The 288,358-nt window shown below is 38.1% G+C and overlaps 1 protein-coding gene across 2 annotated transcripts; it reads left to right on the plus strand.

Moving 5' to 3' along the window:
• Positions 1–27,519: 27,519 nt before the first annotated feature.
• BRINP3 (BMP/retinoic acid inducible neural specific 3) lies at positions 27,520–235,421 on the plus strand. 2 transcript variants are annotated; one of them, XM_050901189.1, is made up of 7 exons: positions 27,520–27,755; positions 135,259–135,449; positions 145,267–145,457; positions 166,812–166,917; positions 169,879–170,115; positions 192,113–192,335; positions 234,132–235,421. In XM_050901189.1, exons 1-7 carry the CDS (start codon positions 27,520–27,522, stop codon positions 235,246–235,248), a joined length of 2,301 nt encoding a protein of 766 aa, XP_050757146.1. In that variant the 3' UTR covers positions 235,249–235,421. The 2 variants fall into 2 exon arrangements, with proteins under 2 accessions (XP_050757146.1, XP_050757147.1); XM_050901190.1 differs by lacking the exon at positions 135,259–135,449 and having other exon boundaries at positions 27,635–27,755.
• The last annotated feature ends 52,937 nt before the right edge of the window (positions 235,422–288,358 follow it).

Raw genomic sequence — 288,358 nt, forward strand, 5'->3', positions numbered from 1 at the left:
CTATTCAGGTCAGCTGGCCTGGGTGTGTCCCCTCCCAATCTCTTGCCCACCCTTAGCCTACTGGCCTTTGGGGTGGGAGGGTGTGTGGAGAGACAGCCTTGATGCTGTGTGAGCACTGCTCAGCAATAGCTAAAACATCGGTGTGTTATCAACACTGTTTTAGTCACAAATCCAAAACACAGCACTGTACAGGCTGCTGTTAAGAATATTAACTCCGTCACAGCCAGACCCAACACAGAGGCCTACAGAAAACTAAATATTCTTAAGCAACAAGTTTGACTATTCTATAACAAACTAAACTACATATTGAGTCAGTGTATTTTTCCAATCACAATATTCGGTGGTGAGGCCCACTTTTTTAGTGAGTAACTTGTTTTGAAGATGTGGTAGTAGAGCTTTTTTTGTTATACTTCACTGATCTTTTTTTCTTCTGTTGTGAAAGGAAAATTCATGTTCGAGAATTCCTTTTATTTTTCTGAGCAGAACAAGTTAAATGTCCTTGTCCTTGCTTTCTCATTTTTTAATTATACAGAGAAAATTGTTCTACTCATTCAGAAATCAGAGAAGCTGTAAATATTTTCTTCATGTACTCGTAACTGCATTTTTTTTTTGCTACTTATGCAATTCTTTGCACTAGCAAGACAATAGTGCTGACTACTGAATTTGAAAAAAAAAATCATGCTACAGTTATTTCTTAAGAGTAGACAATGATTGGAGCATTAACTGTAAGGTACAGTTGTAAGGTATAGATTGGTTAACTCCATACCAACCATATTTGGGTTAATACACACGTCAGCTTTTAGCTACAAAATTTATTCAGACTCTAACGGTGCTTAATTGTCTCAAAAAAGCAACTGCCAATTACTTTATATACTGACAATGAATTGTTCAATAAATTCCAGTAGTTGGTTGAAAAGATCTTCTATTGCCTCTAGACAGCCCAAACAGTGCTCAATGAGAACGTTACCTTAGGGTTTTTTGTTGTTATGTTGTAGGTTTTTTTACCTAGCCATAGAAAGTGCACAACTAATGGGAACATTGAGAATACCTTATGTTAATACGTTTTGTCAGTGTTGTTTTTCATGTCTTTATCTGAAAAAAACAAGGAAACAGATGTCTGATCTCCTGATGTTCAAAATAGGAACACAACTTAGAGTTCTGCTGTGTCAGAGATTTCTGCCAAAAAGTGAATGTTATTTCTAAGGATGAGCAAAATCAAGACAGCTAACTCAAAACTGGATGCACGTGTTTTTTGAATCAGTTCCTAAGATTTTATTTACTTTCCCTCCAACGTCATTTAAAGAAATGCAACTGAAAATATGGCTAAAGACTTTTGACCCATCTTAAATGTATAAATTACTGCTGCCATGTGATTCAGCAAAACACATGCTAGAGACTAATCAAAGATATAAAGCCATCTTTGTTTGCTGATGTTTTTAAGCGCGTGCTTAAAACCAAGCAGATTCCAGAGTGCTGCACAAAACACATTTGGGCTTTGTGCTCCACTGCTTTGACAAATGGAGAACATAATCAAATAATGATGTAGGAGACATCTTTTTTACTGCCTCCTTTCCTTTATGACTGAGAAGACAACCTGATATCTTCCTAGTATCAGTCTCCCACCAGTCGGGAAGAAGTAGAAACGTTACAAGGGTGACGGCTGCTGCTGACAAGAACACCTACTTGTTGTGTGCCATAATGACCCAACCCAAGCTGTTGCAAGACAGGAACTGTAAAAAAAAACAAAAAACAAAAAACAACTTTATACATATATTACTTATTTTTCATATCATTATGCTTGAGTTGGAAATTAAGTAAATGGAGTTCATCCATCCAAATTCTTCGTGCTTTTTCTGTCTCATTAGCTCCATAGCCCAGGCAAATGATAAATGCTTGTAACATTGCTGTATTTTAAGTGCATGTTAGAGACTGGAAATGCATTGAACAGACTGTTCAAGAAACTGTATTGTTCTTGTTCATTGTCATTAGTGGCCCATGTATTTTGATTCTTATGAGGTAATGACATATAATAACAAAGGTTATTTTCAAATCTTACTACAGATCTTTTGCTCAGCTCATTTCTATGGGAGATAACCATATCTATTGAAATAATGCACCAGATGCTATTCAGGGAATGACTATCAATTTGAACCAATATCTGTAAAATAATCTATTTTCCAAATGCAAATTGCTTTCTCTACAGGCCCTTTTCTTCCCAGCATAACCACCCTATAAAATTCTGCCTTTCTAGTGTGTAATTCCTTGACACTGCAAAGCGTCAACTGAGAATTTCACTGGTACCTGTCTGTTCCCTTTTCGGTCCATGACAAATTTCTTTTATACATTCTGGCAAATATATATTTTACTTCTGCAAACATTCATAAAGGGAAAGTACACAGATTCTAGCCAGGATCTCTTACAGCTTGAATACAGAATTGCTTTTGCTGTAAGTTATGTAAGTCTGTCTTTTGTACCAGGCATCAGGTATAACAGAACTTCATTTGACTCCATCACCCTTCCAAAAACTCATCTTATCTGAAAGTGGGTCTTGCCCTTTTACGTGCACCACAAAAAATGCATTGAGGAGTCTTCTATTCATTTCAACACTTCTTCTGTCCTCCGTCATTAATTCAAATGCATTTCAGACTCTGACCTCTCTGGGACAGAGATTTTTTGTGTTAATATCTTGCCTAGTCTGGAAGGGACTCAATTCTGACCACACAGAAGTAACACAACACCGACAGCTAGATTTTATTTAAGTCTGTGTGACAACACTGAAATCAGGTGGGGATAGAAGCTTGGTAGAAGATGCATGGATTCTGTATTTAAACACAAACAAACTAAAAATGCACCTCCATTGCTCTACAAATCTGCTGAAGTGTTAGGCCAGTGCTTCTCACACTGCTTGTAAAGTCAGTGCTTGTGGGATGGAGACCTCTGTTCCATTTCCATCATATCAACTACTGGAAGTACATATTGCAGTACTTTCATAGGACATTCCTTCTGGTACTGGACTACTACAGCCACTGAGAATAAATTTTCCCTAAGAAAACCAGGCATTTGATGCACAGGACTCTCCACAATAATGCTTCAACATGATTTAAAATGCATCTCCTTCTTTACCTTCTTCTCTACAATTATCTTTACCTTTTCATTTTCTTGAAAGTAACAGAGTCTTTTGTGATTTTCTAAAGTCCAGCTAGCAAGAAAAAGTGAATACCTGAATACATCAGAGGTTATTTTAAAAATGCCAAGCCCATATTTTTGCCCGCATGGCCATTGGTCATGGAAACATGGCCAAAATATGCCTTAACTTAAAAAAATAGGAAAAAAAGTCAGTAACAGTATTGTAGCACATTATTATTGTCATTGTCCCGTGGATTTGAAGACAATTACTTCATTTTCTCTTGCCCACTTCAGTTCTAATGTCAAGGTTGGGAACACTTTAAAGAAGTCATCTGATTTTACCTATCAAGCCGTGTGATAAGAGTCGTCATTTGCTTTATGTGCTGAGGAGAATTTACAATTATAAACAATGCCTATCACAATGCAGCCATTAAATCCCTCTGTTCATTCAAAGACACAGTTTCTGGTTCAGGCTGCTGTGTGTATTTGCGGTACAAGGAGACAACCTTGTAACACACAACGTATCACAGATAATAAAAGCTGTGAAGATTCTACAGAATAGACTTAAATCTTCCCAGACAAGGGGCAGTAGATTGCCAACCCCTAGAGAAGTTCATGCCTCCACATCTTAAGTGCTATTGTATCCCTTCTAGACATGTGTGTCTAGCTATGTCTAGTGAGTTCATGTGAGCTTACAGGTCTTGCGATTAATATCTTCCGAAAGCAGTAGAGAAATACCATCTCTTCAAAGAGGCTAACCTATCTCAGAAGGCTGGTGTTTTAATGATAGCCAGAGCCTGAAAAAAAAAAACCTTTTAAGTTTGTCCTCTGCTGCCAAAGGATAGGACAAGTGAGTATGCAATCATTGTTAATGCTGTATTTCTTTGATCTAATTTTTGGGGAGAAATTAAAGAAATTCCACAGTACTAGTTCATTCCCTGTAAGTGAAATGTTGGAAAATCCTAAAAATAATCCCCTCTGCAAGAAAAGAAAAAGTCAGTGGATATAATTTTATTCAAGTGAATCATATCTCCTTTAAAGCAAAAATGTGTAGGTCAAAACATGTTGTTGGTGGACAACAAGCTGAACATGAGCCAGCAGTGTGCCGCTGCAGCAGCAAAGGCAAATCGGATCCTGGGCTGCATCTGCAGGGACATTACTACGAGAGACAGAGGTGCGATCATCCCATTCTACTCATCGTTTGTCATGCTGCACCTGGAGTACTGTGTCCAGTTCTGGTCCCCACAATTCAAGAAAGAAGTGGACAGACTAGAGAGGATCCAAAGGAAGGCCACAAAGATGATCAAAGGGCTGGAGAACCTGCCCTGTGAGGAAATACTGAAGGAGTTAAGTCTTTTCTCCCTGGAGAAGAGAAGGCTCGGGGGACCTTTCGTAGTGTCCCAGTACTTATAGGGCAGCTACAAAGAGTATAGAGGCTCTCTCTTCACAAAGAACTACATGGAGAAGACAAGGGGCAACAGGTACAAGTTGCACTGGGAGAAGTTTCATCTCAACATAAGAAAGAATTTTTTTACAGTAAGAACAATCATTCAGTGGAACAACCTCCCCAGGGATGTGGTAGAGTCCCCATCGCTGGAGGTTTTCAAGATGTGATTGGACAGGGTGCTGGATAATCTCATCTAGGCTCCCTTTCCCATGAAAGGTTGGACCAGATGATCTTTTGAGGTCACTTCCAACTTCGGCTGTTCTGCAATTCCATGTTTCTCTGATATATGTATAGAGCAAAATTCTAAATACAGCGTATTTGTTTCTATAATGAGCAGATACAGAACTTGTTTAGATACGCAGTTCAATGTATGGATGCAAATAGTAACTAGAAATGAAACCCAGGAATATGTGAAACATTGTTTTCAAAGCAAAATATGAACACTGGACATAGGCAATTAAGCATTCCCTGTGTTTCCTAGCTGAATATGCAAATTTGACATTCAAATCAGACTTCTAAAAAAAACTCACCCAAGCACAAACACTAAGAACATAAGCAGCCCAAAGTTTAAGCCTTTTTGCTCTAACTTTAATTACTTCGCCATAATTTCAGTTAAGGGCAAGGCACTTTAGTAGGTTATCATTTTGCTCCTCCCAACTGTTTCAAAAGTCAAGTACAGTTTCCCCTGACAAAACATGTAGTGGAGGGAATTTTTAGATGGAGAATTTACAGCAGAGTAGCATGCAGAGAATTCATTATAGCTAGGAGAAGGAAGGCAGTTTAAGAAGGTGACAGTATTGTTTGCATAATAGGTTTGCCTGTTGCAAACTAAGGGTAACTGCTGAACGGGCTTAATAAATTACATACATTTTTCAGTAGCTAAAGAGAAGCATGCACCAGGTTCTGGAAGAAAGAGGGTCAAAAGGCTGATTATATGAAGTAAAAAAAATAAAATGTTTTGGGATACGCTGTTAAAATGTGCATTTACCAACACAGTTATACACTGCTGTTTAATGCAGATTTACAGGATAAAGGAATCTAATGACCTGTAATTCAGGGCCGCAAGGCTTTCAGGATGGGAGGACTTGATGTGCCTCTCCCCTCTCACATGACGCTTTGCAGCTCTTCGGTTAAGACTGGGTCCCAAGTTTGGTTTTAGCATTTTCAGTGGGTGGTGTAAGTCCCTGCCCCATTCGAGTACAGTTTGTTCCGTTGTTTGCAATTTCAGTATTCTGCCCTATGATGAGATTTCGTAATATTATATTCTAAGGCCATAGATTATTAACAGCATTGAACAAAAGGCATCATAGTCCTCTATAACACTTTAACTCTGCTTCAGGACTATTTTAAGGGCTAAAATGGAACTGTGGTGGCAATTAGGTCTTGGAATTGACCACAGTGGAAGATCTGTGTTGTTACTCCAAGGTAACTTTTTTTAACCTTTAGGTATTGGACATATATACACAAGTGAATAATATCAGAATATGCTTATTAGATTTAAAGTGGGAAAGGATGAGAAGAGGTCATACTACTTGAGGAAACAAAGTTGTACTGCTCTCTAGATTAAAGGAGTTGGCAGGGAGGGAAAAGGAGCGCAGTGAAATGAAGATCAGGCTATGTCCACTGCACCTCTGAATGCTATGGAATGAAAACTGAACCTAATTGTGAAGGCTCTGAGCCAAAGTCTAGTGAAGTCAATCTCTTCTCTTTTATTGGGAGGGTGGGGTTGGTCAGACTCAAAATTCTCCTTGGCTGATTTAAGCTACCTTTGGTGTGAAGTGGCTGCAGAACAAGTTCAGCCTAGGACATCATTAGGGCTAGCAAGAAACCTAAAGAGAAGAGCAGAAAACCATTAGCAAATCAGCAAATCTCTTTTTATATATTCACATGCACACACATATATATATAAACATCCATTGGATCTTGCTGGCATCTGCAGTAACAAACACTGCTATGAAGATATTGCTGCTCATGCGCACCCTGGCACTGTTGATCTGTCCTTTTCACACTCTATGTCTCTTTGTCTTTTGTTTTCTCTGTGATTTTATCAGTTCTAGAAAATGGACAGTACTCTTATTGAGTGTCTTGAATCCAAAAGTCTATTTGATAGCCATTGCAGGCTTGATGTGCAGCAGTCTTTGTTAAGAAACACAGTGATCTTTACATAAACAGGCTGACCTTTGTAACTGGCATTTTGTCAGGATGGGCTGAAGGCGGGAGGGGGAGAGAAGAGGGGGAGAGGAGCCTGTGCTACCTGTTGCTGTAAGAGAAATTGTATTCTGAGGCAAAGAGGCAGGATGGTATGCCTTTCTTTTCTATAACTGCATAATGAATCATATATATGCCTACAGATTTAACAGCTACTACACTTGAAATGGACACTACATTTTTTTCTTTACTAACCATAATATCCTTCCTTTGCTCCTTTTCTTCCTTCCTCTCTAAAGAAAAAGACAATAAAAACCAAAGCAGGCTAAATCATCGCTAAGATCAGATCACTCCATAATTCTTTAGTATAAAAATTATTAAACATGCTGACAGGAACAAATCAATGTGATGCCAGAGGAATCTTGGGTTTCTGCCATTGCCGAACATCTCACAACAGATTCTGGAAACATAAAACTGCCAGACTGGCAAATGTACATGAACACTTCACACTGGTGCTTAGAGAGATAATTGAGAGAAGACAAAAACCTTCTTGATCAACAAGCTCAATAGAAATGACAGTCTTTTTGAAGACCACATGTAGCACAACGGACAAGTGCTGGTGTAATACTGGTAGTCACTACATACTGCCCAATGTATATATCACATAGTCTGTATGGTCACTGTGCTTATTGATCCTGGGAGGCATGGTGTGAACACAGCCAGGCTACCTTACTCGCATGCAGGGATGCCAAAGCTTCTTGTTGATCTGCAGGCTGTTCCCTGACACGGACGGGCTCTCAGTTTACTAGTATCAAGCTCTCAGCCTAACTATACATAGGGAAATACGTTTTTATTAGCCATAAACGCGCGTGTCTGCTTACAGCACATATGTAGGAGAGGGACCGGCGGGGGGGGGGGGGGGAACACGACACCAAGCTCCATAAATGCTGACGCTGCCTCCCCCTCCCACACACACCTTGAAATTCAGCACACACTCCGGAGCCACTATGCGAGGAAAAGGGAGATTTTTCCACCGAGCCAGCTCGTGATTTCCATACAGAGAGCCTAGAAGCGCCGGGAAGGGAGGGATGAAGGGGGGATGCTTCGCCTACCCAGGGCAGGCAGGGAGGCACGGGTGATTAGCAGGAACATTTCTCCCATCCCTCTCCCTTCACCCCGCAAATGTTTATCGCCGCGATGTCCGCCTCCCCGCGTCGCTCCGAGAGGCCGGTTCCCCACGCAAGGGCCCCCGCCGCCGCCTTTCCCTGCAGGGGACGGAGAGCGGGGCCCGGCCGGGACGGGGAGGATGGGGCGGGCAGAGCCGGGCCAGCAGGCAGGGGAGAGCCAGCTCCGGGAGAACCTGCCTGCGCGGGGCGGGGGGGGGGAGGGGATTAAAAAAAGGAAAAAAAAAAAAAGGGATCTGAAACAAAGGCTTGGCCGAGGGTAGGGGGAGAGGCTGGGACCAGGGGTCCTCTTACCCGGTCGATACCGCCGCTGTGGCTCGCTGGATTGCGGGTGGAGAAGGAGGAGGAGGAGGAGGAGCGGGTGCCGCGCCACCCAGCAGCCGGCCCGCGGGCTGCCTCCCGCCGTACCGGCCCCCCCGGGTCGTGCCCCCCCCCCGGCTGTGCTGCGTGCCCCGGCTCCGCGGGCTGCCCTCGGCCGTACCCCCCCCCCCCCCCCGCCTGCCCCGGGCGTGTGGCTCCCCCCGGCGAAGCGGCGGAGCTGGCGCCGTCCGCCCCCTGCTCCGCGGCTCCCCGCGCCCCGCCGCGCAGGCGGCCCCCTCCGCCTCTCCCCCCCCCCCCTTCCCTCCCCGCGGGAGACGGGCGAAGTCCTGCGAACCCGGAGCCCGGTGCGGGGAGCTCTGCGGAGCCTGCAGCCCCCGGACTCGGCCGCCGTGCCCTCCCCAGCGGCCCGGCCCGCCCCGCCGCCGCAGCTGGCGGGACGAGAGCTTCTCTCGCCCCTCTCCGGACCGGCTCGGCTCGCTGCAGCCTCCCACTGCTCGGTGCAGCCTTGTCTTTGCTCCACCTGGCTTGGCAAAAGCCCCCTCCTCCTGCCCGCTGTTGAGATCCCACAATTTGTTATTCTTTCCTTGAGGATCACGACCATCACCGCCAAAAAACCCACCCCAACCCCAGCAAATCCTATCCCTCCCCGCAACTCCTCTTGCTATTCGGGTTTCCTTCCCTCTCTCCTCCTCCTCCCCTCTTCCTCCCCCCCCCCCTTCTTTGGGTCTGGAGCCTCTCTCCCCCCTACACACACACACACACACATACACACGCACGGTGTGAATGGTTTGTTATACTTGCTGCTGTGCCACGCAGAACTGCTGATGGTTTCCAAAGTCCCATCACCATGCAAAGCCCTCCTCTAGCTTGAAGCCGAAGATCATGGACTGTACGCTTGGAGTCGGGATGCATTTTGCTCGCAGCCGCTTCGCTTCCTGCAATTTCACCCGGTGAGTAGGTTTTATTTCACGTTCAGATTGCTTGTTTTCAACAGAAAGGACACTTAAAAAAAAAAAAAAAGAGAGAGAAGAAAAGAAAAGCAACGTCTCTATTGCCTCGCCTTGCTTCTGAACCTTTCAGTAGCCTGGCAGGCTCCACTTTCTGAACTCGAAGAAATTACGAAGCTCCAACCCTGCTTGCCCGCATCCATTCCGTACGTTACTCACCGCTCTCGGCACTAAGTTGCAATCTGCACCGCAGCCTCACTCGCAGAGTCTTTACCATTCCACCGCTTATTCCTCACATTTTATTAATGTTTTCATCAGGCGCTGTACCTGCTACATTCTCTAGTTTAAGCCTTGCAGATACAGCTGCTCGCACGGATGCTGGAAGGGCTGAGTATTTCTCCCCGTGTAGGAGGATGGACAGAAATCGCTGGTGGTTAAGGGAGTCGTGAGCGTGTCTAAAGGAGTGTCTGGAAGTCTGCGTGGGGAGATAAGGTGGAAAAAGTTCATTACTCTTTCTGATCCCCCGAAGAAGCTTCCATTGGATTGGGGGTGGGGAATTATCCTCCAGAAGGGATAGGAAAGGATTTCCAGACCTAATTGCATCTGTCCTGTCGCTTTGTGCTGGAGGTGGCAGCGCGCCGGGGGGCGCGGGCAGGGGAGGGCGGGCGGGCTGCGGCCGGCGCGGGGGGAGCAGCGTGAGGCTGCTGCCGGCTCCTGCCCGCCCGCTGCCTGCTTCTGCCAGCCCGCTGCCGGCTCCTGCCCGCCCGCTGCCTGCTCTCGCTTCACGCCCTTCCCGCATTTCTGAATCCCATCGCACCTCCTGATTTTATTTATTACTGTTTTCGGGAATGCCCGTGGTTTTGGTGGCCTGAGGAGCGCAGGATAGGAGCGAGGCGTCGTCTTCACGAAACGTACGCTCACATATAGATCTACTTGCCGCGTTTTGAAGCGTTGAATATCTGTCGAATCAAGTAGGAACTTCTTTACTTTTAAAGAAAACAGAGAAGAGGACCAAGGGAAATGAACACTTTTTGTTAAAAAAGGGACAAGTGCCTTCAGAGCGCTATTTGTGGCTATTACTTCCAGTATTTCTGTGTCTCTAATTAGCGGCAGAGATCCACCCACGTTCAATAGCAGAAGGTAGGGAGGGAACATGCTACTTCTCACGGGGAGGTATTAACTGGGCTTCATTTAACTCTGTCATTTGGTGTGCAGGATAAGTGTGTGTGTGTGTGTGTGTTTGTGTGCGGTCGTGTCTCCAAAGCAGTACATGCAGAGATCACAAGGAAGGTGCTGAAGGCTTGCAAGCAGGTAGAGATGCCAGTGACAAATACACGAGATCTGAATTTATTGCCTGGTGGTAAGCAGAGGACGGAAAAGATCAATGCCCCCTTCAATACCGTGCTCCCGAGAGTGCCCCCCCCCCAACCCCCCCTCTTCCCTCCCCCCCCCCTCCGCCTCCAAATTGCTGGCTGAGGTCGGGAAAGGGGGAGCGAAAAGCCCTTCAAGCCTGGGATCCAAAATCCATCCTTCCCCCAGCTCCTCTCTTCTCCCAGCAGCTCGAAATCCCCATGTCTACTTCTCTCCTTCCAGCTAAGCGTCCTTCTCCCGGAGGCTCTCCTCCAGGAGGTTTTCCCATTACCGTCATTGCCGACCTGCCTCCTCTGCCGCCGCCCGCCCCTCCGCCGCACACACCTCCTCCTGCCCCGGGCCCCTTCGCACGGGACCGGGGTGATGAACCAAATCCCAGCCATTTCTCCTGAATTACCCTCCTCTGACGCTGCTGCTGCTGCTGCTGCTGCTGGGATCCTCCCGCACCAGGCTGCTCAGGAAAGTTTCCGTGCAGTCATACCCCCTGCCCTTCCTAGGTATAGAGGATTACCTAGGTAAGTGTGTTTCAAAAGCTCTATCTGATTTTTAATTCTTTTTTTTTTTTTTTTTCCCTCCCCCTAAACCTTGGGGAAAAAAACCCCAGGGAGTCCTGAGGGATTAACTCGCTGTGGAAATATCTCACCCGGTGAGCATCACCTCACCGTGCTAGTTAAATGATAGCGCTCTGCAGAAGAGATTTATGTGCCCATCAGCACAATATTTCCCGGGTTTAAGAGCACTCTGTATTCCCTCTGTGCCGACGGGGGTGGGAGATGGCAGGACACAGGATGAGGGCAGCGGAGTTGTTTAGATCACAGTCGCTGTGATGGATGGCAGTAAAAGGGTGCCTGGGCAGTAAAACTGACACAGGTTGGACCGGGTGGCGTTTCTGTACTCAGCAGAAGGCGAGAGGGGGACACACCAACCCCTTTGCATGCAAACAGCAGATAAATCAATGCAATTAATGTAGGCTTAATGGGCGATTGCAACAAGCGAGCGTGAGGTATGCTTTATAGAGAAGATTCCCATTAGCCTTGATGGTTCATTTCCAGCGTTCAGCGCTCCCAGACCCGAGGATACCCTCTACTCACATTGCGCTGGATGACTCAGAAAAAAATGAGAATGCCAGGCAGCAGCCTGGCTTTTTTTTTTTTTTTTTTCTTCCCTTTGCTTCGGTTGGTTCTTTTCCCTTTTGTACAAAAGAGTGGTTGTGTGTAAATACCTCCCAAGCCCCGCGGCCCATTCCCGAGGGAATGGTCTCAAACAGCCCTCTTCCCTTCATTTAGGTGTCCAGACTCCCTGCTTGTCTGTGTCCGGCTTCACTGTCAAGGATTACCTCCACCTCCTCTGCCACCTTCATCTCCCCCGGAGCTATGTGGCTTTGGGACTCCCTTTTGGCCGGGAGTTAATTTCCTAATTTCCGATATTGGCAGCGGCAGGCGGACACCCAGGGAGGGGGCTCTGGCAGAGGGAACACCTTTAAAGATGCGTGTCAAGGTCCAGCCTGCCTGCTCAGCCGCCCGGCCTTAACCCTACACCGTTCCTTCAAGTTGTGCGTGTCCCCGGGGCGAGGTGCCACGGGGAACGGGGGAAGAGAGGGGGGGGGAAAGGGGAGAGGCGGGGAGCGGGGGGGGGGCCGCGCCGCCGCCCGCCGCAGCAGGAGGGGCTCCGGGCGGAGCGAGCTCCTTGCAGCCGGGCGGCAGCGCCGGTCCCGGCCGCGGGGCTGCCGGGACCCCCAGCCTCTCGCCAGCCTCGGGAGGAGAGGGTAGCTCGCTGCTTCCACCGCCTTTCGCCTCCCACTTTGTAGGAGAAGGAGCAATCAAACCTCTAAGGGAGAGGGTGCCTGCTCCGCTCCAGCCCAGGAGCCAGCCGCCTGTGCGGGCTTGCCCGCGGCGGGCAGGGAGAGAGGCTTGACCGCAAAGAGTTAATCAAGGGTTGCAGGGTGCTCCAAGCATGAGTCCTATGTGCGCCTCATAGATGCACTAGCCAATCCTAGGCAACAGAAGCATGAACTATATGTAGCATGGTGTAAAAAGCGAGGTAAAGAAAATAGGGTGTAAACTGTCACTGTATATTGGAAGACAGGAGACCTGCTTTTTTGGGCTACGATTTCTGTGCTACTTAGAGACCATCATGCATTTAAAAAGGTAAGGGCTTTGTTACCAGCGATCTGTATTGTGGTTCACTCCGGAATTCAAGTGCATTTTCTGTGTACCTTTCATTAAGTGTTAAATTGTGTAGTGCAGAGAGCGGGAAGAAAGTGGAATACGGTATGATTTACTGTTTGGGAATTTTTTTTAAAGACTACATTAGTTTCAAGTCTTAATGATTTCTTTTAGAGATTAAGCAAGTGCATGCATGTGAAGTAAAGTAAATTCATGACTGGCAGAAAAATGTAGTGTACGCGATGAGTGAAGGATGTTCAATTGTAGCATCAAAATCAGCCATGGAACCATATCAAATGAAGGCCAATGTGAGACAGACGTGATTCTGAAAAAAATATAGAGAGTAATTCAGAGACATGTATCTGACAAGCAAGTCTGACAGGAGAAACAAAAATAACTTCTTTCCTAGGAAAGCCCACATCTAGCTTTATTTAAATATGGCATCACAAAAGAATGCTATAAAAAGAAGTGAAGTCAAAACCTTATAGAGTCTGTATTTTCAAAGATGAGTGACTCTGACACATTAAGTATACAGAGATAAAGCTAGAGTGGCCCTACTTACATTTACAAGATATAAGAAATAACTTCAGAGGAGCAAACCATTTAGGTATCAGACTTTACAGACTGCTGTCAATGCTCAACTCCAACCATACAAGGAGTTACTCATTTTAAATAGGTGCTCTATCAGCTTTACCATAAGACCTAGCTTCGAGAATAGAAACATTTGACTTGTATCTCTTCGTCTCTGTATCTAAGCGTAGCAACAGAATTGTAGCCTTAGATGCTGTTGCGGTGCTGTCTAATTAGCAGAGTTCCATAAAGAAACTACCTACAAATTCTTGCCTTCAACCATTTTCCTCTCTAAATCACGTACATAATTTAAGCGAGGGAGTAAAAAAAAAAAAAAAAAAAAAGATCTGTTATATTTTCAGTAAGCTGATCCACCTCCAGTGAGAGCTAACCTCCCCAACAGACGCTGAGTTCACCAGAGTTGCTGTGTTTGGGGTGCTTGTTCATGAAATGCTGAAACACTGTGAGTGAAAACGTTAACTAGGAAACATGAAAACAAGCAGCTGAATGTTTTACAGATCTTGCTGCAGAAGGCAGCATTTGTACAACAAGCCAACAAAACAACTTGAGGATCTTCGAGTGATGTAATCACCCCATCTCATCCTTTCCCATTTTTTCTACTAATGTCTGAATGCTATTGTGAAGAATTAATTACAGAAGTCTACTCATTGTTTACACCAATGTGTGTCTGAAAAGTTATTTCTTTAGTCACGTAGATTGCAGTGACTCTTCACTCCTTTCAGTCCCAGGTAGAGACAATGATTTAGGGGACTAAAATATTTTTACTTCATTTGGATTAATTTGAAATTGAGTAATCGTATCTGACTGTGATCAGTCTCGGAAATTTCTTGCTTGAGATGCAACACCTATTGAAAACAAAAGAAGCTCTTTTTACCAGCAAGCTTGCTTCTTCAGCAATTTTTGAAAATCTAAATGGAAAATTGGAAGATCAATCAATTTACCTAAGTTTTTGCTTAGAAGAAAAAGGGAGTGGTGGGAAGTATTAGGTGATACTGTCTGGAAACATTAAGTGTTTTCTAGCTGTCATGTATGCCCAGTGCAGCCCTTTCTTATTCCTCCCAAAGCTTCCTCTCTCCTCAAAATCAGAAGTAGACATTGATTTTTTTTTTTTCCCTCTCCTGAAACACTAGTAATCTCATATGGGAGCAAAATCACCAGAACTACATTTTGACAAATAGAGCCAAAATACTCTTTCAGAAAGGTCGCATTAAAGAAAACTGTCCTATTAGACTGCTGCAGGTAGTAACTTACAGCTAGTCATTTTATGGGGAAGTTATCTTACTCTTCTTCTTGATCACATCCTATGCCCTCATAAGAGAGAGCATTTTTAAAAAATAAAATTGCAACCACATTCTCTTCGTAGCATTGTTTTCCTGTTCTTCAATATGTCTGCTGTTCAGTGAGGGCCTGATCTTGCACAATTAAAGGAGATCAGAGCATTGCTATTAACTTCACTGAAAGCAAGATCAATTTCCAAGATAATAATTTGGAACCAAAATGAACTTCAGATTTAGGGAGAAAAAAGGCGAGCATCATGAAGTTACATGCTGCATACTGAGCAGTGTAAGGCTTTGCATATCTTGAGTCAAATAGCATTAAAAGAAGAAAACCTGATCGTGTGTTGTTTTAGGTCTCAGTACTCTATCATCATTGATAAATCAACATTTTTCTATATGAAGTTGAGGAACATCAAGAGAGCTCCATTTTCTGAAGTGCCCCACTGAGCTGCAGGCATTCAGTACCTTGCGACTCAAGTCATCATACTGCTGAAAACTGTAATGTGAATAATTCGGTCTCCTGGCTCTGAAATTAATCATTTATATGTACTACAGTAAGTGTGCATACATAAACATAGTTTGTATATACATATGCATACATAGATATAAATATGTATGATATACACTACACATATCCACCCATTCATCCCTCCACACGCATGGTATGTATAATTACTCTTCTGCCCTGGCTCATACCATGTGATCGATTATTTAGCACCGTCTTTTTCCCATCTCCCATTGAAAGTCTCCGCTTGCTCTATGTGCCACAAAACAACGTGCTGACGAGAGGAAAGGAGGACACTCTCTGCCATGTCAAAGCTTTTCATGTTTAACTAATGAGCCTCTCGCAAAGGCCACAGATTTTTATTCCACCTTCAAAAGAAGATTGACCAGGCAATATATACTGTTCGTTAAATTAAGACTATTAAGCTGTAGTGGTTTCTGTTATAATGAGGTGAGATCCTAAGGCTCGTCAGTCAGATACCTTTACTGTAACAGTCACATTAATGGTGATTAGAAAATTCTGCTAATTTGCAGTAACGCCTTCACTGCCACATCTACCAGCACTTGATTAATGAGAAAAGTGGTTTCTAAGCTATTTATTATACATTGCCAAGTAAAGGACTTAAATCTGGGGAATCAGAGCACTGCTCTATACTTTTAATCCCATATTATTCATGACTACTGAGAACTCTGTAGAGCTGATTTAGCTCTTTCAGTACTTATCAATCTATTGGAAATCACAAAAACATCTGGTTAACTGAACATGGGTGACCACTCCAAAGTGAAATGGATTTATTAAAATCCATTATAAATATGTTTCTTCATCTTTTTTTTTTTTTTTTCCTTTCTCTATTTGAAATCTCAATTTCTAAGGAGGCTTAACATCACTGGTGAAAAATACTGCTGCATGCTGAAGAATGCTATTGTGGATTGAGGTGGCAGCCCAAGAGTATATTTTTAATTAGCTACTTTTCACCAAAAACATTATTGATCCCTGTTCATTAGCAGTTTGGAGGACAGATAGAACAAATATTTATTACAACAAATTTTATCCTGAATAATTTTGCTTGTTTGTTTTGTACTTAATGTGCAGGTTAGAATTGGTAAATTTTGAACATGAAGTTTTACATACATATAGTTTATAGATATAAGTGTACTTTAGCATCTTGACAGAGATCACATCAGCGCTTGTATTTACTTATAGGAAAGATTTAAAAACAGTGCAAGCGGAATGTCAACATTCAACCTTTCGTTCTTCCATCCTGAACTGCTGGCTGATCTACGGGGCAGAGCTGATGCCCACCTCTTTTCCTCAGCAGCTGCTGAGCATCTGCTCCGCATTTCTTGCATTAATTGCCTTATTCCTTAGTTTTGTACCAACATTTCTAGTGAAGATGCTTGTTTATGTAAAGCAGCAATGTTTATGCAAGTGGAGACTCATCCTGCTGCCGGCCTCTGGAGACTAGGAATTTATTTCACATAGAGCCATTAGTTGGTGATGACCATTAGTTGATGATGTTCTCTTTTTTAATCACTGCTCCTGTGGGATATGAATCTGACTCATTGGCTTAAGAAGTAAAAGCTTTAGTAACTTACTAAGTACCCTTATCTGTTAGCATAAGTTTATTAGATTGATTCACATTAGTTGAAGAGAGAGTAGTGGCTTTTTTTGAAAGGTACTCTTATTTATAAAACAGCTTAATTTCTTCCTACTGGTTTGTCTTGGCTAGGCAAAGCCTAGAACATTTTCTTTTTCTCAGTCTTTCTGGAGGAAAAAAAAAAGAGGCTATAATAAAAAAAAAAGAAGAGGCTATAATAAAGAAAACCTGTGTTCCTCATACTTAGAGAGACTGCAGTGATCTGTAATCTTTAATAAACAATGTGTCTCTTATTCTGCACTGAAAAGATACTAGCTGAAAGTTTAAAGCTTTTCAGCATTAGCTTAGCACCTTTCTACTAATTCAGAATGTGTTTCTCTGTGAGCTACAACAAGAAATAGTGATAAATTTGTACTAATGTGGTTTTTAGACTATCACGTAGCTAAGTTAAAACAGTAGGGAGATTGTAACTTGTGATGAGACTCTAAAGCCCAGACTTTCTCTCCTTGTAACATGATGTTCACAAGAAAGACATCTTTTAGCAGACAGATTTTTTCCTCTATAATTTTGTAATTTCTTCTAAACTTGTCAAAAATCAAAACTTACAAGGAAGCTTTGGTGTTATATTTATATGAGATAGCAGGCTGCCCTGTACACATGACATAATTATTACTTGTACAATCAAGCTTTGTGTATTATCCATGCTGAGATGCAATTAGGTCCAGACTGGCTTGCTGAAGCTTGAATCTTTGCTCAGTTAGCCATAAAGTCCCTAGTCTCACTATAAAAAATTAATAGCTATAACATGAGCATTTAAGAGGATCTGGCTACTGCCCATATACTAGCTACAGGCTTAGAATGTTGCGGCAAAGGAACTTATGAAAAGTCACGCAACAGTTTACAGTAGGATCAGATGTAGAACCATGGTCTCTTGAATCCTCTATAAGTCCCGTCTAGGGAGCCTGCACAATGGGTAACAAGTTGTTTCTGACAGGAGGACAGCAGTGGTGTAAGTTTGTTGGGTTTTTTTTTGCTAGCATAAATAAGTTGAAGCTTAGGAACCTGAAAGGAGTTTCAATCCTCCATTTACACCAGCTGAAAACCAGCTACACCATCTGTGAAATCAGCTGTGAAATATGCTATGAGCTCTGGAGCACTTTTGTCCGAAAGACAGAATAGAAGAGCAAAACAAAAACTTTACCATTCTATTAGATAACAGTGTTAAGAAATAAAATACATAAAATCACCCATTCTTATTGCAATGTATCCAGAAAAGTGCACTGAAAGAAAAATGTCATGCCATTAGATCTTTATGGAGATTATTTCTAACTGCTGGTCTAAACTGTAACCACTCATTTTCACATGGAAAATAAAATCAAGAAGAGTGTAAACCCTTGATCGGGTATCACTTAGCCGAAATTACATGGCTATATCCCATGCCTGAGCCAGAGCTCCTAAACTGAGAAATTAATTCTTAAAAATAAAAATATCCATTATTTTTGTAATAACATTTCGAAACACGAACAGGATTAGGTTAGGTAATACTTGAGGGGATGGAAGTACATGAAACTAGGCTGTAAGCTGGATTTTGTAAATATGTCCCCATTACAGTCGATAGAGTTCTTTGCTTCTTCGGCCACCTTAAGACCAGAGAACAGCTACACACCATTATTTTTTCTCTTCGTTATTGTACAAACAATATTAGCATTTCAACAGCTTCAAAGAAACTTCTATTTTTGTCCGACACTGACAATTCCTTTCCTCTCCATCCTTTTCTGAACATTTGTTGCAGAATCTCCAGAAACAGAAATTTTAAGTAGCAACAAAAATAGCCAGCCACTCCGTTAGTAGAATGAACTTCTTACTTTTTATTTCATGGCATTTTTGTCATCTAACCATGTGAAAGTACTCTATAGACATTAATTGTTCAGGCTTCACAATGCCCTTCTTTCCTGATCTTATGAACAGAAACTATAATTAAAGAATGTTAAGGGACTTGTCAATGGTTATACACTAAAATCAGAGCTATACTTCAAGGCAACTCTGCTATAGGTACTCTCCTTCCTCTATAAACTGAATCTTCTTTAGCTCAACAGTCTGTTGGTGAGCAAAGTTTCCTCCCACCTCATCTCATTTTAGCTTGATATGAGTTCTTCTGCATTAGAGAATAATCAGTTTTATTTGGATTGGTCCTCAGACTTGAAAACCTAGAACTAAAGCTTTAGTGTACAACCTGTAAATAGCTGCTTCCTCCCATTCTAGATGGCAACAACTGAAACAGCCCTGGGTTTTAAATTAGTAGAAGGATGAAATTAAACAGGTAAGAGCTGTTTGTTACTCTGATGTGGTTTACTGGATATAGCTAACTTACTTACATGTGTCTTAGTATGCATATTCTTTTCATACCCAGCTGATATGTAGCTGATAAATTGGGCCAGAAAACTGTCTGGGGACTAACAGTTATGGGTGAAAAGGAGATATACTACTAGAACTAGTACTTCACGACTTTCCAGTGATAGTTTAACATTTAATTTTAAGGAGTACTCTTTGCAAATCCTAAGAACCTACTTAATTGCCATTAAAACACACGCAATGAGATTATGATAGCAGAGAACATTGAACATTTAAGTTCAGCATTGAGTTTTAAAAAATTCCAGTAAGCTGGAATGCAAGCTTCTAAATATCTGTCTCCTGTTAGGATTTTCTACAAACTCGAACGCTCCAGTATGCAAAATTATATGTCACAGTGATACATGTCAGCTTGTGCCTGAGGAAATACTGGACCAGAAACTCTCCCTATGCTCTTCTTTTTCTTTTCCTGTAGCGCAGATCCCAAACTTATTCAAAGAAAGCTCGTTCTACTTCCCTTCTAACTCTTTTCATACCATCAGATGTTTTAGCTGAAAATATTTGGACAATTTGGAAGAATGCATAGCGTAACTTGTGCAATGGAAGAGTGACTTAGGACTGAAAAGTCACACACAGTTCTACACGCAAAGATTTTTTGCACATGGGACAGTCCACGTGCACTCGTGGACTTGGAAAGATAAAGATTTCATCCCCTATGAACTTTCATGATTGCTAAAGTACAGTCATCCAGCCTGGAGCCGGTTTAAAGCTCTCAAAGCAGCAGGTTTTTCTGTGGCTTCGTGGCATCGAGGATGTCGGTCAGCTGAAACCCAGGGCTTGGTCAGGGACCTGCTTAGCCATTCCAGAAATTAACTTCATTTTAGCTCCTTGTGTAACTGATGGATGTTATCTACCAGGGACTTAGGTACTAGCCCCAATTTAAAGATGAGGAACTGAGACACCATGAAGACTGGGTGGATTTCTCTCTCTGTTATGCACCTACAAAATTCACATTTGAGGCATCCAGGCGCCTCACGTGCTTCCATAAACGACGCACTCTGCCGTTACACGGTCGAGAAGAGAGGCTCCTCCTGGCTCATGAGCGCAGAATGAGGGCTAAGGCAGTCAGCGTCTGCAGCCAAGCCAGGAGCCAAGCTGTGGCACGGTGACCTCCAGGCAAGATGTGTGCGGCCAGGCCCAAGGCCCAGCCAGGGAGCCCAAGCGCTGATGCGGGCGCTGGGGCAGTCACACCAGTACCACTTAGGCAGGAACTGAAGGTCCAGGAGCCCCCAGTCAGCCCCCAGGGGTGGGTGGAGGCCCCAGATGAGGCCGGTCAGGGCCATTGAGACCCATTTGTTCACTCAGCGCCCTGACAGCTAATTTCTTCCCCTCAGCGTGTTCCTTGCAGGAACAGATTCACTCGTTAAGGCAGAAAGACTGAAATTGCAATTTGGGGACACTGCCCTACGTCATCAGCTAAAACATGTAAGGATCTGTTTGCATAGGAGGACGAACTTAGATCAACAGCTTGAAAAGCGCCTGAGGGAATTTATACATCATGATCTGGGCAGCAATGGAAAAAATTAGGTCTTTTACAAATATCAGGCATTAAAACAATTACCTCGGTACACCTGACAGCCGGTGCGTACTTCAAGGGCTAAGGAGACCAGCACTAGCTGTACCGGGATGCAATAGAAAGCACGTGGGTACATCCAATTAAAGACTCACAGGCACTTGAAGGAGTGAAATTCTGCAGGGACAGAGCAAATACCTAGGCATGTTTTGTGGGCAATCGCTGTAACCTCTGGCAATCCACTCTCACGTTCCAGACAGACCCGATGATGGCTGCAGAGGTCAGGCTGACATATGCTCTCTCTTTCTGTGGGTGCATTTTATTTTTGCTCCTCTTCTCTGAAGGCTAGGATGAGGAAAAAATAGCAGGATTGCTTTTACAAAAAAAAATCAGACATCCTGTTTTGTTCTCTGTTTCAGCTTTCGAGGGCATAGTTACAGGGCTCTTGTCCTTGTCTCACATAGAGAAGAGAGAAGAAAGCTGAAATCCAGCAGTGGATGAAGCTTTCTTTGAACAAAGAAAAGGTGTTGCTTTAGGTGCACATGGTCAAAGCAGATACCAGGACCTGATATGAGGATCCTGCTTATTTTTCAGCTTGGAATGTAAAACTCACTTAAGGATGTTAGACGTAGAATTATTTTCTCCTTTCAGATTTGCTGACATATCTGCTTTTGAGTCTCTGCTGAGGACAGTTCCTAGGTCAGGTCTTACTGTATCTCACAATGAATAACAGAGTACAAGCTGATTCAACCCCCCTCACTGAAAAGCATCTGTTGACAAATATATTTTGTCTATCCAGATGCCTTCTACTTCTTGCATAATGGCACAAGCTGTACCCTGCAGCTCGTGTATTGGATGTGGTGGCAGGGAGAGCTCTCCATCCTTTAACTCCCCAAACCCTTTTTCTGTTTCTTTGTTCTACCAAATGTACATGTTGGCTCTCTCATTACCGCACTAGCCTTCTGGTGGTTCTCAAAATGAGTGAAAGCTAACCGCTGTAAAACAGCTGTCTATGAGCACAGGACAGAATAGTCCACCTTGGTTCGTGAGTCCTTTTGCTATCCTTCACGAAGTCCGGCTTGGGAGAGTTTATTCTGTGGATTTGGGTATCTTCCTTTGAAGAGCAGAATCCATGTGGCAGCTGAGAGCAGAGCAGAGCACAAGTGAGATGCTCTTTTGCTCTCTGCTATACTCTCCTCCTCTGCAGCCGATACTGATTGCAGCACTTTCTGCTCTTTTCTTCCACAGCACATCATCAGCTTCATGGCTGTTTCATTTACACTGGACTGTGTGAGAATTTCAAGGACAAGTGCCTCCCCAGGTGTCATTCATTTAAAGTTGTTAACATGCGAAAAATTGCTTTTTGGGGAAAAAAAGAAAAAAAAATCACTGATTATAACACAGAGTTCTTATGAGTAGACCCTGTAGTGCTTTACAAAGGTGGACAACATGATCATCACACTTCAGATGAGGAAGTGAAAGCAAAGAGACATAAAGTGATAAACCCAGGGTCTTATAGCAGATAAGAGTAATCTCTGAGCCTCAGACTATTGCTTTATTCTTTATGCAAAATTTCTTTCCATTTTTCAGTGTCAAAATACCTTTGAAAAAAATGGTCCTGACTTATCTTGCCTTCTATGAGCTTCACTGCTTTCCATCCAGCTGCAGTGAATAAAATGTTGCTGCTTGCCATTGATTCAAAGTTGAAGTCACTGGTAGCATTCCTGAGAATTTTGTGTAATAGTTAGAAAATAAAGAATTTACTTCACTCCTGTTTTCCGTGATGTGCAATCTAAAAGAAATATCAAGTGTACCCTGTTACACCTAGTATCATGCTTCATCAAAAGTAGTAACTTTGAAATCCCTAGGGCTTATAAGTGAATGGAGGGATGGAGTACCAAAAACCTCATAAAATATAAAATTGTGATCTTACTGAAATTTAACTACCTACAAACAAAATTGGTTATATTCTCCCCATCTGTTCTCAGATTTTTTGTTTGTTTGTTTTAAAGGGATATATACTTATTAATTACTATTTTGATTAGTTCAAAGAAAACTAGGCTTTGTGTTTTGCATAAAAAAGCACCGTCTTAGAGATATTAAGGTTTCTAACTCTTGTGGAGAGATGAACATAGTGTTTTCTGACAAGTTACTTATTACTTTCCTTTGAAAGGACATATCTGAGAATAACAAACTTAAATTTTTATTTCATCGTTATGGGAAGTTACAGCCAGGAGAATCCCACTTCAGCACAGAGGATTCTCAACTTTCCATGGAGAGCTGGGATGTTTCAGCATTTTCATGGAATTCTAGTGAGCATAAAAACCAAAGGGTTTCAGAGACATCCTGGTCTTCTGCATTTCCACTGCCAGAAGGAGATCTCTGTGAGACGCAAAGAGAAAGAGGGAATGACGGAGGCAAGGCTGTGCTCATTTCTGTGATGCTGACAGAGATTGCAAGGGCATCGTTCCATGTGTAACACAAGAGAGAGCATCTCAGACCAAGGCCACAGCATCTCCCAGACTTGCATAATAGAAATATTGGGGAAAAAAAAACGATTTTACTGAAAATGTCTGTACATTTAGTGTACAATTATTTTATTTTGATTCTTGAGAACTGCAGGTGTAGATGTGGCCCAAAAAAGCTACTTATGATGCCTAACATCAACTTTAGTGACTCTTATATAAAAAGTTACTCCACTAATGAACCAGTAGCGATCTATTTAGTAGCTATATCTCTACTGTATATTAACACATATTTTTTTATACATGACTCTCACCTCTTAGGAAAAAAAAAAGGTTGCATGCAGTGAGGTTACCACAGATTTCTGTTTTTTTTTTTCCTTGAGAAAATTTTATATTGTTTCCATTTTAGAAATGATTTAAACTTATCGATTTGCTTTTTCTTGAACAGTGCTGTCCACACACCTGTGCTGGCCCTATATTATTCTGTATATCTTAATATACATGATTTATCAATTAATGTTCTGTAAGCAAGAGAGCTCAACCCACAAATCAAGCAGACACTTCTATTTGCACTATTTTAGGTACAGTAGCTTAGTGAGTTCACAAACTACCCATATGTAATTATATACCATTTCTAATGTTAAAAAAATTATTTACCTGAAAAAAGGAAGACTGAGTTTGGTGGGGTTTGCCCGACAATAGGATGACAACAAAAAAACTACAGATGTCCTGCATTCTTGTTCACAGCTGAAGCTTGACGAAGTTCATCCCACTCACCACAATATTTATTTTGCACTTGCCAGTACTATATTCTCAGATGATGTAAATGACTGGATTTTACCAGTCTTCAGCACCCTTTACGTGTTCATGAAAGCTAGGACTTAGCTATGGTATTTCCAGAAGATGTGGAGTCAAATTCATTCTGCATTGATGCCAGTGAGGAGACAACAGATTTCTAACAAAGAAGAATTTAGGCCATTATGCTTCTTGAACTCACTCTAACCTCAGAATTTAGAAGAGGAAGGACTGAAAACTTATTAGCATTTGCAAGTGTTAGCTGGGTGAAACCCTGGGGGTAACAGAAAGTAATTGTGCTGAGCACCTATACCTGACAACTGTCCTCTAAGCTAGCACTTCCAAGAGGCAGCACGTTGACACGACAGTTTTGTTTGAAGATGTCTTCTCTACAGAGCGTCTTCTCCACTGTAAAATCCACCAGCTCTGTTACTTAACAGCTGTTCATTTATTTTTCAGTTCTCACATCCCACCCTGAAACCAGCACGTTCTCTACCATAAATTTAATTCAGATGATTGTTCCTCCCTGGACTTCTGTGGTGGCTGTTGTAACTCCAACCTTTGTATGTTCCACATGCCTATAACTGTCTTTGAAAAACGTTTTCAGGGCATTTGCATTCATTAGAGAATTTGAGTATTTAAAATTTTGAGATATTTTTCACAATGTAACCTTAGGAAAATTCCTTAGGCTGGAATTTTCTAAATTATCTTTTAATAGGAAATACACATTTAAATCCCTCTAACAGCTTAAACAAAATCTTAGCCTTGGTCTTTTCATACTTTAGTTCCTTGTTTGTTAAATCAAGGTGAAAGTTTACTTCTCAAGGGTGTTATGAGAATTAATGCTATGCAGACTGATTCTACAATGGCTGGACAATATAGACAAGAGGATAAGTGTCAGTTAGAAATGCACACATTATTGTACTCTGCCTAAGGACTAGCTGTATATTTATACTCTTTTGGAAAATACCTTCATATATCTTTAAAACAAGGAGATTATTTTCTTCTGTAACTACACAGGTTCTCTAAAGGTGTTTTGCCAGTGGTTAATTTATGACATGCCATGAGGTGTAGCATTAAGGCAAGCATAGAGCAGGGCTCTTCACTATTCCTTTTCAAGTGCTCGTTTGGTCTAGTTTTAGGAAGATGCTACATATACCAAGTAATTCATTTTCCAATCCTAATATTATCATTTTGAGTTCAAAAGGGACTCAATTAGTTATCATTATAGTTTAATGGCCTGAAACACTTTAGTGTTAATAAGTACCCGAAAAAGTAAACTCCTACCTCTTGTAATTTAAAACATTACCTGATTTTTTCTATAGAAAAGATAATTTAGGAAAAATAGAACTTTATGTCTTAGCTAGCAATTTTATAACAGCAGTAGGTACGAAAATCAAAATTCTCATTATGCTCTTTGTAGCTTCATGTAATGTCAAGAAATTATGCCCAGGGTCTTCCTAGTCTATGAAAAGGATGACGGAGGAAAATGAGTACGCTGTGCAATATATTTTTCCCTGACTGGTGAGAAGAAGAAAGACAGCAGTATTTGTGGATTTTCACTCTGTTGTGATGCAAAAGCTGGTCTGGCCTGTCTGGAAGTGACTGACAATGTCTTCTTCATTTACGCTGAGCTAATTTTTAACAGGAAGTGGCAACCAAATGATCATCATGGCTTTTATGGGCCAGGAGAGCAATCTATTGCTTTTCAGTTTTGCTTCAGATCTGTGCACGCTTTTTCATACGATGTGATGAAGGTTACACAATAGTGTAACCTCACATACGTGGACTTCAACCTGTGAAAGAAAGAAAGCATCAGTCTAGGGAGAAGATACTGAAACTTCACAGAGTATACACAGATCTGCAGGCTTTTTGCATGTAACTGCTTGCTTGAGAGTATAAACAAAAGTTAGAGCACACTTTGTTGTAGACTCCTGGAATCTCATTTCAAAAGGATTTATAAAAGTAATGCAATCTGTGTTTTATGATCATGAACTACTATGTGGTTGTAACCATTTATGGTTACAACTCAGTGCTTTGGCATATACTCAGCATGAAATATATGAATAGGGTCTTTTTTTTTCAATGAGACTGCTTACACATTTATTGTTTGCAGGATCAGGTCCAAATCATGTTACAAACAATTATATTTGTGCCTAAGAAGACAATAAACCTTGACTATTTCTCTGGTTGTATAGACAGATTATTATATACTCAGACTGTAAATTCCTGTTGGCTCATATGAACTTCCGTGCTCTTCTGGAGGCAGTTAACTTCCTGCAGCTGATATGTTTATAATCTATACAAAAGACTCTTCAGAATATTAATGTCTCGACTATATGAACAGAGCATATTTATTCAGTTACACCATTTCCATTATAACGGATGGGTGGTACTGAGTGTCCAGTTGCAGAACCGTTCTATTGGAAGCATCCTTCATTTAGGGTACACTTACAAATTAAATTACTGATGGTAAAGAAAAATTTCCCGCCAAGTAAAAAAAATCATAGCAAGGGGCGCTGTAAAAATGTCATAATGAGTGCTGTTTTGAGTGAATGTGAATTAAAAAATGTTTTTCCCTGTAAATTCATCAGCTAAAAAATGAAAGCTCTCACATTAATATATTTTAATTAATTCTGTGCTGTTTTACCTTACACTGAAAACTAGAACTGATTGTTTCTATATATCTAGGAATCTATATGACCTTTGTCATTTCAGTATTTCTGAGAACTTCATGCTCTTGCCCAGATGTTTTCACAAAATCTGAGCAGGATATAGAATCATTATCCCATTTCACAGGTATGGGACTGAGGTATAGAGAGAAACTGTGGCTTGTCTTCACTGAGGTCCGACATGAGGCTATGGTTAATACTTGATTTTTAATTTGGCACCCAAACAATTGTTTAGGCTCCATTTAAATAGTGTTTCTGGGCTGATCCATTGGGTTGGAGTGAATTGGACTGAAAGTCAAGTGCTGCTGTTAGGGATACTCAAAATTGCAGCATCTGGAGCTTGAATAGCTCATTGAACCAGATGAACTCGTTGTAGGTAGCTCCAGTGCTATTGATCAATGCAGTCACTTTTTGTCCAGCTATGCTGGTTTGAACAGAATAATGTGAGCCTGTTAACTATGTTTGTAGTGAAGACAAGCCATTAAGTGACTTTTCGAAGGACATAAAAAAAGAAAGCAATCTGGGTCTTCTGAATGTCATCTGTTTTCTGTCCAGTATCTGAACTGCAACCTTATGCACAGACATTGCTGAATGATTTTGTACTGATGCTAACAGGCAATAATTCTTGTGTTGCATATTTTTCATTAATGACTAGCATTATTGGGAAAAAACCCAACAATCCCTCCCCTGACAATTTGTGAAGGTTTCCCTTCAACAGTAAATATTATCACTGATGATGTTAATGAAGACATTAGTTTCACAGCATTTGAAGTACTGAAACACTCCACTGTTAACTAGCCTAGTGGGGTTTATGCTAATGTAAAATGTAATAAAGTAGAGGCCACTATCTCTTTAAGCTGAAAGAAAGGAAACTTGTTTCTACTTCCAAGGGATGCCTAGTGTGTGCTTATCTAATTGACTGTGTATTTTGTCTAGGTGTTGAGGGAAAGCTAAGAGAATGAAGGCTCTAAGTCCCCAGTGGAAGCATGATATGGCGATGCAGTGCTGGTGCTGAATTGTTCTCTCTGATGGCTCTATGGGAGTGGATAGCACTGAGTCTTCATTGCTGGGTTTTAGCAGTTGCTGCTGTTTCGGATCAGCATGCCACAAGCCCCTTCGACTGGCTCCTCTCTGATAAGGGACCCTTCCATCGCTCACAGGAATACACAGATTTTGTGGACAGAAGTCGACAGGGATTTAGCACAAGATACAAGATTTACAGGTATGAAGCAAAGGGAAAGCAATTACAGAGATATCATCCTTAGAAGTTGTCAATTATCAACAAGGGTTTCCTTAAGGGAAAGTTTCAGATGTGGGGGCAAATCCATAGACACAAAATTCATTGCTGAAACATATGCAAGGCCATATATGCACTGTGTACTATGGAAATGCCTGTTTGTGTTGTTTCTATTTTGTTTAAAGAACTTTTGGTAATTGATTATGTTGCTTTGGAAAACATTGTTTTTTAATACCTACCTCTACTCTGCCCTAGTGACATACTCAAAAATGTCCTAAGGTATTCAAACACCATCTTTGATTGCAGAGGGCTAACATGGAACACCTTTGACCATGCAGCAAGATCCAGTTCAATTGCTTTCAGGGTGGCTCATCAAGACATAAGTTGAGACTTGAAATTGTGGCTCCACAGATACTGCTGGCAAAGCATGGACTTCATTGGACAAATCAGGGTATTTCAACAGACTCAAAAAGTTTGCGGTTAGTTTATACCAGTGTTTTGAGAAGCAGTTTTCTCATCCCTGAGGGACTGAGCAATAAGAGCCACTGAATTTTAACAGAAGTTGCGGGTGTTTGGTCCATCACAAAACTCCGCATTAGGCTGGCCCAGTTCAGGCTGAGAAAAGAAAAAACAGGGGAAGACGTCAAAAGCATAGGTCTGCTTGAGAATTTGTGCCTTACTGTAGAATTGCTTTCACGATACATTTGTAACCTGTCAGTTTCTATTCTTTTGAGACAGCACTGGTGAAACATCTTCTTAATCATTTGCAAGGTGTATACAACTCAGTAATATCGAATAGGTTTATCAAGGACATGGGAATGAAAAGGAGAGTTCAGTTTAATAGTAGTGACCTAATGGCAAATAGAAAGACAGGAGAAATGAGGGAGCATGAGAGATTAAGGACTGAGAAAACAAACCTATAAGCAGAGAGGCTTTTTCACTTCATGTTGGTATAGATCCCTCCTGGCAGCAAAGAGAAAGGGGTGGCAGCCGGGCAATACAGGACAGATATTTAACTTCCCTAATAACTCTCCAACCTATAAACACAGACCATTTTGGTATGGAAAGACACACACTGATTTCATTTAAAACCATGAAACAGTTTGTGCAAATTTCATACCTATTTTAAATTATTATTCCCTAGTGGTATCCAGCTCTTTAGAAGAAGGTAAGAGTGATATGTGCCTCTATGTATATTATGTTTAGTTCAGTGTCCAGTGGCCTGTGACAAAACTGCTGGTCTCAGTCTGTAAAGATTTTATTTTTAAGGAACTTGTTTTATTTTTCTTTCCTAAATACATGCAGTAGAGGGCACTCTGTTGCAGGTCAATTTTGCAGTGGGCTCCTTTGCCATACATAGAGAAATTAAACATATTTTGAAAATAAAGTGTGATTTGGAAATATGCTTGATGAAGTGGCTTGTCTTAACAGAACAGCATTGCCCAATATTTACTGCATTTTAAAAGCCAGCTGTCAGGACCAATAATGTAAAGCCAATAATGCAGAGACTGAGGCAGCATATTTTATTCCTATTATTCTGTATTAGTCAACACTGAACCAAAATTATCTTGCTAAAAATGTGAAAGATGGAATTGTATTTCATTTCAGCTCTTTCAATCAGGTCTTTGAGAATTTTTCTCCTCTCAGCCATCATTACAGAAACATTGTTAAGTTTTATAGATCTGTAATCATATTGCTAATATTTATTTGGGTTTGTGCATAGGTTTCAATTGACTTTAATTTACACAATCCCACAGAAAGTGTTTCTTGTGTTTATTTCTATCCTCTGCCTATTCCCTTCAAGAAATGAGCTGGGAAGTCAAAAGAGGCACAAGCTACCTGAATCAAAAGAAAAGCTGCATTTTTTGATTTAGTCCTCTAAATACAAACCTTCCTGCAAAGTTTCCTTGTAAAATATGGTCCCATTAGCAAGTAGTGCAGAACATGGTGACCTTGTTACGAATCACACACTGTAAATTCAATCCCTGTTGCTTTTCTACGAGCTTTCCCAAGCTAAAGGATCTGGAGTCTAATTGGTCTGTTCATTCCCTCACCTATCTTTTACCTAATGAAAACGATCCCTCAGGGACACAGTCCTGATTCGAGCGGAGAAGTAAGGAAGGGGAAAACACAGGCCTGCATTGACTCAGCTGAATCATATTAACAAGAAAGAAAGGTGCCACTCCAAGCAGCACTGACAGGAGGGCCTCCTTTCCCTTCGCTCTTCACAAAGCCAACACATGAGACCTGACATTTCAAGAGTAAAGGGGAAGGAAAGTCATCTCCCTTCATTTTAACATCCATGCCACGTCAAAACCCATGGGGCTGAAGAAGAGTGAAGTGTACAGGGTGAGACACTCCAGCAGATTGTGTCCCATTTTGAATCCTTTCTGGTAGGATGTTGGTAGCACAGTGGGGTCAGACAGAAAATGACTGAAGACCTTTTTTTTTTCTTTCTTTTTTTTTTTTTAATGGCACATATGTGGCAAGTAGCTGCAAACTACCTAAAGGTGTGCCTCTCTTTTGGGAAAGAGTTGGCTCCAAAAGCACTGATGCGACTGTGACAAGTAGCAGCTCTCTTTCCATGTCTCCAGACCAATGGCATCCAAGTCACACCCATGATGTGTATGTATGACCCATACTTCTGATGGGTCATCATCAGAAGATGACCCATTATATCTCTCTGCCAAAACCTAACAAGTACTGCTGTCCATGGGAACTAACTCAGGACAACCAACCTAACACTGGGAGTAGGCGTTTACAATTAACAGCAATTAAATGGTGTCAATAAAAGTAACATAAAAACAGCAGTGAGTTGCACATACTGCATGTAGTATTTTAAAATGTGTTGGAGGAGATTTCAGAAGGAGACTGCTGTTATGACTTCTGTTTTCCAACAACGGAACAATTACGCAGCGACTAGAATGATACTTTGATTCCCATTATTTCTTTTCCTTCCTTTGGCAATCTCAGGAGAGGCAGTAATGATGTAGGAAAAAATAAAATTTCAATTAAATCATTAACTTCCCAATTTTTTTAAATTTCAAAATAGCCTTCCCTATTATAATCAAGATCATATTAAAAAGCAGAGAATACATGTTATTCTGCTTTTGGTTAAATCAGGCAATGCGTATTTCTCTAAATACTGAAGTGCCAGAGATGAAGGTCTTTATCCTGCACCCTTGTTTGACACTGATTTGAAGGGATCAAGGTCACGTTCTGCAGGTCCATGAAAGATATAAAATGGCTAAAATCAAGATAATAGGACAGAGAACTGGAAAAGCAAATATTAAAGAGAACAACAAAGAATATTAAAATGAAGATTACTTGAAACTTGATGGAAACATTGTCATTATTTCTCAGCTATTGAGTAAAACAATGTTGTGCTACTTGTTTTATTCCTGTCATTTGTATGGCAGGAGACATACTGATTTTCAAGTTTAGTTTCACCTAAACATATATGGCAATTGTTTTCCATAATGTCCAGTAGCCTTATTTTTTTTCAGTTCTTAAATTACACAACCTGTTTGCATTTAAAATAGATGGAGTCCAACTTTTAGACTAAAACAAGAAAAAATTATCACTGTATGGACTCTGTGCTAGCATTTCTATGCCCCCCCTAACTGTTGTATGCCAATGAGGTAAAAAGCAACTGCTTTGTATCCACACCCCCGGGTCACTATAAAGAAGTGTTCATCTGACCATGAATCTGTTATAAATTGTAGAGATGAAGCCAAAGATTGGCACTGAGGAGCACACTTATTAACTGAGCCCAATTTCTTATGAGAGGTCTTAACTTAAGCATAATATGTTTTTTAAAGATAAAAGTTGCACTTTGCCTTAACTCCCTATCTAGCCTTCAGAGCATAAAACAACCATGTGATAAAAACAACTGATGCATAAATTATGGGAAGGTAGCAGTAGAAAAATCTAGTCACCCGTATTTTAATCTATACATTAAAGGTCAGTTATGTCTATGGGCAAACAAGCTGATTCTGCAGTGTGCTTAGCTCCCCAAGAAGAGGAGCTTTCAACATGACAGGATAGAGCTGAAAGAGACAAATATATACGTAATAGTGTTTTAATCAGGTATTGCAGAACACTAAATAATTGCAACTGATGTTACCAGTGTTGTTATAAGTTGGGAATGGTGGGCTGGTTATGTTGATTATGTGGCAGTGTGGTATTGCCTATAATTCTTTGAAGGAAATATCCTCCTGCAGGAAATTTAATAATTGCCACAGTTTTTGGTGGCGTTCATTGCCACTGATTTGTGAAGAGAAATGCCAGGAAAGCACCTGGACGGCTGCTGAAAACCTCAAAATTAATGGGAATCCTGTGTCAATATTTTATGGAAGGTAGCTCCTGTAGTTAATATCAGTAAATATTTTGGCAAGGAAAATTGAGTTTATAATTTGTTATTTAATACACAATGGGACTACTGTGCCTCTTATGTAAATCAGCTACCCAGACAAAGGAATTTAAATCCAAACAGAATGAGATGAGAGCTTACCAGGATGGAAAGAGTGATTGTGAAATTATGCAAAGAACCTACATTATATCAGAAGAGGTAATTTCTACAGAGATAGGGGAGTATTCATGCTATCAAATAAGGTCCTGAGGAAATCTCCTCAGGGATACTGTGTAGTTTTGTTCAAGCAAAATGATTTAAAATTTGAAACAGATGTGAAAAATCAGGGGAAAGAAGAGCCTAGCTTTTCCTCTTAAAGCGGAAATATTTGGCATGTTTAGAGGGGGAAAAAAAACAAAAAGAGAGCTGAAAGAGAATACAATTCCTGTCAATAAACATACAGTCAGATGAACTATTTAAACCAAAAGCCATTGCTGTCATAAAACCAAATCGGTATAAACTGACTATGAATAAATTTAGGCTGGCTATTTAAAAAAGGTTTCTAATCATTAGAGTAAAATAATTACTAGGACATATTAAGTTACAAATCCTTACCAATCCTATGAATAGGGGGAAAGGGTTATAAGATGTGGTGTTTATGACAGTGGACTAGGCTTTAGTAACCCTTGAAATCCCTTTGAGGTAAGTATCCCTAACAAGTGTAGAATACTACTCTGCAAAGGAAAAAAAAGAGAATCTCCTACAGAACTGAGTAGTTCTGTGCAGCACGGTATTCGTGTGGCTTAAGAAGTGTTCCTTTAGAGGTTATTTTAAAAGGGATCGTGTTTGTTCATGAACAACTGAAAAAATAACAGTATTAGAAAATAAAGCTATCAAATTGAAGATTATTTTGTATTATAACACATTGGGTTCCTCTCATATGTTCTGAATCCTCTGGTAACTGAACCTATAGGGTAAAGTGAGCAAGACTGAAGACTGTAGTAGAACACTCGCTAATATGCTTTAACACTTGTGTGTGAAGTTAAGTAGAGCCAACATTGAAGTCGGTTGTGGTTTTTATTCCCTATCAAAATATTTTATCCCACAGTTATCACTAGACTTCTTGACACATGTATACTCCTGACAGACAGTGTTAATAAAAAAACTAAGGGGTTCAGTTGTGAACGTACACATCAACATGCCCTGATTTGCAATTTTCACCCCAGTGTACAGTCTGGAATGACATTCCCTTGTGCTCTTCCTGAGGTTGCTTTGAACTGATAATTTAGGAATTTTAAGGCATTGAGAAGAACTAATAAAATGTCTCCAACAATTTCTTCCAATACAAATGTTTCGTACAATGGAGGGCTGAGCAGAGATGTCTGCCATCATACCTTTCAAAAGTCTAAGGATATGATAGTATGGCATTTCTTGGTGCTCTTATTTCCTATACATTTGATCACACTCTAGAAACCATAATCATTGACAATTTTTTGGAAGGGCCCATTTGGTACTGGAAGCATCAGAGCTGTTGTCTTTTTGAAATAAGTCTGCTTCTTTGGAGACTAAGACAGGAGCTCATTTCTCAGACATGGACCTCAGTTTCCTTAACACAAAACATCACATACAAAACCCATAAAAGGTGAGGGAGGTAGTGACAGAGGAGTGGAACAGGATATATCAAAGAAAGGAATGAGGCAAATTAGTACTGTAGAAGTTGAGGAAAGAAATGGGCTGGAGTCAGCAAACTGTAACTCTGACGGGTGGCGATGAGGTAGATTTCAACAGGTAGCTTAGCAAACTGGTCAACCGTTGCCTTCAACTCTTCAGAGCCTTTGTTTCCTTGGGCATTGAATTACATGCACAGTGTCACTGCTGGGCAACTGAGAACTGGGATTATATGCACCAAAGAGCAAACAAGTTTATCTTCCACAATTGCCGTATCAATAGGGAATAAATAGCAGGAACAGTTCTGTCTCCTTTTCCAGAAATTCACTGTATCAGTAAATTGCTTCTGGCCGGCATTGTAATTGGTCAGCTTGCTTTAGGGAATTTTCCATTCAACCTGGTGGATAAAAGGTACAGTAATTGGATGGATCATCATTCTCAGAATGTTTACAAAAGGCTAGACTACTGAATGCACAAAGTCCTCTTTTTAAATCCAGTGGCTCATAGGCTGGGAAGAGAGAAGAGGAGCTCAAAGAGAGTTTCTGGGATTGTGAGTTGATAGGTTTCCACTGGAAAAATAATATTTGTAGTCCAGTACAGTGGTCTCATTATTACGGGCAGTGTAGATACACAGAACAAAAAGATTCTGATTTTGGTCCTGAAGAATCAAACAGCAACAGTTTCCTACAGTGGAAGTATAGTTTAATTAAAGTAAAGAAAAAAAGATGTAGGACATTTTTTTAAGAATGTCTGGATCTAAAAAATATCAATGAATTTCATTTCTGGTTGTCATATACTTCAATAGCCTCTCTTAGTCTAGTCAGCTGGGCATAACAAAGACATGATGTAAGTTAAATAACTGGCTCTGGTGAAACTGCTTGCATAAGTACATATATGAGCAAAATAAAAGCTTTAAATGACCATATTTCCAGGTCTAGCAATACTTGGACAATGCTCTCCAAAATTATCTGATTTCCAGCCCTTTGTTTCAAATGTAAATCTCCTTCATAGGAAAGCATTTTTGTTTTATCTTTAGGGCCTAAACACCTATCAGGTAGTGATGCTTTACAATTAGCAGTTCCTATTATCAGAATTATATGAGTTTCTTAATCTATTTATCCAGGGAATTCTCTGGAAGGTATGTGCTTGTGAAAAGGTGGAAATAAAGGGACAGATAATTTAAACTGAGAGGCTACGTATACATAACAGAAAACTTTAAAAAATGTTTTCAGATGAATTATAATCAGAGCCTAGTTTAGTTTACCGGTAATCTCAAGGGGTTGACAAGTACATAGAATGGATGTTCACAAAGGTGAAAGAATCTTTCACCGATGTTCCTGTGGCTACCACGTATGGGCTACCTCCAATGGCACTGGGAGCCTAAGGGGCCCCTCAGATGGATACCAGGCATGCCAGAGGTGCAGGAGATAAGGACTGGACACTTACTTAGGTCTGCCCCCACAATCCCAGGTATGCAAGAGGTCTGCCCCAGGTAGGATATCTCCACAGGCAATGATAAAAGATATCGCCAAAGGCGATGGTAAAAGAGTCTGAGCTCTCATGGATACTTGTGGCCCAGGAAGAAGGGCAGACAGACATGAGGGGCTCAGAGGTGGACAGGAAGGACCAAAGAGAGTTAGGGAGTTCTGATTCCCAAAACGTCTCTCTCTTTCCAGCTCTGTTACATGTGTGAGGTAGCACAGCAGAGAAGTCATCTGCTCTAGGTAAAGGGCTAGCACTTATGACTCAAGAGCACAGGAGAAATCAAGCTCCCTTCTGACACTGATCCACAACATCAGCCCTCAGTCCACCTTTGAAGGTCTTGGGAAAAGCATGACCAGACCCTGATGAAACAGTATATTTTTAAGAGATGCTGGCTTCCTACAGAATCCTGCAGAAATCTCAGTGAACAACAAGAAATTTATCATGAAGCCTACAGCATTCAAAAGCCTCTAAGTTGTTTTGCCACTGACCAGGGTCAGACCTACCCCATATCCCTTCACTCCATTTTGTTGGCTCAATATTAAACTACTGGGTTTCAAAACAAGGGTAGAGTTTCTCTCGGTGAGATAAACAAGTGATAGCACTGGGAAGGATACGAGGTAATGGTGCTGGATAGGCCAGCAGGATTAGGAGTGTTCTCAGGAGTCAGTTTGACAAGAACACAAGCATGTTTCAGCTTGGCAACAAAAGAGAATATTGATGCCAAGATTGCCTTCTGTATTTTTTTTTTATAATACACTGCAGGAGTCTGTGTTTTGACAATCTCTCTCTGTATTTCTTCTTATTCATTTGGTGTATTTAATCAAAGATCCCAAGGAAACTCAAATGGCAAGGAGGAGAGTGAATCTTATTTTTTTGTAAACATTACTATAATCTATTTCCAGAACGTACCCACTTTCAATATCTAATATTTTGAGGATAATTATTAGATCAAACCTCATACTGATATGTTTCCCTAGAACAAAGAACATTTATTTAGAGAATATGGTGCGTCACCATTTCAGTTAGTAAGTTCATAAATGATTTAAGTTGCCCTAAAAAAATTAGGATAATAGAGGCTGTAACTTAATGGTTTCATGCAGTCACTGAAGTAGTATAAAAGCTGTTTAACACTAATAATAGATTCATTCTTCAGTCAGCAGGATAGTCTGCCAGGATCTTGGGCATGAAATCAGGTCATTTTCATTAATTCTTCGAAGATTTTTGGTTAGTTGGGTCTTTGTTCTTTCATTTGCCCTTCCTTTTCATTTTTGTTTAAATATCCCTGCTAGTACTGTCACTGATGTTCAAGATGTAGAGGATTTCAAATGCTGATGACTTTCATAAAAGGGAAAAACAATTACCAAGATTTCTTTTCGTTACTGAAAAAAAAAAAAAGTTTTTTTTATTGCTTGAATCAAGTTCTCTGTGCTTTTGTTTTAACCCCCATATTGTTATTTTTTCTTACTGCTGTTAGGTCAGTAGTCTTCTCCAAAAAGAATGGCTTTCAGGTTTTTCTTTTTGTCCATATGTTAAGTCTATATGGGTGGCATGTTATATCTTACATAGAGAAAAGAACTGAATAGCACAGAAACCTTTTCTGTATGGAAAGACAGTAGTATTGATTGGAATGTATGATTCGTTGTATAGAAGGGTATGTATGACTTTTGCATAGAGAAAAAGAACAACTGACACCAAATGTACTCACTCAAGAATTTTTGTCGTTTTCTTCTACTATCATTGACTTAAGGTCGTGGTCATTATCTCAGAATTTAAATCTTAGTTGTCTTCTAGCTCTGATTGATTGATTCTACAGGTTTTACTAGTCATTTTGCTGGTTGTGAATTTTTATTGTGTAGCTACACATTCATTCCAACAGAGACCTTTGTGAAGAAAAGCAATACTTCAAAATAATGTCTTGTTGCTCGATCCTCCCTAGAATCCCAATATGATTGTTATGGATAATAGTGTTCTTAAGGTCATTAATGGCTCCATATCTCAATTCATCTTCTGATACTCTCAATTTCTACTTTATTTATGCAGCTTGAGAAGAGAAGATATTTTTACTGACCAGACAATTTGATATATAGAGAGCTCTGAAAACTGCACATACAAAGCCCACTAGCAATTTAGAAGTTGTGTATGCAGGTCTCACATGTATAGAAGAGATCGCATCTGACTTTAAGTAATGAATGTTAATTTCTCAAGGGAAAAACACATATACAGGTTTTGACTTACATGAGTAACATAATTTAAAATCAAAAGAATAAGACATATTCTACCAAATATTCTGAAAGATCAGCAGAATCTGAGACCTGAGGAAATATAATTGATTAATTCAAAACAAATATTTGTATTTTAACTAACTCTGAACTATATTCTTACAGTTCTTGAAATGTAACAAGTAGGGATTTTTAACTTATACCCTGGCAGCTAGTAGTAGAATGGGATGTTTTACTAGGAACTCAGATATGATATCAGCTTTGCCTACTGTAAATATGCTCTATTAATAGAAAGTAAACAGAGGCAACACGTTTTTATCCAGTTACATCTAGATGTATTTTATTTAAACCACATCTTTAGCCGTTTACTTTAAATACTGGCTACAGGTTATAATAATAAAAGTAAATTCTAAACATTACACAGCAGAACCAATCTAATAACACACATTAACAAACAGAATAAAGTATTTTCTCTACATTTCACATATTTACCCACGCAAAATAAATTAAAAAATAATAATTTGAACTGACTAAAAATGAAGGACCTGTAGTGAGTTCTCTTGTTACAAACAACTGTTCATTGCCATTTTTCTTTTATAAAATATCTAATGATGTTTTTGGTAGCAAACCACAAGACTCAATAAATTAGAGTAAGTGGAAAACATGTAGTCTGTGGTGCTTGTTCATTTACTGATTTCTAGAACCCAAATATTTGTGATTACTGTCAGAGTGAATCGGTGTGAATATGAATGCATGTATGTTTATATATATTTATGTGTATATGTATGTGCGTGCATGTGTGTCTGTATATATACGTGTGTTTATATACATACATATAGATAGACAGATAGGGATAAGTGAAAATAAAGGAGTTTATTACTTCACATTTTTGCAGTGAGAATACTGTTTATTAGAAAGAAAAACTTATATCTTCTACAGTCAGGTGTCTGAATAAGAGCCTTTGACCACTACATTAATGAGGTTTACTATGGACACTTCCTGATGGATCAGAGGTCCAGAAATTCTCTATAAGACTGGCAATGCCAAAAGATCTTTCCTCATTAGATCCTTGTATTAAAATGCCTCTGTCAGAAGCATTCTGTCAGATCTTGCTGCGTTTTCCTATGCTTTTGGTCAACTCTAGATTATGCCATTTACATTAAACTTTAGCTGTGGCTACAATAAAAGACATCTGAGGATCTGTAACTGAAACACATTAACATGAACCTTTTGTTTCATACAGGGGCTATTATGACTTTGCTCCAGCTTTTTCCTCTATCTTTCCATATGATTCTGGGTATAGTTAATGAAATCATCCTTGACAGGATGTAGTTTTTCTATGTGTGTACAGAAAAAATATATATGCGTGTATGTGGCTACAGAAGCTCTGTATTTAACTCCCAATTTTCCACAGATTCCTTGTGTGATAATGTCATGTGAAATCCATGCACCACAGATTTTCTACCTGTATCTTCACTTGTGGATCCAATACATGCTCATGCTTGGACAGTGAACTCTCTGATAAGACCTGTTAATATATCTGCTTAAAAAACTTTACAAGTTGTGCATAACTCCTAACTTTCAAGGAATCTGAAAGAAGTTTGGGCTGAGTTCAGTGCTCAAGCTATGTGCCCAAGTTATGATTAACAGCATGTGAGTACAAGACAAAAACTGGATCCTGACCAGTTCTTTCACATGCCTTTTAAAAGGCTCACTGGCCTCTGTTTCATTGCTAATTTCCTCAAGGACTGCTTTCCTGCTTAGACACCTTTGTCTTTTTACTTTTTTTTGGTGTCAGGGATTGAATAGTATCTAAAGATACTTTTATTTGAGTTGCCTCTGAAATTGCTTTTCCTTTTAATAAAACTATTTCTCATATGGTTGACTATGAAGGTCCATCTGTTTATTTAGAATTTTGCCTGAAGAAGTAATGGTTATGTCTATTTTTACTGCTGTCTCCTTGGCCTGGATGAGCACAAACAAATGTGTGCTTGTTTCCTGGTTCTGACATTGAAGTTCTCTGTGATTTGGGTATGCGTGCCCTTGGTACCAAAACCAGCAGGGAGTGTTACATATCAGTACAATCTATTAAGTCCCCTGACACTCACCCTTTCTGTTCCAAGAGACAAAACAAACAAACAAAATAAACACACAAATAGTTCAAAAAACTTTTTGAGTGTGGTGGTCTTTTTCCCAGACAATGAGAATGATAGAATATGAATAACTTAAAAAGGAATTTTAACCATAGTAATTTATTGGAATTTAAAGACAATTAACAGTAACACTTAAATTTAAAAGATTTGTGAACTAGGACATTAAAATGAAACAAAAATAAGTGTGCTTCTACTTTTAAAAAATGTCTCCATGTACCCATTCTATATTTATTGGGAGACAAAATTTTATATGTAACAGTCACACCATTTTCACGCTATTTCTCTTGTCTTCACAGTTAAAACATGAGAATTCCAAACCACGAGTGGGTTTGCAAGACTTTATATCATTGTTGACAGCAATAAAACGGTTTTCATTTGGTGTTTATGCTAATACAAAGTGAGATTTGGCAAGTTTCTACACAACAAAAACTGAGGTCACATGACTCCAGTTTCTAATTCAGTTTGAATCTTTGAAAATTCCTATGTATGGTTGATACGCATGAGTCAATATTCATCTCTTCCTGAGAAGTACTGGTTCTGTCACAGTAATTGGAATAAAACAGTAGGAAAATGTCAATTTTAGTCAAATAAACTTGGTAGCTATATCTCAGAATTTAGCCAGGGAACAGAACTCTCTTGAGAGAGAGTGGGGTGGAACAGAGAGAGGTCCAGTCACATGTTATCGAATGGATTTGTGGCTGATAGCTGTGTCTGAAGACAGCGTGTACCTGCTATGAGGTGGTTTTATCCTCGTGAAATCTGCATTTCTGATCTGTGGTGAAAAAATGCTTGTGCTTTTCTTCTCTGTTTTGATGTGACATCATCCTGAAATGTGCTAACAAAACAGTAATTTTAGAAGGTGCTAGTCTGGCAAGTAACATCCCTTAAAGCCAGAAAACAAGGAAAATGATGGTAACAATCCCAGGTGTGGAAAGGCCACTGGAGCGATTGCGGGCTAGCACTATCCACTGAGTGCAGGGCAAGAGGAAAGTAGCTTGAGCTTAATACCCACAGGGTAATTACAGGGAACTGGCTGTACATTGAGTGCCATAATGAATACAGATTGTTGTCCTACAGCTTTGTGTCTTCTGGTTGATGGCTGGGTCTGACTGGAGCTTATCTTGCAGTCAAGGCATTTATAAGAGGGTCACTCTTTTGCACTCACCTTCAGCTCTGTGGGGTCATTTTCAGGTGTGCCTTTGTGATCACATTATTTTGTCCATTAGGACTTATGGTCATAAAATGTGAAAATAGTTTTAAAGTGATTTATGGTTTAACATATCTAGAAATTGGTGAAAATTTTTTGAAGTTGGACAATGAATTAAAAAATTACTTGGAAGAGATATAGCCATATGCCTGTAACACCCACCTATATCTACTACCACAATGCAGCTGCATAGCCTCCAGTTTTTAAGAAACCAGGCTAAATTAAATCCAGAATCAGCCTAAATGAGAAAGGTTGCATTCCTGACTGATAAGGATCACTAAAGCCACTGATTTGAAAATGCACCAGCTTACTGAGGTGAGATTTTGAGCTAGTAGGACAGGAGCTTAGGCCTCAACTGACACCTAGAAGGTGATTCAGGCTGGCTCTTCATGGCCAGATTTGCAACAGGAAACTCAGGACCACGTCCCATCTTCAGAGTTCCATTGTACTTCCTGATCTTGTGAAGAACACGAGACAACTGAGGGCCGAGAACAGCAGGGCACATTGCAAAGTGTATTTGCTCCATTGGTTATATGAGGCCTTGTTTTGTAGTAGGGAAGGATTAAGTCCACGGCAGGTGGTAAGTGTTTAATGTTTCAGGAGCTGGGACATTTGTATTCTTGACAAGTAATGTCTTAGGAATGTAGTCTGAACTTAATTTTTTTAAATACATAGTTCTCAATTCCTTCCCCTCCCCCCCCCCCCCCGATACATTTGTTTCTAAGTAGAGAAACGGAACATGGATTTAATGCTTGCTCATCATTTTTGCTCTAGGGATTATCTAATGAGCTATGGTGCGTGGAGATTTCTAACAGCACTATAAACAGTTCACAGAAGTAGACCACAAAGTACACAGGGCGTAGATGACTGAGACAATATAGCAAGAATAGCTTTATGTTTGTTAAAAGTTTTTTTTTTAAGTTTTGGTCATTGGATATTACATCCAAAATCCATATTATATTTTACTATTTTCTTATGGAAGAATGTCACTATTACACCCAGTGTTGCTGCTGGGACATATTACGTTCATTGAATTATTTGTTCTTACCAGATCAAAGCAACAAGGTGATTCTCCCCCTCTGCTCTGCTCTGGTGAGACCCCACCTGCAGTACTGCATCCAGCTCTGGAGCCCTCAGCACAAGAAAGACATGAACTTGTTAAAGCTGGTCCAGAGGTGGGCCATGAAAATGATCAGGGGGCCAGAACACCTCTCCTATGGAGAAAGGCTGAGGGAGTCGGCATTGTTCAGCCTGGAGAAGAGAAGGCTCCGGGGAGACCCTATTGTGGCCTTTCAATACGTAAAGGGGGCTTATAAGAAAGATGGCGAGACACTTTTTCACCAAGGCCTGTAGTGACAGGACAAGGAGCAATGGTTTTAACGTAAAAGAAGGTAGGTTTATATTAGATATAAAGAAGAATTTTTTTACGATGAGGGTGGTGAGGCACTGGAACAGGTTGCCCAGAGAAGTTGTGGATGCCCCCTCCCTGGAAGTGTTCAAGACCAGGTTGGATGGGGCTTTGAGCAACCTGGTCTAGTGGAAGGTATCCCTGCCCATGGCAGCAGGGGTTGGAATTAGATGATCTTTAAGGTCCCTTCCAACCCAAACCATTCCATGATTCTATGATTCTAAGAACAAATGCGAGAAGCTGTGTGGCTTTCACCATTCAGGTAATCAGACAACATGAACAGTATTCCTCTGCACATTAACACTATTAATCAATATAGTTCTCGTCAGTTTATAATTTCATGAGATATGTCACTGAATGTCTCACCTGTTGGGTCTTAGCAAAATGTTCAGTGGAAGCTGGCTCACAGCATATAACTCAGAATCCAATTTAGTTGCTATTTTTTCTGCTTTGCTGAGAAAAAAAATCATTAAATTATTCTCCTGCCACAAGGTTAGGTAATACCTTTTAATCAATGCTGAAATGCAATAATGGGGCAAAATGAAAGACTTCACATTACAGATGCCCTGGGCAAAACCCCTCCAGTTATTTCCCCTTTGGCTGTTACTAGGTCCTGAAAATCAGGGACCACAGTATCTCTGTAACAACAATGTTATGCAAAAATGACATGGAGTTACCTGTAAATTAGTCTTCTGGGATAGTAAACTCACTATCTGAGATGAAGTAATCCATTTGTAGTTAAAGCAAAGGGTCTGAACTGCCTGACTACAGAAATTTCTGGGTTTAGACTAGCATGAAATTATATGTTGATCTTCATTGTAAATAGACAGGCGTACACAGAGGAAAATATATAAAAGTATAAACGTGTCCACTGTGGACTTGATGCTGAGACTAATCCAGCAAAAGGATTAGGATTTTGGATTTATTTAACTCCTTTCTGACATAAAGAAAGACGTTTTTATCACTGATAACGAATGGTGGAATTTGGAACAGCAGTACGGAGATTTAATTCTCATGCTGTGAAATGAGGAACGGTCACACTCCTCACAGGCAGAAGCAGAAGGTGGCCTTCACAACTAATGTGTTCAAGGACTACACATTCACTTTTTATGAGTTCTTCATCTACTAATGAATGCAGTACATAAATGTGATAGCTACCCCACTAGTTACTGAGCCATCAATAATTTTCCACCAAAATACTTTCTTAATGGCAAGCCAATGGCCAATTAAATGAAAATTTCATATTTTTAAGGATTCTTTGAAAACTTAAATTCAAACTTGAAAGCAAACAAGAATTTATTTCTACATCCAAGATATCAGAGACTGTCAAGAATTTGCTTCTCACCCCCAACCACCACCCCGAATACCTCTACGTCTGGTTTTCTTAGATTATTTTTTTTTCCTAGGAACAATTCTAAACACCAGTAACTAAGAGTCCTAATGCCACTCCCAAATTAAACCTGAATATAGAGGAAAAAACTGCCCAATGCATTTTAATTTTGGTTGCTGTTCTTATGCTGTTGTTCTATGGACTATCCATAGTGCGCTGGAAACCGAAATACTCTGCATAGGAAACTGAAACGTTGGAAAGTGATTTGTGTATCAGAGGGGAAGTTTAGTCCCAATTAAGTTGGTCCAAACATAGTGTGAAACGATAATGATATAGTACGGAGCAGGTACAAATGCTGCATAATGCAGCACTGTAATACCTGCTGGTGACAGGCACTGCAGCTACTCAAACTCTGGCAACAGGTACTGCAGCTACTCAAACCCCAGCAACAAGCAGTGTGGCTACTCAAACTCTGGCGACAGCTACTGCAGCTACTCTAATCCCTATGACAAACACTGTGGCTACTCAAACCCCAGTCAGCAGCTAAGCACCACGCAGCCGCTTTCCCCTCCCCCCTCCCAGTGGGGTGAGGAGGAGGAAAGGAAAAAAAAAAGTAAAACTCATGGGTTGAGATAAGAACAGTTTAATAACTAAAGTAAAATATAGTACTAACAATAGTAATAATGAAATATAATAATAATAATAGTAATGAAAAGGAATATAACAAAAAAAGGAAAGGGGGGAAAGAAAAAACCCCAGTGATGCACAGTGCAATTGCTTACCACCTGCTGACCGATGCCAGAGCCACGATCCACACCTCCCGGCCAACTCCCCCCAGTGTATATACTGGAAATTTGGGGATTGAACCCGCGACCTTTTTGCGTTATTAGCACCACGCTCTAACCAACTGAGCTAACCACTGGCATTCCATGGTATGGACTATCCCTTTGGCTAGTTCAGGTCAGCTGCCCTGGCCATGCTCCCTCCCAGCTTCTTGCACACCTGCTTGCTGGCAGAGCATGGGAAACTGAAAAGTCCTTGGCTTAAGATAAGCGCTACTTAGCAACAACTAAAACATCGGAGTGTTATCAACATCATTCTCACACTAAATCCAAAACACAGCACTGTACCAGCTACTAAGAAGAGAGTTAACTCTGTCCCAGCCGAAACCAGGACACCTACCGCTAAAGTGGTTAGATTCTTCTGATTTGTAACATTTCTTTAAGGTCTTTCCAGGTTGTTTGAACACCTTTTTCATACCGAGTAATATTCTAAACCACTAGTGTCACTGAAGTAATTGATATAATTATCTTTTTACTCAGAAGAAACAAAACTTAGAGAATACGTGTGAGTACGTGTGTGCAGACTTTGGAACCCATTTTGAGGCAGATAGGATGTTAGACACACACATTGTGTTTCCTCTGAAGTAGTTTGTAGTAATTTCTGTTTTCAACCTTTTTTTTTATGCTGATAAGCTTAAATTAGCAATTTCAGGAAAGAACACAACTGTCTATTATAAACACCTCCTATTTTCTGGTCTTCTCTAATGTGCTCATGTCATTTCTGCTGTGTAAATCTTGTCAAGTTGGTGGTATTCATGAAAGGACTAGCTTTATTCTCATCTCTCTCCACTCTATTGCCAGGGTTATTCTATGGTACAAGATGATTTTTTATTCAAAATCTAGCAAAGCATAGAGTAACACGCTCCTCCTTGCTATCCAATAATACCCTGAAAAGCAAATGGAGTTCACCTTTACCGTTTTACTGCAATGCTTGTTCCTACTTTTTTTTCCTTTTCTTTTTTTTTCCCCAGAGCTGTAGACATCCCATAGCCGCAGCATGCAATGGGCTGCAGAAGTAGGTTCCCTCCACCAGCTATAATTGGCATTGCCTTCTCTGTTTAAAGATTCACAGTCTTGACGCCGTGCTAACTATACCTGCAACACTTTCGGTTGGTCAGGGGGCTTTTATTCATGATCGGTTCATTGGTAAAAGTGACTGAATGTTGCATGATGGTAACTGTCCTGCTCTGGTTTTACTAAACTAGAAAAGTTAGCCAGACATGTCAGATGTATAGCAGATAAAATTGTAAGCATAAATTCTAATTTTCCAGTTAAGTATTTAACTGATTTTGTAGGATGAGTGCTACTCAAGTATGAAATATTCTTGTGTCTCACTCTTAAAGCATGAGGTATTTTACATTTTCACATCTTTTGCTCTGCTTTGATTTCATGACAAAATACTAATAAAGGTAGGGGAACAAAGCTGACTCTGAGTTTCATATTAATCCCTAATAAAAAGTGGCCCATGTAAATTCTTCTAAATACTAAGCCATCTCTTGCTGTCAATATAGACACAATTCACTGATCAGCAGCAATAAAGGCTCTTTAATTGCATACTTTTGTTACACATATTTCTAAGTAAGCATCTCCAAAGTATAAAAAGCATAATTAAAATCTATAATTCAGCTATCTGGATCCATTGATAGAAATATAGCCACATTTTAAACGAGCTTTAACAGTTTAACAGCTCTGTGCTTCAAAGAAAAGTAGATTAATACAAATAGCCTGCAGGGAAAGATAAAGGTTCAGATCTCAGCAATCTGAAAAACTTTGCATTTCTATGGAATCCAATTTCAGGCTACACAAATAAAGTTAAGAGGATAAGTAAACTTGCTGCATAGAATATTTTGTTATCCTAACTATTGTTGCTCATTGAATTAAATTTGATCTTTCTGCTGAAGTTCCAATTTTGCTTCATTCCTCATGATACAGATATGTTCTGTCTTTGATGTTCTCTAAATATCATTGAAGCTAATGCCATATCAATTAAATACGCTGTTTAAGTACTATTTTTTTCTCACTAGTCAATCATTGTTGGAATTTTCTATACAGCTTAGCATTAGCATTCAGAACCAGATTCTCGAAAGAACCTCGTATTTTCAAAAGACTTTAGTCCTTGGTGTGACATTTGTTTATTTAGGTACCTAAGAAGAGTAAGAGCTGTACTGAAGAAGATGGCTCACTAGTTTTCAAATTAATAACTAGGATGGTTCCACTGTCATTAATGATCTAGCAATTACTTTAAATTGGTGTAAACCGTTGATGTGTTTAAAAAGATTATGCCTAGTACTTTGGATTAGTAGGTTCAGATCCTGATCGCAAAAAATTTTGGGACAGAGAATGACAGAGGAACAAAATAAATAATGATGTGAGGCTACAAAAATAAAAGAAAAAAGTTCAATCTAGCAGGAGGAAACCTTGATGGTTTTGTGAGGTAGAGGAGTTTTATATGTGAGTATGAATTACTTACAGGAGGTGATCTGGTACGATGGATCTGAAGATTAGGGAACACGAAAGGAGGTTGCAGAACAACAGCATTTATATAGAATAATGAAATTAAGAGGTTTTCAAACAGAATTGGGAAAAAATTTACAGGTGGCAAGCTCAGATAAGAAATCTATCATTGAACTGAAAATTACGTTTACTGTATATTTTAGCATAATATGAAGTGTATTGGTGCATCATCATCTTATATAGCTTATGTCATCCTTCCCTGAGTAATTTTTGCCACCTGTTGTGGCACTGAATGACATTATATCCCTCAGCTAAAACAAAAAAATTTCTTTTATAAATTTCTAACATGTTACTTTCTGTGTTGCCATTAACCACCTTTTGTTATGGAATGAGGAGATAACATTTCCCTCCACCTTTTCTAGGCCTCTGAACCATTGGCATTGGCTTCTGACAATGGCACTGACAGTGACCTACTTGGTTTACTTGCAAAGAGGTGTCTTGACCCAATGTCAGATGTGGAAGGAAGTAGGAGGATTCCTATTCAATCTGGTTCCTAATGGCATACCCCACATTTGAACAGCTAGAATTATAAATCAATTGCTCTTGAAAGATGTGAACTCATAGCTTATGATGGTCTACCTGAGTAATTAGGAAACAAATTTTGATAACATAACAGGAGAAAACAAACAAAAGAAGCAGTCTTGGCACTGTAAAGTATCTATACATGCCAGCTGATACCACTGCATTTGCCAAGACAACGTTATGTGGCTGCGTGGATGGTATGTTCACTGCCTGTTTACTTCTCCTATTGGCCTTTCATGAAGAAGTTAATGCTATTGCAAACCCATGAGTGACCAGGTCTCTGTCAGTAGAACATAGAGGCATCTGTTGAAAATTTTTCTCCAGGATAAAGGAAAGATTACTGAATGTTTGTGAACAGTTCAGTCAACTTATCTGCTTTGATTATTATGGTTTGCCCTTATTTTATTTAAAAACAAAACAAACCAAAACACTTAACAAGCTGTGTGATGGCGTGTTTGGTTGCTTGCTTTCTTTTGGGGACTAGTTTATTTCTCAAATGTTCTGAAGAGGTCAAGAAGTATTTCTGAGAAGAGAGAAACATTTTGGCTGAAATTTTACTGTTATCTACTTACCAAATCTGTGTGTCCTTTATTTCCCTGTTATATATATTAGGGGCAGTGGTCTCGTAATGTATCAAGGTGATAGGGAGCATTCTGCATTAACAATGCTGGAGCACAGAGGCAGGAGAAAGTCATGCACATCTTGCTCTGTTCTCTGGAAGAAATTGCCACATGGGAAAGAGAGATTAAAAAACCAAGAATAATGACAGCTAAAAGACAGTTTAACAATTTTTTCTTTATATGTTGGCGAATATGCATTCAGATGGGGATTGTTTAAGCTTTTAGTTTTTGGCAAACGGCGTCTAGAGCTGGATTCAGCTGAGTTAGTAATAGATGGGACTGTGGATGGTAATGTCTCTCTTCCCTGTAACCTGATTGGAGGTTCCACAGTAAAATTTCCTCATATGGTACATTTTTCTTCTGCTGAAACCACTGATTGCGTGTGATTGTCATTAAAAAGTAGATCTCCATTCCTATACTTAGTGAAAATCAATTGGGCTATTCCTTGTGTGGATACTCATTTGTAAATTAGATTAGAGCTGAATCCATAGCATAGCTAAATAACTGGATACATTAATGGCAAATTTGTGGATTGCCTGACACTGGAGCATAAGCAGATACAGGGAAACTTGTACTCCTCTGCACAGGATGTGTCTCATAAGTCCGATGTGGGTAATAAAAAAAGTGCTCTGCCAACCTGCTACGCCTCATTAACTGAGACAAATCAATGGAGAAGCCTTAGTTGGCAGGGAGTGAGTGACACTGACCCTGTGCTGTTTGTACACCCCAACCCACTCTTATTCTGCTCTGTCCACGAACGTGACAGCGGGCACCCTGAACTGGTGTAGATCAGGAAAATAGCCTGTGATAAGAGATGGGTGGGTGCAGATAACCTCTGCCCTTGAACAAGGCAGGAACCCAGGCACCAATACAAGTCACGGTATGCACCTTCATCTCCCTTGAAACACCAAGCCTACATGCTTACCTGGATTCAGGGCAGAAACCCATGAGCTTGAATGAACAACTCTGCTCATCAAATCTTAAAAGATTTATCTTGAGCTTCCTTTTAAACTGAATTTTGCAGATCAGATCCTTTTGGGGAGAGCAGAACTGAGGCCTGCCAGACTTTTGCTAAAAAAATGTGAGGAAAAACAGTAGCTTTGTTGTTTGATTGGTGTGAGGTTGATGCTGTGCTGGGGAGTAACCAGATCAAATAGAAATATTGGTCAATTCAATCAAGCTTTAGAAGTTTAACTTTATTTTTCCGAGATAGTGCTATTTCACTGTTCATTGACAGCCTTTCATGATTTTCCCTGTGAGAAGCATACTCACAGCTTCCTAATCAGAATATTTTATGATGTACTTGTTCTGAAATTCGTTTGCGCTTTAATTTGAGTGTATACGTGTGTGTACCTGCATAATGCAATTTTTTATCATCCTGCCTTTGTAGGATGCTTTATGTGGGCTTTGAGAACATTCTGCCTTCATATTAACTGTTACTGTGTCGTTATGCAAATGTAAAAAAGCTCCAGACTTCTCTGAAATTAGCTGATATTCATGAAATACCCTTTGTAGTAAGCATGTATGCATATGTTCACATCACATATTCCTGTGCGCAGATGTGTATAAAGTGATGCAATTTTGCAGGATACTTTACATGAACTTAGACTAATAGCTTCATGCAATCATCATGATAACATCAACAGCATTGTTAAACAAAACCAGCAGAAACATGAGCATACTTTCGGAAGTTACTGCTGTGGAAGTATTTCAGAAAATAGTGTTGATTCGCATCTGTTTCATCTGTTTGTTTTAAAACAGACTTGTAGAAGGACAATACACGATGTCATATCAGTAGCATAAGGCTGGACTTCAGATGTCTCCCTTATCTAAAGGGTGAACTGTCAAACTGCAGACTTTCCTGTGGTGGGCTATTCTCAATCTCTGAAACTGTTTTACAAGGCATAGTCAGTCATTAGCCGGACTGAAGAACTCTTTGACATTAATTCATAAATACTCTCAGCTACTCTAAAGCATTTCCTCCAAAACCTGAAAACATCTACTCTGTGCCAATGTTGCAGCTTTGTTGAACTGGTTTAGGTACTGTCAGGACTGATATTTGCTTTGGAAATCTGAAAAACATGATCAGCTCCCTGACTGCCATCTCTCCCTTTATGGAACAGAGTCTTGTGCTAGAAATTATCTAATTCAGAATGTCAAACATTCAGTGCTGATAATTCCAACAGTTAAAGATCTTTCTCCCGGTGTCTTTCTGTCATTTAAAAGTAAAGTTATACTGACAAAATGCTGAAATAAATGTATTAACATTTCTCTTTAGTTCATTAGGTTAATTTCAAGTAAGAAGTTAAGACTGATAATACGCAGACAGAAATAGTTACAGAAAACCCCAAAGAAATCAAGTTTATTAAAAATTTATTTCTGCCAAAATAGTTAAGATGATGTATGCCAAAACGGCTTTAGTTCTACCTGAAAGGAAAGGGAATAGCCACTAGATAACCCCAAATTCAGAAGTGATACTGCTGTAACCTGTTATCCTCCCCAAAATCCCTAGATATAGATTCTTCCCTGTAACCATCTGGATACAGCTTCCTAGAGTTTTTATAAAACACACTTTCATTTAACAGTTGAATTTAAATATAGCATCTCTGTTGCAGACTTGTGGGATAAGTGTCATTTCACTGTAACAGTTAGCATATGGTACTTGGTGCTGGGAGAAAGAAAATTGAAGTTGAAGCCAAGTTGTCAGGAAGCTACTAGCACGTCTATAAGATAAACTGCAGAATTTCTTCAGTGCTTTGGGGCTCCTTTCTCACCTACCAGTATTCTGGTATTTATATGTATATTTGACAGTTTTGGAGTGGTCACAGGGTATCCTTGGAGGGGAAAGAAAAAATTATTCAAAAATTCTGGTGTGTTGGTGTATGTAATTAAAAAGCTGTTGAGACTATTACTCCAATTAGTGAGCGTCTCTTTCAAACTGCAAACCTTGGATCAGAGGGACCCCTTTGAGCATGGCTCATAGATTTGCTTGCCCATCTGGCCTTTCCCAGTCACATATGCTACAGATCTCACAAACCTCTTAGCAACAACAGGGGAAAGGCCAGGTTAGACCCTAGACAGCCTTTGGTTTTCCATCTATCTTCTCTGCTAGAACAATCTTTTTTCCTGTCTGCTTCTTATCACCTCAGTTTCCTTACAAAAACTGGCTTTTAGCAGAGAGCGCCAATCCAACAGTCTTTTTCAGAACGCAAGCTGCTCTTGTAAGGACCTTGCCTAGCATTACTAAATCATTATATTACTCAACATCTGTTTTGTTGGGTGAAAAAAAAAACCACATTCAGATGCAGCCACTCACCTTCCTGTCATGCATGATAAAGTTCACTGAAAACCTCTTGCAGCCTTAAGCCTGCTTTGAATGGGGAAAGCTGCATTGATAGATGAGATTTAAACATCTCCTACAGTGTGCCTCTTAGGGCCTGATTGGACAAAACGTGCCACTTCCTAACACCACAACTTGTGCTATCCACAGCTACGTAGTATTTACTTGTGGTTTTAATTTCAATATGTTTACCTCTCCTGAAAGTTAGATCAGTGCTTGTAGAACGTGTCAGCTGAACAGCCTATAGAAATGCTGTTTTTTGAAATTTTTTTATATTCTCAGAAACATTTATAGCTCTGGCAATGGCAATGCAATTTTCGCTGGTCTCATGTCATGTCAAAAAACAGCAGTTCTGATTCAGCAGTAACCACAAACAAAGATGATATACTGCAGTTTTTAAGCACTTTTATTAATGATCTAGATTGTGCAGCTAAATAACAGTTCACCATCTGAAACACAGAAGCTCAGTATCATTTAATGTTCACAAGATTTAATTTTGAAAGCACTTAAAAATTATGTCAAAATTATTTTTGGTATTCGAATTTCATTTAGGCACCCATTTAAATCAGTGAGTTGTCAAGGACTAAATACTTCTGCATGATCTAAACATAAATCTCTCCTAAATATTTTTACCATAGCTCTTCATGGTAGTTTCTGGAATTATCTACTTCATTATAAAAACATCAAAATGTGTGAACTTAATATGGTGTAATGACTTGCAAAAGTGAGCAGGTATATAAAAGTTGTTTTGTGATTCTGTAGAGATTTAGATTGTGGGAAGTAGTCACAATTCTGATCAAAAAGTAATTAAAATCCTAATTTCAGCTGCCCTCCAGAGAGAACAATCATCCATCCGTTTGTTTTAGATCAGATTTTCTTTTTGTAGAACTTGTACAGTTTGATTTATTTAAGAATAAAAAATCACACCAACCAAATAACCCCTTATATTAATATCTAGATAGAAAAGGAAAAAATGATATTCAAACTCTTCTCTTTTCTTTCTAAAGTTCTGTATCAATTAAATATGAAAGTGATCTGAAGTCTTAAATGCTGAAAGTTTCCTTCATTTTAAGAAAGCATTTTGTAATTAATTCTTTGTAACGCTGAAATATTAACACACTTTCTCTGACTGTTATTGCACAAGTCGGTATTAGCACTACTCAGTGCTATAATCTTCCCCGTTGTTACTGGGAATCAGGTAATTATGGTGATACTTGGGAAGACAAAAACACAAATACTGTGAAAATGATTATTTTTGTGAGCTGCACGCTCATTTTTCCATTATTTCCTCATCATCAGTATGACATGTTGGAGTTCGTGTTTTCTGACTGCTTCTCATCTGAGTCTCTGATCAAGTCTTTCATTTGAGACAGCCACTCATGCAAGCTCTCAGTTCTGGGAAAAGTGATAACTTTCATGCTGCTGAAAATCTCATTTTCATATTGGTATAGATATGTCTAAATAAAATAAATCATCCTTTGAATATATCCAGAATCCAGAATAATGGTTTACCTGTGGGGCGACCTCATTGCTCTCTACAGCTTCCTGAGGAGGGGACATGGAGAGAGAGGTGCTGATCTCTTCTCCCTGGGATCCAGGGACAGGATGCATGGGAATGGTTCAAAACTGCGCCAGGGGAGGTTCAGACTTCACATTAGGAAACATTTCTTTACCGAGAGGGTTGTCAAACCCTGGAACAGGCTTCCTGGAGAGGTGGTCGATGCCCCATGCCTGTCAGTGTTTAAGAGGTGTTTGGACAATGCCCTTAATAACATGCTTGAACTTTTGGTCAGCCCTGAAGTGGTCAGGCAGTTGGACTAGGTGATCATTATAGGTCCCTTCTAACTGAACTACTCTAGTCTACCTAAGTTGCTAGATAGAGCTAGACTTCCCTTCTTCCCTTCCTTCCTGCCTTCCTGCCTCCCTGCCTTCCTCCCTCCTTCCCTCCCTCCCTCCCTCTAAATGTATTCTTTAAATGTTATTTTGGAGAAGTAGACTATGTTCAAATTAGAATTACTTCATCTGGCAAATTATTTCATACACTAAAATGTGGAAAAAATTCTGCAGTCCATCTCTTTCATACTGAAAAACCGCATTTCAATTTCATTGTGTTGTCTCTATTTCAAAGCAGAATGTCCCTGCCCATGGCAGGGGGGTAGATTAGATGATCTTTAAAGATCCCTTCCAACCCAAAACATTCTATGATTCTACAATTCTAAAATAAGCTTTTTTCTTTCTTGTAGAAAAAGTACAAAAAAGTTTATATGTTCCAGAACCATGCTGAGCTTTTCATGTGTTGTTCGAACCCCTGGTACCGCTTTGCAAAATTTCTGTTTCATCATGCCCTTGTCCTCTTATGTTCTCTTTCCCTCCCAGTCTGGTCAGAAGCAAAGAAAGAAGTTGGAGAGGTGGGAAAAAAAAAAAAGGGGAAACAGTAGTAGTTAACTGTAGAACCATCCTGGTTTCAGCTGGGATGGAGTTAATTTTCTTCCTAGTAGCTGGTACAGTGCTGTGTTTTGGATTTAATAGGAGAATAATGTTGATAACACACTGATGTTTTTAGTTGTTGCTAAGTAGTGTTTATACTAAGTCAAGGATTTTTCAGCTTCTCATGCCCAGCCAGCAAGAAGGCTGGAGGGGCACAAGAAGTTGGGAGGGGACACCGCCAGGACAGCTGACCCAAACTGCCCAAAGAGCTATTCCATACCATATGACATCATGCCCAGTATATAAACTGGGGCCAGGAGGGGTGGATCGCTGCTCAGGAACTAACTAGGCATCAGTCGGCGAGTGGTGAGCAATTGCATTGTGCATCACTTGTTTTGTATATTCTAATTTTTTAAGTTTCATTATTATAATTTTATTATTATTATTATTACTATTGTTATCATTATTATTATTATTTTTCTTCCTTTCTGTCCTATTAAACTGTCTTTATCTCAGCCCATGAGGGTTAGGGTTTTTTTTTCCCGATTCTCTCCCCCATCCCACTGAGTGAGGGGAGTGAGCGAGCGGCTGCGTGGTGCTTAGCTGCTGGCTGGGGTTAAACCACAACAAGAACAAAGGCCTTTTGTCACATAATTGTTAAAAATTAAACAAACAAAAACCATTAAAAAACCCTGCAAAACCCCCAAAACCTCCCAAGCAAAACCTGAAAAAACTCAAACAGATGAAGCACTATATATATATTTAAAAACAAAAGCAAAGTTCTTGCAGATTGCAAATAAAATCTTGCTGGTTTTAGGGTTTCCTGTCTCTTCAAGAATGCAAAGTATAGAGGCCACTCACTGAAATGGATGCCATTACAGATGAACAATTTATTGCAGCTGTTTTCATTTCAATCATTTACCTTTCAATAAAGGTAATAAATAAAGTCACAATAAATAAAGCCACAAATTAACAATGTTTGTGCCCAGAAGTCGCTGTTGGGGAAATGATTCTTAACTAATGCAGTTCCTTAAGGTCATAGAAAGGTTTCTTCAACTGGGGTAAATAATGTTGCCAAATTATTCTCCTTTTTTTGTGTGCATGTTCTTAGGGCAGCAGTCTTGCATGCACTACTGTTAAGTTATCCTGTGCAATAGCTGCTATAATATACATTTTTACTTTATTATAGCGCTACATTTTAGAGGTGTCTGCAGTCACATGAATCTTAAAGAAACACTCCCTAAAACAAGATTCCATGCTATCACTTTGGCTAACACATGCAATCAAAGGCTTGGCAGAAACATACATATTTCTAATTATTTTGTCCCTGCTGAAACCTGAGTAGTATGCTGAAAAACCTGGAAAATGAATACGCTAATCTCTGTGTTAGGGAGGTCTTTGGGATTTTTTTTTCTTTAGAAGAAATCAAGCATGCAGAGATGTTGAAAAGGTTCCAAATTATGGCTAAGGAATACTTCTGGCCAGAACATCTTTGCTTATATTCCCATCGTTTAGCAAGGGGTGCAAAATAGTACTTGTCTATGTGGCTTCCCCTATGGGATAACTACTGCTATGGAGAACAGAGGATTTTGTTACGTCTTACTTTTCCATAACATGCTACTATAACTTCCACAATTTATTTGTCCTCAGTCCTTATGTCTATAGTATATCATATCGTCACTTCAACGTTCCTAGCATCTCCCTCCCTGGGGACTGAGGCCCCTATCTGCTGATCTGACTTGCTACCGAGGGAGTTATGCTGCTTGCTGGGGTCTCGGATGTGGATGTTGTGGAGACACTTCTGAGGCTTGTCTGGCCCTTGGACTATTGACTCTTGCTGCTCATCCACCAATGTTATTGCCAGAGGAGACTTTTGGTGTATCAACAGCAACCGAAGGTCTCTGGGGGCTCAAGGGCATGGAGGCTCAGATGGTGTTTTCCTCCATCCCCCCAATGAAGGGGAAAGACTGGGGAATGATTGCGGGATCCTGCAGGTCAACACCTGTACTTGACAACAGGGGTTTGTTGTTGACTGTGGGACCTTCTTTGTGGATCAAGGAGTGCTAGAGAGAGATGGGATCCACATAACAAAGCAGGATGAGAGCATCTTTTCCAACAGACTGAACAAAACGGTGAGGAGAGCTTGAAACTGTGAACATCAGGGGAGGGATATAATGAAACAAAATCAAATGAGGAAGTGCAGGACTGGGTTGGAGAAAGAAGAGTGCAATATGGTAGGCACAAGAGCAAAGAGGCACTTGCCTCAAAGATGTGTACACAAAAGCATGTGGCCTGGCAAATGAATAGCATGAACTGGAGCTCAAAGAGCAGTCACAGAGCTACATCATTATTGGAATAATGGAGACAGGGTGGGACAGCTCATACAACTGCAGTGCTGTGATGGATAGATTCAAACTGTGGTAGGTTAACCTTGACTAAAGACCAGATGCTCAGCCAGCTGTTCTCTCACTCTCCCACCTCAACAGGACCGGGGGAGAAAATAGGACAAAAAAAGACTGTGGTTGAGATACAGACAGGGAGATCACTTACCAGTTACTGCCACGGACAAAAGAGACCCAACTGGGGGAAAATTAATTTAATTTATTACCAACTAAAATAGATTTGGGTACTGAGAAATGAAACCCCAATAATTAAAACAACACCTTTCCCCACCCCGCCTCCTTCCCCTCCTTTTCCCAGGCTCACATTCATTCCTTCATTCCCAACTTTTCTACCTCCTTCCCCCCAAGCAGTGCAGGGGGATGGGGAATGGGGGGTTATGGTCATTCCAGAACAGTTCCTCTCTGCCACTCCTTCCTCCTCATACTTTTTCCCTTCTCCAGCGTGGGCTCTCCACAGACCGCAGCTTCCTTCAGGGCACATCTTGCTCTGGCGTGGGGTCCCCCAAGGTCTGCAGGTGGATATCTGCTCCACCATGGTCCTCCACGTGCTGCAGGGGAACAACCTGCATCACTAAGTTCTTCACCATGGGCTGCAGGGGAATCTCTGCTCTGGCACCTGGAGCACCTCCTCCCTCTCCTTCTCTGACCTTGGTGTTCACAGTCTCGTTGCTCCCTTTTTTTCCCTTACGCCCTCACCTGTCCAGACTTTTTTTCCCCTTTCTTACACGTATTTTCACCCACTTGGTTGATGGGCTCAGCTGTGTCCTGCAGTGGATCTGTTGGAGGTGTCTAGAATCAGCTGAACCAGCTGTGTCTGGTATGGGTCAGTCCCAGACTCCTCCCACAGAGGCCACCCTGCAGCCCCCCACTGTCAGCATCTTGCCACCAACACCCCACAGAAGCTGGTCAGGAAAGACAGGCAGGGACAAGGAGGTCATTTGCCTCTATGTTAAGGAGTAGCTCAAATGTCAGAGCTCTGCTATGGGATGGACAACAGGGATGAGAGCTTGTGGGTCAGGGTCAGAGGAGAGGCGAGCAAGGGTGACATTGTGGTGGCAGTGTGTTACAGACCTCCTGGTCAGGATGAGAAAGTGGATGAAGCCTTCCTTAAGCAACTCAAGGACATCTCTGGATCACAGACTCTGGTTCTCATGGGGTACTTCAACCTTCCTGACAACTGCCAACACAGTGGGACACAAGCAGTCAAGGAGGCTTTTGGAGGTTGTCACAGATAACTTCTTGATACACGTACTGGATGGATCAAAAAATGTGATTGCAGATAGATCTGTTGTTAACTAATAAGAAAGTGCTGTATGGCAATGTGAGAATTCATGGCTGTAGTGATCATGAAATAGTGATATTCAGGATCTGGAGGTGAATGGGGACAGAGAATAACAGAATACAGACCTTGTGCTTTAGGAGAAGAGACTTTGGATTATTAAGGGAACAGGAAAGCTCCTTTGAAGGCAAAGCAGCTCTGGAAAGTTGGCAAGGCTGCAAGGAGAGCATCCTCTAAGCATCCTCCAAGCACACTCAGGAAAATAAGTAGATGTATCAGGGGACCAGCTTGGCCAAGCAGGGAACTTATGACAGAGCTTCAAAGCAAAGAGGCATTATACAGGAGGTGTAAACAGGGACAGGCTATCAGGGAGAAACTTAGAAATTTTTTGAACATGCAGCAATGGTGTTAGGAAAACTAAATCTTAACTGGAATTGAGACTTGCAAGGGACAACAAGGGCAATGAAAAGAGCTTATACAGTTATGTAGGCAACAAAATGCTGAACAAGGAAAATTTGGGCCCATTGCTGAATGGGACAGGTGATTTAGAGACAGAGATACAGTAAGGCAGAGATATCCAATGCTTTCTTTGCCGCTGTTGTCACCAACAAGTTTTCCTGTGCCCCTAAACTGAATGAAGAGGGTCAAGAGGGAGAAGACCTACCAGCAGAGAATGAGGGTTGATTACATGAGAGAACTTGACCCATGCAAGCCCATGGGACCTAACATGCATCCAGGGGTGCTGAGGTGGCTGGATGATGTCTTTGTAATACCCCTTTCTGCTGTCCTTGAAACATCATGGAGTTTGGGGAAGATCCATGATGACTGGAGAAGCAAATGTTGCACTCATCTTCAAAAAAGGCCAAAAGAATGATCTGAGAAACTGATCAGCTTTGCTATGATCCATGGGAAAATCATGGAGTGAGATTTCTAGGAGCATATTTCTGGGGACATGAGGGAGAAGAAAGTGGCTGGGAGCAGCATGGATTGACCAAGGATAAATCATGTCTGACCCACCTGATTACCTTGTAGGGAAGTGACTGGATTAGTGAATGAGGGGAGAGCATTGGATGTCATTTACCTCAGCTTTAGTAAGGCTTTCGTCATAGTCTCTCACAATACGCTTGAATACAACTTTTGATATTGCAGTCTAGATGGGAGGACAATCAGATGGATAACAAACACAAGCTGAGTGGCCTCAGAACGTCATGGTCAAAGGGTCTTACTCCACCTGGAGCCCATTAACAAGCAGAATATAACAGGGGTCTAAGATGGGACCTGCCCTGTTTAACATCTTTATCAATGACATGGAGGATGAGACAGAGCGCAGTCTTGTCAGATTTGCAAATGACACCAAAATGGGAGGAAGTGGAACCATTTGACAGCCTGAAGGCAGGGCTGCCATCCAGAGGGACCTGGATAGGCTGGAGGAACAGGCATAGAGGAACCCAGTGAAGTTCAACAGGGACAAATGCACGATAACAGTGCAAGAGACAACAAACGTAAATTGAAACAAGAACGGTGCAGATGGGATATAAGGAGAAACTTTTTCTCCACGAGGACAGTTTAGAATTGAAGAGGTTACCCAGAGAGATTGTGCAGTCTCCATCCTTGTCTGACTTCAGGGTTGACCCTGCTTTGAGCAGGAGGTTGGACTAGAGACCTCCTGAGGTGCCTTGCAGCCCTTGAGCCTCTGATTCGATGACCCTTACAATGTTTGTGAGCTATTGAGAATGCACTGACTCCCATTAGAAGTGTTCAGAGAATATTTTTGTGTCAAATGCCGACTTTTCATTAAGAATGAAAACAAAAGCAACAAGAGGACAAAATGGTGCTTTGGGATGGCAACAGGTATGGTGTCTTTTCCCTCCTTTTTCCTCTTTGGATCGAGATTGCTTATCAGCTATGCCACCCATAAAATGTTGCAGAGACTTGTTTGATGATTAGTTCAGTACAGTGCCATGATTGCAGTTGCATCGTGGGAGAGGTGATGTATTCATCACCAGAGGAAACAGAGTATGAGGTGAGTAGACTGAATCCTTCATGAAGTTCCATGATACTGTTTTCAAGTGAGAGCACTTTAAGTTTTGGCTGAACATGGAGGAACTTCTCCACACCCCCACCCCTCCTAAAACCCAACGAACACCACTCCTCCCTTTTTGAAGACACAGCTTTTCATGAAAAAAGGAAAAATGAAAGTCTGTGAGGAAGACACATCCTCTGTCTATACTTCTAACTGATCAAAAGCATTTTCCCATTGAAAAGTGTTTAAATGCAGAAAAAACTTTGTCCAGCTTCATTGTTCATTTCTTGCAGAGAAAGGATATTCCGTTATGTTTTCCTTACATATAGCTCAAATATATCTGCTTTATGAGCTGAAAAAAATAGGCAGTGGTATATGCACGTATTCTGGGAGATTTAGCCCTGTGGGTTTGAAAGAGTAGAGTCTGGTCTTTCCTCATTAGGTTCTAGAAAAGTGCTGATTTATACAGCTCATTAAGGGACTCAGAACTGACTGCTACCTGAGAAAATATGGATGACTAATCTTATATGTTTTTGTTTGAAATAGATTAAGAGTCTAGGGCTTAGGGTGCTTTTTGCAACTTAGAAAACTTATGCCCAAATCCATTTTTCCTTACAGATTCACTGTGTGACCATGCACAAATCCTTTAATATACTTTTCCAACAGATAAAACCAATTTCCTGCCTCACAGGAATCCATCAGAATGAATACATGTAAATGTGTCCAGGTACCATGGCGAGGGTAGGGGGCAAGGAGATTAACTGAATATCACTTTTGCTGAATCTGAACTTGCTTGACCTTTTCCATTTAGATCACAACGTGTCTTTCTAAGCTGAGCTCTCTGCGTAATAATATATAATTGTAACCAAAAGAATTCTTCTGATTATTAATTATCTGTATAATGATAATGTCCATAATATTTTCTCAAATATTGAGCACATGATCATTAAGATAACAAGGGGCATGCCTTCTTATTTAATCTTTATATAGGTGTAAGGGGATTGTTTCCTGTATGTGTTTATGTGTATCTCCTCAGGTGAATCCTCTAGAAATGAAAAACATAATAGGAGGCAGTAATAGTGATTATAAATGGAGTTTATGACTAACAAGTTTCACTTCTGTTAGCATAGAGGGAGGAATTTAACTTTTTCAATCATAACAATATGTTGCATGGTTCAGTTATTAGTATTACAGCACTGTTCCAATTTTCAGTGTACCGTAGGTATGTTATAATGTGTATTGTACGTTTGACTTCTACTTCAAGGTGTTGTTTGCTCTTTATAGAAAGAAAAACAAAGTGATGGATGAAAGATTTCAGGACAAATTTTCCAATCCTTTTACCCATGAAGAAGTAGGATCTGGCTTCCATGTGAAGGCTTTGTGAAGGAGTGATGGTGAGATGTGAGCTGCAGATGACTTATAGTTCAAATGCAGCTCCACACAGATCCCTTGATAAATTTCTTGCAGCTGAAGATGATAAAGTACAGGGTCACAGAGGAAATACAAATGTCAGAAAAGTCTGATTAGAGTTTTCCCTGGTCTAACAGGGGGAAGAAGGAAGGTTTATCCCAGAAGTTGGAAGCTGAAAGGAACAAAGGATTACTGTGGATTATCCAATAAACATTAATTTCCAGTGTAACCTGGTCACATAATACCTTTAAGAACTTGTAGGCATTTATAGGACTTTGTCACTGTCTTCCATAGCTGTTAGCACTGCAAGTAAGAATTAGATCCAGAGTGCTTAATTCATGATTGGATGTACTTAAGAGAGAGACTGCTGTTCAGCCACAGTTCCTGGGGTAATATCATTCACATATACAGGAAAGACGAATCTTCTCTCTAATGGACAAATTACGAGGTACAATTGTAGTTCAAACACAACTCCACACAGATAACTTGACCTACTGTAGTAGGTCAGATTAGATGAACTCAACAATCCCTTCTGGCCTTAAAACACGTGAATATATGAATGTCTGAAATAAGGATGCATCTTGCCCATAGCTCATCACCATGTCACTAGAAATGAAGGGACAGTACACACAATGAGAGCAGCTGCTGCACTTTCCATATCTTTTTATACAGTACATTGCACTTACATTCCCTCCAGTATTTAAACTGCATTTGTCACTAGAAGTACTCGAGCACCATATAGGGATTATCTGATGCTCACTTTTTTCCTCTGAATCATTGGAGACAGTTTGAGACAGCTGGGACCTGCCGTCATGTGTTTTTATTTTGGGGTGTTAAAATATGGGAATCAACAAATATGTATAAAGCACTATAGCCAAGACAAATTTTAACAATTCACATCAAATGCTTTCACTGTGTTCACCTTTTGAATATCTATTTGTTATACCCAGCCAAGATGATGACAACAATAATAAAGTCATTCTAGGATTCAGATACCTTTCTTTGAAAATGCTGGAGTTGCAAGCTGAACTTTGTAGCGTGGTCAGAGGTTAAGAAGTGTTCTTGTACATCACAGAAGTACAAGTGCAAAAGCAATATTGATTTCATTCATTATTCACTGGACAGAGGTGCAACAGGCACAGCTTTGGGGTATTACCAAAGTTTTTCTTATTGATTTACCTGGACAACAAGGATCAAGATTTTGCAGCACAGGGACGTAACAACTTTGGAGACAGGCAGTGAAAGGGAAAAAATCTTTTGTTTGTCTGTTTCCTTGCATTTACAAGTATCAAATTACTTGCAATATAGATTTGAGAAAAGGTATTGCTTTTTTGAAAAGCGTGTTGCAAGCATGAAGAGTTACTATGCCTCTGACTTAGAATGTGCATGAGATGTAAGATGGTAAGGTAGTACTTTAGGAAGGTGGAAAGGACTGGCAAGTGGGTTTTGTAATCACCATCATAATTCTACCATTTCTTCAGCAAACCTAGTAGATGTGCAGAAATGGAGCTGGGTAAGAAAATATTCTCCCATGTTAAAAATAGGTTTCAAATACAGGACTGAACAGTTTAAATATAAAAAAAGTGTTCGTGAACCAACAATCCAAAGAGGAATTATTCAATTCAGCTGAAGATCTTTATTACATTTTTAAAATGTTGAATTTTGACTTTTTCACCTCATTACTCAGCCCGTTTTCCAGATGGCTTAGGAATATGCCGAACAAGAGAGATCCATGTGGGACACAATGATAATTTTCTCCCTTGTGCACAACCCATCATTTTTTCCCTAGTTTTGTTTCCTGTCTTTCAGCAAGTTATTAATCCACTAGAGGACCTTCTCTCTTGTCCCATTGCACCATGGCTTCTTTATGAGATTTTGGCTATGAAACTTCTCTAATGCCTTTGGAAAGCTGAATGTTCTAAGATTAAAGTGAAGCTGTTTCTGTTTGGATGGGGGAAAGAACACTCTCCCTCTGGTAATCCCCTCCAGAAGAGCTGTAATGGGACCATGCACAGCTAGTGTCATTACTCCTGCAAAATCATCAAAGTCTGCCCATTTTTCTTTCCATACTGCAGTGGTACCCTGGGACAAATCCTGCCCCAGGCATAGCAAATATTTGTGCCTCACCAGAGACATTCTACCTTGCATCCACATAATACTCCCTGCTGCTCTTGATCAGACCCTGTTCCTATTTTCCCAGCACCTTTCATCATGGTTCACATCCTAAGCAGTAACAAACTTTTATCAGCCGAACCAGCGCAATTCAAATTCCTGGGTTTAGATCCTGAACCAAACTGAGGAGTCAGTGCTAGGTAAACACATGTCTTCGCAACCCCCTGTGATCACATCCTTCTCATGTAATTTGTAGCTGTATAAGATTTAAGTTGTAAATGAAGAGTGAAAATTGAATTTCTAGTTTTACTCAGTAGGCAAGCCAGATTGCCTGTAGGCTTAGGAGCAGATGTATAGTAAAACAAGTCTCAGTACCTTTCCAGTCTCATTTATGCTGCAGAGAAATCCACTTGACCCTTGCAATATCACGAGACAACAGTAGTACTAACAGTGAATAGAGAAAGAAATCAAAAAACTTACATAGAAGGTATATCTTTCTTCTCCAGGAAATTTCCTGCAAATAGTCACGTATAATATGAAGAAACTACACTGAACAACTACAGGAAGGTATAGTTTAAAACACTAGTATATTTTCATGTGCCCTTTGATTCTGGTTAAAAGCTAGTATATGAGATTTACACAACATTGTAAAAAATCGCATTGTGACAATTTATACAGACTATTTATAAAGACTGAACTATTCCCATATTTCTATGCCATAGATTTTGAAACCCTGTTTTAAAAATGAGTCAACTAAACCTCAATTTTGATGCCAAATTTATCTTTGGGAAATCATGTGTTTTCTCCAAAGAAAAGCACTTGCTTGTGTTGTTATCAAAATGTCAGTTGGTTATTATTTTGCATGTTGTCATCAGTCAGATTATTATTCATATGGTACAAAATAATCTCACTGAATATAAACATATTCCATCTCCTGGATTTATAAATGAAAGCTGTAGTTTTGCACAAGCTGAGACCTCATGCCCTTTGCCGTCTCCAAGGGGATACTTGTAGCATCAAGTTAGTCACGTGTGTAAGATTTCATAGAGTCAGGAGATAAGACAAAGGAAATGTAAAGAAAATATGACCCAGCAATTTCTTAGGAAGTTAATACTTCATCTGAAAAACAGCAGTGTTCCCCCAAATTGAAGAATGTAATGTCTCTGCCAGGGAGTGGCCTTGTGATATTCTCTATTCTCTATTTTCTCTGCTTGCCAAAACTGATGAAACCATTCTGTGCAATAACATGTCTGCATAGCTCTGAGGCATGGAATCAAAGACAAAAATCAGAAGGAAGACAGGAACAGTACTGGCTGATTTGCTGAACATGGAAAATGCTGCATGTACTTCCCACGGACATGAAGGTGCAGCTCCATCAGTCAATCAGCCATTCTGCCCCTCTTGCTTCAATGGGGGTAGGTTGCTAAATTCACTGGGCCACTCCACAAGTTTATACAGTGGAAGTATAAATATATACATTTATATCTATATACAAAAATATGTATAAATTTATATATATACAGTCCTTCAATGAAACAAAGAAAGCAGGATATTTAAAAAGTGCAAGTGATAACATGCAACTAAATCTGTGGAATATGCTGTCACAGGATAGTAGAAGGAGAAATATTTTATCTAGACTGCAAAAAGGTGTGGATATTTCTATGAATAGCATTGACAGCTGTAGATTTTCTAACATAAAATTGACAAGGCTGCTAGGGTTCATATTTTGTTTTTTAAACTGGTAACCAACTGGGCAATGAAGAAATTTGCTTCCATGGTAAAGTGTTGCACAATTAAGGCTTATCGGTTGAGTGCTGAATGCCTTCAGCTTCCAGTGAAGCTGAATACCTCACAGGCTTGCATCCCCTGCCAGATTCTTTGTGGATGTTAATCCATCCATCTGTGAACCATCCATTCCACCACAGCTGGAGGTGAGATACAGAAAACACTGGAAAAATAGCCTGTTAAACCACGGTCATTTCCGTATACTTGCACTGAAATGTGTGGCAGGAGACAAAGAGGATACGAGGAGGAAAGTGTAAATAAAGTGGGAGGAGAATTGTAAATTCATCATAAAGGCAGCCTCAAAATCATACATAACTAAGTTATGAGCCCATTTCTCCAAAGGAAACTTCTGGACAGGGATAGATATTTAAGGGATTTCTAACACCTGTAATTTATTTCTATTATTTTTTTCTCCTAATATTAATGTGATAAATTTACTGTCCATTTATTTATTTTATTTAGCTTATTTGGAACTTTTGAAAGTGACATTCTACTTACAAAATCCTTCTATTTATAAAAAAAAAATAAGCTCAGGCACACATGTAGACTTTCACCTCTGGGTTCTGTTGCTGTGCTTCAATGGCACTGATGAGAGAGGCACTTTGGGGGACAAGAGAAGAGAGTACAAGGGAAAAGTATAAAGTCATCCTCAATTCAGAAAAGGTTTTCTGCCCCTGTAAGAATCCCAGCCAGAAATAATTCAGGGCTCTTACTGAAAAACTGCAATTGAAGAGTCAGAAAACAGAAATTATTTTATTTCTTAGTCAACTAACGTTGTTTTTAAAATTTCAGTCTATGTGAGGTGAGGCTCACCTTACAGTTTTAGCTCTGCCAGAAAAAAAGCAAATAAAGTGACTTTCAGCCACCAATTTTCAGGAGAATATTTTGATTTTGAATCATCATCTGCTGCCAACCTTTTAAGAGTATTGAATTTCACTCAGCCTGCCTTATGACACAGTTGCGGGTATGTTAAACAGCCACTTGACCTTGGAGAAATTAATGTATGAGTAAAGCATATGACTTCCACTGTTCAACTGGTAACTTTTTTTACACTTTCTGCAGAAACCAGCTTTTAATTTTTTTCCCATGTGATAATCTCTCCTCTCACCCCCTTTTCCTCTGATGCTTCAGAATTTGATTTCTGTCCTCCTCTAGCCCAGTTTAATATTCTATTTGGGTGGTAAGAGGAAAACATACAGATTTTAAATGAGAAGAAAAGCTGTTTACAGACTTTAGACTTCCTTTGGTTTCCAAGCTGTGCTGCATAAAGCAGTGAAGCTTACTGAAAATATAAAACACCAGTTGCCTTGGACTTCTCACCTCCATTTAAAGTAGTTTTGCACCTGGAAATGAGGTCATGATTAAAAGCATATTCAAATTGGCTTTTACAGAATACTGTCACAGCTCAGTAATAATTGTCCCTAGTCAAGCAAAGAAATTCATATGATGTTTCCTTTTTTTTTTCCAGTAGAAATTGAGAAATGGTGTAATAGGTTACGTTCTTTAATCTCTCTAAGACATCACCATCCTAAATAACTTCATTTTTTTCCCATTATTTTTCCATTCCATTTATTGCACCTTCTGAGAATTATGCAATAAACATGTCCCTCTAAGAGTTTGTTGAGTGCTTACCAGATATCAAGTGAAGTTGCCGCTCTACCCTTTCTATCTGAGAGGTCTGACCCAGACCTTTTGGATGACAGCAGGAGGAAAACATACCTAGAGGTTTTACAAATGGGACATGGTAGAGAAATGTGAAAAAAGGACCCTTAGCACTCTGACAAGACGCTCAGAGCATAGCCATAACTAAACAGTCTCATTCAATTGGTATACTTAAAAGTATTGCTAGACTAGAGAGAAGATCTCGCATCTTGCAGAACTGACCCCACAGTGTGAAAGGAAGAAAAGTGGTGTATCACCTCATTCCATAAAAAATTGGTCTCATAAGTGAAAAACAAGCATCTCTGTCTTTTTGACAGGCTGGAGAGCCTTTGGGTAATTATCAGTATCCTCCCATAAAAAATGGAAATAAATAAACTGATGAATAAGGACATTTGCAGTAGAGGAATTTGAACAGGCTTTCTTTTTCTTACCTTCATATCAGATAATTCCTTTTCTTTACCCCAAACATGCATACATAATTTTTTATCTGACCAGCACATTTTCCTTTTTCTAGCCTCTGGTAAACATAATTGTGAGCCTATAAAAACCCTCTCTCTTTATCTTTTATGGGGATGCAGCACTAGTTTGCAGCAGCTCCACACATTTTCAAGTCAGTAAAAACGGTACTTACTCTAATGTAATAATCTTAGAAACTGCATTTATTTAAGCAGTTAATGACTCTTGCTACAGTAAGTTTTCATTAGCTTGTTTTTTATTTTCACTTTATTTTCAAGTCCCCTCTATTGTGCAAGGAATAATGAAGCTTGGTATCATGGCAGAAGTTTTTGCTTCACTTGCAAGCAGCAGCAGTTCTCTGAATATCCAATTCTGTGAATCTTCTGCACCATACTCCCTTTTCCATAATACCGTGAATACCTCTGAGGTTAGTTAGGCACATCCAACATAAAGAACCCAGTGGGCTCACGTAAAGTCATTCACTTTGCAGTTCTCTGGGAGGTGATCACAGTCTACAACATTCAAGAACTTTGCCCGTTGAAGCATGTCCCTTCCCTTCATCACGAAGTTATTACACTGCAAATAAAATTTGTTGTTTTTGCTCTTTGTTACTCAAATTGCTTTAGCTGGAATACTTACAGATTTCAAGTGTCTTATGCAAAGGCTGTTTTTGTGACCCTCCTTTTCAGTCGTCTTCTTACACTTGACAGTGGCAGGCTGTAAATCAGTCATATGACAGTTAGCTATATCACCTTTGTTACTGACAGTTTCAGACAATCTTAGTGCCATCGGTTTGAAGGCATGTTTATCACCAATAAGTAAAGCAAGGAAATGAAATGCAACAAATATATAACTAGATAGATGTATAACCACACTAACAGCTTTTTTGTATGAGATGTACAATTCAGCTGACTGTGACTCTTCTGCATCTAGATCACGCTCCCATTCCCTGGAAAAGGATTTCGACCAGCCTTTTTCTACGTGAACTGCCCAAAAGTCTCAACAATTATATAATGTCACTTTACACTTTCTAGGCAGGTATAGCTTTAGTTGCTACTTTTCTATATAAAGCCTCATATACTTCAGGACATTCTGATAGTTCAAAGCAGAGCGTTCTTCATTGAATACTCTCTGCTTTGGAAGTATCTTCCAAGTCACTTGGATTTTGTGTCTTTCAGAAACGTTTATGCATTTCTCTGTGCCTTTATGAGGCTAGAAAGGCTAGCTGGGGTAGACTTCAGGATATAAATATGTAACATTAGACTTTTTAAAACATTTCTTTAGTTTCCAGATGTAAAAGTAGGTGTTTGTTTACTATATAGATAATGAACAGTGGACATAATAAGAAATCAAAGCCTGTTTTCTGCAGCTATAGCCAGGAACCATATAAATATATGTACTGTTGGAAAATACAATGTGAGATGCAGTGTAAGGTCTCACTTTCAGTTTAAGCCATACTGTGTTTTCTCATTAAAACAAGGAGCGAGAAGTAGGTTGTGAATCAGAGACAGAGTGTTTCCTGAACTGACCTCGCCTTTGGTGCCAGTAATAGAACTGGGTTTTTATTAAACCACTGAGTGTCATGCCTCTTAACATGCCCAGCTGGACCATGTCTTTTTAGGCACTTATGCTATTTGCATCACAGTGGCAGGACATATAAAAAAAGTCCTGGGGCCACGCAGCTGCCATTTCTTTAAACTACTGCCACTCAAGCACACTTAAGAAGTTAAACAAAATGTGTTTTAATAACTTCCCTCTGTGTTCAGACCAAAGAATATAAGCTGACACATCGGACTCAAGCGCAAAAGGCCCCGGTGTACCTGCTGAGATGGAAGCATCTCAAATGGAAGAGACAAAGGAAGCATCTGACCGCCTGGGCAAAAGGCAGTCACAGCTGTCACTCCTGGGAAGCGTGTACAGCCTCTACAGCCCGCTTCTCCCACGTGCCAACAGGGAGGACCGGCTCCCTGAAAGGCAGAGGAAAGAATTATTGTTTTTCTTGGTGAGAAAATGTAGTTCTCTAGTGGGCTAGATGCTCTGAAGAGAACTGATGTCTGAGACATCAGAAATTTGTAACAAAGCAGTACAATTCAGCACCTCACTCAATGTGGGCTAGTGAATAAACTTACCACTAAGCCAAATTACAGCCGCATATTTGATACAAATCAATAGTATTGAACTATTGCTCTAACAGTTGTGAACACTTCAGTTATTTCTTATTACAGATAGAGAGAAAGAGTGTTTATATAGTTGAAAAAAATCCATCTACAGAAATAATCATACATGACTGGGAGACATAAGACCCATAATCTGTCCGAGTGCCTTGGCCAAAAGGCCAAGAAGTGTTAAAGGAAAGGGATGTGAGCCCCAAAGCCTGGATCACTTTCCATTCATGAAGTTTGCTTTCCCTTCAGCTTTAGATGGAGAAGCTGTTCTTCAGTTCCTTTCCTGTGCCTGACTGTGCTGCCATGAACAGTTAAATGCCTTTCATATTTCACATCAGCAGTAGTTCCACTCTGGTAGTGGATGAAGTGATTCATCTGTGGAGCCTGTATATACGTTAAAGTTTGTCTAAGAGCTTAATGCTACTTTGGAGTTAAAAATGCACTACATAAATGAAAATTGTTATTCCATATTAATCAAAGTCAAAAGGTTTACTTATTGCAGTTGCTTTATTCTCAGTGGAGGAAAACACAAAGTCAAACAGTGAAACCTTTTAATAGTGTCCTTTCTGAGCCAAAAAAATGGTGGCTGTGTCAAGGTATTATCTTTTTCTTTTTGTCTCTTTTTTTCACATTTCAACGTACCATCCGATAATAGCATCATCACTGCCTGTATCATTAAATTAGCTTGAGTCAAAACCAGGCAATCAGTATAGGATGGTTCCCCCCCTTCCTAGTAACTAGAACATTAGAAAAAAAAAAAAAAAATTGCTGCTTGTGTTAAAAAACAAAAATGAAAATCATTTCAGTTTATAGTATAGATTAAGTAAAACAGTAACATATAAGAGGGTTATAAGCTTAAATTGTCCCTAGTGCAGAAGGGGAAACAAGAATTTCTTGATATTTCAAATTAACAAAGCAGAGAAAGATATGGTTTTCCTTTTCTTTTTAAGGCAGTAGACTGGAGACTTTTTCTCCTTTTCCTTTTAATGTTGATGCAGGAGAAAATGTAGTATCTTGGGTGTCATTACAGTATTTGCAATATATCTTGTACTATGTGTAGAATATCTTATTATTCAGGTTAAAGAAGACCACATAAAACAAGAAATGAATGCATGGCAGCCAGAAATCTGCTCTGAAACATGAACCGTATCAGTTCATATCAAACGAGTGTGACAGAAGATGGAGGACACGAGCTGTCTCTGGCTTTATCTCAGTATCTCAGCAGCAATCAAATGAGGCTAATGAGGCTCCCGTGGACCACCTCACGCCCCACGCTAAGCCCACCTTAGAGATCAAAGCATTCATTAACAGCAAAGAATAAAACACTTTTTATTGTTATTATTCAAACACACATTATTCCATCAGAAAAGAGATTGGATTTATCATTTAGCCAAGCTAACGAAAGAAAATTAGTCCCAGAGGTAGAACAGTGAAAGAGAAGGGAAATAGGTGAGTGCGCTGACTCTTTATGCCCTGGTAAATGACATGCTGAGCTGCAAAAGTGAGACACTGGGCTCCACCCTGGCTGTGCCAAAAATGTTGATGAACGATGCTGTTTAACCTGCTGAAAGAAATGTTTTCGTCCTACCTTTCTGCTCTGCAGTAGCGTTTCTGCTGCTTGCCCTGTACGATCTGAGCACTACTGCAATGTCCCAGTCAGCCTGACCAGGCAGGAGAATACAAGGCATCCCTTCCTCCCTTTCTGGTAGCAACCCAAGCTTAACCAGCCTAAGCCACTGCAACACCTCACTCAGTCTTAGTGAAGATTTCTAGATATTCCTGCAATAAAAACAAATAAAATGTTTACATTTATCAAGTAGGAAAGAGAATCTGTGAACATTTGGTCTGGCTTCCTGGGTAATACAGTCATTCAATAATTTCTGAACTGAGCCCTTCGCTACTTCAGGTATTTTCAGCGATGCCACATGACAGCGTATGTTCAGCCAGCTGTGGATACCAGTTTCAATGCCTGCGATCAGGGAATTTACATGAATTTTTTTGGAATATCTGGTTTTCAGTCACCTACCTGAGGATATTCTCAGGAGTATTTTGTGTGATTCTACAGTATTTCAGATAACTTGGGATTTTTCTTTAGGCAAATGAGTAACTTTGACTTATGGGCTATACTTTCAAACAGTTGGTTATTTTCCTTTTTCTAAAAGGAAATTCAATCTGGCACTTCTGAAATTCTTTATTAGCACATCTTACATTGATGTAAAGACAGTAATATTTTCAATATTTGTTAATATTGATAGGTTTGTGCCTCCTGGTATCATCTTTCTATAACAACCACTACCAGCACGGTGCAACTATAGGTAGGAGAAATGTGCATTATTTACTTGAAATAAAACAACCTTAGAAGACCGAACTTACAAAAACTGTACACGATTTTATTAAAATAAAGGACATTGTTGTACATGTTTGTTCAATATTTAGATTCATTCAATCTCATCAAAATAAGAGCTCTATTGCTATTTTAAACTAATATATACCACACACACATAATTATAAAAACTTTCCCCTGTTTATTCAATTCAGAGAAAAATTAATTTCAGTGGCAAAGTATTAAACCTAATGTTATTGTCCAGCAGATGTATTTTCCTTCCTGGTTTTGATTTAGAAACTGGTTTTGATTTAGAGACATTAAAAAAAGTAGAAAACTCATCTTTTTCCTCTCTACAGTTCCAGTAAAATCACCATACATTGTATATGACATTGTGTTCTGTTGTAGGACAAGTTATAGCTGTGACAAAACCATATGATTGCAGAGACAGCTCTTTATAAGAATGGAAAATTTTTAGATAAAAGGAGCTTAAAGAAAAGGTATAATATACAGCTATAATATACTATACAAAATGTATTCCTGGTAATATAAAACAAAGAGTGGAAATTACTGAACAGTGGACAATAAGGATGTAAAATACAAAACCTGGAAGGACTGTTTCACCTTTGTTCATTTAATTGCATTATATTTTTGATTTCTTCATCCTCTGTTAGACCCATTATTTTTATGGTTTAATCTCTCTCCCTATAGTAACTAGTGGGTGATATTGTAGAACTAGAGTATTTAACAAAAAACCCCTTAGGTTCATTATTTAAAATATGCTGATAAGAGAAAACAATTTGTTTTGTGATGATTTAAATTCAAAGGCTTCTGGTTTTGGTGTTTATGGGTATACAGATACTCCCACTTGGAAAGAGAATTAGCAGTTAGAAAAACTGTGCAAAAAAACCATTATCAGCTGAAGTCAATGTTATTGAAAATAATTATATTTTAATTGTACTCTCCTTACTGAAGTAATTTTTATTGTCAGAAAAGAAATTATGCTCTTTGAAGAATAATCTTTAATATCCATTATTGGTAATAGTGCAAAACAAGTTTTTGACATGTCGCAATAGTCTTTGGGGCTACATCTCTGAATACAAATGTCTTTCCACAGTTTGTGTGACCTTAATAATAAACTTATGGATCTTAAAGAAATTCTGAAATCATAGCAGATACCTTTCTATACACCATGTAGTGTAGCCTGTCATTTGCACAGGATGAAAGATAACTCCTTGTTTTGGTACTGAAGACTTTTGAAAATCAGCTGGATTACACCTTTGGAAGTGAAGAGCCTGTGCTGGCATTTTTGGACTAATTACAGCAACTTATTTCTATTCATGGGAGTTAAGGTACAGTAGAATACAATAAAAATGGAAATAGATTTGGAAATGCATTGGGGCTTCAGGGAGAGAAGGGCTGGAAGTGGTGACACATCAAGTCCTCTGGTCCCAGAAGTCTGAATCCTACTTTGCTAATAAATGGCTGAATCATGTTTGGTTCTCTGTGGTAGAAAGGTATGAAAAACACATGGTAGTTCTCTGCAGCAGCAAACCTCTCCTGTCACATACAATTATGTAGTGTTATAGCACTATGCATTAAAGTGATATTTGATGAAGTCATTAGGACTGAATTAAACTTCTAGAACTTGTACTGTAGAAGCAGCTGAATGTCTCAGAGTATGAGCATTTTACCTGAGTGAATTATACAGGATTTTGCAGGGAATAGAATAAAGTCAGAAATGCTTTCATCAGTAAAACCTTTGGTAACAAATATTCTCTTCTTCTGAAATACTAGGCTTTGGTTAGGGAGAAGTAATTGATTAATTCTGAAGGGTTTTCTTTCCTTCTGCTTTTGGACTGCTGTCTGAACCCTGCAGCACAGTAATCAGAGACCAGTGCTGGCACTCAGATTTCTTCCTGTGTAGTTCATCACCACCGGTTCCATTTTTGTGCGCTCAGGTGACGATACAAACTTTAGTGGCGTTCTCATTAACACAGAAGTCCTTCTTGACTGCATATTAAATTTTCCATGAGCCAAACATAGTACTTACTATACTATCTAAATTGACAAGACTTTATTTCTATACTTTATGGTTGGAGCTATTAAGCTCCAATGTTTCTTGATTAATTTTTTTATATTTGGAAACAGAGGACTTCTTTATATACTTCCCTGCTTTAATGGTTGATTACAAATTTGTTTGGTCTGCCTTTAGATTTCTAATGACATGTTAAACACATTTTGGATGTTTTATTGTGAAGATCAATTCTAAAGATTTTGTTACTATTATTTTTTAGATAGATTTCAATATTTGCTTTTACTAGAGTCTACCATGTTTTATTTTTAAAGTCCAGAGTCCTTAAAGTCATGTTGGTGATTCTGGTCAAGAAAAATTAAAACTGGTGTTATTTCTAGAAAGAATATTATTAAGTAAGTTTCCTACCTACCTTTTTTTTTTGTTTTAATTAGGAAACTTTTTTCTATATATGAATACTGTGTTTCAGCCTACTGCACCTGTAAGTAGAAGGACATTTGGTCTCTTGTAGCCAAGACCAAGCTCTGTTTAATGGATCCTGATGACGATGATGAATTTTCTTTTGTTTTATTCGCTCCCCGCCTTGTGTTATGCTTTTATAAAAGAAAAAGATAGGCTGAACCCTTAGGGGTGAGGAAGAGATTGAGAAAGCTAGGGCAGAGTTGCTTTCAGAGGGAGCAAAGAAGTGAGTTATAGTAGGAAACTAGAAGCATGAAGGAGAGAGTCAGACTGTGGAGGTGAGGGAAATCCCTTGAAGGTCCTGGGAAACTTCTGAAGGGGTAGGGCTCAGTGCTTCAATGTATACCTGTTGAACTGGTAAAATTGAAGCCAGGAGCAGACAGATAGAAAGCAATGCATAAATTCATTCTTAATTTCTATCTTACCTTTTCCAGTTGCTTTGAGTTATGTATATTTTAAAAGTTGGAGGGGTTAATTTTATTTATTCATTTCTTAAATCTTTATCTGGCTATTAGGAGCAGGACTTTCAGTCTTTTGGGGTAGTTCATATGAAGGAGAAGTCAATGCAGATCAACCTCAAAGCTCTGTTCAGCTTGGGGTCTCATGAAACTCAGCTAATGCCCACTCTTGTGGGCTGACTTGCCTCTGATGGCAGGTTTGGGCTCAAGCAACTGCTTGGTCTCCTGCTGAAAGATATCATTATGTTTCAGGGTGAATTTGAACATTGCAGCGATTCTGTTTTGTTGGCAAGTGTAGCTAACCTCTTTTTGAATTTGAACAATATCACAGCGTGTACTTGCGTAGGCTGGACTGACACGGTATTCTTAATGTTAAAATAATAAGCAGTGCAAAGTCGTCCTGTAGGAAATGTAATCAGAAGATAGATAAGCAGAATTTAACTACTTCCAAGGTTTTAAAGTTGCACCCAATCTACTTGTGTCATAATGCAGTAAAAAGGAGGATTTTCAATGAGCTGACATTAGTCTCATGTTATTTAAATTCATTATCTTTTTCTGCATATACTTCTCCTGGTCTCCAGACAACAAACTATTTTTTCACACGAAGTATTGATGGCAGTAAGCTTTTATTTCAATATCAGGCCCTATATACTAGCTCCTTATCACTTTTAAAGCTCATTTCTGTTGTGATAAATTAATAAACACTGGCCCCTCAGTAGCTAATTTTCATTTATTTGAGGGAGGTGTTGCAGATAACTGCAGCTTAGAAGGCAGGTTCGCAGAGTCTTTCCCTTTTTCTGTGTCTGTAATTGCACAGTGATGCTTTCCAATGCTTATCATGAAAAGTTTTAATTATTTCTAGCAATACAAGATCTGTGGACGTTTATTGTCATTAAATAATTTTTAGAGGACATTCCTATCCCTTTGCTTTCTGCCTGCATGAACTGTAAATATCCTTAGCAGAGTTGAAGCTCTCTAGATCCCTTGTTTCCCCTAAGCATTTATTTTTTTACAGCAGCTGGTCTGTTTTTACAACATACTTTTCGTTTTTATAACTTCAGCTCATAAGTATCTAGTTTCACAAACACTTCCAAGGGTTTTGTTGACCACTTTTCATTGCAAATAATTGTTCTTTTTCATGGATTCATTTGGAAAGAATTTCTTGCTTTCTATAAATTTTTCACTGGATATAATTTCAATTATTAAGATAATGTCTCTGGCTCTCCTTGAGAGCTGGATTTGATACTCTGAAACACAGTGAGCAGGATCTTGCTTCAGGCATGGCCCACTGAATTCTTTTGATTCATCCTGTGACTGGAAATTTGTCTGGAAAAAATGCTTTTCTTCATAGCCTCACAGTAATTCAGGAGATTAAAGCAGATAAAACTGTTATCTCCACCCTTGATGGTTTTCACCGCTCAGCTGGATAAAGCTCTCAGAGCTGCCCCTGCTTTGGGCAGGAGTTTGGACTAGAGATGTCCTGAGGTGCCTTCAGTCTGTGATCCTATGATCCTACTGACACAATCAGTATCTGTTCATAAAAAAAGTTGTTGTTTTTTTTTTTTAAATGCACTATCTTATCAGAAAAAATGAAATCATAAATGCTTAGCAAGAGTTTAACACTTCATTAGTTTTCAGCAGTGAAGTCTCTGAATATTTTCACATTCATTTGCTATTACTGATTTTTTATATTTTTTGTAAGAATATACTTATTTTTTCCAGTTTTTGTAGACTGCACATCAGGGGCTTTATTTTTCTTGGGTCTTTTCTTCAGTCTTTCATTCATGGATTATCCACTGTGCTAGTCACACCTGTATAGAAGGAGGGAAGCCTCTCTGATTCACCTGTCTGTAATGAATCTTGCCTTAAGCTTTCATGACAAATACATTAGCAGGTGTGTAGTTTGTTGCTGACCTCCCTTATACTCAAAATTGTGCCCAAGTCTTGCAAAATCCTTCCATTGGAAAAATTTACATTACATAGAGAAATGAAAACCGACTTGATTGCGAAAATACAAAATTGATTGCAAATATCACCGTAAAGGCAGTGTTCCCAACTACTGAACTTGTATTTGTTTAGAGGTTTTGTCATCAGAAGATGCCTTGAAGTGTCCCAGCTTCTTGGACAGGGTAGTCTCAGGTAGTCTCTGAAGCTTGGGTAAGCTAGTCAGGATTTCTTCTTTCATAGCCTGTCCACCTACAACTGATCATTTGGAGGTAAGATTCAGAATTACAGTATAAAATAGCTTTTGCTTGACAAGATTCAGAAGTTTTGTATTGTGGTTATCAATTACTTTTTTTTTTTGCATTAATAGAATTGCTTTTAAAAATTCACTTCTTGTATTTTATGCTTAATATTTTGGCCATATCCTTTTCCATCTGGGGTTCTGAGTGTCTGGTTTCTCAGGTTCTCTCAATTCCCATCTCATGAGTGGGTGTTAAGGGTCTAAGCACCTGGCAGCCATGTGGTGCCCTGCTGTTAGAATTGCTTTTGTATCCTGGTTTGAAATGTGTATTTTTCAGTATCATTAAGCATACATGTCATTTATCTGCATGAAATTTTAAAGAAATCTACCTTTTGAGAAACACATTCTCATCTCCATTTGCAACTGTGACACTGCTGTTTCAGGATATTCATCAGGAGACATCTCTGGGAAAAATCTCTTTTTCTCAGCTGCCTCTACCATCTTTGATGCTCAAAGCATGGCCAGTGTGTAATTTAGAGTCACAAAGCAAGTTCTACCAGATCATGATTTGCTTCCCAGCACCTAGGTTAGACTGCTTTGGGTTTGTGTTTGAACATGTCTATTCACAACTGGAATGTGGAGGAGAACTACAACTTATTTACACCTAGCTAAAAAAAGTGGAACTCAAATTTAAGGTATGAAAGGCCTGAACTTGGGAAAAGTCACATATTGAGTTCCTCATTTTGGGACGTGACTCAAACAGAATTACACTTCTGTTCTCAAGCTTCTACTGTTTGCCTTTTGTTATGGAAGAAAGACTTCAGCAATTAGATAAGCCTTACAATACCATCAAGTTTACATGGGAGAATGTATATTCTGATTACATTTTCATAGATAAGATAACATTTAAAACACTTGTAGCTAAGTGCAATAGTATAAAAAGTACCAAAGATCACTCACTAATGGATGAACCTGCAACAATCATGTCCTAAATATCCTAAAAACCCACTATGGTCTAGAGTGTACTTATACACACTTCGAACATATCTTGCTGCTTCACTTCCAAAGGGACAGATATACCATCCAACACTTTCTTCAAAATCAAACATCTAGAAAGAACTAGAAAGACTCCAAGTCCTAAGTCATCTCTTAGAATTGTTTAAAAATTCCTGTGCACTGTTTTAAATTGTTTCTTTAAGGTATTCATTCTAGTATACATTTCCCATCTGAATGGTTTCAGAGTTTATTAATTACAGTATTTTTATTTTTAAAACAAAATTAATAAAAAAATGATTTAAAAATATATTTTTCAAGCCCTAATGGGATTAGGTAACGAATGTTACAATAATAAGCTTACAAAAAATCCAAACTTTATAATGTAATATATAACATAAGTCAAGCTATGAGATATAGATTAAAAAAAAGACAATAAGAGACAAATAAAAGACAGATAAATCCGAGACAATGGTGCAGCACGGTCTGGATCACTGCCTTCAGTGTAGCTGTCTGAAGACGTTCATGTCACCATGAAAGATTGAAAAATAGTCAGTCCACTTTTATGAAACAGCTGATAAGGCTGTTAGTGAGAAACTCTATTTTCCCTGTTTCCCACATGTTAAAGTGGAAACAGTTCTGTCAATTAATAGTCCTTTAGACTTGAATGTCCATACAGTTATTATTACTTTCTTTTTGCTTTTGATGATGAGCTGAGCAATCAGTCTTGTCTATCTGCTGATAGACAATATCACCTGCTTTGGTGATATTGGTCACAAAAGTGACTGTATGGTTTAAGTAATCAAGGCTAGCTAGAGACTTGCCAGCCAGACTTGCAAGAACAACCTTTTCAAAACATGAAACACAACATTATGTGTAATATAAGTGAATTGCTGTTAGACAGTAAAGCTGACTAGGTTTTCACATAACTGAAAGATGCCAAATACAACTAACGTGTTCAAGTTAACGAAAGCTGAAGCAACAACCATTAGGAGACTGAGCTTACAGTCTTTAGCTGATCTCTGCTTCTTAATATGCTTCTAGCTGTCATGACAGATGCTTTAACCATCATCACTCGCTCTGGTGCGGCAGGTAGATACTGTTTTATTACCTCTGAAATTAAAAAATTGTAACTTTGGATCCATATTTTACCAAAGCAGCGGATTGCATATTCAGGATTTTTTTTTATCTTCAATTTTATATACTTTCTAGTATCTGAGGATTTAATATAATGAGTTTGAGAATTAGTTATTATAAACACAACAAATTATCCATAAGATAATGGACGGAAAGTGATGAATTACCAAAACATAAATCTATAACATTCATTCATGGTTAGTAATAATGGAAGAATGGCAAGGCTGATTTATTACTTGCTAGTGTATCTATTCCTGTTCATGATTTTTAAAATTATAGCACATAGAAAAAATTGATTCAAGTTATTAAAATGAGAAAACTATTTTCTGTTTTCTATTCTGTAACTACAAAAGTTTTTCATTTTCTCATAAATTTAGGAATAAGCATAAAATTCATCAAAGTCTGAAGAACAATGTTAGACGTATAGCTTATTTTAAATCTCGTATTTCATCAACAGAAAGGACACTGTGTGTCAGAGAGTGCAAGAAGTCTGAGCTTTAGAAAGTCTACCATGGAAAGAAATCATCTTTCATAAATATCTGAAATCTTCATGCAAACAAAACAGTTTAAATCCATTTAGATATTAAAATAACGCATAGAATATTGGCATAATGGTTTTATTTCCTGTTTGAGCCATGCCTCTTCAGTACATTGGAGAAGTCTCCTTGTGACAAATTTCGGAACCTCTGTCTCTACTGTGCGCTAAACTCTCCCAAAAAGCAAGAAAACGAGCAGTGTTTACCACTGGTCACAGTCCCATAAGCAACCATACCTGAGAAGGAATAAGATCAGAAAGAAAAAATCAACTTTTATTCTTATTGTCCTGCTGTTGACAGCTTTTTCTGGTTATGGAAACATATTGTTTGCTAGCCAGAAGCTAGAAACCAGTGATCTGCAGCATAGAAGGGCAAACATCATTAGAAAATTGATAAGACTTGGGATATTCCCTCCCGAGTGGTTAGAAATTACTGGGGGACTGTCGCCTCTTTTCCTGGGTAGAGATGGGTCCTGACTCATCCTTCTGTTATTGGCTTTCACAAGGTATATATACAAGTGTAGTAGCTGTGGTATATATAGTACACTTTCAAATGGAAGTGGAAAAGTCACAGGATGAGGAGACATAGCCAGGTCTTACACTGATAACTGAATACATTACCTGTAGTTGTAGAGAAGACAGAGCCAGGCAGAGGCATGTCAAAATACCACACGGAAATGATCAGAAGTCGCATCAAGAGAAATTTCAATTGGGCATAGAAGAAAAAAATCACAGTGAGTGTGGTTAAGCAACAGAGTATGTTGTCCACAAAGTGAAAATATGAATATATCTCCCTTCTTGGGGATATTCGAAATTTGACTGGACAAAGTGTTCAAAACTCAATTGAAAAAGTCCCGAGCAGTCTGAGCTAATGGGACCTGCTTTCAGCAGGGAGTTGAAGTGAACGACCCCAGAGGTTCCTCCTGATCTAAATTGCTCTGTGAGTTTATGAAATAATACAGGCACTTGAGACTCTTCTTTCAAAAAAAACACACATGGTATTATAAATATTCTTTCTTTGACGCTCAAACATGATCCAGATCTGGAGAAGGAAAGACACATGCAACAAAATATTTCTAATCCTACTACAATCACTTTTCTATCAGACTATCCAAAAAGATTTTAGAAAAAAAAAGGGTTTAGAAATGGGTTTCTCCTTCCTTAATGGGTTTTTATTCACTAACACTTTTTTTTATTGATTTCTAGCCTTCCAGTAATTTGAATGATTTTTGCAATGGACTAATACGAAATCTCACTCCAAACAGCAATTTTACTTTACTCAGGGAAGAGAAATCTAATTGGCAGTTAGATCAGCTTTCAAAGCCTAAAGTAAAAGACAGGCCAGTTAAGGTTTAGGTTCTCAGACAGTGCCCAGCTGTGATTTATTATCCAGAGTTAAACTTCAGCTCAGACTTAGGTAATATTTTGCCACTTCAAGAATTTTCGGCTCTACTTAGGTGTTGGAGCTTTTGTTCTTACAGAGGAGGTCTTTCTGCTGAGCCAAGGACATAAATCAGACTTCAAATTCAGAGCATTCTCAGGGTTGCCTGTCGTCCTGAAAAGATTTATTAGCTTTTAGTACTACCACATAGTTAGCCAAACTGCATTGGCAGAGTTACTTGAGGAAATGCAACTCTGATGGACAGCCTGCATAGAAGAAAAATAATGAAAAGTTTGATAAATCCAGGTAAGATAAGTGAGCTTAACAGATGAAGCAAGATCCTAATAAGTGATCAAAAGGGTGTGTTAGCTCATACCTAAAGGCATGCACTTTAACAATTTGCTATATTTCCTGGAAATGAGTGTTCCCATGGTGTCTGTCCCTTTACAGCTGATGGGAGATCAGGGTAGTTTCCTTAAAGATACCATTTTAGCACAGCAGAAGATGAGAATATGAATCTAGCAGGTAATTTCTATTTTTTTTTCTTATTCTTATTATTTGATGGTAGATGTTTCCTGTAGTTTAGCCTTCTAAAACGTCTTTTGTTCTACACCAAAAAATGCTGGTGATAAGGCTATTAAAGTGTCTTTTACGTTCAGAGAAAAAATATTCTTCAGAGAGAGGTAAGGAGAAATAGTTCATATAGGCAGGCAAGAAGAAAAGAGGACGAAAACCATATGGGCTGACAACAGTAGAATAAATGCAGAAACAGGGAAAGCAGCTTGATTGATCCATAGCATTTCTTATCTGATAAAGTTAAGTTTTTGATCAGAGTAGAGAGGGCACAACTCTGAGAGCTGCATAAAAACTTCACATATTTTGAGAAGTAACATTTACCCAGATATATAAAAATATGGAGATATATATATTTATTTATACATATTAAAATCTATATATTTAAGTAATTACTGGAGTGTGCTAGTATGCACAAAAGATAGATACTAAAGGCTGCCCATGCTTTTATGAAAACACCAGCATCTTCTGTAACACACTTATATGAGAGCTGAGTATAAGCCTGTATTCAAAGCCATTCAAAAGGCTTTATAGGCATTTAAGGACACACTGAAGAGTTAACACCAGAGATGGAAATCTGTGGAACTTAAAGAGCATGCTGAGTACTGTGACCACCAGTAAGCAGTAAACATACGAAGATTGCTTTGTTGCAAAAGATTCTTAAAATGGAAGTTCCAGACAGATTGTTAAAAGATCCTTTCCTGAACTAGAGTCTTCAGCTGAGCTTGAACCTGGCATTTCCTCAGTTTTTGGTTTTGTATTGTGTGCGCTTCATTGGACATGATCCCTTATTTCATACATTATCAGTGTCCAGCAGTGAGAATAACAATCACTTGCTTTAAAAAAAGATCTTCTAGAATATGCCAGTCAAACAGGTTAGCCAGCATGTTACTTTAGTTTTCAGTGCAAGAAAACAGATCACAGATTTTTACCAGTCATACCTGTTGCCATTTCTAAATTGTGAAATTCCTCATTTCTTAACACAAACCTCCTGCATCTTAGTAAGAAGCAAATTTTTTGTCCTGAAGCAAGACATTACTAATGCAACTGGACTCATATCCATGGTTTTGCAGCTGTGTTGCATTGAGTCATATTTTTTTCTGTTGCAGTTTTTGCATGACATATAGCTACCAGCATTTATATCACTGTAGAACCTAATATCCCCTCTCTGTGCATGCCCAATGATTCCTACAGCAGAACATAGTCTGAGAGTGCTTAGTACCTGAATGGGTAACAGCAAAAAGGGAGTTGGAAAAAGAGACATTTATCACCCCTGTTTCTTAGATGGCTGCAATGAAGCACAGAGGTATTTATCAAAGGTCATATAAAAGCTCCCCGGGGAACTAAAAAACTGAACTCCTGTAGGCCCTACGCTGAATTTAATGCTTTACCAACACAATACCTTTTCCTCGATTCAATAAGGAAAATTATAACCTTTAAACCAGTGACATGAATATACGCTGGACAGGGAACCATATAACACCTCCAAGCACAATGTATATTTCTGCTAGAAACAGTGCACTGTGGCTTGCATGCAATCATCTGTTTCAAATATGTTCATGTGAAGAGTATGTACACAGCCTATTTATATTTACAAAGTGCTCTATAGTTTTGCAAGCCATAAAAGCAGTTTTATTTGAAGGACAGGTTTGCATCGTTGCTTGCTAGGAATAATTCTTACTGGAATATTTGGGCACTCTTTTGTGTCATTAGATGTTTGGGGAAAATGGTTATTTTGGAGCAATAGGATAACAGCAAATGGATGTAAATTTGTATATGTAGGAATGCTGACCAAGCTTTAGCTCAGTAAGAATAGCTAAATAAAATTCAGATACTGCAAGTTGTGTGCAACTGGTTCACTACCAACACAGACATTAAGAAAATATTTTTTTGTCACAATAAGAATTAAAAAAATCTGAGTTAAAATAACAACAAAATCAGCAATTCAAGCCTTCAGGTAACTTACAAGAAAGTGGCATGACTTCACACAAATCTGTAATTAAAGTAAAGATAAAAGAGGGAAATCATTCTTTTTGGTGTCATTTCTGTTTCATCAGATTTGTCAGTTTCCAAGGATAATGAGGGATAGACGTGTTCTCCTAATAGTCCTGGATGATATACCTGAAAAGGCAAGCAGAAAATTAGTTGCAAAGCTTTGTGGGATAGCTGGAGCTTAAACCAAGAATCCACAAGGTCATAAAATAATCTGGGAAAAATGTTTATAAACAACCCTTCAGGACACAACTTATCTTTAAAACAAAATCATTGATGCAACCGAATTTCCAAACCACTAATCATACCCTCAAAATCGACATGGAAAGGCTGTAATTTTCACAGAAAGCTTCCTAAAATGAATAGATATAATTATTTTCATTTCAGCAGCTCTTTTATTTTAATATTGGCCCATTAAAAAAATTGCAAAATAAAACAGTTTTAAAAAAGCCGGGATTTAGTTTAGCTTTCTGTTAGAGATCGTGATCAGGGACAGTCATTCAGGAGTAAATCATGAGCTTGCAGAGGGTATGATGACTTGGAAGTTACTTGTGCTATAGCATAAATATATATTCATCCACTATAAAAAAAAATATTTGGGTATCTTTGGCAGCAGGCTGGCCAGCTTGGTGAGGCGGGCTTTAAACTGAAGGACTTGGGGAATGGGGTCCAAAAAGGCAACGCTCATGCCATTGCAACCAACTGGGGAATAAGCCAGGCCAATCAGAGCAGCCAAAAATGCTCCTTAGCTGCCTCCGAAGACAAGAACCACAAGACCAACCACCTCAAGTGTATGTATACCAATGCACGCAGCCTGGGGAACAAACAGGAGGAACTGGAGCTCCATGTCCAGTCAGAAAGTTATGATATCATAGGAATAACTGAAACATGGTGGGAGAACTCACATGACTGGAGGATTGTGATAGATGGCTATAGGCTGTTTCGTAAAGACAGGCAAGGAAGAAGAGGAGAAGGAGTCGCACTCTACGTTAAGGAGAACCTTGAATGTATAGAATTCAACTACTGCAATTGTGGAAGCCCTATCAAATGCCTCTAGGTCAAGATCAGAGGGGTCATCTCCAAGGGTGATCTTATGGTAGGCATCTATTACCGACCTCCAAACCAAGACGATAAGGTCAACAAAGCAATATTTGGGTCACTTAAGCAAGCTTCAAGTCAACAGAACCTGGTTCTTATGGGTGACTTCAACTACCCAGACATTTGTTGGAAGAACAATACAGCAGCTCACATGTCATCCATCAAGTTCCTGGATGTGTAGAGGACTGCTTCTTCATACAAATGTTAGATGTGCCAACCAGGAATGAGGCACTGCTGGACTTGCTACTCACAAACCAAGAAAATCTGCTCTGTAATATCTTGGTTAGTGATAGCCTTGGCTGCAGTGATCACAATATTGTGGAGTTTGGGATCCTGCTGAGCATGCTGAAGGTTAGTACTAAGACACAGGTTTTAGATTTTAGAAGAGCAAACTTCAGCTCGCTCAGAGCTCAGTTGGGAGGGATTCCGTGGGAAGTTTGCATGGAGGATAAAGGAGCTAGTGAGTACTGGGAGTTTTTCAAGAACGCTCTCCTGGAAGCACAAAAACAGTTCATCCCCTTTAAAGGTAAGGGAAGTAGGCAGAGCAAGAGACTCCCTTGACTTAACTGCAAGCTTCTAAGTCTGCTCAAAACCAAAAGAGAAGTTTACCAGAGGTGAAAAAGCAAATGAATACCCATTGAGAACTACAAGGGCATTGCCAGGATGTGCAGAGATGAAGTTAGAAAAGTAAAAGCTCAGCTTGAATTGAAATTGGCCAGAGATGTCAAAAGCTACCAGAAAAGGTTCTTCAGGTATGTAAACAACAAGCAGAAACAGAAGGAAAATATGGGTCCACTGTTAAACAGGAGAGGTGAATTAGTCACCAACAATGGTGTAAAGGCAGGGGTTCTCAACACTGTCTTCACCCCTGTCTTTACCAGCACTGTTAGGCCCCAGGCCTTGGGAAGACAAATCCAGGTTGGTGCAAACACAGACCCACCATCAGTGAAGGAAGAGTTGGTATGTGAGCTATTACAGGAGCTTGACCCCTACAAATCGATGGGCCCTAACATTATCCACCCAAGGGTTTTAAGAGAGCTGGCTGATGTCATTGCGAGGCCACTCTCCATAATCTTTGAGAAGTCGTGGAGACTGGGGGACATTCCAGAAGTCTGGAAGAAGGCTAATGTCACCCCCATCTACAAGAAGGGCTTAAAGGAGGATCCAGGAAATTATAGGCCCATCAGTCTTACTTCAGTCCCTGGAAAAGTTAATGGAACGAATCCTCCTGGGGGCTATCACAAGTCAAATGAAACATGTGATTGGGAAAAGCTACCCTTCAAGAAGACCTGGATAGGCTGGAAGAGCGGGCTAACATGAAGTTCAACAAGGAGAAGCGTAAGGTCTTGCACCTGGGAAAACATAATCCAGGAGCACAGCACAGGCTGGGATCTACCTGGCTGGGGAGCAGCTCTGTGGAAAGGGACTTGGGGGTCCTGGTGGACAACAAGCTCAATATGAGTGAACAGTGTGCTGCTGCAGCAAAGAAAGCCGACAGGATGCCGGGTTGCATCAACAAGGGCATCACTGGCAGAGATAAAGAAGTCATTATCCCACTCTACTCAGCTTTTGTCAGGCCACACCTGGAATACTGTGTTCAGTTCTGGTCCCTGCTATGCAAAAAAGATGTGGACAGGCTGGGGAGGGTCCAGAGAAGGGCCACAAAGTCCATCAAAGGACTGGGAGGCCTGCCATATGAGGAAAGGCTGAGAGAACTGGGTTTGTTCAGCCTTGAGAAAAGAAGGCTTAGGGGAGACCTTATCACCATGTTCCAGTATTTAAAAGGTGGCTACAAAGAAGATGGAAACTCCCTTTTTACAGGGAGTCACATGGAAAAGATGAGGGGTAACGAGTACAAGTAACTCCTGGGGAGATTTTGATTCTACACGAGAGAAAAATTTTTCACAATGAGAACAATCAGTCATTGGAATAATCTCCCCAGGAAAGTGGTGGATTCCCCAACACTGGACACTTTTAAGATTCATCTGAACAGGCTGCTGGGCCATCTTGTCTAGACCGTGCTTTTGCCAAGAAAGGTTGGACCAGATGATCCTTGAGGTCCCTTCAACCTGGTATTCTATGATTCTATGATTTAGATCCAAAATTCTAGATGGATTTTCTTGTGCTCATGTTTTATGATAAATCCTTACAAAATGATACACACATATAATCCTTTTTTCCTGTGTACCATCCCAGAAATTCAAGTTCCATTTTCTGTTTAGAGCTAGATTCTGATACTCTAATTCATAATAAATAATTCTATATTTCATGGGTATCTCTCCCACCTACAAATATCTATGGTATTTAAATCAAGATCCTACTGAGACACCTAGTATAGGTGTTACGTATTTGAACAGCAGTGGAAAAAAACACCAGGAAGTGTCTGTCGTCTTTCTACATGACAAGACAAAGTAAGCAACAAAATCAAAATAACACCCAGATCCTCAACATAGAAGCCCTGATGCAAACAGTAAATACATTTCTACAGCTCCACGTGTACATACTTGAAGGCAACAGAACAGAGAGAAAAACATTTTCCTTTTGTCGTGGTTTAACCTCAGTCAGCAACTCAGCACCACGCAGCCGCTTCCCCCTCCCCCCTCCCAGTGGGGTGAGGAGGAGGAAAGGGAAAAAAAGTAAAACTCGTGGGTTGAGATAAGAACAGTTTAATAACTAAAGTAAAATATAATACTAACAATAGTAATAATGAAATATAATTATAACAATAATAATGAAAAGGAATATAACAAAAAAAGGAAGGGGAGGGGAAAGAAAAAAAACAGTGATGCACAATGCAATTGCTCACCACCCGCTGACCGATGCCAGAGCAGCGATCCGCGCCTCCCAGCCAACTCCCCCCGTTTATATACTGGGCATGACGTTCCATGGTATGGAATAGCCCTTTGGCTAGTTGGGGTCAGCTGCCCCGGCCATGCTCCCTCCCAGCTTCTTGCACACCTGCTTGCTGGCAGAGCATGGGAAACTGAAAAGTCCTTGGCTTAAGATAAGCGCTACTTAGCAACAACTAAACCATCAGCGTGTTATCAACAGTATTTTCACACTAAATCCAAAACACAGCACTGTACCAGCTACTGAGAGTTAACTCTGTCCCAGCTGAAACCAGGACACCTTTATATAAAACTATCCAGAGAAAGCTGAATAACAAGTTTAGTGAAATTAAGACTATCCCTTACACCTCCAAAATCTGGCCTCCTACTCCTTGCTCAAGTCTGTCCTCCATCTCTCATGTAGGAGAATTGATCTAAGTACCTCTGTGAGGAGGTACTGAAGTTTCTTGTAATCTGAAGTACACCATGCTTTCATATTAAGGGGAAATATTATTACAAGAGGGTTGTGGATTAACCCTGGTAGGCAGTTGAGCCCCACTCAGCTGCTCGTTTACTCCCCCGCAGTGGAATGGGGGAGAGAATCGGAAGGGTAAAAGTGAGAAAACTCATGGGTTGAGATAAAGACAGTTTAATAAGTAAAGCAAAAGCCACGCATGCAAGCAAAGCAAAATAAGGAATTAATTTACTGCTTCCCATCGGCAGGCAGATGTTCAGCCATCTCCTGGCAAGCAGGGATCCTTCACGCGTAATGGTTACTTGGGAAGACAAATGCCATAACTCTGAATGTCTCCCCCCTTCCTTCTTCTCCCCCACAGCTTTTATTGCTGAGCATGACGTCATAAGGTATGGAATATCCCTTGGGTCAGTTGGGGTCAGCTGTCATGGCCGAGTCCCCTCCCAACTTGTGCACCTCCAGCCTACTCGCTGGTGGGGTGGTGTGAGCAGCAGAAAAGGCCTTGACTCTGTGTAAGCACTGCTCAGCAGTAACTTAAACATGCCTATGTTATCAACACTGTTTTCATCACATATCCAAAACATAGCCCCATACCAGCTACTATGAAGAAAATTAATGCTATCCCAGCCAAAACCAGTACAAAGAGACACATATATTTTACATTGGTGAAAGAGCTATGGAAAACTTGCCCGTTCTCTTTGAAATGTATATTCCCCAGTTGGATGCTCTATGACAGCCATCTAATTCAGACTCAGGTTTGAAATATCTATAGTAGCATCTGTTTCTGCAGTAAACATAGACACACATTGAGTGGGCTCATGATTGTATAAGACTTCAGCAGAAGTGAGGAAGGTCAATACATGTATTTGTGTGGGAAAACTATCCTGGTTTGGGTTAAAAGCAAGCTGAAATTATTGACAACGTATAAAAAGGAAATATGTTATAGACTGGACATCTCCATTTTTTTTCCAAGAGCAAGCTTACTAGAATCTATATGGATTCCAGACTTACTCTAATTACATTCAATTGGAATTGTTTTCTCTGTGGATATGACACATTTGCTTTAGGATACATTCTTCAGTATTTTAGGATTGGCTTTTAAAAGCCCTGGCTTCTTAGTAGACCACTGCCCTCTAATAGTGTTTAATTTAGCCTCTGATTACATGGCTTTAGTGTACTGGGTCCTTGAGGCTGGCCAGCTGTAGTTGTGACCTTACATTGCTTAAGCTAGTGACGTCAACTGACGAAGTAATATTGTTAGTTTTGATTGCCGTTGTCATTCCCTTGACTGGGGAAGATGACATACTCATGGTAGTGAAGGCACAAGTTTAGAATAAGGTCTCTTTAAAAGGGCATTTCAATGCACAAGTTTGCTGTTGATGCTACACTATGTTTGAATATTAGCAGCGTAGTATCAAAAGACTGTCAAAAGGTCTCAGAAGTGCTATGTCTCCTGGTGAACACAGGTCTTTCAATTTTGGACCTCTTTCAAACAGATGTCTAGCAAACTGATCACAATATTGACTGCTACAGCTAAGGTAAATGTTTGTAGAACTTTGAATTGGAAAGGAAGGATTATGGGTTTTCACGCCCTGTGATATGCACAGGGGATGACACACACAGCGACAACAGCCTTTTTTCCCCCCATTTTGTCATCCTTGAATTCCTACCGTGAGTCATCAACGTTTGTCATATCTTTTTCTTGACCTGGGTACCTCCACTGCAGTATTTGGTCCGTCTCCAAAAACACACAACTCACCTCTTGAAGCTGAAGGGCCCTTTTGTAAAAAAGTCAATTTATATATTGAGATCTTGAGTCCATGGTAAAGGCTGGTCACAAAAAAAGGAAGAATCCAATTTTAATACTCGAGCTGGCTGAAGTATGATCCACATTCCTGAGAAATTATGTCATTGAGTATTGCCTTGCAGTCCAAAGAAAAATCTATAACACTGTAATAGGGAACTGTATTCACCTTTGTGCGTACCATAGAAATATGGCACGAGAGCCCAAGCTGCAGCTGATCCTGAAGTGTGGATTTGCAGCAGGGTCAGACCACAGTATCTTCCATAGTTCCTTTTTCAATACCCCTAGTCCCAGGGGCTGCAGTCAACTAAGGGGCTACAAGCAGTGGCTTCTTGCTAGGTTATGCTGTTTAAGGAAACACTTTTTGCAGCTGACTTTCTTCTGCTTCCAGCTAAAATGGTGTAAGGGAATTGAAACAGAATGTAAAAGAAGCTGATCCCAAATATTCTGCTTTATTTTAATATTATGGTTCATTGAAAGACACAGAAAACTTCAGTTTAGTCTAATCCTCCCTACCACTTGTTTCTGTCAACATACACACACCCCAAAATCCAAAATATTTTTTCATTATTTACAGGTGTGATGGAATGCACATTGTAATTATCAATTTATTTGTTACAGAGTTGATATAGTTGAGTTGAAAAGCTGTTTTCACTTCCACAGACAGGAGCAGAACTAGCCTGTAATGTTTACAGAACAATCTGGTGCATAGAAATGTTACCACTGTAAACATTTTGCTACAAGAAACACACAAATCAAAACTGTGGGCTTCCAAAAGACAACAAAGGCCCTTAACTGTTTCAAGGTAGTTGTTGCAAATCTCTGTGGTCACTTTTTGATATAAGACTAAAAACCACATTGAAATGAAATACGGTAATGAAGCATTGGTTTCTTAGAATCAAAAATTAAAAGCATATTTTTACTGTCGCCATAAAATATTTCTTCTCTCCTCCATGACGTAGCATTATTGAGTATGCACTTTCAAAATTTGAATGTCATGAATGCAGACTGAGCTGATGCTTTTGACAGGATAGAAGTGTTTCAGCCCATTTAAAATTGGCTAGCGTGTGTATATGAGTGCAGAGATACAAATCTCTAGTTTAGCATACAAGCAGAAAGTGTTTCTCTAAAGGGAGAATTTCTTAAGTTCAAAGACTTGTCCAGCTGACTTAACCAAGAACAGCTTTCTTTTCCTCATCACTGTGTACCATGTTTTATTCAAGTCACACTTGCACAGAACTTTCACAGTATTCCCTTATTGTCTGAGATAATTTACTTTCAGCTTGATCTTGAATAACTGGCCAGAGCTGGTTTTGTTCATCTGTGAAACAGAAGGTATTACATCAGCGCTAAAAGTGCTTATGAAATGCAAACACTGTGGAAATACCATCAAAAAATATGAATGCATTATTAGGTATTACTACTTCAATTTTAAGCTGCTGAAGCAACCCACATGAGCTTTTGGGTTTTTTTGAGCAAGGGTAAGTTCTGCTTACTTTCTAGAAAATTCCCAGATGCATACAAATAAGACAGGGTTAAACTTTATTGCAGAATATATAGGTCATCACTATTTTACAGTGAAGGAGAAATTCAAATTGTAACTGTTCAGCAGTGGTAATTTGTGACCCAGGAATGATCTGGCACTGAGGGCAAGGTGGCCCAGCTGCAGAAGGGGTTAAACTGGCTGGAAGCAGGGATGCCAGAGACAGAAGGACTCCCTGCAAGGGAGTGAAGTTTCCTTTGGTGATGAAATAAGGAACAGCCTCAGCATTGTCTTGTAGCCATCCTGCAATACTCAGGGGCCACCTTTGGGCAGCAGAGCTGGGTAGGGGAGGGACCTAAGGCCGGGCTGAGGCGTCCCATGGCACCCCTCATGGGACTGGTGCTGGTACCAGTGTATATAAGGAATTGGCTAGTGACGCATCTTTGCAGACTCCTTGTAGAACTGCTTATGGCAGTAGGACTCTGCCCAATGTGTTGCTTGTTAATTTTTTTTTTTTATTTAAGCACAAACATGTGTTTAATTTACCTCAAGGAGTGCCATAAAAATTCCCCAACAACTGTCATGTTAATTTAATGTGATAAGAGATGAGTGGAAAGGCATATTTTTATGATGTCAAATTTCTGCTATGGATTTTGGGTTTTTGCCTTTACTAGTCTTGTTCATTTCTATTTCCACCACCTTCCTTCCTCACTGCCCACATCTAAGCTTATTTTATTTCTCAGTACAAAAATTTGCTACCTCTACTTCTACTGCCGTTCTTTCTAATTTTCATCTGCTTTGGGTCTTATCACCAGAACCTTCAACTCCAGTGACTCTTCATAGATTGTGACTTTCTTTGGACTTTGCTTTTGCCTTTGTTTCTAACAACAGAAGATTTGGGGTTATATTCATGAAAATGTTCCTGGGGGGTTGGGGCGGAAACTGATGAGGTTTCTGATCTTCATTAGGAAGAGAAACTGGAATCCCAGTTTTTTAACACACATAGATATATGTTTGATACAGTTCTATGAAATCCTTGTTTGAAAAAAGCAAAATGAGTCCTCATTGATTTTGAAGTGTTATATCTAAACTGAAATTCAAAAGGTAGAAAAGACTTCTTGCAACTGAAGCAAGAGAGTTTCGTGTTTAAAACAACTTTCAGTGATGAAATTTTAATTAAATTCTAGGATATTAAAAAAACCCAAACTTATTTATTTCTCCATAACTTTAGAATTCTGAACAAGATACTTCATTGCAAAAGTCTTGGAACAAGATTATTCATAAATAATATTTCTTTGGACATGTTTAAATGGTCTTCAGTTATGAGATATATAATTCCACTTTAGTACTGTATGTGAATTAATTTCCAGGAATGCAAATACACGTGCATTCAAGCAAGCCATATATGACACTAATGCAGCATATTAGGAACAAACATTTCCCTAAGATCCCTTTTCAGAAAAGCAGATCTTCTCACAAATATTGTCCTGTCTCAAGAGCAATAAAAGATGACAGCTTGGAAGTAAAATCAGAATCTTACAATAGCTGAACAGGTTTTGAGGTGGTTGCTCTTCTGCTGAATGAGACATGTAAAATAAACCCCAGATAAGAGAACTTAAGAGCTACAGTAGTTTGACATTGAGGGCTGTATTGATGTGGTATCCTATGGGAAGCTGTTGAATGGGAGAGGGGGGTACAAGAGATTAAGAGACATAACCCTCCAGTCAGGCTTCCAATTAATCCAATTAGAGCTTGCCTTGGAACTAGTTGTGTTCCCTGTACTGTCCTTGTGGATTAAAAGATGGTTTTAGTTCTGTTTCTACAGAATGTTCAGCAGACTGGAGTCCTGTCCTACAAGACAATTTTGCAGACATTGTTCTGATAACGACACTACTGAATTGAGTAACGCTATGCTAATAGCAAACCTTGATCCATACATAAGTAAGGGAGCAGAAGCCTTACCTTCATCCGTATCCGTTCTCTGTACTTTCGGGAAAATAATGCTTGCAAGTTTGCAAGGAGAGAAACCGACTTTACTCCTCAGTCACTCTAGAGTTTTCTTTTGATAGTTCAAGAAAAAAGCCCTTCCACTTTTGTACGCTTATATGCAAATCTCAGCCACAATCTGGCCTTGCTTAGTATAAGAATGGGGATTTTTCACAGTTGATTTTCCTCTAAATCCAGGGGCTTTCTACTGAGTTCGTCCCTACAGTTAAATTCTAGAAGATACTGTGCAAAGGAAACGGTCTCAGTGACCATCCCAAATTATTCATAATACATTTGAATCCAACATGTATCTCATTCACATTGTGCCTTATGCTTTGATGCAGATTGGTCTAACCAGAGTGTGTGCAAGCAAATTCACACACACACACTGTAATAAGGCTTCCTACCCCTCCAGGAGCTTTGGAAAGATGTAGGCTGCTTATCCCATTTTTATTCATTGATCCATCCATCCTTGAAGCAAAAGATATATTATATTTCATAGCTTCAGCCACAAGGACCTCCAGCCTCACTGAGGAATTTTCTGAAACACTGACTCTAATTTCCATATTCTGGGGAGAAAGGTAGAATGCATTAGATTAATATCTGAACTTAGTAAAGCATTTGATATCATAGCTCACAAGAATTATTCATGAAAATAATCTGTCTTGGCTTGGCTATGACCCTTTGGAGGAATTTATACTTAAAAATGCTTAAATGTAAATGTCTATGAGGATGTAGTTGATCTAGGGAGCAATCATGTCAATCCCGGACCTCAGAATGAAAATAAAATTAATGTCACTTATGTAGTCCCTTATCCCACTCAAGGGATGAAGCACATAAGTTTAGAGTCAGTATAGTGTTTGAAAAGTGCTTTGCCATAAGTGACTAGGATATTTTGGCTGACATTCTGGTTTTTAATAGTAACAGTTTCAGGCTTACTTGCATATAAATACAAGCTGGCTTATTTTCCCTAGGAGGCCTCTGGGTGCATTTCATCAATTAAAAGAATATTTTATAAACCATTGACAATACTCTGCCAACAATTGGCAACACTCACTCAATGCCAGAATAAAATTAAAGCTGCCACGGTGCCACTAGTGAAAAGCAAATGCCACCCACACCTTTTTATAAGACTTTATTCCTTCATTATCATTTCACAGAAAGACAGACCAGCAGATACCATAGTGATGGGCATCGATGAAGTGCTTAGGTGAAGTACAAACGCCATGGAACTGTAAAAGGGAGGAGGTTTGTTATAACCGGTTCTGGGAAAGAAGTTTCTGTCATCTCCTGAGGTGACGTGGAAGAAGAGTGGCAGGTCATTTGATTCAGGGAGGTCATCTGGGAAATATTATTGTATGTCACACAGTAAGAGCAGTCTTGGAGGATGCCTTGCTGCTGACATGTGTTGTGGTATTTGGGTTATGGCTGGAAACCAGTAACAATTTCAGAACCAGTGACCCACTGATCAAAGAAATTGTTGCAAACCAGGAAATCATATCAGAAATTAGATAGTTCATTTTTGTCACTGGTGCAGAAAGAAACAAGGATAAACTTAGATACTAGATTTGTTCCAGCTCTCAAGTAAGAAGGTGAAATGATGACCATTCGGAATGGTTACGTTTAGTTAATTTATACCTACTTGCTTGCTTTTAATTTACTTGCAACCATAGAGATGGATAGAAAGGCATTCATACCCATTAGTTTGACCATTTTCAGGAGTTTCTGATTTCCAAGAATTTCCTGTTCCAGGAATCTCCTCTTCCCCAAATCCCCTATAGCACATCTAATGCTAACATAAGCTGGGGAATTCTGAACTTGAAGCTTCTTAAAAAGAAGGCTGAGCATGAATTTGCCTTTTCTTGGGGCAGGCAAGATTGATGCTTTCTAGCCTCCATATATATTTTAGTGATTGAGACAAATTTTGTGCAGCTTATGCCTTGAAAATGATAGGAGCTATCAATTTAATGCGAAGTCCAACTTGCTGTAGCTAAAGTGCTTTGCTCAATTTTTTTTATGTGCCATGATCAAGTACAGCATCAGGGTCACTAAACTGTATCTTTATACTTTAATTACATGTCCACATATGTGGTTGACTAAAAATTTGATAATTTTTACCTCACAGAAAACAAATAGCTTTAAAGAAATGATACATACCAGATTTTCTGTTAGTTGCCTCATTTCCCCTGCAGCAAAACTATGTGCGACCCTGACAGAGAAGATACAAGGTTAATGGAGATGCTGACATTTAATGCTAGTAGTAAACATTTCAGCATACAGAAAGCTAATTATTTACAGCTTAAGCAGTGAGAAATTACAAAGCTTGTCTTTAGACCTTGTGGCTTCTTGGATGGTATTTGTATAGGTGATGTATACACAAAAGGATTTCTTTACTGCTGTATTTTCTTTACTGCATTCTCTGTAGACATTATTGTGCTGAACTTTCTGAAGGCTAATAACTCACAGAACACAATAAAAAGTGGTTATTTAGAAACACTTCCACAGCTATAATACTTTTTTTTACCCTCTAATGCACCTTTTTAATAACTTTCAGCTGAAAATACTGCCCTTATTTCCTAAGAGTTCCTCATGTTTACTAAATCACCTGTAGGTATTGTCCTTTTTACAAACCTCCCCACAAAACCAGCTTGTAAAGTCGTAAGTAAAAGATTATTATTTCAAGTAGCAATTCATGGGAACAGAGCAGTCCCTTGCACTTATCAGAAGAAGTGATGTAGTATAATGCAAGATTCTTATTCTTTTAAATAGTAAGTCTTTTTAGAAGCTTCCGTAGGTTTTTTCTGTGAATGGTGTGTGCTATAATAATATTTTATAAGGCTTGCTGTGTTATGTCACACAATTACAAAAACACACATTTAGAAATTACATTGCACTGAAGTAACACATTCTTTATAAAATTTGGATTTAAATAACTTTTTCTATACCACAAATCAATTATTATTATGGATCATTGTTAATTATTATTAATTGTTATTATTGATTATTTTAATCCATAATGTCATGGTAAGTACCAAAGATGAGTAAACTACGAATTTAGAAAATGAAATGTGTTAGGTGTTTTCTTAGAAATTATGAGAAACTCATCAGACATTTCTGATGTTAAAATTTTGGTTATTGCTAGAACTAAAGGAAGCATGTAATCTTCCCCTGTGCTTCCATCTCCCAAGCCTATGTAATCGAGGTCATGAATTAGAAAAAAAAAATTATGTCCTTCTTGTGCCTCTTTGGCTTGACTTTGAGAGCCTTTTTCATTTGGCACTGCAGCTGGGAGAAGACAAATCTACATGAATTTTTGCATTGCAATGAGAAAAGGGAAAAAAGGGGCTTGAAAATAAAATGTGTGTCAAGTCAAAGATGAAAAAACTCACTTATCCTATCTTAAAATCTTTTCATTCTCTGTTGTAGATTTTGGTAGGAAAAACATTACTTGTCATGTTAGTGCGGAACCCTTGCTTTGAAGCTGAGCTTTCTCCACTCTGTATTGCACTGATGGAAATTGCCAACACTCAGAAATTTGTGAGCTTGGCTTTTTTTTTTCCACTTTTTTCCCCCCTCCATCTCTATAGTAGTCTGTACAAGAAAAAGGGCACAAAGGATAAATGACAACAGAAAGTGCCAATAAAAAAGTTGGATGAGCAAAACAAGGATGTTGTGTGGTTACAACGTCTGAGAACTAGGCAACTCAATAAAGGTCCCTGAAATTCAATACAAGAAAACATGAATTAGAAAACTAAAAACTGTTCTAGATGAGAAAGGAGTGTATAAAAAAGCAGGAAGGATTAGGAAAGCCAGGAAATTTGTGGTGCTCTTAAACACTTAATGTTAAACTCTCACTACAAAATTTGGGGTTTTTTTGTGTTGTGGTGGGTTGACTTTAGCCAGCTTCCAGCTGCCCACCCAGCCACTCTTGCGCTCCGCCTCCTTAACAGGACAGGGGGTGAGAATAAGATAAAAAAGCTCATGGGTTGAGATAAAGACACGGAGACCACTTACCAACTACCCTCACAGGAAAAATAGGGATAATTAATTTAATTTATTGCTAATTAAAAGAGAGTAGGAGAGTGAAAAACAAGGACAACAACTCTAAGACAGGTATTTGAGAAAATTTTATTGTTTTGTTCAAAAAATTGTAATTCATCCTTGTGTGTGGTCTGTTCCATTCCCTTTTTTTTCTCCTCTCTCTCACTGTCAAACACCTCCCCCCCAAGAAAACCCCCAACAAACAGTGTCTTTCCTTCCAGCCCCCCAAAATTATTGAGCTGACAAAAGCTAGCCTTTCCCTTTGAGGAAACAGTAATGGGATACAACAGATATCATTCTTCAGCTTCAGTCAAGACAAATCTGGAAGTCTAGAAAAAAGCTGTACTGTCCTTGGTAGCTGTACTTCGGTTCAGTCTTGGCTTCCCAACAGTAGGTGCTGCCCCAAATGGCCAACTCCAGCCTTGAGTTAACACTTTGGATGCTCAAGACAGACATTTTAGATGAGATAATACAGACAAGACTGAGGCTTGAGCTTATGTAAAGATGTTGTGAACAAGTTTTGGTTCAGGTGCCTGGCTTGGTGATAATCTTGTAGCTTGCAGTAGGTTCTCATACTCCTCAAAGAGTTATGTGGTTCTTCTTCCTATTTATTTGTATGTGGAGTTATAAATTTCTGATCTTATTTCTTGCTTGTAGGATAAATTTTCTTCTTGTGCATTTTTATTCATGCAGGCTCCCATTTGATACTGCTATAAGATTCTTTCCTCCTTTTCATGTACTCAAAAATTGTAGCTAAAGCAATTTCCATAGGCGTGCAATTATGCAGCTGCTTAATGCTCCTGTCTTTCTTGTTGTGCTTATTCTCCTTCCTAGTGTAATCTCAGTGACAGGAGTTATGATACCGGAGTCTCTTAAATCATCGGTCTTAATGCAAACCACAAAGTCTTCTTCCATTTTGAAACCTTCAGCCACAGTTCACACTATCTGCAGTCTGATCTACATGCAAAGTGTGCCTTCCCACACCCGTGTATAATTCTGTCTTCTCTTTGGGCTACTTGGTTTGCAGTGTGTCTGTAGCTATGTGTCTGATGGAAAGCAACCATGTTTCGTGCTGCGTTTTGGGCATCCGTGTGACCATAGTATTTTCAACTGCCATCTAAAAAAACACATAACAAATTTAAAAAATTATTTACACTGCCTTTGAGGTATGCCATATGCATCCCTGGAAAGTCATCTTAAAACGCACCCGGTATGACCTTCAGATTGCTTTTAATTTTCTTGCTGTCACAGACACTCCATTCAGTTGGCTGAAAAAATGGAAATATGCTTTCAGATAAATAAAGATGCAATATCACCCTCCACCCATATCCTCGTTTCAGCTGGGATAGAGTTAATTCTCTTCTTAGTAGCTGGTACAGTGCTGTGTTTTGGATTTAGTGTGAGAATGATGTTGATAACACGCTGATGTTTTAGTTGTTGCTAAGTAGCGCTTATCCTAAGCTAAGGACTTTTCAGTTTCCCATGCTCTGCCAGCAAGCAGGTGCACAAGAAGCTGGGAGGGAGCACAGCCAGGACAGCTGACCTGAACTAGCCAAAGGAATATTCCATACCATGGAACGTCATGCCCAGTATATAAACTGGGGGAGTTGGCCGGAGGGGTGGATCGCTGCTCTGGCATCGGTCAGCGGGTGGTGAGCAATTGCATTGTGCATCACTGTTTTTTTTCCTTTTTTCCCTCTTCCTTTTTTTTGTTATATTCCCTTTCATTACAAATATTATTATTATATTTCATTATTATTATTGTTAGCATTATATTTTACTTTAATTATTAAACCATTCTTAACCTATGAGTTTTACCTTTTTTCCCCGATTCTCCTCCCCATCCCACTGGGAACGGGGGGAGAGTGAGGGAGCGGCTGCGTGGTGCTTAGCTGCTGGCTGGGGTTAAACCACGACAACCCCTTTCCTCCCCTTGTTTTTTTCCTTTTGAGAAGAAGATGATGTTTGATCTGTCAAGGTCACACACTGGAAAGTATGTAATGCAGGTGCTGGAAGTTGTCTAGCAGTCTGTAAACATTTATTTGTATCACAAACAAATTGTTCATTTAGTCCTCAGAGTGCTTAGATCTCTGGCTCCTGACATTTTCAAATGACAGTAGTAAAAATGAATGTAGCAAGTGAAGTGGAGTTGTGGTTGCTGTTTTACGTACTGCTTGAACAAAGAAGCTAATGAATCCCTTTTCTACGGTATGAGGTTACAAAGTAAAGCACAGAAAAAGCTCGTGGGGGTGGAAAAACACTGAATAACGTAAAAATTATAATTCAGTTCCTGAAATACGATTGATTTGAAGTGTTTTAGGAAGAGGTCCTATCTTCTGAGCTAAATTTGACAGTACAGTACACTTCCTCCAGTGTTAAGAGAAGGCTGAGGCACATCCGAAAGGGACAAGATATTTTAAAGGACCCAAAGAAAAGCCAGAAATTGAGGAGGACTGGCTTCAACTCTGCTGTAGAAAATCTGAAAGAAAATCTTTAACAAAAATCCGTGTCTATTCCACCACAAGAAGTACTAGCCTTCCAACAGGGAAGAAAAAAAAAAATCTACAGTCTTCAGAATTAAAAAATTACTTGGATAAGGAAAGGAAGAAAAGATCATGGGAGAAAGATTCTCTACTAGCTGTAATACTGATTTTTTTCAAACAAAACTTTTACAAAAAATATCTGTCACACATCCAGCTTTACCCCATGTAGCCAATCCCATGGGCTTCAGAGCACCTGCTTCTGTGCATCAGTGGCATAGATACCTGTTGCAAAGAAAAAGTGGTTTCATGAGATTTAAATCAATTTGGAATTGCAACAGTTTATTGATGTTAAACAATTAACTGTCAGGATACATGCAGAATCAATATTGGTAATCCAATGGATAAACCACAGTGCTAGATGCCTGCACGCAGTAAATATACATCTTTAATTTCCAGGTATACTTCTACAGCTGATCCCAAGAGCTCTAGTCCGACAAGAACTAACACAAACGTGCCCCTGTCCCCCAGGCTCCCCAAGAGTCACAGCTGCACACTCAAGGAGTGTCCCTGGGTGCTGTCCCTGTAGTGTCACCCTACAAGCTGGCTGCTGGCCGAGAGCCAGTCAAGGTGGTGGTTATGATGCTGGTGGGGCAATGTCTGGTTACTGCTTAACTTGACTGACAGCTGTCTTCCTCTTGAACGTTATCAGTTTTGGGGCAAACGTCCTCTCAGATGGTCCATTTACACCATGTACACATATATTTCTCTCTGTCCATTTTGCCTGGAGTAGTTTTATCCTCACCCCGGGAATGGGAAAGTTCATGCCAGTGGAGAGACAGACAGGAAGAAGAAAGGGAACAAAAAGTGAAATAGCATACGTAGAAAAGAATGAGTGCTTGGGAGGAAAGTGCAGCCAAAGTTAAAAATAGTAACATTGCTATTGCTGGATCTGGAGAATAAGAATAAACCCATGCAATAAAAAACATAATTAAGACAGCAAACCAGAAAACAGAGATAACTTAGCAGATTATCCTTAATTTTTATATAAAATAAAAGTAATCTTATAATAGAAAGTATCTAAAACTTTGGGAAAAATTGAGCAAATGAGGGGGGGAACGCTATGTGATTATATGTATGAAGGGTCAGAGAAATAACGTTATTTAAATCATCAATTAATACCAGATTTAATCAGTGGTAGGGAGTTGTTTCTCTTTAAAAACAGAGTTAATGCATTTGTAGCAAAATTTGCTGTTGTTACTACAGTAAACACAGATTAATCAAAGCTTACATATCTTGTTCTTTATACATATAGAAGAAAAAAAAGTCCATACCACTCAAACTGCAAAAAAAGCTCAAAATAAAAAGCTCTTTTTATCTATTTCTGTTTGATACTTGTTTTTAATCTCCTTAGATTTTTTTCAATTTGTAAGACCTGTAGCACCTTTCACACAGGTGACTGAGTAATTATTTATATAACTAAGCTCCTATAAAGCTTGTAAAAGGATTGAAGAATAATTATTTATGCACCTAGGGAAACAGAGTAGTAATCAGAGAAAAATTGACCTTACACGCAATCTGCTCGGGTTATAAAGGGATTTCAGTGTTTTACTTTAAAAGCAGAGAGAACTTAAATTATGATCTTTTCTAAATATGATAAAACATATGTTTTAAGTTTAATTTCTTTATGAAAAATCACCAGAAAAATATCAGAAGGTACCGTTTTCCTAACATTGTATTAACGTTGTAAATGATGCAAGTGGTTTCTTAAGGAAAATTTTGAAATTTTTCAATGAAATCTCAGTCTATTGAAATTCTGTAGAAATTCTGGGTAGCCAAAACCAGTGGGCTTCAGGATGCAGGGGAGGTCCCCTTCCTCCTCGCTGGCTCACTTGCTGGCTGAGCACCGATTCCAGGGGTGCAGATGCACTCGCACAGCGTGGACACAGCCGGTCACGCAGACTCCCAGGCCCCACACAGGCTCCTTTTTTAGCCCCTTCCCACCAGGTCCCCATGTTGGTTCTTCCCCAACTACTGTAATCTCTCCTTCTCTGCCCTGGGCTCCTCCTAAGTAAATGGCTTGCCCCTAGTTACTTTTTCCCCATAGAAGTTCTTTTTTTCTACATCAGTACACAAATTTGGTATTTCTGACAGCATTTCCTAGGCAATCTTGGTGTTACTGATACAGTTCCCTAGGTGCTGCTGGCCTTTCAGACTCTCTCCTCAAAAGGTCCCCAGTGCTCCTCTCCAAATATTTATAAAATGGGGCTTTTTCTCACATAAACCCCATTAAACCCCTGTAAAATCTGGCCATTCCTAACAGCTCTATCTGTAACTTTTCTCCTCTTCTCACTGTGTTATTTGTTACATCTCGCAATTTCTCATATCATGCCTAGTAGTTTCCCAGTGTCTGCTCGCTTACCCAAATCTCAGGTCAGGATTTAGTCATCTACCTGTGTACCTTAACACTACATGCCTAATTCTCTAGACTCTTTGAATATCTTAAGTTAAAAGATCCATAAAACTAGAAGAAAAATGGAGAATTAAAATAATTATTAAATTTTAATATATTTTCTCCTTTATTGCATACTGCTACACTTATCAGAAAATATTTTGATAAGTCTAATTTTATTTTCATCTTTTTTACAGTATGTTTTAATCTTCCTGACTGGACACCAGAAATTTTAATGCCACTTTTTACCTATTAGCAAGAAGACATTATGAGTGATTTTACAGGAAAAATATACTGAAAGTAAAGGACAGCTTTTCATTCAGACTCCAAATGTAAATCTTTTTTCTGTTAAAAAATGTTTCCAAAGTCTCTCTGCTTTTACATGTTGGTCATGTTTTTTCTGTAATCCACTGCTGAATTAGCTCTTCATAGCTCTGACTCTGCATGACAACCCACGTGATTCATTTTCCCTCACCCCATGCTCAGCCTTGCACTATACCAAATTCCACTACAGACTGCTATGTCAGGAGGCTGACAAAAATGTGTCTCCGAAGCATATATAAAACAAAAGTTACTGTCTTTTGCTTAAGAAAAATTCATGAGGCCAGTAAAATATTGATCCTATTATATCTAATTTCCATCAGTAGCCATATACAATAAATATATGACAAATTGATTTAAAACTGGAAAAAAAACCCCTCCACTTGTCCTATATATCCTGATTTACATTATTAGACCATGCAGCCAAATGTGATATCCCAGTCATTCTACAAAAACCACGTACTTTAGTAACAGCAGAAAAACCTGGATACACTGGCTCCCCGAACCTTGTTCTGTCATATCGATGCTGAAGACTTAATGACCTCAAAATGCGCAAACATCTGATCAAAAAGATTCAAATGTGCAATCAGTAACCTCACAGAGATTGTACAATCAAGTGTTTGAAAATCAGAAATCTAACCTTCAAGATCAGCCCAGAAAGGCAAAGGCTTTAAGCTTCTTGACACTGAATTCCCACAAGGACAGCCTTGGATTAATGAGCTTACTAGGGCTTGAGGTTTGTTACTTTTCAGCTGCAGTGGTTGAGCCATTAGCTTTCAAAAAGTTCCCCATCATCCCAGCAATCTATAGATACCGTTCCTTTGACCTCATAAAAACCTGTGTGTACTTATCCGATCAAGAATAGGTGCTAAGCCAGGAGTTTAATGCAGTCCCGTGCTGTCACCTCAATCCAGCATGCAGAGAACCTGAGCTGGAGACATCCCAGAGACCTTCACCTTGCAATTGGTGCAGACTGCCAAGGATACACGTTAGTCTCCCTTGGTATTAAAATATGCCTGACATGCCGTAGATACCGATCACAGAAGGATTTGCAATGAGCTGGATTATAACCAGTAACTTCATAAATACCTAATACCATCATATGTGAACACCAGAAATATTCAACTACCACAGCAGCTTTTGCCTTGAATTTGCCCAGCAGGCTAATGCAACTGGAATATTGGTCTCCTGGCAGCCTATTTCCTTAGGCTATCAGATCAACAAGCATGACCTCTTGAGTAACTGAACTGACAAGACTTTAGCTTTGGCTAAAGCATTAAAGCAATGCTGATCCCCTTGTGGAGTCCGGTACCTTGATGCAGAAACAGTAAGCGAAGTCTCACAAAGGCCGATTTTGGCAATATTTCAACAAGTAAAAGGTGTTGAACTTGATGCCGTATAAAAGAGGTCCAGACCTTTGAAAAACTCCAAATGTGAGCTCTGCTCAGGTGCCTTGTGTCTGGCTGTAAACTCAGAAAAAATGAAATGCCAAATCCCTAACCTGAGGAACGTGTAGCTAACACATGAAAGTTGTCCAGATGGTTACCATCTTCCTACCTGTGCTTTGGCCAGTTTGTATCTTTGTATACAACTTTGACAGCTATTAAATGCTCTTAGTTTTAACACTGGTTTTGGAATGCATTTAATTTTCATACTAAGAGACCCAAACTGCTGATGTGGGATGGAATCCAAACCTCGCTGAACTCAGCAGAAAAAAAATCACAGCCTGACTATGTCTTGGAACTAGTAATTAGTGCCCGAAACTATCCTATAACTGACATCATACTCTTTAATAAATGTACTATAATGCTGAAAGGAAAGACATGCATAGAACTGCATTGCCACGGGCATGATTTTTTCCCATTTATTGTCGTGGCTTACTGTGACTAAACATGATTGAATGTGAGGTGGAAGGTATTCTGGTAGGATAGCCTGGTTCAGTCAGCTCATCATACCATGCAGTTTGACATCAATATGCCATGTAAATAAACACCTTTGTAAATGGAGGACAACCACATTTCTAGTCTTTTAGTACTCCAGAGCCTCAGCTGACATATAGTCAGGCAGCACTTTGGCTTACTCACTGTGGAGTAATTCATGCTATGCAGCTATACTGCTTCTCATAACCAGGGTAGTTTTTTTAAAAGGTGCCCACTACTGCAAACTCTTTGTTTTCACAGACCCAAGAGCTGATAAAGGCTGCCAACAGTCATTTACAGCATTGTCTGTATTATCATGTTGAAATCTATTGAAGTATTTTATTTTTAATGCTCGTGTACAGTATTTGCTTGTTCCAAGTATTTCCGCATCATGTTGTAGGCTAACAGGCAAAGCTCCCATGCTTTCTTGGCCAAGTGGTGTAAATCAGTTCTCCAAGTCACTGGGTGAGGTGGAACTTGGAGGACTCTGGGTATCTCAGGAGAGGCCAGGCTTGGTTTAGTTTTCTGTCTAAAATCCATCTCAATCAAAAGCCCTGCTGACAGTAGCACCATTATTCAAGCTGGGAAGAGTAATTTTGTGTTGATAAAATTTGATTTCTTTGTCACAGTCTTTCAGACTGTATGCCCGCAATGCGTTGCAATTTTGCACAAAAAACCAGGGTGATTTAATCCACTGTGGTTATTGTAATTACAAATAGTGTTCACAAAACTGAAAGGAATTCATAATTGGGCAGACACATTCTCCAAAGTGTCACACTGTCATTCAGCCACAGCACAGCTGGGAAAAAGAGTGCTGAAGAAGCTAAGCAAAATAACTGATTTGGATGATTACAATGAAAATGGTTTATTATTGCCACACAGCAGAAATTACCCACTTCCTCCCCCTTGGTTTTTGCTGTGAAGTCATAACAAAAAACATTTAATTCTAACCAGTTTCAAGTTGAGACACTCTGTAAGGAGGTATCTCTGCCGGCATGCCCTCTGCGGAGTGGAAGTCTAAAAATGGCAGGAAAGCCTGTGCCTACGCTTAAAGGAATAGAGATGGAAGACTGATGGATTTGTGCCTTTGACTAAATCTTGTAGATGTTTACAACCATTCCTGGAGTAGTAATTGCATTACTGTAACTAAATATTTTGGAAGATCATTTCACAATCATTGATGCCTTTGATAGTCACGTTATTTTTACGCATGTACATGGAGCATCCTCGTTTCCTTCAAGGAAATCAGAATCAAAATATGCTTGGAAGTACAAAGTGAGCACTCACTTCGATTTCTCTTATCTAGTTGGTGCTTAGGACAGCAAAGTGGGACTGAACAGGCTCTACTGATGCTTCACCCAGCAAATGGTCCCTACCACTCCAGATGGCTGAGGTTACAAGAGGTTCCTGCCATAGTCTTCAGAGTGCTGTGGGATGAGTTACCTTGTAAAGTAACTCTTCTTTCAGTGAACTTTTCACTTTCTTCAGTATACCGAGGTGCAGCTCGGTAAGCTGCAGTAAGGTGCAGTAAGCAGGGGCAGTGAGGAAATGTATATAACATCTGAGAAATGCCAATTATATTCTGCTTTCTAGAGCAAGTCATTGAAACACCGTGAGGATTAGTATGCAATGTTCAGAAGATTTTGAAGAGGAAAATATCTGTTCAGTTATTAATTAATATCATTATATTAATAACTATTCTAGGAAAGTATTTACCTCTATATGAGTAAGTATTTTTATTTAAGAAGATTATTTCTGTTTCTCCCATAACCTTATCTGGAAGTGCAAACTGCTAACACAGAAAAGGGAAAGACCAATTAGATGAGGAAAATATGCATTGCAGTCCAAGCACTGAGTTCCTGTCATTGCTTAGTCTTCGTCAGTGCAGCTTTCCTTCTCAGTTTGCATCCTCTCCCTTCTTCCCACCAGTTCAGAGTTTAAGCTTTTTCAGAGTAGCAGAAGCTATTCAAGCTCTGATTGATCAACAACAAACATAAAAACAGGTCACAACCTAGAACATCTCTGAAATATACACTTCACATAACAACAATAATGATAGTAAAAATACTAATTTTAAGAATCATATAAGATATCTAAAAGCTTTCTGTTTCTCTGGAGAGTTACAGAGACTCCAGCTCTTATTTGAAACATTTCAAAATTTTGAAGGACTCTGAAAGTAGACATTCTTCTATAAAATAAAAACTTCCATGGAAATTGTTCTGGGATGATCTTTTCCCTTTCTTATATCTGTGCAATTGTTATGACTGAACGTAACCTGTGCACACATGTGCACACACATGCATCTGAGTTACAGACGCTCCCAAGCCCAGCGGACGGTAGCCTACACTGCACTGCTGACACAGCCCAAGGAGGCAGAATATCATGCCTAAGTAAATAGCGGTCACATTTTACCATTTACCTACCCTTTGTCAGATATAGCATAGGTATTTAAGCAGTGAAAAAAAATAAAGCCAAAAGCAACTGTTACAGCTCTTTATGTGTTTCCTCATCGCTAGTTTTGCTTCCCTATCATTTATTATAGATAGATCAGCAACTGGGCTAGCTTGCGTTATCCCTTCTTTGAATTAAGTGATTATAGGGCCAGTCAGGGAAAGAGGTGTCTTGCTAGCCAGCTGGATGATTTTGAACATTTTAACTATGGGTGGCACCTTCAAAATGGGGATAGTGCTTCTCAACTCCTTTGTAAACTGCTCTAAGATGAACTGACAAGGAAGAGTCAGGAGGTAGATACACTTTAGATTCAGATACACTTCATCTCTGAATATAATTTCTTTAATGTGTTGTTTTGAACACTTCTATTACTTTGAGTATTTTTAAAGCAACTGCAGATCTTGTTGGAATTACTATTGAATTTTATGAGGCTAGAAACCACCACCTATCTCTCATAGATACATGTGGGATTGGGATCTGATGGATTTGGCTGTCTAGTTTGATCAGGGTTTCCACAGTGAAGCCATGCTACTTACGTTTAATGTCATGAAAATACCAGTTCTGCTTTTCCCCAGTAGACATTGTGGAAACCTCACAGTTAAAAGCAAAATAACTCCACAACAGCTCTCCAAACATGCAGTGCATATTTGTGTTCTCTAACATTGGAACACATTTTACATATATTCTGGTTTCATTTTTAGTTGTTGAATCAGCATTGGCAATGGTGGAATTATTAGACGCTTTTCCCAGATACAGCGCATTTAAGAATGTTGTGGTTTAACCCTTGCCAGCAACTAAGCACCACAGAGCCGCTCGCTCACTCCCCCCAGTGGGATGGGGAGAGAATTGGAAGAGTAAAAGTGAGAAAACTCGTGGGTTGAGATAAAGACAGTTTAATAGGGAAAGCAAGAGCCACCATGCAAGCAAGCAAAACAAGGAATTCATTCACCACTTCCCATGGGCAGGCAGGTGTTCAGCCATCTCCAGGAAAGCAAGGCTCCATCACAGGTAACGGATACTTGGGAAGACAAACACCATCACTCCAAACCTCCCCCCCTTCCTCCTTCTTCCCCCAGCTTTATATGCTGAGCATGACGTCCTATGGTATGGAATATCTCTTTGGTCAGTTGGGGTCAGCTGTCCCGGCTGTGTCCCCTCCCAACTTCTTGTGCACCTCCAGCCTACTCGCTGGTGGGGTGGTGAGAGAAGCAGAAAAGGCCTTGACTCTGTGTAAGCACTGCTCAGCAGTAACAACAACATCTCTGTGTTATCAACACTGTTTTCAGCACAAATCCGAAATGTAGCCCATACTAGCTACTATAAAGAAAATTAACTCTGTCCCACCAAAACCAGCACAAAGAAGAAGGAAGAAAGGAGAAGGAGAGTGTCCTGGTTTCAGCTGGGACAGAGTTAACTCTCTTCTTAGTAGCTGGTACAGTGCTGTGTTTTGGATTTAGTGTGAGAATATGTTGAGAACACTCTGATGTTTGAGTTGTTGCTAAGTAGCGCTTATCTTAAGCCAAGGACTTTTCAGTTTCCCATGCTCTGCCAGCAAGCAGGTGTGCAAGAAGCTGGGAGGGAGCATGGCCGGGGCAGCTGACCTGAACTAGCCAAAGGGATATTCCATACCATGGAACGTCATGCCCAGTATATAAACTGGGGGAGTTGGCTGGGAGGCGCGGATCGCTGCTCTGGCATCGGTCAGCGGGTGGTGAGCAATTGCATTGTGCATCCCTGGTGTTTTTTCCTCCCCCCCCCCTTCCTTTTTTTGTTATATTCCTTTTCATTACTATTATTACTATTATATTTCATTATTACTGTTGTCAGTATTATATTTTACTTTAGTTATTAAACTGTTCTTATCTCAACCCATGAGTTTTACTTTTTTTTCCCTTTCCTCCTCCTCACCCCACTGGGAGGGGGGAGGGGGAAGCGGCTGCGTGGTGCTGAGTTGCTGGCTGGGGTTAAACCACGACAGAGAGAAAAATCCTTTTTCGGAAAGCATTATTCAGTTGACTTTTTTCTCCAAGAATATGCATGAATATATATATATAACATGCCAAGAATATGTGTATATACACATACATGTATATATAACAGAAGCGAAAGTCAAATTAAAGTCTATTGACATTAGCACTTTCACCATCTTAACTTTTATGAGTTAAAAGAAAAACTAAGTCCTAGCTAGGAGGGCATTACAAACAGGTATGGGAGACCTAGGTCCATTCCTGTGTCTGCCAACTGTCTCCTGAATAGCCTTGGTCACTTTGCTTATTTGTATCTCCCCTTTTATAAAGGCAATCCTTTCCTGAAATACGTTTCAGTCTACTCCTGAAAAGCATGAGATATTGCTGTTACAAATACTAAATTGATTCAGCAATTAAAATAAAAAAAAGTTGAGGATGTGAGAGGAAGGTCAGGATTGAAACTCCCAGTTATGCTGAAGAATAGTATGGTTGTCTAATTTAATACTCACTGATTTGCTAAAGTAACTGAACTTGGAAACACACTTCTCGGTATCCAGTATAACATGTCCAAAAAACATAAGCTAAAACCATCAGCATCTCATCACTGCAAAAGGAGAGTGTCACAATTATAGGAAGAACATAATTTCTATGAAAGAATATAACCCACCTGAATATCTTGAGTTTTTCAGTTCTCGCTTACTTTTCTGGTTATTAAATCCTGCATAATTTTAACGGCACTAGCTTTTCTGCTGCACTATGTCAGCATTTCCATTGAAAACCTCATTGTAATGGGAATGCTGTTCATCTGCAAAAAGTGTGTTCTAAGCAGAAAACTGGAACATCCAGAATGAAATTCAAGCACACCACCAGTTAAAGGAGTATTAATAATTTTTAAAAGTGTCACTTGCCTCTTTTTGAAAACACGAGCGTCAAGGATCTCAGTTTAATTTTTGAAGATTTGTTAAGTCTTGGCTGCAAATGAAAACGGTCCATAAACCACTGTTTAGAGAAATATCTGCTACCAGGGGAAGGGAGGGGCCTGGGGAAAATATCTGTTAGACCTGTTCGATGTTGTTAACACAAATCAGGGAAAAAGTGACAGTCTGAAAAAGCAGGATACCAGGGGAAAAAAAAAATCTAGTAAAAAGAATGAATACAATTGGCTCGGATCCTAAGGTTCCACTGGGAATTTTCAAATGGGACCCAGGGGATGTATGAAAAGTGATCTTCAAAGGAAGTGCACATAGGACTGCTATGAATTATATAAGGTCTGATAAGGCAAGTTACAAGGTCTGATAAGGCAATTATCTGGCAAAAATACCGTCCTTAAATCCAAAGTAATCCAAAAAAGGCAGTAGTAGTAAGCATTGGCAGTGTGTTTTGGCCCATCTCCATCTACTCCTGAGCAGGATGGGAGGAGGCGAGGGGGCCTAGCTCTGATTCTGGCATACAGGATTGTCATAGGCATTACAGCTTAATTCGTTGTACTCTCATCTAGTGATTTCCAGAGCTGCGACAGCCCTAGAAAGAGTGAATGTTACAGTTTTACATGATGGGCTTAACTTCAAATTTTCACAGATCTGAGTGTTGGAGATGTCATGATGGTATGGAAGGCCAAAGGAGTTCAAAGCTGAGGCAGCATCTTCAGCTGCACCTTGGTGTCACTGGATCTGCGTGATGCCGACCTGTGTGGGCTCCATCTCAGATCATGAAGCCAAGAATCACCTCGTGCACGGAATGTAAATGTTTCAGATCACATCATAGCTTGTTTCTCAACACAAGCTTGTTCATACATTAGTTACAACATTTCCAAAATATTTTTTCCCCTAGCTACAGCCGTAAGAGCACAGCCACCCAAAGAACAAGTGCTATGATTGCAAATTTAGTGGTTTCTTCAGCATGAACTTTTCTCTAAAATGTACCCGTTAAGCATCTTTCCTGTGATTTGTAGCAGCTGTTGTGTCACCATGCCAACTGATTGGTAAAACGGGGGAAGGGCACACTCAAAGTCATTTCTGAGCTGTGCAATATCTTATGAAGAAAAGCTAGTGATTATAATGAGAAAAGTAATTCCTCACCATGAAAGCTGACTGAGAGCAAATGGAGAGAAGTAAGACTTTCAGCTAAAGAAAACCTGAGTAAGATTATCACCCTACACGAAAAAGGTTGAATTGTTTTGGAGATGAGACCTTCCTGAGAGCAGCTCCTGGGAAGGACTGAGAATTGGCTATTGTGAGTACTCTTTGTGCCTGTGCTTGTGTGGTGACAAAAGGTACGAGGCTTTAAAGTGAATTTCCTTGCTTCATAAATCCGAGCCTTTTACCTGAGGACGGTTAATTTTGTCGGAGGTGTGTGTGTAATTGCCTCGACGCAGATGGCAAGCGGGGACTGAAGAAATGACACACAAGTCCTAATGGCAAGAGAGAGCAAGAATCTCTTCAATGCCTTCATCAAGGTACAAATATTTCAGAAATGCAATAATTAAAAGAGAAGTTCTTTGCCAAACTAGAACTATGGTGACAAGATACACAAAGAGAGCAAAACAAACCCGGGGGAGGACAAGCTAACATTGAAGCAATGACACAGTTGCTGCATATGCAGCAATCTCAGCACATTCTCAGTTGTGTAGTCGTTGTTATCCCAGACAATACATTTAAGTATTTGCTGCAATGCTATTTAGCAGATGATAATGAAATAGCAGGAAAATATACATGAAAGAAGACAGAAATATCTTGCGCCTCCTCACAGGGAAGCTATCAAGCATAGAAACAGGGAAATGATAAATGGAGCACTTGGAGGAAGGTGATTGCTATTAGCTACTTCTTCACTGTAAATTGGGCACTGGGGAAAAAAGACAGAAGTTCCACTGAAGTGTAACAGAGGGTAATATTTGCCACCATGTGTCAACTGTGCACTCAGGGAATGCAGAGGAATGAACTGCAAGAAGCACTAGTTTTAGAAATTCATCTGTAATCACTTTCTAATGCAGAGGAACATCTTATAAATAGAAAATAGTGATGAAGGTAAAGGATGATGCCCCTCTCCTTTCAGCCTCAAACAACCCTAGTTATGTGTACATTTTGCTTCTTCACTCTTCTCTGTAGTCTTTGTGCCGGGTCTGAAATATTGTGTTAATTTGAAATGTTTTTTATGGACAGATCTACTGACATACCACATCTCATTTACAGTCCTGATCTGGGTATCACTTCAGCATCAGCATTTAGATTACAGTGTAATCTCCTATGATACATGTAGTGTATGGTTTGAATTTCTAACTTAAAGAATAGACACGAAAGTAATTGGTCATATCAGATTGTAATACCTGTTGAAAGAATTGCCTTCACAAATGGATTTTTACTACATTAAGCTCATTCTGAACTTTGTATTCACTTTCTAGGTTGAATTTGCAGAATAATAAAATAGATGTACACAGAGAACATGCAGGTAATATAAATGTGGTATGAGGTGGACACAGTTGAGTAGACTTCACTATTGTCTAGAAGTTACATCAACTTTGCAATTTAAGCCTAATGTACATAGCTGTGACTAATGCATTTAGTCAGTCTATACTTTTAATGACAATTTGAAGGGTTTTCTTTTTCCCTTTTTTAATCTCAAAATAAAACCAGTAGCACTTTGTCCATTTACATCAAGCTTTGAACTGCCTCTGCTTTACCATTCAGAAGTAGTTGGACAACTTTAACTCAGAAATTACAAGTCAACAACTTTGTAAATCCTTCACTCAAAACAAAACTATTGTGAATGCTCTGTGTTAGATTATATAAAAATTCTTTGTTCTACACAAAATGAAATTAGGCAAAGACTACACATTCTTGCTTTTCCTTGCTAGCAGGCTTGCTCATTGTCAGGGAGCTTCCAGATGACATTCTGACAAAACTCTTCTCACTTCTATCTACTTATGATACTGCTTAAAAAGAGGTGTGAGCAGTATTGAGAAATACTTCTAACAAACCACGGTTCAGATTGCAATGGAGAAACACATAGATTAACTGACAATGACCTTTCTGAGTCAACATACCTGCACTTTGAACGTCAAGCATTTTTAGTTCTGCCTTTTTGACTTTGATTCTGACCTAGTACAGCTGGAAATAAATATAGATCTGTAAGTTAAAACCCATGATCGCTGTACTGCAAATATATCTTTCAACTTGCTTGCTAGAGGCCTTAAAAACTGCATTGTACACTAGTAATCAGTGGGCAATATTAACAGTGACATCTTCTCAGGTTAATTCAGGATACGGACACTTGCATTTGGGAGTGTATTTTATTTAACAGCAGTAAGCCTTCTTTTTTTTTTTTTGAGATAATTTCCTATCATTCACATATATGTAGATGCATACTGTATTATCACATGGTAGTGGCACACTATTTGTAAAATAAGACAGCAAAATATTTTACTTTTACTTATTAGTCTATCAATAGAAGACTGCATGAATTTTAGTTGCAACTTGCTGTGGCATGTAATTTATATAACAAACCTCGTTGATAATGTAGCTTAGGGTACTGGGACACTGCTAAAATATAAATAACAAAGGAGAATTAATCATATCCGTAACGTTCAAGGCTGATACATTCAGAGGGGAATTAAAAGGTCACTAGTTACTCTGTTAAAGACATCTGAGATTTTGACTGATAAAGTAAAAATTGAATATTTTTATTATGAAAATTGATTAACAAGCAGATATACTATTTTCATCACAAAAAATCAAACTGTTGGCTAAAATCGAATTTCTTACATACTTTGGATAAAAAAGGTCTTCTACTATAATATCCTTTAACTGGAAAAAATGGAGTCACATCTGTAACAAATGGGGTACAACTTTGACTGTTGTCCTGTTCTCCATAAATTCGCATAGATCAACAGGAATAGATAAGTGAGCCAAAACCAATGAAGCTAATTTTAGTTGGCTGAAATCAACACCATCTGTATTTCTGGCCTTGGTAACTTTATATTGATCCAATTCTTTTAGAACACTTTGATATCAAATATGTAAGCTAGTTTTTCAGATTCATAACTTGTAATGGGATGGCCTGTTCAGATATCCTCTCCTTTGAGTGTTTCAGATGCTGTAACTTTCTTTTTTTGATTGGAGTGAATAATCATATTTTTGTGTGTATACCAGGTAACCGTTAGTATCCATTTCTTTGCACAATTTTGGAAAAGAAATATTTCAATATAAGTTGTTCTCTGCCCAAAACCACAGAAACAATTTGAAATGGACAGATCAGCATGTTCTCATGTGATTCAGTTCAGCTATACATCTGCTTGCTTATCAGTTATGTTAATCCAATCAAAGAAGATTCATGTAGCGATCACAGTTAACTAACACTCTGGGTATGGTGTCAAGTAGGTACAATGAATTATCCTCAGTACAAAATACAAGGAAAATATTCTCACTACATTCAAATATTGAATAAGCTACGAAAAATAATCTGCTAATGGACATGTAGTGAACCAAAAGAATTCAAATTGATCAGATAGTGATTGTGAATAATGTACTCAAATATAATTTTGAATCAGTTTTAAGACCAGAAGAACCTCTTACTGTTTAAAAATCTTTGTGGCTTGTGGATTTATTTTCTGACTGTCTCTTTATTTACTTCAGGGGGCTTTGTATTGAGCTCTCATAGAGTAGACTTACAGTAGACATCATTAAACTTGGGGTCCATTTTACCATTTGCTTCTATAATTTTAGACGTGGTATGAAAAATAATTTGCATCTACTAACTTCTTTCCTCTGTTAAGATCTCCAAATAAAGTAAATCAGATACTCTAACTTCATGGGACAGTCAGCTTTTCTGACAGATTTTCGTTTTAAATTTACTTATAGAGACAGTGGGATTATCCACAGAGCTCACTAATGGCATTATTTGTGCTTAATGTAGGTATTTTAGTGTATGATTAGTGTACAACTCTTACATATCCTATACAAAACCTAAATATAGATATACTCTTATTTATACCTACTGCAAATTAATAACTAGGCACTTATAGATTCACTTTTCTTTAGTGGCTGATGTCCATTCAGTACCAAAATGTTTCAGCTGCTGACATTTCATCAATGTTGGATAACGTTGCCTTTGCATATGTTGTGGTTTAACCCCAGCCAGCAGCTAAGCACCACGCAGCCATTTCCCCCTCCCCCCTTCCAGTGGGGTGAGGAGGAGGAAAGGGAAAAAAAAGTAAAACTCGTGGGTTGAGATAAGAACAGTTTAATAACTAAAGTAAAATATAATACTAACAACAGTAATAATGAAATATAATAATAATAATGAAAAGGAATATAACAAAAAAAGGAAGGGGGGGGGGGAGGAAAAAACCCCAGTGATGCACAATGCAATTGCTCACCACCCGCTGACCAATGCCCAGTTAGTTCCCGAGCCGCAATCTGCGCCTCCCGGCCAACGCCCCCCTGTTTATATACTGAGCATGAGGTTCCATGGTATGGAATACCCCTTTGGCTAGTTCGGGTCAGCTGTCCTGGCCATGCTCCCTCCCAGCTTCTTGCACACCTGCTTGCTGGCAGAGCATGGGAAACTGAAAAATCCTTGGCTTAAGATAAGCGCTACTTAGCAACAACTAAAACATCAGTGTGTTATCAACATCATTCTCACACTAAATCCAAAACACAGCACTGTACCAGCTACTAAGAAGAGAGTTAACTCTGTCCCAGCCGAAACCAGGACAGCATATCATTATGTAGTGTCACAACCACATGTTAACAGTATCAGAGAGTCTTGAATCCTAAGGCTTAAAATGATCTTACGCAATATCATTGTATGTTTATTGAAGTATGTTTATTAGACACTGGATAAGCCCAGAAAATTGTCTTTCTTTGATGTTGGTATAAACACCAATTTCTGTCTCATTATTGAGGACACTTCCCAGTGCTAGGCCTCCAGTGGCTCATGGCAAATTTGCATACCTACAGCAGGTGCAGAACAAACGTTAGTCACTTCTCATTCCCTAGCCATTTCAGAACCGCTTCACACTAATCTTTTACTTCATTAGTTGTGCTTCCAAACTTGTATTTAGAAGATTACTGGTTTATTTGAGCTATTGAAAGTATTTTGATGGCTCATCCTTGTAAAGATGCCTCAGGGAGAAGTTAGATATTCAAATGGCTAGGTATAGATAAAAAGGAAGACGAGCATTTGCAATTTTTTTATACGTATTTTTGATCGTCTTTAATCAATGAAGTCAAAGGCCAGGTGCGAGATGGAAAGAAGAAAGAGAATTACAGACATTTAGCATATTTACTCCTTGCTGAAGTAGATGCTGAATTTAGAAGACCAGATTCTACCTTAAATTAAAATTATTCTACCTTTAAATTTAATCATTAAATTTATCTCCTTTCACACTAGTAAAGTTATTCTAGATTTTTGCAAAATCCACTGTTTCCATCTTTTACTTTTGTATTTTTTGGCACATTTTAAATGCTTAGGATTTCCAGAGGGAGTTATTTCCACAGAATGTCTCTATTTTTTTATTTATCTTGATTAAGGTAAGATACGGGCAAATTACCCCCCCTCAGGTAAAAGCGAGTTTGTTGTTTTATGATCTTTCATACAGCTCTGCAGTGTGTTTCTGGTTTTTACCATTACAAGTGTTTGTATGTGTGTCATATAGAAAGACAAGCTAAAGTTATCACAGAAGCCCCTAAAATACCCAATAATTTTTTTCTTATCCTGTCAATAAACTTGTCACAGAAGTGTTCCAGGTTTGGGTATGAGTGTTTGGCCAACAAGCACAAAGTGCCAAGCAGTTATGTTTGCTTTGACATATATTGAGGTAAAAGACCTGCTGCAGTAAAGGGTAGGCAGAAACCAAAAGGCCTTCAGCAAGCAAAGGGTTATACTGCTGTCTCCTTATTCTGTCTGTCTTGCGTCGTCTATTTGAAGGATTCATTTTTGTTCAGGACGATTTAGCTACGGCAGATATAGCTGCAGTTTAAAATGATGGTATATACAATTGTAAAAATATAACAAAATCAAGCATGCCCTCTAATCTCAACTCTGATGCTGTGAACAATATACCTTTGCTGCTGTCAGCAATTTGACTGACAGCTTGATGCAAAGATGTTAAAACCAACTGATCCATCCACCCATACTCATTTTCACCTTCCCAATAATGTTCAAGGCTTGTATAAGTGATATAATCTATTTGCCTATGAAACTAAATATACTTGAATCTTGTCAATTTTGACTATTAGCACATTTTTGAATAGTTATAAATATACTACTTAGGTCATCCTATGATGCCATGGTTATTACCTTGCTAGAAAAAATTATGCTAGCAGGTCTGTATTCCTGTCTCATTATCTGACTGAGTGCAGCTCATAGGTCTGTGTACATCTGAACAGAAATGCAGATAATTGCAACTTGAGCATCTGAAGGAGAACAAACAAGCTACAGCGGTTAGGGGCAGCAATAATTGCCTAGAGCTAGTGAAGCTCCACTGCCGCAAGGAAGCGCAACGAGGTCCCTTAAAAATACAAGGGCAAACACATAACCTTCCCACTAACTATTCTACAAAGTTCAAAGAGTATCTCCATCCTCATTTAAAATTATTTTTTGCAGAAAGAATATGATGTTGGAAGAGGCATTTAAAATCCCTTCCTAAGCATCCTTTTTCTTTCTTCACCCTGTAGGTCATTCCCATCACCCCAAAACATATGGTCATTTAAAACCAGCCCTTCCCCAAGCATAACCCTCTTTAAGTGCCCTGGGGAAATTCCTAATTCCTCTCACTTGGTTTCAGCCACGTTTCCCTCAACAGATTAGCTCTATATGCAGCCGGGGTTGTCTTCTAATCAGAGCAAAAGTATTAGCTCTATTCTTGCTGGTCCCTAGACAGAAGCTTTGGGTCACTCTGTACTTTGTCATCCCCATAACATGAAAGTGTATTTTGCAGTATATTTAGGGTAAAAGGTATAGAATTTCTACCCATGCACTATTTGTCAAGCTAATAAAGAATGACCGTGACTGGCCGAAAGGAGAAGAAAAATATTGGCAACCCAAGTTTGCCTTCGAGGTAGTGAGATGTAAAATCTCACTATCTGGAATTCTAGAGAACAACGAGAGGAAAAAAAGAGTGGGTGAATATGTTCCTCTGCAAATATTCCTAGTTTTCATTTATGTTCTTCCTGAGCAGCTTCTTATAAAATCCTACTCTTCTCCTATTGAGGAAAGGCATTAATTATGTAGACAATTCTGATTACAGAGTGGCACAGAATTTTGCTTTGAATAATATTTTACGAATAGAACTATTATGACTTCCATGTGTAAGGAATAAATGTCTCAATACCTATCATTTTCCAGATGGGAAAACTGGAGCTCAAAGAGGTTATTCTCTGTGTTTAAAGAAGTGCAACTTGCAATGGCTATATGACCAAGTTAAAACACATTTTGCTTTTAAAATCCCTAAATCCCCTTCCCGAACATCATAAGGTCAGGTACATACTGATTAGTCATGTATTTTGTATCCCAGAATATTTGCTAGAAAAATGAAAATATTTATTCTGCTACTGCATAAAGGTACAAGGATATAAAAACCCATAAAGAGTATGATTGGTCACCCATGAAAATGAGATAAGATCTCTTACAGATCTGGTTTTCAATGTCAGCTCTTGTCCACTGTATAAAACCATTTGCATCCCAGTTGTTGGCTGAAAAAATACAGTAGAAAAATATTTTGATAAAAAATCTTAGGATTATTTAAGATAAATAGAATCTTAAAATAGCATTTCAGTTATACTTTCTCAAGATATTGTCATAAAAGATCTAAAGCAGGATGTTCCTGTAAACTTTAGCACATCTACGATGTTTTCACATTTCATCTTCTACAGCTAGCTTGTAAGCTTTGTAAATGTTTAATGAAAGATCAATCCACTCTGTTTCCAGTGTGACGGCAATCCCGTTAGGGGATCACAATTATCACAGCCGACCTGAACAGTCTAAAAGTGCTGTGCCAGTAAAAGCAGAGCAGTGGAAGGACTGTACCATTCACATGGGTTTTGCTGCTGCGTGTCCGTGCTCTCTCTTTTGTTCTCCCCTGGCAGCACATTTCAGTTATGTCAATGTCTCAACTGGAAGAGCTATTTGTCACTCTATCTCCACCTGTCAGGGCAGCTATCATCTCTGAGTTACAGGCGCATTTGAATTACTGACTGTGGGACTGAAAGGGCAGGATATCGCTGCAACCGTAGTTTATTAAAGACCCACAGCTGTTCTGCAGAAAGTCTGGAAATATAGTTTCCTAATAAATAATTCTCCTCCAGAAAGAGACATCTTTCTTTCTGTTTTCCTTCCCACTGAGGACATCAGCTTCTGAGGAGTCACCTATTCTCAGAGCATTCACCTGAAATAATCCTTATAAGTTTTTATAATAATTTAACTTTTTGTAGGATTTTTTATGACTTGTATAATCACTATTAGTTGTCAAAACAGCACTGTAGTTTGTAGCAGTGATGTAAACAAAATTACTATTTTACATTGTCATGCTTTCAAGCAATTACTGAAAAACGTACTAGAAGAATGCAACAGCATAACCCAAGTAAGAGCCGAAGGAGAAAAACACTTCATGCAAATTAAGTGTTCTATTGTGAGGTTTCCCTCAAATCACACAGAAATAACTGAATACTTTGTAAGGGCAAGGCCACGTGTGAAGGACAGCATGTATACCTACTGTCATAGACAGGACCAACTTCTCCTCTTTCTGTGACTTCAAAGAAGAAACAATTTCATGGTTTCAGAGACTAGTGGCAATTTTTCTTTCTGACTGTTGCTATTGTAGGAATATACTTTTTCTCTCCTTTTTTTCTCTCCTCTTCCTGGGTGTGAGATGAAATGATAACTCAGTTACCTAAAAGTAGGCCTAGAGACTTAATAATAAAAAAATTATACATATATATGCTTTTTCTTATTTTTAACCCCATGAGGATAAAAATTAGATTATATTACTTTTAATTACACAACTTCTGTGTAATTAAAATGACATCTTACTGGTGTCTCTGAGTCAAAATGTATCAAGTTTGGAAAAATATTAGTCTCAAAAAAATGTTAGTTGATAAAAAAATAATCTTGAAATATTTTTAATATCACTGAAACAAACCATTTTATCTAAGTATAGTAAATCTACGGAAATATGGAAACAGCTAGTAAATACTGCATATTTGACATTTGCAGTGAAAACAACTTTCTTGACTGCATAGCCCTAGACTACAGCTCCGCTCTGACACTCTGGAATAATGCTCCCTGCATACCGCAACATCCATTACATGATCAATCCTTTATGAAATATAAAAATTATAATTAGTACTTTAAAATTTCTTTTATTTCATATTCTCACATCAACTCGTAGCAAATCCTTACCCTGCATAAAATGTAATGAAACCCAATTCTTTTGCTGACAGTTCCTTATTTTCCTTCAGTGATAATGTTTCTACACTCTTTACAGGAACTATTGTGTAGGGATAGCACAATAACTGCTACTATTGTTAATTTGTGTACTGGGAATCACCAACAGACAAAGACTCCCCTATACTAGAGTACGTACAGACACTGAAGGTGCCCACAAAATGCTTGCAATGCTGGCAAATGCTTGCAATGTAAGTAGGAAATAAGAGATAGTAGACAGATGTCAGCAGAACGGGAATATAGCAAGTTGTGTGACAGCATTAGTCAGCACGATAGTTTTACTCGGATTTACAGCACTGGATTTGCAGAAATGTAGGGCCGAGACAGATCTCTTGTTCATCCTTCTTTGCCCAAATAAAACTTGTTTTACTTAGTTGAGCAATTGTTCACCTCCTGTTTCTGAATAACATTTTATATTGGAAGCCTGTTGTCATGTCCTCCACAAGCTTGTATTCTCTTGAAAAAACAAAATGTCCAACCTTTCCTAAGAAGGAGTTTCTTTTACTTTTTTACCTCCTTCTTGTTTTAAAAAGGATTTAAACAGGGCTGTTTTGGTTTTTTGGGTTTTTTTTGTATCTTTCTTTGGGGGCACTATTCTCATTGAGATCTTAGCAGAATTCTGGAAAGTGACATAGCTAATTCATTCTTGTTTTATGTAAGAATTTGCCAAGTTTGCAGTGAAAGTCCAAGCAGATTTAGATTTTTTTTTTTAATCTATTGTATTTTACCATATTTCTACTTGCTTAATTATTTATTTTTTATGTATTTTCTCTCTTTTTAAGCATGGTACCTTGCTTTTTATCACACTCCATCTTTTCGATTTTCAACCATTTCTCTGGTTATTATAAATCTTCAAAAGCACTTGCCATAGCCCTCAGCTTAGTATCATCTGCATATTTTATGAATATACTTTCTATCATCCTACTCAATAATAAAAATTTTTAAAAGGACCATGTTCAGCATAATTTCTGTAGGTTATCCCACATATAAAAGGCTTCTAACTTGATAATGTACCACTAACAACATATCCTTTGAAAGGGATCTAGGTCGTACTCCTACGTTCAGACAAACGACTGTAATCAGTCTTCCTGTGGAAAGATACACAAAAACTTCATAATTTATTGGGGCTGTTAATGGATACTAATAGATCAAATTGTGGCATGAAAGACTCCTAGCTGATGCATAGCACATAGTTTTTGCACTTCATGATGATTACTGGGGCTGCAGAGCTTCCGTGACAAAGGAGAAGATTGTGGAAGCCTGCAGTTAGGTCTTAAATTATTCCATGCAAAAATCTTTTCTCTTTATTTATGTTGTAAAAGTGCCATTTATATATACAGAGTGCTACAAAAGTTCCACTACAAAACCAAAATTTGCATGTTTCCTAAGTTTTATGATATATATTTTTCTCACAGAAGCCAAAGTATACTAAACTATTAACTAGAGAGAGAACAAACAGATTAAGAATTACTATGTATGTGAAAAGCATTTGATTTATAGCCATTTTAAGTACTTTCACCTTTTATACTTTTAACTTTTCATTGGTTCAGTAAATTAACTTTAGTATGACATGGATGTAAAGATGTGGAGGATATTTTTTCCTGTAACTTCCTTCAATTTCAGTAATTGCGGTAATTTTCACATGATGCAGCAATACCGCATAGGAACAACAGTTACAAGAAAATCAAGCATTTTTTTTAAAAAAAAAAAGGCTTGGATTGCTGCAACTCTTCTTATTTCTGTTTCAAGGAAAAATCAGAGAGGAAATGAAATCATCTGTTTTCCCAATTATCATCTAAATAGTCTCCATTTGGCAGTGAATTTTGTGATCTTATTTAGGTTAAAGAGGTGAAGAAAGTGTTTGTTCCTATCTGTGCAGCTGCTGTTGGGTCAAGTTTCTCCTGAAAGGATGCAAGGATTCATGACTATGTCAGAGTTGTTGGATACAAGAGTTCTTCCTAATTCTTCATATCGAGGGCATTTTTTGGTCTCATCCACCTTCAGACCAGGATATCCATGCATTTTCCCTGTGCCTTAACTTCCTTGGAAAAAAAGATCCATGAATGCAGGCTGGAATTCTCACCAGATTTCTGTGTCAGCATGTACTTCGCTGCAGCTCAGTCATAGCAAGGGAGATGACTTCTCAGTGAGGAGCCTTCATGAAGACAAGATTGTCCCCAAAGAGGCAACAGTATACCGGCTCTGCGTAACACATCTCTTCTAACTTCCAGGAGTATATCTGAGGAAACCCAGTGCTCTTGTGGGAGCTATGCATTTCTTTTTGAAATCTGCTTTTCTACTTTTCCTATCTGGGTTTCAGTGGGGTGAAGCCACTTTTTCAAATCTTAACCACGCAGAACTGTCAGGTTTAAGATGAGCAAAAAGCAGGAGTAATCAAGAGGATAATTCTGTTTTATCTGTCTGAGCATTTGTTTTAATCTCATGACACAGTGCTTGAACTTTTGCCAGAAAATCAAAAGAGAAATGTCTACCTCTGTCTCTTCCTACCTGGTAGAGAAGTAACTGACGCGTAGGGGACATAGAGAGGTTGTGTTTTTGTAGCTTTGTTTGTGTGTGAATAACTTCTTACAAGAAAAGTAAGGCAAGGAGTCTCATGGAAGGGAGATTTCTGTTTCTGTGCTGTTTGGCTATTTACTCATTTTCTACTCCTAATTTATTGTCATCTTTGACACGCTTTCAGCTGGTCCCAGGTTCAAGGGTGAAGCAAATTGTTCCACACGTATGATACAGTAACTCGCTCTGACCTTGCCTAAGACACGTCGAGAATCACTACTGTCTGCACCACAGTAGGTCTAACTCAGAGAAGATGAACGTATATACAGATGTTGATGGTTGTGTGAGTTTCATGCTAATGCTGCAATATGTGTTACAGAACAGACTTGTACCAAGCCAACTCAATGCACAAGCAACATAAAGGTAGCATTTAGCTTGGTGAAAGAAGGTTTTTGACCATCCTGTCTTTTTTTCCACTGCTTACATTTTCTGCGACAGGAAGAGCAAACCCTGGTATTATCTATTTGCTGCATTGTTTTCAGTGGGAATATTTATGAATATGCTGATAAGCTTCCTCCTGTAATACTTTTGTGAGATATATACATTGCCCTAGGAACTGGAGTTGGAGTTCCCTTCACACTGGCCACTAGGCAACAATCAGATGGTAAAAATGCTTGCTTTGTTATCATATTGAACTGTACCCAAGCCGGCAATCCGGAGGAACAAGATTTTGTAACCAGTCACAGGCCCCTATTTGAACAGATTTGTAGTAATACATTGCTCTTGTTCATAACTACAATATAGATTACTTCATTTATCCTCACACCTCTTTCATTTTGTGTAACTTATTCTTATTATATATAAAATACTGGACTATATTTAACATGTAATCTTGATTTATGAGAAACAGCACACACTGCGGAGGTGCACTGGTATTTTTTCATGGCAGCATTGCAAAGCTGGCATGTTCTACAATAGGATGGAAATAATTCTGGCCAAGACATTAATAGCTAAGGTTAAGTTTACTGTGGCCAAAACAGAATTCCCAGTAATTGCCCAGCATTGCTCCTTACACAAAGAAGTTGGACAAAAATACCGTCATGTCTGCTGGGCATATGGCTTGGAAAGCCGGTTAATCCTGGCTCTACTTCTGGATCTGTACAGCCATGTTGCATTCTGTTTCTTCCTAAGCAACATTTCTAGGAAAATACTCTAACATTCATGTAGGCCCTCATTATCTTAAGCTTGGTGCAGAATAGCAGCCAGAACAACGGGGTCCTAAGCACAGTTGCTATACTGTGGCTGATAATCTGAAATTATTGGCTAATCAACCTCAAATTGAAATATACCTAGAAGATAAATAATCATCTTTTTGCGAATTTTAGTACAATAATGGCATCTCTTCTTTATTGCAACTGGCCTGCATAGCTTACACTGCCTCCCAAATATGTTAAAAATCCTGTTTCATGAATAAAATGAAAGAGAACAGAAAGGAAGGCTTCTGACCCCAGCAAGCTGACCAGACATGAACCAGCAGTACAGCTTCCCTCACACTAACAAGCCACCATTTCTGATGATGATGCTGTTAACTCAAGCACAACGATGACACTGTTAATACAGATACTGGTGATACAGGACAGGCTTTTGCTCAGCCATGTTAGTATAAAGACAGAGTAGCTCTGAGCATAGCTAAATGTCTGTGAGGATATGCCATGTATTGCTTCTCTTGGTTGTTTGTAAAATATGTCCCTTTTCTGCAGTTCTTGTTCCAGCCTCTGTCAGGTGCATAAAGTTTCACTCCTTCCCAATCTGTGTCAGTATTGATGGTACTATAAATAAAATTTATGGTGTATATGATAATTATATGACATTATAAATAACATTTTATCTCCCACTGGTGCTTATATCCCACTTGAAAATTTCCACAATGACTTTTATTTTTCTCTCTCAGACCTGTTCTACAGAGGTGCTGTGAGGGATAATGAAATGGATGCAGACGAACAGAAATTTTGTAATAATGCATTCTCAATACATATATTTTACAATAGTAAAATTCAAAATAGAACTTCATTCCATCTGAAGCTTCTTTAAAAAGCTCATATTTGGACTCTGTAGAGGGATTAAGTGTCTTATTCAGCATTTTTTAATGTAGTCTGAGCTTCAGAATAGATCTAGTTGCATACAAAGTCTCCAACATATGTATTATAAGGTGTATCAGAAGCTGACCTAGCCAGTTTTACACAAGTCCTGGAGTCCTGAAAGTTTTGTTTCCAAGTTTGTTTCCCCACCTTGCATAATCTCTACATCCATGTCATTCACGACGGACTGAAATAAAATGAAACGTAACAGGTATATAGGCTTATTCTTTCAGAGAATACATTTAACGCTTAACTGTTTCTGTTGCAGAAATTAGTAACTCAACTCCCATTCAACACTTTTATTTAGTTAAGAGCATTAGAAAGCTCTGTGCTTATAATCTGGAACTATATTGACAAGTTTATTGCCCTGATTCTCTGTTCAGCTCACTGTTGTAATTCCACTGGTTCTTTAGAGATGTTTGCAATTTATACCACTGGAAAAAAAGAATAACACCAGGACCATTTTTAATAAACCAAAGCTCCGAATTGATTTTGGAATTAAAATAAATAGTTGTGCTAAAATAGAAGCATCCTTTTTTGTGGTAGAAAATAAAACTGAAACATTTTTATATGCTGAATAAGAATCCCTGGCTTTATTTTTTGTGTGCAGGTAGAGATCTGAGCATTTCCTGCTGCCAGTGAAACAACATTTAGATATGAGGATAACATTTAGATGCAAAGAAGATCAGCAGCCCATTCCCCCAAGACCTAAGCAATAAAAAAACAACACACCAAAGTATTTTCAGAAAATACTGTGGATTATATTCTATGGCTTTCAACAATTTGAATTGCTACAAACAGCAATAGTGTAGTTGTTATATTTCACAATATCGAAACAGTGTTTAGGCATATGTCTGTGAGTTTAACACTCGTGTAAAACCAGACTCATCCCAGAGTGCTGGTAGAAACAACTGTCTTCATAAATTCAAGTGCAGGTTAAGTAATTGTCATCTATCAGTGCTGTAAATAATACTGGCATGCACTCCACAAGAGTGGTGTAGAAGAAAATTGGAGGCAAAAAGTCTCTTATTTGGAAGGATAAACTTATAAATTGTACAGAAAATGAGCCAAATAATCTACACTATAGATTATTTTAGTTTATACAACATTCTTACTGGAAAAGGAACAATTCTAGACATTATGTATAGCTTCATAGATAAGGCTTTGGATCGGTATTTGTCTGAGAACATATTTGAGAATATATTGACAATATATATTTTGTTTGAGGCCAGTCATTTAAGGTACCTTTTCCTAGTACCAGGCAGGCAGGAGCAACATCAGCCTTTGGTTTGAGTAGAGGGGAATTTGGTGTCTCCCTGGCACCAAGCCTAAGCCAATACAGAGCATCAGTAACATCTCAGAAACAAACAAACAAACAGTTTTCAAAGGGTTTAAGAGCTCACATTCTCTGCCACGCTAGCCAGGTCATAAAGCTTTTTGGTCTGCTCTGAGTATGGGACAGAAGGAGGTCATGCCTGCTCACAGTACTCTGTACCCTTAGCCATACTATGCTTCAGTTTTCCAAATGAGAAATAGTGTGAATAAGAAGCACTACCTTTGAATTTTAAATTATTTATCACAGTTTGGTTTGGTCTGTATGACTTTTTACTGCCTAGTACAACAGATCAATTTGTAGTTCTGAAACAGAAATTATAAAAATAGTAATAAAAGACATTTCAAAGACTTTGAGACTATGAGCTGTAGCACATAATGATAAAGAATTTTAGCAGTTTGTGCTTCCCCTGTGACTCATCTGGGAGTATCCACCAAGACTGAATCAATGAATCCTCTGTTATGTTTTATTTTCTCCAACAGATCTTTATGCTGATTCAGTCTTCACAAACTGTATTTTTGTGTGTTGATTCATGCACTAAAACACTTCCACATATTCAGCTTGCTTCCTTATCTCTACAAGAAATCTGGTTCCATTCTTTTCATTTTAGTCAGGACAAGAAGAGAAGGAAGAAGAATCCAATTTTCTTGTTGACTTTGAAGAAGTAACAGGTAGTGTCAAATCCATAAAGCCCCTCCTCAGCGAGAGCTCTAGAGACTTCTGAGTTTCACCTTCTTATAAAATTCCAGAGTCATTAGGATTTGTTCATGTACAATCAACTACAGGAACAGGACCATGATATCTATTGGCTCTTAAGGTTAGACAAAAAGACTCTACATATACCTTTCTGCTTCTCTTTCTCATAACTCTTTTCCTTTTTGTGTCAAAAAACTCTTCTCCAAGGCAGACTTCTCTATTTTAAAGGTTAACTACTGTTTTAGCTATAGGTAAGATACCTGCTTCTCCAAAAATGTTCTGGGAAACAGAGTGAAGGTAATAAGTGCATTGTGGAAAACATAGGAAACACTTTTTATACCACATTTACAAAATTTAAATCCATACCTTTTCATCACATGGAATTTTAGATAACATCGGCTTTCATAGTGGTTGAAAATAAATTGAAAGAAATGCAAGAATCTTCGAGTCAGAGGAATTTTTTGGATTTCATTAGTCTTCTGCAAATCTAAGCAAATGCACCATTTTATAAAACCTGATGCCTAGGTAATAAATGATTTCTATGGACAGTTGTGAACTGGGGAAAAAGGATGTTTTGAGCTTGCCAAGACCATAGAAGGGCTGGATTAGTCTGAGCGATGCAGGTACAAGGTGTCAGAAACTCTCTTGATACTGTCAAGGGGGGAATGAACAGTCTTCTTATCCCTCTAGGACATGAGACTAACATGAGACTAACCAGTACTTCTTGCAGGGAAGAACAAATATATAAACCAGTGTTAATGAATAGTGACCTGGACTTTTCGTAATTAAGTGGATGGACAACTACTTGTGACTCCAAAAATGCCACCATCTTACCTAGCAGGCTGTAAATCCATATCGTTATTGTCATTAACACAGGAAAGAACACCTACTGGCCAGAGCACATCTAAATAATCGAACCCCAGAAATATAAAAAAGCTACAAAATATATGTCCTGCTTACTCAAACTGTAAGAAACACCTCCCAAGTGTCCAGTCATTCTCCATTTCAGATATAGTAGAGGCAAGGGTAGGTTTTACTAGGAATTCTCCCTTTCCTCTCTGCTCTGTGACTAATTATTATCATATGTAGAGCTAATGAATTATTTGCTAGGAATTTAATCCTTGTCTTAAAAGCCTGTGCAAACTGGCGCAATTTTACAAGCTAATTCACCAGTTCCTCAGTATTAAACGGACAGTTCATACAAACGTGTTTCAGTTCAGAAGTGTTTGTACTCTGGCTGTTTTTGCTGTTTATCTTTTGTGTAATTTGCAACATATTCCTAGTAAGTGCATTTCTTCGTGTTATTACTGCTTGGGTGATTGAGCTTCTTCTGAGGCAGAAGGTAAATAAGATTAAGTCACAAAGAGATATTAGTTTTGTGCAAATACCTTTGCATGAATATAGGTACAGCTAAATATGTGAACAGTGAGACTCAATGAATGTTCACAAGTGTGTTTGGAAGTATATCACAAACTATAGGTAAGAGGCAAACACAAAGCCACAAGACAACATGCAGAAATAATTCCCTCTCAGATTTCATTAGAGGAGGAATTTTTTGGTACATATGTTACAGAGGCTAAATGTCTATCAGTCGTGGACAAAAGGAAAGCCATCTTTCTTCCTCTTGTGTAGTAAACCTTTTGATGTTCATGACAGGTGAGATGTTTCAAATAATTTATGTCACAGTAGCTGGGAAAATAATCTGACTATGAGTAGTCATAAAAAAGAAATACATCTGAGTACATTCTAAAAAGTGTATACTTTTTATTAAAAGTTGTTCATAGATGTCTACATATTTCATATGCATAATGCGAGAAGATTGTGAAGCTGATACTAATGAATTCTAGTTCTGGAAGTAGAATTTCAAGGGCTAGGAAAATGATAAGATGAAAAAGGCATAGAAAGGCAAAAATATTACTAGGATGTTTCAAAGGAATAGTATATTAAGATAAAAAGAAATCCTAATGATAGTGCTTATTCATTATAAGGTGAAAAACAGTATAAATAAAAGCAATAATATGGAAAATATGTATGTGTTCAGCAAACATTTCTGTTTTGTCTTTGGGAAAATGCCAGACAGTTACGAGGATATGGTTAATGAAGAAATACTTTCCATTTCAACAATGGGAAATATGTTTAAAAGGAGCTTATTATGTCTTGAATTTTTTTCTTTTTAATCACAATGTCTGGATAATTGACAATTTTAAGAGACATAGATAAGATGTATTCTATACTATCAGGCTTTAGATATATATGAGATATACTTCTATATACTTTTTTTAATATAAATAAATATACACACACACTATACTACTTCTTCCCATCAAGGGAAGCTGTTATGTTTACTTTGCCCATATTGCAGTGTTTGTCCTATTACCATGTTTCTATACAAAGGTAGATATTTTCAGAAGGCTGCTCAGTCAAGATATAACTAATTCCCTTCTTCTTCACCTTGAACAGTAAAAATCAACTGTAACAAACATTTAGTAAAAGTTGTGGCAGATTCTCCATCACTTAACTGATTTGAATAAACATTGAAAGTTCTATGACTTGTGCTGGTAAGGAGAATTTTTTCACCTGACAGTCTGTTAATAACACAGCCTTGGTTATTACGTGATTCTGGTTCTATCCACATCTGGGTGAATCTTCTCTTTAAAAGCAAATTTTTTCATTTTTTTCTGCTAACAAATATTTTCCGTACTTACGTGTTACTGTTGTAGAACTGCTAGTAGGTAGCTGCAAGGTTATTAGGGTATTGCTGCTATGGGATCCTTTTTTATAAAATCTGTAGGAACGTGGTGTAGTTGGAGCCAAGTGGTGTATGTACAATCCACTCTGAGCCTGTCTCCTATAGAGGAAATAGCCTGTGTACAATTTCCCCCAACAGCTATAGCTGTACATAGCTTTTGCATTGAACGGGACAGAGGCAATGTGGTTGATAGTGTTATGACCCCTATCAGAGCCAGGCAGTTGAGCTTGTCTTTGGTTTGTGTCTGTGCAGCTGGCAGCCTACATGAGCCCCAGTCACAGATCAGTGCACGATGCAAATCATGAGCATGATAATGTTTCGTTACCCTTTTTCTTCTGAAGTTTAATATGGTAGTGGTTTCATTTTATAACATCTTGGCCTTATTCAATCTGTAGCCTCAGGCATTAAGAAATCCTCAGGCTTTTAAAGAAGGTAGGCGGAGAAAAACACCATATATTCTTCCATTGAGCTGTTCTGCCAACTGATTAACTTGCAGCTGCATGGGAAATATTGGCTTCAGAATCCCACTGTCATTCCAGCCCATTTGAAGCAGTCGCCTTCTCATCATCCAAGAGTGGAGCTGTCTCGTTTAGAAGATATTAAGAGAAAAGAACACAGAAGAGTTCTTTAGTATTAAAAATGATGTGAAGATCGTTTTCCAAGAGTGCTTTCCAAACTATACCACAATATTATTCATTAACATTTATGCTTACTAGTACTAATATTGTTTTATAAAACACGTAAGTTATGATGAGGCCTGTACAGTTGACCTTAGGAGAGACTGTTGTGTTTAAGAAGAATCCATCAGACACACTGTCAATCTCTTTGTAGGCTCTGACTTAATCATCTGCAATAGCAGAGATTAAGTTCCCATTTCAAATCTTCTACACACTACAATTTTAGAGTATAATGGCATTTTTTTTATTTCCTTCAACTAGATGTTTTATATAGAGCTTTCCCTATATCTCCCCATATCACATGATTTAAAATGTATTGAAATGAATGCAGCAGTAGAAGAAAATGTATAATTTATATACCCATTTGAAAAAAAAGCTATGGCTTGAAATTCAAAAGAGACTTTGAGAGCCTTTGTTGGCCTGCTGTTCTAGAATTACTTTTGGATCCACTTGCAATTTAAGCTTCTTTCAAGATGAACATACGTCCACCACTTGTACAATACTCTACTAAGGGGTGTTTCATGTCAGAACATTATTCTTAGATTAAACATCACCCTGAATGTTACAGCATAGCAACACAAATAAGAAATAGTAGGAAATAATAAAAGAAATAGTGTTGAAATAAAAACTGTCTTTTAAATTGTGCTTGTTTTTACCCCACACTGACTCCCTGACTGATCATTCTTCAACCTAACGTTCTCTAAGTAGAACAAATGGCAGGAGACCCCATTCAGCAGACAGAGGCTGTTGCATGCATGCAGTACAGCTGGTCAGAATTGGCACTACTGGGCTTCAGGGCTCTTGCGTGTGTGTTAGCCAACCAGCCAGGAAACAGATTTTTGGTAGGACATACAAATCCATGGTTCTGATATGTAGGAAGATGGAGAGAATGCTGCCCATGGCCTCTGGCACTACTTATGATAATAATGCAGTTCCATTATAGGCTTCATCCTAGGAGCCAGACTGACTTATTTCCTCTCTCTTGTACAAGCCCAGGAACTCAAAGCCATCATCCTTCTCAACAACAGGCTTTGCTCTGAGCATTAAAGAACTCTATCCAATGGTTAACATATTGTTCGGGCTGGAAATAGATGGGCAGCACAGGAGGTACCACCTGCTATTAAATCTTAGCTTCTTGATAGTGCCATGACAGCTGCTAGTCTTGGCTCTTACACAGTAGAAGAAGAGGAAGAGGAGGAAAGAATAAGCTTCTAATACCTCTAAGTGTTTGTATTCAGTGTATAATTGGTTTTCTTGACCAGAAGCCAGCACTGATGCTATGCTATTCTGTGGGAGGTGTTCTTCTGATGAATGGTACTCCAGTGACTTTGGAAGGCAGTATTTTCTCTACTAAGAAGAAGATCATTAACTCTGTCAGGCCTGCTAGTCTGCCTTTGGCAGTGGACAGGAACATGATTTCCAAAGGAGAATAATGCACATTTGGTACAAAAATCGTTTGAAGGCTGGAGAGTTTGTGTTAGAGAGAATGACTGCAAGGCAAACAGGTAAATAAAGTCTGAGCTTTACTGTGTAATAAGAGAGGGGAGAAGGAAATAGGAGAGAATATATCGCTGCTTCCAAGGTGAAATCAAGAGAAGAAAGGGAACTTATAGATATAGGTATATAAATATACATATTTATATCAGTCATATAAAAGGAAGATAAGGATATGATTTTACTTACAGTGAAATTTCTGAAAAGAGAAATTAAGTCTAATTTTAGGATAGCAGTTACTAGTGACTCTCACATACCCAGAAAGTGTTTGTGAAAGCCTCCTCACTCAACATGCTAGAAATAATGTAGCGTGAAGCCCCCACCCTGAACTCCAGCCCAGGTTTCCCTGCTCCTACACTTTGCTCTCCTAAACTCAGTTATTTCTGAAGTCTGAAATCTTTCCTCAGGTTTCCTGTTGGAGAAGCTGCTAGTCACTTCTTGCTTGTTCACCCCTAGGTATCACTGCTCCTGCAGCCAGGCAGCTCACTTTTGGTGTCCCGTGTCCCTCTTTTATCTTCAGAGATGAAGCTTTCTCTTGTCTCTCCCAGAGGGTTTAGGTCTTCATCTCTCCATATTCCAAAACACTTCTTTTAAGAAAGACTTCAGGAAAATACGAAGGCTGGTTTATAAATTCTCTAAAAGCTTCGGCTCAGTCTGTGGCAGAGTTATAAAACTGTCATATTTTTTAAAAAAATCCAGCTTCCATATTCTACTCCCTCAGTTTCCTCAGCAGTGAATTTCAAAGGATGATTATTTGCTGTACTAATAATTGCTTCCATTGATGTGCTCTGAATCAAAAAAGAATACCAAAACCTTTACAAAAGCATTAGCCTACTTCCTCTCTCTGAAATAGCATAAGATACAGCAAAACAATCTTTCCATAACAAAAACTGTGGAAGGAACTCGTTTGCTTAACTAAGCCAAACAAATTTCTCCTAGTGCTAGAATAACTCAGTCCCTAGATTCAGTAAATAAAGGACTTGTGGTAGAACAGGTGGACCTCACCTTGGAAATACTTCTGAATTTGGTATGGATGAGGCCATCGTTTCTAGTTTTACTCTTCCAAGAAATCATTTGCCACTTTTGGAGAAGAGCTGTAAGACGTATCGTCTAAAACCACAATTCACAAAGAAACACAAAAGAAGGCAATCAACTTAGCCCAAGGTTAAGAGGAGATTCAGACAAGAGCTGTAATTAGTTACACAGAATGTACCTAATATTTAGAAAAACTTTTCATCTGCCTGACATGCATTAAAAGCTCCAAAAATTGGAAACTGAAATTGGCAATGTTCAAATTGAAAATAAAATGCATTCTCTGTAGTTAAATACTACAACAGATTGTTGAGAAATTCTGAGAAATCTTCAGCATCAGCTTTTAAGTCAGGATGAGATGTTTTTCTGGGAGACGGTTTCTTCTTCAGTCACAAGGTTGCTGACATAGGCAGCAAGAGGCATTTGGTGATATTCCATTGACTGCATTAAAAAGGGGGCAGATGAGGGGATTAGGGTGGGCTTCTCTGTCCTTAAAAACTGACAATGAAAACTGAATGAAGGGTAACAGCAAATTAGCTTTTATAAATGTTACAACTTTCCTGTTATTCTTGTGTCTGAACCTCAGCTTTGATACAGACAATTAGTCAGATAAAAAGTTTAGAAGAAAAGGTTTCATCAAGGTATAAAATGAATATTTTACATTATAAAGTTTGTATTCTTTTCTTGCCGTCAAAGCAATTCTGTCTTGATGGTCTGTTCAGGAACTACATTTGACCTATATTTTCTGATATATTCAAATGAAAAAAACCCACTCCAATATGCCCAGAAAGCACAGAATTTAAATTAAAAACTGTTTTTCTTATTTCTTTTTTCTTTCACTTGAAAAGTCCATTTACAGTGCAGGGTAATTCACTGTTTTTAATGCTCGCATTAATGTGGTCTGTATGCCCAATGAATATTTTTTTCATTTTAGAGACAAAAAATGTTTGTGTGTAATTTTTCTCATGTCTTTCTACTAATATGCAGTAGTTCCGTAAAAGCTGAAAAAAGAGGTTATTGGTTTTATAGTTTCTTAAAAGGAAAGTAAATTTGTGAGAGAAAACTTTAAAACCTGACAACTAAGTTGAAAAAACTCCACACCTATCAAACAGTGATTTCCAAATACTAATTTAGGCACACTGGTGATGTGCAGAGTCTTTAAGAAACTGTGGGGATCTGTTTAGTTTCATGCTTTTGACTGGTAAATTACATTAAACTTCAGGTAAGTTACGTAAAGCTCTTTCTACTATAATTTTTCTGATTTTTTTTTTTTTTTAATAAAAAATGGCATCTGCAAGAATGTGCCTGAGAGGAAAGGCAGTTCATAGGAGCTGCACCAAACTGTCACCTATTAAGCATGTAAATTTAAGCTAGACTGGGAATGAGACTGTTTGGATCTGCAAGAGAAACAGGAGGATGCCGGAAATTAGAAGGGCTATACAAGAATATATTTATTTGGGTGGACTTAAAAGTACTAAAAAATATTAGTATTGATTATGTATTACATAGTTCATCCTAGTCATTCAACTGCGGTCAACTGCTTTGTTTCAGATATCCCTCAAATGTTACTTGCTTGCTGCATCCTTGATTTTCGCCTTCCGTGTTAATTTTGTAAAAGAATGTTGTACCATATTTGGCTGGGACCTTCAGTAGGATCTTTCAAGCTCTCTAATCTTTTTGCTTTTCTATGATCTTATCTAAGGGAAATCTTAATTGACATAGCTATATGAATGACTCAACAAAGTGGTAGCTAAATGACAGTCCACAGGTTGCCTTGGACTTAATTCTCTCAGTACTCAGAGTCTGTTACCAAAACAGCTATTGGTGTACCTTGCAAAAGCAAAGTTACTGCAAATGCTTGTGTATCTTGGCTAGATATTGAGGACAATGAGTCCTTTGACTAATAACTCTATCTGGTATCTTAATTGGTAAGTAAATGAATAAAAGATGTGGGTTTTGCTGTGTAATTGACTTGTTTGTTTTCCCTGCTATCATTGATTTATTTTGGAAAGGTGAAGGGGACAAGTCTTTGAATTCATTTATACCCCTCCTACAATTGAAAAGTCATCTGTTTTTAGGAATTGGTCCTACTGTCTGCATATTTCATCAAAATGGAGGCCAAAAGTACAGAAAACTGGAAATATAGTAAGGTTAAATGTGGTGTGACAGTGTTTCTCTAAATTGTTCAAATTAGCCAGCTATATACCTAAGTGGCTTATCATCAAAAAGCAAAGAACATGGCCTGTTTCTTGAAATGTTTTTAAAATTTGCCTTGTGCTAATGAAAACACTTGTTGCATTTGGTGCCAATTTGGGGAAATTACTAATTTAGTTTCAGTTTCTAGCAAATCTGGTTGTGCTAGGGCTGTATTCACATCAGAGGCTAAACATAATCAATAGGAACAGCAGCATCCTAAATGGCTTATTTTTTATTTATTTTTTTCCGAACAATGATTTTGTTATGGAGTATTGCCTCCACTTCTAATAAATAACACTCGTTGCTTGTCCTATGCCTATAACACATGACCGAGTATCACTGTCAAGGCCTGTTGTAATACCCAGCTAGTCGCCCCCAGCTAGTTAACAGAGCAGAGTAGTTTGCAAATGAAGAACATTTGTCTGAATGACATATTTCTGAATGAGAATTGCTTTGTTTTGCAGAGAGTTTGGCCGCTGGAAAGTAAACAATCTTGCTGTTGAAAGAAGAAATTTCCTTGGCTCCCCACTGCCACTTGCCCCTGAATTCTTCCGTAACATAAGGCTACTCGGACGCCGCCCGACCCTTCAACAGATCACAGAAAATCTTATCAAGAAATATGGGACACATTTCCTACTATCAGCTACCTTGGGAGGTAGGGTTAACACTTGGAAATACGGTGCATAAGTTCAGTGTGACTGAACTAAAAGTGTTGGTCACAACTGATTTCTCTGTAAAACTGTGGTGCTCCTTCTTAGAGCAGCTGGGCTGAGCAACTCTCCCTGGGCTGGACTTGAAAGCATGGGAACAGGTTTTGTCTGCAAGCCTTATGGCTCCTTCTTCTGCTGATGTTAAACTTTGCTTTATTGGTGCCGTGTAAACAATTTTACAGACAAAAAAATAAGAAATCCCACTGCTAAGATTGAGGTACTTTACTTGAGTTCCTGGTGTGCGTGCTTCTGGCCTTTTGGGAATGTTTCTCCTCACTAAGAGGTCTTTAAGGAGAGCGACATTTTATCTGTAAGAGGCCCTTAGAACAATTTACATAATAACAGACAGCACAAGTATCTGGGTCCATTACAGTACTGCACAGATGAAGCAAGAAACCCAGTAACAATTATTTCCAACAAATCTTTTCAGCTATGAGACTTTTAAACCACTTTGGCTGCTGGGAAGTCCCTATATTGTCACTCTACCCTTTTTAGAACTAGTCTCCACTTAACCAGTGGGACTAAACTTTCAAAATGGGATGATGAGGTTTTGCCATGTGATTCCTATTAACTTAATGGAATCTGCATCTCTAAATCCCCACAGACTAATTTGGAAAGGGTAGCCTGACGTATAATTGGGATCCAGTTACCAAATGGATTGAAGAAATCCAGTGAAGAGGCCTAATGTTGAAGAAAGAGCATAAATTGTTCCGAATGAAAGATAATTAGTACCTGCGATTACCCATCTAGGCATTACAAAATGAACTGACATTTTAGAAATGCAGTTTTATCCCTTGGTGGGTGATTATATTAAAGATAATTCTGGTGATTGAGTATCCTTCCAGCAGGACAGTCTTGTCAAAATCCTTTATTCACCTGAGGAATGGTTCTCTTTAATACATTTCATAACTGAATTCTGACCATATATTAAGGAAATGACAGCCTTCCTATTCTCTTTTGGCTGATATCTGAGATCTATAACAACTGAAATGGCTCACAGTAGCTCCCTTTTGGAAAAGACCATTCTAGAAACAAGGTGAATTTCTGTCTTGCTGTAGTTATTTAAAATAATAAAGAACTAATTCCTATCATTATTTTGGGAGCTAGTGCTTCTACAGCAAATCCATTACCAATAGAATTTTAAGAACAAATTACATGTGTTGACCTGCAATTTGGAATAAAATTCTCAGAATTTCTTTTAATTACTCAGTATATTTCTTTCATGCAAAAAGTACGCTTTTTATAAATGACCGTATATTTTCTTGTGTATACAGCATATAGCACATCTGAACAGAAAAACTAACTGCATAAGAGAAAGAAAAGGTTTCTTAAAATATAAAGCATAATAATTAAAGATTTGACTGCAGCAGGTATCGTAATGCAAGGATTATCCAATGGTAAAAAATGTATTTTAGTATTATTAGCTATTTGTTAATTATTAACTAACAAAACTTTCAGCACTAACAGTCATATGATGAAATTAATTTTCAAGTTGAAATTGGACCTAACAACTTGGGGAAAACAGTCTAAGACAAGAATAGCTGCTCTTTAAAAGTACAAAGCGTCAGCATCACACTGATCACAAAGGAGCTACAGACTTGACACCTTTTAGGAAGTATGGCCCTAAGTAAAAACTAAAACTTAAGGGTAGTTCTTTTGAAGACATTTGAAAATTGGAGCTTAAACATTCAATATTCTCCCCAAAGCCTCAGGATTTGCTGCAGGGAAACCAGGGTAGGGTACTCTTTTCTCATCCTTCTTCAGACCACCTCACGAAGGCCCTAAAATGCAGTAGCTGCCACATGCTTGCAAGAATTTTCCACTCACAGGGAGACAGTCTTGACTTCTGGGCTCTGTCAATGTTTAATGAAGTCACAGGGAGTTTTTGTATTAACTTTGATGGGTTTTGATTTAGGTCTCTAGCCTCAATTTTTAGGCATGATTTCAGGCACACCTGCTGCCTTCCATTGTCATTGGATGGGTGCTGAATACTTCGAAAAATTGGTTCAATTAAAATAATTACAGGGAATTAGTAATTTCTAAGAATGCTTTCATGAGGTAGCTAATAACCCTAAACTTTCCTGTATGTGTTAGTTCTCATTTTTTGGCTAGACTGAATAGGGATTCCCAGAGATGCTTGTCCACACTTTATTAACATGTAATTAGATTTTTTTCTTTCAATAATGTATTCATACTTTCCCTTTAATTACAAGTTGTTTTATTCTGAAAGCTTTGTCACTTATGTAGCTCCTTAAAAGCAGAAGACCAAACTGAGTGTGCATAGTACTTTTATTTAATGAATCTCCAGTCATCTGTATTCATGGACATAAACGAAAGCCTGGCAAATGAATGATCCTGTGGTAAGATTTGTGTGCCTCTGTGACCATTTGGCTTTCATGAATATCCCTTTTTGACCATAAAGGGAACTCTTGCACATGGTTGTTTGTGATACGTTCCCAAGTCTTTATTCACAAACACAGAAATATACTCCTCGAGGGCATTCTGAAACGAGAACTTAGGGAAGTTCTATTTTTCTTGCTGCTACAAGATAATGTGGAAAATGACATTTCTCACTGCTTCTATTTCTTATGGAAATTTTATCTTCTTGTAACATAAGCCAAATGTCCATAATGAGCAGCTTCAAGCTGCATGATAGAAGGACCCTATGTAATCCAGCATTTGCACAGCAGACACTGGATTGAGTAGTGGGTTCACGGGTGAGCTTATGTGCCTGTGCGCAGGAGTAACTTTTTCTGCTTCTGCATTGACTGTCTGCAGTGTCAGATCTGCAGAGAAAGGAGAGTTGTGGCTGCTCATTTTTGTTAAATTTTGTGCACTAATGGGGATGCTGTGTTGGGCTGGGCCATCACTAGGAGGTGAGGAATTTTCCTCCACTCTTTTAGGACAACACACATCCCGTTTGCATTAGCAAAATTGCAAATTTACACAGCCCAGCCAGCACTGACCAGAACAGCTTTAGGGGAAAGGCAAGAGAGGACTCCTACAAGGGAACTCCATCCTTGAAGGTGAGAGAAGGCTCTACTGGACAAGTCCCTGGGCATCTCATTTAATTAGACTTGCTTTGGGCAGGGAATTGGACTGGATGACTGCCAGAAGTCCCTTCCAGCCTAAATTATTTTCTGACTCTATGAAATGTATTTCTAAATTCTTTATCAGCTTTCAATTAGTGGTTCCAAAAAGCAAAGATTCTCCTTCAAATGAGTGACAACACACAGTATTACTTTTTCTCCTTTTGTTCTGCATTTATACTTTTCTCTTTCGCTTGCATACAGCGTGATGCAATGAAGGTCCAGCTTGCTGAGTAATATACAAGAGCATTAGCTGCTGAACACTTCAATGGTTTACAAAAAATAGTGTGCAGCAGTGAGCTTCAGAACTGGAAGTTATTGTGAAGCCTAGGGCACCACTGTGGAATAAGTGTAGGAGGATGAAAATGTAGCAGGATGAAAATATCAGTGGATCCCACTTTAAAGGCATTTACTTTAATGCTGTTCCTACATATAGACGTAAAGGCTACTCAGGAAACCAATAGACCTGGTGATGAGGACATTACAGATGACTGACATACTACAATGAAATGATAGGCCCTTCTTCCAGGCATTCGGGTGACGTGAGTCTGATTTGGGTGCTTTGCAAGATGAAGATAGTGGACTTTGCAAATGAGTCCTCCTTGTATCTGGAAGCATGGTAACAGTTCTGAATAAACAGATTTGCAGGAGGTTGCCAAGGCTTCTTATGAAATTAGAACCTTTTTAGGCAATTGGCTAAAAGGTAATCTTAAATGTTTGAGATATTGATTTATTTTTGCTGTTATTGTCAGTCATAATTGCTCAAAGTGTTCATTACCAGACCATCAATACATTCACCTCTCTGAGCCAGGAAATATCCCTTGATAATGTTGAAGGCTTTGAGAATCAAAAGAAAAAAAGGTCGTTTTGTCTTTACAACAGACAATCTTAACAGGCGTCAGCAGATCAGCTTAACCCCAACCTCTTGTGGTTCTCCTCTCCACTGATTACAGTCCTGCAAGTGAGTTTGATAGTTACACCTTTACTATTCTACGCACTGAATAAAGAGGGTCAGATTTTCTGCCCCTGATTAGTATTCCTTTTGAGCAGTATATTACTCTGTGTTCAGAGATGGGAGAAATTGTCAGGTGGTGTAAAACAGTGAATCTCAATGAATTTTGAAGGATTTATGATCACTTACACTAACTGCTGATACGACCTTTGTTTTCTACAACACTTCTTTCAAGGTAAGATACAAACTATTGGCAAATAAGGGAGGGAGAGTCCAGTCTCAAATGACTGATGTGGGAAAGAAACTTGAAAATTTAGCATTAGACTTGCAAACACCCCCCCCACCCCCCACCCCCCCCCGCCCCAGGTATGTAAATTATCCACCATTTAAGATTATGGATGCTAAGGGGAAGAAAAAAATGCAAAAATATATTCTCTTTCTTTTCTCTCCCTGTCTACTCAATGAAGAAAAATTTTAAATCGTAAAACAGATGGTATGTACGGAATTAACGTGCACTGTTATTCACTTGAACCACAGAAACGATACTACATCTGGCCTAGCATTAATTTATATACTTTTTGAACCTGTGCACTTCCATCAGCATCTGCTTAAGTTTGGGAAAATGACCTGATTAAACCCTAATGGTACATTCTGTGATCCATACACAAATAGATTTTCCACTAGCGTTAAGCTATTTTTTATAACAAAGGCATAACAATTTTTTTTTTTTTTTGCTTTTTACTATAATGCATTACAGCTGTTGTAGCTGAGGTATTCTATTTAATCAGAAACTTTTGAGGAGTTCATAGGCCAAAGACCTTTATGCCTTTGTAAGATACATATATATGTATGAAGACAGAGCTCTAAGTAGGTAACTATGGATGATGTTCAGATATATCTGCCTTTGAGTGTTATCCTTTTATTACTGTCTCCTCACTTTCTGACATGAAGTGATGGGAACTGCTTGGATCACTGCTTTTTCCTACCACTACCCAGTCTACAGATGAAAATATGAAACATCAAGGCATATGATCCTTTCATCATTACAAAGATGTGGGTACAGGAAAACAGTCTCTCAATAATTGAGGCAGAAAATGGCACTAAGTATTTAAATCATATGAATATGTATTATTATGTATAACAAAATATATTTACTCCTTCAACAGATGGTTATATTTAGTTGCAGTTGTTACAGCATTATTCCAATTCTACCATGTCAGTGATGGGGATTTGCATTTTTTATTTAAATAATTCCTGAAGATATTCTTAAGTTGCACACAAAATTAATTTCTAATTTCTGAATGCCATTTATAAACTGTTGTTTAGGAGTGTTATATCTAAATGGCCACAGATGGGTTATGTGTCTAGGTAAATTTCTGTATACCTATTTTATTTCATGCTTTATTTTTTGAAAAACAGCATGTAGAATATTTTTTTCAACTCAGGAGTTAGTTTAATTTATAAATACAAATAATGGAAAATATATTCATGTAAACCTAGAAAGAATTAAATATATAGGCTAAGTTATAAGCTTGCAAATTCCAGGGCTTGCGGGGACATTTGTGTATATTGTGCCAAGGTCAGTCTATAGTGTGAATGTCAGTCTCCTGCCGCCCCGGTGAATATCTGTCAGTGACAACAGCTACATGGTAATAAAGCATCAGTGTAGTCACTCTGCTAATTTCTTGAACCAATCATTGGATTATGTGGCATTGTTTTGTGAGCATGACCAAATGTTTTTCTGCTATTTCTTTTAAACCTAAGAAAGTGAAGTTAACTGACTCTTGAATTTTGTGAAGTAGAGAGAATACTGCTTTCAGAGCTTGTGGAAAGCACAGCTGTGCGGATCTGATGCTGAATAATCATGTTTTCTTAGTATTCACTGTCACTAATCCTTTTCAGTTCTTAAAATTCATAACCTTGAAGAGTTTTCTAAATCACACTTGTTTTTTAGCTAATGCTTGAATGTCATCTTAGCCTATTTCATGGTGGCAGACTGTAACCAGTAAAAACAAGGTTCATCCATGTTTCAAATGTGACGGAAGAGTCTCTTTTGGCATGGGTTTAGTTTTCTCTAAATTAAAACTCGAATTGTCTTCCACAAATTAAATATGAGTCAGTGACGTTACTTCACAAGCCCCGAAGTTCTGGGTGCAAAAGGGAGCCCTGTTAAAATTCTGCAGTGACATGGATGCCTGAGTACCAATGTACGGGGGAGTTCTCTGGTTTTTAATCCACTTTTTTCTAGCAAGTGCTAAATCAGCTCTGACAGATGAAAAACTTTCAGAATCTGTAAGATGTCTTTTGAACAGCAAATATTTTTGAACTGTATCTGATTGCACCTGGTATTAGCACAGTGCCTGAGAATATCCGTGATGAACTAGGACCCGCTTGTTTGAGATGCCGTACAAACGCAGTGCAGAGATTTTTGAGGAGAAAGAGCTTCCTTCACATTTACACCGAAGGCTCCATCACTCCAGCTGCGTGCCTTCGCTCTACCTTGGGAGACGTAATCTGATGTGATCTGAGTCAAAATAAACATTCAAAATCATTTCAACGCGGTTACAGAGCATGAAAAACAAAATGTATCTGTCAGGGAGTGGGGATGGAGACTGCAGGGCTGGGGGTGCTAGGGGATCCTGCCTGCCAAAATGCACCCACCAGCAACTGCCACGGCAAGCATGGGATCAAGCACGACTAGGATAATAGGATGATGTGATAACTGCGAGGGGGTTCAAAGGTTATTTTCCTGACATCTTCTAATCAAAACAAAACAATGCAACACACAACACCATCCTTTTTCAAGTTATTTTTTTGAAATGGGAGTTTTTATTGCAGTTCTGCTCTCCGCCCCCTGGAGAACAAACATTTTTGATGGGAGAAAAATAAACAAACTCTGTTTTAATAATAAAACTTACCAGAATTCTGTTGAAATAGAAACAGTGCCACCATCTCTACTAATAACTAATACAGATCAATCAAAAAAGTTTACACTAGAGCAAGATGGGGTGACATACTGGCTAATGAAACACAAAGAACCTCAAAAAATTTTTTTCTCTACTTGCCAGAGATTTTCTGGAACATTAAGGGCTTGTTTTCTTTTACCTTACAATTCATTACAAGATATTTTCAGTGGAAAGCTGGTCGAGCTTGCAAAAGTCACTTTAATCTAAATACAGTAGCTAAGAAAAGGGGAAAAAATGGAGAGAAATCTCCTAGTGAAATCTTGCACCTTATTTGCGCAGCCTGAACTGGTCACTGATACAATATTTACCCCTGTGAGTTCTGATGTTGTCTGCCCTGGTACCACTGTGTCTTTATAGTTCCACAAACAGCTGCACAAAGCCCATGGCCCCTGGCTCAAATCTCAGCCCACTCCATTGCTTTTCATTTCAGAACCATCTTTCACACTGGCTAGAGTCACAAGGCAGGTTTTGAAAAGGCAGGTTTTATTGCATAGGCATGGTTGAACGCCAACAATGCTGGAACCTAGACCAGGTTTTGATGGCGAATTTCTCTCAAAGTGCAAGTCATTAGACTTTGCTGTGCTTTTCCAGTGCTCTACTCACGGCAGTTGGCATGGATGCAGCACCGTGTGAATAATGGCCCACCTGGCCACAGGACCGGCACCGCCTCACGTTGGTGTAGCGTAGCAAAATGCGGTGCACAGGTCTGCGCTAATGCAACGTGCTCGCGCCTGCCCTGCCAAGCAACCCTAGTCTGCTTTGCAGGAGGTTTTGGCGGTAGTTAAATAAGATGCAAACCTATGTCTACTTATTACAGTGGAAAGATTAGGTAACTGGATGGGGAAATCCTGTTACTTACAGAGGCTGCTTTAATTCCTGGTTCTTTGGAGTTCAGGCAATTAATCCCTGCTTTGGTGACTGCATGCACAAAAAAATGACCCATTACGAAACTGTAGGAGGAGAAGTATAAATATAGTGGTGAAAACTGAGGTAGGCTCCAGCTGGAATAGCCAGCTGTCCTGGGCAGCAGCTGTCCCTTCCAGGACAAAATGAACATACTGGACAAGCCCGGCAGGTCTAATTAGATAAGAGGCTCCTGCATAATGGCAGTTTTGCCTATGTAAGGTCTGAAGGGCCTGACTGTTCTCTGAATTTGTGAGAGACTGGGAAACACCGTAAGGTATATTGATTAACATGAATGTACTCCTCTGTCTCCAAACACAAATGAATTTTGCAAGCTGAGGTAGCTGTGTGTCAAATTTGTCAACAGATGTGGTCTCCTGCACGGAGGCATGCATTCTTCATTTAGTATTGCTCACCACCAAGATTATCTCCCTTTAAAGATGATGTCATGTTTTCATCCTACATATTATCCCTCTACAGCTATTACTTTTTGGCACATAAACCCACCCAAAGCTGGCATCCCATCCTCTGAATGGGCAAAATGCCACTGTAGCAGATGGGTGAGCAATGAAACTAGCACAAGTGGCAACTCAGACCCTATCAGGGTAGCTTCCTTTCCAGGAACAAGGAAATGGCATTCAGTGGAGTTGTTCAGCACCTAAAATACAGGTATAACGATATTATTCATTGATTCTTGAGATTAATGTTGAAGAATGCAAGTTACCAAACACAGGCTCAGAAAGAGAGAAAAGTGTTTTTGTAGTTACTTCAGACATAAGTTGCACAGAAGAAAATACTGAGTCAATAAATTACTTTTCTAGTTCATTTTCTGAAGTAAAGAGTTTTGCTTAACTGCATTACTAAATGAATGAATTCTTGCTTAGCCTGAAACACAGGGAAAAAATATCCATGAAATAAACAATAAACATGGAAAATTCATTACAAATTTAACAGTATCAGTAGGTCTGATCTGGAATGGTTCTTAAGAACTCGCTCAGTTAAACAAGTGAGATTTTGCTTTGGTTTTGTTTTCAATAATCCTACAGGAATTAAAATTTCTAAATTCAATAGTATTTCTCCGTGTCTCTTTAAAGAGAAAGGAAGTGAGAAACCCACAATGTAAGATGCTGGAACTTCTCTTTGCTTTTGGAAAAGCACCTCTGTTTTGGCAGTTAGGAAAGTGTTCTTTATGTTTCCCTTTTTTTAAAGAAACTGATTAACATTCTTATTATATATTTTTATACTTTTCAGTTATATAAATTTGGTTTAAGACAACTGTTATATCAGGTTTCAGGCATCTTAGCATTGCTGAATTGATTAGAAAGCACAGAATTGCTTGTAAGAAGTTGTAACAAGGTATCTTTCTTCTGAAATCAGATATGATACATGTTATAAAAGAAGGAAACAAAAAAGAAGTCTCAAGTATTACACTGGTTTCTTTTTCTTTTACGTTAACATTAAATACTAAAAAAAGAAGGTATTAAGCAACCTTGGAAATAAACACATTTTATACATGATTTAAATTGAATGTCTACAGAATATCTCTATATTGTTGGTAAATAGAAGTTAGTATAGCAGACTTATCCCCAGGGTCATTGCATTTTAGGCATAATGTTTCCTATTGTACAGTTTTTATTCATACGAGGCACCAAAAAAACCCAACAAATACCTAGAATAGTATCTGTTGTCCATGCGCTTAGGCACTGAAGTATCTGCATCTGCCACCAGGGAGGGATATCTAAACATTAGACAACAGCTAGGGAAAACTTTGGCTCGCCACCTTATTTCTGGCAAAATGACACTTGCAGAAGATGTCACTGATGAATGCTATGCTTTCTGTTTCCCTGCTCAGGAGAGGAGTCACTCACAATTTTTGTGGACAAACGGAAGCTGAGCAAGAGGTCAGAAGGAAGTGATCCCAGCACGAACAGCTCTGCAGTGACTCTGGAGACCCTGCACCAGCTCGCAGCTTCCTACTTCATCGACAGGGACAGCACACTGCGCAGGCTGCACCACATCCAGATTGCCTCCACTGCCATAAAGGTAGGGGAAGTCCTCTAGGACCAACCTACAGATGTGCTTCCAGATTCACGAGCTGCTTCTCAGGAGAAAGTAAAATTTTGATTAGTAAAAAAGATTTGTTAGCAAAACAATAATTTTTGTTCTAAACTTTTTTACCTGAATCAAAGCATTTGATTGATAATGAAGTTTCTAGTTTAGAAGAGGGTTTAACGCACTAAAGATATTACTCTTGATGACTGATACGTCATTTGAATGATACAGATGGCCCTTATAGAAGTGTTTGGTCATTGAGACAATCTCCTTTACATGTGTGCTCAGCAACTGCATTTATACAGACATACTTGTGTACGGGCGCATACAGTTCCGTCATGCTTCTTTTCTTCTTTCTTTTTCTTCTTTTTTTTCAAACATAGCTATTGTACTCCTGTGACTGAAACATTGATTTTTTTTTATTTATTTTTTTTATTTTTTTTACTGACCTTTGGAACAATTTGGAGCTCTTGGTTCTGCAGTTTTGTGGAGCCACATCTGATTTTCTGTTAGGAATTTCTTTCTTTGTCAGTCAAAGCATCCCGCCTACTGACTGCTGTAGGGCAGTCATAGCACTGGCGGATGCTTGGCTAAGATCAGTGCCCCGGCAGTATTATATAAAGCAACAACTGTTCTTTTGAGCAGCTCTCTAGCCTAATGTTGCTTATTTGAAATAACCTCTCTCAGTCCATTTCCAGCATTGAAGAACAAATAAAATTTTAACTTGCAGTCGAATATGCATTAATTATGAAGCTTTTAATGTAAGATGTGACTTAGAATCCATTCTGCTCATTGGATCTTTCCACTGGTAACTGAGGTCTTCATTAAAGACCATCTGAAGCCAACTGCAGTTTCCAACTACCTTAGCTGTTACTCAAGTAAATATAAATTTACCTCCTTGGGAGTGCCAGGGCCTTTACAGTGAGAAGGATACAACCAGAATTTGTGACTCGGCAGCACCTGTTCAGTTTGGCTGCTGGTATATGGAGGATATTCCTCCTGTCCCACCCATCGTGGGCTAGCGGCGTGGCAGCTAACCCCAGCTCAGAGCCTGGTCATCCGCAGGTGCAGGATGGCGTTTGGCTGTTCAGGCAGCACAACTGAAAATGCAGCAGAACCAACACAGAGTCCGATCTCATCTGAGGGCTGCCCATCGGATCACACAGTCTTGCTGCAGACCATCGTACCAGTCATCCCTCTAATCTGATTTATCTTCATAAGCTCATTGTTTATTATGTAGATGTACAGCAACTTTTAAAACTAGGCTCCTTCCATCAAACCACATGCAAAATTTTCCTTCTACGTTACGATAATTTATGGCTGAAACCAGTGGTACCTGAAGTGACAGAACATAGGAATGCAGAGACAAAACAGTGTCTGAAAGAAATTTCTCCTTTCTATTCACCGAATTTTTTTTTAAAACAAATTTATGTCATAATGCAAAATTCAACCCTGCTTGCTAACAATTTACGTAGTGAACCTTCTGCATGTCCAAAGTTTTTTACAAACACTACAAAATGACTAAGCTTTCTCTCCACCCCCCCAGTGAGATGGATACAAACACAAGCTGTAGTCCATCAGCAAATCTGATTTCATTAATTGACTGCAGGAGTCTCTAAAAAATGGTTCTCACATCAGATGCAACAGTGCTGATACATGAAACCCTCGCTTTTTAGCTTGCTTTCATTGAGACTGGGAGCATTTGCATTACAAATTTCTGTTGTCACTAAGAACACCTCACTGAACAAAAAACCTGTTTCTGTTGAAAACTAGGAACACAAAAGCAGCTAGGGAAGGCTTTTTTTGTTCTCTCCCCACGCAGATTTTTGGAAACACTGCTGGTTTTAAATTGGAAAACCATCAAATAAAGTTCTAAATCCATGGTGTAAATAGCATATTTCAGGATTATTTATTAAAACTTATATACTGACATCTGAGTTAGACCACAGGCTTTCCGTAGAGCTGCAGAGCCAGATCTCTGCGTTCCAGCAGATCAGCTTGAGGGCTGATTGAGGAGAAGTGACGCCCTGGGGGACCTGAGGACCAGGGTGGCCATCAGCCAGCTCTGTGCCTTCCCCTCCTGGGCTGCTCCAGGGAGGAGGGTGAACCCAGTGCTTTTTACACTGTAAACTACTGGGCAGCTTTTTAAGTCACAGCACCTTCTGTGTCTGGCTTGCTCACCACAGCTCTGCTCAAAGCCTTCCTCTGCACAAGAGATCGAACTGGGGATTTGCAAAGGGAGTCCAGGAAAAGCTCTCTCAGCTTACCATAACTTCCGTCTGACCAGCATCAAAGAAATCCAATATAAAGGTATTGGAACAGGTTTAGAAATCCCTGAAATTCTGAATTTATATTAGAAGTTTTCCAAGTGATACACAATCATTTTTTGATTGCTGACTAGTTAACAACAAAAAAAATCATGTTCAGAATCTATTTAGTGTTTGATACTATCATTTTTGATTCATTTTGGATGGCTTTTTAATATGCAGTATACTAGACTCTACCATACTAGCGGAGTTGTTTATGTTTTAGGATGAGAGAACTGAAAGTATTAATTATGTTTCATATAACTCATACTTTTACTAGGAATAACTTAACTATCCTTTTGGGAATGCGTATCTGAATAAAACAAAAAAATACACTATTCGGAACAGACAAGAATTAAAACACAAATCAGAAGACGTGGTATTTACAGTTAAACCAGAACACTTCAGTGCACAAATGAGCTCTGCCATAAAGGTTTTCCTGGAGTTTAGGACTTCGAAATGAGCAGGAGTCCTTTGATAATATTTGCTTGTTGGCTTGTTTGGTTTTTACATTTCCTGTGACTATGGGCAATCTGAAACTGCAGCAGTAGTTAGAAACAACTTTGGACAACTGTTTGCACAACCATGTATTTGCTGTTTGTAGTGTTCTTAGATGGCTATCTTGATGGCTGTGACACCCCTAAAAATATTATTCGAGAAGAGAGATTAAAAATACACTTTCTTTCCTTCAAAAAAACACAAAAACCCAAAGAAAGCCAACATTTTTTGTTTCTTTTTTTTCCAACATTGGTATAAGCCTCCCTTTTCAGGTTAGACTAGATCACTCCTCACATCTCTTTTTTCCTGTTTCTGTGCAAAAAATGCATGTTTTCTCTTAAAAGGATAATATTTATAAACACCAAGATGTATCTCCTAAGCAAGTTACTATATTAATTTTGTGCCCTTTCTTGTGATTTTTCTTTTCTCCTGACTTATCTGTCTTTTAGGCTATCTGGTTTGGGCATTGTAAATCGGTAACACATTAATAAGATTTAATGATCATATAACAATAACATTATAGGAAGAAATATTATCTTGTCTACAGGAGCATGAAATAGTAAGAAAAAAACTAAGCATGCAGTAGTATAGGGAGTCTTGAAGCTACCTTAAAAACACCACCGAGGATGGATTCATCTAGGACAGCAAAGAGGATGAGCCTTTAACAGAGCATAGCCGTGCTCAGTCATATGCTAGGATAGCAATGAGCAACTCACCCATTCACAGACTAGGACTGTGCCTAGGTTTGGTCATTGAGTTCCTAATGTTTCCAGCTTCTCCGTCTAATGCTTCCTTAATAGAAGAAGGTCTAAGGTCTTTAGAGATGGGACATAGGGAGGGATCCATTAAGTCTCTTGAGTTACAGAGCCAAATCAACAATAGATCAAATATTAGGTGAGAATGATCAAGCTCAATTAGTCTTCTGGGAAAAAAAAATCACCAGCAGTAAATACATTATCCCATATTCTAAGAATTTCTCTTTGGAAAGCAACACATAATGAAACATTTTTCTCCCTTATGTAATTAAAATGATTGATACTTGAGCAATTCTTATATTCCTCATTCAAATTCATTGAGATACGTGGTAGCTGAATTTTTTTCTTACAGGTTTTGATGCATTATTTTGTGGGACCAATGCAGGAAGATAATATTTTGATAAGTTTTATAATTAAGCTTTTCTATCAAAAAACTAAGTTATGTCACAGAGAAAAGAAAGCATTAAGAAGGGGGAAGTGAGAATTAACATTAAAGTCTTCATGTTTAATTATTTGTCTAGTGAAAAACAATACCATTCAGAGCAAAATCTGTTAACGTGCAGCATGAGGAAAGGAGTGGGAGAGATGTATTTGATGAATCAAGTTTGTTAATCAAATTTGTTTGTAATCAAGTTTGTTAGCTGTGACATAATTATCCTTAAAAATAACATGAGTACAACTGATTGAGGCTTTGCATTAATCACATAGACAATATATTGTTTATTCCATATTAAAAAAGATAAAATCACCACATTACAACATTTTCCAACTGGAAATCAAACGTCCATGGGAGCTACCCAGAGCCTATATTAATATTTAACTTATTTAAAAGTTCCTGATACATACATTCTTTCAATATTATTTTAATGCATGCATTTTAGTGTAAGTGGTTAGGCTCATATGTTAAATCAACAGTTTGCAGCCTCAGGGGCCTCATTGGAAACTCACCAAGCGCCCGAGGGCTGCATCTAATTTGCATCTACATTTACATGAATGTACATCCTCTTGTGTTTGAAATATTACAGATCCAACATTGCTTCCTTTGCATGCTCATTTTGGAAGCTTTTTCCTATGAAAATTTCTCTTCAGATGCACTGATGGCTATTAGCTCTCCCTATTAACATCCCTATTAGGATGATGGGGTGTGCTCTCCTCTTGTTTAATAAAATCCTGTACAGTCGTGGAAGCAGAATACAAATAAAGTCAGCAAATGTTTTTCTTTCCCTGTGTGGTATCTTTAATGAGCAACATTCTCAGCTCTTCCAACTCCACGTTTTTCTTGCTTCTCTACAGCCATGCTAATTTGCACCTACTGAACATCTAAACATGGCTGGAGGCCCAGGGGAAGGTGAAATGACCTGAGACCTAGGACTATGCAATGACCCTAATCCATAAGACCGACCTCTTTCCTTTGCTGATTGATGGATGGGGTGAACAAGACATGAAGGTCACGAGTTACTGTAGCATCTACTGTGATTCTGGCAACGTGTCCTGTCGTTGCCCACTGGCAGAATGACCTTGGTGTACTACCCTGAGGTCGTGCATCCGTACTCCTAACAACTAATTAGGAGGCTTTTTCAACGGTGGGTAGATGGGAGACGTCTGTGCGTAGTACACTTAGATTTCATTCCTCTTTCTGAGTCTAATGCGGTTGGGAGACAGCAGTATACTCTTGCTCAAATGACCCCAATTCCTGTTCACTAGAAGCCATAATTCCACCTCTGTCACTAATGAACTTCTGCACTAAGTCCAAACAATTGTGCAGAACACATAAGAAACACATTGGTCGCACGGTAAATTAAATATTATTGAATACTTTCACTGCATTCTGCAAAAGGATAAACACAGTTATGTTAGGCAAGTATAACATTGCCGGTTAATGAAGTGAGGCCGTTACAGTAGTTGTCTTTTGGAGAATATCTTCTTCCATTACAGAATATATTTTCTTTCAAGGGAGCTGGGGCAGGTGAATACAGTGTCGGTGTTATCTTAGGGTCCAAACAGCTGTGGGACAGCCACAGTGCGACAAAAGAACCGGAGGCAACAGAAGAACACATGCATAAATTGAATTTTTCACCAGCTATTTACAGCCAGATTACAGCCCATTTATTCCATCTGAGTGAGAAAGAATAAACATCCTTGAGAATGTGCCCTCTAATTTCAATTAAATTTTATTGTGCAATTTGCTTTTTTCTTTCCCCAAAACACTTTTTTTTGCTATGAGAGATTTAAGCACTTTTGTTGTCTCTGAAAACTTTAGATTACAAATAATTTATAAGAACAAGGCTCTATTGTGATGGTAACTATATCTGATTATCTATAATTAACCCATGAATGACTCATGGTGGGCTGTTAGAGAGGAAACTTAAGTGTAATGAAATTAGTTTCTCACTCAAAACTTAGACTGAAATACAAACCATTTTTTTGTTTCTTTGTTTTGTCTGAAAAAGCTTGCTTGCTTCATTTTTTTTCTTTCATACCTCATACTTGAATGTGTTTTTCTGTGGATTCAAGTAATTGCTGTAATCAAAAGTAGAAACGCTGAAATACTATAAAGCCTCGCATTTTTGTCAGATTTCTGGCAAATTCTAAATGTAGATAGTTTTCACAGTTTTGTATAAACAGCCAAATTTTTGAGGCTTTTGAAATCCAGATCTTGAACCCTTCTTGCTCTCACTTTCCCCATTCAGTTTGTGGACAGGATTTAAGACTGTGTAGCTGAGAAACCTTGTAAATTACCAAAACTTGGGAAGCTCAAAAAATTGTGCCCAGCAAGAGCTGTAAGTTGTAAAATCACAGTTAGAAACATTGGGCCGGAAAGACCTGTAATATCAGGTATTTGTTAACTCCATTGAAGAAATGAAATAGTAAATGTAAGTTTAATTAAACAAACCTAGGGAACTAAAAACCAGAAATGAATGTCCCTTTTCAAAAATTTGTGGCTTCCCCATTGTGTAGGTATGGTGACATTACTTAAGCATGTCAAGGAAAAGCCACAGTACGGATTCTCAAGGACAAGTATTGTTCAGGTCCATGATGAAATTCCAAGTTCTCCACTACCTCGGGAGATCAGACTGCCTTCATACAAGACCAAAGCTTGAAATTTTTCAAAAGGGGAGTTAAAAATTAAAATTTTCAGGAAATACATAGAAATCGTGCTCCCAAATCTTTGTCTTGATGTGGTAAACTCCCATGACATTTTTGTAAGAATTTAATACTTTTGCAGGTTACTTTGAAAATCTCAGTCATTATTAAGAGCTTCACAAAATCAGCTTGCTGTTTATATGGCTAGGTATGGATTTTTAAATCTAGTTTTGGGTCATTATCTAATCTTACCAGAGGAACTGGGACCTGCAGTTAGGCATCTAGCTTCCGTTATATTTTGGGCACCACCTAGCTCCTAAGGGTCTTTCAGTAATCTGAATTTAACTGTGGATTTGGATAAGCAAGTTTAGACAGCTGGGATCAAAATGCTGACACTCTGGTCTTTGAGCCTGGCTAAACCATGCCACAAAGCACATCACAGAGGCCATGTGCTAGTACGTGGTGCTAACATCAATAAAACGTGAAACACAGGACATGACCTGAGAGCTGTACCACAATGCTGTGCCCAGACAAATACACTGTGTTTCTCAACAGGATTTATTTTCTCAGGAGCAGCCCTGGACTTCCACAGCTATCTCTCTTCTTTTTCTGAAGCTAGACGCATTTCAGGTAGCTAAGATGTCTCTGTACCATGTTCTACTGCACAGCACAGGATTTGTGTTTGTCTCGTTACAAAATTGAAATATGTGAGGTTTTATACATCTATGTCTAGGAGCTATTGGAGATCTTTGGATCAAATTTGCCATAGGTATAACAAAATCTTGTGACTGTTATGTGTGGACCATTAACTAATTCTAAGACTACACCAAGTGTAAAGGTTAGGGATTTATTTCCATATCTTATTCAAGAATTTGAAGTGATAATATTAAAAACAACTTTAATTCATTTGGACAGTCGAGTTTTAATTAAATTGAAACTCCAGGGCTGCTTTCTCTAAAAGGTAATGTAGAGGTCAGCTCTTCAGCTGGTGTAAAACAGCACGATTCCTTTGAGAATCTGGCCCTCACTATTTCAGAGAGTGAGAGAAAAGGGGGAAAAAAAGGACCAGCAAGTTAATGCAATAACATGTTTTACTAAACACTCTCAGAATGCATACTCAACAACATAATTGACACGATACATCACAGCAGCTGCAGCATGACACTCATAAAAGGATGTGTTTTAGCAGCCTCTAATACAAACTACACTGTCTCATTATATTTTCAGCAATGTGCATAGAGGAGTAATGAGTGCAAGAAGTTATAACATCGGCAGCTAGTTGGTAACACAGCATGAAATTCTTTCAAAGCAACAAAATAGCACATAATAAAGATGCTAGGATATGCATTTTGGAAAGACTTTAGATAATCATTCTTCACTTAAAAAAACCCACAACACAAAACAACAACAAATAAGGATAGACCATACGACATGATAGACCATAACAAATTGAAGGACTTTGTTATATCAGTTACGTAGTTTAGTCAAGAGAGAAGGGTAAAAAAAAACCCAGGAAAATAGACTGCCAAACCCTAAGCAGGTTATAAATATACGTATGTAAACAAGAGACCTTAATAGCACTCACACAACACTTGCCATCACAGTTGTCAAAACCTTATAAAAAATTCATACTACTGTTCCTTAAATGTTTCATATTCTTTTTTTTTTCCATTAAAAAGCGAAACTATAGCAAATAAACCCAGAAAACGGAGAAGGGCTTTAATATTGAGAGATCCACAGTGACCATACTGAACAATGCAGTTAGAGCAGAGCATTACAACACTAATTTGGAGGCACTCAGATTTGTATGGATTTTAATTTGGTCTTTATTCTGGCTGTGCAGTGGTTTGTGTATGGGTTGAGAAACTTACTTCAGCACTCTCCATGTCCTCCACTCTCTAATTGACAGCTACTGCCTGCCAGCAGGTCAGAAAACGTCAAGCAAGCACTACAAAATTCACAGAACATTTCCCTACCTCTGAACCCTAAGAAATACGAGATTGCATGTTTCAACAACATGTATGAACACAAAGGTCAGATTAGGAAGAATATCTCAGGGTAATAGAGACTCAGAAGAAATAAGCTTACAGAATAATAAAAGGCTGTTGAAAGGTTTCAGTGTTCATATTATTTTTCCTATAGAATTTCTACCCATAATACTTTTTCGCATGTTCTGCTATTATAGATTATGATTCAAACTGCAATCATCCTCTTCAATCTATTAATTTAAGGATAAAAAACACCCCTGAAAATATCTTTCATGTGAGAATTCTTTACAGGAAACTGATTCTGAGAGTTACATCTTTGCTGTCTTCTGCAGCTCACAATTATTTCTACCTGTAGGGCTTCACACAGTACTTCAGCAGGATTTACATTTCTGACAGCAAAACTATAATGTAATCTCTAACAAGATAATGCTTGTAATGCCTATATATGCTGTGGCAGAAGCTGGGTTTAAGAAAGGTTTCATTATTCATCCAGGAGACTTTCTATAGTATTGAGTGATTACTATAGTGTTTTCAGGTCTTTAATGTCTGAAAGGTTGGTAGTTTCATCACTGTTCTACAGACTTTAGTGCTGAATCAAGTTTGCAAGATAAAAAGTGTTTCTACTTTGCATGGTGAGATTCTGACCTTATACAATGAAAAAACTCCACTGAAGTCAAAGAAGTTTCTTCGCATGCGTATTGATATCATTGAGAAGAGGGTTTTCTCCTTTCAACCTCAATCATCATCTTCCTGATTTATCAAACTATTATTATCTCTCTCTAGATTACCCAAATTAACCCTCTCATTCCCAGGGAATAGTTAATGCATTTCATGGTCTTTGGGTATTCTTCCTTTGATTTCTGTTAAAAGTAATATAAAAATTAAAAAAAAAAAAGTTTAAAAAAATCATAAAAGAACTATAGTGTCAGAGTTACACTAGTTCATAATGTTCCAACATTTATAATAATTCCACTAAATAGAGGATATCAGTATACAGTCTCCTACCTAGTATGTAGATCTATAAGGAAATATAATTATATCTTCTCCAGGAGTACCTAGAGCCTTGAAAATGAAAAACCATTCCATGTTTTTCCTTCAACTTTTCATGATATCCTTAATGTGTAAAAATAAATGATGATAAAATGTTGCAGATAATAGAGAAAATGGTTTGAAGAGGACCATTACAGTATTTTTTCTGTCATATTTTAGTCTATTTAGTCTATTCTTACTCCAGTTCTCTGCTTGAAATATGACATTCACAGCAATGCTGACCCACGCATATCATTGTAAGAAATAAATACCCTACGTTCCTTCAAGCATAGCAATTTATATACTTGGTTAAAGGATAATGATAAAATGTGTGGGTCTGCTTTTCTTCTTTTTTTTTTTAGGATATGCAAGAGGACCAAAGCATATGATTTTAATCTATGTTTGAAAATTTTCATTTGGTCATAAAGACCAATCTATTAAAAATAATCCTGTAGAAAGGAGTTGGCATATTGCACAAACAGAAGCATAAAGTACTACCCTGTTTTTTCTTGAGGTAAAAGACAAAGGCATTTCAGCTGTTAAACTCCACAGCATCAGGAGATTACAATGCTAAAAAGACAATAAGGAAAGTTACTTAAGAGAATTGAATCGAGTTCATCAACAACTTTTCTGTTGGTTTACACTGGGCAGGATCTGTCCTTCCTTGATGAAAATATAGAAAGCTAGCAAGTCTATAGTGTATGATATAAAGAGTTATATACTACTATCACAGTGTAATAGCTTAGAAAGAGTTGCTCACTACATACAAGCTAAACATTCTAATAAGTAAAAAAGCATGAAAAAAATACACAGTGACATACATGAATTTAATCCAGACATTTACGTGTGTAAAACATGTAATTCAAAAAGCAACTCGTGTCAAAGGTTTTTTCACCCACCATATCATGAAAGGAGCTAGATACTTAGATATCTTTAGAAATTTTCTAACTTACATGGTAGTCTACATGGAAACAAATCAAAACCTGCAAGTAGTAGAGCTCCTTTCAATTCTGAGCAGAACAAAGCCCTTCCACTTCCATGGGACTCCACAGTCTGATAATAAGCGCTACTCTCTTTTAATTTGTTTCCTCCTTTTTCTTCTGAACTTCCCTCTTTCCCTAGATTCTCATGCTCATAGGAACTCTAGCTCTTCTTCTGTTCTTTGGTTGAAGAAATACACTTGCCTTTATGATACATCATTCTTTGCCCTACGTGTTGTCTCATCTATGTCAGGTCCAGAAAAAAATGAATAAAGCCCTTGGACAAGATTCTATGTTCTAAATATTTTTCACAAAAATTATATCAATGCAAGATCCTTATTAGGACACATTCATGTATGGCTTAATGAACAGGCCTTGATATTTGATAGAACTTTCTATTCCCACAAATCAGGATGATTTGAACGATTTTCCAGTTAGGCACAGCAGTCTGTCTGGATAACATTGCCCCTGGAGCCTAATTCTAAAAGCAGTCTTCTGTACATTAAAAATTCTCTTTTTGCTTAGTTCATGAAATAATAATATTGATAATCACTCAGTTATTAGCCCAGACTTTCCAAAGAGCAGCCAGTTTGTTCATTCATGAGTCTTTATAGATGGTGAATGAGTGAAGGTCTAACAGCAGAGTTTCATGAAACATGCTCAATGCCATGTGCCAGAGGTATTTTCACCTGTTAAAAACCTGGAAACCCCCATGGTGCAAATCCATAACGTTCCACTAAATACAATGTTGATTTACACTCGGGAGGGTCTGTTTTTTCGTGATGAAAAGACAGCATCTTGGTATGTCTACAGGAATTTTCCATCCAACTGTAATTCCTACCTCTCCAGATGGCTCTTTTGTTTGAATCCTTTGTGTTTCAATTTTGTAATGGTCTTTATTACTGTAAATTTACAGAAATACTTGAGTACCATTTGATATGTTTTCAGTTATGAGCATTTGATTATTTAATCAAACTCAGCAAACTTATGAATCCAGTTTTACTTTTGTTCTTTTGAATAAAACATTGAACTCTGATATGAAGTTTCCATCTCCTGATGTGATGTGCAGTTTTGGACAGAGAGATACTCTTTCTTTTCTTCTCTATCACTTTTTGTGTGTTCATTAAAACTTTAAGGGATATAATGAAAATATAGTTTGGGACCTAAACCTTCCCAGTTCTCATTCACTAAAGGCAGTTTCTACAATCTTCAGACTTTTGAGTGTTTGACATTAAAAGTTTCTGTATTTAAGGGTGGGTATAACCAAAACCATCTCAGTCCTTATGCTACAGGGTTCTCCACTTGACTAGTGCATATTTGACAGGACTTAGGTGTAAAAGAAATGATCTTTTTTCCATGTATTTTGACAGACCAAATCTGAAAGATCAGACTGTATACAGAACACAACTACCAACTCTCATTTCCAATAAATTTTGACTGAACTGAAGGACCTGGATTCAGTCCTCCTTTCCGATCTATAGCAGACAGGCAATAGAATTATCTGGAATACAATTGGTCTCAGAGGGAATAAAAAGGGGAATTTATTCTATTTTGATAAAAGTATTAGGAACTTATGGTTTATTTTTAACCAAACACTTTTCTTTCATATGGTTCTTCACTTACAAATTTGTTTCTTTCCTCTTGCCTTGCCTTTCCCAGTCATTTTCCTTTTTATCTAGAATAGTGTTCATTATCACAGTGGCAAGTTTTCTGTAAAAATAGTTACCCAAAAAGTAATTTTTATTTATATACATATAATTAATTAGTAAAATAATCGTTTGGTTCACAGTAGAGAGTTCTAGGTAGAACTGTGTGAATATTTGTATCTTAATCAAATATATCCTCAGGTTTGGTGTATTTATCCTCACCTCAGGCTTGCAGCAAATTGACCTAACATAGAAAGCTAATATCCCAAATAAACTGCCTCCTTTCCCAGTCATTCTTACCTCGTGCTTCCTCAACTACTTCTGTCTGAAACTGGTCTGTAAACATTGATGGTTCTGCATTCCAGACTAGCAGCTGGAATAGAAATAGGGAGACTTGGGAGACTTTTCTTGCTATGAGTAATTTCCATACGAAGATTAAGCACAGTAAATGAGGACCAATTTTACTCTTTTCTGACCACTGGGGTTTAAACTGTTGTAGACAAGCCCTGAAATGTTTCCTTAACTTTCACTACACTACAGTGAATTCAGTAGTCTGGATGACAGTGAGCCAAAATACTACTAAGATCTCCTACATCTTGCGAGAATCTCACAAGTCAAGTCCTCAGAACTGCTTGGATGATATAAAAGCCGTGGTTCATTTATCAAAGTAAGCACACAGTACTCTTGAGTGCTTACATTAGCTTTGATTATGAGCATTGCTCCTTTAACTCACTTAAATGATTTAGAAAACATGAGCAAACGTGTATGCTTCGGAATAGATTCAACACTAAGTCCTTTGTGGTTTACTATTCTTTAGCTAATTTGGTATTGGTCCTTGATTGGAGTTTCAAGTATAATTGCAGATAAATACTTGAAGATGTTTCTTCCTATCAAATAATATTTAACAAGCAACTTATACATTTAGTTTAAAAAGTAAGTGCCAGAGATTTGATTTCTGAATCCTAAGTCTGTTTTAATTTATACAGTGAACAAGTTTGCCAATCCTATTGGCCTACTTTGAGTAAGAATCATAAAATCTATAGCCATGCACTATGCATGATATACATATTCACTGCAGTAATATTTGGAATCAGATTCCAGTCTCAGGTGTTCTTTCCATGTCTTTTCATAAGTTTGTGGGGTTTAAAGGTGAAGATTTGCTTTTACCAGAGATTAAACTACACGATACTAATGGAACAGCAAAATCAATCAAAGTTATAGAGCAATATACCTAAACTAGTCATCTAACACTGAGGAGGCGTCTATATGAAATGAAGTTTAGAGCTTCCATATAAAGTTGCTTTTCTTTTCTAAAAAAAATTTTGCCAAGCATTTCTCTTTAGTTTGAACATCTGATAGGGATTTAATGATTAAATTATAGATCAGTTGTAATTGTTAACTCTGTAGGCAGGCCTTCAAATATGCAGGAAAATGTGTAAAAACCAGTAGCATAAAAATAAGAGTTTTGCAAAACTATAAACTGAGAGTTGGCACTACCAATGAGACAGAAAGGGCAAATGTGTTACAATCATTTACCAGAGGGAATAAATGGATGGGAAGTAATGAAGATCCCTAAAAACATATATGTGACCCAGGCAGAGAGCAAGCCAACAGACATGCACGTTATGGACAGTAATGAGATTTCTTTTGAGAGGTTAGAATGACAACCCCATAAGGGGTAGTTTGACTGGAGTATGGTAAAATAAAGTGGACATGCAAAGTGTCCTGCTGCAGATGTCACAGTAAGTGAGGTGCAGAGTGTTAGGAATTGTAGTGTTATGGACAGCAAAAATAAATCAGGAGTTTACATGCACTCCAGGGGAGGAAATATAAGATCTGAAATAACTTAAATTAGTAAATTTTTAAAGATATTACCGTAAAGAATATTGCAGCTAAGTTTTAGAATTGCACAGAAATATATAATCACAGGTAGGATCTCCATGGAAAATCTGGTTCTTAATTAACCTGCCCTTATCACTTTGATTTTTGAGCCTAAAGACTTTAAATCCTTTTAATGTGATTTTTAGGTCCTAAAGTCAACCTTTAACACTTATTTGTTCTTTAGCACAAGTTATTCTTGTTTTTTCTCTTAAAATATAATATATATATAATTTTTAAAACTGACCACATTCAAGGTAAAATGTTTCCAAATTATCCAAAGATAATTTTTATATTCACCTGGACTTTCTTTTTCCTGTCGCTTCACAAAGAAAAAGAACATTTTAAATTTTTATTCTGATTCAGGAAGAACTATATTTTTTTTATTCATTCCTTCCCAACCTAAGAAAATGATTTTCCATTCAACTGCAATATTATTATGACTAATAATATCTGTGAGTCTTATAAATAGCCAAATCATGCTGTCTTCTTGAAACTAATGGAGACACAGTGAAAAATCCCAGTAGCCTCAGCACTGCATATTGGAACCCAGCCATGAAGATATAAATCCTATTCCTAATACTCTTGGGAAGTCCTTGCATGGGATTTTGCAGTGGGGCTAAATGTAGATAGAGGGTCTCCCTTTACAGTATGTGCTTCAACATTTCTTTGGAACTTTTTGTCCTTTATATAATAATGGAATTATATTTGGAAAAGGATGGAGGGTTAGGAATTGGGTTTTACTTCAGTAGACTTCTTTGCTTTTGCTTTCTGCAGATACCTTGAGATTTTTATGAACATGAAATATTATTTTAATTTGTATCTGTGCTGTCCTCTTTGTTTCTAATTTTATCTTTTAAACAAAATATATAGATTTCATTTATTGTTTGTTGCTCAGCTATCTCTTTAGGCAAGAAAAGATGTGAAAAAATAACATTAGTATTCATTTAAGTAAGATGTGGGCAAGCAGAAGTATCTAAACGTAAACTGAGACAAAATACTCAGTTTTTATTACATTTTTGCTAAGTCTATTACTTCTCCATAAGAGAACTTCACTCTCATCTATTCTTCAAGATTAATTAAAAGAGATAACTTGTTCTTTCTGAGAGAATGTCTGTCCTTATTCTCTGTACGAGGCTGATGCACCCTTGATTTCTGAAAGCGCAGGAAATAAAGGCTCTAGTACCGCTGCCCTGACTGGTTTTCCAACAGCCTCATTTTCTGCAAAAGTCCCTGTTGCATAAGGATGCATGGGAACATGGCATCTAACATGCAGTGGATTTAAAATGTCCTTGAGAAGGGAAAATTGTAGCTCCGATGCCAGAGCTGTCAATGCTGCCGGTGATTTCAGCTGGGGTAAATCCTCATTTTCAGTTTCCATAGCCTCAGGAGTGTTGCACAGTCTGCAGAGTCAGCATTACAGAACAGCATAAGGAGCAATCATTTTCTCCTCCCTACCTGACCCCTATCTCAAGTATCTTTACAAGTTAGTTGAACCTATATGTGTTTCCTGCTAGTTCAGAGCTGAGGCATTCCTGACAGTCTTGGTTTCTTGTCTAATTTTCCTGTGACACAGCGTAGATTCAAAGACTTGTTTTGATGTTCTTGTGGATTCTCCTGGAATTTATGGATAATAAATTACTCCCTGAGATAGTGGGGAATAGACTTGAACAGACAAGTGATTGCTCCCTATCAGATAAACCTAAACAACCTTAAAAAATCATAATATTTTTAATGAATGTAACAACAGAGCAGAATTCAAATAGTTTGAGTTCATTTCCAATTCCTAGAATATTCTGATTTCTGAGGTATTTAATGCTTTATGTGGGGATAACACATTTCAATTTCATTGTTGTTGTAATGTAGCAGTCTAGTTCACAGTGAATTCCTGAGAGTGTAGAAACAAAGGAGAGGGAATGGATGGATTACACTGATCTCTTGGGAAGCTTTATTGCTGCATTCAGTGAAATTGAAAGTCGTCTCCTTGCCCAAAAACTTGAAAGAAGTCATTATTCCACTTCTAATGAAGTTAATGGAAATTTTGCAGTTTATTTCATTTGCAGAAAGATCAAGTTTATTGTTCCTGTTCCATCTTACAACAGCAGATGATAGAAGAATATGATGGGAGCGATTCCAGGTCTCCTGAGTTAGTGGGCTCTTCAAATTAAAAAGTCAGTCCTATGCTATCAGTACTGCTGCTAGAAAATGTGTTGAAAATTTTACATGCCTATGAGGTATTGTTTTAGAACTCTGGCAATTAAAAAAAAAAAAAATTGAAAACATTAATCCAATCCCTGACGTTGTGGGTGCTGTTGGTTTGTCTGTACCTCCTTCAGGAATGTTCATCTAGCTGGTAGCATTGTAAGTGTCAGTGCTTGGAACATTCAGAAGATTTGATTTATTTTAATTACACACTAATTAGTGGGAGTCTTTTAATATGCTCAATGACACAAGTAGGGCAGCAGAGCAACAACTATGCGGTGGTAAAGGAAAGTGCTGAAAGAAAGGTGCTTTTGTGAAAAACTGTCGAGCCTGGGGGAAAAAAAAAAGAAAGTTGGCAGGAGATCCACTTCCAAATAGAGAGTACATTTAGTTCCTATTCATTTGATCAACTTTTTTTTAGGTGAAATGAGCATTGACTGCAGAATGTGCAGGGATGACAATGTGTGGGAACATAGGCTGGAAGACAAGTCCTGAAGGTGAGGTTGTTAGGAGAGTCATACAGGAGAATCCTAAAGACTTTAGGTTTCTCCCCCCTCCATACTTTTGCCCTTTCTTCTGTCTGCACCAATCGTTCAGAAGAGACCTTCTTCCATGAGTCGTCATGTATATATGATGAGTTTGCTCTAACTCACTATTTTAATGTTTAAAATATTAAAGAGGTTTATACGAATATGAATGCAGCTGCCTATTTTGAAGTGACTGGCATTGTCTCATTCTCCTTTGTCTTGGCTTAGCTATCTTCCTTAGAAGCCAAATACATTTTTAAAGAGTCTTGCTGAAGAGGATAGTCCTTTATGCAAGACAGCACACCACCTCTGCATGGGCATGTAGTTAGGAATATTAGCTATGTGCATTTAAAAGGAAGCACCGGGAACAAAATCTCTGCAGAAATGTATTTCCCTTTTATTAGGAAAGCCTTCTGTAGGCTTAATTATCATGGACAAAAAAAGCACGCTGTTTCCCAGGGAAATACTACCCACAGATATCACAAGAATTCAGCCCTGCTTAAGTGCTAGGAGGTATGTTCTCAGTGCACTTATAATCGGGTCGTTATCACCATGGTTATGAGATTTAACTGACTGAAAACTGTAGGCATTTGTCTCATTAATGCCAAATGTTATAGTTTATTTCTGGGAACTGAAAACCCTGCTGCCCAGGGAAACCTGTTCTGTGATAATCTTTGAAAACAAGGCACTTGAGAATAGCCTGCCTGGTTCATGTCAGATGGTTTCACACATAGTTTGTTACTGGTTCTTAGGGGGTTTTGGTTATTAAATAACTGCGTTCTATGGTATTTTGCTTTGTGAGTTAACGTTCTTTATGGACTGCGGGTCTAGCTCTTACAAAACAAGCATGTGGGTATGATGCTCTTTGCTCATATGCAATCACTTCTGGACTATGTATCTTAGCACACGCATCTTAGCATACTCTGCATTTACGTTTTACCTTTCCCTCTCCTCTTTTTGGTTTATCTTTTATTGTACACTTTCAGGCAAAACACTTTTCAGCTGTGATCTTGGGACTGAATATAGTCACATTTCTCTGCCTGGAAGATAATTAAAGAAGTGCCATTGCCCTTGCCGTTTTGTTTCTATTGTTCCTGAAACAAAAAATGTAGAATATTCAGTGATTTCAGTAACACTTCGATCAAACCAGAATTAATACATTTGGACCTTTTTTTTCCCCTCTGTAGTCTGCTTTGTTATCAAAATGAGTTACCCCAAAATGAAATCTTTGCATTCTATCAGAAAATTTGACAGAAATTTGAGACTTTCATTTATGAACTACTCAAATTTTTCTTCTGATTTACAATCTTTGTTGAGTAGGATTTGTACAGAGTATAAGAAAGCATATGTAACTACATCCCTTTGACCTCTGACTAGAAGTGTCATCCGTCCATTTCCAACATGGAAATGTTCCATTTCCAACATCCATCATGGAAAGTTGGAGTTTGGATGATTTTTATCTGTTTTAGTCTGTCTTTGTTGTATATTGGGACTACACATTTCAATTTTCTTCTTGCAATGTATTTTCTATGCAGAAGCTAAGAGTACCAGAACAAAGGAGTTGACAGAGGAAGGCGAGGGTACTTGGAAAAGTAAAAGAATGAATAATACAAATTTATAGATTTGAGTGAAAATGTAATGTTTGGAAAAGGTTCTTATTTATTGCTCTATTTATAGAGCATTATTTATTATTGCTATTATTAGAACAATATTTTATTGCTTACCTATAACAACCATGAATGTCTGTAAGTCATCTCAAAATCTGACCATGCTCAGTTTTTTTCATATATATAGTTTTCTTTTGAATCAGTGGATTTATATAACCTAAAAGTCTCTAAAAGTCAAAAAAGCCATTTAATGATAATTTTTTCCCCATTCTGCCTCTCGGCACACCCAAATACACCAAGTGTTATCACTCCCATAATCAAAACAGTGGTAGCCTCTACCTATGTCTTGCATAATCCAAATGAGGAATGAAGATGCATGAACAAAAAGGGACACAATAATTATGAAGCTACTTACTAACCTGTCTTTTTTTATGATTTCAGGAGGCATAAGAATAATAGGTATGGATAGGAACTGTAAAATTGGCTTTATAGTTTATACATTTCATATAACTTTATGAAGCTGCATTGCCTTATAGACAAATGATTGAAAAGAAAAATAATAATATACAAACCCAAACACCACTAACATAAATGGATCTTTAAATAAAAAATTGCATAGATAAATGCTGAGCATAATCTTTCAGAATGAGGATAAAACTCATAACAACATTCACCTTTTTTATTGTCTTCTGGCTATTTATCTTATTTAATGTAGGTGACTGTCTTTGTTATTGTATAAACAGATTTGGAATCTGTATATGAGCTGGGGGTGTTACACAAAAATGAGATTTTAAAATGGAATTTTAGACCACTTGTTGGGAGAGGGAGAGGACTGAAGGATCACAGGTAAATCAAAATTGTCATTCCAGCCACGTCCAAGTCAAATCTGATGCCCGTGCAAGAGTCTTTGTGCTGATTCAGGATGATTAAGAAAAAAACACTGTAAATCTGGCCCTGGCATAAATATTAAAGACTACCAAATATGTGCAAGGAGGAGACATCCTGACTCCGTCTCATTTCCTTGCGCGGCTGGCACTCTGCTCACAGGTTTGGCTGAAGCCTGTTCTGTGTGTCCTCTCCACGGGCTGCTGGCATTGCAAAGGGTCTCCTTCTCCACTCTCAGGAACACTAGTTCAAAGTGACAGAAAGGTGCCAAGAGCTTGGAATAGCCTAAGATTTTGTATTTACTTTGCAAAAGTGCAAGAGGTCTTGGAAAATGTGAAGTCTCGGTGGTTTCAAGAATAGCATGATCCAGCTGCAGCCACCCACACATGCTGGTGGTAGCACAGACTGTAAGAGAGCCAGGCAATCCTAAGCAACAAGAACATTCATGGATTAATTTAGCAAACCTTCATATTCTTTTCAAAACAGATTGTTAAAATAGCAAGCTTCCTTCTGTTGGTAAGAATTAATGTTAGTCGCTTGTTTGCATGTCAGACGGCTGCTCAGTGGAGGTGTGTATTTTGGAAATGAGCTCCTTGACCCTATAAATTAGGCTTATTCTCCAGGAGATCCAGAGCTGAATACCATATCTGAAGTAACAGAAAATAAAAGCAGTTGTATTCAAAACTGAGGCAATTCACAAAATAAGGGTAAATCTGGCCACAACTTCTGAGATGGTAAAAGGAAGAGAGTAAAGAAGTTCCAGGATAGTGGCTGGGAGCAGTTTGGGAGGGGGTATGATAGAGGAATTGGTTGTACTTTGGCAGTAAAGGAGCCTGGGATGATATTCTATGGCCAGCATTTCCTGCTATGGCTCTGTTTGTATTACTTTTATCCCACTTGCGCTTTCTTCTTTCTGCCTGGTCTTGGTATAAAGGAAGTACAAACCCATGAATTTTCTACAGTACCCAATCCAGTTTAAAAAATGTGAGCTCATGATATACTCGTCTATCCTAAGGGCTTGGTTTTTTTCCTTGACTGCCTATACAGGCCAAAAAAAAAAAAAAGCTGAGGCGCTTGCCTGATCTGCTGTGGAGCTGCTCGCCTGCCCTCTGGGCATCACAGCATTGCTTCAAAAGCTGCAGTGCTTCATCGCTGAGAAAATACATTAGACCTTTTTTTTTTTTTTGCTTAGGATAATGTTTAAAAAAGAAATTAGCTTTTATAATTATTTTGTTGACACTTAAGAATTATCTGTAATATTCCATGAAGCATATAAATCACTTGTCTTTTTTTTCTTTAATGTATTTACTCATTTAAATAACTGCTCGTTGCCAAGCACAATCCTCAACTGTTAAGCCAGAGCTCTATTGTGGTGATTCTGTTTTGATAAATGTAGCTGTATTTTGATTCTGTGGTCATGGATTTGGTGATTACAATAGGCAGGATGTCTAGAGTTTTATGTCTAAACTTATCTTAGGCCTTTCCCTGATGAAAAATATCTCACCGCTACCACCATTATAAATACAGCTCATAAAAGGTTTTTACTTCTGAATCCTGCTGTGCTACACAGGAAAAATCAAAGTTTTTTCCATGATTTCAACAAGGAGTTGCCATGTGCACAAGTTTCACCGGTGAAAATCAGTCCTCATTTTTATGAACCATGTTTATTAAACTCATTCTAATTCCCATAGCTATGAAGAAATAAATTGTCTTCAGACTGTTGGTCAGCTAAAGTATTTGTAAGGATTCTCTGCAATAGAAATAGCACTCCCTGAAGTTTGTGGTACTGGTAAAACATTTGCAGTCATACTTTTCATAATTAAATTGAGCTATTTCACCTTAATTAAGTCTGAAATGTACCGCCAGCTGAATTAAAGGGAAACTTTATGAAACAAGCTTCTGAACTCCTCAGTCTGCTTTGAATAATACAGCAAATGCTTTTCCATTCCCTTACCATCAGGTAACAGAAACACGGACTGGTCCTCTTGGCTGCAGTAACTATGACAACCTAGATTCTGTCAGCTCTGTTCTGGTTCAGAGTCCTGAAAATAAGATTCAGTTGCAAGGTATGTAGGTGCAATTTCATTAATTTGTTTTGGAACAGGATGACATTTATCACACTATTTGTTTTTCTTTCTTCCACCTCATAAAAGGTCATTTTCCTAATTTTTTGTGTGTGTGCAATAAGTACATTCTAGACAAAGCGAAGGAAATGTCAGTAACTTGTGTTGCCTTTGAAATTGAAAAAATTTCTGTACACATCAGAAAATAATTTGAATAATGCTGTTAACATTTTACAGCCCTATTTAGCAACCACTTGCACACCTTTTAAACAACCTGAATTCCCACAGATTCCACCAAGCAGGGAGTGACATTTAGTGTGCTCAGCCTGCTTTGCACATACTGAGTAGTAGCTTATACCTCATGCAGTTGTCCCGCTGAAATGAATGGAGTCACCAGAGGAGCAGGATATAGGTTTTCAAAGATTCTAAATAATGAAGAGTCCAAAGGCTCCTCTTGGGACTTTTAAGAAAACTTGGAAAGTTAGGCATCTCACTCTTTAGAATAATAATAGTAATTATATATTTAAAAAGAAAATATATATATATATATTTAAAAAGAAAAAAAAAGAAGAAAGAGAAAGAGAAAGAGAGAAAGAGAAAGAGAAAGAGAAAGAGAAAGAGAAAGAGAAAGGAAAAGGAAAAGGAAAAGGAAAAGGAAAAGGAAAAGGAAAAGGAAGAAAAGAGTCATAATTTTGGATTCATTTTTTGTTAATTCCAGTAGATGCATTTCCCAACCTGCATATTAAGTACATAAACATTTTTGAAAAATCACCCTCTAGGGTATTAGGCCATTGTTAATTGCTTTTTTCAGCTACACAAATGTAGCATGAAGAACTTATTATTATTACTATGAAAACAGACTAAATTATCTTTAATTTATGTACTTGTGTATACCTCTGTGTATATGCAATGAGAGAAGAATACAGTTCTTAATTTGCAGTTACAGGTAGCTATACAATTATTTCAAATTTTAAAAATTTTCCATATTGGTTCATAAATCAGTTGGACATACAGTGTGAAGTTCTTGCTGACTATTAAGAATGGCTGTCAGGGAAAGACTATCTTCCTGTTTGAAACACCCATGTGCTTTTTTTTCCCTTTCCTTTCTCTCACCCCAGAATAGGACAAAAGGCATAAAATCATACAATGATTTCAGAGACAGTATATATTTTTTAAAAAAGAACTTGTCATTTCCACTGGAATGCAATGAAATGTTTCCAGAAATAATTTATGATTTTTAATGGTCTCCAACATATGCGTGATATTTGTCAGTTAAAATTTGGAAAATAATCTCTGCATTCCTCAGACAGTGGTTTGATGCATGCCATTGGATTGTCATTATGAGAAATATATTGTCAGAACTGTGTAAATTATTTCAAACTTGTCATGGAAGAATTGAACAAGACTGAAGTTTGCTTATCTGGGCTTTCTTTTCCCTTCATAATTTCAAGGCTTTTCACAAGTATGTAAGTACATTGAAAAGTTTACTCAGTTAACAACAGAGTTTTATAAATTTTGACATGAGGTAGAAGAAAGCACAGACAGATCTGGTTTTAGCAATTGTGATATGACTTTTGACTTGGAAGGGTTATGAAATTACTGTTACAGCTATCATTTTTATGTATCTAAAAATAAGGGATAAATCTCTACGAAATTGTCCAAGTGCCTATGTAGAAGAAACCTACATCACAAATAACCAATCTCTAAGCTGAGAAATTACTTGGCCCACAAATAAGCTCCAGTGATTCCAGAGAGACTATTTTTGCCACAGAAAATAACAACAAATAATAAATAAAAATTTGTAATGTACCTTGAAGTGGCTTTTTGATTGGTTGATTACTATTGTAGCTAGAGTGACTGATAGCTAGTTAGTTAAAATGCTTCTATATAAAATACTTATTCCCATCATTGGGATCGTGTGAACAATGGTAAAAATTTTCAGATTAGTAAGTCTAAATTTCTGGGCACAAATATTCTGAATTTTTGATTCACCTGCTCTGTGGTTCTGATACATCAATGTGACATGCTTTTGCCAGGCCTCTGCATGTCATGGCAGAGTAAAGTGTGAAAACACTTTGCGAAGGGATTTGCGACATAGCACAAGTTTTTTGAAACACCATGGGAGCTAGACTTTGCTCCCTTTCTCCATGCTAAACCTTTAGTAGATTTAAGAATGAATTTTCTTTCTCAAGGTTTTATAGCCCTACCCATCACATCCAATTGACTGTCCTTTAGCAATTGAATACCAATGTTATAAGAAACGAAATATCAGCCGAATCTTATTTTCCTAAAATTTCCTCCAACCCAATTTTCCACATTCTTCTTAGTTTGTCTCTACAGAATCATGAAGAGATAACTAGAGTCATTTAGACAAACTATGTCTTGTTGTGTCAAAGGCAACATGGAAAATAAGTCCAATACAGAATGGAAATGTTTACCTTCACACCTCTTTTTCTGATATTATACTGTCTCTTTACTTTGTCTTTCAGGGCTGCTTTCCCTTCATCAGCACTCTCAAAATTTGCATTAGCTGCTAGTACCAAGATTGTAATTCAGCTGCATGCTTCCCTGCTGCAAAGCTCTTACTGCTGAGGCTGTTCATTCAGCAATTCTTTACAAAGAGAAGTTGATGTAATCCTTTCTTTCTGTTTTTTTACAAAGCCCCTAGAAAGAAATTACACCAGTAAATGCTCTGAGGGACACAGGTTACTAGTTACTGGAATGGGTGTTCCATACTGAGAGGAAAATGTGAGGAATATATCTGAAATTAATTCTTAAGAAAGGAAATACTTGACAGTGCAAATGCTAGGCAGATGTGTAAATTGTCCTTAAAAAGACATATAGTCTCCTTTTTCATACTTTTTTTGTTGTTTGTTTGTTTGTTTGTTACATAGGTTGGGGAAGCTGCTTGGCTCGAGCATTCCTTTGCATTTAATAACATAATACTTACTCTATTTCCTTCAGGTCTTCAAATCATCCTGCCTGAGTATCTGCAAGAACATTTTGTCCAGGCAGCTCTGAGCTATATCGCCTGCAATTCAGAGGGGGAGTTCATCTGCAAGGACAATGACTGCTGGTGTCAGTGTGGTCCCAAATTCCCAGAGTGCAACTGTCCCTACATGGACATTCAAGCCATGGAAGAAAATCTGCTCCGCATAAGTGAGACTTGGAATGCATACAACAGTGAATTTGAAGAATCTGGTGAGAAGTTTTATGAAATTTTTGTCTGTTTGGCTGTATCTATCTCACAAAAAGTATTTATACAACAGACTCCATCTGAAATCTCCAGAACGGTTCGTACATCTAAAGCTAAACACACTTAAATGCATCCTCGATCTGAGTCTTAATTATTATAACTTTCTGATAGGAAGTATTGTCCTCACCTCGTGATGATCAGCAGTCTGTGTAACTACATTAGGATTTAGGCAGCTGTGTTTGAGTATTCATCTGCTATACTTTATGGAGTCCAGGGCTGTGAGGACTTGGTCCCTATTTGAGCAAGAAGTGTGCTGGAGGAGGCAGAAAGCAGAACAAATGAGGAAAAAAGTCAGGTTATACACTCTATATGGGTATTCTGTGTTTTTGCTCTGTAATGCAGCTGAAACAGAGGCTTCATTTCACATCCATTTTTCAATGTTGGGTCAAAGTTCTCCCGTACTTCCCCTTTATCCTGTCCCTCCAGCGATAGCATGAAGCTGACATGGAGAGCATAGCCGGCCCTTGATTTACCAAGTAGTTAATACTTCATCCCATCATAGTTCGCAACTTACTTCTTCGGATGATTTCTGTTTAAACTGGACCTACCCATGTTGTCTTTACAACGCGTTTGTGCCACATTAGTTTTCTTTAAAGCATCGAGATTTGTTTCATACATCATTTCACCTGTCCTGATCATCAGAACTTCCAGTCCCATAGAGATTAGGAACCGCAGGTAAAATCAGCTTCTGAACAACTGTTTTCACAACTCACTCACTCAGTGATATCAGTAACAGCTGTCTAGCCAGATGGTGGGAAAAGTAAGGAGAGCTCAGCAGACCTGGGAAAAATCAGCGAGGAAAAAAAAAAAGAAATGAGGGAGATAATGAAGAAGCAGAAAAAAGAAAAAAATCACAGTTTTTAATGAGTTGTGTCAGAGAAAGAGAAGGAGTCAGTAGGAGAGGGAAGAAGACTATTCGGTGGTCATGGGAACAGTGTGGGAGAGAAGAAGAAATATCAGTACAATACTTAACTGTGAACAGTACATTGTATACATTCATTTTTTGTATTTGTTTTTTTATTGTTAAAGACTGATTTCTCAGTTCAAGGTTGAGAATTTCAAAAGACCCTATATCAGTTAAAATTTCAGTTGTTGTAACTTTTAGTGAGACCTGATGCTTAAATCTGAGTCTGTTTGGAAGATCTCAGGCACTTTTCCCAGCCCCGGTCTCACTCTTAGCACAAGGACACCAGAGTTTACCATATTTCTCCTCGGAGGATCACAGACTTCTCTGATTATAAAAGCATGAATATATGTTTTGTTTTTGTGTACGTAAAAATGCATTTTCCCAGTGACTGTTTTGACACCTTTAAGCATTTATGGAGTCATGCTGTCATTTATTACTTTGCAAACTAGGGCAAGCGTATTGACTCTACAGAAGGGCACAGTTTTTTACCATATTTTGTCCTGTTTGAATGGGATGTGATACTGTTCAGTGCCTGAAGAATATCATTTGATGGCACCTACTTAACAGCAATTTTAGTTAAGCTGAAAGAGCACACATATCTGAACCTGTGGAGGATTCTTATAGCAAGCTGTATAGGGTCATCAAATTACTTAAGAGTTTGAACAGTTGTCAGCTACATGTATAGTTCTATGTTCGGGACTGAGCCATGAATGTCAGGGGAAAAATGAGTAAGAGTTAAATTCTATGCTTTTAAAAAAGGCTCTTTAGCTATACTATGTGGATCACTAAAATGACAACTTCACATACATCTGTCAATTAGGTAATTGCTAGTAGGTGTGGTTACTAAAAAGGGTGAAATACAGATTGTTAACATCATTAAGACATATGCTACACCCACTCTTTAGCCCTTGAATTATTTAAATCATTTTCAATCTAATAAATATACAAAGCATGGCTTCCGTATCTCATAGGTAGCTTAGAAAATCTCTGCTTTTAACGTCTAAACTGTTTTGCATAAAGATGTTCATGGAAAGATGAGATAGGTAACCTTGTATGTGTATGCGTCTGTCCTTACTGAAAAAAAGTCAACACGTGAACTTTTGATACATAGCTTAGTCATTGCCCGTTCAACCTCCCTATATAAATCATGTGTTACCATCTGAACAGCTCTTCCAGTAGTCACACACGGTCTGTAAGCATTTCTAGCCACAGTGCTTACTGAGACATACTCTGAAAAATTTAGAGCTTGTGTAACATTTAAACTATGCATGATCTGATTCATGTTAATAGCATGTTCTGAGAACAAAAGTGCCCTTTCTTAAACAAAAATAATGTTTTAAATAGATATTTTATAACTTTGATGTGTGATATATATCATTCAGTCTTTGTCTAAATTGGTGGAAGTCAGCTTTTGAGATAAGAGCATGTTGTTTTATTCCAATCAGCTTATAATAAAAATAAATTAGCTAGAAAAGAGTAGGGTGAAAGAAGGCAGGATTATTTAGTAATGTAGAGTCTGAGTAGACAAGGGACAGGATAATCCAGAGCACTAACTACTGGTCCATATAGTCTACTACTAACTGCAGAGGAATGAATGAATGAATTCCGTTCTCTGATACTATGAACTCCAGATTCAAGTAAAGTTAAATACAAGTGTATTAATTTTCTAACTTTTCTGCCTTCCAAACCCTTCCTTACCTTACATATAACAAAATTGTCCTCTGAATTCAGAAATAAATTTTGTCCCCTAATACAGACCTGTAAAACTTACTGGGTTCACTTGAGGTCATGTACATTATCTGTGAACAGAATTTAGCCTAAAGAGGAAAAAGTAAATATTCTATTTAAGATGGTTTGTTTACTGTCGGTGTTATCTCTCCTTCTGTCTATTCAAGATAAAACAACTGAGGAACAGATTTTTTTTAAAGAAAATAATGGCAGTTCTTCAGTGCCTAAATACCATTTGAAATCAACGGGTAGCTAAATTTAGTTTGTCTTTGAAACACTTCATCTGAATTTCCAGAAATAAAGAAAAGAAAAAAAAAAGCAACAGGACTGTTTTCTCTACAGCCTACTGCTCTCTTCCAAATTAAGCAGTTTACATCATTATTGTTTTACCTTTTAAATCATGAGATGCAAAAGAAAAATATGTGTACCTAGTTAAAAGTCAAAGGTCCTGAACACTACAATTACAACTGCAAAAAGGTAATAATTTAGTATGACCACCCTATGCATACATGTCCAACTGCGATGAGTAATCATGTTAGATGAATGTAATGTTGGGTGAAATGAAAGCATGTACAACATCAGGAACCTCATGAAGTTCAACAAGAAGAATTCCAAAGTCCTGCACCTGGGGAGTCCTGTGCCAGGCACCAGGACATGCTGGGGGCCACCTGGCTGGAAAGCAGCTTGGCAGAAAAAGACCTGGGGGTCCTGGTGGACACCAAGTTGACTGTGAGCCAGCAATGTGCCCTTGCAGCAAAGAAGGCTGATGGTATCCAGGGCTGCATTGGGAGGAGTGTTGCCAGCAGGCTGAGCGAGATCCGTTCCCTCTCCTCAGCATTGGTGAGGCCGTACCTGGAGTACTGTGTCCAGGTCCAGGCTTCTCAGTACAAGAGAGGCATGGGCATATTGGAGAGAGTCCTTGAAGATGATGAAGGGTCTGGAGCATGGCTCTTATGAGGAAAGGCCAAGAGAGCTGGGACTGTTTAGCCTGGAGAAGAGAAGGGTTCTTATCAATGTATGTCAATACCTGAAGGGAAGGTGCGAAAAAGATGGAGCCAGGCTCTTTTCAGTGGTGCCCAGTGACAGGATGAGAGGCAATGGGCACAAACTGAAACACAGGAGATTCCCTCTGAACATCAGTGTCGTGGTTTAAGCCCAGCCAGCAACTAAACACCACACAGCCGCTTCCCCCTTCCCCCTCCCAGTAGGGTGGGGAGGAGGAGGGAAAAAAAAAGTAAAACTCATGGGTTGAGATAAGAACAGTTTAATAACTAAAGTAAAATAAAATACACTACTAACTAAGAATAATAATAAAATAATAATATAATAATAATAATTGTAATGAAAAGGAATATAACCAAAAAAAGGAAATAACCCCAAGAAAAGACAAGTGATGCACAATGCAATTGCTCACCATCTGCTGACCCATACCCCAGCAGCGATCCGCCCCTCCTGGCCAACTCCCCCCGCTTATATACTGGGCATGACGTTCCATGGTATGGAATACCCCTTGGGCTAGTTCAGGTCAGCTGCCCCGGCCATGCTCCCTCCCAGCTCCTTGCACACCTGCTTGCTGGCAGAGCATGGGAAACTGAAAAGTCCTTGGCTTAAGATAAGCACTACTTAGCAACAACTAAAACATCAGAGTGTTATCAACATCATTCTCACACTAAATCCAAAACACAGCACTATATGAGCTACCAGGAAGAAAATTAACTCTATCCCAGCTGAAACCAGGACAATCAGGAAACACTTTTTCACTGTGAGGGTGAATGAGCACTGACAGGTTGCCCAGAGAGGTTGTAGAGTCTTCCTGCTTGGAGATATTAAAAAGCTGACTGGCCACGGTCCTGGGCAACTGGGTCTAGGTGGCCCTGCTTGAGCAGGGGTTTGGACCAGAGATCCTTTCCCACCTCAACCATTCTGTTACTCTGTGACCCAAGAATTTTCCTGGTTTTCACATAGGAGGACTCTGGTCTGCAATTTGGGTTTGCTAGTAGTGACAATTCTATTTTGAGCAATTATGATTATTATAGATTGGATAACCAAACATATCCTAGTTCAGAATGTGTCATTCATTGTTATGTGCAGATTTCATTTCACTCAGGCTCTTCTGGCACCTTTTAACTACTTGAATCTCATTTTGGAGGGCATGCAGCAGTATGTTATTTATGTCTCAGTAAATTTGGCTGCCTTTTTCATCTCTCTAGCTGCCCTCCAGCAATACATACTTGATCGCTATTAGCTCAATGAGCTTCATATAACCTCTTAATATCAGGGTATGTGCTAAGTTCTCAAAGAAATTACAAGAGCTACTTTAAATTGTTTACTCTGAACCATCTGCTTATTCTTTATCATATCTTGTGGTCTCCAGACTCAGCTACTACCCTTGCAAATGAGCAGCTGTTTCCTTATCAAAAATCCATACTAAAGCTGTTCAACCTTTATTAACAAATTTCATTAGTTTCTTGAGGCCTTTGGTTGAATTAATGTGTAAGCAAAGTTCTCTCTGAGAACATCATTCCAAGAAGCTGTGTTCTTATCATCTAGCACGTGGCCTAAAAATATCACCTCTAACGGAATCAAGCAGTGCTTCATTTGCCCTTTCTTAATGTGCATGAAACTAGCCTTTCACAGGAATTTGTGGCCTAAAAGGGCAACTAGGTAATCTAGTTGACCTGCTGTTATCACAAGCCACTAAGTTTCACTAAGATTCCAGAATATGGAGTCCGCCTACGTTAGTTAGATTAAAGCACTGCAGTCTTCACTAGTATGCCTGTAGCTCGCCCCACCTTTTCAATGTGTTGTTCTTTTAATATTGCCAATTTTCTTATACCCCTTCTACCCTTAATACTAGGAGCATGTACTTGTCCGGCTCCTCCTCCTACCTCATCCTCTTGGTAAACTTTATCTTTCCATTTCAGGAAAAAGCTTTGACCTAAAGTATGTAGGACTTTCACAGCTTATGATTACAGCAGTGTTGAAGAAGGTGTTAGTGAATATGTTGTCTTGTTACACATCACTGATTTTGGAAGTTTTTAGGACTCTCTTGGCAAGACTTAATTACAAAAAAGCAAATTCTAACATGCAACTCTGTCAATAACTGACTGGCAATTTAGCATCTTCCAGAGATTATGATCCATTGCTCTAAAACACATGAAAGGCATGAAGACCCACAAAAACATCCACACGCTCTGGATTCTGACAACAAGGATAAGAATATGATCATGCATTATCTGTACCAGTCCTGGTAGGAGTGGCTGCTAAGTGCCTTTGGAAATCTGGCCACTTCATTTAAACAATTTAAATGACAGCAATTTTCTTTTAAGATGGTCTGCTCAGTGACATCTAAAAGAAATTCGTAGCAGTCCATGTTGCAACTTAATTTCATTTTTCTAAATTAAAAAGGCTATTAAAATAAATAAGGACATGGATGATAGGGTTGCTCAAACAATAGAAGACGACAAAAGTGCATTTTCATAATTTCTTTTTTTATTGCTAGCATTTATGAGACCTCCTGGAAACATGAAAGTAAAATCTTCCATCCAAGCATTTATTTTCACATAGCTCACATGCAATGGCAGCTTGCTGCCTTCTCTTTGCATATTTCCCAAGTGCTGAGTAGTTGTCGGTTTGATTTTTTTTTTCCCTTGAAGGCAACAAAATAACTTTTGGAATATTTCCTTGAAAGGCATGGGATGAGGAGATGTGCAACAAATATTATGAGGTATATTTTCAAAGTAGCTTTGAAATTGAAAACTTATTCTTTCAAACATTTATTTTAAGTACAAAATACTATGGAAGGAAATAGCACACCTACAACAAATTGGACAGAAATTTTACTGTCCCAGTTGGGCTTAAAGGTGATTCAGTGAAGCGCTGAAATATGTGCTTATTTTAATCATTTGTAGTCCATTAACTTCATAGATTTGACTTGTGTGCTTAAATGTTCAGCACCAGTTTAAATAGATCAGAGCCAGAGCCATCTAGGACCTTGAAGAACTTGGTCCACTGAACACAAAACCTGTTTATGCTACCAGACATGTGGCTTCACGGGCATAATTAAACATCAAAAGTCATCCTGTAAATATTTTGAAATGTATCCTTCTACAGCTTTAAAAGAGAAACTTCTCTTCTCAAAATGTGGAGTTTGATTTTTTCAGTCACTTCTGTATCTGTTTTATAGAGACATTTCAAAAGGTAAATTTCAGTATCACAGAAAGTGCAAGTGGTATAAGTACAGCCAAACTAAATTGATATTAACTTTCACATTAATATTTGCTGAAACTATTTTTCATTGTGCATCCATCCTCCATCATTGCTTTGATTGCAAAGTACTAGCTGAAGTGAATTGCTGTTGCAAGCTATTTCTTCTTAAATCCCTGGATTCACTGGATTTGGACTTCATGTCTAATGCATTTCATAATTCTGTAATAACTCCAGGATGTCTTGCTATTGAGCATTGGTTACCCTTTACACGTACTGACTTAAAATTATCTGAAAAAATCCAGTTTTGAAAGGTTCACCTAAAAATTAGATCCGAATCCTCAGTTAATGTATAGCACTACATAGAAAGTTACCAAAGTTTTCTTGTTTGCATCAGCATAGATTGCTTTTGAGACTTTAGAGTCCTGCTTCCTCAGTTCGATTATATTTTTCAATTTCTTTATAACAATTGAATTAATGATGTTCCCAAAATCCCTTGTATAAAAGAATTGGATTTAAAGGGTTGAAGAAAGCAAGTTCTAATAGAGGAGATGATAAGCTTATTACTGAATTAAATATCAGTAATACTGAAGATGAGGAAGTTCAGGCATCCCATTCTTTTTTGGGGGGTAGCATTTGCATCTTATATAAGTACTTCTATGTAAAATCTACAGAAAGTAATAGGAGAGATCATGTCCACCATTCTATAATCTCCAGTGAGGTTTAGAGATTTACCCATTTAATAGCGTCATGAATTTATATCTCCATCTTCAAAATTGCTACATGTGGAAAACCACCGTATTTTCATGATACACTTTCAGAACTGTCTCCCTTCTCCTTTAGTTCATATTTTCCCATACTAAATATGAGCATATCGTAAAATGTCAACCTTGAAACAAGAAAGGCTCTTTCCACTAAGCACATCTACTTCCCAGATCTGTAAATCTGTTTTATTAAAACCAAGCACAAGAGAAGCCCAAAGCTGGTCTTGGAAGAAGTGAAGAATTAGTGTTCTCTCACTCTTGAAGTTAATCTAGACCTTAATCAATTCAAACTCATATGCAAACTTGGCCAATATTTTTACTATTGAATACTACTAGAAGACAGAATATGTTTCAATTCACACTTGGCGTTTTGGGATTGGTGATGGTCTTGCTGTATAGACATCTGAGTCGTCTGAGTCACGACTTCTCAAAAGATTGACTAACCATTTGTGGACACGCTACGTGTCTTTATAAAATAGCACTGTGTGCTGACTCCAGGCTTCAAAACTGTTCTACTGTTTCTTGTGATGGATGAAGATCCCTATTCTCACAGTGAAGGTGGTTTCCAATACCCAGGCTGCAAATCATGATAAAATACAGTAAAATCAAGACTGGAAATTACAATTGGCACTGACATGGAAGTGCAGATGCTCAGAGGAGATTTCTTTACACCCTCTGCTAGCCTTATGAATTTGCTACAGATGGGCAGCATTGCCTTTATGATTATTGAGGCTGTAAAGAAGCTGTAAAGGAGGAATTCTAAGATTGTTCCAAAGTCAGAGACTGGGTATGACAGTCACACAGTCAGTCAATACATACATCCGTAGCAAGGGATCATATTTGATCTCGAAATCTACACAAATCTCAGTAATTCTCAGGAAAGAGAATTTTACAGTCATTATTCTTGCATGTAGAGACTCTTAGATACTGAGCACATAGTAATACATATGTTGATTTTTTTTTTCAGTCAGTTTGAGTAACAATTAAAAAATAGCAGACACAGACAGAGTAATCAGACTTAATTTGCTAAAAAAAAAAATTATGCTTAAATAAAGCAGACACAAAACCAACCAGTTAAAAAGTAAAGTTAAATCTTTAACTTAGATTTACATAGATTAAATTTAAAGTTAATAAATAAATAAATAAATAAATAATGTAAATAAATTTAAATAGATTGTCCAGTGCTGAAGACAGAAATCTTAGACGTCTGGTTGACAGAATGCGTTATGATGACAGCCAATGACAAATCCAAATCTTCAAGATCAAATGTGAATCACAGCATAAAGACACAGGAAATCTGGGAGAAAGAAGTTTGCATCATCAGATAAGTACTAGATTTTTCATCATTTCATACACTGTTGTCATCTGAAGTTCTCGAATCATCTTAATTATGAATTATATTAATATCTCCCGGCAGTGCATTAAGGAATGCAACCAGTGTCCCTCATGTGGTTCATTCTTTCTCCTCCTCTCCATCAGACAAGCGTTTTAAAATATTACTGTGATCATAGTGTGTCAGGTTCTTTCTGATGGATGACTCCAGCAAAACTACAGCAAGTCTGCATTTAGTCTGTGATGTTTAACCTTAACAATCCCTCTATTTAGTCAGAAAAATCTAATATAACTTTGTTTGCCATCCCAGTAAGTCACAGATTTTTGCTATTCCTCTGGCACAAATTCTTTCTAAAAACTACTTTAGCAAAAGTGGACACCATGGGATTCCTTTTTATTGCCTCTCGCTATCTTCAAATCAAAGTCACCTAGCTGACAAGTAAAAAGGTAATTTTTCCCAGCTGCCAAGCCTGCAGATTGACTACATATTGTGTGGACATCAACCTGGATTCTAGCCTTCTACCTTATTACCAGCAGTGATGACAACCCTAAGATCTAAACAATGCCCTCAATAACTCCTGTGTAAACTACAGTGGTATTATTTTAAAAATTTTCAGACTGCCTTTTAATCTCTAGGTAAAAATTATCTTGGTGTTTGTAGGGTTCCCCATGATCCTTCTAGTACAGGAGAAAAGAAAAAAAAAAAAAGAAAAAAAAAGAGAAACTGCATTCTAAGATAGACATTTTAAAACATAGTTAATGTACCAAATGTCTCTTTTATACCTATTCCAAATTACTAAAAGTGAGTAAAAGGGCGGAAGGTAACTGCAGGTTTAATTTGGAAATGTCGGTTTAAACATAGCTATTGCTATATGTACACTCGGATCAGAAGAATCTTCTTGCAATTATAACGGAAGAAAAGTGCCCAGACTGACTTTCAGACTCCATGTTGAGACTCCAAGTCTTAAATAACATTGCAGGATGACTAGGTTTGATTTGGCATCACAGACAGACTGTAAATTTAGAGTCCCACACTGTCATTTGCAGTGAAGACAGTTTCCACTAGAACTTCTCTCTTACCACAGTCCAGTGACATATTACTGCTTTTCCAGTTACTCTGTTTCAATTCAAATGCATGTAGCATATGATTAAAAATGAAATCTGGAACTAAAACTGGATAATGGAGGATTTCTTCAATTTATAAAATCAACAAATTTAACCGTGCTCTCTAATAAGCTTTGTTTTCGTTGATTCAAAAGGATGAGAGAACGTACCCATCAAAGGGCCCTTGCAAGCTCATTGTACATGGTACACACAAGGCGTGATGCACAGGTCATTCAGGTAGCACAGTCTGTCTCTCTGTTGACCAGAATAGACCGATTGCGATGCAAAGTGAGCTTTATTTGAAATCTTAATTGAAAGACTCCTTGTGAAAAGTCTGAACAGACTCACTGGCAGTTGAAGGTGCTTTTTAATCACTGAGAATAAAGACTTCAATCAATATGGTTCAAACTATTTGCCCCTGAGCAGTAGAGTGGTGGTTTTCTTTAGAACGGTGCTTACAGCTTCAGGCTCAAGGCCAAGAAAACTTAGCCCCCTGAGTTCTTAATATAATTATTGTTTTCTCTGTTATCTTGCAAGAGTGTTAATTTGCCTCCCAGTAATTAACTTCCCTATGTGGTTGTCAGGAAGTTTAATCAATAGCATGAACACATACACCAAGCTGTCATTCCTTCCGTGACCAGTACTTCCCTCCCACCTCTCCCACCCCTGTGGAGGTGTCACTGTTTTAATAAAACGAACAGGTGGGATGTGCATAACTTCTTCAGAGAGTCAGTGTCTAAATTGTTCATCTCCTACTCCAAAAACAAAGGTACAACCAATCAGGTCCCATCTATATAATTGCCCCTATTCCAAAACTAAAAGCATTATATGACTCCTGCTAAAGCAGCACCTGGCAAATCAACTTAGTAAAGTTATCCATGGCATTGCATTCTCAGACACTTTAAACATTGTGATGACATTGTAATAAGAGGAGGAGCAGAAGGCTTGATCTAATATAATTCTACTTATGTCCACCATGTACGGGACATAATGTAATTCCCTTCAAAGCTAGTGACAAAAAACCTCATTCTTGGTGGAATTCCAATCTGCCTTGGCAGCTTTGGACTGACTTTATTAAGAGGGATGTCACTCTGTGGCCTCCCTTTTCTTCTAGGGCAGTGTTGTCTGTTCTGATTCGTAGCTTCTTAAATCTTCTCTTGTAACAGCTTAACACTGGTTATTTACTTCAATGTGTTTTCCAAGAACACTTTTCAGTTTCCCTCATTCTCTTCCCTGAACTATCCTTCTGTGATACATTACATGTTTATTTACCTCACCCAGTTTTCAAACTGCAGGAGTTACCAGCATGGCCAAGAACAAGTAAGGTAACTTTTGGGGTGACAGAGGTTATGCCTAAATCTACGCATAAGAATAATGTCCTATGCATTATGTGCATTTATAGTGCTATAGAAAGATAATAATAGCTAGCACTAGATAGAAATTGGAACATCCATGCTGCAGGAATACTTGTAAACCATGTTGAAATGATCAAAACGTTTATAAAAAAAATCCAAAATAACCCATAGATAAATTTTTGAGAATTTTTTCCTGAAAGCTTACAATGAATTCCAAGGGACATCCATTTGAAGGGTAGTGATACGAACATTTTTAAAAGAGTAATGAACCAAAATCACACCCGCAAGAAAAACTGACAGGATGAAGGGAATGTCCTTCAAATGTTGAGATTTACAGAGACAGCTGTTGGAGTCGGGCTTTTTGGTTTCTGAAAAGTGAACCTGCTGTCAAGATCATATTTAGATTGAGAATAAGAAACAAGTCACTTCTTGATTATAGGAAATGTGAGTCCTTCCAGCTCGCAGCAGAGTCTAGGGAAGGTTATTATCTCCTGCCTAGTAAAACTTCAGAATTAATCGATGATTTGCAGGATGATATTCTATCTTTACTACCAATTTTGACTTTGCAATTTTTTCCTCTTTAACTGGGCACCAAGACAGTCCCAAGGCTTGTGAGGGGCGTATCTGTGGTTTCCTGTTCCTATAACAGGTTGACTTTACTTGCACTAACTATATATATATATGACATACACACATATACATGCCTATATATATAAACATATGTAACATATATGTAAAATCAGTTGTATTGTAACATTTGCATAAGGTTCCTCAGAAACTATATATTAATGAACGACCAGAGGAGCTCTGTTCCTCACCGATTCCACCTTCACCTGTGCTGATACTTAGCCCTGTTCTTTCCTCCTTGCAAAGCCTAGGGTTTAGAGGAGCTATCCCTGCAGCTTTCCTCACTTCCAAAAAAGAAAGCCAACAGAAAAAAACCCACAAACCTACCCCACTGCAAGAATCATAAAAATTTGCTTCCCCTGAGGCTTACAAAGCAGCTCGATTGCACCAGTTCTAATAGCCTGTCCAATATTAAGTGTTGAGCTTCTCTCCTCCTTCATATGCAGTCCATATCTTCCAGAGCACATACATTTCCTTCCTTCGCTTTGTCCTTCGAAAAGTTTAAAGGATAGTTCATTTGCTTTGGAGAAGCAAATGTTTTAAGTATAGGGAGAGTTGAATAATTTAGCCGGGGGGGGGGGAGGGGAAGGAAAATTCAGCTTTACTATCTTTTCTGTGAAGAAATAAGGTTGTTTCAAGCTGCAGTCTTATGCTTCCTTAAATTGGATTATTTTCAAATGTATATTTCTTGGAACACAGCTGCTACTTCTTTGACAAATTAAGTAATGCATCATGAACAACTAAAATTCATTGCAACATAAAAACAAATATATGTTCATTTTACTACTTTGTTTTCTCCAGGCTTTTGAATCATGGTGGGATATTTTAAAAAAACATATATCTTTTATAAATCTCTTTAATAATATCTACACAATATTGAGGCAGCACTTTATTGAACAGCAACCGTATCCAACCATTTGAAATGTAGGTCCTACTGCTTTTTATTCTCTCAGACTACCAGCTTTGTGGTTTGAGGTTTCAATTGACAGCTGACACTGGTATTTGACTTGCTGTCATATTTATTGCCCTGATTACAATTAAAAACATTGTTATGGGAAAGGAATGATGATACCATGGTCACCTTGTTAGAGTAGAAGGTTTTTCACATACAGTACAGTTATGTAAAAAGTGTGATAAACTGTTGGGGATTATGAGATCTTTCCTACCAGAACTCTCGCTCCTCACATTAATTGCAGCTACCACGGAGGACTCCAGGGAGGATGCAGTTGACTGGAGCCATAAGCAAATTTATTATTATTATTATTTGTAATACATGGCAACAATTAAATTTGGGGTCTATTGTGCTAACTGCCCTATAAAGATATAATAAGAGACAGGCTTTTCTCTGAAGAACTTGCAGTCTAAACAGAAAAGACAGTTGAAGTGTAGCAGAGAAAAAGGTTTATCTACCGAATATTACAAAATATTGAGGCAGCTGTTTTGAAAAAAACAGGAATAATCTTTAAATAATTGCAAAATGATGCTTTTTTGACAGAACACAGTAAAGCACTTTGACCTTCATTTTGAAATGTTTATTCATTTTGTCATTTTTTACTTTATAACTTTTATGTAATAATACGAAATTAAAGGTTGACATAAAAATGTAAAATTTTTGTTCTGTCAGGGTGAAGTATTTTGACTGATTCAAAGCAAAGTAAAACAAGAAAACCTTGCAATGTTCCTTTTAGAGGATTTCAGAGAAATTAGAAGCATTTGGAGAATTTTAGAGAATTTCAAAAAATTTAGGTTGCATTCTAATTTTGGAATCCTAAAAATCCTTTCACAAAATTGATTTTCTATGCTCTGCACAGTTCTACTTAAGAGCCTTCTTTGTTGTGAAATGAATAGCTTTAGCAGCTTTCCTTAGCTTTTGTGTGAAATTAATTGGTAGTCTTCTTTCCAGCTTCTAACCTATAACAAAAATAAACCAGTATTTATATTAAATAGTAGGCTTATTTACAGCATCAGCAGATAAGGTCAGCACTGAAATGGGCACAAAGGTTAAGCAAATTGGCAGAGCAGGGCTGGATGGCTTGCTTTGCTGTTGTGTGTCATGTTTTCTGTAGATAAATAGATTGCTGGAGTGACTAGAGATATTTCCTTAGTGTTTTTCAATGAAAGCTTTCGGTCTGAAGATTTCTTGTTGGCTCTGACTATTGCTCATTTTCCTCATGCAATACTACCTGTTTATTTTGGCTTGCTATTAGAATGAATTGTGCCAAAGGAAGGCTGGAGTCATATTAAAACCAGGTGTAGACAAATGATTAGCATAGACAAGGAGACAGGTTATTTGGGAAAAAAAAACCACACCCCAACTGAACTAAAACTGCAGCTGAAATTTCTCATTTGATGTAAAGTTTCAAGTTCCTTAAGTAGTTTTTCCTCTGACAGGCAGGAATCTGGAAAGGCATTATTACAGGCACCTGCCTTTGGAACATCATCTCATGAATCACTCCTCAGAGAGGGAATAGTATTCCCTCTGCAAAGCACTGGGGAAGATGAAAAAAAGAGATAGGATCTTCACAGAGACCCTGGAGAGCCAAGCATCTGAACCCTCAGCTGCACATGATGGGCAGCCAGCATCTGTACTCCATCAACTGGCAAATGCAGACTGTCAAGATGGGGGACCAGGAGGCTTGTGACTTCTGGCGCCAGGAAGACGGCCTCTTTTCCACCTGTAGATCTGCGACTGCAGAATAGGATCAGTGTCCTGGGGAGCCATCAGAGCCGGCCAAGCCTGATCCACATGCAGACACTAAAAAGCAGTGGGTAACGCATATGAAGATGGAGGTCCCCGTCTGCCAACCTGATCTGCTCTCTGGGGAGGTTTTCTGGGGACTTTGATCTGGGAAGTTGAGGAGAGACTGCTGAGGCTCATTTGGCTCATCTTAGACTATTATCCCTTGCTGCTCATCCATGTGAGCACTGACGATACTGCCAGAGGAGAGCTGGAGTGTATCAGAAGTGACTACATGGCTCAGGCCCATGTGGTGTCTTCTTGGTCCCACTAAGTAAAGGGAAAATCTTTCTTAGGAATACATAGTGCAGGGTGACAGTAACAAGAGTAATGATAAAACAGGACAAACGGAAGTCCATCTCGATTTTCCCTACTCATATGCACTTGACCTGTGAAATGAATAGAATGAACCAGAACTCTGCATCAGGTCACAGAGGTACAACATGGTTAGGATAGCAGAGACAGGGTGGGACAGCTTGCCCGACTGCGATACTGTGAAGTATGGATACAAGTTCATCAGGAAAGACAGGCAGGGACAATGAGGAGGGTAGTTGCCCTCTATGTTAGGGAGTAGCTCGGATGTATGGAGCTCTCCTATGGGATGAACAACAGGGATGAGAGCTTGTGGCTCAGGGTCAGAGGAGAGACCAGCACGGGTGACATTGTGGTGGGAGTGTGTTACAGACCACCCGATCAATGTGAGGAAGTGGATGAAGCCTTCCTTAAGTAACTCAAGGATACCTCTGGATCACAGACTCTGCTTCTCATGAGGAATTTTAACCCCCCTGACATCTGTTGAAAAGCCAACACTGGGGGACATAAGCAATCAAGGAGGTTTTCAGAGTTTGTCAGGAATAACGTCTTGATACAGATACTGGATGGATCAACAGCAGTGACACAGAGCTGGACTGGCTATTCCCTAACAAGGAAGTGCTGTTTGGGGATGGGATAATCAATGGCAACCTTGGCTGTACAGGACATGAAATAGTGGTGTTCAGGATCCGGAAAGGAGTGGGTAAGGAGAGCAGCAGAATGTAGACCTGGGCTTCACAAAAGCAGTCTTCACCTAATTCTGTGAACTGGTAGGTGGTATTCCCTCTGAGGCAGCTCTGAAGACAAAGGTGCTCTGGAAAGCTGGCCAGGTTTTAAGGACAGCATCCTCCCAGCATAAGAACTGTCCATCCTGACACTCAGGAAAATACATAGATATACTGGGGAACCAGGTTTGCTAAATGGGGAACCCACAACAGTTCCAAAGCAAAAAGACAGCATACAGGAGGTGCAAACAGGGATAGGCAACCAAGGAAAAATTCAGAAAAATTGCCCAGACATTTAGAGATGGTGGTAGGAAAACCTAGAACCAATGCTTGCAAGGGATGCCAAGAGCAACAAGAAAAGCTTCTCTAGTTGCCTTAGTGGTAAAAGATAGAGCAAGGAAATGTGGGCCTGTTGCTGAATAGGTTGAGTGATTTAGTGTTTTATTTGTTTCAGCATAAAGAGATAAGGCAGAGGTACTCAATGCCTTCTTTGCCCTCAGTCTTCACCAGCAAATATCCCAGGTCCTTGAGCTTAGTAAGGGGATTCAAGGGGGAGAGGAGCTACCAGCAGTGAGTAATGGTGGAATCAAGGGTTATTTGAGAGAACTTGACCCATGATTGTCAAGAGAGGTTGTGCTGTCTCCATCCACAGCAGTTTCCAAGACCTGACTGGAGCAAACCCTGAGCAACCTGGTCTGATGTCAGAGATGACCTGCTTGGAGCAAGAGGTTGGACCAGAGACCGCCCAAGGTCACATCAAGCCAGAATTAACATCTGATCCTATCATTATGGTTTAAGAAGGGAGATGGCTTCCCAAACTAATAGCAGTCTATAAAGAGTAGTGGTCATTTGCAAGTAATTCTCATTATAAGAATGAGAAAAGATGAAATGCAATGTAGAACATGAATTCACTTCAGCTAACTTTGAAATTGTATGAAACGCTCTCGTTTGGACTAGCATGTCAGACTACATAATTTTTTGTTCAGACATATAGTATCACACCTTTAGTTGTTAAACACTAGTCGATTTTTGTCAGTTTGCCTTAAGCCCACTGTAACATTTTGTTAGAGCCAAAGCAGAACAGTTTTTACATGAGGTATTATACACTTCTGTGATGGCAGAATTGTAATACCTTTAGAGCAAGTTAAGGAGGTTGAGAGAAAAAGAAGACGTATGTACAAATGACAGATGCATAGATTTTACAGACAATGCTGAATTGTCTCAAATGCTGTCAATCAAACTAATGAACATACAACATTTTATTCACTACAAAGTTTGTCAAAGATTTTTTTATTGTTATTCTTAGATAAATAAGGGAGAAAAATGTTTCATTAAAGCATCATTTAAAGAAATGACAAAACAGCCTATTTCAATTGCTCTCTAATGGTAGATTTTGACATGATAATATGATGTAAAAAGGGGTTTTCTCCTACAGACATACTTTTACTGAGCTTTGTTAAATGGAAAAACTGCTACAGTCCAAATTCTTATTCGTTTTAGAAAATACATAGACTATATATAAGCCTATTGTCAATAGTATGTTTCAGCCAATAAAGGATTCTTAAACTGGCCAGGCAAAATACTTTTTCAGTTATCATCAGGCTGCTTTTGCTCAGAAAATATCATTGCTTTTTCCATATTTGAATATTGGTAAAAAAATTAAAATTAGGTTAGACTATGTAATGCACAATTAGACAGGGTTATATATTTACTGAAACATTATGTTGTAATTTCCAATACTAAAGGTTTTGATGCCATAAGATTAAATTATTTCATTTTCGGTAGAAGGGCTCATCAGAATATGACATTAAATTAAACGACAGAATAAAACTTGATGGAATGTCAACTCCCCAGAAACAGTCATTTCTAGAGACTGAAAGAAGACGGCTGAACTTTCTTTTAGTTTATTTTGTTGTGAAACAGTGTCTTTCTTAACATATCACCAAATGCAGGTTATTTTCAAAATGTGTTTTGCTTTACTTTCTCCTAAGCTGCATGTAGATTGTCCTCTCAATTAATTTCTTCACATGTACATGTATGCTGTCATTCATTTCAGTCATAATACAGAGCCAACAGAAAAAAAAAAAAACACCTAAGTGTATTTTTTTTCTTTGTTAGAAATCCATGTCAAATTTGAATTTTCCTATTTACCAGGGGACTCAGGAATTTTTGATCTTCCATAAAGTACATTACTGAGACCTCCTTAGACACAAGCTATGGCTTAAAGGAGCTATTGTTTTATCCTTCTGCTCACGTTATCCTGACTGCAGAAGCTGAGAGTGTTCTCTGCCTTTACACAGAGTGTTTCTTGGGCTGTGGAGAGGAAATTACTCTGATTCTAACACCCATAGACTGGAAATAATCTCTGTTACATTGACGGGGGAAACAGTGGCTATATAATTTAAAAGAAAATTTTAGGAACCACAGCTTGAAAGTTCAGTCATGGACTTACTCTGTTTAATTTAAAGAAAATAGGAGAAGAAAGTGCAGTGATATTATGTGGCATGTTAATATTGCCAGCATTACATTGCACAGTCAGATATTAGCCTGTGGTACCGTTATTAACCTGGTGTTCTGAATTCCCAAGCTGGTATAAATCTGTTGACTTCTAAGATGCTTCCAAAGATCCTCCAAAAGGGATCTTAGGAAACAAGCTAACACAACACATTTTGATAGCCTGGAAAAGTTCCAGAAAACACTCAGCCTCAGCTGAAATGAAACCAGAAGTGTGCTGTGGTCTTGTAGCTGTGATAGTCTTGTATAGATCTCGTAATTCAAAATATGAGGGATATGCAAAATATTCGTAGCAGAGAAATCAGGGGTCCTGTTCTCTTCCAACACAGAGCAGGCACTTTTTTTCCTTGTAGCAGTGCATTGTCAAATCCTTTGATGAGGCTTACTGCATTTTTCTGGTCTTTGCTAGCTCTGTATGCAGAATGTTAATCATTGTATTCAGCACTGAGCCCTGCTCTGATACTGAATAACACTGAGAATCCAAGTTACAAGCTAAGTAGCTCTAGGTATTTCTTACAGCCTAAGTATGTCTGATATTCATCTGATTTCAGCAATAATGTTTGCTCCCATTGTGATATTTTTCATTTATTCTTTGCCACTGAAATACAGTATGCCATTTCAATCTCTAGACACTGTTAATACAAGGAACATTTACCTTGCAGAAAGGGGGAAGTGAAAAACAGACATGACCAGCCATAAAAAGAAAGTTAAATAAACTTGTTTGATCAACCACTGCATACAATGTTTTACATTTTTCCCCATCATTTGCAGTTAGTTAAGAATATCATATCATATGTGGTATCAAGTATCATGTTTTAAAAGTATCAGTTTCTATGGCCCCCAGCACTGTAATACTGGCTGTTAATCCTCAGGAATGGCTGGTACAATGTGTTGATTAGAGTGTAATAGTTTAATCATCTCTCAGTGTTAGGAGCTCACGTTGTAGTTTCACAGATCATGAAATGTGTCTGTTTAAGATATGAGCACATTATCTTTTCTTCTTTTTTTTTGCAGAAGGCGCTATGTAACCATGCTCAGTTTATCTCTGTCTCTCTTTTACCTACATTTTGGTGCTCATTAGCATGATCATACAGGGCACAGGGATAGTCAAAGGTGATGTTTATTACAGGGAGAAAAAGCACCATTTTCTTATTGGAAATGCTTTTGCATTGCAAGTTAAGGAGTGTAAACCATCCTTATCACTTCTAAACACTGCATCCGATCAGTAGTTAGCTGTAGAGCTGATTGCCATTGTGCAAAGGACAGTGAATTGACAATGTTTCCTAAATAAGTTATTACAGCAATATGGAAACTGAAAAGGCATCTTCTGAGTATATTCTCTCCTCAGGGATTTGGGGTTATTTTTGGCTTCATGAAACTGAGTTTAAGTAGATATACCAGTGTCTCAGAAGAACAGAAGGGAAATGAGAAGTTAGTGATTAAAACAGGTAGTCAAGAATGTGGCTTTTGGATCTGATCCTCCCTAGGTGTATTAGTACACTCCTCTGAAGTCAGTAGAGCTTGGCCGATTTATACAAACTGCAGATCTGCGCTTTGCCAAAGGACATACTTTGTAACAGTTCAGTTAACCTTATTTCCTATTAATTTTTTTCTTTTTTTTTTTTTTTTTTTACTACCAATTTGTTAAATTTGAAAATACACTTTAGGCTTGGAAGGCTTTACCAAGCCAATGGGACTGTGCCTCCTTTAGACAAGCCAGACATAACCCTCTCTCACAGCATCTGTGCAAGCCTTGAAGGGAAGCGAGGACTGGGAAGTGTAGTATGAGGAGACAAAGGCATAATTGTCACTTGGGAAGGGGAAAACAGGGAACTGGTTTTCCCAAAACAACACTAAGACTCACAGAGATGCTCAAGTGGTAATGTAGAATTTATTAAATACTCCTATTAATTCCAATTATTAAGCTACAAACCCGGGAACAGGTACTTACTCTTTTTGGACAGAGGGTAAGAACCAATTTCTTAGACAAAACTAGGGAAGGGAAAAAGCAAAAGATAAGAGGCTCCAAATACTTGATAAAATAAAGAAACCGTTCCTTTCCTCAGTCCTTTAATTTGTTCCCAGGGACAGCAGAGGGGCAGCGATGATGTCCTCAAGGGGAGAATATGACAACTAATGCCCAAAGAGGAAGGCATGAGGAGAAAATGAATAACACATTGGCAAGGACTCCCAGATGAATTATTAAAACCACTTTATTAAATATAAAATCATCATCTTTGCCCCTTGCCTTTCATTTTTTACCTTCCAGAAGACCTTTCAATGCCTTTTGTCTTCTCTAGCTCATTTAGAAAAGATCTTTCTTCTCCACCCGTTTAAAAAAAATGTTTTTGCCCTTTTTGTGTAAAAATGTTGTTTAAAAAGCTAAAACCAAAAGACTTACGAACAATGATGGTAATGGAGTATTCTTTCATGTGAGCAGACGTTTTCCCCAATCAACCCTCTCCCACGAGCAACCTAAAATTATAGCAATGTTAAATATTATGATTAACTCTAGTTTTAAGAGGGAGGCTACTTCAGTCAGTTGGATCATTGCATTCACATAGTCTGCTGAAGTGTTTACTACCCAAAAGGAGCATCTGGCAGGGTGAAAGCCAAACTGTGGGATAAGTGACTTCACTGCAGGAACAAGCTGAAAGAAAAAATGGATTGTGAAGGGTGGGAGGATAGCAGCAGGCAGGAGGGCAGACAGGAAAATGTACTGATATATGGAAACAAGAAAGAAAAAGGATAAACATGTGCATTCAAGTGTGCTACTCATTTTCTCATTTTTTCCCCAGTAATTAGAGCCCTTTTAAATGGAAGTTTATTTAGGTTCAAAACTTACAAATCATCTTGTAAATTATCCTACTTATGCAAATAGACTCACTGATTAATAAAATTCTGTTAATGAGATTCAGTCTATGTATCTTATGTGGACTGAGCTACCAGAACAAATCACAAAGTATAGGATGTTCACAATAACAGTGGTTCTGTGATTTAACTCCTTTTACCAGTTTAGAGATGGGGACATGAGTCAAAAAGAAGCTATGGGGGACATTTTTGAAGTGTCAAAGTACCATAAAATGCTTTGAAAGGCTCCATTTCAATTCTAAATACTTTCGAAAGTCTGATCCTTAACGGCTTGTCTCAGGTGGAATAACATGTCTAAAAGAGAGCCGGCCTGTAAAATCACATTTACTTGCATTTCCTAAGTATTGGAATATACTCCCTTTAAGACAGTTTCTTATCTTCTCCAAATGAGTCAACATATATTGATCTTTAAATGTGTATTTACTTTCAGATCTTAGATTTGAAGGTAAGAAACACCGATTCTTATTTAATTTTCATATTATCCAGGTTGAGAAATAATGCCAGTGCTTGTATTTGTTTTCACATCAATTTAAAAATTATATAAATATTGACTTTTGCCGGTTTTATTTTAATATTACCACTAAAAATGTAGTTACCTTTCTGCTTTGAAAGAGTTAAAATGTTCAATTCTAAAATTGCAAAAAATTCAAGTTTAAAAAAATAAGAAGTTCAAGAAAAACCAAATTAGAAGATAATTTTTTGCTTTTGCTGCAACAATAGCCATAACTACATAATTAAAGACTATTAATTTTTTTTTCAGATGAATTCAAGTTATTTATGAAAAGGCTGCCCATGAATTATTTCCTGAACACATCTACTGTAATGCATTTGTGGACAATGGATTCTAATTTTCAACGTCGCTATGAGCAACTAGAAAACAGCATGAAGCAACTCTTCCTCAAGGCACAGAAAACTGTTCACAAGCTCTTTGGCCTTAGTAAGAGATGCCATAAACAGCCACTCATCCGCATGCCAAGGCAGAGGTAAGAAAGCCTATGAAAACCTGAGAAACTCAAACTGCTGTCTTGACACCAAAATCTCATTAAGGGCATAGATGTGGGAATGCGTGCAGCATATGGTACATGCACAGTATACAATCTTTATATTTGTAGGAGTTGAACAATCCCAGCTTTCGATATTGCTCCATTCATGTTTTCCTAAATATGATGGGAAAGATCAAAATAAAACCTGATTTGTATATGACTGTGTATTATGTGAGGCAACTTAAAAATAACAGGAGTGTACAGATTCATCCCATTTGGTCTGCCTCTGTTTTACAGAACCATATTTTCTGTGGAACTTGGCCAAGTGTAACAGTGCCAAATAATTGTATACCGAATACTGAATACTTATTCTGAAGCAAGCACAGCTATTTTAAGAACTTTCCAGGTCATTATACAGTATATACTACATACCATTGATTTCTTATCTCATTTGTCAGATATGAATTAGATTTGAAAGGATGCCTAAGGAAAGAAAATAGAAGTGTTTTAGTCCTTCCTAGAAAGAGAGAGATCCTGAAAGCTAACTAGTCAAATCTATATTAACATAAAGTGGTTATAGTTCATTGCTGATCAAAAATTGCTTTATTGAAATTAGTGGAATGACACTAGAGTAAATATGAAAAGAATGAGCTTTTAAGGACGTTATTCTGAGCGCAAGCATCATGGGCCTAGTCCAGTGACTCCTGCATTTAGCATGTATCTCCGTTGGTTTTAAAGAAATCTAGTTTAGGTTCATTGTTCCAGAACTGCCAGGGGTACTTTACTCTCCCCTGCTTTCAGCTCTCCTATTGCAAGCTAAGGCTCCAGCAATTCCTCTCTGCCTTTTGGTGGCACTTAGCTAACCCTTCCCCTTTTTCTTTCAGAAGGAGACAACTGTTACGGCTCTCATGCCCCCTTCTTCTACATATTGTGCTTTGCTTTGTGATCTGCTAGTTGAAACAAAAAATGTATTTTTCACTTGTGGGGCCATTTCACAATTAGAAAACATTCCACTAGGAAAGGTTATATAGCCACTGCAGTGCTTTGACATCATCTCTTGTGTTTCTTGGGCATGACCTGAATGAGCATTCTGCCAAAGAAGTGATTCAACATGAAAGACTTCAGCAGGAACCCAGAGCTTTTTAAAATACAAGAAACAGAATCCAACCTCACTTTTTTTTTTCCCTATCAAAATTTAAAATAATCAGGTCTTCCAAAATAACCACTATAGGGTTTTGGGGCAACTTTTGGTTGCCATCGGTAACAGCAATGATAGAGTACAGATGAACTGAGATATAAAAAGCAAACATCAGTTGAAACGATTGCTCAAAACACACCTTTATTGTTATATGAAGAGCATTTTTTTTTCAAATGCAGAACTTGTGAGTTTACAGTTTATTTGTTAATAAAAAGATGTGACGCTATGCAAAAAAGATGTGGACAGGCTGGGAGGGTCCAGAGAAGGGCCACAAAGTCATCAAAGGACTGGGAGTCCTGCCATATGAGGAAAGGTTGAGAGAACTGGGTTTGTTCAGCCTTGAGAAAAGAAGGCTTAGGGGAGACCTTATCACCATGTTCCAGTATTTAAAGGGTGGCTACAAAGAAGATGGAAACTCCCTTTTTACAAGGAGTCACATGGAAAAGATGAGGGGAAATGGTACAAGTTACTCCTGGGGAGATTTTGATTCTACATGAGAGAAAATTTTTCACAATGAGAACAATCAGTCATTGGAATAATCTCCCCAGGGAAGTGGTGGATTCCCCAACATTGGACACTTTTAAGATTTGTCTGGACAGGCTGCTGGGCCATCTTGCCTAGACCATGCTTTTGCCAAGAAAGGTTGGACCAGATGATCCTTGAGGTCCCTTCCAACCTGATATTCTATGATTCTATGATTCTATGATAATAAATTTCACTAGCAATAAGTTTGGCTGTTTTACAGGGAGTTATACTAAACTTTCATAACATTTTGATTTTGCAATGCATCTCTAACTTAGGAATATCATAACTTTTAAGATAATTATGTCCGATTTTAGTGATTGCTCTAAAATTTTTTCTAGTCAGTACAGAGGGAGATTGGACATATGATGACATAATGATGATCAATAGATGGCTCAAAGATCAGTGCTAAAGGCAGGTTTGGGAATACTTAGCCAGTGGGATGCATTTGCTGAAAGAGAACATTTTCAAAAGCTGGATTCCATCTGACTATCTGGGAAAATTGTCTTCTGACATCAAGGCTTTTATGGCTGATAAGAAGAGCTTTAAACTGAGAAGTGAGGGGAAAAGGTCAAAAGAAACTGGTTTAATTTCCAAACCTGGTTAAAAAAAATCTGATAGACCAAGATAGAGGAATGGATAAAGGAATATCAGTGGTGAAAAGATGGACAGTGAGGAGAAAGAAAACACAGGTATTGATAGAATAGTATTCAGGTACTTCTTGTGATGAGAGTATACCGAATCCAAACAAGGTACTGAATTTTTCGATACAGAACTGCTAACAGGTAAGCACGCAAATGAATAGCGGGTAAGGCAATGGAGAATGAATACCTGAGTAATGCAATAGAGAAACATGAATTATTATTGCTCAGGCTGTAAAACCAGACATTTCAGCAGAAAGTGAGTGGAATAACAGAAACAAAACCAAGTACTAACATTTCTTGTGTTTAAGGGAAGATAGAAATAAAAGCAAAAATCTCAGCTTCATGTGCCAATGATATTCTAGGCTCCAGAGAAACAAGAAGGGGGAACTGGAACAAAATGTAATCCTTTCCAAAGGCTTTCCAAATAGCTCCTTCAGATTAGTGTTGGGGCTCTGCTATTGATAGTTAAGGGTGAATTTTATTGTGGAGAGAGAAATTAGAGAGAGCTAATGGAGATACAAATACTATTTTAAATTGTATTTTATGGGCACTTGTCTTTTCAGATACAGATTAAAGAGCCAATGCTTCGGTTTTTAATAAAGGTCATGATACTGGCAGTGAGTAAAAACAAAGTAACTGTGGTAATGTTTAATTTTACACTGTATTTCACAAGTCAATAGAAGATATAGACAAAGGATTTTTAAAGGAATGTGTTGAAAGTGAGAGCTGCTTTTCTCTTTCATGAAGATGGGAGGTATGTCCTAAAAGTTTAACACAATTCATGAAAGCTTTCTATGAGACTGAGTTTTATAGGGATTTATCTATGTAGTCTGCCAGAAATCATTTCATCACACTTGAAGGAGCTCCTACATACAGTCAAGGTTATAATTAATTACTGAAAATACCTGTCTCTCTTCTCTGGCCTCAAAATTTTGTTACTGAACATGAAACAAGTTGTTGCTTGATTGTTTCAAAATGGGATTCAATTAATCAGATAGACAGAATTGCTTGCAACTTTTTCCATATTTCCTGAAGAATCAATCCACTTAATAATCATAGGACCAAATTACATTTATATTTTAATTTTCTAATCCTTGAACCAAAATACCATTGAATCCTCTCCTAACGTTATTGTTCATAGCAGAAGAGAGTCCATTAACTTGCAAGCTAAAGAAACCACATTCCTGTGTCTCCTTTTTAAACACAGTTTATATTCTTCAGCTAGAATAATGTATAGTTTTCTTTCAGTCTGCACTAGCAATCAGAACAATGTCTTTTTTACTGCAGCACTTTTGTATACACTGGGGATGGGAACAGGATTACTATTTTTATTTTATTCTGTTCATTGCAAATCTTTTCAAGTTCCAGATGTTCTTCCCAGATTTTAAGCTGTCTTTCACTAACATGAAACAGACCATTGTTCCTTGTCCTGAAAGTCAAATTATGCCAAGATATGTCAAAAGTCCATAGATTTCCATTATAAACCATTATGGTACTGCTGAGTGTAACTTTTAAAATTCACCTGAATTAATCAATACACTTTCTGTAATCAGTGAAGTATTTACTGGTTGTCTGAGTTCAAAGAAAAATAGCAACTGAAAATTCAAAATCAACAAGGAGCACAGAAATTGCTATGTAGATAATCTGTTCCCATGTTGTATGGGATGGAATGATAAAACATTCAATTTCAAGAGATAAAGAGAAAAACAAGATTAAAAAAAATGCACTCTGAAAAGAAATTTGATGTTCTGTGGAGTAATGCTACCAGGTGAGCTACTGCCTCCATGAATTTGAGGCTCTGCTGCTTCAAAAGGCTCAAGTGATTATTACTAATACGTTCTCTCTGCATTGACACATCAGCCTTAAAAACTTGCAGTATCATATGCTCCTTCATTGTGTTTGCTTGGCCAGAGTCCACCGCATGCAGCAATTGTTATTCCACTAGATGGCCAGCTCTTGCTGCAGTTTTTATACAGGAAGGTTGTTGAAACACCGCTAGTGGCACAATACATTTTGCTTTGCAGGAATCAGTAGGTGTTGTAAAATATGTATAGGAGGGTTGCTGAAACAGTGCTAGAAGCACAATATATTTTGCTTTGTAGGAATCAAGATGAGCTGTAAAACCACGTCTGCCCTAAGCTCGTCATGCGTATTTCTGTATTAGGACCATGAGCTGTAAGGAGCAATTGTTAATCTTCGGAAGCAGTTTGCATATGGTATCTGTGGTCTAGTATATCTACCCTGAGAAAAGGACTATCATTAAGTGTCCTGGTTTCGGCTAGGACAGAGTTAATTTTCTTCCTAGTAGCTGGTATAGTGCTGTGTTTTGGATTTAGTAGGAAAATAACGTTGATAACAGACTGATGTTTTTAGTTGTTGCTAAGTAGTGTTTATACTAAGTCAAGGATTTTTCAGCTTCTCATGCCCAGCCAGCAAGAAGGCTGGAGGGGCACAAGAAGCTGGGAGGGGACACAGCCAGGACAGCTGACCCAAACTGGCCAAAGGATATTCCATACCATATGACATCATGCCCAGTATATAAACTGGGGGAGTTAACTGGGAGGGGGGATCGCGGCTCGGGAACTAACTGGGCATCGGTCAACGAGTGGTGAGCAATTGCATTGTGCACCACTTGCTTTGTATAGTTTAATTCTTCTAGTATTATTATTGTCATATTATTATTATCATTATCATTGTTTTTCATTCCTTTCTGTCCTATTAAACTGTCTTTATCTCAACTCACGAGGTTTTTTCCCTGATTCTCTCCCCCATCCCAGGGGTGGGGGGGCAGTGAGCGAGCGGCTGCGTGGTGCTTAGCTGCCGGCTGGGGTTAAACCACGACATTAAGTTAGTCTAAGCTCTCGATTCCAGCAACATCTTTCTCAAATGAGGTGAGAAAGTGATGCCCTATTACAGGTAGCAACGGGCAGGCTTCCTCCCAGCTTAGGCTGAGCATTGTGACTCACACCTGCACTGAAAGATGAGATCTGTGCATGTATAATCTCATGTTAACGTCACCTTCAGAGTGAATCTTCTCATTTTTCAGAGACAAAATAAGTGGAGGGAATAAAGAAATATCAATTTTACTCAACAGGGACGTCCATATAGGACACTGTAGCTCACATACGGCAATGGGAAGAGGTAAAGCAGCAAGCAAAGCTGTGATTATACATTGTCACTGCGTTATGGGGAGGGAAGGTTGTTTTTGTTTCTGTTTTGGTTAACATGACAGTAAGATTTATTTTCAAATGTAATGACTATAAGCTGAGAAGCTGAAAATCACAGGAACAGAAGACCTGATCCTACCTATGAATTGCTGTCAGTGAAACACCTGACATGAACCAGAGCTGAGGGTAAGCAGGCACTTACATCCACCCAAATTATGGAACCAAAATGAGAAAACTGGAATATCTATGCTTAAGAGCATAAAAGAAATATAAACTGTGTTGGTGGAGAAGGAGAATCTTCACTTTCCCAAGTATTTTTCAGTAAGAATGGCAATGATTTCCTGTGATTGGATTTAATATCCGAACACTACTGAAAGACATTGAAGACAGGGAAAAGCTTTCATTTCTTCTTTCAGAAGTGCCGGTTTAGCACTTGATTTCATTCTTTTCTGTGTCATTAAAATTGGTTCCTTGGCTAATATTATCCATTTGAGTGAATGCACTCAGTACAGTATATTGCTATATGTACGAACCTTATTTGTATGCAGTTTAAATCATTTCGTAATGAAAAAGCATCACTTGAGGCCAAATTTAGCCCGCACAATTTGTGATTTAATAAAGGCATAAGCAAAAATATTAAAAGGAGAAATGTAATGTAGATACAACAGTAAGCCAGTGGAAAAAAATTACATCTTCCTTGGCATAATAATAAAATGGAAATCTGCTGCAACAAACTGCAGCTGAAGATTATGAGCAACTCAAGTAAATAATTTTAATTTTAAAAGACCAAGGTACAACACTTGCACACAAAAGCATGTAATCTTAATGAAATGTCAGTATTTGAATTTTTGAAAAGACTGGATGCTTAATATTACCATACAATTTACAGTGAAGATGTTCGTTATACCAATAGTCTAGCCAGTTTTTTTAAAGGATGTTATTCTGGTAACGTAAGCTGAAGGCAAATACAGAGAAAACTACTTAATAACTTTAAGAAAATATTTTAATTAACATAAAAAAATCCTTATTTCTGAAAGGAAAGCCATTCTCAGCAGCCTTTTGTTTGAAGCATGTCCTTACCTTCATAAAGGGTTTTTTTTTAAGAAATGTACTCTGAAGCTAATGTAGACTTAGAAGGAGTTCATCACCAGAGGCAGTGAATGGCCGCATCAAACAGAAGAGTTGCAGAAAGAATTCTGGTTTTCAAAACCCGAATTTATTCTGGAATTTCCCACAGAATGCACCACAGGCAGCTATACATGGAGGAAGAGCCATGAATTTGCATTTTCTCATTTTTCTGCTCTTTTTTGAATTTCACAGAGCAAAAAATTCACATGCCCTAGGAGCACAACAGGGCCTGAATACTGTAAAAACACTTCAGAGAAGGGGCATGTATCTTAGTCTTCTCTTCAGTCCATATGCAGAAAAAAGATTTAAGATATTTGACTTTTTTATAGTATCTGTAACACAGTCCATCAGAATACTGAGGCCTTGAAACCTGTTTTCTTCAGAATGCTTCAGAATGAAATACACAAAAAAAAGATAGTGTAGATTAATCCCATGCCCGCAGGATGTTACACAGGATTAGTTCCTTACATCCCAAAGTTGGTTATCCGCTACTTTAGATTGCTTTGCTATAAGTATAACTGATTCATGGGCACAAAATTACTAAGGAATAAAATCTTCCACCAAGGAAGCCACAAAGTTCAATACGTGGAAGTTCACAGTACATCACACAGAGATTTTTCTTTTCAAGGCACATTTGTGGCATTGGATGTAAGGGGAAAAATCTAATTATGTATCACTTAGCAGACTGCTAGAATGAAGACGAACAGCGAGTCTAGATGAAAATTGTGTTACTGAAAGACAGTGTAAGACAGCAAAAGCTCGGCTGAATGGAGTGGGTCCAACGTATATGATGCTTCCAAACAAGAGGTGCTAAACAAGGAATATTCTGTCTGGTTTTAGAACATCTTCTCCTTTTAATAGAGTACAATGTATCATAAAGATCTTTCTAAACAAAAATAATTCCAAGAAAGAACAAAGACAATTATACTTAGATTGCACATCATTTTGCATTATAAAAAATACCAGAAAATGTTTTGATCTGCTTCTATTAAGATATTGCATGTGGGAGTTAAAAATGGATTTGCAAGTTTCAATGTAAAGGAACGCCTCTCTGGTGGAAACTTTGATTTGATCTAACACGCCAGGTGCACATCTGAAAGTTGCATGCCATAGAAAAGGAAGGTGATAAGATGAAAGTATGTGAGATAAAATGAAGGTCAGTTTGGCAGTGGTTGCTTTACTAAACCGAATAATAAGTCTGCATCTTTTCTCAAAGGAAATAAAATGATCCGCTTTGAGGTGATACCTTTAATTGGATTGGGGATTAGAGTTATTTAAAACTAACGTGACAGACATAAAAATATGATATACAGGCCTGCAAATAATAGGTCTAATAATAATGACAAGCTAGGATAAACTCTTGTGTATATGTGTGTTTTTACACATATTTTAATAGCTGTACATACATAGGGGCAGACTGCTTTTAGCATCTCCACTGTAATATGTTTTCTCTCAAGGAGATTTGGTTTTCTAATGTTGCAGCACTTTATTACATACTCATAGAGGCTGTTCTTGATCACGTGCTACACATGAAAATTTTTCCAGCCTCCCCACAACTCCACTTTTGATTTTTTTGATGAATAGCAACATTAGAATGAAGTAATTTCACCATATCATAAAGTGCTGTGAAACTAGTAGACAAGTTATATTAATGTCACGGAGCAGGACTATGCCTGCTTCCATGCTCAAGAAATACCATACATGTAATATGTAGAATGAAGTCACTTCTCTCATGCCAGTGTTTTGTCTTTTTAAAGCGTGGACCACTTACCAGTGCAACTGTACCCTAATAGTAGTGCTTTAGCAATCATATTTTACGTTTTGTCACATGATGCAAACTCTTAAAAAAAGAAAATCATCTTAGCAGGAATCATCTGCCATGAAAGGAGTTATACCAATATAGTATGATATGATATTAATTTAATATTGCAGGATGTCGTATTAAACCTTGTTCTGAGACTTGCAATACTAAAATATGATTACTGAATCACTAACCACTATTAGAGTACTGCTGCACTGGCAGTTTATACTTTAAAAGGAAAAAACATTGGCATGAGAGATGTGACTTCATTCAATGTATTGCCCATATATTATATGACTGCTGAATATTCAGACAACACGTCAAAGGAGACAGTATTCAGAAGTGCAACAGCAGAAAATGACTCAGCGAAATCATTTCATTCAAGAAGAATGACTACTTTAGTGTCCATCTTTTTCTTGAGGGCTCTCTTCTAAGAGTAGCAGGGTGATAGGAACAGAAATCCCATATTCCTCTGGAAGACCAATTTCCTCTATACAGTCCAGTTCTGAGAAGGGAAAGTTGGGCTCAATTTCCCCTTCTCCCTCATGAAACAGTATCTAGAGTATCCATTTTTTTCAGATCTGCTAACACTCATTCCACTACAAATTGCCTCTGTCCATTCCACCTACCAAAAACCCTTGTTGTTTCCATCTCAAATGTCCAAACTTCCTTTTTTCCCCCAGGCAAATTTTGTAATGCAATTGGTGCTATCAGTACTGGAGCATGAAAATTTGAAGACAATAAAACACAAGCAGTTTCAAATAGCATTTTATTTTATAGATATATGGTATTAAAAAAGAAAAGTGCAGATGAAGAAAAAGCTGCTGCAGAATTTCAGCTATAAAGATACAGTATTCAGCACATTTAATCTCCAGTGTAGATCTACAATACTGAGGGGCTTGCTTTTGGCCTTTTGGTTTTTACTGTGACCAAACTGCTGTAAAGGACCTTCCCTCAGGCCAAATTTAAAGATATCTTAATCACCTATCCACATGAATCACTTTTAGAAGCAACATCAGAGCCAACACTGTGGTGACTCACAAGGCTTCCAAGCCTACACTTTAAAATAATTACTTGACATGTGGATAGATCCTGGCACACATTTCTGGGCTTGGCAGCTTCTGTTTGCTCCTAGCCTGATGGCCATCTGTCTTTGTAGTCATGACATGTGATATGATGGCCACCATCCTCTCTAGATAGCACCCCCCACCGTCAAGCATCGTGATAATGTACACCACAAATGCAGCTGGAGGTCAGGCAAGGACACCAGCGTGAGATATTGGGTCTTGGAGCACCCTGGGCTTCAGGCTATCCCCAAGCCCAGAAAGTTGCAGTATATTCCAGATTTCACCTGTATAATAAGAGTATATTTGAACATTGCTTTATCTGATCCAGAAGAGTATAAAATGTACCATAAGGGCACATCTTTTATCATCTATGAGTTACTAAGTAAGACAGGAGAAAAATAAGAAAGAACGATCTTTGATAGTCAGTCTCCAGCATCAGGCTTCCTCTGGGGAGTCACCAAAGTCTCTCTGTCTGTGCCCACCATAGTACAACAGGGCTGACAATAGGCTGACAATATCACATCTCCCTTGCTCTCTTTTTTCTGCTCTCTGTGTTTCTTTAGAGTGATACACAGACTGTCTCTCGCTATGTGTTTGTACAGCACATCACAGTGGGGCCCCAGTCTCAGCTCAGGCTGGGATGAATTGCCGTAACATAAATGCTTTTCTGGTCTGTGCTATTTAAAGTAAAAATGTGTCTCCTCTGTGGGAAGGTGATGTTAATGCAAAGCACAAGGAAACTTTGACATGAGTGCAGAATAAAAGGGAAGATGAAGGTTGGGCTTGTGGGGAGTAGGGGGATATTGCCATGCATATCCATATTTCAGGCAAAAGCTTTCATCGCTCTGATGTTTCACTTTGACAAAGAGGTCTCTACTTGTCAGGTCGTGTCTGTCAGCACTCCAAAAACACGATTTCCGGCTCTGAATCAGAAAAACTTCTCAATTAAACAAGTCAAAGAACCATGGATATACATTGACATAGAAATGGACACATACAAACAAGTGTCTTATGTTTCTCACCTGTGTTAAGTCATATGCAATTTACTCTGCTGGCTCACTCAGAAGGCAAGATACTAGCTCTCCAAGGGGACATCAAATGCCAGACTTTAACCTTCAGGGTTGTGCCTCAGGTCATCTTAGCTAAAGACATATGATAGCTTTGTCTTTAGATAACTTTGAAGATTGAATAGTTTCAGTCCTGCAGATGGTGGGTTTTCAAGGTTTTGATTTTTAAAAATGCTTTGAAAAGTACTGTAAGCCTGCATCCGAATTGTTCGTATTGTCTCATGTCTACTCTTTTGTTCCTTTTTTAAAAAAAATAAATCCTTTGCTTCCAACATGCAGAATCAACCAATCCTATTGTGACTTAAGTGCTTCCAAATGACATAGTCCTGGGAACAAGTTTCCTATCTGGCCAATATATACAGATACGATCATGAAAAGACTTATTCAAAGTTTGATATGGCTGTTTCATACCATGTCGTTCTTCCATTTGCAACACAAAGGAAGAAGTAACTCTAATATATCAGCTTCCAGGTCATTCAAAGTTAGTCATTCTTTCTTATTTACAGTCTATTATGTCTTTTATAAACCAAAAATACATTAATTTTTGGTGTGATATGTTCTCTATGTTTTCTTATGTGCTCTTGATAAAAGCAAAATAAATGAATAGAAAGAATACGGTGCATATTGAAGGGTAAAGGGTAGGGAGACATTTAATTTTTCTGAAATTGAGCTGCTAGATAAGAATTCAGTTTGTGCGTAATTGCTATGGATACTGTCAAGGGTAGGGGAATTTATGAACAGAAACAGTAGGAAAAAAATCATATACTACAGTGGTTAATTTTTGGAAAAATAAAAAAATTCTGAAAAATTAAACATTTCAAATTATGGATTCAATACTGGTATCTTACGCATGTAGCTATATACAGATTGGTAAAGACAATGTACAGTTCATTTACCCCGAAGAATATCAAGTAGCAAACTCAACATGTCTGCTGACAGCAATGGTATGACATGAGCTAGAAGTTGTCTTTGCCCCCTCCCCTTGTCTTTCTCCCTTCCTGACTTCCCCAGTTTCTGAATGAATTTAGCACTCCAGAGAGGTGCCAGGCAGACAGCTCGGAAGCATCCAGCCTGCTGATGTGCTCCCAGAGAGACAGGATCGGTAGCAGGCCCAGGCTTGCACTGTCTTGCCAACATGTCTCAACTTTCACTGGGAGGGATCATAGCTGGAGGGTGTGAAAGCAAGTCCATGATAAATAATAAACTCCGCAGTGTTTTATTCCTTGGCTTCTCGGCTGAGAGCATCAGCAAGGGTGCCAGTTGTGGTGGTGACGTGTGCTGTGTGGACAGATGTCACCCAGGGAAAAGCTTTATTGTTGAGGTATTTACCTCATATTCTGTATTGTCAGAACATTTAAATTCCTGACAGATTTCTTATATACTTAATGTAGCTCTAGGGCTGCACTCAGAGACCCCAGCTAACACAAACTAACTCCAGAGTTTTCAGTTCAGTTTATGTCTGGTATGTGGCAATATCTAGCGAGGTATAACCTTGTTTCTGATATGACTATATACAACTTGGATATTTTTTGTATCTCAAAAGATATTCCAAGTATTTAATAAGCAGCAGATTATCTTCTCTTACTCTGGGTAACATTAGAGTTGGAAAAATTTCAAGAGTGGGTTCTGCTATCCTTACTCAAGTTGACTAAGTTGCTTGTACCTGGAATAGGATCATTTGCTTTCAGACTACTTACCAAACAAGAGAGTAGAAAATATAAGTGTGACAGAATTTGCCCATTAGAAATGTTAATTTTCAATGCAATCATTAACTGCCATGGATGTTTATAGTCTGTGAAGAACTCATTATCTTATTGACGTGTAAACTTAGGTCATATGTTTTGTATGGTTCTGGAAAGAAAAAAAATTCTTTATTATTGAGACTTTCCATAAGACGTTGTTTTACAAAAGGCATAGACTTACATTTGTGCAAATTTTTTCCCAGATATTTCCAGATATTTATATTCTTTTGGAAAATGCCATAAATATACCACAGAGAATGAATACAAAGCACCATGTTATCAGTAACATTCTTTAAAAAAATCAATTTTAAAGTCTTTTTTTTAGGCAGGAAACAGAAAAGCTTCAGGCTGAGAGAATGCAAATGAAGTTTTATTTCATCAACAAGTGAAGGAGATCAGGGCCTTAAAGCAACATCTGAAATGAAAACAAGATTGCCTTTCTGTCAAGTTTCCTTCCTCCACATTCACAGTTCGACCAGTATTTTGGAGTTAAACAGTTGTCTCCGTATCTTACAACTGCATAACAACCAACGACAAAGAGAAAGTCAAATGTCTAAGACACCTGTGTCCTATGGCTTCAACCCACAACTCACTGAAGGAAATGGCAGGAAGGTTTTTCTTCCACAGGAAGGTGTCAGAATTCATAAAAGGAAATAACATGGAAGTCACGTCCCGGGATCCCACACGATCTATCCCACGTGGCTGGAGGGCAAGTGCTGATTCAGAACATATAATCTGTTTACCCATCTAGTGCATGTTTTTTTGGACTCTAAGGCATACTAAAGAGATACAATCAGTAGTATAGTTTAAAATTGATGACCACAGATCATTAAAAAAATCCCTTAAGTAGCACATGATACAGCACAGCTGCAGAAGGCATTAATTCCAATTAATTTGTCAGGAAATTATCCCAGTCATAGTATTATCAGTTTTCTAGAAACCTATATATGGAACCACAGATGATAAGTATAAAATAAAGGACTTATATATTGCAAGGAGCAGAAGTAATAAAATTGTTGGCACTCCAGACAGAAGGTGACATTCGCTAATTTTCTAACGTAGTTTTATTTTATTATCTTTAATGACTGACTTCTCTCAATTGTCAAGATATTAAAGTAAGAAGATGACCCGAACCAAACCAAGCCAAACTAAGACCTTTCTGAATTCTACCTAGAATCACATTTTCTTTGCTTACTTTTCAATAATAAATGAATGTATTTGTTCGAAACTCAAGAAATGATAAAAATAAATGCAATCTCTATAGAGCCAAGCTTTTTTCCCCATTGTGAAGCTGCTGTCATATCTACCACAAAATTTATTTTCTCCAGTTTTTAGTTAAAAAAGAAAAACAAACAAAGTTTTTATTTTTTTATTTTCCTTTGATTATCTGGCTTTTTGGTCATTCAGATTCTTAGAGAAATTGTTCTTGTTCTACCCATATGACAGGAATGACTTCAGTATGCAGTCAAACCTCTCCTCGTTACATAAAAGTGCAGCAAATTTCAGGATTTGTTGCATCAATTAAAATTAATATAGAAGTCTTTGTATTAAAAAAGAAATTTTGAAAGAAATTAACTTTTCAAAATGCATACCCTTCTAAAAAACAGCAGTTAGAAATCTCTCTCATCATTGCTTAGATTGTATTCATTATATTTCTTAAGACTCTCCTTCCTCATTTTAAACAGTGATATTTCCAATAGAATCTGAAATCAGGATCATTATCTTAAACTTATTAGTTTTTTTTTTTTAATCTTCTAAATTTAAGAAACTTCTGGTTGATAGTTAAGAAGAAATCCTAAAAAATTCTTTAATCGACCTTAGAAGAATCCAAAGGCATCATGCCCTTGAAACTGTGCATATATTATTCCACACATTTTTGGACAAAGTTGCCTTAATTTTGGAAAAAAATGGAAACAATAACTGATGATTTTTTTAATGTAAGTTGAAAGCTTACCATCTGTGTAGATTGCTTCATCACCGTATTATCTGCAGAAAGCACTACTGGTTTAGATAATTCCTGGAGTGATGGCTAAGTTACAGTATAAATATAAATGAGATAGTTGGCAAATACGTCCAAGATGTGAGCAAGGTACTGTGAAATGGATAGTTGAGCTGCTGACTGTGTTGTCCCTAATGTTTCTCTACAAAACTTCAGTTAAATAAGCTCTGAGTAGAGACCAATGTAGCAAATCCCAAGACAGCATGCAGACTTTCTGTTTCATCAATTTAGCCCTCAATACATTGCAAAACACTTGAGTAGCATTTTCTGTCTTGCTGAGTCCAGCCCACACTTTAATGAATCTTGCCACTGGTATGAGGTTGATCTACATTAAGTGATTTTTTATTTCTTCTGCTGACCATCTGCTGCATATGTAGACTATTTTTCTACGTATATCCACATTTGGATATAATATTAACTGCATTGGGGAGGAAACATTTTACTTGTGGATTAAGAGATGAGCAAAAGTTCATAAAAGACAGAATCCTCAGCTTTGAATGATGGAAGTAGAGAAACAGGTTTCCATCCATGAATATTTAAAAGGAAGTCTATACAGAATATCTGCATCTGTGCTTCTAAGTGTTGCTGCAACTTAGAGTTGGATTAACTTCAAAGATAAAAATAGACCCTCTGTCTATGAAAGGCAAAATTTCTCTGTACTGAATAGAGATTAGTGTCCTGACACAGAGGAGTGAAGCTTTATAAAGAAGTTTTCTACAGGAGGCACCTGTGAATCTTGGCAAATAATGATTCCAGAGCCTGTTTCTTCTTTTTGCTGAATAGCAGACAGTCATCTGGTTATAGAGCTCTATAGACAAATTCAGATGAATGGTGCCATGCAGTTGTGAAATCGATGACATTGCAAGTCTCACAGTCTACGGGATCACACATCTCACCCAAACTTGCAAATATATTTTACAAAAAACCTCTTTTAATCTATTTCGTCTTTGAAGTTTGCAAGAGCATTCACTATATCCTTTCCATCCACTGTGTGAAGGTGATAGTGAAATGGAACCAATATTCTATGTGTGTGAAATTCACATAGTTTTTATGTAATTCCTAGTTTAAATGTCTAGCCTTGATAGTAAACATAAGTAGAAATACCTTGCAAAGTTTGCAGATCATAATCCCTAATCACTGGCATAAAATACACAACTCTGCACACACAAAATTATATTCACACATTTACAGAAATTTAATGAATAAAATTAAGGACAACATTTGCAGAACTCTCTCTTCAACAAGACTGTACAACTTTCTTTCAAAATTGTCAAGTAGAAATTTCTTGTGCACACAAGTTAAAATGCACAGAACTTTGCCTCTTAAAAAAAAATAAATAAATGGTTTCTTAAATCCACCCCCAGGAATTTTATAAAACTGTCCTGGCTTGTGCATTCTGCTTTTGCACTCTGAGAAGCTTTGTTTTAGGAGGGTACATCACAGATTAATCCCTTTGAGTCATAGCACTTTCCATGCTTTGGAAGAAAAGGCTCTATTGCACAACATTTCCTTGGTTCTGATCCGAGGTATTGCTTTGATGATTAAGTAGAAAACTGGAGTTCCAACTATCGGATAAAAAGTAGTAACTAGTTACAGTAGTTTCCTCTCTTCCTGACCTTATTACATATTCCTTTCTAGATCTGAACTCAGTTGCTTGACCATAATTCAAATCCAACATCACATCAATGCTACCTGCTCCAGGAAAGAAGTGAGCAGTTCTAAGTATTTACTTGTTTGCACTCTTATGTCTGCAAGCTCCCCTAGACCTTAATAAGATTTTCATTTCTTTATGGGCAACATCAGTCTAGCATGGATTCATTCTTTTGAATCCCAAATAATCTAATCCCCTCTCCCCGCAATGATGTAGGTTAACCACTTGCTGTTATTTGTGCCCAGTATCCTCACGGAAAAATACAGATGTTAAATCAGTTCACATAATCTGTAAAGAAGCAGAATCATTGAACTTTTTTTTTTTTTTTTTTTTTTTTAATGTGATTAACACTTTATATTCAGGTATGGAAGCCTGTATACTTCTGAGGTTTCATTTGCTTGCCTAGATTTCTAGGCTGTTCTGCATATGTTGTTGACATCAGAAGGTGCTGAATTAACATTTCCACTGGAGGAAAGGAAAAGATTGAGTGCTTAATTTCTTGAGAAGATAGCTTTTAAAATGCAGTTAAGGTGTGCAACTGCCAGTATTAAGGCACCTGAATGGCAGTAACACTTTGCACACTTTTAAGCTGTAAAGTAAAACTGAGTATGATTAATGGGATGGCTTTACACATAACAGCACAGCTGGGGATTGTGTTATTTTATATTCATCTTCCAAACTCCCATAAAAGTAGATTATTGTAGCATAGCACTTCTGAATAGTTACATGATGATTGGAGTCTTAACAGCTCCCATGTTCTTACAAAAGGAAATATACTGCATAGAAACTCAGTCTTCCTCTGTGGAATTCACCCTTCAAGGAGGATGAGGAATATAAAACACTGGAAGGCTGTTTAGGGGACACTGGGGTCATTATACAAATATTGGAAGAGATGTAAATATTTGGTTGAGCGTGGGAGTACATGAACAGAATATTTGCTTAACTTCTGTGGCCCAGGTGGATTGAGGAGAGGTTAAGGGCATGCCTGGGGCTGGGGGCAGCTGATGGCTGGGCACTGGTGCTCTGAGTACCAGCATCATAGTTGTTACTGTACTTCACGGTGAAGGGATTGGCCACAAAGCCATGACTATAGTGTGAAGAAAGTGCCTATATACTGTTAAGGATCAAGTGCATATTCCTTCAGTATCATGTCTGAGCCTGAAGAGATCCCCAGAGTGTCTGTAGTACTGGTAGCAGCATCTATGGCGGGACCCGTACGCAAGCACCTGAATAACCTGAACAGCAATAGAGAGGTGATGTGGATTAACAACTCTGAATAAAAAGGGTATTTGACTTACGGTTTTTATTGCCCACTAATTACAAGACAAAAATTTGCAACCATCTAAATTCTGCTGAAACTCAGCTGGAATTAGAATTGCTGCTACGTGTCGTGTGAAATCTCGCTCTACAAAGGAAGTTCATTTAATGGGCTGCTGGCATCAGCTGGAAGATACCCACTGATCTCATGACATAAGAATAAGAGATCTCCTTTATAACGACTATCCAGATTAAGACATTTTTTATAACAAATGAAATTTTCCTTGATTAGTAGTCTTTTTTCCAAAGATTTTATTATTTATGACCAGTAGAGTCACAAGAAGAAAAATTTCTTATTGCTTAGGTTCTCTCCCATTCCTTTTTTCTGTTATTTGTAAGACAGTATAAGTTTACCCTTAATGAAATAGTAACACTTTAATTTCATTAATTTTAACTGTATCCATAGTGAAAAGGATTCAGTTTGATTTCTGCAGCTGCAATCATATCAATCTACAGAACAACTTTTTCTCAGTTGGACAGTTATTAAACAGATACAGGTACAAAGAAAATTAACAATAAAGAAATGAAAATTTACTGAAGTTCCTTTAAACAAATAAAATTTCCTGAGTAGGATTTTAGATCTTTTTTTTTTTCCTTTTTAATAGAAGAATAATACTAATTAAATCCACATTTCTGAACTCTATGTTCTTCAGTATGTATGTTAAGGACCAAACAAGCTATTGACATGGCTCAGATACTACTTTCCTGCAATCATTTTTAATATGTGATGGATATGTTAAGTTTTCAGCGAACAAATAGGAGAAAATGTCAAATGTATTTTTAAACCTGTAATTTTCTATAGAAAATTGACTTTATTCAGCTGTTTATTTGTAAGCATATGGTATCGTATCTCTTTCTGAGGCAATGACTGTGTACTTAAACTAAAGCTAAACACTGAAGACTGTTAGTATTTTCGATATATTACTACAGTGTCACTTTTGTGTTCCTCAAGTTCTTACAAGGATAGATTCTGCTAGGAGAAACTTAAGTCTAACAAGAAATACTTTAGCAGGTCAGAAGGAAATGAGTAATAATAGGTGACTTATCACTTTACCTGACAACAAGTAGGAATAATGCAAATATACTAACCTCAGGAAAACTGTCTTCATGATAAATAATGTAAACATATATTAACAAATTGTGTTGAATAGTTAAAAAATACTCTTGTTCTTTATGCTTTAAAAAATACGTCTAAATAATAGTTTTTGCTCCAGTTGCCCAAATCCTGACACGCTGCTTTAGAGAACCATCTTTGACTATGAAAACAAGGATATTCTTAAAGAGTATCCCCCCTTGAAGTAGTTTGGCTTTGCATATTGACTGTAGTTGTGAGTTTGACTGTAACTCTTCTTTGGCACCCTGTGATAAGTAGATGTGCACAGTACTGGTGCATTTCTGAACACACCAAATGTTAGTTACGCTGTATTGAAGAACAAGTAAGCTATTGACATGAGCAATGAGTAGTGTTTTCCTGTGGTCATTTTTGTTTGTCGTAAACACATTAACCCGGGAGAAAGGTGATATATCTTAATGACTTCAGAGAGACTGGTTTTGGCTTTTCACTGACTTCAGTGTTATAGAAGATCTGTTAAAGATGTGACTTTTACAAAAAAACAATTTAAAAGACATCAGGCATCTACCAGACTGTTTCCTTTTTTCTTTTTTTTCTTTTTTTTTTTCTTTTTTTTTTTCCCCAGGAATCTTTGTATTTTTTAAGCAGTTGTTGCCTAAAAAAACATGATTCAAAAAGAAAATAATTCTGTAAGTGTTAAAATTAGTAAATCCTGTTTCCCTATAAATTAGCCTCTCATTGTTGAATTCCCATATGAATTTATGGAATATTTGGGCTCACTCTGCAACTTAATAGGATCTCCATCCTATGGACTATTTTCTTGTTTTCATAAAACATGGAGGAACTCAATGTTTTTGATATTTCTGACTCTTTGGCAAATTTTGTAGATAATAGCCAAACACTTCCAAAACTTGTTGGCAGAAATAATGAAGGAATGGTAGACAGGACTGATAGACAATACTGCTAAATGAGCTTTGTTTTCTTCAGAATCCAAGTGGGAAAACATGCAACATGAACACAAAACAAACAAGAGTGGTTTCTTTAGAATCCCAAACGAGAAAAACTTAAATAGCAATGAGGTTATTGGAAGTCCCAGCACCAGAAACAAAATTATGAGCATTTATCCTTAATGAGTATCTCATCTCCTAATTAGATTTGTGCATACATATTTGAGAACTTCTCTATGTTCATATATGACCATGATTTTTTCCTAAAACTCCCTCAATTTTAAATTATTTATGAACCAGAACATCTATTCACTGCTTCTTCCTTTTCCTTTGAGATCTCTTTTAATTATCAGTACCATCCTCACGGACAGATTTTCATATGATCTTTTTCAGCTTCCAAAGAGCATCAAGGAGGTTTAAGTTTGACAAGAATTTATGTGGAGATTTAGGAATAAAAGAAAATAGAAACAGCAAACATATCTCCACATGGGTACACAGTAACTATAACAATGCAGCAGCAAAATTACTTTTGTCTCTACAGATTCTTGGATATTTAAAGGAATGATCAATCAAAACCAGACACATAAGCAGTTAATAGGGAATGAAACAGACCACTTTTAAGTTCAATAAAAAACAAGCTGTAGACATGATAACATCTCAAAAAAATAGACTGTAAGTTTGAAGAGACAGATGAAATTGGGAAACCAACAAATCCCCTCACAATGTAGATAATGTAGGAACAGAATCTTAGTCTTATTTTTTTTTTTTAATCAAACCATCAGGTTAGGGTTTGCTAAGTCAAAAATGGAACAATCACTTTGCCTATCTATAGTAAGTTCTCTAAAGTAACAAACAGGAAAAAAATACTATATATACATAGTGATCTTGTGGAAAATTGCAAGTTTAGCAACAGATGGCAGGAAATGGAATTTGCTGTCTTATCAGGACAATAAAGCAGAAAACAGTTGGGGTAAACTTGTTACAAAGGAAAAAAACTTGCAAAAGAAAATAGAACAGATACTCTACTTCACATTTATAGATTCTATTAAGGACAATCTGTTTTTAATTGGAGAGGGCTTCCTGAGCCTGTAAATGCAGTACGCGTGCTCATCTAAAAAAGTATTTGCAAGTTATTGTCATGCTGAACACAACAAGTGCTGCTCATGCACTAAATTAGATTCACTGCTCAGAGCCTACACGACTCTACTAGCAAAACAGGAGAATCATGAGTAATGTCTGAAACATCTTCACAAATCACTTACATTGTAGTGGATCCTGAGTAGAGAAGCTGCATATTTCTACAGCTGAGCTCAATCACTGCTGTATCAAAGGTTCTGAAAACTTATTGTACAGATGACTAATGTGTTCAACGTGGCTCAACACAGACTAGAATGGTCTGAGATTCTCTCTAAAACAGAGTGAGACATGGGAAATTCATGAGCCATTTTCAGTGCAAATGAATGAAGAAAAGACAAGGTTGCAAGAAAAGACAAATAAATAAAAGATGACTCCCAGTGGATGCATACAATACTGGGAAATTCTAGGTTTAGGGGCCACCCCAAATGTTTGCACTTCTAAAATTTGGATGATTTATTTTCTTGTTTGTTTTGTTGTTGTTGTTGTTGCTGTTTTGTTTTAAGGTTGGTATTTGACAAGGAAAGGAAAGGGGATGAAAGATGTAATGCAGTGATAGTTCTGAGTTCACTGTGACGTGACCTTTTATGACCCTTAGAAGTAGCTTGGGTCTCTTTGTCCTTGGTAGAGTATACTTTGGGGGCAGAAAGTCTTATCCATCAACCATTTCTGAGAAAGGTCTCTACTCAAGGAGAAAAAGAATTGCAGCTATATGTCCAATGTCTGAACTAGTCATTGGCAAAAGAAGAAAAAATCATCTTTCATCCAGCCCCTTCTTTCTGATGTGAGGACAACACGCTGCTTCCACCCTCCCCCCACATAAGAGAGCTATTCCATAATTGCTCTGGGTCTAGAACTAGACTAAGTTATTTCTCAGCATAATGTAAGTGATTTATTTTCCTCCATATTTGCCAAATTTCCCTAGAAAAAAGTTTGTAGACCATCTTTTGTTTATTAGTAAGAAATGTCCCAGTGATATTTAGAAGAAAACCTGGTCAATGTTACGTGTAAGGTGTTCATAATTAGCACTGTGTTTATATAAGATATTGTAACTCTGTACTCCAAAGGAATCATATACAAATGAAAAACAAACAGAAATTTAAAAGTAGCAAAGAAGAAAATAAAAAAATGCTTTCCAACACTACAAAGATGGTAATTTTCTGCAGAACAGTATGAGAGTTGAGAAAAGATTATTTTTCTTTTTGATGCACTCTGGCTTCTGCAGAGGGCTTTTACTTTTTTGTTCATTTGTTCTTCACCCTGATTCCATTGTGTCTGAAGTCCAGTGGCTCTGTTCCTAAACTGAAGTTCCCTGACTCTAAGTCGTGATTCGTGCTTTAGCAAAGGGCATGGGAATTAGCTACCCGAGGCATCCTGTCAGAATGCAGTCAGTCTTACCGCTTTCTCCCTTCTGTTCATGTACTTGAGAACTATACTCGACTTTAGGATTACCTGAAGGATAAGTACCTTGATTTGGGAGTGGGAGATTATGTCTTGGCATTACAGACATTGCTTTTAAACTCGTTCTAATGGGTTTATGTTTTACATGCTTAACAGCATTAGCTGAATACAAATTGGCTAAAAAGCGTAGTCATTTTTTCATGGTGCACATTGTAGAAGACCGAAATATAAACAATATTAAACAGTTCAAAATTTAAAAGGTCTATAAAACAACCTCCTTTACAGTCATGCTCAACTTCAGTAGGGAATTTTAAGTAATGTCAATAGAAAGAATCAATCAAATTGCAGATCAGTATGTACCAAAAGCAATAACAGCCTTGGCGAACAAACAAGCTCTCCACAGCAACCCTTTCCTCCTCTCTTTATAATAGTTGCTTTTACCCTATGATCTTCCTCGTACAGAAGTTGGGAAATTATTGCGAACCTCACCTGCAGGATATAGTAGGATGCATTAGAGATTATGCCATGCCACTTCAAGTTTTCTCACCCATCTCAATTATTTGATGCTGGGAAATTAAACGTTCTTAGAGTACCCAACAAGTCCTTTATTTCTGGAGCTAAAGGTATAGATATTTCATTCAAGAGTTCAAATATCCATATGTGGACAGGTAGTCTATGCAGCAATTCAGTCCTATGTGAAAAATAATAATTGAAGTGGTTTCCATAGAAACTAAAAACAGCCAGTGGAAACTGCTAGATAGTATTAAAAGAATTCAGTCAAGTTATGTTTGAGTAAATAAGGATTATTTGCAACATACTACTGTTTGCAAGGACAGGTGGTATTCTTGAATATTTTTAAAATTACATCCTTGAGCTGCAGCTTCTAGTCGGGCATGTGGTTTCTCACAGGGCTACAGGTTTGTATTAAAAATATTAGGACTCTGTAAGAGGTTGATCATCAACGTTCTGAAGTTAAAGTGTCCTTCTTACTGATGCCATCATTTTTTTTTGAGCAAGTCCATAATGAGGTAAATTGACTAGAATAAGAGAATAATAAGCATTCAGATAATAGTAATGTTTGACAGAACTATGTTGCAGTAAGCAGCACTGATTGTAAAACTCCAGCCAGGTATAAAGCTAACATTGATTTGCACTCCGTATATCACAGACAGTTTGGCTTTCTGTGAATGAGTGTTTGGCTGTGAAGAGTTAACTTCAGAATCAAACAAACAAGCAACATTTGAGCAGGGTCAATTTTTCTTTAACTTTCTGGTAATGTCAATTCTAGCTGTAAGCAGCCTTGTGAAAAACTCTGGATTATATGTGGATTTGGGCTTCTCAGTCCGTTTGCCAGCAGAGACTGATTGTGTTGCAGAGGCAATGTAATTACTCATCAAGGTGAGAGTGTTTGTGTTGGAGCCCTGCTTACTTTCCCAGTGGCAAGCCTGCTTACCTTTGCTGTCAATCAAAAGCACCACAAAATGGTAGCAGCCAGAGATGAGGGAAAAGACATTAATGCATTGAATGAAAGCGCCATAGTAAGCAGGCTGAAAAAGATCCCACCAAAATCTCTCTGCCCATGTAAATGCTCCGTTAATATAAATGCTAAGTCACCTTATCCACCAAAATCCATGTAAAAGATACCTTCCAAACCCATGTAGACAGATTGTGTATTGGATAAACAGGAGAAACACTGGATGATATGTTTGCCTGAGGACATTAGGGCTATTTTTGTGGCTATTCCTTGTTATTCAGTGGTATTCACTGTGCACAGTAGGAAATCCTCTGCAGGACAGAGGGAATATTAAAGATCCAGGCTTGTACTTTAGCTAGTGGCTCTGCAGTTATCCACCTCCAGTCCTCATCATCCCCTCACTACATCTCTAAAACCTTTGTGAGCACATTCTACATCTTATTTCTATTCCTTTTGTCTGTTTTGCACTTAGATTGGAAACTCTTCAAGGCAAAGACTCTTGAGGCAGGTTGGCGTTTTCCATATGGACGATGTCTTCAGGCTTTTTTGGTTGTCACTTTTATTATAAATACAATAGAAAGTACAATAGCATTTGTAGAGCGTTGAGAAGAATGGATGGAATCCTTTTGGGGACATCTTGGTAGTCCTGTTACCCTAGTAATTAACTATTTAAAAACTATCACTAGGAAATTCTTCATGTTTCATGACCTGACTCACAATCTTAAAGTTTAACCAACCTTTCTGAGCTTAGCTAGTTAGAAGTGCAAAGATATTGAACTACAGGAGTTGTACAATTTTGTACGAGGTTAAAAAATGAGCTATTTACTCTGTATATAGGTTCCAGGATGAATACATATGACAACCAAATACATCAAGCAAAAGACAGCAAGTTGCTGTACACGACATTTCATTCTGTAATAACTGAGGACAGCATTGCACATTTCTGCAGCTTGTGCATCAATCTCCCTTCAGGTAACTCTCCAGAAATAAGCAAGCTGCTTGCATTTCAATACAAATTTCATATCAGAAACCTCATTTAAGAGAAGTACATTTTAACAGCTTGACATAAGCATACAGTACACAAGGTTTCTCCAAAGTTTTGTGTTGTGACCAGCAAGTTACACTATAATGATTCAGCATAACTATTTTTTTTTTTTAGTCAATCTTGCACTGCTTATTGTATGTGAGAAACCTATTATAATTTCTCTGTCCCGAGTAAAAAATTCAAATTTATCTCACTTTACCATTCATTTCCATTAATTAGAATCATTATCGTTCCTGTAAAGCCATCACGACCCCTGTTCCTTTGGTTCAGTTGCAGCCCCTGAGACTAGGTTTGGGAGGACTTTTTTCAGGGGATTTTTGTAGCACTTTTTTTTTTTTTTTCCCCAGGGGAGAACATCGGGCCTTTCTGGAAGGGACAGATAAATCTTTCAGAGAGTGCCTAGGGTATTAAGGAGGAGTGTGTGCTTATATATATATACACACATAGATATATATAGAAAGCATACTAGAGACCTTGTTAATGATAGAGTTTCTCCAGAGTCCTTAGTATCCCATAGTGCTTATAATCAAAGATATTTAAAATAACTATGTTAAGAATGCCAAATATGTCTTCAAATATATGCTGTTGTAGGCTCTGAAATGTTATATGTCACTTGTCAGAAGAATATATTCTTTAACAGATTTTTATTTTTTTTTCCTACAAGGAAATCTTGTCTGCTCCAATCCACTTTTGGTTATTAATGTTAATTTTTAGAAATTCTTTGTGAAAGACAAGCTCCTTAAATTAATTCCTTGCAGTAGCAGCATGTTAGTTTCACTAAGGAGGAATTTAAAAAGGACTGAAATATTTGTGGGTTTGTTTTGTTTTGTTTTTTTTAACTATACTCCCTTAGATAAAAATTGCAAGGTATTAAGGAAGCTGTTCTGCATGGGGAGATTTTCTTTCTACCCTTTAGTACTATGGTATATAAAACCATGTAATAATGAGGAGGGGATCAACTCAACAGAATGAGATTGAATATCTAGATAAATAGCGTATCAGAAGTAATATGTTCTTTCTTTGCAACAAGAGTCATCACTTCTTCAGGGTATGATTTATAGTTGATTACCCTTCATACACTCTCCTCCGGGGGAGGGGATTTGCACACAGTCCCACTGCTACATTCCAGCATCTGTGATTTACTTTAACAGCTAACATGCTGATGCAGAAAATAAAACTATGGACAAAACAGATCGCCCCAACCATGCTTTCTAAAGCAAATAAAATGTCCAGAAAAAAAAAAAAAAATCACAAAGTTCAATTATATATCTATGAGATATCCTAAGAACTTTGAGGTTTTGATGGAGTTACAAAGTATTGTACAGCAGTTAATGAACTCCAAAACAACTTCAGTGGTGGTACATATCACAGTTACATATTTTCACATGGTTCTGCCAGAAGAAATTTGGAGGGGTTACCAAGAGGTGTTACATATGCTGACTTCTGCCACTGACATCACAATAGCTTGTGACTCCTGCGAGTTATTCTAACCAGAGTGAGCTAGTTGTATTGATGAGTGAAAAGTACAAAGGTTTCAGCAATCTGCAAGAAGGATTATTATTCTGAATTGCATACATAGATTTTTTTTCTCAGCAATTATTCAACAGCTGGTGGGGGAGTGAGAATAGTTCTATAAAGTAAATTACTTTATCTTTTTATAATTGTATATATTCCAAAAGAAATTTACACAGCTTCATAAGGTGGGAGTTTGGTTCCTCAGTCTCAGTTATCTGTACTAATTTTCCTTTTTTGCAGATCAATGTGCAGAAATTTGTTCTTTTGTTGACCCAATATCAGCCTTTCTATCAACTTATACATTCCATTTCAGGCTGTGGGTCGGTTTGTATGTTTATGGAAGACAAAAATGTCAGAAGAGATGCAATTACTTGATATTTGCTTATAAGCATTATTATTGTACTGTCTCCTATTTTATACTACATACATGAAACATCTGGTCATTTATGTTAATACTTTCCCTATTTATGACCGCAACACAAGTGACATATTATTACAAGAATCATACATTATTAAGTGCAATACATGTTTTTTTTTAAAAACAGCATGATACAACTTTTCTAGACAGCCTTTAATTTTTCTTCAGAAATTTAAGGGTGTCTTCAGAATTTATTCAAACATATCATGGCAGAAAAACAAACCTCTCTTCTGTAACGTATTTTGTGCCTATATTAAAACCTTAAGGGTTTGCTCAAAATTATAGTTATTTTAAGTTATTTTCAGTTATTATAACATGAAAGAAAAAACCCACACTGATCTCAGAATATTATTTTATTTTGTTTAATATCATAAGTAAGGTATGAACACAGAACTGAGTTTTGTATTCTTTAATTAAAACCATTACTCTTTACTGGGAGATTCTTGCTTTGGTGTAATATTTCTGATTCCACATAATAGAAGAAAATGACATATTGTTGCTGTTTATATTACAGTAGCGTTTAGAGGCAACTAAATTTATAATCCAAATAGGCAAACAGTGTGAAAAAAATAAGATCATTATCAAAGGAAGAGAGCAAGTGACTTGTCTACAGTCATGGTCATACAGAAAGACTGTGAAGGAGCCACGAACAGAATCCAGATTTTCTCTACCTCCAGAATTACAGCTGTAACAAATTTTGCAGGAACAGAAACAGATTGGTTTTTTTAATTTCAGTTATTTGTATCTGGGAATAAGGATGCCTAAAATAGGAATAGAGGTCCTGTCTCAAAACCAGTAGGAAAATACGAAACTATAATCGTCTTGTATCAGTTTCACAGATGTAATCATGGACTTGCCTTTCTGCTACTGGCTGTTAATGAGGCTATGATTTTACCTGTAGTAAAAAGGTTTAATTCCAGAAAATCACACAATTGATGGCTGATTTTTCTGGCACTAAATCTCTTTTCATACCCAAAGTTAGCCCTCACCATGATTAAAACTTTGGATGCTTTTGTCAGCACAGTTTTTTTGCATTTTTAGTATGGTTTACAGCCACCCTACCAATTACTCTTTTGCATGATTTTTAATTATCCTACAAAATATTTGAAAGCTTCCAGCTCAGAAATTATCTCCAGCCTCTGAACTTTCTATTTAACTCCTGTTTTGAATAAAATACTCCAAGAACATGGATGCTGCTTCCTCCTATCCTAAGTACAACATTAAAACATACAGTATTCTGTATGCATTTTTCAATAGTTTTGGTGATCTGCTGCATTACATATGAAGACCTTTCAGTCAAGGTTGTTTTTTATATTAATTCTAGAATTTCCACTGCACACTAGAGCTGCTGGTGCATTTTGTTATTGTTGCAAATGCAGTTCATAGCTACATCTTAGACTACCTTTGAACTTGTGCATTTGGCCTCAGGATGTATGTTGACAAGGGAATCCAGCTGGTTTTAGTAGTCCCTACTGGCTCCCTTCCTCCTACAGATTAAGTATTGAAGTTAGGTTTATGCCAGCATATACAAGCAATCTGATGAAGCCCTGTCCTCATAATTATACTACAATTGCTTCATAGCTATATGTATTTTAAGATCCAAAGACACCCCTAAATTAGCTACTTTTACACTTCCTTTTACATTATTCAGTGGAAGATATTTTCTTTTCAAAATCCCATTTAATTTTTCTCCTTTTTCTAAACCAGAGTGTTCCTTCCTTTCAGTTCATTCATTGTTACATCTACCTTAATGGCAGCTGAACACAGAGCAAAGAGCTTCAAGCGGCCATTGCTCAAGCTATATTAATGTGAACCTCTTTCAAAGCTAATAAATCCAGCTGGGAGGGAAAGACTAGCCATAGTGCAGGGAAACAATCAGGACAATATCCAGTATCAGTATAGACTGGGAGATGAATGGATTGAGAGCAGCCCTGTGGAGAAGGGCTTGGGGGTACTGGTGGATGAAAAACTGGACGTGAGCCAGCAAAACGTGACGTGAGCCCAGAAAGCCAATCGCATCCCAGGTCGCATCAAAAGAAGCGCAGCCAGCGGGTCGAGGGAGGTGATTCTCCCCCTCTACTCTCGAGAGACCCCACCTGCAGCACTGCATCCATTTCTGGGGCCCCTAGCATAAGACAAACATGTACCTGTTAGAGCAGGTCTAGAGGAGGGCCACAAAAATGATCAGAGGGCTGGAACACCTCTCTTGTGAAGAAAGGCGGACAAGTTGGGGTTGTTCAGCCCAGAGAAGAGAAGGCTCCAGGGAGACCTTATTGCAGCCTTTCAATATATAAAGGGGGCTTATAAGAAAGATGATGAGAGATTTTTTACCAAGGCCTGTAGTGACAGAACAAAGGGCGATGGTTTTAAACTGGAAGAGGGTAGATTTAGACTGGACATAAGGAAGAATTTTTTTTAGGATGAGGGTGGCGAGACACTGGAACAGGTTGCCCAGAGAAGCTGTGGATGCCCCGTTCCTAGAAGTGTTCAAGGTCAGGTTGGACAGGGCTTTGAGCAACCTCATCTAGTGGAAGATGATCCTGTCCATGGTGGAGGGTTGGACTGGATGATCTTTAAAGGTCCCTTCCAACCTGAACCATTCTATGATTCTGTGATTGTGTACAGTTGTGTGTGTGGCATTACGATGCCCTTATTTTACCTATCTCTGTAAAAGTAGAAGGGGTGTGTGTGTCTACTTTCAGTTTGTCCAATTTTATGACGCTTCCTCAGTTTTCCTTCACACAAAAAAAGCTGATTATGTTACAGTAAGCTTGATTGTTATTTTTCTAACGCCTTAAAGGGACATATTAATCTGACTGTCACTGAAGCATCTAGACAAGTTTTTTATACCTTCATAATTTTTCTTGTAATTACACTTTAATATACATCTGGAAGTGTTCACTTAAAATTCCGCTGAATTAATGGATAATCTGTGGCACAAGATGAGTTTTGCACTCATCTAACACTACTAACATACATAGATACATAACAGGTGAGTAGCTTTAAGAAGTACACGAGTTGGTTTGTTTGGGGTTTTTTTGTTTGGTTGTGTTTTGTTGGGGTTTTTTTTTGGTTGTGTTTTTGTGTGTGTGTGTGCGGGGGGTGGGGGAGGCATCTTTCTTCCTCCTGTACATGAAAACTCTTATTTTTCCTAACACCTCTGATTCCTTTCATTCTGCTTTTGACACCATTAATTAATTTGACTGGTATTTCCTTTGTCCCTGCTGCACTATGGATCGTTATTTAGTAAAAGCTCTCAAAGCTTGTCTCTGATTTGAACCTCTTTAAATAAATAGCTGGTACTACAAAGCAGTTTGATTCCTATTTCAATATAGCACAATAGTCATTACGATTATAGCTGTGTCAAAAAATTGTGGGTATGTTATCCTAAAATGGTTTTTCTATAACCTTTCTTTGGTGTGTGTGACAGAAATGTTTCCTACTAGAAAAACTTTGCTATGAGAATTAAAAGGGTGCAATATTAGCACAGTTAAAGCTGCAAATCTTTGTAAATAAATTCATAACAGGCTAACTAGAAATATCCTCTGAAATATAAAATATTTTAATGTCAAAATACTGTTTAGTTTAGAATATCATGTAACTCATGTCAGTTTTGTTCTATGAGGTGTCACAGGTTTATATCATTTAATATAGGGGTTTAATTCCTCAACTTCTCATAATACAAAGACTATCTGGAATTTAAAAGTGACATGCATTATTGGTTTTAAAATATAGAGTATCAGCCTTAAGAAAGTGGGAGGGCAACAGCTGCAGAATGGTGGCACATGGGCTGAAGGATCTGCAAAAATTCTCCTTAAATGTGATAAACAGTGGAGAACAAAGTATTTTACTTCCATAAATCAACGTAGATTCAGTTTAGATTGTTACTATATCCCAGCAACATAATCCCAGACTCAACCTCCTGGTTCATCCAGTCCCCTTCCTGTAGTATAGCCACCACAGAGGAGTCTCACACCAAGCTAGATTTCTTTAGTTACCCCATCCACTTCTACGCTGGAAGCAATTTTAGCATAGGGAAACAACATTTCCATAAAAATTTCATAGGTAATTAATATCTTTTCTGGGCATGTTAACAGGGGATTTTCAGCAAAGGCATCCCTCTAGGCAGAGGCTTTTCTTTCCTTTACGTACATCTAGAAAAGTATCATATTCCTTCTCTACTTCACAGTATGCTTACCTTGTTTTCACCATGGTCCACATAGCTAGCTCAGACCTTTAGATCAGCTTTAAAGTATCTGGCTCAGGTGGAGCCAGCTGTGAAATTGTAAGACGTGACCTCAGAACAGCTGCACTGCTCCTGTTTATCATCTTTTTGAGTAGGATTTGCAGCTGTCATTGAGCGTCTCGCTGACATATCTGTAACATGAGCCATACTACAATAATTTCAGGCATGTTTATTTGAGCATAGTGCTGCTTTAATTTTGTGAGGCTGAATAAACTAAAAACATTCATTCTTCTAATCACTCACTGGCCGCCTCGTGACTGTACAGTAGGTAGTTTTACCCTGATTCCCAGGAGAAAAATGCATTCACATAAAGACCATTATCATATTCAGTAGCAATTAATGTTCTTGTTATGAATCACAGCACAGAAACAAAGTACTTGGAGTCTTATTTGTCCTTCCCAAGAGGTGATCTCACAAGATCAAGAGTAGGACATTTTAGAGAAGCCTGTAAGTGCATTTGGTGGTGATGTTGCTGTCTTACAGATTTATACTGGACTCAGCCTCCAAAAGAGGGGAAAATAGGTAATGGGTATTTTACTACCTATACACTTCATGTTAAATTGTCTTCATTTTTTTACTTAGCATCTGCTTCACTGAGTACTCATCATCTGCTACTGAGCCATCTGATGTACAACAGATGTTAAGCACTTAGTGAGGCAGAGAAGGAGGTAAAAGTGTCATATCATGATTAAATACTTGCTACAGCTATTATATAGGGTGACCATACTGCTTTGTTCTTACATTTAATGTTACAGTGTATTGAACAAGAGTAAGCACATGTGTGGGATTAAACTTGCAACTGCTATTGTTCAAATAAACTTGGTTTTGAAAGTAAAGTTATTTCATAGCAAAAAAAGAAAGATTAAATACACTTTAGAATTAAGAATTAGAGAGCATTTCATAGAGAAGTAATGCAGTGCAACTTCACATAGAATTATTTCACCTACCAAAACACTAAGATTTATATTTCTCATTAAGATTATTCTCAGCAGAAACTTGGCTGATGTTAACTGATATATTAGCTTCCATAGGATTATCGTATTTTTTGTCATGCTTGTGTAAATGTGAGATTATACGGCAGGCTTTCTTTACCCTGTAAGTATTCTAGCTGAAAGCATGGTAGCCAACTGCTTAGTGCATCCTATGCAACAGAAGTTTCACCCACAAAAAAGTCTCGTCATCCAGCAACAGCAGCCTGATCTTCTTGTAGTAAGGTAGGAAAAGGGTTGAATGTAAGAAGGTGGAGCTGGAGCTGTTATTAAACCATAATTAGTTAATAATCTGTTTCCCAGTAAATTTTAAGAGTTGAGAAAATTTGTGGAATATTGTCACATAAACTAAATATATTCATATTGATGTATATGATCAAAAAAATTAAATAGGGATGGATGGACATGTTCATCCACACAAGAGACGTCGTTCACATGACTAGAAATTCTTTGCATTCAAAGGTGAGATTGAAACCTCAGAATAGTGGAGAGCCAGTTTAGGGTCTTAACTAAAGGGTAGGAGTATCTGATTTGTATGGGCTATCTGGCTCAGTGTTCTACTCTGCATAAGTCAGAGCAGAGGCTTGATGGTCTATTTCCTGTAAAGACAACAGGCATTCAACTAACAAGACAATCAATAATATTTATGTTTTCATAGAAATTCCGTCCTGGACTTAGCACTTCTTTTGTAACTTTGTGCTGCTTTTGAAAGGTTGATTTAAATGACTCAATATTAATAAACAAAAGAAGTTTTAAAAAAAATCTGAAGAATTTCCGGGGACATGTAATTCATTATATAATTTGATAAGAAGTATCCTATACTGATCAAGTATTTTATTTGGTTAAACTAAATATTACTTTATTTCTCAAGTAAAGTTGTGGTTTCAAGTGTATGATTCACCAAAAATAGCTTTTGTTTATCACTTATCACATAATTTTGCATGATGGTGAAGGCACAGATATTTCAGGCATCCCATTTTGATTTGAAGCTCATTGAATTAACTAGGAAGATTCTTGCTGGTTTCACTAGACTTGGAAGTCAGAAGTTATATATCTCAGTGTTTGGAAAACTAACACATCAGGCCACTAAATATAATTTTCCAAATCAAATAATAATGTTGGCGGTGTCATTAAAAGAATAATTGAGAGCTCTTTCAACCCTCCCTCAGAAGCTAATTGTCTTAATTTATTTATTAACTTCTATAAACAAGAAGCAACTGCTCAAGATAAGCAGCCTTTGTCACTAGTCCCCCATTAACACAATGAGAATATAAATGATTAAATAAAACTGATTAAAGGTAAAAGAACATTGGGAATGTGTAGAGAACAATGTGGTGGGGAATGAAGTACCAAGAATTTATTACACCTGAAGAGAAGAATAAAAGTATACTAAATTTTGAGCAAAGCCTCTTATTAACTTTAATGTGGACTTGAGGAGCTTAAAGTCAGAGATTCAGATTCTGTCCCTATTAAAGTAAACAGGAGTTTTTCTTAGAGACTTCTGTAGACCTCACATATCAACCCAACTTTGAAAAAAAATGAAATAGTGGGAAAATACAATGAAGTCCTATGACAGAGTTAGTAAGCATTTTTATTTCCAGCATCAGACTAAGGAGTGGGCCTTGAATGTGTCATATGGTGAATAATGAAAGAAAGGAATTAGGAGTGGTATACTCAAGTTTGCACAGAGTACTTAGACAACCAAGCACTAGTTCAGCCAAATAACTTAGAAAATTAAAGAATAATTAGACCTAATATAGTAGCAAAAGGCTAGCTAATCATAGAATGATAAAATCATAGAATCATTTAGGTTGGAAAAGACCTTTAAGATCATCGAGTCCAACTTTTAACCTAACACTGCCAAGTCCACCACTAAACCATGTCCCTAAGTGCCACACCTACACATCTTTTAAATACCTCCAAGGAATGGTGACTCAACCACTTCCCTGGGCAACCTCTTCCAATGCTTGACAACCCTTTCAGTGAAGAAATTTTTCCTAATATCCAATCTAAGCCTCCCCTGGAGCTACTTGAGGCCGTTTCCTCTCGTCCTATCACTTGTCACTTGAGAAAAGAGACTGACCCCCACCTCACTACAGCCTCCTCTCAGGTAGTTGTAGAGAGTGATAAGGTCTCCTCTCAGCCTCCTTTTCTCCAGACTAAGGAACCCCAGTTCCCTCAGCCATTCCTCACAGGGCTTGTTCTCTAGTCCCTTCACCAGCTTCGTTGCCCTTCTTTGGATGCGCTCCAGCACCTCAGTGTCTTTCTTGTAGTGAGGGGCCCAAAGCTGAACACAGTATTCGAGGTGCAGCCTCACCAGTGCCGAGTACAGGGGGACGATCACTTCCCTAGTCCTGTTGGCCACACTGTTTCTGATACAAGCCAGGATGCTCTTGGCCTTCTTGGCCACCTGGGCACACTGCCACCTCATATTCAGCCGGCTGTTGACCAACACCTCCAGGTCCTTTTCTGCCAGGCAGCTTTCCAGCCACTCTTCCTCAAGCCTGTAGTATTGCATGGGGTGGTTGTGACCCAAGTGCAGGACCCGACCTTAGCCTTGTTGAATCTCATACACTTGGCCTCAGCCCATTTATCCAGCCTGTCCAGACCCCTCTGCAGAGCCTTCCTACCCTCAAGCAGATCAACACTCCCACCCAACTTGGTGTCTTCTGCAGATTTGCTGAGGGTGCACTCAATCCCCTCATCCAGATCATTGATAAAGATATTGAACAGAACTGGCCCCAATACTGAGCCCTGGGGAACACCACTTGTGACCGGCTGCCAACTGGATTTAACTGCATTCACCACAACTCTTTGGGCACGGCCATCCAGCCAGTTTTTTACCCAGTGAAGAGTACACTTGTCTAAGCCATGAGCAACAAGTTTCTCCAGGAGAATGCTATGGGAAATGGCTTTACTAAAGTCCAGGTAAACAACATCCACAGCCTTTCCCTCATCCACTAAGCGGGTCACCTTGTCATAGAAGGAGATCAGGTTAGTCAAGTAGGACCTGCCTTTCATAAACCCATGCTGACTGGGCCTGATCACCTGGTTGTCCTGTACGTGCCGTGTGATGGCACTCAAGGTGATCTGCTCTATAACCTTCGCCAGCACCGAGGTCAGACTGACAGGCCTGTAGTTCTCCTTGATGGATGGCATCAAGCAATAACTGACTTTGGCTGAATCTTATGTGAAGAAAATAATTACCTGGAAGAAAAGTGAGATTTTGTTTGTCTCATGCTAGGTGCACTGAGCTTCAAAAAATGTTCCAACACTCTGCCGTTGTCTGGAGGCAATGGCAAAATTATCTAAGTGAAAAAAGAAAACTGGATCCCTTTAAAATCCAAAAAGCTATTTAACTGATGTTTTGATTGTCCTTGAACAGTTTTTCATTTTAATGATATTTTCAGAACTACATGGCATAATATAGGAGTAATTACTGCATTGGAATGTCAGTAATTTGTGTGAAGTTTTCTGTCAACCTGTGGCTGAGGTCCTTGTGGAGGGTATTACACAGCTCAGTGGTCTTGATTGGTCTAGGTTGGTCTCGTATAACAAGCTCAGGAAAAGTAGCAAAATCTTGGATGGCTTATACATTATCCAGGAAGAGAGGTTCTTCTTCTCCCTAGATATTAGAGATTCACCCTACTTCTACTGTAAATAGGCACTGAGGGAGGGCAGCACCTTAAAATATGAAGTTGTAGAAGTACATAAAAATCTCGAAAGCAGTATATTAAAATATACTGATTTTCATACTTTCAATAATATTGTTTGTAATTCTCTCAAAAATTCCACCTACGAGTAAAATGAAAACAGAATCATAGAATCATAGAATAATTTAGGTTGTAACGGACCTTTGCAAGTCATCTGCCCAAACCAGAGTCACCTTCAAAGTCTGATCAGGGCCTTGGATTGCCAAGCTTTTAACGTCTCCAATGATGGAGATTCCAGATCTCACTCATCAATTTCTCATAGTGTTTGGCCACCCTCATAATGAAGAATTTTTTCCTTTTCTCTAATCAAAATTGCTTTGCTACAACTTCTGCACACTGTTTCTTGTCCTTCTACTGTGCACCTTAGAGAAGTGCCTGGGCCCAACTTTTCTACATCCTTCCAGAAGGTATTTGGAGACAGCATTCAGATCCTCCTTTAGTCTTATGTTCTTCAGCCTAAACAAACCCGGTTCCTTCAGGCTCTCCTCATATGTTATGTGTTTCAGCCCTCTGAACATCTTGGTGGCCCTTCACTGGACTTGCTCCAGTCTGTTGATAACTCTCTTGTACAGATGATCTAAGTCCAGACGCAATGTCCCAGAGGCCATTTTGCAAGTACCAAATATGGGTGAATATTTGCTGCCCTTCACCTGTTGGCTCTACTAATGCACTTGGTCTTCTTTGCCACAAGACAATAGTCCTAGCTCATGTTCAGTTGTTCAGCTTCATATCTGCTAGGATCTCAGGTGCTTTCCCATAAAGCTGTTTTCTAGGGGGTATACCCAGCCTGAACTGTTACAGAGTTTTTCTGGTTCCAGGTGCAAGACTTTGCATTTCTCTGCCTTAGAACAGATCTTGTTAGATAAAAGCAAGGCAAAGAAGACACTAAATATATTCATCATTTCTGCTGCCAGGTCTCCTTTCTCCTTCAGCAGCAGGCCTCTATTTTCCTCAGTCTGACTCTTGCTGAAAACATACATGTAGAAGTCCTTCTTGTTATCACTCACATTGCTCATTCACTTCAAAACAGGCTGAGTTTTGAAATGTCGTGTCATTTAATCACTGTATGTCCAGGCCATGTTTCTGTAGTCCTCCCAAGTAGCCTATACCAACTTTCAACTTAGGTAGACTTCTTGGTATTTGAGCTCAGACAGGAGTTCCCTGTGCATCCCAAGTCAGCCTCCTACTGTGTCTGCTCAACTTCCTGCACGTCCAAATGGACTACTGTGCTATAAGGACATAATTCTTGAAGACCAACCACATCACCTGGGCTGTTTTACCTTTTAGGGCAGCCTCACCTGGTACCCAACCTACTAATTCCCTGAACTAATTCCCAGATAAAGGCTGCTCTCCTGAAGACCAGGATAACTATTCTGTTACTTGCCTCTCTCACTTCCTTCAGGATTTTTGACTTGACCATCCTGCAGTCAGTGCAGCCAAGGCTGCCATCAGCTTTCACATCCTCAACCTGTTCTTCCCTATTTATGAGTAGCAGATCCAGCAGAGCATCTCCCCTATTCAGCTCCTTCAACATCTGCATAAAAAATTTATCCTCAATGCATTTCATTACTCTTCTAGATTGTTTGTGTCCTGTCATGTTACTCCACCACTAACATTGCTGCTGGAATGGTTGAAGTCCCCCAAGAAGGTCAGGACCTGTGATCATGTTACTTGCTCTGGTTGGTTAAGCAAGGGTTCATCCACTCCCTTTTCTTGATCTTCTGGTTTGTAGCAGATTCTGACCACAGCCTCCCTATTGCTGGCCTCTCCTCTGATCCCAGCCCTTAAGATCCTGACTGGTTTATTGCTCATTCAAGAGCAAAGTTTTAGTTCAAAGTACTCTTTTGTGTGGAGTGCAGCTATCCTCCCTGCCCATCTGTTCTCGCTGAAGAGTCTCTATTCATCCATCACAAGCACCCAGGCTAATCCCACCACATCTCTCTGATCTCAATGAAGTCATAGCATTGCAACTGTGTCCATGTCTTCTGCCTGTTTCCCACACTGCATCTATGTCTAGGCACTTGAGATGGGTCCCTACTTGTACCACTTTCTGGTGGGAGTGTTTTTCCCTAGATGCTTTTTTCCCTAGTCCCCATTTTGACTCCAGCCCCAAGATAACATTGCTTGAAGCCCTTCTCAGAGGGTCATCAACTCTGTTGCCTAAGTTGTTACCCACTATTTTCTTTTAAATCCCGTCTCTCCCCAGCTGCCGTCCATCCTCAAAGAGGATCCAGTGGCTGTAAAAGCCTAAGCCCTGCCTATCTGACTGTACCAGCTCTTCAGCCAGGTGTTGACCTGCGGGAGGCATCTGCTTCTAACCAAGCCTTTCCCCTTGACTGCAGGGTCCAGAATTTTAAACGATCTTTTATTTCTAGGAGAAAAAAAAAGCTTTCAGAATGACATTCCAGTGTGAATTTATCTAATTGACTGGCTTAAATAAAGTAGGTATTGCTGACATTTTATGTACTTTCACTTAATTTACTTAATTTACTTGAGTGAAAGCAATAAATTTACAGAGAGTAACAGTATTCCTTAATGACAACTTTTAAAAAAAGCAGTCGAGTAAGGCAGCTGATTTTATTTTTTAAAAAAGAATTTATGTTCGTAAATTGATCAAAGACAAACAAGTATAAGTAGAACTTCTTGAAATCTCTCTGGGTAAAATAAGGTAAAAAAATCAAAATAAGGTAAAAAGTATTAGAAGGTTATTGTTTTGAACTTTATTTGGAATAAGGAGAAAACTTCCTTCCCTCTAAAATTCTTGGTCTCCTTGCAACTGCTAATCATCAAAGATACAGTTGTTTTAATAAGCTAAATACTAAGTTATAAACTGATAACTAAGTTTTAGAAAGGAAACTTACTTAATTGTGCAGCTATGTAATTTCATGCAGACTTTTAGACTGTTTCTTCTATCCCTTAACAAAAAAAGAAGGAAGGTAGGCTCATTAGAAATAAAAATTTAAAAAAAGTGACATTAAAGACTGTGCTTCTCATAATAATGGAAACTGTAGATGAGATCATTAATAAGGAAAAAAAATGTTTTAAAGACCATGTGGCTGGAGAAGTGAGTAACCCAAACCAAATCAACCCTTGCCAGTAAATTAATTTTGCTGGTTTAAGTAGGCTTATTCCAACAACAGAAAATTTTCCTCTTCCAACAGTACCATCTTCCTCACCAGGTCTCCCTCTTTCTGTCACCTCTGTGGACTGAGAGAATTCCTTCCCTGCTTTCCCAGCTCCCTTCTCTTCATCAACCTGCAGTAGTGCCACAGTCCCCCTTTCTTTCTTCGCCTGGTGCACCCTGCATTCCAGATACTTGTCCCATCTAACCATGCTCAAGTGCATCCACAGGAGGAGTAATCCCCTTCTTTTCCCAAACCCACTTCTACATGAAACAACTACTGTGCATAACATTCTTTGACTTATTTCAATGCCAAATAATAAGCAGGTAATAAGTAGTAATATACATACAAAAAATCTGTAATCCTATGCACTAGATCTAAGAGGAAGAAAGGGTAGATGAAACATGTAACAGGGATCAACTTAAAGCTGCACATTATCTTCCTTACTTTATGTGGTGGGTTAACCTAAGCTGGCTACCAGATGCCCACCCACCCACCCAGCCGCTCTCTCACTCATCCTCTTCAATAGGAGGGGAGGAGAAAATAAGATATCTTGTCGGTTAAGATAAAAACAGCTGGCTGGAACGAGTTGAAACTGTCTGGAACCAGCTGTGTCCGGTATGGGGCAGCCCCTGCCTCTTCTCACAGAGGCATTCCTGTGCCTGTCCCCCCCGACTGTCAAAACCTTTCCAGGGACACCCAATACACCTCAATAAAGCAATATTCAAAAATTCACTCATTCAAATCTATCAGAAAGTATCTAAAATTAGGCTCCAAAAATTCATAGCTGGTGTGTAGTTTACAGCTAACTGCGCCCGAGCTCCAAGCCAGGATAAATACTTAACCTCCAAGCCATACAGAAATTTCTTGTCCATACTAGCACAATGCCAAATCCAGGCTACTAATCTCTGCTGAAAAAGTAATGTAGTCATGTGGCTCTGGCTTTGGAACTCAGGCACTGTTAGCTTTCTTCTGACTAGGATATATCACGCAAACATTTCCTTAGATGCTACAAACTACGTAGCACGGTGGATGTTTTGTGTGAGTGAGCCAAGCAGGTTTAGTCTCTATGGGTGACACTTTGTGATACACGGAAAATCTTTACAGTAAGTCTTCAAATGTTTATCCTCTACTGAGATGAATTCAAAACCACAGCTGTAAGCTCAGAGTTGATCTATGTAAAATGAGGTTTTCTGGAAATGTACTCCTAATATATAACAAAACTTTTCAAAAGCATGGACTTCTGTTCACAAGAGAAGTGGAAGAGTATGCTAAAATTCACATTTATAAACCCGATCAATATCAGCTGTTGAACGTGCTTAACCTTGATACAGTAGTCATGTGTTACCGACTGGTAGTAACAGTACAAGCAGAAAACTTGGAGATTAAAAAGCAAATTACATATTCTTGAAATCTGCCCATTTATCTGTCCAAGGTAACAAATCAAAATAAGGTAACAACTTTATGAAGGCTATTGTGGAGCAAATGGCATAACCTGAAGATCTAAAGGAAGGTAAAAAACCTAGAGTGATATATCTTACATCCAGCAGCTCTTGGAACTCAGTATCAGTTCTTAAGTAAGCACAGAGAGCCATAAAGAGTTAGGAAAAAACTGTAATGAGAGACCTTTGAAAGGTTAGTTTCACTCCTTTGGACAAGGATCCTCTCTGTTTTGATTGCTGTGATGCATCATAGGGCTAATAGCAGTAAGAGAGACCATATGAGACGTAGCCTGGCTGCAAAGTTTGTCCCATAATGGGAAACAGGGTCATAACACACCTGAACTGCAGTTCCTGTGAGCTGCCAGGGCAAGCTCAGCAGGCACAGATTACTGTCAAAACAACCCAGACAAACTACACAGGAACTTCCCACTCCACCTGGGAGAGCAATAGCTTTAATCTTCTACTCAGTTGTGGAGTAGACAACTTTTATATCGTGACATTGACCTTGCTTGTAGAATGAACATTATGATTTTTAATCAGGAAATGAAGGAATAAACTTGCCAAAATATTTTTGATTAATGCTGACTTTCAAATAAGCACGAAGAAGAATGGTGTTAAAGCATTCATGTCATGGATGTTATTGTATTTACTTATACTTCTAGAAAATACCAATGGACTATATGTATATAAAAAAGCCAACCCAAAACGACCAAGATTTCTGCCCCCAACCAAAAAAAGAGAAAGGAAAAAAAAAAGATTAAACAAAGTCACCAGAGTATACAATGATGTAATTTTACTGATCTTTATTTTCATGTTTCTAAAGAATCAGACTTTGAGATGCCATAGAATTTTAGTTTTAGCATTTATTTCATAGTCAGAAAAAAACTAACAAAAAAATTAAGATTTCTGAACTATTCAATGCTTGAGAAAAATACAGATGTGACTTAAAAAGTAAGTCAGCAGTAAATGAGGCTCTTGCATTTTTTCTTTGAAACAATGAAATATAAAGGGAAGAAACCGTACAACCACCATTGTTCATGTGGCAACAATAGATCTGACTCTGCAGCAGCCAAAAAAAGTTCTTTAAACTCCACATTGCTAGGATTAATAAGAACTGAAAAATACAGACAAAGAAAGAAGATAATTTTTCTCTTGACTATGTCCATGTAACTCCTTTGTTCCCATTGTCTTTCTTCTAGTGACTGTGCCTCATCAGCCTAAACTGTTGGATTCAGTATCTGTTTTCCCAGTGTGATGTAGGACATTAACTGTTGCTTCTAGTGAAACCAAAATGAGATGACAAGAACAACATTAAAGTGATGTTTTAATTTCATCTCCAAAGATGAAAAGTAAACACAGCATGCTCATGCATGGCTTCCTGTAGGGATATTGTTGTGCTGGAAGTCATCTGAAGAATTAAGACTGAATTTATTTTAGTGGGGTGCAGGGTCCTATTTGCTATTCCGGGAAAGCATTTTGGCTCACTGTCTATAAATCAAAGCAGCTCCATCCAGTAACAAGAAAGCTTGCAAGCTTACAAAAATCTTCATAATGAAATAGAGAGATGGTACAGAGTTATACACACTTAGATACATACAAAGCACCTCCCTGATCAAATAGTACGAGGAAAAATAATCTCTACTGCATAGGATTTCAAGATGTTTATCTGAAGACAATCACAGAAAAATGGCTTTTTGTCAGGCTTCCTTGACAGAGATACAGAGAGAGCAAATACATGAACCAAATTTTCCTGTTGTGCCTGTGAGTTTATAAGGAAACTTTTCTTTTGTGACTTTACATTGTTAAAAGGCAATTAATACATGTATTTATCTGACAGCAGATGCTGTCATCTGACTTTACTGCCTTAATCTGCTACTAAAAACTGCTTTATTTTTCTCTTTGCGATAAAAGATAACAAGGTTGTATTTATTGTGTGCAGGTCTCTGTGTTAAAATAAGTTATTTTAACGTTGCAGATCTTCCAACTATTGGCTGAACCGCATCCAGTCCTTTCTCTACTGCAATGAAAACGGCCTCCTGGGAAGCTTTTCTGAAGAGACTCACACATGCACCTGCCCTAACGACCAGGTTGCCTGCCATGGGTTCCTTCCCTGCACGGTTGGAGACGGCTCTGCGTGCTTGAGCTGTGCTCCTGACAATCGCACCCGCTGTGGGAGCTGCAATGCTGGCTACATGCTGAGCCAAGGGCTTTGCAAGCCTGAAGTGGCAGAATCGACAGAGCACTACATTGGGTTCGAGACTGACCTTCAGGACCTGGAAATGAAGTATTTATTGCAGAAGACAGACCGGAGAATTGAGGTCCATGCCATTTTCATCAGCAATGACATGCGCCTCAACAGCTGGTTTGATCCTTCCTGGCGCAAGCGGATGCTCCTTACTCTTAAGAGTAACAAGTACAAGTCTAGCCTGGTCCATATGATACTGGGCCTCTCTCTTCAAATTTGCCTAACTAAAAACAGCACCTTAGAGCCTGTTCTTGCTGTTTACGTCAACCCTTTTGGGGGCAGCCACTCTGAGAGCTGGTTTATGCCTGTGAATGAAAATAATTTCCCAGACTGGGAGCGGACTAAACTGGACTTACCCCTTCAGTGTTATAACTGGACGCTGACTCTGGGCAACAAGTGGAAGACATTTTTTGAAACTGTACACATCTATTTGAGGAGTCGAATAAAGTCAAACGGTCCAAATGGCAATGAGAGCATCTACTATGAACCCCTGGAATTTATTGATCCCTCAAGAAATCTGGGCTACATGAAAATCAATAACATCCAAGTGTTTGGCTACAGCATGCACTTCGACCCAGAAGCAATTCGAGACTTGATTTTGCAGCTGGACTACCCCTATACTCAGGGATCACAGGACTCAGCACTTTTGCAGTTGTTAGAGATACGGGATCGTGTAAATAAACTCTCTCCACCTGGTCAACGTCGTCTAGACCTCTTCTCTTGCTTGCTCCGTCATAGACTCAAACTGTCTACCAGTGAAGTGGTGAGGATTCAATCTGCTTTGCAGGCCTTTAATGCCAAATTGCCAAACACAGTGGATTATGACACAACCAAATTATGTAGTTAACCATAAATGTGAAGCACAACACAAAACCTTGAAGGAGTTTTTACAGTGCTTTTGTGGAACAGTTTATGTTTGGAAGAGTAAATTTAAATTGTCTTTTCAATATCTGTCTTATATCAGTCAATACTGTTGGATGGCAATTTACACACATGAACTTGCTGACAATGAATATATTATACCTGCAGTTTTGGTTTATGAATGAAATAAATACTGACACCAGTCTAGAAGACATTCTACTTTTTACAATAAATTTCATTTGTAATTTTATATGTTCCGTGGCAATGCTTTTGTGCATTACATCCTCTAGAGGGAACATAGAAGGATACCAATAAAATTTTGTAGCTGAACAGTTATTAAAAAGAAATGCTGTGGGATTCTTTTTTCTTACACAAAAGTAGTAACCTTGATACACTTTTGTGTGTGTTGAATACAGGAGGTGTAGGTAAAGGGAAGAGAGTGACTCAAGATTTTAACAGAAACTGTAGAAAAGTCAAAGCCATAGAATATTTTATTCTTAGGATGTGGATCTAAATGTTCATGCTGAGCTGAAGTGACAACTGTAGTGATGTTTTACTTGCTACACCTGAGACTTTCCTAAGGCATGCCCTTTTCAAGGTGCTTAACATGACATACAGACTCCCAGAGTGGTAATATTGAGTGTTTTAGGACGGACAGGATGTTAGTATTGTGAGATGCACAGTAATGAAAGGTTTCATTAGCTCAATAGGAGACAGGTGAGAGGCTATCTTTGCAACTGATATTACTCACTTTACAAAAGAAACAACCTTTTCCAGCCAAAGCGCTTTTTGAAAGTCTCCCTAATACTTTGCTTTGCATATTTATAGAAAGAATTAAGCACATGTATACATTACCTCCTCCCAAATACACACACTATAATATTTATCTAGAATTATCTGGTTTGAACTATTTACCTAAATACCATCCATGCTGCTTAGATTCAAATTCATTTAAAAAATTTCCCTGACAATGCAAATGTTTCATATGTGGGTATTTTTTTCATTGGTACAGATGATATCCTATCAGTGCAAGATTTTTCCGTTTTCAAAAATACACCCTTTTACAGATACATGACAGCTATTGAAATCTAGTTTATAAAGCTGAAAGTACAAATAAATATGTCATTATCAATTAATGAAATTAATTAAATGTGCTTGACTGTGGATCAGAATTAGGTTCTTTGGTATTTTACGCATTCCAGCAGAAAAAACACAACTAAGATGGCAGATCCTGGGACTCTTACGAAGGTTTTGCTACCTCTTGCAAGAGAACAAAACAAATGGCTGGGCTGTCAGAAGTCCTTCTTAGTAAATACAGGGTAAAGTGAAGGAAATTGATACAAAATCTTTTAGTAGCAATTCTTACGTTAAGTCTGAATCTGTGTCATTGATGTAAAAGCCAACTTGTTTTTTAAAATGGGAAAGAATTACCTATAAAACTACCATTTTATGTGCAAGCACAGAAAGAAAAAAAACCATATTTAATTCATATACAATTTTCATTCAACTAGACTTCAATTAATTTCAATTAAAGTCAATTTTATTAATTTCAATTTGGTTATATGTATCTCAGCCCCTCTTCTCTGTGTCAAAATTTTGGCTTGCTCTTGCATTGGTAAGATTCTCTCAGTTAAGATTCTTACTATTCCTCCATCTCCAAGTCTTTCCTTTGGTACGTCTTTGGCACCTATAATAAATTGTAGAATTAGATAGTTTGATTTTACTACACAGTACCTTGTGTAGTCTTTTTAAATAAACAAAAGACTGTGATGTTATAAAATGAACAAAAAGCAAAAAAATCTTCTTCTGTTCAGAGAAAGTAACAGTTACAATAGAAATGTGGGGCAATGATTAATAAAGCATTTGCTTATGTTATCCCTTCACTAGGGAAAAATGCTAATATGTCACAGTAAATGATCTGAGGTTTTTTTCCCCCTCTTTCATACTCCTTCCTAAAACAGTTCCTCAATGAGCATTTTTTCTTTCTGTTTTTTTTTTTGTTTGTTTTGATTGTTCTTTTTTTTTATATCTTTCTCTGCCAAGATGGAAAGTTCTTCACTATGCCCAAATATGTACACAATAGAATGTACAAATAAGAAGAAGTCAAAAGAAGTTTCAGTGAGACATCATTTAATTATTATACAACACATTAACTGTATTTGACTGGACTAGTGGAAAACCCCTGTCATTACTGTATCTTTGTGCCAAATCGAAAGTATGATACAACTTTCTTAGCCTAGTAGTCATGGACTAATTTCAGTTTTCGGAACCTGTGGGATCTTGGAACAGTGAGGGTTTCTATTTTACCAAGACTAGATTCCATAAAGATAAATATAAAAGGGGAAAAAACCCGTGAATAGTGAAAAAAAAGTCACAGGATTTATCTGGTTCTCAAGTTACAAACAGGAGCCAACAATATTTCCCTTTTGATACTTTTCCAATTGAAATCTTTCTATGTTCTCAAAAAGAACTTCAGGGTGTGTAAAAAAAGAGAGAAGTCTGGATAAGTCAAAACAGTCAAGGACTTGATCCGTAAGAAAATTTTGTAATAAGATACAAACATAATTGTGGGGAAGAAAGAACTGTGGCTACATCTACATACACTCATTTCCATCTGGACATTGCAGATAATATTTAGCGTATGCTGTACATCAGATCCTGACTCTGGTTTTTTTGCTGTCTGTTTCCCTTTGCATTCACTAATGCTGTTATTACCCGCCATCATAAACTGAAAAAAACCCAAGGAAATTATAGTAATATATGGAACTTTACCATGACAACCTAAAACAATATTCAGAACAAACTTTAGTGCCTACAGTTATAATAACCTGGTAGATATTAATTATAACATAGTAACCTTCCTGCTTAAGTGAAGGCAACTATTATCTGATACAAAACTCTTATAACACTATTTTCCAAGCAAATACAATTCAGATCATGTCTGAAGGCTGGGAGCCAAACTAATGTCTAGAAGTTCTATTGCAGGAACAAACTGTAATAAGGCTACCTTATCACTGCCTAGAAACCAGAATTAGGTTTGCCAGCGTGATCTAAACCTCTGGGTGACACAATTCAGAATATAGAAGCTGAATTGAAACATATTAAAAATATTATGAAGATGAAGAAACTTTCATTTCTCTCATTTCTTACAGAAAAGATAGAGGCAAAAAGAAAATCTGTTCACGTTCTAGTGGCTGAAGGTGGGGAGAGGTGTAGTTGCATTTCAGAGTGTTTCTTCCTTTGCCACAGAACAGTTATACCTGTACAAACATTTGGAGGAAGAGCCTTTGTTTCCAAAAGTATGCATACGCTGACTGCATTTATTGTGAAAGTGCTTATTCAGCAGATACTTCAAGTCGGTAGAGAGGCAAAAGCCAAGAGAAGTCAGTTTTTCCCAGGTTAAGTAAGCAGCCAGGCAGCTTGAGCAGGAGAGAGGACAGAGACATGAAGGAGGGTGCTGCAATTGTCAAAAGGTCATTTGCTTGGAAATACAACACGTATTCCAGGTACAAAGCAAAACAGCAGAGCACCAAGAAAGAAAAGCGATCAACACCCACATCACTACTCATACTGAGCTACATCTAAACTTTGAGTCCTGCGCGGCAATAGAGCTGTGACAGCAAACAGGTAAATGTGACATGGTGAAGGATCGGTCTTTTACAATCCAGCAGCTGTTGTTTCTTTGACAGGTAGAAGACAGAATCTGAACTACAGCTTGTGCTAGCACAGTCACCCTTATGAATGGGAGCATACTCGAGATGGTGCAACAGGGGTTCCTGCCAAGATAGCTAGAGTGCAAGCGGGAAGCCAGGAAAAAGTGGAGAGAGGGAAGGAATCAGGATCTCATTTTACTAGGCTTTTAAACAAGTGGAAGAAAACCCTATGTCCCATTGTAGTTCAAACAAGAGACCAAGATCACCTTGGGTGTGGTAGGAGTTTGGTAATAAGAAATGTCATGGCTCCTTTTTCATGAGAATCAGTGACGAGAGACCTTGACACCACAGCTAGCACGGCGTTATTGCTGCCATACACAGTTGATTGAGACTTACAGCACAGGCAGTTTATAGGGCTGCATGACTGACCTTGGGTCTATTCACTCAGCTTCACATTCTAAGCAAGAAATCTATTCTAGATGTAGCATAGTAATCTAATGTTCTTCTGCATGCAGATATCACCCATGAAGCAACCTATAACCCTGGGGCACAGTGTCTATAATGTCACCTTATCCACATGACAGAGGAGCGTATGGCTTTCTGAGACACTCTAGGTTCACAAATTTGGCAGTGGCCACACCACAGACTACACTGCTTTGTGAGTGAGTGCACATGGAGGAGCAGGAGTCATAATTTCTTTCTCTCCTCGCCAAACCAACACCATTAAGGTGTGAATTATGATTAAGGAAACAGTTTTACCTCACAGAAATGGTGCAAATTTTTCCACCCCTACAGATTATTTCTTGGATGGTAATGTGCATCTAAAACTATCAGTGTCTCTTGCCAACACACTTACATATTCCTCTTTTGTTTTATGGTACATTTTAGTCCAACATATGAAAGAGAAATACAGCTAAATGACAATGCTAGTGACAATAGCTGATGCAGGGTTGTCTGCAGTCTGGACACAGCTGCACTAGTTATTGTATGTCTGCCTATGATCTCCTCTTCAACATACAGCATACAGAAAAGAGGGTAAAACCACCTGGGAGGCAGAGATGGTTTTGCTCTGGAAACAATACTCTCCTGAGAGGGCCTAATCCAAAGCGTGACCATCTTTCGAACACAAGAGCTTTCTCTTTTTAAAAAAAGGCATTTTGTCATTTCACAGCTGACATGAAAGGGGAAGAGAAGAAGAGGATTAAAACAAAGCTAGGTGTGTGCATATCAAACTATGATTCTTCTGTAGGGAAAGGGGAAGAACAAAGAATCTTTGAAGCCCCTTTGGGATCTCATCGCAGGTGTGTAACTCACTCTAAGAGCATTTAGATACAATAGGGATAAATGCAACAGAAGACCAGACATACAAAGATTAGGTACAATCGCTTAGCATGAATGTGACACAAGAAAATTGACCATAATTAGTTTTGAACACACAAAATTTTGTCTTACATCTTTTGCTCTCTCTCAGCAGCAAAGAAACTTTAAGCATTAAATGTGCATAAGACAACAACGAACGATAATTAGTATTATAAATGTGTAGATAGTCTTTCATGTGTCCTTTTTATCGGGCCCACCCACCTCCACTTCAGTTATTCAGCGTATCAGTTATGTATGAGGACATAACTCCTTTGTTTACAAAATTAAGGCATCGTAACATGAGAGAAAATTATTGGCATGTGAGTTAGATGTCCAAATAATTTTAAATAACTATATGTCTTGCATATAATTATAAATTTTCCAAGTAAGTCCTTCCTCAGCATTAAACAAAAAAAACCCTCCAAAACTAATAAAATGTAGTTGAGACAATTTCCAGAAGGAGCTGACAGGTGATATATGATGTATACATCTTGCTCAATGTATAAAATTAATTCAACCAGTTCTGTTTGCAGAAGCTGAAAGCAGTTCATATTCTATTCTAACAGCATAACAAATTTATCACATCATTTAGTAACAACGTAAATTGCTTTGGTGCATACAAGTGTGTTTTTAAAACACATGCCATGTATTAGACAGTAATTCTACAGTGTATCAGTGATCTGAAAATGTTTTTTTTTAAACTGGTTTTGTTCCACTGACGTTCTATGAATTTAATTCTTCTATTGCTGTCCAATGCTTAAGATTTCACTAGCAACATCAGTATTTCTTGAGAGGACTAGTTTGACAGCATTAGATATGAAAGTTCCTGTTTAACAGCAAGACACCAGATAGCATCACAGCTATCTTTTTTAGATTTGGATCTATAAAGTTAAGATGAGGACTGAGCTGCTAAGCATTTTAAAATGCTGACTTGTCGACACAAAATAGAAAATGGAAATTCTTAGTTAAAAGTTTTATCTGGACTGCTGAAAACATTAAAGTCTCTAGTTAACCAGAATTTAGTTATAAACATGGAAAACTACCAAGCATTTATTTTCTTGTATTATTTCTCAGCTTTAACAGTTTAAGAGAGCAAAAGGAACATATGCAACTGACTTAAATTGAAAATATCGGTGTTATTTCTAATAAATCTTAGGTTAAATGGAATACATCGATGACAATTTTTTCCTTCATCAGAAAAAGCAATGTAATCCCTGTCATATTCTCTTATTAGAATAAATTGGAGTACTTCTATCACTTCAATTCATCCCAGATATATTTGAAATTTTTTATGTGATTATTTATTAAAGTAGCTGGATTGCACACACACACACTTATTCATTGAACTTCCCTAGTTACTTTTTTCTTTAAGAGGCAACTTTTAGTGTCTTTGATAAAGTTGGGAAAAGCTACTATATAAAGAGCTCTCATACACTGAGCAGTAATCCCCCTGCAAGTCCAGATATTTGACTTTAAGGTTAATAGATGTCATTTCCAGCTAAGCACTCTAGGAACAAGCAATTCAGGAGAAGCTGAAGTTGCTTTGTAAGCAAGCTCTTTGTCACACTGATATAAGGTAACACACGTTTCAGATCACTGAAGCCATCCATACTTACATGGAGGCATTCATCTGGTAAAACTTAAGGCATCTAAAATTAAGGTTTTAAGATAGAAGCATAGGCTTCTTCTACTTGCAATAAAGCTCTGAAGGGAAAGTCAGACATCTCAATAGCCTACACCTGTCCATCAACTATCCAAAGATCCCAGGCTCCTAATCTAGATTAGATGTATAATGTTGGACAGTGTGAATAATCAAGCCATGCACAAAAATGGGCAGAAGTCCTAAGGCTGTTATTGCCAACTCTGTTGAGCCTAGGGCCGTTCCCTAGGAAAATCTTCAATATCAGAGACTAGAGGGAAAAAAAAGAAAGAAAAGTAATTAAGGGCCACATTTAGCCACTGCGTAACCATGCAGGAAGCTTTCTTAGTCAATGCACTGAAATTCAGCAAGGTGTGATGTAGCTTAATGAGAAAACTACTGCAGAATCAGGCCTTAAGGAAATATTTTTAAAACATTACAAGAAAATGTAAAATCGTCTTATGAAATATGATGTTTGGATTTATAACTGAGTTCCCTCTGGTAAGTTCTGGGAAATTTCCCTAAATCAAATTAAACTCAGGGAGCTCAGCCTGCCTCATAAATCACTAGTCTGAACGAGGCATGCTTCAAGTGATGCACGTCCAAGTCAGGAAGCATGAGGATAAATTTGATGACATGAAATGAGCCTGTTAGACCTGGATAAAACTGTGAATATGCACTTTTTATACTTTGCCTAGATAACTGCAAATGAGGCTTGTTTTTGTAAAAGACGAGATGAAGTGTCCACATGTGCAAGCTATATTGCTACAGCCCTACTTGATCTTATTCAAGAGCTTATTGCACATTCATAGTAACAAAAAACTTTTCTGCTCAAACAATTTTGGAGGTTACTCCAAAATTTGAATCTGAAAATGCTCAAATGAGTGTCAGGTCTTGGCTATCTGCTTCTGCAATGTCTGTGCTAGCAGCCAGGAGGCAACTAGAGAACAGGCAAGAAGTTATGAATGAAGCCCCTTCAGCTTAAGAAGTTTATCACTGGGGTAAGAATGAGATCTTCTTCCTCCTTAAAAAATTTTCACTAATTCACAATGTAAACTACAATATATGACTGTGCAAGACTTCATATATAATCAATTAGATACAGTGGAAGGCATCTGTGACCAGCTTTCACCTGCCAGGAAAGCACAATGGCACTCACCAGGTAATTGAACTTCACTTGGGAGGTGCTTCAGGGGATTCATAGTCTTGCAAGAAAGGACCTGCTGGTGGGGGAAAGCACCTGTGCCTGGCTCCTAGTTAGTATTTAATGGACGCTTAGGGAGCACAGTGACCTGGAGTGCTGCAAATAGGGGCTGCCAACAGAGACGTAGCAGATTGCATGCCAGTTTGGGGGTGGGAGGGCCGAATGTCCCAGGATGCTGCTTGAGCCGCTTTGAGATAGTGAGGTCTGTGCTGGTGTTCTGGTAGGAAAACTGGTGATCATTTCAGATCATGGTGACACAACACAGGATGCTGCTCCTGTAGCACCCTCCTGGGCTGTTCTTAGTATATAAGAGGCATCAACCCAGACAGAGCTGCTGAGGGGAGATGTGGTTAGTCATTCAAGTGATGGGCTGCAGCAAGTGCCTGGTGTTCCCCCAGGCACTGAGATGGGGGCGAGCCTTGTCTGTGCGAGGTGTACCTTCAATCATTGAGCTGTCAGATGAAGAGATGCAGAAAGAGGTCAGTAGATTCTGCTCCATATGGGAAGCTGAGCAAGAAATCAACAGGGTGTTAGCAGTGATGCTGAAAGGACAAGAGCTGAGGCCTCAGGGTGCAGAATAAAATGGCCAAAAGCAAGGCTCAGGCAGGGGCAGGGCAGTGATTCTTAGGACAAGAGATCTTCAAAGCTTGGCATCCATGGCACCAGAATAGCTGCTTTCCCCTCATATGGAAAACAACAGATGGAAAAGAGACATGGGGTCCTAGCAATGGAAGGTGGAGAGAAATGAAATAGTTCCTTTTCTGCTGGAAAAGACAATTAGGCCAACAGCTCCTGTTGAACAGGTCAAAGTCAGTAGGGAGAAGAAGCAGGGACTGCTAATATGTTAGGACTGGAATACTGTGTCCAGTTGTTCCCAGTTCAAAGAGACGCTGAATAACTGAAGATGGTCCAGTGGAGGCCACCAAAATGATTAGAGGGTTGGAAAACTTGACAAGGTTGAAAGAATTGGAGTTCAGCCTAGAGAGGAGAAGGATTGAGGGGGAGATCTAATCCCAGTCTTTCAATAGAAGACTGCGTAAGAGAAGATGAAGGAACTCTGTCTACCAGGATGCAGGATGAAAGGAAAAGAGGTGATGGGCACAATCTGCTTCAGGAGAAAATCCATATGGATATAAGGAAAAGAATCTTGATTGTGACAACAATAAACATTGCAATGGATTGCGCAGAGAAGTGATGGTATCAAGCCTTGCCTTGGCAGGGTCCTGATTAAGCTCACCTTGGTCTCAAAAGAAGGTGGTACCAGATGATTTCCAGACATCCCTTCCAGAGATCCCAACCTGGCATTTTCTGTGTTTCTATAAGGCTAAAGGAGTTAAGTCTTACGGCCTCAGCCATATGTGCCACTTCTGTTACCGCATTTCTGACGACACTACAAGATGAATTAGTCCAATATTAGAAATGCTCAAAAATATTTTTAAAACTCATTTTAAACCGGAAATAGAGTTTATGAATTTATCTGGCTTGTACTGTCAGTATTGGATTCTCCTGTGATGCATCATTATGAATTATCTTTGTAGTGCATTCGTATTGTGAACACAAGAAACCCGGAACATTAGCTTCTAATTCAAATTCTGTGATTCACTAGCTTCAGTTACAAGATACATTTCACAAGGAACAATAAACTGTAAAACACAGTGAGAAAGTGCAGAAGTTCTGTAGAGAAAAATCTGGAAGGTTTTGTAGGAAGAACTCTGAAAAAGTCCTGTTGTGTGTAAAGTATTGCCAACATGAAGAATACATGTGAAGAAAAAGGATAGGTCAGTGATACGGTTTTCCTAGTGTACAGGCATGTTTTCCTGGAAATCACAAAATTCTACAGAAGAAATTCTCTTCTTCCCCTGCATGAGCAGGAGCAGCTGCTAAAATCAGGACTTGGTCTTTGCTGTAGGTGGGCATCTTCCCCCAGACCACAGTTTCGTTAGGGCCATATGTAAAGACCTTCCTGCTTCTGGATAAGAAGAAAGAGCAAGTGTGTGGACATTGAGGAAATACTCATATTGCAAGAAAATTTCAGAACTGAGGGAAAGAGTACAGTGGTCTGTTGTCTGAAAAAATAATTGAGTATTTGTCAAATCATTACTGCACACATGACAAGCAACATATGAGTCCTCAGATAATGCCTTTGCTCTCTGTTTGACAGACAGCTTTCCTTAAATCTTGGTCAAAGTATGCTGGCTGAAGAGAATGAATTGAAAGCTTAAGTGTGTACAAAGACTGATACACTCAAAATCTTAACATAAGAACACAAAGATAAAGCTGAATCTTACTTGAAGTAGCCACTCAGTGTGCAAACCTTCTTCAACAATCCTAAATACCAAAGACCCCCAAAACCAAACAAAAAACAAAATGCAAGTATCCCAATGAAACCCATAACTTTTTCTTTGGATCAAAAAAAAAAAAAATTCCAGATGGCTTTCTTAAACAATACCATTCTGTTCTGCCTATCTGTTTACTAAACAATCAATCTGCAGTCCTGAAGCTATATGTATTACTTTATCAAGAATTTAGGGTCCAGTGGAAAGAGTCATGATCTTTAATTTGTGAATATAAAGTATCAGCTTCAATCCTGGACTGCAGAAAAGTCAACAGAAATGTGTGCAACAGTGGATCAAAACAGCTACAAATTCATTTGACAGTATCTGATATTTTAAGATCTGCCGAATCTACAGCTTGGATGAGGATATGGAGCTAAAATCTTTTTGTGATACTGATGGGTGACCTCCCTCCCACCTATCCCTAGAAAGAGGGCAGACATTCAGCCTCATAATCAGAAGGAAATTTTGAACTTTTTCTGCTTTTACAGACACTCTATTGCATTGGCTTTGAAAACCTTATGATACAAAGCCTGTAACTCCATAAAAACTGTTCCTTTGGCCCAGTGAAGTACATTAGAGAACTTTTATATAGACTCTTCTGGGTCAGTGGAGCCTTCCCAAGGAATCCAAGATGGTAGAAAACCTTACTATTTTATGCTCTAAACCACACCAATTTGAATGCATCTTCTGAAGAATCAGCACTCCATCTTTATGCATCTATGCACCTTTATGTATCTAGAAGGCCTTGATGTCAAAAAGACACACGCACAAACACGTATACAAAGACAGAAATTTATCTTCTTCCTCATCCCACCAGAAAAAAATCTTGCTAAAAAATATGACTTCTGCAGACAAAGAAGTACTTCATTGCTTAGACATCTCCACAGGAAAGGGCAAGGAAAAAACAGCCTAGAACAATTAGTTGCTTCTGTTAACATTCAAAATCTTCTTATAGACAACAATAAAACACACATTATATGTAAAGCCAAGAATTTGTTATCAGCATATTTAAAACCTTAACAGAATAATCAGAGAATTAATATTAGTTCAGATCAAATTATTAGAATAAAAAAAAAAGAGCAGAATACTACTACACAGAAAATAATAATAATAACAACAACAACAATAATAATAGCTAAACTTATTATTTGGCTTCAGGCAATTGTATGTGGAGGGAGGTGCAGCAAGTTATCAGCATCTAATTCCTTTGCTGGGAGGAATAGGATGTGATTTTCCATCCCACCACCACCCTCCAGGGACATGCTTGGTATTGTCACATGTTTTCTAACAAGCTTATACACCTTGCTCTTCCTTCACCGGTGTGAAAGTTCATACTATAGGCGAATTCACTGCATGTGGTGCATTTTGCATAGGTTAGATATTTGGGGTTTGTTCTCTTTGTTGCCTCTAAACTAATTTTGTCTAACTCCAGGTCTTTGGTTTTTTAATTGACTATAGGTGAATTGTCCAGTGTCAAGCTTGTGCCCCATCTCTTATTATCCTGTGCTGGCCTCCTCTACACTGCAGCCTGTGTCCCCATATCTCAAGGCTTCTGCTATCATACTGAGTCTGTAGTCCTCCACACTACTTCATTATGTTCAAGTCATGTTCTGCTACACAAAATAACTACTTTTTAATACCATTTATATAAAAGCTCTCATTGTACCATAGAAAGATAAGCAAAAGAAAAACAAATTAGCCATAGCCACCTAGCTGCTAGGAAAAAAAATGATTGTTACAGCTGAACTGAGTAAAATCAAAGCTACTGCCAACAAGTCAAGAAAAGTTCAGACAGAGAAAGCCTGATAAGGCTCAGTGCTAAGGCTTTGCAAACTCATTACAAAGTTTGTGACCCATTACTACCATTGGCAATACCTTATTGTAGAGTTACACTTCCTACTTATCTAGAAAATCACTAAGAATACACAGTGCAATGTAAATACCTATATCTGACTGAAGCTTTCAGAGATGCTCATAAAAAAAAAAATTACTGTAACAGGATTTTCAATGATACTCTCATCTACCCTATTGACCCCAAAGGACACATTAAAAGCTTAGCACAATTTCAGATATTCCAGTCATACTAGTATGATGGCCTAGTTTCCATTTAGAAGGACACTGGCTTGCCTTTGTTTTCATTTCCAGAGTGCTTCATTAAGTTTACAAATGTTTCATTAAGTTTTATTAAATGCATTAACCTGAGAGTAAGGAGCTGCACTTTGTACACTGGGTAAAATGGACTCCAAGGAAAAAGCCTATTATCAAGAGTGATCAAGAGTGATCTATGAATGCTTTGGCTGATTTGTGGCTTGAGGGAGGGTGAGTTTTACTTGATGTTTATTTAAGGGAAGGAATTAACATTTTGCCAAACAGATCATACAAACAAAAGAAATCACCATTTTGATTAGCTATTTTCTTTTTTTTTTTTTTTTTTAATTTTCCTATAGCAAATGTATATTCGCCATGTTAGCAGGCAGGCTGAACTGACTCATTTAGGAAGTACTGATGTTTTGCCAACTCAGGGATTTTACTGTAAGTCTGATGATACTTCATTTATGTTTTAAAGTCCAGGTCTTGGAAAGCTGTCATTAAGTGAGTCTTCACTATGCACACACAAAAAGTTTCTAGTTCTCAAGCTTGGCTAGAAATAATTGGTAACATAATGGGAATATAGTGGGGAATAGCCTTCCAGATGACGTGTTCCATACCAGCCTCAAGCTAAAAGAAAAATCTGAAGTTTTCCAAGCTGCCAAAGCCATCAAACTTTCTGATCTGGAACGTCTCCCGTTTCCGTGGCAGATAAAAATCTTCTCACTGTCCTTGCTCTGAGTACAGCTGATGTCTGTGGCTGAAACTCCCTGGTGTGAAAAATCAAAACCAATACACTAAACAAGTCCAAAGTCATCAAATTTACAATGCAGTCTCACGCTTTTAAAGGCTGATTCTGAGGTTCAAATGTTTGTTGGTTTTGTTATTATGCTAAGTATACGTAATTTACGCTAACATATTCTTGTGGTTTAACTCCAGCTGGCAACTAAGCACCACACAGCCACTTGCTCACTCCCCCTCGGTGGGATGGGGGAGAGAATCAGAAGAGTAAAAGAGAAAACTTGTGGGTTGAGATAAAGACAGTTTAATAGGTAAAGCAAAAGCTGTGCACGCAAGCAAAGCAAAACAAGGAATTCCTTCACCACTTCCCATTGGCAGGCAGGCGTTCAGCCATCTCCAGGAAAGCAGGGCTCCATCATGCATAATGGTTACTTGGGAAGACAAATGCCATCACTCCAACGGTCCCCCCCTTCCTTCTTCTTCCCCCAGCTTTATATGCTGAGCATGATGTCATATGGTATGGAATACCCCTTTGGTCAGTTGAGGTCAGCTGTCCTGGCTGTGTCCCCTCCCAGCTTCTCGTGCACCCCCAACCTACTCGCTGGTGGGGTGGGGTGAGGAGCAGAAAAGGCCTTGACGCTGTGTAAGCACTGCTCAGCAGTAATGAGAAACATCCCTGTATTATCAACACTGTTTTCAGCACAAATCCAAACCTTAGCCCCATGATTTCTACTATGAAGAAAATCAACTCTATCCCAGCCAAAACCAGCACATATATCTCTCTGATTACTGGTTGTTTTTTTTTTTTACTTGGAAGCTCACAACTAATCAAAAAACTATTTCCATCCTTGGCTGAACTTTAATTTTTCTATTCAAAAGTTTTTACATGCTACAACGTTCTTGGCTACTTGAGAAGAAGATACTGTTCTTGGAGAAGAGTAAACTCTTCATTCAACATATCCAACATTTTTGTCTTAGTTCATATATACTTTGTGCTAATTAAGACAGAACCTTAATTAGAATTAATAATTATATCAATGGAGCATCTAATCTGCACCACACAGGACAACTATGTCGTTTGTTAATGAAACTCTACCATATTACTATTTGAAAATAAACTCAGAGTGAGGAAGAAAGCATGAGAAACAGCCCTGCGACACCCAGGTGAGAGAAGAGGGAGGGGGAGGAGGTGCTCCAGGCACTGGAACAGAGATTCCCCTGCAGCCCATGGAAAGACCACAGTGGGGTAGATATCCACCCTGCAGCCTGTGCAGAGGACCTCACACCAGAACAGGTTTACCCTGAAGGACTGCAGCCTGTGGAGAGGACTCATGCTGAAGCAGGGGAAAAGTGAGAGGAGGAAAGAGCTACAGAGGGGAACTGTTAGGGACTGACTGCAATCCCCCCATTCCCCATTCCCCCTTCACCTCTCCGGTAGGGAGGAGGTATAGGAGTTGGCAATGAAGGAGCGAAGTTGAGCCTGGGAAGAAGGGAGGGGTGGAGGGGGGTGGAAGCTGTTGTTTTAATTAGTCTTTGTTTTGTACTATCCAACTCTGTTTTTAATTGGCAATAAATAATTAGTTTTCCCCAAAGAGTTTTAAAATCAGGAAATATACAATCTGACTTCAATACCAAGAACAAAGACCTAGGATTATCTGTGTTTACTAAATCAAGGTATAATTCACCAGTAGGTCACTTTACCAGAAAACTTAATCCTAGTCATAGAATCATAGAATCATTTAGGTTGGAAAATACCCATTCCTTAAATCTTACTGTCAAATCACACACAGCCTACAGACAGCACAGACATGGCTACTATTTACTGTAATGTATTACAGTTCAATGTGAAAGCTTTTTCGATGGGAGACGTGTGTCTGAGCAAAGTGAGGGGCGAATCATGTAAAATAACTCTATAGCCCATTCAGAACTTCCTCACGAGACATGCTTTTCATCTTCCAGATTGATAAAAGTTCAAAGAGTCTAAGAGGCAGGACATGCCTGAGCACTTTTCATCTAGCTGAACTGTGTGGTGAAGCAGTGTGTTTGCATTGGCTGTAACTATTATGAGAATGGGTAAGAAGTTATACTTGGAATAGCTGTAGCTTGACAAGAGCTAAATAAGAATCTGGGCAGAGCTCAGCTATTACCTCCCCTGACATCAGTGGGACTATGTTTTAACTAATTATGTGATACATACATTCGTGTATCAAGACTGTAAAGCCCATCTGTAATGTAAAACGTATTTCTCCTTCGGTTTCTAGATTGTTATAAATTACAGTATTCATCTGTTGAAAGGATCAGCACTACAACCAGTAACAAAGACGTTTGCATGTCTTTTGCATTGTGCTTACGAAGCTTATAAACATTTCTACAGCATGACAGATTGTTTGAACACAACGAGCCACAGGCTTACACAGTGTACCTCCATCTAAAATTTGAGAATTACATAATTTGCAAATTACATAAGATACAAGATAAATGGTTCTCATACATAAAATATCTTTATCTATCATATCCTATATCTTACATCTTACACCTTACATTTTATTATTATTAAGATATATTTCTCCAGGTAGTTGGCACTTGAGCTAAATGGAAGGTATTAAATTAGCACTTTTCAATCATTGTCATCCATGTCAACTTTTTCCTCAGTCATTCATTCTTAGACGAGCACATTTTTAACTCTTAAAACCCTGCAGTGATCTTAATATGAGGACTATGAATACGGAGGAGTAAGCCAGAGAACTGAAAGTTTCCATCAGGTTCTAAATTACCCTCACATCTGAAGGTGTGTAAGAGAGTAAGAATGTATTAGTTTCACGTCTAATTGTGAATGCTCTTATATTTAAAGCCTCCTGCAATTTGAGCAAACACACAGGGTCACTTCTTCGTTGCTGCTGAAGGCTGTGAGACCTGTACACCATCACTTTCAGACTTTCACAGGGAGTAAATTCAAATTCAAAGTGAGAGTCTCTCTCACTTTCCTCTTCCTCTATGAATCACTAAGCACCATTTGAGCCTGCAAGTCTTGCTTGAAAGAATCCGCATTAATTACTACTCATCAGCTTTAAATATGATGACAGCTTCTGTTAGCAGCACTGTTTATTTTGTGACCACCTTTTCAGCTCTGCTGTCAAATGGAGATCTTTTTTTTGCATTCCCAAGAAAACAACCTCTCTCTGTGACCAGATGGTGAGAACAAATCCCCTATCCCTCTCCTTTCCAATTCTGAATTCAGCATCCTTATTTCCTTGCCAATGAAATTCTATCCTTATAGATAGGGGCCAGTCTGGAGTTATGTATACAGTTTTAGGCTGCTCAAAGGAGAGGAGCTATATACTGCTTCTCAGTTGATATAAAACCAAGAGTAATTCTGCTGAAATCAAAACTCCTTGACGATACATAAGACAGAAGTTAAACTCAGATGAGCCTTCCAGATCAATAGTGGGTTTTATTTACAATTATTCCTGTTAGATATATTCAGTGCTTGCCAGAACAGAAACATTTTAACTGTTTTTTTAAAAATACCTGTACATTTTAAGCCCTGCTTAATGAAAAGAGCTTGATTCTCCATTACTTTGATCTCTTGCATTATGTCTTCCCAGGATCAATCTACTTTCTCTCAGTATCCTGTCTGATCTCCGGGTATCTCCATGCCTACAATAAAGTATCTGCCTTCTCCTATAGGCTGTCCAGGCAGTTGGAGAGGCAACACCACCGGCAATTAGGCACTGTATTTTTAGCAAATCTAAACAAGGCTTGGGTAAAAACAGATTGCTATGTATATGTCACAGCAAAACAGCATCCCCACATGGGAAACCAGCATTAATTTAATTTGAGTAGGTAAACAGAAATCTAAGCAGAAGTTCAGGGAATGGCCTCTATTTCTGCTTAACAGTTGAATCACAAGTTACTCATTTAATACCATCAGATTTATAACAGGTTACTAAAAAACACAGGTATAGGAGAGCTTGTAGCAGTCTGCAGATCATCTGCCGCTGCTGCAAGGGAAGTTTTTGAAATATCTCCCTAGTTCAAGGACGGAAGGAAGGACAGAAGGAAGGACAGAAAATCAGATAAAGCTCTTTTAAAGTAAAACAGGGGCATATTAATTCTTTATTCCTATACTCATTTGCATGGGTACAGTGACAGATGGTTCAAAACAACATGATCATTTTTTCCATTTCGAAACCTTAAGCCTCTGTTCTAACAACACTACACAATTAAGGTAAACCTGGTAGAACTTCCATTGACTCAAACTGCTTTGGTCATTATGTTTAGGTTACTAAATAATGATGCAGAGTATCAGAGTTTTAGGCCAATCATACTGCGAGAAGCAATCCGGACAAAGAAGGATACTTATATGAGACCAATTACCTTCTCATATCAGTACATCAAATTTATAATATAGATTGCATCTAGAAAGAAAAGAAAACCCACTGGTTAAAATGTATTTCAACTGTAAGTGAAAAGGCCCTCAAGAACATAAAACTGAATGAATTCTTTGAAGGTTAATATTTGTTAAGCTGAAAATAAAACTTGCATTATGTATTAAACAAAGACTTCATAACATAAATAATCAAGATGAAAAAATAAGGTAATCATTGCTAGCTCTTTTTAATACTTGATACAGGGTGTTAGTCAACAGGACTTCCAAGTCCTGAAATTACTATGTAGCTGGTGGTTGGCAACTAGTATTTTTTATCCTAATGGATACGAAAAGAATATTTTCTATGTGGTATTATGGCTGTTATAAGACTTTAAAAGGCTTTTCTTTCAGTGGCAAGAAGTATAGAGTGAGGCTGTAGACAGCAAATTCTATCAAGCTGTTGCAGTGAGCAGGGAACAGCCTGGGCACAGACCACTCTCAGAGCACAGGGAGATCAGCCCACACCTGTGATATATGAAACATATAGGATATCATATATCATATCCCATATGATATATGAAATCTTTGGTGGTAGTAGGTTAGCCATAATTATCTTTTTGTTGAAAGGGGAGGGGGAGGGGGGAAGAGACAAATACTGAGTTTATATATCTGTGTGGCTGCAGCCCACTCACTTAAATAACTTAAATGATTCTTATATCAATGTTAATGTATAGCATAAACTCAATGACTGTATAAGCACAATTGTTTCAGCTGAGATTTTTCACAGCAGTAATGAGTATGGCACTAAACAAATTGTATCATCCCTGTCAATGATACATTTGTCCTTACTTTATTCTACACAAAAATAAAGTATGAGATATCTATAGAATGAGTAAGAGGTTATTATATCAAATGCAATTATGTAATAACTTTTAATGAGTGATTTGTTATAAAGAATTATATTTATGCAAAGAATCTTATTAATCATTGCAAGATATTTTTTTTCCTCAAGTTTTTTCAAGTATATTTTGTACTTAGAACATTTATTTCTATTTTTCACATTTTTCTTGGTTCCCTAGAAGGTAAAGACAGGTTTATTGTTCTATCTTCTGATTTGTTTGAGTTGGTACTATTGTCTTGAGACACTACTTTACTAAAGAACGTGTGATGAAATACCTGAGATAGAACAGTAAACATGCTGTATTTTAGGATGTCTTGAGAGATTAGTGCTATAAATATATTGTTGTTACTCAAATCAGTTGAAGTGTAATAAGGCTTTATTTTAATCCTTCTTGGAAATTTCCATTTTTCCATGTGTACTTCTTGCATGAAGGGAGAAAGAACTTTAAATATTTAATGTTTGAAATATTTGATAGAAAACCATTACTATTGTTGGCTGTAAGCATCTCGTCTCATGAGGAGACCGCAAATCCTATCCTTAAGGTACTTCCTGATCTGGATTTTGTGGGGAAAATTACAAAATTAGCTGCTTTCAGAAATGAATAATCATGAATCTTTGGGTTTTCTAACTACCCTAAGTGGAACTCTAAATTAGATGGGTCAAAGGAAAGAAAGCATTTCTGCACAGAACTACAGCAATTAAATGGACTTTATAAAAATCATAATCTTGAGAGTTAAAGAGAATGTTGCAAAAAACAGGAGTTTGAGAAACTGTGGGTTGTTTGGTTTTTTGGTGGTGTGGGGTTTTTTTGGGTTTTTTGTTTTTTCTTTTTTCCCCATCCATGATTTCAGGGAGTTATAGCAAATAATTTGACACGTTCTTCTATATTCAAGTTTCCTCACTGTTTGCATCAAAGTTTCTAAACTTACTTCATATTTTTCAGTTGCTCAGAACTCTATCCTTTGTCTTTATCCTAAGAAAAAAATTCAGTTAGCAGTATGAGCAGGAAAAAACCCAACATCTTGTCACTCCTTGGCAGTGGAAAAAAAAAGAAAAAACACTCAGAAGGAGTAATGCACCAAGCAGCATGAGACAGCCTTATCCTGCAGTACTTTGGTTTTAATGTGTTTTTGCAATGAGAACTGAGAATTTAATTTGGGCTTTACTACAATGCTGCATCATTAACTTCCAAACACCTCTAGAGCTTTTCCATCTCCCTGGCTTCATTGTTAAATCTTGAATTAGACTGCATTAGCCTTTAGTTCAGGTGCAGTATCTACTTCAGTCTTACACAGCTGTTCTACTTCTCTTCCTTTAGATAAATGTCCTATTTCTCCTCCTCTCTTCCTGACATTTTTTTCTTTCTTAAATGTTTGAGATAAAATCATCTGTACTAATCCCTACCTTCACATCTGAAAACTAACAGTTAACAAAGGCCTGCAGGAAGATCCTATTCAACAGCTATGTGAATAACAGAGATGGTTAACAGAGACCAGAAATACAATTTTGTGATGTTTTAAATTCTTTTTTCATTCTACTTTGGAGAAAACGTTAAACCTTAAAAGGCTTTCAAAAAAGCCATAATTTTGCATATATCTAGTTTTTGTGCAGAGAGGTTTGGTTTTCATTTCATCTTCTCCTCAACCAGTGGATTTACCAGGACCTCATAAAATTTTCAGTGAGAAAGGCTGTCAAAGTAGACAACTCCATGAGAATGAAATGGAATTTTCTACTGAAAAACTTTCTGACCAGCCTCAGTGAATGATAATAACTCTGACGCATCTCTCTTACGTGGGAAGATTTAAGAGAGTGTATGTGTCATATGTACATTCACCTCAGTAACTCCTTGTTCTTGTAGTAACAAGTTCTTTCTTATTCTCTCACCAGGCTCTGCATCACCACCTGCAAGGAAAGCTAGGTGTCAATGCCAAACTGAAATCAATAAAGAGCTGAAGTACCTGTAATGGTGCCAGAGGTAATGTTTCAATTAATCTTTCTGAATTAATGTCTGCTTCATTTCCAGGAAGTCCAGAGGGATATGTAATGGACCCGTTTTGCAGTATTAAAATACTATGAGAAAAAATGTTGCTTCTCTAATTTGGACTACAGACCTGCAGGAGGAATTGGGTAGGAGGAACACCACCACAAACCAGTTTGATTCTGTGAAAAAGAAGAGAAAAGTGCAGTCCCTTTTTATTCTTTTTTGCAACCAGGTAGAAAAGCAAAGAGGAATATTGTGCCTGCACTGTACTACCACCAGGAGCACATAAATTTGCTGCCAATTCAGCCTAAAAGTAATCACTGGCCCTGGCGACTGGTGGATCTGTGATATTGCAGAAAGACCTCTCCAACTGAGCTCCTCTTGACGGGAATATTTGGAGTGGCCATCTAGCATCAAAATCAATTGGAGAGTGAATGTTGCGCAAAACTGCTGGACACGTCCAAGTTCATGACAGTGACTGCAAGAGCCTGGTCCCCATGAGCTCTATAATCACCTCAGGGAGAATGAGCGACTTGTGCTCTCTCCTCCAAACACAGGGCACCGGCACCTGCTGCCTTTCTCTCCTACAGTCTCTTTTATAATAGTCAAGCTATTATAATCTGGCTGTATATAATGGTGATGAAGCCTTCTAACAGCACTGCTGATAATGCTGTTATTACTTGGTAATTTCTTTCATTGTGAACACAGGAATGCAATGATTGTTTGCCTGATGCTTGATTGTGATTTTGTCAATATGGCGCTCTCACTTGCCAACAATGAAGAAAGTATCTGATTAACTCTTTTTTTCTGTACTGTTAAACATATTTGAGTTTCTCTGCTCTCCTGCTAGGCCAACTAGCAGGAGGGATCCTCATTACTTCATTCATTGTTTAGTAACAAAACAGCTGTAGGAGTTCAAATGAACGGCTGAGTGGCAGAAACACTGCCATGTTGTTCCAGCACAGCACCTTCTGCACCTTGTCATAGCAAAATATACATATATGCTGCCTGTAAGCAGCACACTAAGATTACCACTGTGTAATTTAGCTCTATTGGCTGCCTGAGCTCAGTAATTCAATACAATTCATTATAAAGTTGCCACAAAGGAGAGGCAAATGGATGTGAAATGTAAGAACTTCTCTGCAATTTCTTATTGATTCATAATGAAAACTATCCATTAACATTAGAAAAGTGTGCATTTCTTAAAATATTTAGAGCTTCATTCTTTGAGGTCCTGCGTACTTCTGGAGAAGTCACAAAGAATTTAAGTGGTACAGGCATCCCTTAGAGTCTCTCACCATCTCATTGCTTGGGGCCTAAAAACAGTACAAACAGTGCAAAATGATTCCCTTCTCAGCTATTTATATTTTAAAAAAAGAAAAAAGCAGGGAAATTATTTGATGTAACATGAAAAATACATTCAGAAGGTACCAGAATCCTAGTATTTGAAGCTGTAAGAATACTTACATAGGCAGAATATTCTTACTTAAAAGTAGTTCCCCTTATAAGGCTGTATGGAAAAGACGCCAAAGTCCAGCATGCTAATGACTGATGGGGGAGCTTGCAGAATACACACAGACATTTGTTAAGAGGATTATTTTGCATGAAGCATTTCCACGGACACTGAAACTTTTATTAAGGACCAAATCTATACCAAGGTTTCCTTTCAAGACCATTTACTTCTAGAGAAACAACTCTGGGCCATCATATTTTCTACCTGACAATCTCAGGGTCTCTGTCAGAAGTAAGTAACTGTATTTTAAGTGGTGACATGCTTATAGAGTAGAAAGAGCCTTGTAGAAATAACAGTTCATGGAAGCTGGAGGTGGGGGTTGTTTTTTTTTTTCTTTAAAAGATCTGTGGAACTTTAGTGGATGTTTTTCTAAGGCTCTGTGCAATTACTAACACCTTCTGTTCAAGGTATTGACATTTATGAACACTCTAAATGAAGGGCTCTAGCTCAGACTTACTCTAACAGGAATCTGAGCAGGGCTAGGAATAGGCTTAGATATTTGCTTTTTGATAAAGAATAGTATATAAAATATAGAAAAAACCACTCATTACTTATGGCCCAGATTGAGTACTATGTGTATTTCTAAGACTGTCTTATATATTTTTCTTAATTTATCTTAACAAAATTTGGCAAATTATATATAAATAAGAAAAATAATTTTGGGAGTGGCAACATTGCTATATCTAGGAGATAGTTTCCTTTTGCTAGTCCCATTAATCAGGGTGGGACACAATCCTACGCCTATAAATGATCAGTAGAAAAAACAATACAATGGAAGGCAGACACCAGATTTATTACAGTGTGTTCAAAAACATATTTAGAAGTTACCAGTATGTTAAATAGTGACTCAGCAACTATCCCTTTGTGTCTTCACAAGACACAGATTTTCTATCTCTTTTTGTGTATACAACTGATAGAAGTATCTAAAGAATAATTCACTGAAAGCACCTGCAGCACATGGAAGATTTGGAAATTAAATCAATCAATTGGCACCTGAAACTCATATTATTAAGTTTCAATATCTGATGATGAGGGAGAAAATGGTCTGTGTGTTCCTCACTCAATGACAACTGTATGTACAACCTAGGCTGGAATTCAGCTCAGACCTAAAACAGCTTCACACTCAGAGTTAGCATAAGGCCAGTAGCATTTCTTCACATTTATGATGTTGCCATTGATACCAGAATTTGGCCATAAGCACTCATAGAAAACTCAGATATGATATAGCTCCACTGTAGTTTGCAGCCTATAAGGCAATAAATGTCTCCTCCAGAACAGCTTATAAATTCTAACTCTCACAAATAACAACATTATCACTGTTCAATGAGGGAAGGCTAATAAATTTTAACAATAACCAAAGTAAAAATAATGCCTTAAACCAAGTGAATGAACTGTTTCAACAGAGCTGGATGAAAACCAAGGAAACATTGAGAAGCATAAATAGAGTACAGTGCAGTACTTAAAAATTTGGGTTACTTCAATCCTCCAAGAACCAATAAGCTTCTAAGTTGTCTCCCCTTTATGGGAACAGAAACTCCCATCAGATCTCATCATACACATGCAAATGCATGATAGAAGAAAAATATTGACAGTTAAGTAGCAAGGATACAAAATCATATTGTCAGAAAGAAAGATTTGGTGGTTTGAAAGCTTTAAATACAACTTGGTCAGTCAAAAGCTCTAAATATACACAGTTCCTCATACTACATTAAATTAAAACCAGTGTAACATGCCCCCCCCCACCCCGAAAAAAATACTGAGACTTATCTCTTGTGAGGGGTAAGGCCTATCCAAAAGCAGCAAGAGAATGTGCATTAACTCTTCTATTGAGTCTGCAATTGCAAACAGGGCATATCGCTATTCCAATGAAATGCATCAAGGGATAAACAATTTCTTTTTGGCTCCTTGTATCTTGTCTATAAAGATTTATCTCCTTGCTTGTATATTTTTGTGCATAGTACAATATCATGACTAGCACATACAGAATCACAGAAAATGGTGCTGGCTGGAACACCATTTAGTCCATTTTCTTACAGCAAGGCAGCACTAACTATCCAAATGCAGTTGCTGGCAGATGGTGGTCTACTTTGTTCTCACGGAACTTCAGTAACTGAACCTCCACAACCCTCCCACATAATTTATTCCAGCGCTTCACAACTCTTACATTAGCTAACAGAACGTGTTTTTAATATCAAATTGTAGCAAGAAAAATTACCATTTAAGCCATATGCTTCTACTTTCTTCACAATGGACAGGGAAAGTGGATAATTTCCTTTCCCTTTGAAGTTTGTTATAAAGACCATTGTTTTCTTTCCAGAGTAAATATACAGAAGAAAGTTACAGAGAATTAATGATCTCATAGTCCCTCTAAGGACTTTGAAATAACCTAGGTAGCTCTCACTAAATTAATTATTGAACTTTGTCTAATTAAAAATTGTTCATAAGAAATGCTTCCTAACAACACAAGGGAAGCTTGACATGCCTGGTGAGAAACTGCGCTTGCACCTTCAGTGTTTGATTACCAAAGTAAAGTTAGATGAACATTTAAATGCCATGAATGAAATGAACATCACAAATGCCAAAACAAAATTTCTCTGCAGATATAATACAGTGCTTTCTTGTATTTATTGATCCCAGTGAGTCCAAGACAGGTTTCCTTACCTAGTGGTTAAAAAGGTGCTCTTTCTCCCCACTGCTAGTCCTGTAAATGATTTGCATCTACTATAGGCTTAACACCTCTGCTTTCTCTCAGCCCCATTTCCTATTTTGCTGTTCCTAGCACAGTTTTTCTAGGAATTCTTTATTTTGCATGTGGTCAGCATCAGCTGTGTCCCTTAGCATGGAAGGGTGGAGGGCAGAGTGGGAAAGGGGAGAGTAAATCTTTTCTTTAGCTCAAGTGGTGGAAGAGGTTGTGTGGAACAACTCTCTGTATTTGTAACTACTGCAAATGCTGCTGAATTCTCCAAATTATGGGCAGCATGAAGGCTCAGCTCCCACCAAAAATAGGAATCCGCTCTCAAAATTATTGTTCAACCTTAAAAAAGACTAGAGTGGCACTGGAAATGGAACCAACACTTTCCTTAGGCACTACCATGGTGCAAGCAGTAAAATTTTATTTTTTGTCATTACTGGTACAAACATAGCCAGAACCATACTGGTTGCACAGATTTGGAGAAGGAAGAAATTTTGGAGTTGTAATTTTTTGAGAACTGATTTTACTATTAAGCAACATAGAGAATAACATAATGTAGAGTTCCTATCCTCAGCAACCGAGGAATTCATAGGGAAGATTGAGATTTAGACACTTTTTTTTTTTTTAACTAGACTAATGCTATAGTACATTGACACACTGGGAAATCAAGAGAAGGCGGCTCCAGCTGAAAGACCGTGATTGGGAATAAATAGCAAGTCAGTGCTTAGAAATGTTGCAAAGAATGCCACTACCTGTATATTTAAAGCATAGAAAGGTGGTTGACAATTCTTATTTAGGGAGGACTGATGTGTACATTTGACTGTTCTAACTTTATACTTATTGGAGAAAAGATTAAAAATACAGATAAAGATTAAACTGAATGGAGGCTGGTAGTTTCCTTGTAGTAGCCACAATAGACACATTTATTCAGCTTGAAATAGCACACTGTCTTTTTAGGAAGATGTCCATATCCCTAACGTAAAAAAAAAATTATTTAGGAACAATTTACACAAAGAACACTTTTAGTTCTCCTATATTCACAGTCAGTTTGGATACTTGGTTTATAAGTGCTGTATAACTGACAACTAATTGACAAAAGCTCATTTTGTTGCTTTAGCTATGCAATTATTCCTCTAATACACTACAAAAGATGTCTAATAAGAGAGCAAAAAAGCTATCAGGTTAAAGAATTGCATTTCTTCTTCAATTTCAAGAGAATTAAAATTTTTCTGAATGTCTAAGACTGACATCTTTTAGGCTAATACTAGTGATGGAATATATACCATTGGATGTAAGAAGGCAGTAAAGTAGCCAAAAATAAATGCAAAAAAAAAATTAGTAACTACCAGAATATTCATGTCTACTTTCTAAGTTGAATTTCTCTGATACTACCTTAAAATGTAATTTCTCCTGAAGGTGGGCTCTAAAAGTCTGCAGTGATTTTATTCCTGAGGAACATAGCTAGCACTGTCTCAGCAGCAATCCTTTCATAGTGATACTCTAGTCTCTCTATATACACGATGAATGGAAACCTCAGGCAGCAATGGCTTCAACGTATTGTATAAATCATTCTTTTGGTTTATTATCTGTATCTTCAAGAGAAAAAGATTGAAACTATTCAAATCAGAAATCCCATCTTTTATATTATAAACCCTCTAGTCTCCCTTAGGGAGAAGCTGTAGCTTGTGAACGTGTTTGCCAAGTCTTCTGAAGACATGAGGTACAGTTACAATTTAGATATTCACGAGCATTGTCCTGACTGAATAAATCACAATTTAGGCTTATTACCCATATCAACTAGAGAAAAACGTTGTGAATCGACACATGTTTGCAAGAGCATTATCAGCACAAAGGTAAGCACTTCCTGCTATCCCATTTAGCTGATTCGCCCGCAAAGAAAATGTTCATTTTTTTCATACAAATTATTTGATCCAACAGTATAATTAGCATTTAACGAAACAGTATCAGTAATAATGTTTCTTTTCTGCAAATTCTCTCTATAAATATGCATATTAAATGTGTTTATTAACAGTTCAGATGGAAAAATAGAGTACAAGTTCTCAGTCTCCAATACTACACTACTAAAAACAATTCAGCTATTGGAGTAGGGTTAGTAACAGAACTACGAGTATGTAAAACTCTGTTTGATGGTTCAAATTCTTCCTGAATTATTTCCATCTAAAACACACTGTCAGATTTGGTCAAACTAAATGTCAAATTAAAATAGGTTGTGACTTCCCTAAAAGTCGCTGGTTACCAGTTCTATTCAGGAGCTTCCCTGGTTACTAGTGAACAGAAATTCCCTGTTTACTACAGAAATCAGAAATTTGGATTAAAAAACCATATCCTTGAAAGAGAATGTATGTTTTCTAAAAATCTCTCGTTTTCTAGAAAGAATATGATGAAAAGATATATGACAGCTATTAAAAGATTTTTCCACAGAACTGAAAGGAAGATGTAGTTTTTTGTGCGCCATCGAATTTCCAAAAGTTGTCATTGCAGGAAAATGTTGTTTTAACCATCGATATTTCATTTGCAACTGGTTTAAACAATGGATTTAGAAAAATGTTTTTGAAAAATATTGTGAACTTGCATATACATTTTATATTCTTTCATGATTGTTCAGCAAGTAACGAGATACTAAAAATGACATATCAGAATAATATAATAACAGTGTTGGAATGAATGAGTTAGACTGTGATATATCAAATATAATATGTATTTCAGATAAACCTTGATACAAAAAGATGTTCCTGTCAGTGCAGCAGCAGCTTTTTGCTATGTAAAAAAATATATGTTTTGACTCATTATATCATACTATGCCATTAAGCCATAGTATGCACCATTACTATTTTATCACACAATGTAAAAAAAATCATTAAATTACAGAGTACTAAAAAAATACCCTATTTTAAACCACAACTTATTCATAGCTACCTAACCATGGTAGTTTCATTTTGCAAAAAGCTATTTTAGCAAGATCTTTCATCCGATCCGAAATAATTTAGTTTCCAGCGAGAATTTGAGGGAAATGCCATTCTGAGAAGTGTCTGTCATTCCTGTGCACAAGTGATCTACAGTAGCTGGTGAGTTTTGTATGGTAGCTTTCAATATACCTTAGGATATTGCCTTGCAGAGCTGCTGCTATATGTTTTGGTTTAAACATACCTTGAAGTATACGAAAATGCATTCATAATTTTTAGGTTTCTTCATAAAGAGAGAACCTTTCAACTTTATTAAATCATGCACTTCTATATTAACAAGACTTACAGGCGTTATGCTTTAGGCCTGATTGAAAATACTTTGAAGTCAATAGGAGTAATTTCAATGACTTTAAGTGGGACTGGATCACACACTGGGCAAAATCAATGGACCTTGAATTGAATCCTGTCATTTTTTCTTTTTTTTTTTTTTTTTAGATCTTTAGATAATTTTCACTTACTATATTTCAAGTCATGTGTGCTGAAAATACAAAGTCACAGCATTTTTTTATTAATTTCCCTGTGTTCCATGATTGCATCCCACTCTTCTGTTGGGTTTCCATTCTTCAAGGTTTCATTGGGATTTGTACTGATGCATGACTGGCATGTTTTGGGTTTTGGTTTTTTTTTTTCCATTTGTTTTGTTTTGTTTTTTCAGTCATAGGATTTTATGATGCAAGGGTTGTGAATAGTTTGAAAAAGTTTTCTTTCCCTTTATAATTAATGTCCTATGATTTATGAGGGAAAGTATATAAATAAAGAAAACAGGATTTTATGGAAACTTCACACTCTAGCTTTCCAGTTTTAGAAGGCTGATAAGGGTATAGAAAGAATGATGGATGCTGCATAACAGGCAACAGAAGTTTGCCGTGAATTGGAAAACGTGCACATGTTTAGAAAATTAATATTACTAAGTTAGACTATAATATACAGTTATCTATTAACTGACTCTATGTAAAGTTATCTTGTTGAGAAAGGAAACAAATGAAAAAATGTTTAATTGCAGAAGAAAATGTTGTTACTGTAGTAAGAAATATGAGAGCTTTTTACTTTTTATTCTTTTTACTTTTCTTTGGACCTTTATGTTGAAGAGGACATTCAAATTGTAACTGTTCAGCAGTGGTAATTTGTGACCCAGGAATGATCTGGCACTGAGGGCAAGGCGGCCCAGCTGCAGAAGGGGTTAAACTGGCTGGAAGCAGGGATGCCAGAGACAGAAGGACTCTGTAAGGGAGGGAAGTTTCCCTTGGTGATGAGATAAGAAACAGCCCAGGCATTGTCCTGTAGCCATCCTTGGTGGCTCAGGAGCCACCTTTGGGCAGCAGAGCTGGGCTGGGAGGTGGACCCAAGGCCAGGATGAGATGCCCCATACTCACAGTATTGGTGCTGATGCAAATGTATAGAAGCTATTGGCTCATGATGCATCTTTGCAATCTCTTGTTGAACCACTTATGGCGGTAGTACTTTGTTCAATGCATTGTTCTTTTTTTGGGGTTTTGGGTTTTTTTTTCTGTTTTTTAAGGGTTTTTATATTTAAACACAAATGTGTGTTTAATTCACCTCAAGGGGTACAATAAAAATTCCCCAACAACATATGCAGAGACTCTCATTACATTTATAAATGGTGAAATTAACAGTAAAGAAAAGAAGATGGAATGTTTTCTCCTGCTTGTAGCTTAAAAATCTCTCCTCAGAAACAAGTAAAATATAATTCAAAATACTCTGCTTTAACCTGAGACAGTCTCTTGCCACCCAGTTAACTTTTCTGCCTCAGTTAATTAATGCTTCAAATATTGTGTCTCATTCTTCTCTTTCTAAAGAAACCAAAATAGTCTCTTCAGAAAAACAAAGAAATTAGAATTCAGTTCACTGATATAAACGGCTCACTAGGGGTAGTGATTTTTCAAAGTAGTATGAAATGTATATGTAATAACCACAGCTCACTGTAAAGGCTCGGAATTTAAAGACACAAATGGTCAGATACATACCATATACTTGGGTATTTCCTTGAGTATCAGATTTGCAGGGTGAAATACACTTACTGTGAATGCAGGTTAAGTTCATGAATACTTCAGTTTTTTTTCAAAATATATCAAATCCATTTAATGACATTTTAGTATGGTATACAAATTCCTATAAAACCAGAGAAATGAGAACAAAGCAACATGAATAAACAGTGAAAAGCAATTATTTCTGGAGTTTGATGTGTGTATAGGATTTCAGGAGCACAACTCAGGATCAAAACTCAAAGTTGCAGTTACTGAGATGTTTAGTATTCATTTCAACCAGTGTGGAAACCTCTATGAAAGAGTTGTAGTCTCTGTTCTTAGGATCACTCACACTAATCTTTGTGGAGGTATTTTTTAGCAATTTTATTTTGATTACGTATATTCCTTAGCACATGATGTCTTTAAGCAATCAATCTAGAGAATACAGAACATAGGTTATTAAAAAAAATAATTATTCAAACTAAACAAAGAAAATAATCTGGAAAAGTAAAATTAAGAAAAGTGTGCAATTTGGTTAGGTTTTTATTAATTTATAATGGTAAAGTTCTAATTTTAGCATATATTTCTGTAATAGCATTTCTTTTTGACACATTTAAAAAGAGTGGTTTTTATTTCAGATTTTTAATTAAAAAGAATTTTTCTAAAAAGTAAAACAAATATTCTCATTTCAGCTATAAGACAAGTGGTTCTTTCATTAGTACAATACACAAAGTTATAGTTTCCTCTGGGTTTGTGTTTTATGATTAGATTTCTCAGTATCCACAGTAGGTGTAACCTCTGAGTGAAACTTATTAATTAGGACGAAAATTCCTGATATAATTCTTTTATATGGATTCTTTGGTGTCTAATACAGTGGTCTTCTTCAATAAGGCAGTACTTCATTTTCTGTCTTCTGTCTTGCCATCTATTTTAGCAATAATTTAACACTCTACTCTTTCTGCCAAAAACTGCTTAAGGTTGGCCAACAGATTACAATATTTTATGGACAAGGGAAGTCATAAACACCTACACGCAAAGGGACAGCATAGTGAAATAGGTACATTTCCTGAGAGAAGAAACAACAACACTAATTTTAAGATTTGAAAATGTTTCCCCATCTTCACCTTTTGATCCCTACTGGGAAGCATAATGAGGATTTAAATGAGTAAGGAAAAAAAAAAAAGAACAAAAAATTAAGCTTTCTTTTAACTGTCTCTCATTTAAAAAAAAACCACCAAAACACAACCTATCATTTTTCCCTCTAATAAGTAGAAGCAGGTTTTTTTTTGTTTTGTTTTCTCCAGCTTTATTTGACAGAATCACTATTAATGTGTTTAAATAAAATTCTAAATGAAAAAGCAAAAAAAAAAAAATTCCTACACTAATGCTTATACCGTAGCATTATGGTGACCTCTAGGAATCTACAAGGTCTTTGCAAAAATATACATGAACACACAGGCTTCTTAGCACTCAGAGGTTAAAGGCATAATGCACACATGTACTGCCTTTTAATTTCATATATTTGTTAGTTGATCTTAGGTAACAAGAGGAACAATAGATGCAATAGTTAATAAATTGTAACTGTGCAAATTCTTATGTTTTTCTCATTCAGCTATGCCTCCTGGGAAGGGTTTGTGCTATAGGAGCATAGAACCACCATGACACTCATTAGGATTGATTGCCCTGTGGAATGAGTAGGTGCCCTATCGTTTTAACTGGAGTCACTGTCTGACCAGGTTACAGCAAGGAGAGCGGGAAGACCTACAGACCACACTTTCCTGCTTGCTGGCAAGGAGGAAACAGTTGATGTTAAGACAAATTAGAATCCAGAAATAAGCCATTCCTATGCTCAAGGTTACCACTTGAGTCTCCTTGGGTACGTTAAAAATTAGTGGACATCTCTTGTCCTAACACTGTCCAAATACTAGAAAAGTTATAAGAGGTTCCAGATTCCCCCTTGAGGGTCCAGAAACTTACAGGTTCAGCACAGTGCTCTACTTCTGTTAGGGAACTAAGCTTTTTGCTTGATTTAGACCCTCCTGCTTATTTTCCGCTTAACACAGAGCTTCTGTCTAATGTCCTTTTTAGCTGAGTAATGATTATTTTTTACAGGAATAATGCTTTTGGTTCCTGTTACAATACTTAATATTTGTATAAAAAGATTATAGAGACTCTATTCAAAATGGTCCACAAAGAAAGATGTTTAAAATGCCAGGAAGTTTTTGAAGTTAAGCATTTGAGTTCCATTCCTGATTTCATATTTCTTCTGCAAAAGAGGAACTTGAAGTTACCTGGCTTTATAGTACTTTAATTTCTTTTTCTGCTTGTCTCATTGTAGTACCAGTCTGCTTTTTTTCAAAATGTTTACCAAATCCATACTGAACAAACTCTAAATCAAATTTCTGTTACAGGAAAAAAATATGGAATATTGGCTTGCCTGGAGCACTGTTCAACAGTGATAGCACTTTACTTAATATGTATGGACAACTGCATTTTCTAATGCAATACCAGGCAAATATTGATCTGTCACCGTAAACAAAATTCAATGAAATTTTCGTCAAACACAACACATATAAACTAAGATACTAGCACTGTAGAAAGTCCCTGACTTTATTAGACTCCTTTTAAGAAAAAAGAGATCCAATAATCTATGATGGCTGCAATAGGAGCCATTTCCAGGTTCCATCAATAGAGAACTTTTCTCCTTTTGGGTGCTGCATATATATGCTTTAATCACTAGTATCAACATCACTGATGCCTCACCCTGCTGCCTTAGTTTATTCTCTCCTCCATTCAGGACTTTGAAAGTATGTATGGAGTCTACCACAGTATCTCAACATCTTACCACTTTTCAACCACATCTATCACATCTCAACACCAACACACTTGTACTTTAGCTTCATATCACTTCTGTGAAGGAACATTTTTTTCCCAATTCAGGTATCTCAGTCCCTGAGTGAGAAAGTCATCCTGGTCTCATGGAGCATGCACACACTTCCCATCAGCTCCAGGGCTTGTATTTGAACTTGAATATAGCCTCCCAAGTAATACTGCTTGCTTTTGTCTGAGTACTGTCTGCATCATAAGTGATTCGACAGGTGTTTGGCAAGGTGCTGCAGACCCGGGGGAGACTGCCAGAAATCCATACCTCATTTATCCAGGCAGCCAGAGCGTAACAAACCAAATCTACAGCTAATACCAGAAAAGGTATAGGGAACTAGCCAGGAAATCCAAGAGCATCCTTCACAGATGCCTATTTTCTCTTGTAAACACAATCCTCTCACTTCATATTGAAATGAAAAACAAATACCAAGTTGAATTTATTACAACAAACAAAGCCAAAAAAACCCCAAATAACATGCAAGGAACTGGTTAGGAGACCTAAGAAGTGTAGAAACAATACCTTACTTTTATTAGAGAGTGATTGTTAACTGCCATACCAACAAACCTGATCATCAGAGATATGTATTTGTTAGCCTAGCTCATACCAGTTCCCTGCATAAAATTGGGTAACTATTAAAAATTCACTTTTTTCAGTCACATTCTGTACTCACACTGTTATTTTCTAGCAAAGATGCACTTGACAGGGAAATGATTTTTCACACTCTTGTTTGACTTACTTATGCTGGCAAAACCTTCAAGCATAGCTCAAGCCAGAAAAGCACTGGAGAATATTCCCTGAGCAGAGCATAACTGAAAAGAAAATTAATAACCCTTCTTTAGAGAAATTCAACAGAGGACAGGAATTAAACATTTTTCAGTGGAACACCTAAAGGAGTGATTCAATGCTTTTATACCATTCAAGGAGCTTTAAAATAGCTAATTTGTTTATTGTTTAGTAAAAGCTAATGCAAGCAGCTCACTGCCTTTAAAGAAAATCTTCACATGTGCTGACACAGACTGAAATTCCCTCACAGTCTAAGCCTTTGGTTCCAGTTCAGACAAAGTGTCAATTGACTTAAAAGGCAAATAAGAAATACTCTTACCTCTATGTTTGGTATAAGGAGGAGCAATATTTTACAAGGTCTGTTAAAGCAGCTCCTAGCTCCTTGTGCAATATTTCTGACATATGTTATTTCAATGTGATGTTTCCATCGGCACTCTAACACTTCAGCCAGCCATGAAAAACTGAAAAATGACTTTGTGCAATTGAAATGACAAATACAGATCTACAGGATCAGCCGTCAGCAAGAGTCAATGATCATAAATTCCATGTTTCCATTGTCTCCTTGAAAAATTTATGATGTAGTTTGGTTTACTTTTTAAATGAATGCTGAACACACATCGACAGCAGGATTCCACAACTCTGTAAGCAATAACACTTTTTTTAGATCCTGGAGATTTGTCCCAGTGGGAAGGTTTGCAGCTTTACAGAAGCTGGTTGGACAGCAATTTATTATTTCATTTAGGCTCTCTATTGCTTTTTTATTGTGTTTTAGTTATTTATGATTTATTCTATACAATCTAGAAACATGCTTCTAGAAGATGCTGCTAGACCAGAGCCATGTTCTACAAAGCAATGTGGAAGTTTTAATTCACCCATATTTTAAGATCTTTACACTATAAAGGTAAAATAAGAAGCAGCAAGGGAATACATATGAAAATAGGATAGGATTTTCCTTTGACAGGAAAAGGAAAAACAAACAAACAAAACCAAGAATGCTCCTAGATTTCACTTCCCATCTCTCCCATAATCATATTCATAATCTATCTGAATCAAATCACTTAGCCCCTTCATGCTTCAATTCTCTATGTATGAAACAGGAATAATGGATCTTCTTCTGTCCCAACTGTGTATTTACCGTAAGGAGGAAGGAAGCTCTACGGATTTTGGTCTTCTTGACTAACCCTCCACTTGTCTTCCTTTGCAGCGACACAGGGAACTCATTCCCTCTGACTCCTCTAATATCACACATGAGACAAGGGGAAGCTGGGAAGAATTTGCAAGATACTCAAAACCAGAGAGTGTGTGCTTCTGCCCATCAGCAGGTCCGCAATATTGAGGCATATTGCCATTGCCATAATCAAATGGAAGATGAGGCTCTGCCTCTCACCGATCATGGGCTGGCTGTATGTCTTGGTCTTTTCTGATCTCACCAATTAACTCCTCATCTGCCTCACAGGTTTTGCCCTATAACTACTACCTTGACTGAGCCTATTTAGGGACTGCAAGTACAAAAGTATACGACTCTTTATATCTGCATCTTCGCATACTCTTTGCCTTCATCATCACACCCATTATCTGATTTCTTCCCTAGTCATTCATTTTCTTCTCTCCTTGTAATCCAGGGGGGCACCATTTTGTTTTTTTCAGCAGTCTGCTGAAGTGGGGGATCCTGACGACTTTTACTTTTGTTTAATTACTCTGTTCACATTTAAACTTTAATTATTCCATTAGCTCTTATTAAGGAATGTTTTATCCATTTTATTCCTATGCTGGTTTGGTTACATATATTTCATTTCTATAGCTCTATAAATATATATGTAAATATATATACACACACACATAAATATTTACATATTTTTATAAAAGAGTGTTTCTATGTATAAAAATAGTGTGTATTACATATTTAATATTTATAGTCACTATTTAATATTAAATTTTCAATATATATACATATTAGTACACTCTGTTTTATATATATTTCTATATATGCACATATGGTATGTAAATCTATCTATGTGTATAAATAAATCTGTCTACATATAAAAATCTATCTATGTATAGATTGTATATAAATGTATATAATTTTATATCTTAGTCCTTCCTGGTCCAACGGAAGTTGGCAGCCAATCACAGGGCTCCCTGAGAAGACATGGGTATGATGATGTCAAGCAATGGCCATCAGCCAATCACAAAGCAGTATCATGTTCAACGAAATGGCAGCTCCTTGCCATAAAATGGTGGACAAAACAAAATGGCATCCCTGCATATGTAGGAGAAGAGCCTGATGTACTTCTGGGTAAACTGATAGGGGTGGCGTATCCTGCCAGCCAATCACAACTGACCACATGACTAGAAGAGAGGAGTGACTTCTGGGGTAATTGGCCCCTGAGGCTGCTGGGAGGGGTTGGGATTTCTGCTGGAAGCTGGGGATGGAGCACCTTATCCTTCATGCCTTGTATATCGGTGGTAACTGAACTAGTTACAGTCTTACAATATTTTCCAAACTTGCTAAAGATGCTCAAAGCAGTTCTTTCTATATTTCAGTACTCCAGTTCAAGCTTCTAATTTGTTCTTGATTCATAAAGTGATTGATTATCTTTAGAAGGGCTTCTTCCGTAATGATTTCCTTTGATTTAAAACAAAGCTGGTCATGACCTTCTCTTGCTATGTGTGTGTTTTTAGATTAAAAGCAACAGTTCACTGAACAGTAATTTTAACAAATCAAAGAAACACATTTAAAATATGCATTTCATGGAGCTGTTTTCTGTGACAGTTATTCACATAGAATCCATTATCCAGGATGGCACTAATGAGAGAAAGAAAAAATTTCAGGACCATATTAAAAAAGGTACAGCAATCTTGACCATTTAAGATGAAGACACTTTTTTAATGTTATCAGTGCTAGTCCTTTGCTGTGAAAGACATCTCTGCTGATCATGAGGGTTAAAGACCTGTCACTGACTTGCAATGATCACAGCGGGGAAAAAGCAGTAAAAAGGGTGAGAGGGAGAGAATACTTAGGTTCACTGAGGAAAAAATAACTATATTGTAGGCAAAGGACAGGAATAAACTGGAAAAGCAAGGAGTCAATCAGCCATACAGAAATACAGCCAGTTAGCAGCCAGCTCAGAAATGATGATTCAGGACTCAAAGCATTTTGTGGAATGGATATCTATTTAGTGTAACTTTTATTAGTTGTATTGCTTATTTATGGGTTCGATTAGTTGGGAAGGGTGCAAGTATTTGATCTCTACTGTTTGCTAACTACATCCTGCTTAACTTGATATCTTATGCTGTCTCATTTCTGATGAGCCATTCCCTCTTCCACAGCTTCTAGCTGAGATTAGAAAATGCATGGAAAAATAGTTTTGGTGTCTTAATGAGGAAGTTATAACTGTATGTAAAACTGACCAGCTTATAATGAAATTATGAAAGAAAACCCATGCATTTTTCCTAGTGGGTTAGAAAAGAACTAATTCGACTTTTTCCATATTTTCAAATATTGGAATTTTTCAGGTTGTTAGACTCTACAAAGAATAGACATCCATGTGGATGGTGGTTTGTCTTCTACCCATGAAAAAAACCAAATCATAAGATCAAAAATACTACACAAATGGTAACAATAGTAAAACAAACTATTTCCCACTGTGAACTGGTAGCGCCCTTTATAATTTTTTTTTTTTTTAAACTTTTTTAAAGCTTGAACAGATTCAGTTCTATTCCTCTCTCAAAAGCAATGAAAAAATAAAATACATTCCTTAAACCTTGCTGGTGATTTGTATGAGCCAGGAAAATGCAGAAATATTGTTGTTCAGAAATGGGTAGGCAGGAAGTCATCAGCCTGGTAGCTGGGGAGTGTTGGTTTTGCTGAGGGCTCTAAAATCCTGTTAAGCTTATTTCTTCTGAAGAAAGACTATTTAAAAGAAAAGAAGGATCAGTATGTATGCTGGTCCTTGACAACAGCAATAAAGCAAAGATCACACCAAAGAAGTATTGAAAAAAATTTATGAGTAGGAAAAAGACATATCAAAGAGAAAGTCACTGCAAATAAAAATTTAACCAGAAACTGCAGTAACTAGAAAACATTTTCAGCCATGATTGCTCTGAAAATATATTTTGTCAAGATCTGTCCTTGAAACGAGTTGTCTGATCAAGGCTAGAAACCAAAAATTACTAGGATTGGCACACTGATGCTTATTTTACTTCAGGAACTAGTACCAGAGATATTTACTGGTTCATAATTACATTCCTTTAAGATCTGACCTAAATGCTGTTATATATGTTTTCGTCAACAGCCAGCTGATTGGTCAACAGCCGCTGAATATGAGCCGGCAGTGTGCCCAGGTGGCCAAGAAGGCCAAGAGCATCCTGGCTTGTATCAGAAAGAGTGCGGCCAGCAGGACTAGGGCAGTGATCATCCTCCTGTACTCAGCACTGGTGGGGCCACACCTCGAATACTGTGTGCAGTTTTGGGCCCCTCACTACAAGAAAGACATTGAGGTGCTGGAGCGCCTCCGAAGAAGAGCAACGAAGCTGGTGAAGGGACTAGAGAACAAGTCCTGTGAGGAGTGCCTGAGGGAACTGGGGTTGTTTAGCCTGGAGAAAAGGAGGCTGAGGGGAGACCTTATCACTCTCTACAACTACCTGAGAGGAGGCTGTAGCGAGGTGGGGGTCGGTCTCTTCTCCCAGGTAACAAGTGATAGGATGAGAGGAAATGACGTCCAGTTGTGTGAGGGGAGGTTTAGATTGGATATTAGGAAAAATTTCTTCACTGAAAGGGTTGTCAAGCATTGGAAGAGGCTGCCCAGGGAAGTGGTTGAGTCACCATCCCTGGAGGTATTTAAAAGATGTGTAGGCATGGCACTTAGCGACATGGTTTAGTGGTGGACTTGGCAGTGTTAGGTTAACGGTTGGACTCGATGATCTTAAGGGTCTTTTCCAACCTAAATGATTCTATGATTCTGTGATTCTGTGTTCATAGATGCTTTCCAGAACATTGACGTTCTGCTTTAGTTCTTAAGGTAGCACAGCCACATGTAAACACATCATTGTTCACTTTTGACATAGGGACATGCTAATCGCAGAGGCATATAAGCTACATTTATACCAAAAAAATTAGGCAGTTCCAGAAGACTTTTCTGGGCATAAGAACTCCATCCTTGATGCTGTTACACTGGTAGAACTGCTTGTTACCAGTGTGGTATGGGCCTCATAGCAGTAGCCCAAAAAGTCCTGACTACTGACTGTGAGTTAGCATAGACAAAGGATCATTACTCAGTTAGGACAAATTCAACTTATTTTACAGCATGGAGTTCTACTACCAAGCATGCAAACAAAGCCAGAAAATTGCCCTGAACGTGTCTAATCCACTAGTGTAGACTATTTTTCAAATATTTACCAATATAGCCAAACAGTTCGAGATATTTTAAATATGTATATCCTGTATGAAAAATTCTATTAAATCAATTAAATTCATTTTGTTCTTTTTCTTCCTTCATTGGAGCTCAAGCTGCCCTTGAGGTTGTATGTGACATCTCATTTGACTTGATGATGACCATCATAATGGATTCACTCACATCAACTTTTCCAAAAAGAAATCCTCAGTTCATTGAAACATCCCATGATATAAACTAGAGGGAATAAGGTTAAAACTTTGGAAACAATATCACAACCAACACTTCCAAGCATCCTCATTTGCAGTATAGCAAGGGCTCCTGCAACTGCTACTGTAGTGAGTTTGTGTTTCCTTATATTTAAATCCAGCAGGCATACACAGATGAGAAACTGAATTTACTAGCTATTTTCCAAGAAATAGTCATGATCTTTAGTAGAAAAGACTTATTTAATTTAGAAGAAGCTTTTTTATATATATAAATTTATATATATATATGGTATTACTCAAAAAAATCCACTGATGAAGTTATTTCTGTGAACTAGTCTAATTCCACAAAATTGATTTGAAGAGGATTTTTTGAGATGTGATGTTCATAGAAGGATCCTAGGAGCTGTTTCTGTAAGACCCCTGACTAGGATTTCTCTTGCTAACACTACATCTTCAGGCTCAACTCAGGAAGACAATCAAACTTGCTTAACTTCAAGTGTTACAACTAGCAGCACTGATGGCAGTGTCTGTTTTTAGACCTTGCTAAATCAGGTATTCTGGGCAAGAGAATGGAACTGTCTATAGGTTTTAGTCATATAAGCACTTAAGGGTGATCCAAAACTTAGTTATGCTGACCAAATAAACTGTAAGATGATAAATTCTGTGTCAAAGGAACTGTATCATCTCAGTTCCTCAAGCCCATAGAGAAGTTGAGGAATCCTGCAAAGTCATCACACATGCAAAAAAGTAGAAAAGGGTAAGAGGGGAACTTAGGCATTTGCTTCTTTGCTGCTGCCTTTCTGCCCATCATCAATACAGTTCCTTGTGAAGTGTTGGTCTCACGAACTGTGCAAAAGACTACAAGTATTGGAATAGCTTAGAAGTTTGATCATTTTATCCTCTCCTTTTCGCAGTACACTTGTGTACAGCAGCAGTTGAAAACCCGTAGACTGCTGATAATTTTTGGGGAGTGGGAGGATAGCAATATGTTGGTGTAATATAACTGAGAAAAACTGGTTACCTCATTCTCTTGTTTTAAATACAAAAGGAGGCAAAGAAAAACTGATATATGGCACATACTGCCCCTGCCATATGTTCACTTCTCACATGAGCATTGCCATTATCAGTGTCTTTGCTCCTGTACTTGCTTCTGTGATAACAATACAGACAGAACGAGGAGGTGCCAATATTGCTGTAGCAATCATTCTCTTGCTCTTTTTAGTTTATGAAGGAAAAGTGAAGTATTGGGAGCTTTTGATATTTTAATTCTTCCCTGGCTTGTAAGTTCAGGGGGGTTTTGGGTTTTGGGTTGTTTTTTTCTCCTTACAAATTAAAAGTTTTTAGCAGTATTCTGATAATTCCCATTTTTTTCTTATCTCAGAAATAATAATTCATAATGGTAATAAATGATACTATTTTACCATGTTGTCCCCTGTGTCTAAGGAAGTTCATTATGAACTCATCAGAGCAGTCAGTGAAGTCATAAAGAAGCAGGGCAAGTGTCTTTAAAAAAGTTCTCTGATATTTCTTGAAATTATTCTGTATTTTAAGAGAGGATAAAGCAGAAAGCACAGACCTCATAAAACCAAGAATTATTTTTTGTGTGACTTGGCACTACTTGTAAGCATGTTATAGATTAAAAACACTTATGTCTATATAACTCACTTGTTTTAATGGGCTGCTAATGTCTATCACTTCTGAATGTGATGCATAATAGGACATTCGTTTTTGCTGTTATGTGTTTTAAATCAAAAAAGCAAACACACTACCTTTGAAAAAGCAAGTAACATACTAAATTTGGAAGGGATCAGTTCTCTTCTAGGGAAATGAATCCTGTGTGATGCTTATGCATAGATGGACCAATAAACTAGGAACCTGGAAATGTAAAAAATAACACATTAAGATTACTGAAACTATCACACTCCCATGTCTCTCTGTAGAGTGTGAATTCTATCAGTAGAACACAAAGTTTCCAGCTGATTATCTCTTTAGGCTCTTAAAATGAAGTTTGATCCTTTTTACTCCATTTTGCCTTGCATCAGTTTCATGGGAATGTGTGGAAGAATGTAACCAGAGGCATTCTTCTGCAGGGAGTCCTTCAGAAGTTTTCTCCATTATGGGACAGGATGATTAAATACATTTTTTCTCTTAATTTTTGTCCTTCCATAATATTTAACAATATATAATATGTAATAAGTATATAATACAATACATTATATTAAATAGTAATACTAATTTTTGACATGTCTATTCTTGCAAATGTAATTTAGAAATACCTACATAAGTTTTTCTTATTTAATTCAATGTAAATTAGAAATGCAAAGGATTATGCTGAACTAGAAAGTTTACAGTTAGTATAAGTGTTGAATGGAATTCTCAATCAAAACCTTTTTTTTTAACTAGCTGACGCATACTGCATACCGTTCTTTTACTTAACAGTTTATGTGACTTTTCATTCCCCCACCATTTCTGTAAGCACATACCTGAAAGAATCTATTTTCATATCTTGAACAGATGTTCCCTGTGTATATGTGTGCAAACCAATTGTCCCAGTGAACGATAAGAGGTGTACACATTTTAATGGCATTCACTGACACGTAGCAGTAGATATGCTGAGATATTTCTGACTTAAATACCGCTGAGCTGCATATTGCAGTTAGTGTGGAATAACCAAAGAAAGTGTATTATGTCAGTGAGAGAATTCGCGTAAGTACTTGCAAGGTCGTAACTCTGTTTGAAACATATACAACAAACAACTAAGACATCGGAGCAACACAGAGGAAAAGCTGGCTACATAAAATAGTGATGGCCTTTGATATCAAACCCGCTGAACATACTTTAATTAGGTGCTGAGACTAAAATCTGTAACCTTCAAAGGGTTTGTGTGTTGCATGCTCACAGCTGCTCGGAGGAGTGCACAGATGGACATACAGACTGTTGTCCAGCTAGGCCGTGGGAATAGCTGCAAATTAAGCATTTGGTTACCATTTCCAAATATGGAATATGCCTGTCAGCTTTCAAAATAAATGGGTCTTTATGTCCAGATCCCAGCGGTGTTTATGAACGGGGATGAGCTGAGGGCAGGCTGGCATGTCCGCCTGTGGATGGGGGCCAGGATCCGACCCAGTGAGGAGCGCCAGGGTCAGACGCAGCCCCGGCACAGCTGGCCAGGGCCGCGGCAGGACATCAGCTGGGACCTTGGCTCAGCAGGGCCCATGGCCAGGCAGGGCAGGGCGGTGGTGGGGCTGGAGACCAACGACATTGCTGGACAGCCCAGAGGGGCTGACATGGGGTCTTGGGCCCAGGGGTGGGTTTGGAGGGGCACGGGTGGGGCTGATCAGGGCTGTTGAGGCCTATTAGTGCTCTCAGGTCCCTGAAAGTGGCCTTCCAATGCAGCAGTCTATTTCTTCCATTAATTGGAGAAAAGAGAAAAAAGACTCTGAATAGGGCAGTCATCAGAACAAAACATCCCTCCCTGACAGGTTTGCCCTTCATTCTCAGTCTAATGGCCTTTTTTGTCTTCAAGGTCTTTGTCATTCTCAAGCGCTTACAAGTAAAATCGAAATTTCAGTTCTTCTAATTGCACTACATCTCAGTAGTTTATGAAATTACCTTTCTTTTTTTCATTATAATACTAATCAGAATACTATTTTTGTATTTGATGTTTCCTATTGATCTAGCAATATATTGCCTACATCAATTGCTACAAGGCTTATTATTGTCATTATTATCATTAAATATTTCAACCATGGTGAAATCCAAAGGCCTCATACTAGGGCAGGAATCATTTGTAGTGGATGCTGTGAAAATACAGAAGAGGATTTCTGGAGTTTCCTTTAAAGTTTCATCTGTGCTGATTATCTAAACCCTTTATACAGTCAAAAATAATATTTCTGTTTGAAAGTGAAACTAGTTTTGATGGCAAGAGTATCCCACCCGAAAAACTTTAGAAGGGATTCTCTAATAATTAGTGTGCTTCCTTGTAACTGATCACATGCACAGTTTTCATATACTCCACTGTAATAAACACAACTCTTAAGAACACTAACAGCATGACATTTCCCTTAAGATGATAATATAGCTGAAGAAGAGAAAGTTTGTCTTGCATAGACTACAGCTTATATGGTCTCCCTAGAAGATATTTGAAACATTTTTGTTGCTTCTTCATCTTACTATCTCAAAATCAGGTACACAATATTTTTTAAACAATGCTGAGTGTTAAGACTAACTTACATTTGGAGATGAGTTCTGCAGTCTGACATAGGGACTATGCAGTGCTCTGTGCAGCAGACAGCTGTCCTGCAGATGTCTTGAGTGATCACTGGAAGATTCATAGAAGAGAGATTCCTCTGAAGATTAAGATTTGGCAGGAGAAGGCACCATGGTAGGTACCTTTAGAATCACACTAGTTCTTACCTACTGGCACAGTCCACAAAAGCTCTTGACAATTACTATGGATTGAAATAATCAGTTTTCCCTTACCAGTGCTCTAGAACAAGCCAGTTCCTGAACACATGCTGTGCTGGAATGAACTTAAAACAGCCATTACAGTCTTCTCCTCAAGGTACACAGAAGTTTCCATTTAAATATACAGCACAAAAGATGAAGTCTAAAGTTCTTCACATTTAAAATAATTAAAGAGAGAAGAAGAAAATTATTTCCAATTTTAAATACTCAGGAACTTTGGGTTCTTTTTATAGTAACAGGAGAAAGACAGGCTTCCCCATAGTGTAAACCAGAGCAGGAAACTAACTTGTGTATTTTAACATGCTAGCTTCTTAACTGAGGTATCTATGCTAGGAGCCTAAAACTTGGCGATATGAATGTCTGCTCCATACCTTCTTGCTATAGGCCATTAGATAAATTGTTAAAAAAGTACAATAAAAATCTCCCTGAGAGTGACTGAGGATATGTATCAGTAACTCTCAGCTTTAGCCTACTATTCTCAAGCCAATGACAACATTATAGAATTAAAAATATTGTAGTATTACAAACAACAGTCCCAGAACAATGTATCATTTTTATTTGCATTTCTTGCAGCTTTCTGGCATCATATTTTTCCCCTGGACACAAGGTCAGTAACCTTAATGAAATACCAAAAGATACGTTTTATATACAATTCTAGCACTTCTAGTTTAAGACAAAAATGCTGTAAACTTCTTACTGCAGACCGGATTATTGGCTGTTTGTAAAGAATCCCACTTGGGAGAGCAGCTGGTGCATCAGTGAACCCCGTGCCCTTGACTTTATGTATAACCTATTATTTTAGGATGCTGTTCTGAGATACAAATAAAGAGCAGACACTTTCTGGAAGTACTACCAAGATTAATAATCACTAACTGAGTCTCAACAGTTATCCAAATATTTCACATGTATTGCTCAAAATATTTCCCTCACCTACGGTAAACATACACATGAAATCACAAGTAATCATGTTTGCTAGGTCAATACCAACTTCGGGTACGTGCAGCTTGCCTGGGGGAGCAGACCCGGTTCCAGATACTCTGCTCGTGCTTCTGAAAAGCCAACGTGAGTGGCATGGGATATGGGGTGAAGGCAGCTGCTGCAGGAAGAAGCTGGGGAGAACAGCTTTAGGTGCAGTCATCCTGGCTCCCTCAGTCTCCCACCAGGTCTCCAATCCAGCTCTGGTCTCTTCCCCTATTCTTTGATGTGCTGTGCCCAGTGCTTGATCCTCATATTTTCAAAGCATTCAGAATGAATTAGATTTAATTACAGTAATAACTAGAAACTGACCAAGATCAGGTGTGGGAATAGTAAAAGGTTCAGGCCCTAAATAAATTGAAAGCTAACATATAGAGAAATGACAAGGGAAAATACGAGAACATGAAAATATTTCACTATTAGTCATGCCACAGTCCACTGGAGCTACTGTGCATATTGCATAGAGAGATGTAATTTACGCTGTTCTTCATTTCTTTGTTTAGCAGTTTGTCTTGGAGGCTGTAATCAAGAGCAGCATCCAATGACCTATGCAAACACATCATAAAATGTAATCTCTATCCTTAAAGTGTCTGACGTAGTAGAAGTACTTCCATTGAGCTGCTTGTGAGTTATTACGATTTTGTAGCTGAACATTTCAAATAAGTGATTCTCTAACTTCATGGAAAAAAGATCTCTTATTTCTCAAATGAACTCTTCATTCATTATGAATGATTTACCAAGCTCTGTTCCTGATTACCAGTGCCCTGGAAGTCACAGCAAGCAAACTGGTGACACCGCTTAATTCTTTTGATGAAGTCTTTCAGTAATCACCTTTACCACTAGATTTCTTCCCCCCCCCCCCCCCCCCCCCAGATACTCCATTCCTTCATTATTTTCTGGATTAGGACCAGATTCTTTGTCAGCCTGTGTTTTCCAGGATCTCATCTATAATACTTTGAATTGGCAGACTTCTTTGGTACCAAATGAGGTCTTTGATACTATTACTCTCCTAAGAACATTGCCATACCCTTCTCTAACAAATTTCAATAGGCGTTTTATGATACATTGTCCTTTGTTAGCTTGTTGCACAACAAAGTAAAACCCCACAGATTTTAACCCATATAGAGAAATTTTATAACCTTTTGCATGAGAATTTTTTTTTGGTAAGGGCAATGCACATCTTAGGTTCTTAGCACTCCATTAAATAGATAGGTCTTGAATTTTGAAAGGCCCTGGAGAAGAAAAGTGTCCTTTTATAAAACTTGCAGCTGCCTTTTGGAAAATGAAAATCAACAATGGATTTTTTGAGTAACGAATTGTTATTCAGAATGACTGACCTGCTGCACTTATTCAAACTGAGCATGGAAAAAAAAATAATTGGGCTGCCTAACAATGGTATTTAGCATCAATATACAGTTAGAGTCTTCATTACTTAAGCTATGGATAGAAGTGACATTGTAGCACTCTATTACCATACTACTGTTCTGCAGAACATTTTGAAGTTTAACTGCAAAATAACAAAACAATTCAGTGTATAGAAAATCCATTAAGGCTGTACAATACTTGAATGAAGATGTGTTTACAAAGGCACTATTCAGAACATGGAAATACTTTCCTTTATTCACAATTCAGAACCCAGGGTCAGTGCATTTCTGCACTGTCTCTTAGCCCCTAACCTTACAAACATCAAAAGAGATTTTCCTGTTATGTCCTTGACTCTGCAGTCTGCTTATAACTGTGCCTTCAAAGTGCACAAGTGAATTTCACTGTTTAAAAGAATATGTAACTGCTGGTTTTAGCATTTAGCCTCGTTCATAAAATACACAGTCTATAACCTATCCTGCAATTTAAATGCAAATAATATTTAAACAAGGCTAATCTGGAGGGCTTTTGTGTATAGAGTGATATATGGGAAGGAGCTGTTTAAGGTGCAATAGTTTACCACTATGATTTCCTTTTCACATCAATCATCTCTCCAAATGGTTCAACAATTAAAATGGTTCATGGCTGCAGGGACTATGACAAACTAACTTCATCATTTAAATACCCATGATAGTACCTTTGAGCATAAGAAGCTGATAGAAAATGATAAAATGTTAATTACAAGTTGTAAGCAGAATGAAATACCTCTATTCATCAGTGACCTGCTGATTAGAAACAGAGCTTGCTTATACACCCAACATACATACAGCAAAATATTCTTGTGGTGGAGGTTGTTCTTATTTAATGCTTTTCGGTATAAATCAGACATGGCCAGATCTGCTCGTTGCTGGAGGAAACACATTTTTACTTTCCTTTTTCATCTTAGTACAAGGATTTAGTAGAGTAACTGTCCCTCCACCCAGAGAAGATATCAAAATGTTAATCATGAAAGTGGGATTTTTCATCCTTTCATAAAACAGTATTACAATGGATATGTCACGATCAGCCATTTCTCTGAAATGCACTTCATGCTTTTGTCCAGTTCAAAAGGGACTGCTGACACTTATTTTTCCATCTTCCCAGATGGCTTCTTAGCTTTGCAGTGTCAATTTAAATTGATGCTGATACAACCCAAAGAGGATATTTTTTTCCCTGTCCTGCAATCAGGATAGTGATTCTGAATTGTGTTTAAAATGATTCTCCGCTTTCCCTTTCCTTGGCTGTAAACCAATTCTCATTATTTTAGAGTACACTGTGACCATGTTCTAAAAAATATCATGAGTCACTTGGATGGTTTATTTTATCTGAACTGTAGAAATGAACTGTAATATTGTAACAGGAATTAGACATCTACAAAAATATTTTTGTTAGGATTTAGACTTAGAATGGGAATAATTTTTTTTTTAAGTAGAGAAGTAGACCTTATTGTAAACACATTTATACCTGTTTTCTATAAATATAACCTCAGTTCCTACAGGAATATTTTTCTGGTGCGTATTTCCATGTGCAGTTACATAAATTGATATTTAATCTATATAACAAGGTGACCTTTTTTTTCTCCCAAGCAACACCTGTGAATTAATACTCTATAACTTTGCCTTATTATTTCCTCTACTCTTTTTTAACTTTTTTCTCTACTCTTTTTTTTTTTTAAAATTAAACTATCCCTTGCCTCACCATACTTCTTTGCTAACAAAGGCACCTTTCTGCCTATGATCACTTTCATTTTCCAGTTTTTCCTTTTTCTTTCTATAACTGCTTTCCCACAAGCTAATCAATACTTGGAATATAAGCATTAACACTTCCATGCTGCCAAATCCAATAACTGTAGGCTACCTGTGAAACTTAGTTTCTTACAAGCAAAATGATAAACCAATATACAGCAGTAGGAGTTTTCAGGCATATACCCTGACATTTGAAACCAATGCAATAGCGGTGGGAGTTTGGAGAAGAATAGTACAATGAATAAGCAAGAAAAGTCGGTCTACAACAAAACGCTATTTCAGGACAATATAAAAAGGAAATGAGAGCTCAGAACAAAATGTAGAGCAAGCATTTCCTTGCTTTATTCTCAAAAACTTTTTTGTTCAAATGAAGAAAAAAGTCAAAAAACATAGCAAATCTGAAAATGAAATGTAGTCTGTTGATTATAGAGATATTTTTTTAAATCATCAATCGTTTTTGAAGTTCATGACTTTTATTCAGGAGTACATTTCATATTAAAGCTGCCTTTTTAATGCTGCCAAGGTTTTCACCTTAAGTGTTTTGAGATGACTGTTACAAGGTCTCTAAGTTGTCTGGCTGTTGGATTCTTTGAGGAAGGAAGACAGATTGATATGCTGGATAACTTGTTCAAAATATCTGTGGAATCCATTGGCATCTCAGCTAGTCACAAACCTATTGTCCCATAAAATAGAGGGAAAAGTAACTTCCACAAGTCATCATTCCTACTTTTAGCAGCAACTGAGAAAACAGATGAGTTTACTGATGTGAACTCAAATGTAGGAAGTATGCATAAAAATGCCAAGTTTTGCAAACAGGAGAAATTTGATCACAGAAAGATGTTGGAATACACCCGGAGTCATGTAAATTGTTCAGTGTCCAGCTAATACAGCTGGGTAGTAGGGCACTTGGCTGAATTTGTTGTTATTTAGGCCGTTAAGACAAACTTGGATGAAGACTACTCACAAGAAGTCCATAGCACTAAGTCACTGGTCTTCCTGAAATACAAAGGAAGAGCAGAAAAGGTGAGAGAATCTGGCTCTCTTTGGAGGTTAATACTAACCTATTTATGAACTAGCAACACTACTAAGATTTTGAGAACTGGGTTGGTCTGGACCTGGGCACAGAAGTTAGGATCCTCCTTGCTGCACAAAATGAATACTGTCTACAAAACATGTGCTTTCTGGACAAAGATAACTGTTGCTTTGTCATTAGTCATTATTCTTGGAACATTTAGTGTGGGGAAGACTATTTTGAGTACGTTAGGTGAACCACCTTGTCTTGTATCGATACAGAATTAGATCTGTTGTTATAGGTAAGTTGAAAATGAAGAAATGGTTAATTTAAAACACATTTTAATTAAAGCACAGCAAACTTTTTTTTTTTTTAAACAGCTCTGAAGTCAAAGAGGATCATGTGGATCCTGTTTGGATAATATTCCCTTGCAGAGCAGCAGCTTTTTCTTCCTTTGTTTTTTTTAATACTCAAACAATAAAAGATGTACTTATGTTCCCATCTGATTCTGAACTTCTGCAACAGAGGATTGATAATTATGTCATTTAGCAGTGGATGCCCTTACCAGTAAAATAAAGGAAATTACTTATCTTAGAATGTTATTGTATCAGGCACAACAAAGACAGACTAACCTAAGTATTGTATCAGTGCAACAGGCACTTCAGACTGTATCCTTAGAAATAAAACGTTTATTACCTTCACAGTTAGCATATTGATGAAACCAAGTTAATTGTAGATATGCTCTAAGAACTACCTTCTGGAATATTAACTTTCAATCGAGTAACTTTGCTAGTGTCACCTAAATAGTCATAGAATCATAGAATAGAATCATAGAATCATTTAGGTTGGAAAAGACCGTTAAGATAATCGAGTCTAACCATTAACCTAACACCACTAAACCATATCCCTAAGCGCCATGTCTACAGGTCTTTTAAGACCTCCAGGGATGGTGACTCAACCACTCCCCTGGGCAGCCTGTTCCCATGCTTGACAACCCTTTCTGCCTTCTACTCCAGACAGGGCTGTAACACCTTGGACATGAAACAAAGGTATAACAAGCCTCCTGTAATCTATAATGTTAGTTTCTGAAAAGATTATAAGGTCTACTTTTCAAAAGGCAAGACAGAAAAATCCAGGTAATTATTTTCTGCAAGTTTTATCTTTCCAGTTTCATCTTCCAGTTTTAGTCTGTTGCATAAAATATATTTTTGGTGATCATCTGCTGGCATCTGTTATGTTCAGAATCTGAAAATAGCTGCTTCACAAATATTCGTTTCCTTTTGTTCTTGGCAATCTGAGCATAAGTGTCTAAACATGCTTTGTATCTTGTTCAGACTGAACAATGAAATTTAGTGTCTCAAGTTTTCCAGTGGGGCCACGTTGATAATGAGAGGAAATGATGAATTAGGACAAAGTAGTTCAGAAATGATGCACATCTCTGGTCTTAGTATGATAACAAATCCAGCCTCCCAAGTAACCAAGAACTCCGTTATATATAGAGAGAGTGTGTGTCAAGAGCAAGTGGGAAGCCAAAGGAAAGCTCTCATCTGTCCTGAGCTCACTTAAGTTAGCAACATTTCAGGACGCTTTGAATGAGTATAATCTTCAGATATATACAGTTACATCTGAAACTAATGTTTAAATACAGTATTTAATACATTTTTTCTACTTCACAGAACTACACAGAACCACCTAATGGTTGAGGTTGGAAGCGACCTCTGGAGGTCATCTGGTTCAACCCCCTCCCCCCACCCCCGTGCTCAAGAAGAGCCATCTGGAGCCAGTTGCCCAGGACCATGTCCAGACAGTGTTTGAATACCTCCAAAGATGGAGACTCCACAACCTCCCTGGGCAACCTGTGATAGTGTTCGGTCACCGTCACAGTAAAAAGTGTTTCCTGATGCTCAGGGGGACCCTCCTGTGTTTCAGTTTGTGCCCATTGCCTCTGGTCCTGGCTCTGGGCACCACTGAAAAGAGCCTGGCTCCATCTTCTTCACACCCTCCCTTCAGGTACTGACATACATTGGTAAGATCCCCCTGAGCCTTCTCTTCTCTAGACTGAACAGTCCCAGCTCTCTCAGCCTTTCCTCATAGGAGACATGCTCCAAACCCTTAATCATCTTTGTGGCCCTTTGTTGGACTCTCTCCAGTATGTCCATGTCTCTCTTGTACTGGGGAGCCCCAAACTGGACACAGTCCTTCAGGTGTGGCCTCACCAGCGCTAAGTAGAGGGGAAGTATCCCCTCCCTCAACCTACTGGCAAAACTCCTCCTAATGCAGCCCAGGATACCATCAGCCTTCTTTGCTGCAAGGGCACGTTGCTGGCTCACAGTCAACTTGGTGTCCGCCAGGACCCCCAGGTCCTTTTCTGCCAAGCTGCTTTCCAGCTGGGTGGCCCCCAGCATGTCCTGGTGCCTGGCACAGTACTCCCCAGGTGCAGGACTTTGGAATTCTTCTTGTTGAACTTCATGAAGTTCCTGTCAGCCCGTTTCTCCAGCCTGTCAAGCTCCCTGTGGATGGCACCATAACCCTCTGCAGTATCAGCCACTCCTCCCAGTTTTGTGTCATCTGCAAACTTGCTGAGGGTACAGCATCTGCTCCATCCAGATCACTAATGAAGATGTTAAACAAGATCAGAGCCAGTATTGACCCCTGGAGTACAGTGCTAGTTACTGGCCTCTGACTAGCTTTTGTGCCACTGATTACGACAAAAGTTGGTTGGCTTTCAGTGCAAATTTCTTCACTCATACAAGCTTTGTTGGAGGGCAGGGAAGAGATTTAAGCAACATTTGCCTTTGTAAGAGGAATCACAAAAAAGGGAGCAGTACTTGCCTATGTAAGCATACATGTCATGAGACATCTGAAAGGGCTTGGGAGAAGAGTATTTTCCCTTGAGTAACCTTTTATGATAGTCACAACACGCTGTTCCCACTGTTACATTAAGTTAATGATAAAGTATACAAATTCAGAAAAACTTCTAAAACATTAAACAAAATCAATAGGCATATCAATTATTTACAGTCTAATGGGGAAAAATTCCCTTTAAGTTGAGAAGGATCTATGGCATAAATATAAAAATCAATATGCTGTAGTCATAAGGGACAGTCAGTTTGCAGTATGCTGAATATTTATGAGCTCTCCAGAATGAATGAATTCTACAAACAGTGAATGAATTCTACAGACAATGGCGATGATCCATGAGTGATCCTGTGATTTCTTCTTGTAATCACAATGTTTGAACATGAAAGGATGTGGCAGTTGTAACTCAATACTCATCAAATTTGACAGAAAGCAGTTAACTGAGGAAATTTTTTTTTTCCAAAATGCTTTCTTCTTAAACTACCCTTTCCCAAATGGCTTTGTGCCCCACTATTACTTGTAAACCAACTTGATGTTTTCTTCAAAATGAAAGCATTTTCATATGACAAAGTTTTTTTCACTTGGGACAAATGCCTCTTGATCTTGGGCACCTGCAGATACAGTTATTCCATAATTTCATGTTCCTTCAAAACTGACAAAAGAACTTACTTGGGATTTTGCCACTACTGGCTTCCTCCACCATTTTGCTTCCCAAGCCAATGGTGTCCTAAGAACCTCTGCTTTGGCATACTTCAATGAGCTGGAGATGCATAGGCATTGACAATGAGAGATATCTCTTTGACATTAATCCAGCAAGCTAGAGATGCCAAACTGGTGAAGGGGCCATTGGGTTAGCAGAATATCAGAAAGATGGAATTGCTGAAACATAAAATTGTACTCCAGTGTTACAAGTGCTGACCTGGTAGTAACTGGTCAGAAAGACCTAGCCTCACCTCACTCCCAGAATGCCATAGTTCTGTTTTTGACCTAAGGGAAGCTTCTGCCATGACATCAGGTCACCAGAATGAATGAGAGATGCACAGAAACTTTAAGTAAACCTAATGTGACATTCTGTTTTTAAAAGCCTAATGTGACAATAGACCATCACAGAACCGTGTTTCATAATCCCAGTTTTCCTGCACTAGGGAAATATCAATAAGCCTGTATAAAATACCCCCCCCATCCATATAATTTCCACCAATCCTTCCCAGTCCCCAAACACATGCAAAATGGGAGATTAGATGTTTTTAAGAGCAGCATTATCTCTCTTTATTTCTATCAGCTTTTTTTTTTTTTTTTAAATTTCATCCACATCATCTTCCAGAGGGTGTGCATCTGTGGTTGGGAGGGGTGAAAAAGGACAGCCTTTTTCAGCCCTTTCTCCCAGGAGTTTTCAGTAACACTGAGAACTTATCAGCTGAGCAGTGAACAAAGTAAATGTTTCTCACATTCATCTACGTTTTAATTGTGTTAGAGATACAAAAGAAAAACAAGAAAGAAACAGACAAATCAGCAATTTCATTTTTAATTTCCTAACTTTTGCAAAATAAGATTTTAAAAGGTAGAGTTCTAATGAAAAACATTTGACTAGCTCTAATCCTGTTGCTTTCTTCGTCTTCTACCCTTCCCACATTGTTCCCCCATTTATTTTAAACTACACAGTACTCCATTAGTAAAATCTCACAAGACTTTCAATGAAAGACTGAGCATAAAAATGGGAAGCATGCATGTTTCGGAAACCAAATGTAATTGTTAGGTTATGTGATTGAAGGCTAATCACCATAAAGGTAAATCAAGGATCAGAGGAACAATGACATGCAGGGGAACCCTAGGAACTTAATCAGTGCAAATGGATCACTGCCTTTCTCGACTCCTCTGGGGCTACCTGGGAAGAAGAACTGGTCCCTTGTCGCTGCTGGGAAA

The sequence above is a fragment of the Gymnogyps californianus genome, chromosome 8 (genome assembly GCF_018139145.2).
Source record: "Gymnogyps californianus isolate 813 chromosome 8, ASM1813914v2, whole genome shotgun sequence".
In the NCBI taxonomy this organism is placed as follows: Eukaryota; Metazoa; Chordata; class Aves; order Accipitriformes; family Cathartidae; genus Gymnogyps; species Gymnogyps californianus.

Excerpts from the sequence above, each read along its gene's own strand:
- BRINP3 (XM_050901189.1), top strand. The coding sequence starts at position 27,520 with ATGATATGGCGATGCAGTGCTGGTGCTGAATTGTTCTCTCTGATGGCT. Across the intron at positions 27,756-135,258 it reads ACAAGATACAAGATTTACAG|AGAGTTTGGCCGCTGGAAAG; the intron begins GTATGAAGCAAA and ends TTTGTTTTGCAG. Across the intron at positions 145,458-166,811 it reads TTGCCTCCACTGCCATAAAG|GTAACAGAAACACGGACTGG; the intron begins GTAGGGGAAGTC and ends CCTTACCATCAG.